This window comes from Psittacula echo (genome assembly GCF_963264785.1).
Source record: "Psittacula echo genome assembly, chromosome: 7".
NCBI lineage: Eukaryota > Metazoa > Chordata > Aves > Psittaciformes > Psittacidae > Psittacula > Psittacula echo.
In genome coordinates this window covers 55,317,026-55,586,233 of record NC_137740.1, presented here as the reverse complement: position 1 = coordinate 55,586,233, position 269,208 = coordinate 55,317,026, and the positions used below count along the sequence as shown (strand labels likewise).

Below are 269,208 nucleotides of genomic sequence, written 5' to 3'. Positions count from 1 at the left end.
AGCCTTTCAGTGGAACAGTTAGGTTTTCAGTGAAGAACTTAGCGTTTCAATTCAGATCTATGTTTTCATTGGAGAACTTACCGTTTGAGTGGAGATCTTTGTGGTTCAATGACAGCTTAGCATTTCAATTTTTATCTATGTTGTTCAATTGACAGCTTTTAAGATTAGATCTAGAATTTTTAGGGGAGAGCTCAGGGTTTCAGTGGAGAGGTTAGCGTTTCTGTGGAGAGCTCAGCTCTTCAATACAGAGCTTGTCGTTTCAATGCAGAATTAACATTTCAATATAGAACTTAGCTTTTCAATTTAGATGTCTGTTTTTCAGTGGAGAGCTTAGCATTTCAGTGGTAAAGTCAGTGTTCCAGTACAGAAGTTAACGTTTCAATGGAGAGCTGGGCGTTTCAATGCAGAGTTAACGTTTCAATATAGATCTGAGCTTTTCAACTTAGACCTCTGTTTTTCGGGGGAGAGCTGAGCGTGTCGGAGGAGAGCTGAGCGTGTCGGGGGAGAGCTCATCTCTTTTTTGGGTACCTTAGCGTTTTAGCGGGGAGCTTAGCGTTTCAGCGTAGAATTAAGGTTTCAATATAGAACTTAGCATTTCAATATGTACGTCTGTTTTTCAATGTAGTTCTTAGCGTTTCAGTGGAGAGCTCAGCTTTTCAATGGAGAGCTTAGTGTTTCACTGGAGAGCTTAGCATTTCAGTGGAGGGCTTATTGTTTCAGTGGAGAGCTCTGAATTTCAATATAGAACTTAGCTTTTCAGTTTAGATATCTGTTTTTCGGTGGAGAGCTGGGCGTTGCGGTGGAGAGCTGGGCGTTGCGGTGGAGAGCTGGGCGTTGCGGTGGAGAGCTGGGCGTTGCGGTGGAGAGCTGGGCGTTGCGGTGGAGAGCTGGGCGTTGCGGTGGAGAGCTGGGCGTTGCGGTGGAGAGCTGGGCGTTGCGGTGGAGAGCTGGGCGTTGCGGTGGAGAGCTGGGCGTTGCGGTGGAGAGCTGGGCGTTGCAATTTAGATCTATGTCTTTCAGTGGAGGAGTTAGCTTTTCAGTGGAGGAGTTAGCGTTTCAATTCGGATCTGTGTTTTTCATTGGAGAACTTAGCCTTTCAGTGGAACAATTAGGATTTCAGTGACAAACTTAGCGTTTCAATTCAGATCTATGTTTTCATTGGAGAACTTACCGTTTGAGTGGAGATCTTTGCTGTTCAATGACAGCTTAGCATTTCAATTTTTATCTATGTTGTTCAATTGACAGCTTTTAAGATTAGATCTAGTATTTTTAGGGGAGAGCTCAGTGTTTCAGTGGAGAGGTTAGCGTTTCCGTGGAGAGCTCAGCTTTTCAATACAGAGCTTGTCGTTTCAATGCAGAATTAACATTTCAATATAGAACTTAGCTTTTCAATTTAGATGTCTGTTTTTCAGTGGAGAGCTTAGCATTTCAGTGGTAAAGTTAGTGTTCCAGTACAGAAGTTAACGTTTCAATGGAGAGCTGGGCGTTTCAATGCAGAGTTAATGTTTCAATATAGATCTGAGCTTTTCAATTTAGACCTCTGTTTTTCGGGGGAGAGCTGAGCGTGTCGGGGGAGAGCTTATCTCTTTTTTGGGTACCTTAGCGTTTCAGCGGCGAGCTTAGCGTTTCAGCGGCGAGCTTAGCGTTTCAGCGGCGAGCTTAGCGTTTCAGCGGCGAGCTTAGCGTTTCAGCGGCGAGCTTAGCGTTTCAGCGGCGAGCTTAGCGTTTCAGCGCAGAATTAAGGTTTCATTATAGAACTTAGCATTTCAATATGTACCTCTGTTTTTCAATGTAGTTCTTAGCGTTTCAGCGGGGAGCTTAGCGTTTTAGCGGAGAGCTTAGCGTTTCAGCGCAGAATTAAGGTTTCAATATAGAACTTAGCATTTCAATATGTACCTCTGTTTTTCAATGTAGTTCTTAGCGTTTCAGTGGAGAGCTCAGCTTTTCAATGGAGAGCTTAGTGTTTCACTGGCGAGCTTAGCATTTCAGTGGAGGGCTTATTGTTTCAGTAGAGAGCTCTGAATTTCAATATAGAACTTAGGTTTTCAATTTAGATATCTGTTTTTCGTTGGAGAGCTGGGCGTTGCGGTGGAGAGCTGGGCGTTGCAATTTAGATCTTTATTTTTCAGTGGAGGAGTTAGCGTTTCAGTGGAGGAGTTAGCGTTTCAATTCAGATCTTTGTTTTTCGTTGGAGAACTTAGCCTTTCAGTGGAACAGTTAGGTTTTCAGTGAAGAACTTAGCGTTTCAATTCAGATCTATGTTTTCATTGGAGAACTTACCGTTTGAGTGGAGATCTTTGCGGTTCAATGACAACTTAGCATTTCAATTTTTATCTATGTTGTTCAATTGACAGCTTTTAAGATTAGATCTAGAATTTTTAGGGGAGAGCTCAGGGTTTCAGTGGAGAGGTTAGCGTTTCTGTGGAGAGCTCAGCTTTTCAATACAGAGCTTGTCGTTTCAATGCAGAATTAACATTTCAATATAGAACTTAGCTTTTCAATTTAGATGTCTGTTTTTCAGTGGAGAGCTTAGCATTTCAGTGGTAAAGTTAGTGTTCCAGTGCAGAAGTTAACGTTTCAATGGAGAGCTGGGCGTTTCAATGCAGAGTTAACGTTTCAATATAGATCTGAGCTTTTCAATTTAGACCTCTGTTTTTCGGGGGAGAGCTGAGCGTGTCGGGGGAGAGCTCATCTCTTTTTTGTGTAACCTTAGCGTTTTAGCGGGGAGCTTAGCGTTTCAGCGTAGAATTAAGGTTTCAATATAGAACTTAGCATTTCAATATGTACCTCTGTTTTTCAGTGTAGTTCTTAGCGTTTCAGTGGAGAGCTCAGCTTTTCACTGGAGAGCTTAGCATTTCAGTAGAGGGCTTATTGTTTATAGTGGAGAGCTCTGAATTTCAATATAGAACTTAGCTTTTCAATTTAGATATCTGTTTTTCGGTGGAGAGCTGGGCGTTGCGGTGGAGAGCTGGGCGTTGCGGTGGAGAGCTGGGCGTTGCGGTGGAGAGCTGGGCGTTGCGGTGGAGAGCTGGGCGTTGCGGTGGAGAGCTGGGCGTTGCGGTGGAGAGCTGGGCGTTGCGGTGGAGAGCTGGGCGTTGCGGTGGAGAGCTGGGCGTTGCGGTGGAGAGCTGGGCGTTGCGGTGGAGAGCTGGGCGTTGCGGTGGAGAGCTGGGCGTTGCGGTGGAGAGCTGGGCGTTGCGGTGGAGAGCTGGGCGTTGCAATTTAGATCTTTATTTTTCAGTGGAGGAGTTAGCGTTTCAGTGGAGGAGTTAGCGTTTCAATTCGGATCTGTGTTTTTCGTTGGAGAACTTAGCCTTTCAGTGGTACAGTTAGGTTTTCAGTGAAGAACTTAGCGTTTCAATTCAGATCTATGTTTTCATTGGAGAACTTACCGTTTGAGTGGAGATCTTTGTGGTTCAATGACAGCTTAGCATTTCAATTTTTATCTATGTTGTTCAATTGACAGCTTTTAAGATTAGATCTAGAATTTTTAGGGGAGAGCTCAGTGTTTCAGTGGAGAGGTTAGCGTTTCTGTGGAGAGCTCAGTTTTTCAATACAGAGCTTTTCGTTTCAATGCAGAATTAACATTTCAATATAGAACTTAGCTTTTCAATTTAGATGTCTGTTTTTCAGTGGAGAGCTTAGCATTTCAGTGGTAAAGTTAGTGTTCCAGTACAGAAGTTAACGTTTCAATGGAGAGCTGGGCGTTTCAATGCAGAGTTAACGTTTCAATATAGATCTGAGCTTTTCAATTTAGACCTCTGTTTTTCGGGGGAGAGCTGAGCGTGTCGGGGGAGAGCTCATCTCTTTTTTGGGTACCTTAGCGTTTTAGCGGGGAGCTTAGCGTTTCAGCGTAGAATTAAGGTTTCAATATAGAACTTAGCATTTCAATATGTACCTCTGTTTTTCAATGTAGTTCTTAGCGTTTCAGTGGAGAGCTCAGCTTTTCAATAGAGAGTTAAGTGTTTCACTGGAGAGCTTAGCATTTCAGTGGAGGGCTTATTGTTTCAGTGGAGAGCTCTGAATTTCAATATAGAACTTAGCTTTTCAATTTAGATATCTGTTTTTCGGAGGAGAGCTGGGCGTTGCGGTGGAGAGCTGGGCGTTGCGGTGGAGAGCTGGGCGTTGCGGTGGAGAGCTGGGCGTTTCAATTTAGATCTTTGTTTTTCAGTGGAGGAGTTAGCGTATCAGTGGAGGAGTTAGCGTTTCAATTCAGATCTGTGTTTTTCGTTGGAGAACTTAGCCTTTCAGTGGAACAGTTAGGATTTCAGTGAAGAACTTAGCGTTTCAATTCAGATCTATGTTTTCATTGGAGAACTTACCGTTTGAGTGGAGATCTTTGCAGTTCAATGACAGCTTAGCATTTCAATTTTTATCTATGTTGTTCAATTGACAGCTTTTAAGATTAGATCTAGAATTTTTAGGGGAGAGCTCAGGGTTTCAGTGGAGAGGTTAGCGTTTCTGTGGAGAGCTCAGCTTTTCAATACAGAGCTTGTCGTTTCAATGCAGAAATAACATTTCAATATAGAACTTAGCTTTTCAATTTAGATGTCTGTTTTTCAGTGGAGAGCTTAGCATTTCAGTGGTAAAGTTAGTGTTCCAGTACAGAAGTTAACGTTTCAATGGAGAGCTGGGCGTTTCAATGCAGAGTTAACGTTTCAATATAGATCTGAGCTTTTCAATTTAGACCTCTGTTTTTCGGGGGAGAGCTGAGCGCGTCGGGGGAGAGCTGAGCGCGTCGGGGGAGAGCTGAGCGCGTCGGGGAGAGCTGAGCGCGTCGGGGGAGAGTTTATCTCTTTTTTGGGTACCTTAGCGTTTCAGCGGCGAGCTTAGCGTTTCAGCGGCGAGCTTAGCGTTTCAGCGGCGAGCTTAGCGTTTCAGCGGCGAGCTTAGCGTTTCAGCGGCGAGCTTAGCGTTTCAGCGGCGAGCTTAGCGTTTCAGCGGCGAGCTTAGCGTTTCAGCGGCGAGCTTAGCGTTTCAGCGGCGAGCTTAGCGTTTCAGCGGCGAGCTTAGCGTTTCAGCGGCGAGCTTAGCGTTTCAGCGGCGAGCTTAGCGTTTCAGCGGCGAGCTTAGCGTTTCAGCGGCGAGCTTAGCGTTTCAGCGGCGAGCTTAGCGTTTCAGCGGCGAGCTTAGCGTTTCAGCGGCGAGCTTAGCGTTTCAGCGCAGAATTAAGGCTTCATTATAGAACTTAGCATTTCAATATGTACCTCTGTTTTTCAATGTAGTTCTTAGCGTTTCAGTGGAGAGCTCAGCTTTTCAATGGAGAGCTTAGTGTTTCACTGGAGAGCTTAGCATTTCAGTGGAGGGCTTATTGTTTCAGTGGAGAGCTCTGAATTTCAATATAGAACTTAGCTTTTCAATTTAGATATCTGTTTTTCGGAGGAGAGCTGGGCGTTGCGGTGGAGAGCTGGGCGTTGCGGTGGAGAGCTGGGCGTTGCGGTGGAGAGCTGGGCGTTGCAATTTAGATCTTTATTTTTCAGTGGAGGAGTTAGCGTTTCAGTGGAGGAGTTAGCGTTTCAATTCAGATCCGTGTTTTTCGTTGGAGAACTTAGCCTTTCAGTGGAACAGTTAGGTTTTCAGTGAAGAACTTAGCGTTTCAATTCAGATCTATGTTTTCATTGGAGAACTTACCGTTTGAGTGGAGATCTTTGTGGTTCAATGACAGCTTAGCATTTCAATTTTTATCTATGTTGTTCAATTGACAGCTTTTAAGATTAGATCTAGAATTTTTAGGGGAGAGCTCAGGGTTTCAGTGGAGAGGTTAGCGTTTCTGTGGAGAGCTCAGCTTTTCAATACAGAGCTTGTCGTTTCAATGCAGAATTAACATTTCAATATAGAACTTAGCTTTTCAATTTAGATGTCTGTTTTTCAGTGGAGAGCTTAGCATTTCAGTGGTAAAGTCAGTGTTCCAGTACAGAAGTTAACGTTTCAATGGAGAGCTGGGCGTTTCAATGCAGAGTTAACGTTTCAATATAGATCTGAGCTTTTCAACTTAGACCTCTGTTTTTCGGGGGAGAGCTGAGCGTGTCGGAGGAGAGCTGAGCGTGTCGGGGGAGAGCTCATCTCTTTTTTGGGTACCTTAGCGTTTTAGCGGGGAGCTTAGCGTTTCAGCGTAGAATTAAGGTTTCAATATAGAACTTAGCATTTCAATATGTACGTCTGTTTTTCAATGTAGTTCTTAGCGTTTCAGTGGAGAGCTCAGCTTTTCAATGGAGAGCTCAGCTTTTCAATGGAGAGCTTAGTGTTTCACTGGAGAGCTTAGCATTTCAGTGGAGGGCTTATTGTTTCAGTGGAGAGCTCTGAATTTCAATATAGAACTTAGCTTTTCAATTTAGATATCTGTTTTTCGGAGGAGAGCTGGGCGTTGCGGTGGAGAGCTGGGCGTTGCGGTGGAGAGCTGGGCGTTGCGGTGGAGAGCTGGGCGTTGCGGTGGAGAGCTGGGCGTTGCGGTGGAGAGCTGGGCGTTGCGGTGGAGAGCTGGGCGTTGCGGTGGAGAGCTGGGCGTTGCGGTGGAGAGCTGGGCGTTGCAATTTAGATCTATGTCTTTCAGTGGAGGAGTTAGCTTTTCAGTGGAGGAGTTAGCGTTTCAATTCGGATCTGTGTTTTTCATTGGAGAACTTAGCCTTTCAGTGGAACAGTTAGGTTTTCAGTGGCGAAGTTAGCGTTTCAATTCAGATCTATGTTTTCATTGGAGAACTTACCGTTTGAGTGGAGATCTTTGTGGTTCAATGACAGCTTAGCATTTCAATTTTTATCTATGTTGTTCAATTGACAGCTTTTAAGATTAGATCTAGAATTTTTAGGGGAGAGCTCAGGGTTTCAGTGGAGAGGTTAGCGTTTCTGTGGAGAGCTCAGCTTTTCAATACAGAGCTTGTCGTTTCAATGCAGAATTAACATTTCAATATAGAACTTAGCTTTTCAATTTAGATGTCTGTTTTTCAGTGGAGAGCTTAGCATTTCAGTGGTAAAGTTAGTGTTCCAGTACAGAAGTTAACGTTTCAATGGAGAGCTGGGCGTTTCAATGCAGAGTTAATGTTTCAATATAGATCTGAGCTTTTCAATTTAGACCTCTGTTTTTCGGGGGAGAGCTGAGCGTGTCGGGGGAGAGCTTATCTCTTTTTTGGGTACCTTAGCGTTTCAGCGGCGAGCTTAGCGTTTCAGCGGCGAGCTTAGCGTTTCAGCGGCGAGCTTAGCGTTTCAGCGGCGAGCTTAGCGTTTCAGCGGCGAGCTTAGCGTTTCAGCGGCGAGCTTAGCGTTTCAGCGGCGAGCTTAGCGTTTCAGCGGCGAGCTTAGCGTTTCAGCGGCGAGCTTAGCGTTTCAGCGGCGAGCTTAGCGTTTCAGCGGCGAGCTTAGCGTTTCAGCGGCGAGCTTAGCGTTTCAGCGGCGAGCTTAGCGTTTCAGCGGCGAGCTTAGCGTTTCAGCGGCGAGCTTAGCGTTTCAGCGGCGAGCTTAGCGTTTCAGCGGCGAGCTTAGCGTTTCAGCGGCGAGCTTAGCGTTTCAGCGGCGAGCTTAGCGTTTCAGCGGCGAGCTTAGCGTTTCAGCGGCGAGCTTAGCGTTTCAGCGGCGAGCTTAGCGTTTCAGCGGCGAGCTTAGCGTTTCAGCGGCGAGCTTAGCGTTTCAGCGGCGAGCTTAGCGTTTCAATGCAGAATTAAGGTTTCATTATAGAACTTAGCATTTCAATGCAGAATTAAGGCTTCATTATAGAACTTAGCATTTCAATATGTACCTCTGTTTTTCAATGTAGTTCTTAGCGTTTCAGCGGGGAGCTTAGCGTTTCAGCGGGGAGCTTAGCGTTTCAGCAGGGAGCTTAGCGTTTTAGCGGGGAGCTTAGCGTTTCAGCGCAGAATTAAGGTTTCAATATAAAACTTAGCATTTCAATATGTACCTCTGTTTTTCAATGTAGTTCTTAGCGTTTCAGTGGAGAGCTCAGCTTTTCAATGGAGAGCTTAGTGTTTCACTGGAGAGCTTAGCATTTCAGTGGAGGGCTTATTGTTTCAGTGGAGAGCTCTGAATTTCAATATGGAACTTAGCTTTTCAATTTAGATATCTGTTTTTCGGTGGAGAGCTGGGCGTTGCGGTGGAGAGCTGGGCGTTGCGGTGGAGAGCTGGGCGTTGCGGTGGAGAGCTGGGCGTTGCGGTGGAGAGCTGGGCGTTGCGGTGGAGAGCTGGGCGTTGCGGTGGAGAGCTGGGCGTTTCAATTTAGATCTTTATTTTTCAGTGGAGGAGTTAGCGTTTCAGTGGAGGAGTTAGCGTTTCAATTCGGATCTGTGTTTTTCGTTGGAGAACTTAGCCTTTCAGTGGAACAGTTACGTTTTCAGTGAAGAACTTAGCGTTTCAATTCAGATCTATGTTTTCATTGGAGAACTTACCGTTTGAGTGGAGATCTTTGCGGTTCAATGACAGCTTAGCATTTCAATTTTTATCTATGTTGTTCAATTGACAGCTTTTAAGATTAGATCTAGAATTTTTAGGGGAGAGCTCAGTGTTTCAGTGGAGAGGTTAGCGTTTCTGTGGAGAGCTCAGTTTTTCAATACAGAGCTTTTCGTTTCAATGCAGAATTAACATTTCAATATAGAACTTAGCTTTTCAATTTAGATGTCTGTTTTTCAGTGGAGAGCTTAGCATTTCAGTGGTAAAGTTAGTGTTCCAGTACAGAAGTTAACGTTTCAATGGAGAGCTGGGCGTTTCAATGCAGAGTTAACGTTTCAATATAGATCTGAGCTTTTCAATTTAGACCTCTGTTTTTCGGGGGAGAGCTGAGCGTGTCGGGGGAGAGCTCATCTCTTTTTTGGGTACCTTAGCGTTTTAGCGGGGAGCTTAGCTTTTCAGCGTAGAATTAAGGTTTCAATATAGAACTTAGCATTTCAATATGTACCTCTGTTTTTCAATGTAGTTCTTAGCGTTTCAGTGGAGAGCTCAGCTTTTCAATAGAGAGTTAAGTGTTTCACTGGAGAGCTTAGCATTTCAGTGGAGGGCTTATTGTTTCAGTGGAGAGCTCTGAATTTCAATATAGAACTTAGCTTTTCAATTTAGATATCTGTTTTTCGGAGGAGAGCTGGGCGTTGCGGTGGAGAGCTGGGCGTTGCGGTGGAGAGCTGGGCGTTGCGGTGGAGAGCTGGGCATTGCGGTGGAGAGCTGGGCGTTTCAATTTAGATCTTTGTTTTTCAGTGGAGGAGTTAGCGTATCAGTGGAGGAGTTAGCGTTTCAATTCAGATCTGTGTTTTTCGTTGGAGAACTTAGCCTTTCAGTGGAACAGTTAGGATTTCAGTGAAGAACTTAGCGTTTCAATTCAGATCTATGTTTTCATTGGAGAACTTACCGTTTGAGTGGAGATCTTTGCAGTTCAATGACAGCTTAGCATTTCAATTTTTATCTATGTTGTTCAATTGACAGCTTTTAAGATTAGATCTAGAATTTTTAGGGGAGAGCTCAGGGTTTCAGTGGAGAGGTTAGCGTTTCTGTGGAGAGCTCAGCTTTTCAATACAGAGCTTGTCGTTTCAATGCAGAAATAACATTTCAATATAGAACTTAGCTTTTCAATTTAGATGTCTGTTTTTCAGTGGAGAGCTTAGCATTTCAGTGGTAAAGTTAGTGTTCCAGTACAGAAGTTAACGTTTCAATGGAGAGCTGGGCGTTTCAATGCAGAGTTAACGTTTCAATATAGATCTGAGCTTTTCAACTTAGACCTCTGTTTTTCGGGGGAGAGCTGAGCGCGTCGGGGGAGAGCTGAGCGCGTCGGGGGAGAGCTGAGCGCGTCGGGGGAGAGCTGAGCGCGTCGGGGGAGAGCTGAGCGCGTCGGGGGAGAGTTTATCTCTTTTTTGGGTACCTTAGTGTTTCAGCGGCGAGCTTAGCGTTTCAGCGGCGAGCTTAGCGTTTCAGCGGCGAGCTTAGCGTTTCAGCGGCGAGCTTAGCGTTTCAGCGGCGAGCTTAGCGTTTCAGCGGCGAGCTTAGCGTTTCAGCGGCGAGCTTAGCGTTTCAGCGGCGAGCTTAGCGTTTCAGCGGCGAGCTTAGCGTTTCAGCGGCGAGCTTAGCGTTTCAGCGGCGAGCTTAGCGTTTCAGCGGCGAGCTTAGCGTTTCAGCGGCGAGCTTAGCGTTTCAGCGGCGAGCTTAGCGTTTCAGCGGCGAGCTTAGCGTTTCAGCGGCGAGCTTAGCGTTTCAGCGGCGAGCTTAGCGTTTCAGCGGCGAGCTTAGCGTTTCAGCGGCGAGCTTAGCGTTTCAGCGGCGAGCTTAGCGTTTCAGCGGCGAGCTTAGCGTTTCAGCGGCGAGCTTAGCGTTTCAGCGGCGAGCTTAGCGTTTCAGCGGCGAGCTTAGCGTTTCAGCGGCGAGCTTAGCGTTTCAGCGGCGAGCTTAGCGTTTCAGCGGCGAGCTTAGCGTTTCAGCGGCGAGCTTAGCGTTTCAGCGGCGAGCTTAGCGTTTCAGCGGCGAGCTTAGCGTTTCAGCGGCGAGCTTAGCGTTTCAGCGGCGAGCTTAGCGTTTCAGCGGCGAGCTTAGCGTTTCAGCGGCGAGCTTAGCGTTTCAGCGGCGAGCTTAGCGTTTCAGCGGCGAGCTTAGCGTTTCAGCGGCGAGCTTAGCGTTTCAGCGGCGAGCTTAGCGTTTCAGCGGCGAGCTTAGCGTTTCAGCGGCGAGCTTAGCGTTTCAGCGGCGAGCTTAGCGTTTCAGCGGCGAGCTTAGCGTTTCAGCGGCGAGCTTAGCGTTTCAGCGGCGAGCTTAGCGTTTCAGCGGCGAGCTTAGCGTTTCAGCGGCGAGCTTAGCGTTTCAGCGGCGAGCTTAGCGTTTCAGCGGCGAGCTTAGCGTTTCAGCGGCGAGCTTAGCGTTTCAGCGGCGAGCTTAGCGTTTCAGCGGCGAGCTTAGCGTTTCAGCGGCGAGCTTAGCGTTTCAGCGGCGAGCTTAGCGTTTCAGCGGCGAGCTTAGCGTTTCAGCGGCGAGCTTAGCGTTTCAGCGGCGAGCTTAGCGTTTCAGCGGCGAGCTTAGCGTTTCAGCGGCGAGCTTAGCGTTTCAGCGGCGAGCTTAGCGTTTCAGCGGCGAGCTTAGCGTTTCAGCGGCGAGCTTAGCGTTTCAGCGGCGAGCTTAGCGTTTCAGCGGCGAGCTTAGCGTTTCAGCGGCGAGCTTAGCGTTTCAGCGGCGAGCTTAGCGTTTCAGCGGCGAGCTTAGCGTTTCAGCGGCGAGCTTAGCGTTTCAGCGGCGAGCTTAGCGTTTCAGCGGCGAGCTTAGCGTTTCAGCGGCGAGCTTAGCGTTTCAGCGGCGAGCTTAGCGTTTCAGCGGCGAGCTTAGCGTTTCAGCGGCGAGCTTAGCGTTTCAGCGGCGAGCTTAGCGTTTCAGCGGCGAGCTTAGCGTTTCAGCGGCGAGCTTAGCGTTTCAGCGGCGAGCTTAGCGTTTCAGCGGCGAGCTTAGCGTTTCAGCGGCGAGCTTAGCGTTTCAGCGGCGAGCTTAGCGTTTCAGCGGCGAGCTTAGCGTTTCAGCGGCGAGCTTAGCGTTTCAGCGGCGAGCTTAGCGTTTCAGCGGCGAGCTTAGCGTTTCAGCGGCGAGCTTAGCGTTTCAGCGGCGAGCTTAGCGTTTCAATGCAGAATTAAGGCTTCATTATAGAACTTAGCATTTCAATATGTACCTCTGTTTTTAAATGTAGTTCTTAGCGTTTCAGTGGAGAGCTCAGCTTTTCAATGGAGAGCTTAGTGTTTCACTGGAGAGCTTAGCATTTCAGTGGAGGGCTTATTGTTTCAGTGGAGAGCTCTGAATTTCAATATAGAACTTAGCTTTTCAATTTAGATATCTGTTTTTCGGTGGAGAGCTGGGCGTTGCGGTGGAGAGCTGGGCGTTGCGGTGGAGAGCTGGGCGTTGCGGTGGAGAGCTGGGCGTTGCGGTGGAGAGCTGGGCGTTGCGGTGGAGAGCTGGGCGTTGCGGTGGAGAGCTGGGCGTTGCAATTTAGATCTTTATTTTTCAGTGGAGGAGTTAGCGTTTCAGTGGAGGAGTTAGCGTTTCAATTCAGATCCGTGTTTTTCGTTGGAGAACTTAGCCTTTCAGTGGTACAGTTAGGTTTTCAGTGAAGAACTTAGCGTTTCAATTCAGATCTATGTTTTCATTGGAGAACTTACCGTTTGAGTGGAGATCTTTGTGGTTCAATGACAGCTTAGCATTTCAATTTTTATCTATGTTGTTCAATTGACAGCTTTTAAGATTAGATCTAGAATTTTTAGGGGAGAGCTCAGGGTTTCAGTGGAGAGGTTAGCGTTTCTGTGGAGAGCTCAGCTTTTCAATACAGAGCTTGTCGTTTCAATGCAGAATTAACATTTCAATATAGAACATAGCTTTTCAATTTAGATGTCTGTTTTTCAGTGGAGAGCTTAGCATTTCAGTGGTAAAGTCAGTGTTCCAGTACAGAAGTTAACGTTTCAATGGAGAGCTGGGCGTTTCAATGCAGAGTTAACGTTTCAATATAGATCTGAGCTTTTCAACTTAGACCTCTGTTTTTCGGGGGAGAGCTGAGCGTGTCGGAGGAGAGCTGAGCGTGTCGGGGGAGAGCTCATCTCTTTTTTGGGTACCTTAGCGTTTTAGCGGGGAGCTTAGCGTTTCAGCGTAGAATTAAGGTTTCAATATAGAACTTAGCATTTCAATATGTACGTCTGTTTTTCAATGTAGTTCTTAGCGTTTCAGTGGAGAGCTCAGCTTTTCAATGGAGAGCTCAGCTTTTCAATGGAGAGCTTAGTGTTTCACTGGAGAGCTTAGCATTTCAGTGGAGGGCTTATTGTTTCAGTGGAGAGCTCTGAATTTCAATATAGAACTTAGCTTTTCAATTTAGATATCTGTTTTTCGGAGGAGAGCTGGGCGTTGCGGTGGAGAGCTGGGCGTTGCGGTGGAGAGCTGGGCGTTGCGGTGGAGAGCTGGGCGTTGCGGTGGAGAGCTGGGCGTTGCGGTGGAGAGCTGGGCGTTGCGGTGGAGAGCTGGGCGTTGCGGTGGAGAGCTGGGCGTTGCGGTGGAGAGCTGGGCGTTGCGGTGGAGAGCTGGGCGTTGCAATTTAGATCTATGTCTTTCAGTGGAGGAGTTAGCTTTTCAGTGGAGGAGTTAGCGTTTCAATTCGGATCTGTGTTTTTCATTGGAGAACTTAGCCTTTCAGTGGAACAATTAGGATTTCAGTGACAAACTTAGCGTTTCAATTCAGATCTATGTTTTCATTGGAGAACTTACCGTTTGAGTGGAGATCTTTGCTGTTCAATGACAGCTTAGCATTTCAATTTTTATCTATGTTGTTCAATTGACAGCTTTTAAGATTAGATCTAGTATTTTTAGGGGAGAGCTCAGTGTTTCAGTGGAGAGGTTAGGGTTTCCGTGGAGAGCTCAGCTTTTCAATACAGAGCTTGTCGTTTCAATGCAGAATTAACATTTCAATATAGAACTTAGCTTTTCAATTTAGATGTCTGTTTTTCAGTGGAGAGCTTAGCATTTCAGTGGTAAAGTTAGTGTTCCAGTACAGAAGTTAACGTTTCAATGGAGAGCTGGGCGTTTCAATGCAGAGTTAATGTTTCAATATAGATCTGAGCTTTTCAATTTAGACCTCTGTTTTTCGGGGGAGAGCTGAGCGTGTCGGGGGAGAGCTTATCTCTTTTTTGGGTACCTTAGCGTTTCAGCGGCGAGCTTAGCGTTTCAGCGGCGAGCTTAGCGTTTCAGCGGCGAGCTTAGCGTTTCAGCGGCGAGCTTAGCGTTTCAGCGGCGAGCTTAGCGTTTCAGCGGCGAGCTTGGCGTTTCAGCGGCGAGCTTGGCGTTTCAGCGGCGAGCTTGGCGTTTCAGCGGCGAGCTTGGCGTTTCAGCGGCGAGCTTGGCGTTTCAGCGGCGAGCTTGGCGTTTCAGCGGCGAGCATGGCGTTTCAGCGGCGAGCTTGGCGTTTCAGCGGCGAGCTTGGCGTTTCAGCGGCGAGCTTGGCGTTTCAGCGGCGAGCTTGGCGTTTCAGCGGCGAGCTTGGCGTTTCAGCGGCGAGCTTGGCGTTTCAGCGCAGAATTAAGGTTTCATTATAGAACTTAGCATTTCAATGCAGAATTAAGGCTTCATTATAGAACTTAGCATTTCAATATGTACCTCTGTTTTTCAATGTAGTTCTTAGCGTTTCAGCGGGGAGCTTAGCGTTTCAGCAGGGAGCTTAGCGTTTTAGCGGGGAGCTTAGCGTTTCAGCGCAGAATTAAGGTTTCAATATAGAACTTAGCATTTCAATATGTACCTCTGTTTTTCAATGTAGTTCTTAGCGTTTCAGTGGAGAGCTCAGCTTTTCAATGGAGAGCTTAGTGTTTCACTGGAGAGCTTAGCATTTCAGTGGAGGGCATATTGTTTCAGTGGAGAGCTCTGAATTTCAATATGGAACTTAGCTTTTCAATTTAGATATCTGTTTTTCGGTGGAGAGCTGGGCGTTGCGGTGGAGAGCTGGGCGTTGCGGTGGAGAGCTGGGCGTTGCGGTGGAGAGCTGGGCGTTGCGGTGGAGAGCTGGGCGTTGCGGTGGAGAGCTGGGCGTTGCGGTGGAGAGCTGGGCGTTGCAATTTAGATCTTTATTTTTCAGTGGAGGAGTTAGCGTTTCAGTGGAGGAGTTAGCGTTTCAATTCGGATCTGTGTTTTTCGTTGGAGAACTTAGCCTTTCAGTGGTACAGTTAGGTTTTCAGTGAAGAACTTAGCGTTTCAATTCAGATCTATGTTTTCATTGGAGAACTTACCGTTTGAGTGGAGATCTTTGCGGTTCAATGACAGCTTAGCATTTCAATTTTTATCTATGTTGTTCAATTGACAGCTTTTAAGATTAGATCTAGAATTTTTAGGGGAGAGCTCAGTGTTTCAGTGGAGAGGTTAGCGTTTCTGTGGAGAGCTCAGTTTTTCAATACAGAGCTTTTCGTTTCAATGCAGAATTAACATTTCAATATAGAACTTAGCTTTTCAATTTAGATGTCTGTTTTTCAGTGGAGAGCTTAGCATTTCAGTGGTAAAGTTAGTGTTCCAGTACAGAAGTTAACGTTTCAATGGAGAGCTGGGCGTTTCAATGCAGAGTTAACGTTTCAATATAGATCTGAGCTTTTCAATTTAGACCTCTGTTTTTCGGGGGAGAGCTGAGCGTGTCGGGGGAGAGCTCATCTCTTTTTTGGGTACCTTAGCGTTTTAGCGGGGAGCTTAGCGTTTCAGCGTAGAATTAAGGTTTCAATATAGAACTTAGCATTTCAATATGTACCTCTGTTTTTCAATGTAGTTCTTAGCGTTTCAGTGGAGAGCTCAGCTTTTCAATAGAGAGTTTAGTGTTTCACTGGAGAGCTTAGCATTTCAGTGGAGGGCTTATTGTTTCAGTGGAGAGCTCTGAATTTCAATATAGAACTTAGCTTTTCAATTTAGATATCTGTTTTTCGGTGGAGAGCTTGGCGTTGCGGTGGAGAGCTTGGCGTTGCGGTGGAGAGCTTGGCGTTGCGGTGGAGAGCTTGGCGTTGCGGTGGAGAGCTTGGCGTTGCGGTGGAGAGCTTGGCGTTGCGGTGGAGAGCTTGGCGTTGCGGTGGAGAGCTTGGCGTTGCGGTGGAGAGCTTGGCGTTGCGGTGGAGAGCTTGGCGTTGCGGTGGAGAGCTTGGCGTTGCGGTGGAGAGCTTGGCGTTGCGGTGGAGAGCTTGGCGTTGCGGTGGAGAGCTTGGCGTTGCGGTGGAGAGCTTGGCGTTGCGGTGGAGAGCTTGGCGTTGCGGTGGAGAGCTTGGCGTTGCGGTGGAGAGCTTGGCGTTGCGGTGGAGAGCTTGGCGTTGCGGTGGAGAGCTTGGCGTTGCGGTGGAGAGCTTGGCGTTGCGGTGGAGAGCTTGGCGTTGCGGTGGAGAGCTTGGCGTTGCGGTGGAGAGCTTGGCGTTGCGGTGGAGAGCTTGGCGTTGCGGTGGAGAGCTTGGCGTTGCGGTGGAGAGCTTGGCGTTGCGGTGGAGAGCTTGGCGTTGCGGTGGAGAGCTTGGCGTTGCGGTGGAGAGCTTGGCGTTGCGGTGGAGAGCTTGGCGTTGCGGTGGAGAGCTTGGCGTTGCGGTGGAGAGCTTGGCGTTGCGGTGGAGAGCTTGGCGTTGCGGTGGAGAGCTTGGCGTTGCGGTGGAGAGCTTGGCGTTGCGGTGGAGAGCTTGGCGTTGCGGTGGAGAGCTTGGCGTTGCGGTGGAGAGCTTGGCGTTGCGGTGGAGAGCTTGGCGTTGCGGTGGAGAGCTTGGCGTTGCGGTGGAGAGCTTGGCGTTGCGGTGGAGAGCTTGGCGTTGCGGTGGAGAGCTTGGCGTTGCGGTGGAGAGCTTGGCGTTGCGGTGGAGAGCTTGGCGTTGCGGTGGAGAGCTTGGCGTTGCGGTGGAGAGCTTGGCGTTGCGGTGGAGAGCTTGGCGTTGCGGTGGAGAGCTTGGCGTTGCGGTGGAGAGCTTGGCGTTGCGGTGGAGAGCTTGGCGTTGCGGTGGAGAGCTTGGCGTTGCGGTGGAGAGCTTGGCGTTGCGGTGGAGAGCTTGGCGTTGCGGTGGAGAGCTTGGCGTTGCGGTGGAGAGCTTGGCGTTGCGGTGGAGAGCTTGGCGTTGCGGTGGAGAGCTTGGCGTTGCGGTGGAGAGCTTGGCGTTGCAATTTAGATCTATGTCTTTCAGTGGAGGAGTTAGCGTTTCAGTGGAGGAGTTAGCGTTTCAATTCAGATCTGTGTTTTTCGTTGGAGAACTTAGCCTTTCAGTGGAACAGTTAGGATTTCAGTGACCAACATAGCGTTTCAATTCAGATCTATGTTTTCATTGGAGAACTTACCGTTTGAGTGGAGATCTTTGTGGTTCAATGACAGCTTAGCATTTCAATTTTTATCTATGTTGTTCAATTGACAGCTTTTAAGATTAGATCTAGAATATTTAGGGGAGAGCTTAGCGTTTCAGCGGCGAGCTTAGCGTTTCAGCGGCGAGCTTAGCGTTTCAGCGGGGAGCTTAGCGTTTCAGCGGGGAGCTTAGCGTTTCTGCGGCGAGCTTAGCGTTTCAGCGGCGAGCTTAGCGTTTCAGCGGCGAGCTTAGCGTTTCAGCGGCGAGCTTAGCGTTTCAGCGGCGAGCTTAGCGTTTCAGCGGCGAGCTTAGCGTTTCAGCGCAGAATTAAGGTTTCATTATAGAACTTAGCATTTCAATATGTACCTCTGTTTTTCAATGTAGTTCTTAGCGTTTCAGCGGGGAGCTTAGCGTTTTAGCGGAGAGCTTAGCGTTTCAGCGCAGAATTAAGGTTTCAATATAGAACTTAGCATTTCAATTTAGATGTCTGTTTTTCAGTGGAGAGCTTAGCATTTCAGTGGTAAAGTTAGTGTTCCAGTACAGAAGTTAACGTTTCAATGGAGAGCTGGGCGTTTCAATGCAGAGTTAACGTTTCAATATAGATCTGAGCTTTTCAATTTAGACCTCTGTTTTTCGGGGGAGAGCTGAGCGTGTCGGGGGAGAGCTCATCTCTTTTTTGGGTACCTTAGCGTTTTAGCGGGGAGCTTAGCGTTTCAGCGTAGAATTAAGGTTTCAATATAGAACTTAGCATTTCAATATGTACCTCTGTTTTTCAATGTAGTTCTTAGCGTTTCAGTGGAGAGCTCAGCTTTTCAATAGAGAGTTTAGTGTTTCACTGGAGAGCTTAGCATTTCAGTGGAGGGCTTATTGTTTCAGTGGAGAGCTCTGAATTTCAATATAGAACTTAGCTTTTCAATTTAGATATCTGTTTTTCGGTGGAGAGCTTGGCGTTGCGGTGGAGAGCTTGGCGTTGCGGTGGAGAGCTTGGCGTTGCGGTGGAGAGCTTGGCGTTGCGGTGGAGAGCTTGGCGTTGTGGTGGAGAGCTTGGCGTTGCGGTGGAGAGCTTGGCGTTGCGGTGGAGAGCTTGGCGTTGCGGTGGAGAGCTTGGCGTTGCGGTGGAGAGCTTGGCGTTGCGGTGGAGAGCTTGGCGTTGCGGTGGAGAGCTTGGCGTTGCGGTGGAGAGCTTGGCGTTGCGGTGGAGAGCTTGGCGTTGCGGTGGAGAGCTTGGCGTTGCGGTGGAGAGCTTGGCGTTGCGGTGGAGAGCTTGGCGTTGCGGTGGAGAGCTTGGCGTTGCGGTGGAGAGCTTGGCGTTGCGGTGGAGAGCTTGGCGTTGCGGTGGAGAGCTTGGCGTTGCGGTGGAGAGCTTGGCGTTGCGGTGGAGAGCTTGGCGTTGCGGTGGAGAGCTTGGCGTTGCGGTGGAGAGCTTGGCGTTGCGGTGGAGAGCTTGGCGTTGCGGTGGAGAGCTTGGCGTTGCGGTGGAGAGCTTGGCGTTGCGGTGGAGAGCTTGGCGTTGCGGTGGAGAGCTTGGCGTTGCGGTGGAGAGCTTGGCGTTGCGGTGGAGAGCTTGGCGTTGCGGTGGAGAGCTTGGCGTTGCGGTGGAGAGCTTGGCGTTGCGGTGGAGAGCTTGGCGTTGCGGTGGAGAGCTTGGCGTTGCGGTGGAGAGCTTGGCGTTGCGGTGGAGAGCTTGGCGTTGCGGTGGAGAGCTTGGCGTTGCGGTGGAGAGCTTGGCGTTGCGGTGGAGAGCTTGGCGTTGCGGTGGAGAGCTTGGCGTTGCGGTGGAGAGCTTGGCGTTGCGGTGGAGAGCTTGGCGTTGCGGTGGAGAGCTTGGCGTTGCGGTGGAGAGCTTGGCGTTGCGGTGGAGAGCTTGGCGTTGCGGTGGAGAGCTTGGCGTTGCGGTGGAGAGCTTGGCGTTGCGGTGGAGAGCTTGGCGTTGCGGTGGAGAGCTTGGCGTTGCGGTGGAGAGCTTGGCGTTGCGGTGGAGAGCTTGGCGTTGCGGTGGAGAGCTTGGCGTTGCGGTGGAGAGCTTGGCGTTGCGGTGGAGAGCTTGGCGTTGCGGTGGAGAGCTTGGCGTTGCGGTGGAGAGCTTGGCGTTGCGGTGGAGAGCTTGGCGTTGCGGTGGAGAGCTTGGCGTTGCGGTGGAGAGCTTGGCGTTGCGGTGGAGAGCTTGGCGTTGCAATTTAGATCTATGTCTTTCAGTGGAGGAGTTAGCGTTTCAGTGGAGGAGTTAGCGTTTCAATTCAGATCTGTGTTTTTCGTTGGAGAACTTAGCCTTTCAGTGGAACAGTTAGGATTTCAGTGACCAACATAGCGTTTCAATTCAGATCTATGTTTTCATTGGAGAACTTACCGTTTGAGTGGAGATCTTTGTGGTTCAATGACAGCTTAGCATTTCAATTTTTATCTATGTTGTTCAATTGACAGCTTTTAAGATTAGATCTAGAATATTTAGGGGAGAGCTTAGCGTTTCAGCGGCGAGCTTAGCGTTTCAGCGGCGAGCTTAGCGTTTCAGCGGGGAGCTTAGCGTTTCTGCGGCGAGCTTAGCGTTTCAGCGGCGAGCTTAGCGTTTCAGCGGCGAGCTTAGCGTTTCAGCGGCGAGCTTAGCGTTTCAGCGGCGAGCTTAGCGTTTCAGCGGCGAGCTTAGCGTTTCAGCGCAGAATTAAGGTTTCATTATAGAACTTAGCATTTCAATATGTACCTCTGTTTTTCAATGTAGTTCTTAGCGTTTCAGCGGGGAGCTTAGCGTTTTAGCGGAGAGCTTAGCGTTTCAGCGCAGAATTAAGGTTTCAATATAGAACTTAGCATTTCAATATGTACCTCTGTTTTTCAATGTAGTTCTTAGCGTTTCAGTGGAGAGCTCAGCTTTTCAATGGAGAGCTTAGTGTTTCACTGGCGAGCTTAGCATTTCAGTGGAGGGCTTATTGTTTCAGTGGAGAGCTCTGAATTTCAATATAGAACTTAGGTTTTCAATTTAGATATCTGTTTTTCGGTGGAGAGCTGGGCGTTGCGGTGGAGAGCTGGGCGTTGCGGTGGAGAGCTGGGCGTTGCAATTTAGATCTTTATTTTTCAGTGGAGGAGTTAGCGTTTCAGTGGAGGAGTTAGCGTTTCAATTCAGATCTTTGTTTTTCGTTGGAGAACTTAGCCTTTCAGTGGAACAGTTAGGTTTTCAGTGAAGAACTTAGCGTTTCAATTCAGATCTATGTTTTCATTGGAGAACTTACCGTTTGAGTGGAGATCTTTGCGGTTCAATGACAACTTAGCATTTCAATTTTTATCTATGTTGTTCAATTGACAGCTTTTAAGATTAGATCTAGAATTTTTAGGGGAGAGCTCAGGGTTTCAGTGGAGAGGTTAGCGTTTCTGTGGAGAGCTCAGCTTTTCAATACAGAGCTTGTCGTTTCAATGCAGAATTAACATTTCAATATAGAACTTAGCTTTTCAATTTAGATGTCTGTTTTTCAGTGGAGAGCTTAGCATTTCAGTGGTAAAGTTAGTGTTCCAGTGCAGAAGTTAACGTTTCAATGGAGAGCTGGGCGTTTCAATGCAGAGTTAACGTTTCAATATAGATCTGAGCTTTTCAATTTAGACCTCTGTTTTTCGGGGGAGAGCTGAGCGTGTCGGGGGAGAGCTCATCTCTTTTTTGGGTACCTTAGCGTTTTAGCGGGGAGCTTAGCGTTTCAGCGTAGAATTAAGGTTTCAATATAGAACTTAGCATTTCAATATGTACCTCTGTTTTTCAGTGTAGTTCTTAGCGTTTCAGTGGAGAGCTCAGCTTTTCACTGGAGAGCTTAGCATTTCAGTGGAGGGCTTATTGTTTCAGTGGAGAGCTCTGAATTTCAATATAGAACTTAGCTTTTCAATTTAGATATCTGTTTTTCGGTGGAGAGCTGGGCGTTGCGGTGGAGAGCTGGGCGTTGCGGTGGAGAGCTTGGCGTTGCGGTGGAGAGCTGGGCGTTGCGGTGGAGAGCTGGGCGTTGCGGTGGAGAGCTGGGCGTTGCGGTGGAGAGCTTGGCGTTGCAATTTAGATCTTTATTTTTCAGTGGAGGAGTTAGCGTTTCAGTGGAGGAGTTAGCGTTTCAATTCGGATCTGTGTTTTTCGTTGGAGAACTTAGCCTTTCAGTGGTACAGTTAGGTTTTCAGTGAAGAACTTAGCGTTTCAATTCAGATCTATGTTTTCATTGGAGAACTTACCGTTTGAGTGGAGATCTTTGCGGTTCAATGACAGCTTAGCATTTCAATTTTTATCTATGTTGTTCAATTGACAGCTTTTAAGATTAGATCTAGAATTTTTAGGGGAGAGCTCAGTGTTTCAGTGGAGAGGTTAGCGTTTCTGTGGAGAGCTCAGTTTTTCAATACAGAGCTTTTCGTTTCAATGCAGAATTAACATTTCAATATAGAACTTAGCTTTTCAATTTAGATGTCTGTTTTTCAGTGGAGAGCTTAGCATTTCAGTGGTAAAGTTAGTGTTCCAGTACAGAAGTTAACGTTTCAATGGAGAGCTGGGCGTTTCAATGCAGAGTTAACGTTTCAATATAGATCTGGGCTTTTCAATTTAGACCTCTGTTTTTCGGGGGAGAGCTGAGCGTGTCGGGGGAGAGCTCATCTCTTTTTTGGGTACCTTAGCGTTTTAGCGGGGAGCTTAGCGTTTCAGCGTAGAATTAAGGTTTCAATATAGAACTTAGCGCTTCAATATGTACCTCTGTTTTTCAATGTAGTTCTTAGCGTTTCAGTGGAGAGCTCAGCTTTTCAATAGAGAGTTAAGTGTTTCACTGGAGAGCTTAGCATTTCAGTGGAGGGCTTATTGTTTCAGTGGAGAGCTCTGAATTTCAATATAGAACTTAGCTTTTCAATTTAGATATCTGTTTTTCGGAGGAGAGCTGGGCGTTGCGGTGGAGAGCTGGGCGTTGCGGTGGAGAGCTGGGCGTTGCGGTGGAGAGCTGGGCGTTTCAATTTAGATCTTTGTTTTTCAGTGGAGGAGTTAGCGTATCAGTGGAGGAGTTAGCGTTTCAATTCAGATCTGTGTTTTTCGTTGGAGAACTTAGCCTTTCAGTGGAACAGTTAGGATTTCAGTGAAGAACTTAGCGTTTCAATTCAGATCTATGTTTTCATTGGAGAACTTACCGTTTGAGTGGAGATCTTTGCAGTTCAATGACAGCTTAGCATTTCAATTTTTATCTATGTTGTTCAATTGACAGCTTTTAAGATTAGATCTAGAATTTTTAGGGGAGAGCTCAGGGTTTCAGTGGAGAGGTTAGCGTTTCTGTGGAGAGCTCAGCTTTTCAATACAGAGCTTGTCGTTTCAATGCAGAAATAACATTTCAATATAGAACTTAGCTTTTCAATTTAGATGTCTGTTTTTCAGTGGAGAGCTTAGCATTTCAGTGGTAAAGTTAGTGTTCCAGTACAGAAGTTAACGTTTCAATGGAGAGCTGGGCGTTTCAATGCAGAGTTAACGTTTCAATATAGATCTGAGCTTTTCAACTTAGACCTCTGTTTTTCGGGGGAGAGCTGAGCGCGTCGGGGGAGAGCTGAGCGCGTCGGGGGAGAGCTGAGCGCGTCGGGGGAGAGCTGAGCGCGTCGGGGGAGAGCTTATCTCTTTTTTGGGTACCTTAGCGTTTCAGCGGCGAGCTTAGCGTTTCAGCGGCGAGCTTAGCGTTTCAGCGGCGAGCTTAGCGTTTCAGCGGCGAGCTTAGCGTTTCAGCGGCGAGCTTAGCGTTTCAGCGGCGAGCTTAGCGTTTCAGCGGCGAGCTTAGCGTTTCAGCGGCGAGCTTAGCGTTTCAGCGGCGAGCTTAGCGTTTCAGCGGCGAGCTTAGCGTTTCAGCGGCGAGCTTAGCGTTTCAGCGGCGAGCTTAGCGTTTCAGCGGCGAGCTTAGCGTTTCAGCGGCGAGCTTAGCGTTTCAGCGGCGAGCTTAGCGTTTCAGCGGCGAGCTTAGCGTTTCAGCGGCGAGCTTAGCGTTTCAGCGGCGAGCTTAGCGTTTCAGCGGCGAGCTTAGCGTTTCAGCGGCGAGCTTAGCGTTTCAGCGGCGAGCTTAGCGTTTCAGCGGCGAGCTTAGCGTTTCAGCGGCGAGCTTAGCGTTTCAGCGGCGAGCTTAGCGTTTCAGCGGCGAGCTTAGCGTTTCAGCGGCGAGCTTAGCGTTTCAGCGGCGAGCTTAGCGTTTCAGCGGCGAGCTTAGCGTTTCAGCGGCGAGCTTAGCGTTTCAGCGGCGAGCTTAGCGTTTCAGCGGCGAGCTTAGCGTTTCAGCGGCGAGCTTAGCGTTTCAGCGGCGAGCTTAGCGTTTCAGCGGCGAGCTTAGCGTTTCAGCGGCGAGCTTAGCGTTTCAGCGGCGAGCTTAGCGTTTCAGCGGCGAGCTTAGCGTTTCAGCGGCGAGCTTAGCGTTTCAGCGGCGAGCTTAGCGTTTCAGCGGCGAGCTTAGCGTTTCAGCGGCGAGCTTAGCGTTTCAGCGGCGAGCTTAGCGTTTCAATGCAGAATTAAGGCTTCATTATAGAACTTAGCATTTCAATATGTACCTCTGTTTTTCAATGTAGTTCTTAGCGTTTCAGTGGAGAGCTCAGCTTTTCAATGGAGAGCTTAGTGTTTCACTGGAGAGCTTAGCATTTCAGTGGAGGGCTTATTGTTTCAGTGGAGAGCTCTGAATTTCAATATAGAACTTAGCTTTTCAATTTAGATATCTGTTTTTCGGAGGAGAGCTGGGCGTTGCGGTGGAGAGCTGGGCGTTGCGGTGGAGAGCTGGGCGTTGCGGTGGAGAGCTGGGCGTTGCGGTGGAGAGCTGGGCGTTGCAATTTAGATCTTTATTTTTCAGTGGAGGAGTTAGCGTTTCAGTGGAGGAGTTAGCGTTTCAATTCAGATCCGTGTTTTTCGTTGGAGAACTTAGCCTTTCAGTGGAACAGTTAGGTTTTCAGTGAAGAACTTAGCGTTTCAATTCAGATCTATGTTTTCATTGGAGAACTTACCGTTTGAGTGGAGATCTTTGTGGTTCAATGACAGCTTAGCATTTCAATTTTTATCTATGTTGTTCAATTGACAGCTTTTAAGATTAGATCTAGAATTTTTAGGGGAGAGCTCAGGGTTTCAGTGGAGAGGTTAGCGTTTCTGTGGAGAGCTCAGCTTTTCAATACAGAGCTTGTCGTTTCAATGCAGAATTAACATTTCAATATAGAACTTAGCTTTTCAATTTAGATGTCTGTTTTTCAGTGGAGAGCTTAGCATTTCAGTGGTAAAGTCAGTGTTCCAGTACAGAAGTTAACGTTTCAATGGAGAGCTGGGCGTTTCAATGCAGAGTTAACGTTTCAATATAGATCTGAGCTTTTCAACTTAGACCTCTGTTTTTCGGGGGAGAGCTGAGCGTGTCGGAGGAGAGCTGAGCGTGTCGGGGGAGAGCTCATCTCTTTTTTGGGTACCTTAGCGTTTTAGCGGGGAGCTTAGCGTTTCAGCGTAGAATTAAGGTTTCAATATAGAACTTAGCATTTCAATATGTACGTCTGTTTTTCAATGTAGTTCTTAGCGTTTCAGTGGAGAGCTCAGCTTTTCAATGGAGAGCTCAGTTTTTCAATGGAGAGCTTAGTGTTTCACTGGAGAGCTTAGCATTTCAGTGGAGGGCTTATTGTTTCAGTGGAGAGCTCTGAATTTCAATATAGAACTTAGCTTTTCAATTTAGATATCTGTTTTGCGGTGGAGAGCTGGGCGTTGCGGTGGAGAGCTGGGCGTTGCGGTGGAGAGCTGGGCGTTGCGGTGGAGAGCTGGGCGTTGCGGTGGAGAGCTGGGCGTTGCGGTGGAGAGCTGGGCGTTGCGGTGGAGAGCTGGGCGTTGCGGTGGAGAGCTGGGCGTTGCGGTGGAGAGCTGGGCGTTGCGGTGGAGAGCTGGGCGTTGCGGTGGAGAGCTGGGCGTTGCGGTGGAGAGCTGGGCGTTGCAATTTAGATCTATGTCTTTCAGTGGAGGAGTTAGCTTTTCAGTGGAGGAGTTAGCGTTTCAATTCGGATCTGTGTTTTTCATTGGAGAACTTAGCCTTTCAGTGGAACAATTAGGATTTCAGTGACAAACTTAGCGTTTCAATTCAGATCTATGTTTTCATTGGAGAACTTACCGTTTGAGTGGAGATCTTTGCTGTTCAATGACAGCTTAGCATTTCAATTTTTATCTATGTTGTTCAATTGACAGCTTTTAAGATTAGATCTAGTATTTTTAGGGGAGAGCTCAGTGTTTCAGTGGAGAGGTTAGCGTTTCCGTGGAGAGCTCAGCTTTTCAATACAGAGCTTGTCGTTTCAATGCAGAATTAACATTTCAATATAGAACTTAGCTTTTCAATTTAGATGTCTGTTTTTCAGTGGAGAGCTTAGCATTTCAGTGGTAAAGTTAGTGTTCCAGTACAGAAGTTAACGTTTCAATGGAGAGCTGGGCGTTTCAATGCAGAGTTAATGTTTCAATATAGATCTGAGCTTTTCAATTTAGACCTCTGTTTTTCGGGGGAGAGCTGAGCGTGTCGGGGGAGAGTTTATCTCTTTTTTGGGTACCTTAGCGTTTCAGCGGCGAGCTTAGCGTTTCAGCGGCGAGCTTAGCGTTTCAGCGGCGAGCTTAGCGTTTCAGCGGCGAGCTTAGCGTTTCAGCGGCGAGCTTAGCGTTTCAGCGGCGAGCTTAGCGTTTCAGCGGCGAGCTTAGCGTTTCAGCGGCGAGCTTAGCGTTTCAGCGGCGAGCTTAGCGTTTCAGCGGCGAGCTTAGCGTTTCAGCGGCGAGCTTAGCGTTTCAGCGGCGAGCTTAGCGTTTCAGCGGCGAGCTTAGCGTTTCAGCGGCGAGCTTAGCGTTTCAGCGGCGAGCTTAGCGTTTCAGCGGCGAGCTTAGCGTTTCAGCGGCGAGCTTAGCGTTTCAGCGGCGAGCTTAGCGTTTCAGCGGCGAGCTTAGCGTTTCAGCGGCGAGCTTAGCGTTTCAGCGGCGAGGTTAGCGTTTCAGCGGCGAGGTTAGCGTTTCAGCGGCGAGCTTAGCGTTTCAGCGGCGAGCTTAGCGTTTCAGCGGCGAGGTTAGCGTTTCAGCGGCGAGGTTAGCGTTTCAGCGGCGAGCTTAGCGTTTCAGCGGCGAGCTTAGCGTTTCAGCGGCGAGGTTAGCGTTTCAGCGGCGAGCTTAGCGTTTCAATGCAGAATTAAGGTTTCATTATAGAACTTAGCATTTCAATGCAGAATTAAGGCTTCATTATAGTACTTAGCATTTTAATATGTACCTCTGTTTTTCAATGTAGTTCTTAGCGTTTCAGCGGGGAGCTTAGCGTTTCAGCAGGGAGCTTAGCGTTTTAGCGGGGAGCTTAGCGTTTCAGCGCAGAATTAAGGTTTCAATATAGAACTTAGCATTTCAATATGTACCTCTGTTTTTCAGTGTAGTTCTTAGCGTTTCAGTGGAGAGCTCAGCTTTTCAATGGAGAGCTTAGTGTTTCACTGGAGAGCTTAGCATTTCAGTGGAGGGCTTATTGTTTCAGTGGAGAGCTCTGAATTTCAATATGGAACTTAGCTTTTCAATTTAGATATCTGTTTTTCGGTGGAGAGCTGGGCGTTGCGGTGGAGAGCTGGGCGTTGCGGTGGAGAGCTGGGCGTTGCGGTGGAGAGCTGGGCGTTGCGGTGGAGAGCTGGGCGTTGCAATTTAGATCTTTATTTTTCAGTGGAGGAGTTAGCGTTTCAGTGGAGGAGTTAGCGTTTCAATTCGGATCTGTGTTTTTCGTTGGAGAACTTAGCCTTTCAGTGGTACAGTTAGGTTTTCAGTGAAGAACTTAGCGTTTCAATTCAGATCTATGTTTTCATTGGAGAACTTACCGTTTGAGTGGAGATCTTTGCGGTTCAATGACAGCTTAGCATTTCAATTTTTATCTATGTTGTTCAATTGACAGCTTTTAAGATTAGATCTAGAATTTTTAGGGGAGAGCTCAGTGTTTCAGTGGAGAGGTTAGCGTTTCTGTGGAGAGCTCAGTTTTTCAATACAGAGCTTTTCGTTTCAATGCAGAATTAACATTTCAATATAGAACTTAGCTTTTCAATTTAGATGTCTGTTTTTCAGTGGAGAGCTTAGCATTTCAGTGGTAAAGTTAGTGTTCCAGTACAGAAGTTAACGTTTCAATGGAGAGCTGGGCGTTTCAATGCAGAGTTAACGTTTCAATATAGATCTGAGCTTTTCAACTTAGACATCTGTTTTTCGGGGGAGAGCTGAGCGTGTCGGGGGAGAGCTCATCTCTTTTTTGGGTACCTTAGCGTTTTAGCGGGGAGCTTAGCTTTTCAGCGTAGAATTAAGGTTTCAATATAGAACTTAGCATTTCAATATGTACCTCTGTTTTTCAATGTAGTTCTTAGCGTTTCAGTGGAGAGCTCAGCTTTTCAATAGAGAGTTTAGTGTTTCACTGGAGAGCTTAGCATTTCAGTGAAGGGCTTATTGTTTCAGTGGAGAGCTCTGAATTTCAATATAGAACTTAGCTTTTCAATTTAGATATCTGTTTTTCGGTGGAGAGCTGGGCGTTGCGGTGGAGAGCTGGGCGTTTCAATTTAGATCTTTGTTTTTCAGTGGAGGAGTTAGCGTATCAGTGGAGGAGTTAGCGTTTCAATTCAGATCTGTGTTTTTCGTTGGATAACTTAGCCTTTCAGTGGAACAGTTAGGTTTTCAGTGAAGAACTTAGCGTTTCAATTCAGATCTATGTTTTCATTGGAGAACTTACCGTTTGAGTGGAGATCTTTGCGGTTCAGTGACAGCTTAGCATTTCAATTTTTATCTATGTTGTTCAATTGACAGCTTTTAAGATTAGATCTAGAATTTTTAGGGGAGAGCTCAGGGTTTCAGTGGAGAGGTTAGCGTTTCTGTGGAGAGCTCAGCTTTTCAATACAGAGCTTGTCGTTTCAATGCAGAATTAACATTTCAATATAGAACTTAGCTTTTCAATTTAGATGTCTGTTTTTCAGTGGAGAGCTTAGCATTTCAGTGGTAAAGTTAGTGTTCCAGTGCAGAAGTTAACGTTTCAATGGAGAGCTGGGCGTTTCAATGCAGAGTTAACGTTTCAATATAGATCTGAGCTTTTCAATTTAGACCTCTGTTTTTCGGGGAAGAGCTGAGCGTGTCGGGGGAGAGCTCATCTCTTTTTTGGGTACCTTAGCTTTTTAGCGGGGAGCTTAGCGTTTCAGCGTAGAATTAAGGTTTCAATATAGAACTTAGCATTTCAATATGTACCTCTGTTTTTCAGTGTAGTTCTTAGCGTTTCAGTGGAGAGCTCAGCTTTTCACTGGAGAGCTTAGCATTTCAGTGGAGGGCTTATTGTTTCAGTGGAGAGCTCTGAATTTCAATATAGAACTTAGCTTTTCAATTTAGATATCTGGTTTTCGGAGGAGAGCTGGGCGTTGCGGTGGAGAGCTGGGCGTTGCGGTGGAGAGCTGGGCGTTGCGGTGGAGAGCTGGGCGTTGCGGTGGAGAGCTGGGCGTTGCGGTGGAGAGCTGGGCGTTGCGGTGGAGAGCTGGGCGTTGCGGTGGAGAGCTGGGCGTTGCGGTGGAGAGCTGGGCGTTGCGGTGGAGAGCTGGGCGTTGCGGTGGAGAGCTGGGCGTTGCGGTGGAGAGCTGGGCGTTGCGGTGGAGAGCTGGGCGTTGCGGTGGAGAGCTGGGCGTTTCAATTTAGATCTTTGTTTTTCAGTGGAGGAGTTAGCGTTTCAGTGGAGGATTTAGCGTTTCAATTCAGATCTGTGTTTTTCGTTGGAGAACTTAGCCTTTCAGTGGAACAGTTAGGATTTCAGTGAAGAACTTAGCGTTTCAATTCAGATCTATGTTTTCATTGGAGAACTTACCGTTTGAGTGGAGATCTTTGCAGTTCAATGACAGCTTAGCATTTCAATTTTTATCTATGTTGTTCAATTGACAGCTTTTAAGATTAGATCTAGAATTTTTAGGGGAGAGCTCAGGGTTTCAGTGGAGAGGTTAGCGTTTCTGTGGAGAGCTCAGCTTTTCAATACAGAGCTTGTCGTTTCAATGCAGAAATAACATTTCAATATAGAACTTAGCTTTTCAATTTAGATGTCTGTTTTTCAGTGGAGAGCTTAGCATTTCAGTGGTAAAGTTAGTGTTCCAGTACAGAAGTTAACGTTTCAATGGAGAGCTGGGCGTTTCAATGCAGAGTTAACGTTTCAATATAGATCTGAGCTTTTCAACTTAGACCTCTGTTTTTCGGGGGAGAGCTGAGCGCGTCGGGGGAGAGCTGAGCGCGTCGGGGGAGAGCTGAGCGTGTCGGGGGAGAGTTTATCTCTTTTTTGGGTACCTTAGCGTTTCAGCGGCGAGCTTAGCGTTTCAGCGGCGAGCTTAGCGTTTCAGCGGCGAGCTTAGCGTTTCAGCGGCGAGCTTAGCGTTTCAGCGGCGAGCTTAGCGTTTCAGCGGCGAGCTTAGCGTTTCAGCGGCGAGCTTAGCGTTTCAGCGGCGAGCTTAGCGTTTCAGCGGCGAGCTTAGCGTTTCAGCGGCGAGCTTAGCGTTTCAGCGGCGAGCTTAGCGTTTCAGCGGCGAGCTTAGCGTTTCAGCGGCGAGCTTAGCGTTTCAGCGGCGAGCTTAGCGTTTCAGCGGCGAGCTTAGCGTTTCAGCGGCGAGCTTAGCGTTTCAGCGGCGAGCTTAGCGTTTCAGCGGCGAGCTTAGCGTTTCAGCGGCGAGCTTAGCGTTTCAGCGGCGAGCTTAGCGTTTCAGCGGCGAGCTTAGCGTTTCAGCGGCGAGCTTAGCGTTTCAGCGGCGAGCTTAGCGTTTCAGCGGCGAGCTTAGCGTTTCAGCGGCGAGCTTAGCGTTTCAGCGGCGAGCTTAGCGTTTCAGCGGCGAGCTTAGCGTTTCAGCGGCGAGCTTAGCGTTTCAGCGGCGAGCTTAGCGTTTCAGCGGCGAGCTTAGCGTTTCAGCGGCGAGCTTAGCGTTTCAATGCAGAATTAAGGCTTCATTATAGAACTTAGCATTTCAATATGTACCTCTGTTTTTCAATGTAGTTCTTAGCGTTTTAGCGGGGAGCTTAGCGTTTCAGCGCAGAATTAAGGTTTCAATATAGAACTTAGCATTTCAATATGTACCTCTGTTTTTCAATGTAGTTCTTAGCGTTTCAGTGGAGAGCTGAGCTTTTCAATGGAGAGCTTAGTGTTTCACTGGCGAGCTTAGCATTTCAGTGGAGGGCTTATTGTTTCAGTGGAGAGCTCTGAATTTCAATATAGAACTTAGCTTTTCAATTTAGATATCTGTTTTTCGGTGGAGAGCTGGGCGTTGCGGTGGAGAGCTGGGCGTTGCGGTGGAGAGCTGGGCGTTGCGGTGGAGAGCTGGGCGTTGCGGTGGAGAGCTGGGCGTTGCGGTGGAGAGCTGGGCGTTGCGGTGGAGAGCTGGGCGTTGCGGTGGAGAGCTGGGCGTTGCAATTTAGATCTTTATTTTTCAGTGGAGGAGTTAGCGTTTCAGTGGAGGAGTTAGCGTTTCAATTCAGATCTGTGTTTTTCGTTGGAGAACTTACCCTTTCAGTGGAACAGTTATGTTTTCAGTTAAGAACTTAGCGTTTCAATTCGGATCTATGTTTTCATTGGAGAACTTACCGTTTGAGTGGAGATCTTTGTGGTTCAATGACAGCTTAGCATTTCAATTTTTATCTATGTTGTTCAATTGACAGCTTTTAAGATTAGATCTAGAATTTTTAGGGGAGAGCTCAGGGTTTCAGTGGAGAGGTTAGCGTTTCTGTGGAGAGCTCAGCTTTTCAATACAGAGCTTGTCGTTTCAATGCAGAAATAACATTTCAATATAGAACTTAGCTTTTCAATTTAGATGTCTGTTTTTCAGTGGAGAGCTTAGCATTTCAGTGGTAAAGTTAGTGTTCCAGTACAGAAGTTAACGTTTCAATGGAGAGCTGGGCGTTTCAATGCAGAGTTAACGTTTCAATATAGATCTGAGCTTTTCAACTTAGACCTCTGTTTTTCGGTGGAGAGCTGGGCGTTGCGGTGGAGAGCTGGGCGTTGCAATTTAGATCTTTATTTTTCAGTGGAGGAGTTAGCGTTTCAGTGGAGGAGTTAGCGTTTCAATTCAGATCTGTGTTTTTCGTTGGAGAACTTAGCCTTTCAGTGGAACAGTTAGGTTTTCAGTGAAGAACTTAGCGTTTCAATTCAGATCTATGTTTTCATTGGAGAACTTACCGTTTGAGTGGAGATCTTTGTGGTTCAATGACAGCTTAGCATTTCAATTTTTATCTATGTTGTTCAATTGACAGCTTTTAAGATTAGATCTAGAATTTTTAGGGGAGAGCTCAGGGTTTCAGTGGAGAGGTTAGCGTTTCTGTGGAGAGCTCAGCTTTTCAATACAGAGCTTGTCGTTTCAATGCAGAATTAACATTTCAATATAGAACTTAGCTTTTCAATTTAGATGTCTGTTTTTCAGTGGAGAGCTTAGCATTTCAGTGGTAAAGTTAGTGTTCCAGTACAGAAGTTAACGTTTCAATGGAGAGCTGGGCGTTTCAATGCAGAGTTAACGTTTCAATATAGATCTGAGCTTTTCAACTTAGACCTCTGTTTTTCGGGGGAGAGCTGAGCGCGTCGGGGGAGAGCTGAGCGCGTCGGGGGAGAGCTGAGCGCGTCGGGGGAGAGTTTATCTCTTTTTTGGGTACCTTAGCGTTTCAGCGGCGAGCTTAGCGTTTCAGCGGCGAGCTTAGCGTTTCAGCGGCGAGCTTAGCGTTTCAGCGGCGAGCTTAGCGTTTCAGCGGCGAGCTTAGCGTTTCAGCGGCGAGCTTAGCGTTTCAGCGGCGAGCTTAGCGTTTCAGCGGCGAGCTTAGCGTTTCAGCGGCGAGCTTAGCGTTTCAGCGGCGAGCTTAGCGTTTCAGCGGCGAGCTTAGCGTTTCAGCGGCGAGCTTAGCGTTTCAGCGGCGAGCTTAGCGTTTCAGCGGCGAGCTTAGCGTTTCAGCGGCGAGCTTAGCGTTTCAGCGGCGAGCTTAGCGTTTCAGCGGCGAGCTTAGCGTTTCAGCGGCGAGCTTAGCGTTTCAGCGGCGAGCTTAGCGTTTCAGCGGCGAGCTTAGCGTTTCAGCGGCGAGCTTAGCGTTTCAGCGGCGAGCTTAGCGTTTCAGCGGCGAGCTTAGCGTTTCAGCGGCGAGCTTAGCGTTTCAGCGGCGAGCTTAGCGTTTCAGCGGCGAGCTTAGCGTTTCAGCGGCGAGCTTAGCGTTTCAGCGGCGAGCTTAGCGTTTCAGCGGCGAGCTTAGCGTTTCAATGCAGAATTAAGGCTTCATTATAGAACTTAGCATTTCAATATGTACCTCTGTTTCTCAATGTAGTTCTTAGCGTTTTAGCGGGGAGCTTAGCGTTTCAGCGCAGAATTAAGGTTTCAATATAGAACTTAGCATTTCAATATGTACCTCTGTTTTTCAGTGTAGTTCTTAGCGTTTCAGTGGAGAGCTGAGCTTTTCAATGGAGAGCTTAGTGTTTCACTGGCGAGCTTAGCATTTCAGTGGAGGGCTTATTGTTTCAGTGGAGAGCTCTGAATTTCAATATAGAACTTAGCTTTTCAATTTAGATATCTGTTTTTCGGAGGAGAGCTGGGCGTTGCGGTGGAGAGCTGGGCGTTGCGGTGGAGAGCTTGGCGTTGCGGTGGAGAGCTGGGCGTTGCGGTGGAGAGCTGGGCGTTGCGGTGGAGAGCTGGGCGTTGCGGTGGAGAGCTGGGCGTTGCGGTGGAGAGCTGGGCGTTGCGGTGGAGAGCTGGGCGTTGCGGTGGAGAGCTGGGCGTTGCGGTGGAGAGCTGGGCGTTGCGGTGGAGAGCTGGGCGTTGCGGTGGAGAGCTGGGCGTTGCGGTGGAGAGCTGGGCGTTGCGGTGGAGAGCTGGGCGTTGCGGTGGAGAGCTGGGCGTTGCAATTTAGATCTTTATTTTTCAGTGGAGGAGTTAGCGTTTCAGTGGAGGAGTTAGCGTTTCAATTCAGATCTGTGTTTTTCGTTGGAGAACTTAGCCTTTCAGTGGAACAGTTAGGTTTTCAGTGGCGAAGTTAGCGTTTCAATTCAGATCTATGTTTTCATTGGAGAACTTACCATTTGAGTGGAGATCTTTGTGGTTCAATGACAGCTTAGCATTTCAATTTTTATCTATGTTGTTCAATTGACAGCTTTTAAGATTAGATCTAGAATTTTTAGGGGAGAGCTCAGGGTTTCAGTGGAGAGGTTAGCGTTTCTGTGGAGAGCTCAGCTTTTCAATACAGAGCTTGTCGTTTCAATGCAGAATTAACATTTCAATATAGAACTTAGCTTTTCAATTTAGATGTCTGTTTTTCAGTGGAGAGCTTAGCATTTCAGTGGTAAAGTTAGTGTTCCAGTACAGAAGTTAACGTTTCAATGGAGAGCTGGGCGTTTCAATGCAGAGTTAACGTTTCAATATAGATCTGAGCTTTTCAACTTAGACCTCTGTTTTTCGGTGGAGAGCTGAGCGTGTCGGGGGAGAGCTGAGCGTGTCGGGGGAGAGCTCATCTCTTTTTTGGGTACCTTAGCGTTTTAGCGGGGAGCTTAGCGTTTCAGCGTAGAATTAAGGTTTCAATATAGAACTTAGCATTTCAATATGTACCTCTGTTTTTCAATGTAGTTCTTAGCGTTTCAGTGGAGAGCTCAGCTTTTCAATAGAGAGTTTAGTGTTTCACTGGAGAGCTTAGCATTTCAGTGGAGGGCTTATTGTTTCAGTGGAGAGCTCTGAATTTCAATATAGAACTTAGCTTTTCAATTTAGATATCTGTTTTTCGGTGGAGAGCTGGGCGTTGCGGTGGAGAGCTGGGCGTTGCGGTGGAGAGCTGGGCGTTGCGGTGGAGAGCTGGGCGTTGCGGTGGAGAGCTGGGCGTTGCAATTTAGATCTATGTCTTTCAGTGGAGGAGTTAGCTTTTCAGTGGAGGAGTTAGCGTTTCAATTCGGATCTGTGTTTTTCATTGGAGAACTTAGCCTTTCAGTGGAACAATTAGGATTTCAGTGGCGAAGTTAGCGTTTCAATTCAGATCTATGTTTTCATTGGAGAACTTACCGTTTGAGTGGAGATCTTTGCGGTTCAATGACAGCTTAGCATTTCAATTTTTATCTATGTTGTTCAATTGACAGCTTTTAAGATTAGATCTAGAATTTTTAGGGGAGAGCTCAGGGTTTCAGTGGAGAGGTTAGCGTTTCCGTGGAGAGCTCAGCTTTTCAATACAGAGCTTGTCGTTTCAATGCAGAATTAACATTTCAATATAGAACTTAGCTTTTCAATTTAGATGTCTGTTTTTCAGTGGAGAGCTTAGCATTTCAGTGGTAAAGTTAGTGTTCCAGTACAGAAGTTAACGTTTCAATGGAGAGCTGGGCGTTTCAATGCAGAGTTAACGTTTCAATATAGATCTGAGCTTTTCAACTTAGACCTCTGTTTTTCGGGGGAGAGCTGAGCGTGTCGGGGGAGAGCTGAGCGTGTCGGAGGAGAGCTCATCTTTTTTTTGGGTACCTTAGCGTTTCAGCGGCGAGCTTAGCGTTTCAGCGGCGAGCTTAGCGTTTCAGCGGCGAGCTTAGCGTTTCAGCGGCGAGCTTAGCGTTTCAGCGGCGAGCTTAGCGTTTCAGCGGCGAGCTTAGCGTTTCAGCGGGGAGCTTAGCGTTTCAGCGGCGAGCTTAGCGTTTCAGCGGCGAGCTTAGCGTTTCAGCGGCGAGCTTAGCGTTTCAGCGGCGAGCTTAGCGTTTCAGCGGCGAGCTTAGCGTTTCAGCGGCGAGCTTAGCGTTTCAGCGGCGAGCTTAGCGTTTCAGCGGCGAGCTTAGCGTTTCAGCGGCGAGCTTAGCGTTTCAGCGGCGAGCTTAGCGTTTCAGCGGCGAGCTTAGCGTTTCAGCGGCGAGCTTAGCGTTTCAGCGGCGAGCTTAGCGTTTCAGCGGCGAGCTTAGCGTTTCAGCGGCGAGCTTAGCGTTTCAGCGGCGAGCTTAGCGTTTCAGCGGCGAGCTTAGCGTTTCAGCGGCGAGCTTAGCGTTTCAGCGGCGAGCTTAGCGTTTCAGCGGCGAGCTTAGCGTTTCAGCGGCGAGCTTAGCGTTTCAGCGGCGAGCTTAGCGTTTCAATGCAGAATTAAGGCTTCATTATAGAACTTAGCATTTCAATATGTACCTCTGTTTCTCAATGTAGTTCTTAGCGTTTTAGCGGGGAGCTTAGCGTTTCAGCGCAGAATTAAGGTTTCAATATAGAACTTAGCATTTCAATATGTACCTCTGTTTTTCAGTGTAGTTCTTAGCGTTTCAGTGGAGAGCTGAGCTTTTCAATGGAGAGCTTAGTGTTTCACTGGCGAGCTTAGCATTTCAGTGGAGGGCTTATTGTTTCAGTGGAGAGCTCTGAATTTCAATATAGAACTTAGCTTTTCAATTTAGATATCTGTTTTTCGGAGGAGAGCTGGGCGTTGCGGTGGAGAGCTGGGCGTTGCGGTGGAGAGCTTGGCGTTGCGGTGGAGAGCTGGGCGTTGCGGTGGAGAGCTGGGCGTTGCGGTGGAGAGCTGGGCGTTGCGGTGGAGAGCTGGGCGTTGCGGTGGAGAGCTGGGCGTTGCGGTGGAGAGCTGGGCGTTGCGGTGGAGAGCTGGGCGTTGCGGTGGAGAGCTGGGCGTTGCGGTGGAGAGCTGGGCGTTGCGGTGGAGAGCTGGGCGTTGCGGTGGAGAGCTGGGCGTTGCGGTGGAGAGCTGGGCGTTGCAATTTAGATCTTTATTTTTCAGTGGAGGAGTTAGCGTTTCAGTGGAGGAGTTAGCGTTTCAATTCAGATCTGTGTTTTTCGTTGGAGAACTTAGCCTTTCAGTGGAACAGTTAGGTTTTCAGTGGCGAAGTTAGCGTTTCAATTCAGATCTATGTTTTCATTGGAGAACTTACCGTTTGAGTGGAGATCTTTGTGGTTCAATGACAGCTTAGCATTTCAATTTTTATCTATGTTGTTCAATTGACAGCTTTTAAGATTAGATCTAGAATTTTTAGGGGAGAGCTCAGGGTTTCAGTGGAGAGGTTAGCGTTTCTGTGGAGAGCTCAGCTTTTCAATACAGAGCTTGTCGTTTCAATGCAGAATTAACATTTCAATATAGAACTTAGCTTTTCAATTTAGATGTCTGTTTTTCAGTGGAGAGCTTAGCATTTCAGTGGTAAAGTTAGTGTTCCAGTACAGAAGTTAACGTTTCAATGGAGAGCTGGGCGTTTCAATGCAGAGTTAACGTTTCAATATAGATCTGAGCTTTTCAACTTAGACCTCTGTTTTTCGGTGGAGAGCTGAGCGTGTCGGGGGAGAGCTGAGCGTGTCGGGGGAGAGCTCATCTCTTTTTTGGGTACCTTAGCGTTTTAGCGGGGAGCTTAGCGTTTCAGCGTAGAATTAAGGTTTCAATATAGAACTTAGCATTTCAATATGTACCTCTGTTTTTCAATGTAGTTCTTAGCGTTTCAGTGGAGAGCTCAGCTTTTCAATAGAGAGTTTAGTGTTTCACTGGAGAGCTTAGCATTTCAGTGGAGGGCTTATTGTTTCAGTGGAGAGCTCTGAATTTCAATATAGAACTTAGCTTTTCAATTTAGATATCTGTTTTTCGGTGGAGAGCTGGGCGTTGCGGTGGAGAGCTGGGCGTTGCGGTGGAGAGCTGGGCGTTGCGGTGGAGAGCTGGGCGTTGCGGTGGAGAGCTGGGCGTTGCAATTTAGATCTATGTCTTTCAGTGGAGGAGTTAGCTTTTCAGTGGAGGAGTTAGCGTTTCAATTCGGATCTGTGTTTTTCATTGGAGAACTTAGCCTTTCAGTGGAACAATTAGGATTTCAGTGGCGAAGTTAGCGTTTCAATTCAGATCTATGTTTTCATTGGAGAACTTACCGTTTGAGTGGAGATCTTTGCGGTTCAATGACAGCTTAGCATTTCAATTTTTATCTATGTTGTTCAATTGACAGCTTTTAAGATTAGATCTAGAATTTTTAGGGGAGAGCTCAGGGTTTCAGTGGAGAGGTTAGCGTTTCCGTGGAGAGCTCAGCTTTTCAATACAGAGCTTGTCGTTTCAATGCAGAATTAACATTTCAATATAGAACTTAGCTTTTCAATTTAGATGTCTGTTTTTCAGTGGAGAGCTTAGCATTTCAGTGGTAAAGTTAGTGTTCCAGTACAGAAGTTAACGTTTCAATGGAGAGCTGGGCGTTTCAATGCAGAGTTAACGTTTCAATATAGATCTGAGCTTTTCAACTTAGACCTCTGTTTTTCGGGGGAGAGCTGAGCGTGTCGGGGGAGAGCTGAGCGTGTCGGAGGAGAGCTCATCTTTTTTTTGGGTACCTTAGCGTTTCAGCGGCGAGCTTAGCGTTTCAGCGGCGAGCTTAGCGTTTCAGCGGCGAGCTTAGCGTTTCAGCGGCGAGCTTAGCGTTTCAGCGGGGAGCTTAGCGTTTCAGCGGGGAGCTTAGCGTTTCAGCGGCGAGCTTAGCGTTTCAGCGGCGAGCTTAGCGTTTCAGCGGCGAGCTTAGCGTTTCAGCGGCGAGCTTAGCGTTTCAGCGGCGAGCTTAGCGTTTCAGCGGCGAGCTTAGCGTTTCAGCGGCGAGCTTAGCGTTTCAGCGGCGAGCTTAGCGTTTCAGCGGCGAGCTTAGCGTTTCAGCGGCGAGCTTAGCGTTTCAGCGGCGAGCTTAGCGTTTCAGCGGCGAGCTTAGCGTTTCAGCGGCGAGCTTAGCGTTTCAGCGGCGAGCTTAGCGTTTCAGCGGCGAGCTTAGCGTTTCAGCGGCGAGCTTAGCGTTTCAGCGGCGAGCTTAGCGTTTCAGCGGCGAGCTTAGCGTTTCAGCGGCGAGCTTAGCGTTTCAGCGGCGAGCTTAGCGTTTCAGCGGCGAGCTTAGCGTTTCAGCGGCGAGCTTAGCGTTTCAGCGGCGAGCTTAGCGTTTCAGCGGCGAGCTTAGCGTTTCAATGCAGAATTAAGGTTTCATTATAGAACTTAGCATTTCAATATGTACCTCTATTTTTCAATGTAGTTCTTAGCGTTTCAGCGGGGAGCTTAGCGTTTCAGCGGGGAGCTTAGCGTTTCAGCGGGGAGCTTAGCGTTTCAGCGGGGAGCTTAGCGTTTCAGCGGGGAGCTTAGCGTTCCAGCGGGGAGCTTAGCGTTCCAGCGGCGAGCTTAGCGTTCCAGCGGCGAGCTTAGCGTTCCAGCGGCGAGCTTAGCGTTCCAGCGGCGAGCTTAGCGTTCCAGCGGCGAGCTTAGCGTTCCAGCGGCGAGCTTAGCGTTCCAGCGGCGAGCTTAGCGTTTCAGCGGCGAGCTTAGCGTTTCAGCGGCGAGCTTAGCGTTTCAGCGGCGAGCTTAGCGTTTCAGCGTAGAATTAAGGTTTCAATATAGAACTTAGCATTTCAATATGTACCTCTGTTTTTCAATGTAGTTCTTAGCGTTTCAGTGGAGAGCTCAGCTTTTCAATAGAGAGTTTAGTGTTTCACTGGAGAGCTTAGCATTTCAGTGGAGGGCTTATTGTTTCAGTGGAGAGCTCTGAATTTCAATATAGAACTTAGCTTTTCAATTTAGATATCTGTTTTTCGGTGGAGAGCTTGGCGTTGCGGTGGAGAGCTTGGCGTTGCGGTGGAGAGCTTGGCGTTGCGGTGGAGAGCTTGGCGTTGCGGTGGAGAGCTTGGCGTTGCGGTGGAGAGCTTGGCGTTGCGGTGGAGAGCTTGGCGTTGCGGTGGAGAGCTTGGCGTTGCGGTGGAGAGCTTGGCGTTGCGGTGGAGAGCTTGGCGTTGCGGTGGAGAGCTTGGCGTTGCGGTGGAGAGCTTGGCGTTGCGGTGGAGAGCTTGGCGTTGCGGTGGAGAGCTTGGCGTTGCGGTGGAGAGCTTGGCGTTGCGGTGGAGAGCTTGGCGTTGCGGTGGAGAGCTTGGCGTTGCGGTGGAGAGCTTGGCGTTGCGGTGGAGAGCTTGGCGTTGCGGTGGAGAGCTTGGCGTTGCGGTGGAGAGCTTGGCGTTGCGGTGGAGAGCTTGGCGTTGCGGTGGAGAGCTTGGCGTTGCAATTTAGATCTTTATTTTTCAGTGGAGGAGTTAGCGTTTCAGTGGAGGAGTTAGCGTTTCAATTCAGATCTGTGTTTTTCGTTGGAGAACTTACCGTTTGAGTGGAGATCTTTGCGGTTCAATGACAGCTTAGCATTTCAATTTTTATCTATGTTGTTCAATTGACAGCTTTTAAGATTAGATCTAGAATTTTTAGGGGAGAGCTCAGGGTTTCAGTGGAGAGGTTAGCGTTTCCGTGGAGAGCTCAGCTTTTCAATACAGAGCTTGTCGTTTCAATGCAGAATTAACATTTCAATATAGAACTTAGCTTTTCAATTTAGATGTCTGTTTTTCAGTGGAGAGCTTAGCATTTCAGTGGTAAAGTTAGTGTTCCAGTGCAGAAGTTAACGTTTCAATGGAGAGCTCAGCGTTTCAATGCAGAGTTAACGTTTCAATATAGATCTGAGCTTTTCAATTTAGACCTCTGTTTTTCGGGGGAGAGCTGAGCTTGTCGGGGGAGAGCTTATCTCTTTTTTGGGTACCTTAGCGTTTCAGCGGCGAGCTTAGCGTTTCAGCGGCGAGCTTAGCGTTTCAGCGGCGAGCTTAGCGTTTCAGCGCAGAATTAAGGTTTCAATATAGAACTTAGCATTTCAATATGTACCTCTGTTTTTCAATGTAGTTCTTAGCGTTTCAGTGGAGAGCTCAGCTTTTCAATGGAGAGCTTAGTGTTTCACTGGCGAGCTTAGCATTTCAGTGGAGGGCTTATTGTTTCAGTGGAGAGCTCTGAATTTCAATATAGAACTTAGCTTTTCAATATAGATATCTGTTTTTCGGTGGAGAGCTTGGCGTTGAGGTGGAGAGCTTGTCGTTTCAACTTAGATCTTTGTTTTTCTTTAGTGGACTTAGCGTTTCAGTGGGGAATTTAGCGTTTCAATGCAGAATTAACTTTGCAATATAGAATTTTGCTTTCCAATTTAGATCTTTGTTTTTCAGTGGAGAGCTCAGCGTGTCGGTGGAGAGCTCAGCTTGTCGGTGGAGAGCTCAGCGTTTCAATGCAGATGTATGTTTTTCATTGGAGAACTTAGCGTTTGAGTGGACAACTTAGCGTTTGAGTGGACCTTCTGCACTAACGTTACATAATGTAACGTTGGAGGCAGAAGAAGTGGGACCTTCTACAGTAACGTAACCTTAGAGGCAGAAGGAATGCGACCTTTTACTGTGATGTAACGTAACCTAACTTTGGAGGCTGAAGGAATGGGTCCTTCTACAGTAAGGTAGCGTAACGTAACGTTTGATTCGAAAGGAACGGGTCCTTCTACGCTAACGTAATATAACATAACGTGGGAGGCAGAAGGAACAGTAACGTAGCATAATGTAACTTTGGAGTCAGAAGGAACAGGACCTCCTACAGTAACGTAACGTAACATTGGAGGCAGAAGGAACAGGAACTTCTACAGTAATGTAATGTAATGTTGGAGGCGGAAGGAACGGGACCTTCTACAGTAATGTAAAGTAACGTAACGAAACATAACATTGGAGGCAGAAGGAGTGGGACCTTCTACTGTAACGTAACGTTGGAGGCAGAAGGAACGGGACCTTCTCCAGTAACGTAACGTAACGTTCGATGCAGAAGGAGTGGGACCTTCTCCAGTAACGTAACGTAACGTTGGATGCAGAAGGAGCGGGACCTTCTCCAGTAACGTAACGTAACGTTGGATGCAGAAGGAGCGGGTCCTTCTACAGTAACATAATGTAACTTTGGAGGCAGAAGGAACGGGACCTTCTACAGTAACATAACGTAACTTTGGAGGCAGAAGGAGCGGGACCTTCTACAGTAACATAACGTAACTTTGGAGGCAGAAGGAATGGGACCTTCTACAGTAACATAACGTAACGTTGGTGCCAGAATGAACAGGGCCTTCTACAGTAACGCAACATAACGTAATGTTAGAGGCAGACGGAACGGGACCTTCTACAGTAACATAACGTAACTTTGGAGGCAGAAGGAATGGGACCTTCTACAGTAACATAACGTAACGTTGGTGCCAGAATGAACAGGGCCTTCTACAGTAACGCAACATAACGTAATGTTAGAGGCAGACGGAACGGGACCTTCTACAGTAACATAACGTAACTTTGGAGGCAGAAGGAATGGGACCTTCTACAGTAACGTAACAAAATGTAACGTAATGTTGGAGGCAGAAGGAACGGGACCTTCTACAGTAACATAACGTAACATAACGTTGGAGGCAGAAGGAACCTGACCTTCTACAGTGATATAATGCAATGTAACTTTGGAGGCAGAAGGAACGGGACCTTCTACAGTAACGTAACGTAATGTAACATTGGAGGCAGAAGGAACGGGACCTTCTACAGTGACATAACGTAATGTAACATTGGAGGCAGAAGGAACAGGAGCTGCTACAGTAACGTAACGTTGGAGGCAGAAGGAACGGGACCTTCTACAGTAACTTAACGTTGGAGGCAGAAGGAATGAGTCCTTCTACAGTAATGTAATGTAACGTAACATAACGTTGAAGGCAGTAGGAACGGGACTTTTTGCACTAACATAACATAGCCTAATGCTGAATGCAGAAGGAACGCGACCTTCTACAGTAACGTATCATAATGTAATGTTGGAGGCAGAAGGAGCGGGACCTTCTACAGTAACGTAACGTAATATTGGAGGCAAAATGAACGGGACTTTCTACTGTAACATAATGTAACATCGGAGGCAGAAGGAACGAGACCTTCTACCGTAACGTAACATTGGAGGCAGAAGAAACGGGACCTTCTACAGGAACGTAATGTAACGTTGGTGGCAGAATGAACGGGACCTTCTACAGTAACGTAACATAACATTGGAGGCAGAAGGAGTGAGTCCTTCTACAGTAACGTAATGTAATGTTGGAGGCAGAAGGAACGGGACCTTCAACAGTAACATAACGTAACTTTGGAGGCAGAAGGAATGGGACCTTCTACAGTAACGTAACATAACGTTGGAGGCAGAAGGAACGGGACCTTCTATAGTAATGTAACATAACGGAGGCAGAAAGAATGGGACCTTCTACAGTAATGGAACGTAACGTAACGTTGGAGGCACTCGGAATGGGGCCTTCTACAGTAACGTAACGTAACACTGGAGGCAGAAGGCATGGGACCTTTTACAGTAATGTAACGTAACAACGTTGTCTCTGCAGAGTCACTTCAGACCCATCAGTGGCAATATTATCCAGCATTTAATATGCACACATTTTTGTGCTCTTTTCCTCTTACAATAATAAACACAAATAGTAACAATATTTTCTGTAACAGACAGTTTAATCACAATAACGTGCTCAGAATCCAGGAAGAGAATGTGTTAGTCACCAGAAGTCCTTTGGGACTTTTATTACTGGAAATGGGATCCTTGCCAAAATCTCCAAACTATCTGTAGAGAAAAGACAAGGTAAATTGACTCTTAGGGTAGGTTTGTGTTAGACTTACAATTTTCAGGAACTCTCAACCTAGCAGAGGATCAACTTAATTTGTGAATCTATTGAAAAATGAAGACAGGAAGGGGGGTGGGTAAAATAGGTGATGCTTTAAGCTATACGAGCCTCTGCAGAAAACAAATTTCTCTTGGCAATCAAGATAACAACCATAAACAGGTTGTCAGAGGGAAAAATTACATTTTGCTGTAACACAGATCATGTACAGATGCCTGATTTCTCTTTCAAGTTCAAGCACAAAAGGGTTGTTTATATATATTCAGCATCTGACCTAGCTCTTGAAGAGATGAGGAATGGTGGCTAAAGGGCTATCAAAATGTTTCTTGGCAAGGAGTACACGATAACAATCAGTGTAAGTATAAATAGCTCAGAATGTTGATAACAAAAGTGAAGTTGTTCCTTCAGATAAGTTGTAATGCTTGCCCTCTTAGATGCAATCAGAAAGTTTTTGTTATAGTACATTATATGTCAGCTGTGAAGCTGCTTTGGATACCCACTACTTTCCTTTACTTGGGATGTGCTAGAAGTACGTGCATCTCTAGAAATCCAGAGACTGCAGGTTTGCATGAATAAGGAATGTCCTGCAATGTGGGCTCAGTTTCTTTAACGCATCAGATCCTTGTGCAGATAACTGTCCACTGTAAATGGTCTGGAAATCATGCTGATGTAAACAAAAGCTTTAGAATGTGATGTGTCAGTTTACATAGCTTCTTCTATTATCTAGAGACCATAAGCAGAAAGTATCTCCACTTATTCTCCTTTTTTTAATTAGTATAGATATGACCAAAGGGACTCTTTCAGCATACTTTCTGCATTCTCAGTTTCAGTGATTGAGTGCTCAACTGTGGCAGCTAGGTTTGTACTTCCATTACCTACCATTCCCAGGTGGTTTGTATCCTGTACTGCATTTGCCTTGAGTTGTTTAACTTTCCAGATCATGCAAAATCTTGATGTGTTCAACATAGTACAATTTATACTAAGAGGAAAGTAATTGTGTGAAATGTATAAGGAGATCCTCCTACCATTATTTTCAATGAGGACTTGTACTTTCAGTGGTGCTACACTGACAACATTTCCCTAGCTTTGACTTTCCTTTTGAGTCTTCTTTTAGTTGTGTTATTTGCTAAACTAATGTAATGTGCTGCCTTAAATGGACTTTACCATTTAATTTTAATCAGTGGAAAAGAGACAGTTGTCCTTGATCTGTTCTGCTACTGCTCATCCTGCTTGCTTTGCAGGATTGTGGGTTTCTTGGAGAGTCCCATGTAGACAAACCCCATAATAAATAGTGAAGGAAATGGTAATTGTGTGAATTGGACCTATCTTCTGCAGAAGGGTCTTAACTGATGGGTTCTTTTACTCTAAAATCAGTATTGGAATATTGTTCTAATGTTGGTATAATGCCACGATTTGATACAAGCATTATGGACCATATGGTTGTGTGACTGCTGATATTACTCAGCTGCATATAATATATATAAAATAGCTATTATATCTTTATATATTATATATACTTATATATATAATATAAACATATAAGTAGAAATTTAACATGTCTTGATTTTTTTTATTTATTTATTTTTAACTGGGAAACCTGAATTCTACCTTCTACCTTTTATCCATAGATAAAGCTTTTAAAGTAGCATTGTTCAGTGATCTAGTCTTACTGGTTACTTCATGCTTCATTCCTGTTACAGAGCTAACAAAGAAGATGACAGACTAAACTTTGAAAAGTCTAACATGGTCTGGAAACTCACTGTATTATCCAAGTGGGATGAACAGACATGCATCAGCTAAGGAATACGTAGTCTTGTAAACATTCTTTTTCTCAACTGAGTTGAGAATGTTCATTTGACTGTTTTGCGGGTGTTTTTTGTGTGTGTGTTTAATATTATATCATTAAGGACCCGAAGTCTTATTTGGTTGATGCCAACACTTTCAAAGCAAGCTTGTGATTTCCTACTGCCTTGATCAAATTATGTGGTTTCATGTGTTTCTGTTCGCTACACTGCAGTAACCATGATATGCACTTTATAAACAAACCCCACAGGAAATTTCAGACTGTCTAACTAGAGATGTCTTGAAAAATACACCTTTTCAGAACATTTGTAGAATGCTCTCTGAAGGTTGTCATTCAAGCTGAACACTGGAAAACGCAGCTTTCCTTCGCAGGCAGTTGAAACATACAAGGCAAGAGAGCTTATTCATGTCCCTTTGGAAGATGTTACTTTTAAGAGCTGAACAATGTAATGTTCATCGTGCTTCTGAAGAAAGGTCAAAACAGGAAGGCTGCTGAGCTTCACAGTTAATCTTCAGGCACTTCTGAAGATTTGCAGTTTTAATGCAACTGTTTGGTAAAATATACAACAAATAAGCAATTTTGAAGCTTAAGGCAGACACAACTGGGCTCCTTTCTCCATGCTTCTTCCCAGCATATTTTCTGTTAAAAATACTTACACGTTGTTTTTAGTTTAGGAGAATGTTCTCTGCTGAACACTTAATAATTAAATGCAAGCTTTCTCTATATCTTCAGATTGCTTTTACTGTTACTTAATACCAAGTCTATTAGTGATTTTTATAATGGACACAGAAGATTGAACAACTCCTCAAAAACTGGAAAAGTTTGTCACAGCTTGTCATGACTCGGAAGTAATCTTTTTTACTGTATATGTATTCTGCCCTATTCATCAGTAGATATTAAAAATTTTCCTGTCTACCACCATTAATTTCCTAATTTTTTAAAGAATCTCACAATTTCAGAGTGATCTTGTCTGAAAAAGAAATCTCAAGCCATGAGGAATGGTACACAGAGGTTAGAAATCTTTAGAAATCTAAGCTGCTTGATCTTTTTTTCTGACAGGACAGGATTTCATCATTTATGATCTGGTCAGTGCAACAGCAAATGAGTCAGCTACAGCTTTCCAATGGATGAAAAGTGAAGGAACCCACTTTATTGGTAAGACAAAGAATTAAACCCACCAGCAATAGCAGCTGAGGGAACTTAAAAGCAAGAGTGAGTTAAATGAGCATGTGATGTAGTCCTGCTGATGAGACATAAAACCAAGTGTCTCATTGCTTATGGTCATTAACAGTCCAATGGCTCTTTTTGTTGGATAGGGCATAGTAGCCTCAGTGTCCTGGCCTAATTCCAAATATACATTTATTCTCTTTCAAATCTTCCTGAAGCATCAATTGTATATGTTACTCTCTTTATTTCCTTTCATAAATGAACAAGTACTGGGGCTACTGCTTCCCAATCCAGAAGCAGAACTTGGGGATTTGTCATAAACCTGTTATATAAATATTAAGAGAATTATTCTTATAGTTACTATAATGTAAGTTAAATACTTTTTCAGTGAAAAATGAGGCCAATTCAGCCCTTCCTAAAACACATTTTCCTCGCATCTATGTGAGGAAATGTAATTGCTTCAGTGCTCATCTCGTATATTCTCAAGACACTGGAGAAGCTTGATTTGTTCTGAATCACACCCTTTTGTTTGTTCCTCCTTCCCTTTCCTGGCAGACTTATGAATGTCTTACAGCCACCCTTTAATTCAGCATAAAATGCCCCATTTGTCTGTGGTGACATCCCTCCCTCCTTTGTTCCTGTACAGATACTCATTATTGATGAAAACCCCTGTACCTCTCTCTTAAACCTCAACATTGGTGAGTATAATTTTAGGGTCTACCTCATGCCTTAAGATGCAAACCAAGTTTTTACCTTGACATCTATCTTTTCCTTGGGATGCAAGGCAAATGTCTATCTTGGTGCCCATCTCTTCCCTGAGATGAAAGGCAAGTTTCCTCTGTAGCGGGCCAGTTGCTTTTCTGTCAGCCATCACAAATGCTGTGAGAGGTGAGAGAAGGAGAAATCCTTCAAGGAATACATGAAATTGGAAAGAATAAAAAAAAAAAAAAGGGAAGTTAAGAATGGAAGCAAACAGCTCTATAATAATAGTGTCAGTGACTCCCTATGGGAAGGCCTATATTGCAGAGGGCAACCTAGAGTTGCTGTCAGGTTGCTCTGTACAGTCCTGACCCACCATGTAACTCAGCTCTGATGCTTAGGCACACTGGGTCTGCACATGACATTTGCTTTGGTTAAGGCTGTCTGCTGTTGAATTTGGTCAGAGACAGAAGGAGAACATGGTGCACTCTCTTATGTTTAATAATGATGGAGTGGCCTCTTCAGTTTGCTGATAAGAGAGGCAAGATGGTGCAACCTGCAAACAACTGTAATAAACAGAGAACCTGGTTCAGTATCTTTAAATATACATAATATTTTTCAGTATCTTTAAATACGCATAATAGCAAAAAGACTTGTGGATTGCCTTCAGAATCCTACATGCTGTAGTTTTCTGCCAAAGTGGTGAAGTTTCTACTTGTACTCAGATCTAAATCAGTCTTGCTGAACTGAATGACCCCTAAGTAGACATGTTATTGCCTTATGAACTATTTAGAAAGTAATGTATGACTAGTCTATTTATAGACTTGTTGCAACAACTAGTTTTTAAATGTAGTTTTAAAATAATATTCTATGTTCTATAAGCATTACTCAGCTCCTTGGAAAAAAAAAAATCTGATTTTTAATTCCTTCAAGCAAACTTGAGCTTGCTTTAGCTTTTTATGAGTCCAGCTTTTAGCACCATTGCAGTTTCAAATGTCATCATCCTTGACAGTAAACATTAGTTGACTCTGGAAAACTGTTCCATCATTCTTCCTAAACTGGGCTTCTGCCCTGATAACAAGACTTATTTTTTTGATTAAGTTCCCCAGAAAACTTAATACAGCCATCATTTCTATCACAAACTGAAAAAGAGATTTAGTCTGGCTTGTAGACATACAGAAAACTCACAGATTGTATTAAAATGAGAGAAATCTGAAAAAATATCCCACTCTTAAAGTGAGCCTCTCCCTTTTCACAAGCTAACAATGTGATAAGGCTTCTTAAGAACTTCTGCTCATCACTTTCTTTAGAAGTAAACATTGTCCTTGGGAAGGTACGGAACTTCCAAAAGAGAATCCTGCTCCCTGCAACCTGATCCTTTCAGAAATATACCCTACTAAATGCTTTGGAAAAGAGGTCTGTACATTTTTCACCTGTACAATATGGAATGTGCTCTTTGATATATAGTCTTTGTGAGACTTGACAGCATAGCTGAATGGAAAAGATGATTCCTTTTAAATGTGCATCTTCATTAAAAATATTTTTATATAAAGATATATGTGGTATATAAATATCTTAATGTATATTTTTCTGTTAGGAATGCCATCGTCTCCGTTAGGCTGTGGCTGTCAGCACATGTGTTCAACAGTATCCGTATAAGGCACTATCAGAATGGGATGGCCAGTGGAAGATAACTCGGACTCAGCTCAGTGATGTAAAAGCAGTGCTTAATGCTATTTGAGATGTCCCAGTCATCCAGGGATTATCCATAAGGTGACAGGTACAATAGCAGGACCTACAGGAAACTCAAGCACTGCTAGGCTGTCAGTTGGAGCCAGGTGGAATCCCCCAGGGCATCTCACATGGCACTAACAGCTATGTTTAGGCAATTGTTGAGTCTTCTATTTCGCTCGTATCAGAGGCAAAATTTTTACTGACTTTCCTGGGACCCTGATTTTACTTTATAATGAGACTTAAATAGTACCAAATTAAATCTCATAATTTTTGTCCAGCAGCTCCTGAAAACTCATCATCCTGGGATTATTCCTAGGCACTGCTGACAAGAGTTGAATTGGAGAGGTATATGAGAAATCCCCTGCACCTTTCAGTATTTTCACTATTTGTTTTTGTTTTTTAATATAATAACCTAACTTCAATTTTTTTATCAAAAAATAAGTAAAAAAAAAAAAAAAATCTGAGTAATGAAAATGTTGCAAGACTTCCATGATTCTTGTTTCTAATGGCTGGGAAAATGTATTACTGGACTTTGTGAATTGCTATACTTAGTAAACAACAAACACAATTAAAGCCAGAATATACTGCATCACAACATGTCAAGATAAATCAATTTAGTACAAGTTTCATTTAGTTTAAATAATTCATAGTGTACTTTTATTAAAATCTGAAAGGAAAAGTAATGAATTCTTGGTTGCATGGTATCTTACTGTAGAACTCTTACACTATTAAAATTATAAATGTAATCACTTGAAACTATTGCCTTTTTGGAAAAAAGAAAAAAGCAGCTGTTTTGAGGTGACGTTTTGTAAAGAATGATCTTATGAGAAGAGCTGGAATTAGAAGGATGTGATTAAATGTGGTATTGGTAATTATCTGTTGACCATAGTTTGCTCTTTATAAACCTTAATGCAGTTCACAAGGGCGGTTATTATTGTCGCTACTGTGTACAAACCAGGCAGTGTAGAGGGGTGAAAGAACTTGCACTCATCCATCCAAGGAACTAGTGACACAAAGATTTGTCATCTGTCCAAAGGTAACACTATAAAACCACCGATTCTCTGTTTGCGTTTGGAGTCTGCCACACCCCTGGACAGTTATGGAAGCAGTGAGGGCTTATAACTTGTAGTGGGAACAAATACTGTATTGTTAAAAGCTATACAAAAGCTATGCTGAAGAAACCAGTCATCTATTGTTCATCAGCCAGCCTGTACTGGTGAAAGGATAAAAGAAGAAATGGGAAATGATCTAGAGAAGTCTTATAATGATTAGCAATTGATAGTGTGGGTGTTAGTGATTAGTTAAATCAGATTGTACTGGAATGCATTACAGCTATAAAAGCCCTGTGTAAAACCACATTTGGGGTGCCCCAATTTGCCTGGGACACCTCATGAACATGAATAAGTATTTGCATCCCAGCCTCTCTCCTTGGTTGGCATGGGCCATTTGCAAATTTTTGTAATGGTATGCAGTCTGGATTTTTTAGAAGAAATAAACCTCTAGAAACTGCAAATGCTACATTTTAACTTTATGAAGCAGAAATATTTGTCTTTTTAAACTTCTTGAGAGGCTGTGGGAGTTTCTGCTTGTGTTGAATTACCATTACTGACAGCATTCTTGCATTAATAGTATAGGCAATAATGAAGTATATAGCAATCATCATTAATATTTTTCATTAATCTCAGAAGATAAGCAAAGTCTTGGCAATCTCTCATAACTTAATATGAATTAATAACTCTTTTCCTGTCTCTGCAGCAAGCACAAGGAACAGTGGCTGAAAATTAGTAGTGCAGCTCTTTAGACCATTTATTCAATGTCTATCTGTTTCCAAGTGGGGTGAGCTTTTTCTAATATAATATCAAGAATATGCAACAATATTTTATGCAGATTGCTTTATTTTATAGAAAATACTTTTTCGAGGTAGTGACATAGATGAAGAATTTATAGCCTTGTACAACTTGCTGTCACTACACAGTGGTGCTTGTTTTTATTAATTAATTTCCAGATGGCAGTGACTGATTTCCCTCAGATATCAACTGTAATTCAATGCAGCAAAACCTCGTGCATCAGTGCTCCAAAATTACAGAATGGTTGCTGTCAGCCCTAGCTGCCTACGATCTACAGAATTGTGCGTTACCTCTGGTGCACTTGATGTCATTTCAGTTTTCCTCCACTCCTGAAGCCTGAGATCTGTTTCTTCTTTAGCATTTTATTGGTGCACTGGTAAACAAAGATCCATAAGAAATATTCAATAATATATAAGTATATATTTGTGTACTTTAAAGTTGTTAAAGAGTAGCTGTACTAGCAAGCTCTTTGTGGGAGGGGAAACATGTACTCCGGGAAATAACTGTTCTTTTAATTTCTAAGTTGAAATGTGATGAAAACTTCACTAACTCCTCCTACTTCAGGTTTTACAAAACATGGTTTTATTTTTACTTCTCATGTGAATTACTGCGTGTTCTGGAATTGGAGTGAAAGTTAAGGAAACACACTGCAGTCCACTGAAACACTTTTTGACTTTTTATTGAAGACTAGGTTACAAGATTTTATAGGTAGATCTCACTTTGCTGGGGAATTCTCCTGTGAGAATGAAGTAATTATTATCTGCCATCACTTTTTTCACTGGGATTGTGACTTTCGTACCAAGTTGCTTGGTATCTGGTAAGGTAGTGTTGGGGAAGATGGGCATGTTTGAGTTCTTGGTAGAAATGAGGCAGGAGAAAATGTGTGTACTGTCTCATTCAGTGTTGATGTAGAGATTTTTCGAATGGTTCTTGAAAGGTCTTAATCCCACTAGAAGGGGGTCTGTCTGTGAAAATACTCCAGAGGAAGCAAAGCTGTTCTGCTTTCAATATGAAAGGCAGTATATTTTCAGTAACAGAACTTTGCAGTATATAATTCATGGGTTATTAGAACTTCTGCTTCGTAAGAAGCTCTTGTTAAGTTTTTATTGCCTTGTCTTCAGCAGATTTTGTAGAACCAAGTATTTTGTTCAGAAAGATTGCCTTTCATTCATTTTGGAGATTGTGTGTGTCTTCAGCTGTCTCTGTGTTTGCTTTAGCAAATCTTCTGGGGCTAATGAGTAATTAGAAATTCATTAAGCCTGGAGAAATGCCAGGTCATATTAGATGCTATTATTCAGCTCTAGCAATTCTGCTGAGTTGGATGGGAACTGACTGCTTGTTTCTCCTGCTGTATAGGCTGGTAAATGCGTCAAGTCCTAGCTATATATCCTTGTGGCAGAGAGACTTTAAACCTGTGGTGGGTCACAGGGAAGGCCTGTGAAGTGTGTGAATCACACTGAAAGCAGAGTCTCTAACTTGCCTGCCAGCTGCAGGGTAGACGTGTTTTGGAATCCTGTCTGCCTGCTCGAGACTCTGTTAGAAAGGTCTTAAGTATGGCACAAAGGATCCTCCTAATATTTCACAGTAATCTTTTTAAGATACTTGAATAATTTTGGAAACATTCAACTGGAATGCCATCTTATCACTGAAGGCATTCAAAATAGAAAGTTATTCGCACTGAACATGCAGTCTTTTCTTTGTGAACTCCTATGAGAGGTCTTGGACAAGATCCTGTAACATCTACTGGTTTTTAAGAAACTGTACACTTCAGTCTGTGTAGCTGCTTCAGTTGTTAGTTTTTCAACTAGTGCCCAGAGGGAACATTTGAAATACTTTGTCTTTACCTGTGAATAATTTGATAAATGACTAGTGTGTGGGGGGAAAACACTGAAAAATGATGCATTTCATGCAGAATTGCTAAACCCCTTCTGAACCATGATGCTACTTTAATATATCAATATAAAAAAAATGCTGAGAAACCCTACTTTCCCATTTATTCTTTTAAAACTGGTATTCTTGATCTGATGGCTTCAGTCCACTCTGAGACTTCTGTGTTTGGTTTTATTTTTATAATGGCCTTGGGATTTCTGCCTCAATATGGGACAGATTAGTTAAGTTTTCGAAGAATTAAAAGGAAGGGAGGGAATAATAGCAGATTTTCTGTCACTCCTCGTATGAATGTGACTTAATTTCAACATCACAGAATCACACAATCCCAAGGGTTGGAAGGGACCTCAAAAGATCATCTAGTCCAACCCCCTGCAAGAGCAGGGTAACCTAGAGTACTTCGCACAGGAACTTGTCCAGCCAGCCCTTGAGTATCTCCAACGTAGGAGACTCCACAGCTCCCGTGGGCAACCTGTTCCAGTGCTCTGTCACTCTCACAGTAAAGAAGTTTTTCCTGATGTTCACATGGAACCTCCTATGCTCCAGTTTACACCCGTTGCAGTGTTGACAAGCGTACGCACATCCAGAAGTTGTTCACTGGCCAACTTGGTATTTTATTTTTCAGAAACAAATTGTAGTTGTTCTACCAAATAATATAAAAGAGGTTATAAACAATTTTTACTGAATCTTTGTACACGTAGGACATCAAGGTAATTCAAATAATCAATTTTTCCATTGTACCTGCCAAATTTCTTGTACCAGTTCTATAATCCTAACAGCAGGGTTTTTACCTTAAGCATGCTCTTCCTCCTTTTGTGACAGACAGCAAAGCAAGAATGTGATTTTGGACAACCATGTACAGTCTTAATTCTGTAGAAAGCTTGATAAATTGTGTCATTGTTGTATGTGTAGACTGGAGATTCTGTAGCAGCTCTGTATATTTCATACAGTAGCAGATGCTTTCTTATGTCCTTAATGCCAAAATGTGGAGTCTTCAAATCCACAGTGCCTTTTGACATAATGTGGTATTGCATTCTTTTTATGAAATCGGTTATAATTTTCTTTGATTTTCAGTGTGATAAATATTTCATGTGAAATTAGGTATCACATTTGGGTAATCTGAATAACTGGGCATACTTTGGACAGTTGCAGTTCTGGCATATTCATGGAAATGGGGGGAAGGACTTGCACCATGAACTGTTCCTTACAGGGATACTTTCACTTTGTATTATAATCTGTTTGGGTTTCTACTGACAAACTCACTGAGGTTAAAAGGATTCTCTTTCACCTGAGTTACCACTGTTATCTTTGTTTGCCTCTTCACACAGATAGTGCCTTCTCAATTGTTACAAATGTGAGAGACTGCCTGTGTGAGATGACAGGGACATTTCTCCAGGTGGGCTCCTGAGCTAATCTTCCAGTGAGTATGCCTTAGATCTTAACCTCTAGGGTATCACTAAGCTGTGTTGTTCAGTCTGGTCTGTGTAAACCCAGAGAACTAACACTGAAGTCCTGGAAGTTAAAATGGGACTGAAACTAGCCTGTTCTGATATAAATGGGTGACATGCTGAGGCTGAAAATTTGATTTCCAAGTCTGGATTCTTGACACACAAAGCCTCGTTGGCAACTTTAGTATTAACATAGTTTCTGCTACAAATTATGCATGGTGGATGGACATCAGATAATCTTTACTGATGTAGGTCAGAAGCTTAGTCACTGACATGCTGTCACCCTGATAAATATGCTTAGAAGCATCTAAGCAAAACGCATGATGGAATCTGTCACTTCTCAAATACTTTGTTCGTATTGGTTAAGTAGCAGTAGGTGTCATAATTCTGTTAAGCTGATGAAGTTCAACTACCATACTGAATACTCCACAAGCCTGACAGTCCTTTAAATTAGAGTTTCTAGACCACATATTTCTGAATTGGGTCACTTGCACACTGTTAATTTGTTTCCAAAATCTGAATAAAATGTATCACTCAGTTTTCAAAATGGTCAGTGGAAACAGCACATGTATAAAATTATCTCTTAATTTTAGGATGAGTCACATATCAAAGTTGTGTCTCCTCCCTGGTGTCTTGTCCCACAGTGTTGCAGAAGCTGTCTTTTCGGCTGGGTGCAGTATTTGGAACATAAGCCAATGGATCAGGTCGGATCAAGTATCTATAGAAAGAAATTACAATTTTTATTAAAAAGAATTGACGTGAGCAAGAATAAAATAAGTGCATACAGTTGTAAAGGTGAAAAGATCTAAGGAAGATATAAAAGCTTACTTTGAAGGTGCTTAGTTGGGTAACTTGGACACTTGGGTAACTCCACCTGCTTCAGATGCTAATAATAAAGCTTTTCACATTTTGTTTGCCTAGACATCATCTGTATGTACTAGGCACAGCTAAACCTTAATTTTGACTGACAGATCCTTTGCCAGTAATTCTGTATTTCTTTATGCATTTCTTTTACTCCTTCAAGAAGGCACAAGCAGTCCACAGAGCTATTTCTCAAATAATTTTGTGAGAAAACAATGGATAATTCTTGTCACTCTGCCCAGCAAATAAAGAGCCTGATGTTGATGATCTTGGTAAAAGCTGACAGTCTATAGACAGACTCTTCAGAATAAGAATTTCTAGTGGATCTTAATACTTGAGGAAAATGACTCATGAGTTTGAATCTAAGTTTGAGATGTTTAAAAGAACTGCTTTTCTTAGGTAGAGGACTTAAGAGCTTCCCATTAATTTATAAGTGTAAATTTTACACTGTTTTGTCAGCTATCTCAAGTGATAATCTGATCTGAGATGGCTTTAGGTGCTAGCACTGTAGTAGCTTTTTGGATTAATTCCAGCATTTTATTAATCCTTCCGTATCTTGTAACTTTCCCCCCACAAAATGAAATGCAGGAAAACTAAGTATAAAATAATCCTTTCTCTCGTATCTTCATGCCACATTTCTGTCCATCTCCTCATGAGCCAAATGAAAATGCTTGAAATGCTGTCCAAATCGAGGTTGCATGCATGCAGTATGGTGCTTCTCAAGATTTCCTGTGTGACTTTGCAGTGGCTCTGAAGAAAGTTTCTAGTTCTACAGGCTGTGAATTTCTACCATTCTGTATAGTATGTTTTGCCCCAGATTTAATAAAAAGAACCCCAAAAATTCTTCAATAAAATGTGAAATAGAAAATCCTGATTAACTGAACTAACATTTTCTGTAAGTGTATGAGCAATCACTGCCATGTGTCCCCCAGAACTGCTGTACGCTTTCAGCTCACCTAGTAACAGACTGTTCCTGGCTCCTCAAAGCATGGGCTTCTGAGTCTGTGGCACATTGCCTTTATGGTGGATACTCAGGACAATCGCCTGATCTCCAGGATTTGGAAACACCACTTGCTGCTGTTACTTTATTGATGTACTTCCTTCTGTCAGGGCTAATATAGCATAGCAGTGTTTTCTGTCTATCTTACAGAATTTGTTTCTACACATAGCCTGAACTTATTTGTGCAAGAAAACTGGATGTAAATAGGGGATTGGAATAACAAAACTCTATTCAATCTGATGTTCATGTTTACTCCAGAACAATCTATATTTTTTTGCTGATCCAGCCAATTAAACTGATGAGCAGTGAAAGAGTCTGCCCTATTCTGTTCATTAAATACAAATGAAGCATGTTTAAACACGTGCTTATCTTGCTTGATTTTTCTGGTTTTGGTCTGTTGTGGTTTTTTTTGGAATAGGTTTTCTTAAATTTGGAGGGAAAATTCAGGTTTCCCTTAAGTAAAAAAAGACTAAAAATTAACAAGATTTGTATAGTGATAAACATTGACAAAGTTGTAAGAAGCCTAAATGTATGATAAACAACTGCTAGTGTGTTGAGGGTTTAAAATTGGCCTGATGTCAGAGCTCTCAAATCTCAGTGGTCATCTTCCTCCGTTAGGCATGACTAGGGCAGTACTGCATAAGCAATTCCTATGTGTGATCTTTGTGTGTTACTGCAGATAGCTGAAATCTGGAGCTCCTGATTACAACTCTTGGAACTGAAACTGCAACTCTGAATTTGATGTTTTTATAGGGCATCAACCACACCAACAGCAGAGCAAATATGCGAATCTCCAGGAAAAAAAAACCCAAACAAAACATGTCAAAGGAACAAAGAGCTTGTTAGTGCGTTTTTGGATTTTTGTTGTGTTTGATTTTGGTTTGCTTTTGTTTTGTGGTGAGTTTTTTTTTTTTTTTGCTTTTAAAACAGGAGAGTGCTAGTGCTAGCAACGGAATGCGTTGTACTAATTCTGGAATGAAAGAGAACAAGCAGTACTACTGCAAGATCCATTTGCAAGTACTTAGCTCTGATGAGTCAAAATGTCGCTGTCAAATTTGATTGTTTTTCTAAAAACAGAGTAAGATGAGGATGAGAGAATATGTAGGTAAGAGCATTACTAATGTATGTATTAAATATATATTTATTTTAGATATACACACGTGTATAGCGACATGTCTATTTAAATAGACAAGTATTAATTTTTATTTTTTTCCAGATGCATAGGAAAGTTTGGGCTTCTTTTCCAGCAGAAAGATAATGAAATGAATTCAGACAGGAAGTGCAAATGACAAATTCTGCAGGTCTTGTGACTTTTGTTGTGCTTTAACTTACACTATATCATTCAGCTCTAATCTCGTATCTGGAGAAGGATTGATCAGGATGTAAGAGAGGGTATTCTCATGATCGTTCATTTCATCTAGAGGCAAAAAAAAAACCCCACAATTATATTTAAAAGCAAAATATATATATTTCAGAGTTTTCTGTCTGAAAATAGAACTGGTTTAAAACACTTCAAGTTTCTCTCAGGGGAAAATACAAAGCAAAGCAAAACTAAACCACCCAACTCCCCACCCTCCCCAAAACAGAGCCAAACCAATAAAACCATTATCATAAACTTCTCTAATTTTGTTTATGGCATCCTCAGTTTTTAAAAATCAGTTCATCTTGCATAACACCATTTTTTTTTTATTTTATTATTGATTTAAAGTATTATAGTAACCATACCATATCCTGCTGGGGAAAGGCCCAGATGCTTCATTCTGTTTTTCACTAGTTCAGCAAGCTCCTGTCTTTCTGATCTCCTGTAAAGGTTCATTCGCTGCTGGTTTATCTTCTCAGCTGTTTTACCAGAGTGTCTTGGTACTCTTCTGCTCAGTCGCCGGGCCCACTGCATACTTTTTCGTCGTAACAAGGGGTGATCAGACTGATCACTAGATGTTGAGTTACGATGGTTATTACGATAACTAATTTGTTCTTTGGTGTCTTTAGTGTCTTCCCATTCTTCCACGCTGATAGAGATTTGAGACTTGAAAATGAAAGGAGAGATTAAGGGCTTTAAAAAATAGAAGCAGATCAAGATGTTCACTTCTTTTTTCAACAGTGCAGTTGAATGTGTGTTTTGGTGTCAGTGGAGCTGAGGAGATTCAGCTGTTTGTACTTAGTGTTCCTGAATGGGGCACCCTTGCCTAGATTTTGACTTATGTACAAAGCCCACTAAAGATATAAACACTTGTCAAGTGCAAAAGCAGATACTTGTTGTTTAGTGCTTGATTCCATTTTGATTCTAGACCAACTTTAGCCTTCTCATATTGCCTTTCCTGAATCAAGGAATATGTTCTGAATTAATTCTGTGTTTTCTTTCAAGTCTGCATACTTTTAGAAATTCAAGTTCTGTAACTTTTTTTTGGATTTATGTTGTGGTTTCATTAAGTAACAGTTTGACTTTGGCTGTGCTGTTTTGAGTATTCTTTTAAGACCATAGATGGAACATACCTATTAGCTGTTTCTCAAATTCCCAGGCATTTTCTACCTTCCAGCACATAATATTCAGAAGGCCTTTGTGTCAGAAAGAAGGAATGTACTCAGTAGTGTTCAGTGTGATTCAGGATACCTCTTGCAAAGGAGCTAATTAATTCCTACCTTAAAGCATAATGTTGTTTTTTCACTTATAGAGTAACAAAAAGCAGCAGGTTTCAAAGCCAAAATCTGGCCCTCTGTTGCTGTCTTCATGCCACCCGATTAGTGCCAGTAGTATACACATACAACAGTACTGAAATATCTCAAGTAGATGGGCTATATATGCAGTTCTAACATACAAAATGATTATAGGGAATATCTAAATAAACATGTCAAAAGCTACCTTCAAAATTCTTTTAATGCTTATTTTAGATTTAACTAATTCTTCTAGCTTCTAGTTTCAAAACTATTTTCTTAGAATTCTGAGTTATTGACCTGATCTTTGAAACATGTCTTTTATTGACATTGTAATAGTGAAGCCCTCACTGGTATCAGGACGGTCATGTTATCAGGTTACTGGAGACTGATTTCAATACACTGAGTGCTTAAAATAAATAAATGAAATATAAACCAGAGATGATTTAAAGTGGAACTGGCTCAGTTTGCATAAATCCCCAAGAACAAGAAGAGTTCACAATAAGCTGGAAGTAATGAGTATAAAGCAAATCTAACTGAAGTGCTAGAGGTTCTAAAGGCCTTTTCCCATTTATACAAAATCTGAAAGCAATGTTGTCTTGACCTCATTAGTGTTGAGTACAATCTTTCTTTAAGAGGCTCGTCACCCTGTCCCACACAAAATCTGTAAAGTTCCTGGAGTCCATAAGATAATATTTGATATGAGTGAGTCTGACAATGTAAGAAAGATACAGTCTGTGCAAAAGGGAAAAAATAGTCTTCTATCTGTGTAAAAGAAACCCAATCAAACTACAAACCAATCAAAACCAACAATTAAAAAGAACAATAAAGATGCTTATGTTGTAGCAACATCTTTAATATCCTAGACTAGAATCTTGCAATAAACCTTATGCAAAGGCCTGCTAATTTACTGACCTCTTCAGCTTAGTCTGCAATAGAAAGGCTTGTTTGGTGTTGGGTTTTGTGAGGTTTTTTGGTTGGTTAGTTATTTGTTTGTGTTGGGGTGTTTTGTGGTCTGGGTTCTCTCCTTTGTTTGTTTGGTGAGGCTTTTATGGATTTTCTTTTGATGGTTTGCGGTTTGGTTTTCTTAATAGATTTGAAGTTGTGTTACTGACTCAGCTGATACTATATTGGGAGGGCTTAGGAGAGAACGCTGAACCCCTGTGTACAGGAATGCTATTTGATTTTGTTGTTTGTAATTTTAAATTGAAGTTTTGGGTTTGCATGTATTTTACAGTAAGGATTGAGGCAGGCAAAGTACATTCCATGTGATAAGGTGTAATTATAGTCTATTTGGCATGAATAAATCTGACACAAACTGACTATAAATGATGGTCTTGTTTGCTTTTCTTCCTGAAAGCATTGTAGCTTTCCTTGTCCAGCTCTTCATAAAACAGCCACCTGGGCTTGCTGCCAGTATTTTTGGAGAGGCAGAGACCAATCAAACCAATTATTACACGAGGGTAAGTTACATTTTTCTGAGCCAGAGATTAATCAGGAGATGCCAAGTAAAAGAATGAGTCTTTTGATTTTGTGAGTCTGTAAATTCTTAGCTTGAACTTTTGAAACACTGAGGCAGATGAGTCAAAACTATAAATTAAGGTGATAAATATTTACTTAGGTGATAATTCAGTTTTTATGGTGCCTCTTGAGAAAAATGTGCAGAATGGCTCTTCACTGTATGCAGGAGAAAAATAAACTCTTTAAGACAAGGCAAAACCACAGAAACCCAAACACTCTTTCAAAGGCAGCACAAAAGTGTGGCTGCCAGTGGCAGCTGTTCAATACACAGAAGATAAAAACCCAGTGCAGAGCATTTCTGCTTCCCTCTCTGGTTTAACCAGCCTCAAACTTTCTTTAAAAATGCTTCTGTAACTATCATTAATTTGTTTTGAGGTTTGGTTGGTTTAATTTCCTTTCATTTAATTCTTTTTTGCATAGCTTGTAAACCTGTGTATGAGAAGCATAATCAATGATCCAGTGTCATTACTATTACACGGTAGTAATTGATCATCTTCTGTTTTATGAAGTATATGTATATTTTTCGTGATTCCTTAGAACAGAAACATGGTGAACTCTCTGAAAAATACCCAGGTATATGGTGGTAACAGCACTACAATGCCAAACATCAGTTAGTTTCTTGGATCTTTGTTCCCTTGCCTTGCTGCTTCCTGGGAGCTATGCACGTAAAACATGAAGCATTTTTAATGTGCAGATTCATCTAATCTGTTCTGAAGCAATGTCTTATTTTTTTTTAGCTGCAAGTTGTATGTTGAAGTAACTTCACTGTTCCATATACGAATAGCCCTTGATTGCAACTAGAGTTCCAGGAATGCTCTTCTGCTTGTATGGGGGATTATCTTTTGGGTTTGTGATGAACATGGTGTTGATACCAGGGGTGTTTCAGTTATCGCTGAGCAGTGCTTACACAGTGTCAAGGCCTTTTCTGCTTTTCACAGTGCCCTGCCAATTGAATAGGCCAGGGGTATACAAGCAGCTAGGAAGTAGACATGGCTAAGGCAGCTGACCCGAACTGTCCCAAGGGATATTCCATACCATATGGCACTGTGTTCAGCAGTAAAAACTGAGGGGAGATGAAGGAATGGAGGGACTTGCGGAGTTATGGTATTAGTTTCCCCCAGTATGTGTGATGGAGCCCTGCCTTCCTAAAGATGGCAGAACACTTGCCTGATGATGGGAATGAGTGAGTTCCTTACTTTGCTTTGCTTGCACATGCAGCTTTAGCTCTACAGGTTCAATTGTCTTTTATTTCAACCACTGAATTGTCTCACTTTTAAAGCCTTATTCTCTCCCTTATCCTACTGTGGGGGGAATGAGTAAGCAGCTGTGTGGTGCTTACTGCCTACTGGGCTGAAACCACAACACCCAGAAACAGGCAGACAATAAGAAAATACTTACTTGTGAAGCCATTTCTCGTGACTGACAAAGAAAGGGGGGAAAAGAAAAGAGAAGACAATTTAAATAAAGTGAACCTAAAGAAACAAACATGGACTGTTTAACAGGAACCACAGTAAACTAGCTATGCAGGTAGTAATTTGTCAGAGTGAGGTGAGGGCTTCTCATGTGCACAGTATAAAAAGGGAGTGTCAAAGAGGAAACGTATATGTAGAAATATTAATATCGGCAAATCCTGTTCTTATGACCTGAGTTAACCCTTTAACTGATAACTTCCAGGTGTCAGCAATACAAACTAAGTTTTATATGTCTCTTTAAACTCAAATTGATACGTGTACTGGAGGTTCTCTGAGTTAGAAACCTTCAAATTATGGTTGTAAGTTCATAATTGCTGAGAAATATAGCAATTTGCATTTCTCTAACCTCCATTGTAAAGATCTAATCCAACAATGTTTTAAAGTTGTTTTTGGCTTAATATATCAAAAAGCTAAGTGCTCACCCATGCTAATTATTTTGTTTTTGTTTTTTTTTTTTTTTTTAGAAATTAGTCAAAAAATCCTTTAACTTCAAAAGAAACACTTTGTAGAAGGGTTACAGCTTTCATCATCTCTTCATTTGGAGGTATCTACCCATAAAGACCACAGCAGCAGGGCTAAATGTTGCTCTTCTGTATTCTGGGAAAAATCAAAGGTTAAGGAAGATTTCTCCTGCCCCTCTCTAAAAGGGGAAGGGTTTCAAAAGTGTTCACCCGCTGAACAAGAAACGGCTGAAGTATTTAAGTGTGACAATACCACCACGGGTCTGCATTCAAAGCTTTCTATAGAGAGTAACAAATGCTTTTACTTAACTTAATAGAGACATTATTATTCATCTACACTAGCCCAGTGTGACAATTTAAAACCTTTAAGCAGTTTAATAACTAGATTTCCCTGTCCCACTTCCCCTTCTTCCTCTACCTGATTTAACTCGAATTCTTCATGAGATTACCTGTGAAAGCTGATAGGAAATAATAGTAGAACTATCTATTGGACAGTGGCTTCTAGGCTGGTTTCAGTGCCTGAATGTTTTAAGAAATTGCTACTTTGTAAAAGATAATAACTATCTTAAACTAAATCTGGGCCTTGTCTGACCAAGTAACCAAGCACCTGAGCAGCTGTATGTGTACAGGCTCCAGAGGTTCTAGTGTTATGGTACAATTGTGAGTTTAGTGTTAAGTGACTAATGATCACAAACCTTGTTTTCAGAAAAAGATTTGAAATACCATTAATTTATTAGTTAATCTTGCTTTGGAAGGTCTGAGTGTGTGTGCTTACCTTCCAGCCCTCTGCCAAAAAACAGAAGTGTCTTTTGATGAGTATTACAGTTACCCCCTCCCCTGCACAGCTGCTGTCTGTCAGTAAGCCTGTATGTTTGAATCATGTGAACAAGCAGAAAGGAGAAAAACGGGCCACCTAAATGAGCTCTTCACAGTATATTGTATGCTCATAGTTCAACTTTTCTTGATTCTCTTTTTTGGACCTCAAGTTAAATAGCCAGCTGTGAATGTGAGAATAAAGCTTCACCATGAATTTTACCTTAGTTACCCTTATTTCATGAGTTATTAAAATCTGGCACGTCCTCTTTTTTGTTGAAAGCTATGACAGACCTTTTTTTCCACACTAACAGTGTGTTGCCTGTGTTCTTCTCCAAAGAATGATTTTGATGAATGATGTTAATGCTGCTATACTGATAAAAGAATAAAATCAGCTGACATTGTTGCAGTGGCACAGCCCACTGGCTAAGCTGTAAGAGCCACTTGTAAAGGTATTGGTGGTCCACACAGAGAGAGGAGCTACTGAATTTGGTTGAATCTTGCACAGCTTTTTGTAGCTCTCATTTAAAAATTAACTTTAACTGAATTTTAACTGTTCGTACTTCTTTCAAGATAAATCTTGCCTTTAGGCATTACATGGCTTAATGTTTTTCTGAAATATGTAAGAGAAAATGCAAATTGCCTGTGTTGGAAACCAGTAAACTATATCTGAGCATTGCAGAAGAAAGAGGAAAGTTGTTGTTCACAATTGCATTTTAGAGCTGTGTTTGAGAATGGTTTAATGAAATGGCAGTACTAATCGTCATGTAAAAAAATGGCTTATACATGACAGAAATAAACACTGCACAAAGTATGCTAAATAGTAAAAAGTGGTTTTGTCATTATATATAGGGAGAAATGTATACATTTAGATGGCAGATGCTTAAATACATATATACAAAAAATTACCACTGTTTGGCAGCTAAATTTAGAGAAATCCCACAATACATTTAATAACATTAATTTTCTTGTTGCTCATTTCTAACTAGGAATTCACATGAACACTGAAATGCCAGCTGTTTTGAGAGAAGTGTTGATATTCTTGTTAAACCTGATACAGGACCTGGTCATATAGCTTGCTGTGGATGCTGCTCTTAGGCATTGCACGCAGGTTCAAACTACAACTATCCTAGCCTGTCCTATCTGCACCTGAGCTACTCCTTGTTTCCAGTCAGTCAGTTCTCTGTAGGCGAGCACAGGAATGAAAGTCAGTATATAGACTGTAGATTGTCTCTGGATATTCATGAAGTCTGGGGATAAATGCGAGCCCTGAATTCATGTAGCCATATACATGCCGGCAGCAGGAGACCTTCAGTGGGTTATCAGAATTCTGTGCATTTGCAGATATGATATTCACAATATTCTTTAAATAAATGGTTCCCATTCTTATGAGGACTAAAGAATGTTGTATACTCTGTAATCAAATCTAAAGAAAAGTATAGTAAACTGACATACCTCGGATGTTGTAAGCTTTTGGGATTCTGTCCTATAGACTCCAATCGGAATGTCTCCTGTAGAAGAACAAAGCTTCTGATACAGTCTGGCATATGTCCTAATCCATAGATCCTCTTCTGTGATCTTCATCTGAACAAATAAAGATAGGAAGGAGGATTTTTGAGAGTTTGTCACTTACTCTGTATACTGCTCTTGGAAAAAAAAATCACAACTAAATACTAGCTGATAATGATTGTATTGCACCTTTGCTCCACAACAAATCTGGAGCTTCTGTTGAGTTTGTAGACACTGTTTCTTTTGTTTTCTCCCTGTTTGGGAGACACTGCAGTGCAAATGGTTCAGTCTCATGAAATTACTTCTGTTCTTGTTTTAAAATTACTTAGAAACTTATATGGCAAACTTCATTCAGTGTTCACGTCTGACTAAACTCTGAAAGAATGAGCTAAATATTGGCAGCAGTAAGAAACTGGTGATGGACAGACTGAAGACCACTTAAGTATTTTGAATGCAGCCAGATAACTGTTCACTAGAGTGCAGGCTGAATAGGAGAAATGAGAGTTGGGGGGAAATTAATACACTAAGCATAAATGACATATGAAAGTCTAAAATCAATCTTTAGTATTTAATTACTATTACAATAGCTTTATTTCAGGATATATGAGCCCCTTTTCAGAGATTCAGTTGTCTTGCATTCACTGTAACAAAGCTTAAAGACTGACCCACATATCTATAATTAGCTTTTATTTAAACAACTTTCTAAAACCATCATTGATAACTTCTTTTTAGAGAACAGCATCCTGCAATTCTTTGTAGTTCCCCAGAAAGCAGTGGATACATAACTTCTGTTGATCTGTTTGACATCTGAGGTGTGATGGGTGTAGGCGAAACCAGAAAGATGGGGTTTATTTTTAGTAAAAATGGAATTCTTAAAGTTTGTGTCTATATATGGATAGAAAAGTAGATACAGACTCTGCATTGACATACATAACTGCTTAAGCCACAACGACTTTCGAACTTTGACACTAAAGCCATTTAGCATATATTATTTTTATGTAAATTCCAGTTCTGCCCTTAATTTTCTGTGATGGAAATGGGTGTCATGAAATAGCATTGTGTGTAAGTGCTAGCCAGGCTGTACAAGACAGGTAATGCTTCCTTGGTTTTATATACTTAATTTTTAAAGTTGTTAGCTGAACTGTCATTGCTCTGTTATAAAAAAATGCAGTTTTCCTGTGCTTTCCTGTCTATCCTATTTTCCTTTGAGCCTTATAGAATATATTGTATTTTCTTGTGTGTGGGGGTTGTTTTTTTGCTATGGAAGTAACTAAATATGGCTATTTTCATGTCTTCTCCCCTGGTGAAGAAGGAAACAGATGGCCTTTCTTGGACTTTCACAAGAGCAAGTGCTGTACACAAAGCCCCAGGTATTTTGCAGGCAGTACAGAATCTTCTCTGGTACTCTTTAATAATATTTACTTTCTTTTAACAACTTACCGAACAAAGAAACCCAGATCCTGGCGTGGTATCGAGTCCCAGAAGTAGTCTTGTGATGGAAATCATATAACCTTTCACAAATGACTGCAGGAGTTTCAACAGGAGAGATGAAAAAGAAAGAAAAAAGCTTTAATTAACAGATGAACAGCTAACCATTAGCACCATGTATGAATTTGACAGAAATTGTACATGTGTTTACAATCAAACTCTATCTTTTAAGTAGACAAAGTGATGTTAAGTTTGTACAAAGTATGGCAGAAATAGTTATCCCTTATTTTGTGCTGAATATACTTACATAAAATAAGTGTTCTTATTTGGTCCTGCATATGCATGCAATGTATACACAGGATTCAAAGAGACTAATGTATAATAAGGCACCATGAAAGCAAAGGTAGATGTAAGATCAATGGAAGTAAGGTGTTTGCCTTATTAGGTGTCAAATTATAATAATGAATCCTTCTCTGCAAAAGAAATGCTGTTGTGTGTTAGATGAGTCTGCAGTACCCAGTAGTTGGTAATACTGAGGTGAGACTGCTGCTATTTTAATTCAAACGCGTCGATTGCTTTTGCCTTTTTTTTTTTTTTTTTTCCCAAGGGTTGATCTGCCTTATCTCAGTTTAGGCTTGTTGCTCTGCTAACAGAAGTGTTCTGCTGATTGGTTAAAAGGTAGAAATTAAGTTAAATGCTTATGTTTAGCATCTGAATACAGAAGCATCCACAGGCTACCTCTAGGTATAGGCAAAGTAGATAGCCACTTAGGTGAGCAGGCTGTGTGGGCCATGCTACTGTTGCTGCTTATTTTGCGTACCCTGATACTTGAAGGCTAGAGCTAGCTGCTGCTGCTCAGGCATCCTGATGTGCAGAAAGGCAGTCATTATTCAGAAGTGAGGGCAATATTCTCCTCTCTTTCCACCCTGAAACCAGTTGCTACCTTCATTTGTCATGATCCTATATTTTCTTCAGATTGTTTCGTCAACTCTCTGAGGCTGCTGCTCTTTCCTTATCCATGCTGTCATCACCTCTTTTCACACCAGGAGCCCTGCCCTGGATTCTCGGGCAACAAGGTTCTTCCCACCACTGCCTCTTTGTAACCACTGCATGTATTTCTGGTTAATGCCAGAATGTATTGCTTTAAGATACAATGACTCTTCTAGACTCATCGATGATACATCTGGACTCACCTGGTTCTCACAAGTCAGACGCCAGGACACAGGGCAGATGCAGATGACAGATTAAACTACTCATAAAAGTGATGCTGTTGATTTCTGTGGTTAGAGACACTACTGTGTGAGAATGGGCACTGCCTTTTTACTGCAGATTACAGGAGTTATCAGTCTGTATAATCTATGTAATCCTTGTCAAAATCATCCTACTTGTTTGACTGCGGAGAGGTTCACAAACATAAGTATTATATTGTTTAGCAACAGAACTTGCACAAGGACAGGGTTTTGTGTTTGGGGGTTCATAACTGGGTTAATACTGTCATTGGAACATGCTTGATGGTATTTTGCCTTTGATTATTGCCGGCATTGACACTCACATTAGTGGCTTACGTGTAGGAAAACAAGGTAATACAACAATTAAACGTAATAAAATGGGTGGTAACACTGCATGTCTGTGTTAAGGCAAGTCCCATTACTGTGCATAGTACCTGATAAAGCAGTGTATCCAACATACTGATGCTGAAAACTCTGCCAGCAGCGAAGGGCAGTCGAAACATAAATGCCAGATTAGATCCCTTCTCACGTTCTTTCTGTTAAGAAATTAAAAACAAATAGAAAACATTTCTAGTGCTGGTTTTGGAAGGGAAATAATAAAAACATCAAACTGATATTATCTTGAAAGAGGTCAAAGGTGTAAAAACTCTTTACTCTGAATATAGTTTCTTTCTGAAACATGTAGCATCTTTGTTCAGTACTTACAGTTTTTCAGGTTAAAAGATTTTGTTTAATGCATATGTTGTTTCAATCATCACATTTGGGCATATTCTACCAAATCATTTTAAAAGTGATGGAGGAATTTCAAGGGTGCTTAGAGCAAAGCTCCAGTTATTCCTGCTCCGTTCCTTGGTGCTGACAGTGTAATCTCATTAAGGTCAGAAAGTCTACTAGCAACGTGAAACATGAACAGAATCTGATGCAAGAGGGAAGAAATGATATTTCAGTGAATGTGAGGATGTGAGATGAGATCGGATGTGGGCTGGGGTAGAAACTTACTGCTCTGATTCTTCTGGGGAAAAGGATATACATAACATAACTATAGTTATGCCTTATGACAACTCACTTGCAAAGAAATCCCACCACAATGTGGTTCCTATTCCTTCAGTTATCAGAGAGCAGAACTACAGGTTGGAAGTTATTTTGTTAAGTTTAAGAGGAGGGGGCATACCAAGCTTGCAGTTCAGTGATGTCAAGAAGGATAAGATGTGTTCTCAAAATGCAGAAATGTTATATGTCTTAAATTCAGACACTTATGTCCAACACATATCTGCAGTAGTACATGCTACGGACTGACTGGCTGGCAAGTAGCTCAGCAGAGAAGACCCCAGGCATCCTACTGAGCATAAAGTTTAACATGTGCCAGCAATGTGCTTTTCTGGCAAAGGTGGCAAATGGTGTCCTGGACTGAGTTAGGAGGAGTGCTGTCAGTATGTTGAGGAAGGTGATCCTTCAGCACTACTCAGCAAGAGTAAAGCCACACCTGGAGTACTGTGTCCAGTTTAGGCTCCCCAAAATGAGGAGAGGAGGAGATGCTGGAGACAGTCCAGAAAAGCACCACTAAGATGATTAAGGGACTGTATGATCTCTCCTGTAAAGAAAGACTGAGGGAGAGCTGGGACTGTTTAACCCAGAGAACAGTAGGCTTAGGGAGGATGTCATCAGTGTGTAAAAATAGCTGGGCAGGGGGTGCAGAGAAGACAGAGTTAGGCTCTTTTCAGTGGTGCCTAGGGGACAGAAGAGGTAGTGGGCATCAGATGAAACATAGTTTCTTCTGAATGTCAGGAGCCTCATTTTTACTCAGTCAGAGTGACTGAGCAGGGGCATAGGTTGCCCAAGAAGGCTGAGAATTCTCTCTCTTTGAAGATAGTTAAAAGCCCTCTGGACATCATCCTGGGCAACTGCCTCTAGATGGTCCTGCTTGAGAAGGGGCCTTAGGTAAGATGTCATCCAGTAGCCCCTTCCAACCCTAACCATGCTCTGATTCTGTGATATACAAATGAGCAGTCTGCTCTAGCTAATGGTTTTAATAAGCTAATGGCTTATTTTGTTGAATAGCAGTATTCTAACCCATTACCATTGGATAGTCTGGTTGTACCTGTTGACTTCTGCGGCTGGACATAAGTGGAGTTGAAAAAGATGTCACACAAAAATTTACTCTCCAGATAAAAATACACAGCAAATAACTCTTAAAAATATGCTATTATTCTGTCCTTTAAAAAAATATGAAGAAATTGATGGAGGTGACATTAAAGGGGCTTCAAAAACTTTAAGGAAATAAAATATAATTATTATGTCAGTGTTTTTTTTTATTACAATCACTGTCTGTTCTTACAAAATACTACTGCCTTGTACTAGAGATTTTTCTCAATGAGAAATACATACATACACACACACTCATGCTCTTGCACATATACACGTACATGTGTGCTTTGATGCCTGAGCAGCAAAGGGGTGTTTCTAGCAAATTGTGTGCTTCTTAGAGTTGAAGAAAGCAGTCTAATTGTACAAAGAACACTTCCACCTAGATAAGCATGTTGTTGTGCTTACTGGTATATGCCACAGAAACAAGAAGTTTTATATTTCTTTTGTAGCTCAGTCTCATATATTCAAGTGTTTTTAGTGCAGTCAGACAAAGTGGAAGATATTTTTTTTCAGATCTTATTGAGAATGAAAACTTGTGTATTATGGAAAAAATGCTAAGATTTGTTTCACAACAAAGTCTTCAAAATTAAAATTACATTTATATAGTAACATATGCTACATTAAATCCGTTTAGATTCATGCCATAAAATATTTTATAGGGAATTGGCTGTGAAATTACTATCTTCCTATTATATGACTCAGGTATATGTTTATCCTTCCATCTGTTTAAAGAAGTTTGCAGCAGATTCTGCTTTTGTGCCAAGAAATGTGTGGGATAAAGCAAGAGATATTTGAGGAATTATCTGATTCTTATCCAAAATTCTGATAATAACTGTAAGGACGTTCCTATTTGTTTTATTTTAAAATGGAAGCTTAGAAATTTATTCTCTCCCTTTATTTTCATTTTCTTATATTGTTGCCTTCTATCTCTTATTACAAGTTTGATTATTCTTGCCTAAAGGAGATTTGCAAGAAATAGTTTTTACTTGGGAACTTTGCATTGAGCTCTGTTTTATTACTTGCTTCCCAGAGAATAATGCAGATATAGAAGCCAGAAATGTGCCAGAATGTCCCAGCAGCTTTATTTTATAAGTGTGGTGCCCAGCAGCTCCTTCCCTGACACTTTTTGGAATTAATGAAGAAGGGGATATAACTACTTAAAGAAAATTATAGATAATTTCAAGGAGCATAAATAAAAGATCAAGGCATCCTGTTAAAATGGTAACATTCAAACTGGGGGCAGGGGAGGCAAATCTCCTTACCTTTTCTAATTTGGATAGTGCAAGAGAATAGCAGTCTTTGGCTCTGAACTGCATGAATCTCATATTGGCTGGGTGAGTTAGTTCTGTGATAATGCTTAGGCTTGAGAACAACCTGTATTTTAAAAGAATGTAATGGTTAGACCTCTGATTATAACAATTCACAAATGTAAGGCTCTACATAATGCTGTAGCTTGTACTCACGCCCATGTTTTTAATCAGGTCCCTGAAACCTGTGGTGTTTTTTGGCACAATGGAGTGCTGGCAAAATAGCAGAGGAAACTACAGAACATCCTCTGTAGAATTCACAAAGAAGCAAACATAGATTCAAAGGTTGATCTTAAAACATATTTTAATGCCAGAAAGGAACCACTTAATTTCATTACCAGAGGTTTTATTTACTAATTTCTAAAATGACACAAATCTGTAGGAAATAACAAAACCATGCAAAACTCTATAGCCTGCACCTACTATCTGGCTGCACGTGAACTACTTACTGCTAGAACTGCCTTATGTAGTCGTTACATTTGATTTTTTTATTTTGTAGTTTTGCTTGTATGCTCTGTGTCTATACACTGAGCAACACAGACGAAAATCGACACTTCTTGGGGGTTGCTGAGAAAAAAGTATGCTTAGGTATACTTACGTTCTCATTTTGATATACTTAAATATACTGAATATTTATAAATTAACACTAATTCAGGCTTCCAGTAACAAAAAGACAGTGAATAAAATTTAGCTCTGATCTGGCTGAATTACACAGATTTTCACAAAGCAAACCAAAGACCCCTTCCTCAGCCCTCAGAGCTCTAACAGCTATGCCATACTAAGCAACTTGGGATAAAACTTGGATTATTATTTGAGAATTTCCTCTACAGATTAGTGTCGGAAAATGAGGTGTTCATTTGTAATCTGTTTTGCAGATCCTGAAAGTATTTATTTACATGTGACAATAGATAATTGTAGTACTAAAGACATCATTAATGTGGCTTCAATCAGTTAGAAAAACAACGTGGTTTTCTTGAAAGCTGAATTTAGTAAGTTAGTGTCAAATGGAATCCAGTGTACCTTTTTTGCAAGTCTTTAGTCTTTTCCCCTCATTTTTGTAAGGAGGAGCTTCACTGAAATGGCAATTCAAGCAGAGCCTAAACGTGGGGAAACGTATGTCAAAACTATCTGCCAGTACGTGTTAATATCATACAACACAGTTTCCTAAATCTCTCAATGCCAAAATGTAGACTGGTAATTATCACATGATCCCAAACATGTCCTGAACATGTGGTGGCAAAAATGCTAGCCTTTCTTTTGTTAGCAGTTATCGTGTCACTAAATAACCAAATATTAAGCGTGAACATGCAAGGACAAATGGAATTGGTGAACTGGGACAGCATTTGGATCACTTAACAATAACCACTTGAGTATGCTGCAGTTTGAAAGGCACTGTACATGCTCAGGAATTGCCTTTTTAACTCTTACATTCAGACTTTGATACAAACTTTAAGTGGTGCAGTATTGTTATACAAAGTCTACTTCTGTCCTACTAAAGATTAAGCACTTGGGGAATTGTGTTTATATGCATAGATTAAATATGTAACCACACCCTTGAGATGCAACTGTGGTACATCTTCACTTGTGTGATGTGTTTTGTAAAAACCTGTGAAGTGCTCATAAAAATTGGGGAAAAAAAATATCCTGGTAATATCACACTTAAAGGTATGGACTTGTATGCATTAAGTAGCTTAACAAATCTGTTAAAGTTCTGAGGAAGGAGAGTATGAATTTCCTGTTAAGTCCGTATCATGCAGCATAGAATTACTTAAGCTTTTGCTGGCTGGAAATTTTCTTGTATTGCTCTATTAAAGGACAGGCATTCATATTTGAAAACTAGCAATATAACATTCAGAACTAAGAGCAACAGGAAATTAAAAGCTGATCTAATAACAAAATATACCAAAGTAACAGGAAAAAAATGCAGATTACCAGGTTTTTGTTAAAGATGGGTTTAGTTTGTTGCCAGATATAAGAACTGATTTATATTAGGAAATCAGTTTCAAACCTGGTCTTAGTTACATACATATTTTACTTATCAATGCCTTTTAGCAGAATCAGGGGAAAATGACTTCCCAGGCAATGAAGTCCAGATTGCCTCTTGCCCTGAGTATAAGGCATGCTGCCCACAAGCTTTCAGCACTGGAGGAGGCTAAGATCCCTCTTTTTATTCCTCTTTTCTATCCATTCTAGTGAAAAGGACTGGACAGGGTGGAGAAAGCCCTCATCAGCCTCATGAAGACATGGATTGCTGTTGATCTGGTATTTGGGAATAAGACTAGCAAGAGAAACATTTAGTTCTTTCCTGAACCAAAAAAAAAAAAAAAAAACCAACAAGAAAACAATACCATCATAAAACCTCATTTGGTTTATCATATGGTGCTGACTGCGAGGTACCAGCCAGACTATTGACTTAACACATGTCCTGCTGTCAACAGGCTTCTTGAAGTGTTTGAAACATAGTCTTCAAGATGTTAACTATTAAAAACAGGGCCTCCCGAACACTAACATTTAAACCTATTAATTAATAGAAAGCAAGAGTAAATATATAAACACTTCTAGTATAGACCTACTGCCTGAGGGCACCCACTGTTTTTCTGAAGTGGATTTACAGCTGTCAATAGGGACTCAATGAGTGGCTTCATATCTCATATAAAAAAAATCAAAAAGCATCTCTAGGACACAGTCCAAAACTAGTGATTTCTCCTTGTACTTTTAAACTATGCTAAAATGTTCTTTCCCATCTAAAGGATTAAAAATTTCCTCTTAGTCAGTGTGACCATTTGAGTCACACTTCTTTACTCCTTTGTATGATTAAAGTCAGATAGGCTAGTGTTGTGTCACAATTTTAATTGGTATGGGACAGTTTCTAGCCTTAAAAGAACTACTAACCCTGTTGTTATAAACAATACATTGTCTTCTAAGGTGGGTGACACAAACTCTCCTGGTAAAGCAAGATTATTAATTTATGTAAATAAGGGAATAATGTCAGAACAGGTATATGAGGACTGAACTGAACCTAGGCCAAACAGTACCTCAGCCCACTTGCATCAGCTTTTCATGTCTGTTTACTACCCCTAATGAGGTCAGCTGATCCAAGTCAAATTAGGGAGGGTTAGAATAGCTTCTCTTTTCTGAACAATTTAACTTAGTGACATTAAGTGGAACCTGCTTCACTGATGTACTAACTTTGAGAACAGCATATATTAGCAGTGGTTTAAAATCCTTTAACGTTACAGTCCAGCCTCCTCTTCATTAATCTCTGGCATTATTATGTATTATTAAGTTATGAAAAAAACCTTTAAATGCATTTTTAAAGTTGAGCTGCGAAACTGTTTACCTTGGTGCAATGAATGTAGTGCATTTTGTAGAGCAGGTAAATGCTATTACCTTAGGCCTCTTCCCAAAGCTTACTTATTCCTACAACTTTACACCATATAAAAATGCAGTGAAATTATTATACGTGTTCTAAGGAGAAAAGTTAGGGAGAAAAGTAGTGCTGTGTCTTAAACTAAGACATTTATTCTGATTTCTTCTGATATCTGTAAGAAGTACCATGCAGTACTAAAAATATAATGAACCAGATATACAGTTTGGACATGAGCTAACTCTGCCATCTAGTTGTAAGCGTTGTGCAAGACAACTTAATTATTAGTAAATTCTAGTTGGATATCTATAGTATGTAGTGTACTTGTGTTACTATCTTTTAGTATTTTACAAAGTAGAACACAATAATGGGAAAAACCAACTGGCACTTTCTAAGGTGTTTTTTTTTTATTCAACTCACTTTTTTGTTATTTTTTATATTTGGGGGTAAAATGTATTTCTGAAAAATTTAAGTGATAGATATCAAAACCTCAGTGATATATCACAGCACAATATGGTTAAGAGTAGACTTGAGTGATGCACACATTAAATTCAGTTATAGCTTCTAAATTAAATTTAGGTGTGACTATGAAATACACCCGTGCTAGTATCGGGTAGAAATTCAACACCTGAAAGTTAGAAAAAGAGAGAACTTGTGCAACATAGTTTTTGCTGCTTCTGAGCACATGCAGAAGTGCTAACAGCAGTTAACTGCATTCTCACACATGACTGCGTTAAAAAAGTCTTCATTGAAATACTTGTCTTTTAATGAGCTAATTTTCTGAAATACAGATTCAAGAGGCTTTGACTATGCACTTCTCTCCAGCCTTATACGGAAGGCTTGACACAGAAAAGGGAAATAATGTTGAATCCTCTAGGGATTTTTGTCCAGGTCTTACTAGAGTGAACAACAGGAAGTGCTAGGCCTAAGCCCAAAATCAAGGAGGCATTTCATACTTGACTGTGTGATGTGTTTTGTGTGTGGGTTTTTTTTGTCTGTTTGGGTTTTTTTAAGCAAATAACTTTTTTTCACAGTTTAAAGGGACACATATCTTTTAGTACTTGGGAAATCAAGATATTTAACGCAAAGTGAGGCTTTAATCAGAGGAGGTTCTCAGATGAACAGGAAATCTCAGTGTGTTTAGTAGTTCTTCACAGCACTGCCTTCACAGCCTCTTCACAAGACTGGCAACTTTTTCACTCTAATCAGTTATTCCTTCATGACCCTTAGTACATAGTTGTCTTACATAATGTTGCATACATGTGCCTAAAAACCTAAGTTTTGTTCAAAACTAAACGTTTAAAATGTGACCAGTTACTATTAACTTCACAGTGGTGAATTGCTTACCTTTTATCATTAGAAGGATCTGCTTTTCATACTGGCTTTAGCATTACTGTGAAAGACTGTTGCACTGAGGAAAAATTTCTTTTCTCAACTATCTTGGGTTCTAAGTCTTCAAGAGGAGCTTTCTTTTGCTTCCTGCAAACCTGACAGTTGACTTTTTAAATGATCATTGAGTTTTGGGATGCATAGAATTTCAGGAGAATACCTTAGGATTCTGAGTATATTGCTAAGCAGGTTAGGAAAAAGTTTGCCCATGTAAGACACTAATTCATATATGGCAAAAATCACATAGAAGAAAAGAGGAAAAAAAGTAATTTCTAATAGGAGTACAAAAGGCACTAGATATTTCACAATTAATGAGGATGTATAGATAAATTGCAGAAATATCTTACCTAAAGAGTGTTTGAACATTTGCAAAAATATCTTACCTGAAGAGTGTTTGAACATTTACAATAGTCTTGGCATCTGCCATGTAGTCTTCCTCAGCACTCATTGTACTTTCTTTGTCCACCACCACCATATTAGCTGCAAATGTGACCCCACATCTTAGTAAGTCATCTAGGCTTTTGTGGAGAGAAAGAGGGAGAAAGAAACAAGCAACTTAAAAGCACTTAAAAGACTAGGGATGGCTGTAATTTGCAGATCACAGGCGTGAGTTGCTGGTTCCCTTCATCTCCATGTGCATATCATAATTTCCAATATAATTTATGTTGAGAATATCATCTCAATTCATAGAATAGGATATGAATGATTATTCTCTTTTAAGTCATACATAATGCACTTCAGTAGGTTGTTATAGTCCCTCTCCTTTTGCCAAAATGATACATTTATTTCAACTTCTTAAAATAAGCCTTTAATGATTACTTGGGAAAACAGTATGTTCCAGCATGCTGCAACAGCTTGCTTTGTTGTAGTTACTTTTTGCAATAAACAGACCCAAATAAATGCTATGGGTTGCTCTTTCCCATAATTACTTCATTTTCCATTAACACTTTATATTCTAGTAATACTTCGTTTTCAAAATGCTAATAGATGTTCTCTCAGGACATCTCACATATTCCTCTTTAGGGTTAAGGTAAGAGTTGGAGTGTTCTCATGATGCTTTTAGAGCAGATGTACATCAGTAAAGCTTTGCATGCTGTTGGATGGTGTTTCCCATAAAGCCTGATAATAGAAACCACTCACAAACAACTGAGTTACAGTTCTCATCGTGCCTTGTAGCTTTGTTTCCAAAATGAAGCATGTGTCAGTTGTTTTAACAATAATATTTTCCATAGAAACAAAGCAATGATAGAAAAAATTAGAAAGGACTTTTCTGTGATGAAGATGACTTTTAGGAGCCTAGCCATTTTTAAGCAAGTGAAAATGAGAAAGGGTGAATGTCATGGTTTCCAAGGGGGAATTGGAAAACTAAGTTTTTGCATTGTTCTGTTTACATCCAAGGTGAAAAGCTGTTTTGCCATTACAGTTCCTTCACATTTGGCAATCTGTAGTATCAGTTGATCCCTGAAAATAACAGCATATTCTGAAATACCCAGATTATTTGCATTTCAATGTTTCACAAGCTCAAAAGCTTTTCTTATTTTAGCAGGTACATTTAGCTAATTTGTGGAAAATTTAGAAAGTGCTGCTTTAGAAGTATTGTTGTTCTAGTTTTAAAGTACCTTTAAGTATAGGTTTCTTAATAGCAAAGAGACTCCTATACAACTGAAATTTCCTCAGTATGAGTTGGAGAAACATTGACTCTTCACAATCCAGAAAAACTGGATTCTGTTAATTTAGGGTAGGAAATAAGGTGAGGTTTTTTTCACCTGGAGATTGATTATTATGGGCTTGTAGCCCTGACTTAATATTAGGCATGTAGTGAAGCAAACCATTTTCTTCTTTAAATGGACTTGGCAATACAGGAGTTTACTCAAATGCTCATGAGTCTTTGCTCTTCTCTTGTTTCTTCCTGATTTTTACATAAAATCAATGTTGCTAAAACTAGAATGCAAGTATATATTAGCAAAGGTGAAGACAGAAACGTAAGGGTAGGTGATATTTTAAGTAGCAGAAGGTGATTATCAGACACAGTGAAGACTGTCTACATTTTGTAGCTATCTTTACAAAACCCTAGGCAGTAAACCTAGACAAATTGTATCTAAGTATAGAATGACACTAGAATCTGGCAATTTGCAGAAACTTATTAATGCACCTAAATAAGTCTTAATCTTATGTTTTAAAAAACATTGTTCTGGTTTCAGCTGAAACAGTTGTTTGTTTTTTTTTTTTCTTCTAGTAGCTGGTGTTCTGGCTTTAGTCTGAGAACAATGCTGACAACACACTGATGCTTTAGTCGTTGCTCAGTAGTGCTTATCCTGATCAAGGACTTTTCAGTCTCTCATGCTCTGCCAGTGAGGAGGGGCACAAGAAGCTGGGAGGAAAAAGAGATAGGATACCTGATCCAAACTAGGCAAAGGGGTATTCCATACCACAGCATGTCATGCCCAGTATATAAACTGGGGAGAGTTGCCTGGAAGGGCCACATCGTTGCTCAGGCCAGGCTGGGTATTGGGTGGTGAGCGACTGTATTGTGCATCACTTGTGTTTATTGTTTTTTTCTATCTCCTTTTAGTTTCATATTCTCTCCTCTTGTTATTTCCTTTATTATTAGCAGTAGTAGCATATTGTATTTTAGTTTTAAACTGTTCTTTATCTCAACCTGCAGGTTTTACATTCTTTTGACTCTCCTCCCCATCCCATCTGTGAGAAAAGGAGAGAGGTGAGCAAATGGCCGTTTGGTACTTAGCTACCAGCTGGGTTTAAACCATGACAATATTAACCTGCATTCCCCATCACACTTTTTGCTAATGATTTGCAAGTCAGAAATTTGAAATCCCAAATTATAGCACACAGACACAAACCATGCATGCAAAAAGATCGTCTTCAGATACAACAGACGTTTAAACATGCAATGACAATACACACGGCAAACCACTGAGTACTACAACATTAAGTTTTCTAACAGTTATTTCACCTACTTGTCGATAGAGCCCACCATGTAGTAAACCATTGGAAACCAACAGATTGCATCCAGAAAATGCATATCTGGCCTAAGCAGCAGATGGGATTACAAAATGAAAGACAGTATCACAACAGCAGTATCTTTTCTAAAATTTTTCAATAAACTGGTAGCTTTTTAAAAAATGATAATTAAAAAAAAAAAACCCAAACCCCAAACTTTGGCATTATAATATCACTTTAAATAGGAAATAGAATGCTTATATTAATAAATTCACCTTTTAAATCAGAAATTTTATGTCACAGCACAATTCTAAAAATAAGAATGAGTGACTGTTTTCAAAGACACACTACTATAAGTTATACTCCAATGTATGACTTAGGAGTATTTAAAATAAGCTGTGAGAATTTTCAATGAAAATGTGAAGCAGAAACCCAGTCATCATTTATGTTTTGTGCTAACCACTCCATTCAAGCCAATGAGACAATCTTAGATGAAATCTTATTTTTAAAATGGACTGTGAAAACCAAGATACTATATTTTATTGCATTGGTTTTTGAATCATAAATTTTACTGTTTTTCTTCTTGCATACAAAAAAAATCAAAAATTTTAAAACATGTCATGTGTAGATATCAGAGTAAACATACTGTAATAAATCGCCCTGACATGTAGAGAAACCAGGGATATAACAACAAGGCAAAGATATGTTAATTGAAGGTGGCTGAATTCCTAAGGCCAATCAAGTGAATTACAAAATTCTAACTGTCTTGAATGGGAGCCTGAATTCTACTTCATGCATGTATGAAACGCATGCTGGCTTTTCAGACAGCTTCTGTAGTCCCATTAATCAATTTCAGAGGAATTGCTGCAAATGCTGTGTAGAGAGATAAAATGCTAAGGATATTAGCTTAATCAGCAACCATAGCTTTTCCTTTATGCTAATAAAAAGTGGGTTTAGCCATAAAATGTCACAACAGCACTGAAGGATGTAAACTCGGGCACTATGCTGGAAAACAGAATAAGCACCAGAGGGCACTGTATACTCACATCTTTAATCTTAAGAAAGTTGTGAATCGGAATCCTTTAGCCTACTTTATGCTTTTAACAATTTGTGTAATTCACTTTATGCCATAACATGTACATAAAAAAGCTTCTGTTTTGCAAAGGGGTGTATAAAGCTTCATTAAAGAACTGTTTCAGGCCAAAGTGGGACACTTCACAGCAGACTTTTGTATCATAAATCACTTAAACAAGAACATACGTATGCAAAGGGAAGTGTCAGCTTGGAACCAGAACCTGTAAGTCATTTATCTGCTGTCCTTTCTTTGAGTCATAGCTTGATCTGATTTCCTGTATATTGCTAACCTCTATTTTTGTGTCTTTCAAATTGTGATTTTGAAGTACATGAACAGTACCAAAGTAGTGCAAAAAAAGTCTCCTTTATTGCCAGGTCAGAGATGGATCAGTCTTGCCTTGCCAGGGAAGAATTTGTCTGAAATTTTAAACAGCTAATAGGAGAAAGGCTAAAAATTCCAGTGATCTCCAGACAGATACAGTAGTAATGACAATATTGCAGGTTTCTTCCATGACTATATAATCATAGACTGAGTGGGTGTCCTACTGGATTAAAGAACTGTTTATCTTGCAGTCTAAAATCATTAAAAAGATATCTAAGTGGTCCAGACCACTAACTGCTTTCTGTTAAGCAGGTTAGAGTTGTCTGAAGTGCTGTCACGTATTTGAGAAACTGTTACACACCTTGCCTTTTACAGTGTTTGGTTTACAGTGTTTAGCAGTAATATTCACATTATTTGGAGTATTTTTTAGAAACACTTAGCTGAAACATGGGCCATAGAATAAGGACATAAAAATTCACTAAGGCCATGTGCAGTCAGCAAAAAGTCGATTTTGTATATGACAGTAAACATAGGGTATTATTTTTGCTACAAATATTTCTCAAAGATAAATACACCTTAATGTTTTTTATTTTAAGTTGGTTATGTTAAAAGTGATTGTTTATTGAAGTAATGGTAAGATGAGTTTAATTTGTACCACAAAAAAATAGAATTAAAATCTACTTACGGGTTATCCAGGAGTAATACAATGGGATTTAGTTCCTTCTTTGGTCGGTAATAAGCTCTGAGTGGAACAATAAAATTATATAAACCATTTCCAGCGGTTTCTGCTGCAACTATAATCAATTTATTTTTGAATCCATAGGCTTTGGCATCCTCATAGTAGTTATGCTGGCATCCCTAAAATCAAAATAAGAAACAAGTTAAGTGGATATTAATCACAGAATCATAGAATGGTTTGGGTTTGAAAGGACCTTAAGAGCATCTAGTTCCAACCCCCCTGCCATGGATAGGGACTCCTCACACTAGACCATGTTGTCCAAAGCTCTGTCCAAACTGGCCTTGAACACTGCCAGGGATGGATCGTTCACTACTTATTTGGGCAACCTGTTCCAATGCCTCACCACCTTCACAGTAAAGAACTTCTTCCTTATATATCTAATGTGAACTTCCCTGTTTAAGTTTAGATCCATTGCCTCTTGTCCTATCACTACAGTCCATGATGAGGAATCCCTCTCCTACATCCTTGTAGGCCTCCTTCAGATACTACAAGGCAGCTATGAGGTCTCTTCTCCTTCTCTTCTCCAGGCTGAAGAGAATAAAGAGATTTAGCTGCGACATTAAAGGGTTTAACCATTAGAAATAGAAACTTTTATCAGATGACCTGATATGGACCTGATTAGACATAAACAAATGATTAACGATGAAAAGGATGATAAGACATTATGGCTTAGTAAATGATGAACAAACCTCATTTTTAAGCAGAAAGCAGAATTTAACTCTGTTCAGATGAAAGATAAAAATGAGATGCAGTTTTATCCAATGAGAGAAACTCCTTTTACCTTATCTAGTCTGAGACAACAGAAGGGTATTTTTTCATGCAGAAGATGACAAAATGTGGGAGAGCTTCCAATATACGGAGAGTAAGGAGGATAGCCTTTGGCATACCTACGAGAAGAGAACAAACATTTTTCAGTATAGCAAATCACCAAAACACAATTTACACCTATTTTATGGGATGTTTATATGTATGCCTTAATTTTGCAGTTATCTGTAGACTCTACAGTCTGTAGAGTCAAGTACATGAACTATCTTGAATAAGGATCAAAGGAATGTGTTTTGTAGCTTCAACCAATTCAATAATGTTGAGTGAAAGCTATCATGATTTTTGTGGACTAAAGGAATTTTGCTTGGGTTGTTCATTTGGTTTTTTTTCATAGATATTTTTGGAAATGTGTTGACTTATAGCGTGCAGTCCTAGTGTTTTGAGAGCATGTAATGCATTCAGCTCTGGGATCCCCATCATAAGAAAGACATGGATGTGTTGGAGTGAGTAAAGAGGAGGACCACAAAGACAGAGGGCTGGAGCACCTCTCCATAAAGACGTGCTGCAAGAGCTGGGCTTGTTCAGTCTGGAGAAGAGAAGGCTCCAGGGAGACCTTAGAGCAGCTTCCAGTGCCTAAAGGGGGCCTTCAAGAAATCTGAAGAGAGATATTTTACAAAGGCATGTAGGGATAAGACAAGGGGTAGTTCCTTTAAATTGAAGGAGACTAGAGTAGAGATATATATATATACTATATTGATACATAAACTTATATAGATATGAGATATATATGCAAAATATGATGTATATGATATCTTGCTTCTTTACAGTAAGGGTAGACACTGGAGCAGGTTGCCTAGAGAAGTTGTGGCTGCCCCCATCCCTGAGGAGTGTTCCAGGCCAGGCTGGATGGGCCTTTGAGCAACCTGGTCTAGCGGAAGGTGTCCCTGTCCATGGCAGGAAGGTTGGAATGAGATGATCTTGAAGGTCCCTTCTGACCCAAACAATTCAATGATTTGAAGCACCAGAAACTTCGAAGGAAGTTAAAACAGCAGAGCAAGAAAATGGAAATAATTCTGGTACTTTTTCTTTCTCTATTTTTCTTTCAAACACTTTTCAAGATTGAGTGAGGTCATTAACTTCTTGTTTAATAACATACCTTAAACATGGTTGGAATGAATTTTAAATGGCAAATCCTCTTGCTAAGATGAAATTTGTAATTGGCCTTAGTGTTTAATAAGATGTGTGTTGCAGTTTTAACATCCCTGTCAGTAATCCCAATAAACATAATTGCTTATCTGCATGGCAGTTACAGGATTGACTCTTCCATTTTTATCTGAGTAATGCATCGTTACATTCAGTAACACATTAACAACCACTTTAAATTAGATGCAATAATTTGCCTCATACTGGGTTTTTTTGTCATTCCTATATTTTGAACTCAGACACTTAACCTGAGGATTCAACAAGCTTGTTGAATGATCACTTCAATCTCAGGACAAAAGTACTTATCTGTTTACAAGCTAGTAGAATCCTGCCTTTATAACTACAGAATGTAAGAAAAATGGTCATAAAAATTATTTAAAATTGCAATACACAACTAGATCTTTATAACTGAATATAGAATATCTCCAAATGGAGGAGGTAATCTGTTTCGGGGGTTTTTTGAATTTCAAAATAGGCATAACAACATTCTACTAACAGACAATAGCATTTCATAAAAGGGAATAATTCCATAATTGGCCCTTATGGGTCTTGTTTGCTACAACTGTGTGGATTGATCTGCACGTCAAAAAATCATCGATGCCATTTAAATAGTATTGGCTTTTCAAATTACATTGTTTAATTTATATTCAATATACATACTCTAGGCCTGCAGAGATTTCTTCATCTGATGGGGTAGTTTCATCTTCTGACTGGTCACTTAGCAAGTCACATGTCTGAAGTGAGGATGAGTCTGCAACCTCCAAAACAGGTGCTATACTGGGCCGTCTGCCTTCTCTACCTCCCTCAGAAGGAAGAGCTAGTGTTGGTCCACTGGATGTTCTGCATCCTGTGTCTTGTAAATCAATAGCCACTGTCCCTGTAGTAGCATAGAAAGCATTTTCTTGGTGTGGTTTTTCTATCATTGGTATATATTTTCTTGTTAACTACCTTTTCAAAATCATACTGTGTATAACTAATCCATATTTATATGCATCAGCAACCTGTATGAATTTATTGAGAAAAGCATTTTTTTAATTAAAGCAGCATATGAAAACTTATTACAAGCAACCAGTTGTGAATGACTAACAAATTACCCATGTAATTATTATTACTTTTTCTTGCAAGTCTTAAGCAGTTTAATTCCAGTTTAATTGATTTTCATTAATTTAATTTAAGCACAAGGGCAAGAGTTTAATATTTTTTCTTTCTGAGCACTATTTTAATTACTTAAAATTTTAGGAACACACTGTTAAAAGCTTTAAAATGCACTATTAATTGAATATGTTGTGGGTTTGTTTTTTGTTTTTACTTACCCATGCTGGCTATTATACTGTGTACAGGTAATCTAGAAGTTCCATGATAAGACAATTGTGATTCATGTTTTTTTCTATGTTTTTCTTGCTTCTTAAAAGCAGAATTCTCTTCTTTGGTGATATTTATGTAGAAGCATATATCTGTAGAACTCATGATATATCGAGGACCTGGATTCAGCAAAATGTTTTTGTTATCTTCCTTTCTAACACCAATCAGACAGACTCCAAACCTTAATTAGAAAAGGAAAGGCATGGTTCATTTTGCATAGGTCATATATACCAGAATTTCCACTGTCAAAAATAAACCCCCAGTATACTTTTGCAGAATATCGACATTTGCAGATTTTTGGATGACAAATGTTTTAAAAATATTGTCTCCCAAACAGACCACTTCTGCTCAAGCAGTATTTATGAACTCATGAATCCCTATGCATTTGAATCCAGAATTTTTATTGATCCAAACAATATTCTTCTAATGCTGTGCCAGCTGATTTTTTTTTCCTATCAGATGAATAGTCCCTTCTGAGAAAATATTAGTAGAAGAATTGATGTATAATATTAAAAAGTATTCATCACTTTAAATGCTTCCATTATTCATATGTAATGGAAATAATGTTTGAAATTCCTTTTAGCAATTCACTCCTAGAAAAGTATTTGGTTAGTGATAGAAAATAAGGTGCTAAAGCAGAAAAAAATCTTTCACTTGAGTATGAGAGTAAACTCGGTGTTCAGGATTTGCTCGATGTTCATTTTGTTAAATATATACAAATATACACAACTTGTGTTCAGTTTGTATGTTCACCTCACAGAGCAGCACTGAATAAGTGATGCATGATCTGGAACCTAAAGAAGGTATGTTAGCACCTAATAGAAAAAATATGGTTTACTTTGAACAATTATCAGAATGTAGCACATACCACCTTTAAAATGAGCATTTCACATAAGATGAACATGCCAGAAGGAAGCTAGGTTTCCAGCTGACTCGTAAACACATTAAGTACACTGACAGCTACACTCCCTTTTCTAGATTGTTTTGGACATTGGAAGGGACTGGTGTTCTCATATAACCTTTCTAAGGCGTGAATTTTCTTTTTCCTGGTTGCCAGGCTTATCCTTTATACTCTTTTCTCTCAGACTGAGCTGGCCTATACCAAACCAGCATGAGCTTTTACCTGATCAGCTCTAACTTCCAGAAAAATATCAACAAAATATATTAGTGGCCAGATACTTCAAGCTAGAAACAGAGTAATGTGTAATACTGCATCTTTGAATATGGAGCTATAATGCAGGCAAAACAAATAGTTATTTGTTTAGACTTTTAATTGTTGATAGGAAAATAAACATACTTTTTATGAGCATGGAAAGAAGCATATGTGAAGCTTTTCCCCTCATACTCAGCAAAAAAAGTACTTTCTTCCAGGTTAATATGATGTACTTCATTACCAGAGCATCTGCCATACATTTTCTGCCATTGTTCTGATGATTGCTGACTCTCCCTGAAATATGTACAGACAAAGAGAATAATTTAAAACTTAATGTAAAGTTATTATAAGTCAGAACAGTAATTTATAGCAATAGAAATGACAAATACTTCTTAAAAAGATCCTATAGGCTAATCTGAAAAGTATTTAAGATCAAAGCTTAGTAATGATGCCTGTACAGAGATTATTTTAAGGAATTAGACATTTTCTAATAGGCATATAAGATTATGCACTTTAATAATCACTAAAAATATGGCTACATTCCTTAAAAGTCATACTATCGCTTCAGATGTTTCATGGCAGATTGTGTAGTTCTTTTCAGAAGTAGGCAAAGAATTGTTAAAAATAGCTTAGTAGGAAAGACCCATTTGACTTTAGTCACTTTATCTGCAAGAAATATTTTTTTCTATATTTGCTTATTGATAATATTCAGCATTTACCCAATGGACATTTTTAGTTACTGTGCCTTGTATACTATGGCAAGTATATACCTTCTTTTCTGAAGTGCAAGAAAATAAATTATAACTTTAACCATATTAAGCATATCATCCTTTATTGTATGATATTAAGCATATCATACTTTACTGTATGGACCATTAGTGTAAATGTTCCAAACCTCAGCTAACACCAACAGTTGCAGAGTTGAGGCTTCTGTGAATTCTTTACTTTCATGTGCAAACAAGGTTTTGGCTGCATAAGTTTTAATGGATATAATGGATGCATATATATATGTGTATATATGCAGGTAGTACATAAAAAGCATACATGTGCTGTGTTTTGCCACTTGGAGCTAAGGTCTCAAGATATTGGAACATGCTTCTTTGTGCTCATTTGTACTTTTTTAATATCTTAGCACAGTTCCTGTTTTTCTTCAGTTTACCATTCTTCTCCACCCTCAATGTAGAAACATCTTGTTTCAAGATTGAACTAAGAAAACCATTCTTATAGCAACAGTATTAACAAACAGTGCTCTAGGTGCAGAATAACAGAACCAGAATGTAATTACAGGAGAAAAATTTTCCATATTTCACTTTTCCCTCTTCCCCACCCTTCACCTGTTTAAAGTCTGCCTGGTTCCAGTTAGTTGTCTAAAAGCTTCCCATGGAGCTGTTCTGTAAAGACCACATTAAGTTTCAAGTCAGAAAGGCTATTTTCTTCCAATATTTTGTATCACAATACAAACCCTAAGAAAGTTCTATTACTTGATTAGATAATTAGATAACATTTAAAGATCAATAATAAGATTATAGTTAAGATTCAAGGTAGAATTTTTGTGTCTTACAGACAAAAAGCTGAGAAGACAATGGGATTATGTACATCTAGTTTCTTTAATCTGAAAAATAGCATTAAAGACCAAAGTTAGCTCATATAAACAGCAGAAAACTTCCTCAATTTTAATAGCAAGTTGATCTGGCTGAAGTTCCTTAGAAAAAGAACATTTTTCTCCAGCTTCTTAAAACAGTAATATTAGAAGATGAGTGCTTTTTAATGTATGTACATGTGTGTCCTGGGTTCAGCAGTGGCAGTCAGTTTTTTTTTTGTTTTTTTTTTTTTTTCCCTTCTTAGTAGCTGTTGCAGCACTGTGTTTTTGACTTTTGGCTTGGGAACAAAAAACTGATAACACCGATGTTTAGACTGACCAAGGATTTTGTGAGTCTCATGCTCTGCCAGGGAGGAGGAGGGGCCGGGAGGAAGCGGGGACAGGACACCTGACCCAGACTGGCCAAGGAGGTGTTCCATACCACAGCACGTCATGCCAGGGGATGTAACTGGGAGCTACCCGGAAGGGCACGTCCCCTGGTCGGTGGGGCTGTCTTTTCCGGCGGGCGGTATCGTATTCTCTTCCCTTGTTATTTCTCTTGTCGTTGTTATTGTTGGTGGCGGCAGTGGTGATTTGTGTTATACATTAGTTATTAAACTGTTCTTATCTCAACCCGTGGGAGCTGCATTCTTTTGATTCTCCTCCCCGTCCCTCCAGAAGCGGAGGGAAGAAAGGTGGGGGGGGCAGTAGACTGCGTGGTTCTGATTTACAGCTTGGGCTTAAACCACGACAGTTCTATTTTGGTGCCCAACGTGGGGCACGAAGGGTTGAGATAACGACAGATCTGACCGGAGTGTGTCTAATCGTATTTGTGATAAGCATTCAGTGTTTTGGATTGATAGTCACTTGTCACAATGCTGATTTATTGGCTCTCAAGGTTGTTGTTTTTGATCTCACAGTCTCAATATGCCGTAGGTTACTTAGAGCCGGTATTTGCTGTGTTAGTGTTTTTCAAGTGTGGGGCTTGGGCTAAGGTTATTGTCTCATTATATTTTATGGTAATGACTTGTAATACAATAGAAAAATTGATCATGAAACTGATCTGGCTTATGTTCCCAGTGTGGTCACCACCTTTATACTTTGGGAGGTATATAATACAAATGCTTAGCAACTATACATCTTTTTTCTCCTTCCTGGGTGGTCAACCTATGAAGGAGACATTCTTTTACCCTCCCAGTGCCCCTTCCAGACCGTTTACAGCATCGTTTGAGAGTTTTGAAGTTTTTGAGTGGCCTTTTAATATTGTTGAGACCTGTTTGCTGATTGTGATGGGGGTCACCATGTTGGCACGCATACAGAGTGTGTTTTGTCCACAACCATTACGTCTGATCTCAAGAGTTAAGCAGAGTCGGGTTTGGGTCTTGTCTGGGGTTAGACGACAAAATAGGGGGACCGAGAGATTTTCCCCGAGGCTGGACAGCCATGAGTGGCAGGGTGTGTGGGATAGTATGGGCAAGTATCTAGGTCAGTGGGCCCCTCCAGTGTTTTGGAACTTCACCACCGAACAAGTGCAAAATCCAGAAGAATTAGTAAAACACTTAAATGAGGTGTGCTGTCATCCTGGTCATACCAGAGAGGGACAAATCATGTCAACGTGCTGGGGCTTGGCCTATGCTTACCGGGCCTTGTTCAACACTATCCAGCACCTTCAAAAGGAAAGAAATGTCCCTGGATCTGAGGGCGAAGCAACAGACAGCGCAGCTACTCCAGCTCCGAGCACAGCAGCTACACCACCCCTAGCGACAAGTACAGCCACTACTCAAACTTCAACTGCAACAGACAGCGAAGCTACCCCAGCTCCAACCACAGCAGCTACACCACTCCCAGCGACAAGTACAGCCACTACTCAAACTTCAACTGCAACAGATAGCGAAGCTACCCCAGCCCCAACCACAGCAGCTACACCACCCCCCGCGACAAGTACTGTTGCTACTCAAAGCACAGTGATAATGACTGCAGCTAAACCAGAGGACCAATTCGTACCAATATCGATTGCCCCCATATGCAAGAGAAAAAGCAAAAAAGAGGCAAGAAGGGTGAAGCAAGATGAAGAAACAATGTATTCACCACCCAGGCCACCACCTGATCAGGAGTCATCATCCCATGATGAAGAAGAAGAAGAAGAGGTGACTTCTCGACCTCGGACCTCAACCGAGCTACGGAATATGCGAAAAGATTTTACCCGTCAACCAGGGGAGCACATCATCACCTGGTTGCTACGATGCTGGGACAATGGGGCCGATGGTCACAAACTAGGAGGTACGGAAGCCAAGCAGCTGGGATCACTTGCTAGAGAAGGGGGAATTGACAAAGCAATTGCAAGAGAGAAAAAGTCCCTCAGTCTTTGGAGGCGGCTCTTGGCAGCTGTGAAAGAAAGGTTTCCATACAAGGATGATGTTACGAGTCGTTCGGCCAAGTGGACTACTTTAGACAAAGGCATCCAGTCTCTGAGGGAATCAGCCATCGTAGAGATGATCTATCACACCAAACCGAATAACGGAGATATACCCATAGACCCAGATGAAGTCGAATGTACACGACCCATGTGGCGAAAACTTACACGGAATGCACCGTCATCATATGCCCATTCATTGGCAACGGTAACCTGGGGTGACATAGTAACACCAACAGTGGATGAAATGATTCACAAACTCCGAGAGTTCGAAGACAATCTCACCCCTTCCATCATCTCAGCTGTGGAAAAACTGTCCCAGGATGTCAAACAATTGAGGGACGATCTATCTGATTTATCCAGCTCCTCACGTGTACCAACATACGTCTCAGCTGTTAACAAAAGACGTCCTATTGTTCAAGACAGAAGATATAGAAGGCAAACACCACGGGCCACCCTATGGTTTTACCTGCGGGATCATGGAGAAGGCATGACGAAGTGGGATGGAAAACCTACTTCAGCTTTGGAGGAACGGGTGCATGAATTGAAAATAGGAACAAGGGTCAAGACTAATCATCCCATGAGAGCTGCGGCTTCAGTCTCTGGTGAGCAGGTTCCCAGATGGAGCGGAAGAGCTGATTTTACTCCAGCTCCTGTGATAACGAAGAATAATCCCTTTCAACACGACTTAGGTGTCCAACATTGTGATGACTGTTAGAGGGACCCTGCCTCCAGCCAGGTGGAGGTAGGGGACAATCGGATTTACTGGACTGTGTGGGTCAGATGGCCTGGCACATCAGTCCCGCAGAAGTATAAAGCTCTCGTAGATACCGGTGCACAGTGTACCCTGATGCCGTCAAGCTGTCAAGGGGTGGAACCCATCTATATCTCTGGAGTGACAGGAGGATCCCAAGAGTTGACTGTACTGGAGGCTGAGATCAGCCTGACTGGAAGGAAATGGCAAAAGCACCCCATTGTGACTGGTCCAGAGGCTCCATGCATCCTCGGCATAGATTACCTCAGGAGAGGGTACTTCAAAGACCCAAAAGGGTACCGATGGGCTTTTGGTATTGCTGCTTTGGAGACTGAGGAAAATGAACAGCTGTCCACCTTGCCTGGTCTCTCAGAGGATCCCTCTGTTGTGGGGTTGCTGAAGGTCGAAGAACAACAAGTGCCAATCGCAACCACAACAGTGCACCGGCGGCAGTATCGCACCAACCGAGACTCCCTGATCCCATCCATAAACTGATCCGTAGTCTGGAGAGTCAGGGAGTGATCAGCAGGACCCGCTCACCCTTTAATAGCCCCATATGGCCAGTGCGAAAGTCTAATGGAGAGTGGAGACTAACAGTAGACTATCGTGGCCTGAATGAAGTCACACCACCATTGAGTGCTGCCGTACCGGACATGCTAGACCTTCAGTATGAACTGGAGTCAAAGGCAGCCAAGTGGTATGCCACGATTGATATTGCCAATGCATTCTTCTCAATTCCTTTGGCAGCAGAGTGCAGGCCACAGTTTGCTTTTACTTGGAGGGGCGTCCAGTACACTTGGAACCGACTGCCCCAGGGGTGGAAACACAGCCCTACCATTTGCCATGGACTGATCCAGAATGCACTGGAACAGGGGCAAGCTCCAGAACACCTGCAGTACATTGATGACATTATTGTGTGGGGTGATACAGCGGAAGAAGTCTTTGAGAAAGGGAGGGAAATAATCCAAATCCTGCTGAAAGCTGGTTTTGCCATAAAACGGAGTAAGGTCAAGGGACCTGCACAGGAGATTCAATTTTTGGGAATAAAATGGCAAGATGGACGTCGCCAGATCCCTACAGATGTGATCAACAAAATAACAGCAATGTCTCCACCAACTAATAAGAAAGAAACACAAGCTTTCTTGGGTGCTATGGGGTTCTGGAGAATGCACATCCCGAATTACAGTTCGATTGTAAGCCCTCTCTATCATGTAACCTGGAAGAAGAACGATTTTAAATGGGGCCCTGAGCAACAACAAGCCTTTGAGCAAATTAAACGTGAGATAGTTCATGCAGTAGCCCTTGGACCAGTCCGGAATGGGCCAGATGTAAAAAATGTACTGTACACCGCAGCTGGGGAGAATGGTCCTACCTGGAGCCTCTGGCAGAAAGCTCCAGGGGAGACTCAAGGTCGACCCCTCGGCTTTTGGAGTCGGGGATACAAAGGATCTGAGGCCAGCTATACCCCAACTGAGAAAGAGATACTGGCAGCCTATGAAGGGGTTCGAGCTGCTTCGGAGGTGATTGGCACTGAAGCACAGCTCCTCCTGGCACCCAGGTTGCCCGTTCTGGGCTGGATGTTCAAAGGCAGGGTCTCCTCTACACATCATGCAACCGATGCGACATGGAGTAAATGGGCTGCACTAATTACACAACGAGCTCGAATAGGAAATCCCAGTCGTCCAGGCATTCTAGAAGTCATCATGGACTGGCCAGAGGGCAAAGATTTTGGAATGTCACCAGAGGAGGAGGTGATGCGTGCTGAAGAGGCCCCACCATATAATAAACTATCAGAAAGTGAAAAGCAGTATGCCTTGTTTACTGATGGGTCCTGCCGTATTGTGGGAAAGCATCGGAGATGGAAGGCAGCCGTATGGAATCCTCAACGACAAGTTGCAGAAACTGCTGAAGGAGAGGGTGAATCGAGTCAGTTTGCCGAGGTGAAAGCCATCCAGCTGGCCCTGGACATTGCTGAACGAGAAAAGTGGCCAGTACTTTATCTCTATACTGACTCATGGATGGTGGCAAATGCCCTGTGGGGGTGGTTGCAGCAATGGAAGCAGAGCAACTGGCAACGCAGAGGTAAACCCATCTGGGCTGCTGCACTGTGGCAAGATATCGCTGCCCGGGTGCAGAACCTGGTGGTGAAGGTACGCCATGTAGACGCCCATGTACCCAAGAGTCGGGCCACTGAGGAACACCAGAACAACCAACAAGTGGACAAAGCTGCTAAGATTGAAGTGGCTCAGATGGACTTAGATTGGCAACATAAAGGTGAATTATTTTTGGCCCGGTGGGCCCATGACACTTCAGGTCATCAGGGCAGAGATGCAACATACAGATGGGCCCGTGATCGAGGGGTGGACTTAACAATGGACACTATTGCCCGGGTTATTCACGAGTGTGAAACATGTGCTGCAATTAAACAAGCCAAACGGTTAAAGCCTCTTTGGTATGGAGGACGATGGCTGAAGTATAAATATGGGGAGGCCTGGCAAATTGATTATATCACACTCCCACCAACCCGCCAAGGCAAGCGCCATGTGCTTACCATGGTGGAAGCAACCACCGGATGGCTGGAAACATACGCTGTGCCCCATGCCACTGCCCGGAACACTATCCTGGGCCTTGAGAACCAGATTTTGTGGCGACATGGCACCCCAGAAAGAATTGAATCAGACAATGGGACTCATTTCCGGAATAACCTTATAGACACTTGGGCCAAAGAGCATGGCATTGAGTGGGTATATCACATCCCCTACCATGCACCAGCCTCTGGGAAAATCGAACGGTACAATGGGCTGTTAAAAACTACACTGAGAGCAATGGGCGGGGGAACTTTCAAGCATTGGGATACACACTTACCAAAGGCCACCTGGTTGGTCAACACCAGAGGATCTGCCAACAGGGCTGGCCCAGCACAGTCAGAACTTTTACATATTGTAGAGGGGGACAAAGTTCCTGTGGTGCACATGAAGAATTTGCTGGGGAAGACAGTCTGGGTTATTCCTGCTTCAGGTAAAGGCAAACCCACTCGTGGGATTGCTTTTGCTCAGGGACCTGGATATACTTGGTGGGTAATGCGGGAAGATGGGGAAGTCCGATGCGTACCTCAAGGGGATTTGATTTTAGGGGAAAACAGACAATGAACTCAATTGTACGCTGTTGCCTGCTATAGTCCATCAACTAGAAGTCTGCAGGGCACCAGCGACTGGCCCTGACTTCCCTCCGACCATCATCCCAACAGAGAATGAACTTTGATAGAACCGGACGAGTTCTACAGTAAAGGAATGATCAGCATCAGCAGGCAACGATCCAACACTGCATACAGCTTCTTCTGCCCTGAAAGACTGTTCCAAGAGATGGAGCCCAACATCATGAACCGAATGGACTCAGTAGCTTTATAGGAATTGGTCCGTGCACTAAGATAACAGTGCACTGAGATGAGAGTGAGGGTATATGGAAAATGTGGGATCTGAGCATGACGTGAATGGTATGGAACAAGGGGTGGATACTGTCCTGGGTTCAGCAGTGGCAGTCAGGTTTTTTTTTGTTTTTTTTTTTTCCCTTCTTAGTAGCTGTTGCAGCACTGTGTTTTTGACTTTTGGCTTGGGAACAAAAAACTGATAACACCGATGTTTAGACTGACCAAGGATTTTGTGAGTCTCATGCTCTGCCAGGGAGGAGGAGGGGCCGGGAGGAAGCGGGGACAGGACACCTGACCCAGACTGGCCAAGGAGGTGTTCCATACCACAGCACGTCATGCCAGGGGATGTAACTGGGAGCTACCCGGAAGGGCACGTCCCCTGGTCGGTGGGGCTGTCTTTTCCGGCGGGCGGTATCGTATTCTCTTCCCTTGTTATTTCTCTTGTCGTTGTTATTGTTGGTGGCGGCAGTGGTGATTTGTGTTATACCTTAGTTATTAAACTGTTCTTATCTCAACCCGTGGGAGCTGCATTCTTTTGATTCTCCTCCCCGTCCCTCCAGAAGCGGAGGGAAGAAAGGTGGGGGGGGCAGTAGACTGCGTGGTTCTGATTTACAGCTTGGGCTTAAACCACGACAATGTGTTTCTTTTTGCTTACTGTTTGTTGTATTGTCATTCTAATTAGAATAACAGGGAATAATATTTTTCCCTGTGTTTTGTGGCTATGTATTGCCTTCAACTTCCAGTGATTTCCCAGCATACTTATCTTCATGATTATCAGAAATGAGCTGTCACTGTTAACAATGTCAACACTATTTCTTAATAAATACAGGAAATAGATTCCCTGTAGAGTAGGTGGCACTTCATTTGTAAAAGTACAACAAACAGTTGGGACAATGATTTACCAATGAACTGTCAGTAAAGGTTTTAATTCTATTAAAATGTATGTCATAAAGTCTATTCTTTTATATAAGGAAGTCAAATACTGACAGGGATTTAAAACTCAATACCTACACAAAATTTAATATAGGTGCTGGTAATAACCAGAATAAAGGATAATTAAATAGGTAAATATGTAAAGGAAAGCAGTTCACTGTTAATGTTGGAAGTCTACTTAACAAATCTCACCATTATTTAGACATATTTTAGTATTTTGTTTGGATATAAATGCATGTATAATTACAATTTTTATTTGTAGTTTAGCTAATCCATTTTCACTTATCTTTTTACTTATACTTAGCCAAACTCAAATGTTCATCTGACATATTTGTATGCACAAAGGTAATTTAACCTAGTTCAACAATTAGCAGTTATTTACCTACTGTTCAACATTAGAATTTATCTAGAAAATAATAAAAAAAAATACTCTGATTTATAAATTAGTCAAATCCAAAGCAGTTTGATGGCTGCAGTACAGTGACAACCTGTAGATGCTCAAAACAGATGCCCATTTTGAAACTAAATTTACCCCCAAAACCAATGAAGTGCCAAACCATTTTTTTTACCAATACAGTCCAACACTCTAGAGTCAGTGCAAATCTCAGGAGATGCTTATGAAGAACATCAGTTTAAAAGGATTTTTTTTCTCTAAAAATTAGTTTATACTCAATCAGGAGGTTTGAAAGTAAATTTCCTGATTTGAAAATAATTTTTTTAAGTATAATACTTCTGAATATCAGATTTATACCTCTATCTAGGTATGAATTTATTTTAGTTATCAAGTGTTTAAATCAATTATGGTATTGCACATAAAAATATGAATAAAAGTAAAATAAATGTAAGAAAATTGGGACATTGAAGTAGTAATTCCGGAAAGAAATTATTTTCACATATTTAAATATTTTATATGATTTTTCAATTGTGTGATTTTTTTTTTTTTTGTCCTTTGCATTTAGAATATTACTTTCAAGAACCAAATACTTATTAAAAATCAATGGTTGAATGTCTAGGTGTTAAAGACCATCTAAACTTAAGTTTTCACAGACATAAAACTTCTAGATTCAAGATGGACTACCTAACAGTTCTTAAGCAAAAAGTAAGCTCAAGTACATTAGTTAATGTTTTCAGTAGCACAGTAAGGTGTTTTTAATAGGATCAGAGCAGTCTAGGAAAAAACCCAGCTTTGTCCTCATTTCCTAATTTTGAATGCTTAACTTGGTGACATTTATCATACAATGAACAGATCTGTGCATTTGTACAAAAGTTAGTGAAAAACTAAAATCATAGTTCAGTTAGGATTTTGAAAACACCTTCCAGCATTTCCAAGGTATTTAAAAAGATATACAAAATAAAAGGGGAAAAAAATCCTACCAGTTTCGATATTATGTACGTTTTTAAGTATGTACGTTTTTAGCTGTTAAGAATACTAACCTTCTTTAATGTATATATAATATGAAAGAACTAAAAAAGGCTCTATCCCCAGGCCAAAATTCAAAAACACAGCGCTGCACCAGCTACTAAAATGGAGAAAAAGTGACAGCTGCTGCTGAACCCAGGACACTGTCAGACAATGAAAGCTAGAGAGGTGAAGGATGTATTTCATCACGATTCTTTTACAATTTTCTGTTTTGTGTTTTTTGGTTGGTTGGTATCTTAATAGTAGTATATACTTACTGTCCTCTAGACGTATGAACCAGAAGTGTGATTAATGTAGAGGTAGCTGGGCATATACAGTTTAGGGCTAGCATAGCATATTTGAATTCCTCTTCACACACAACATGATCTGTAAAAAAAAAAAGAAAAAACATAAATTGTTTTACAAAAATATTTTGCATTGAATATAACTATCACTTCCTTTCCTTGTCTAGGAAAATGGTGAAAATGGGGACAATCAAAATATGCCTCCATATCTTCATCTTCCACTTGAACATGGAAAGCAGCTGTGCATGATTTGCCCCATCTATGCTGTCACTGAGATTGCATGAGCAGAGTTAATTTTGCAACCAGGTTATGCTTTCTGTACTGCAGCTACACATGGAGAGGATGCAATGGCCTTGTGAATCCCACTATTTTGCTGCACTAGATGTGAAAGCCATGCAGCATAGTCCAGATTTTATCTCTTTCAACTTCTGCAGTCTTGCATATCTGGTATAGAGACATCAGGCATTGTACAGAGATATAATTTTGTGTCCAGGAAACAGCATACCTAGTATACTGCAGTGCAGAACTGCTGATCAGTCAGGCTGTACTGACTTGCAAACTGGTATTCGTCAGTGGCTCTGGGATTTTGCATTGCACTTCAGTATGTGATGAAGATTCAACTAATATCCTGCCAGGAACTGTTGACAGCTGCTCTCTCCTTGCAATGTAGGCAAGTAGGGTGGTGGTTTTTCCTTTTACAACTTCGCATTTTTTTCACCCAAGCCCTTTTCTGGCTTTTGTGATCACAACATTGAGCTTTGCTCATGAGAGTCCTTACAAGAAAGTATGTCTGCAACATTAGTACTTGCTGTGATGGAATAGTACTACAGAGATGCTATTTTTTTCTGTCTTTTAATGGAACTTAGTAGGGGGAAGTAAGCAGAGAAAGCAATAGAGGCATTTTATGTAGTTCTTTATATTGGCTTGTATTTAAAGCTGCCAAATTTTCTGCACATGCTTTCAGTATTGTATGAATTATTATTCAACTTGCTAGTGTTTAAAATTCAGGTCACAGTTAAATACTCTCCAGTGCTGGTGACAGCATGAAAAGGAAATAGAAATCACTCTTTAATGTCACTTATGTATAGCTGCGACAGTATAAAAATGGGTACAAGGGAAAAGCACAAACTTAAACTTCTTGTCAGTGTAGAAACTTAGCCATGAGGGTTTTCTAAGGTCATGAAGGCAGTTATTGCATGCCAAGTAATTTTTTTTTCTTCTCGGTTTAGTATTTCATTCTGTCTATGTTACTTTCAGTGAGAGAGAACTTGCTTCTGATGCGAAATACAATTAGTACAGCTGATGATCAAAACATTAGGCATATGAAAACTGCTGAGTAAAAGTAAGCAAATCATCTCCCCACCTAAATCTGAGTGGCTACATGCCTCTACTCCTAATTGCACTAACGTATCATTGAAGGCCTTAGAATCATATTGCCTTTCTAAGCTACTTTCCATGCAGATTTTATAGTATAGCTACACGCATGCCATTTAATGGAAATAAAAGTGAGGATATACCTTGTATGCCTTCTCTATCCCTTTTTTGAAATTTCTAGAGGCTTTTCAGTAACAGAATCATCAAAAGGAGAAATTAATTCATTTTCTGAATATCAAGGCTTATTTAAATGTCACAGGGGAGGAATTAATTTAGTTATATGAAGACTGTCAAATATAGAACAAAATAAGGTTTTCCCTCCCCTATATTTCAGTTATAGCAATTAAATATTTCCTGAAGAAAATATTTCTGACAGAAATATGTTTGTTTAGTTGACCATGTGCCATTAATAAATCTATCTGAATTTTATACTAGAGGTTTTGAGAGAGTAAGTGTCGTGGTTTAAGCCCAGGCTGTAAATTAGAACCACGCAGTCTCCCCCCCCCCCCCTTTCTTCCCCCCTCTCCTGGAGGGATGGGGAAGAGAATCAAAAGAATGCAACTCCCATGGGTTGAGATAAGAACAGTTTAATAACTAAGGTATAACACAAATCACTACCACCAATAATAATAATGATAAAGGAAATAACAAGGAAGAGAACACAACCGCTCACCAACCGGTACCTTGACCCCACCCCAGCAGAGTTCCAGCCCTTCCAGGAACTCTCAGTTCTACATCCTGGGCATGACGTGCTGTGGTATGGAATACCTCTTTGGCTAGTTTGGGTCAGGTGTCCTGTCTCTGCTTCCTCCCAGCTTCCCCTCCTGCCTGGCAGAGCATGAGACTCACAAAGTCCTTGGTCAGGGTAAACATTCTGACCAGCAACTGAAAACATCGGCTTTATCAGTGTTATCCCCAGGCCGAAAGTCAAAACCACAGTGCTGCACCAGCTACTAAGAAGGAGAAAAACTGACTGCTACTGCTAAACCAGGACAGTAAGACATAATCTACTCATTGGATGGAATATCTGCATTCTATTACTATTAATCTGATGGCAAAGATTTATGGAAGTAAATATTGATTTCCTGAAGGAATAAGAATTCTCCATATTTTCTACTTTGTGTAAGATTTTGCCAGGCTCCCCTTTTTTTAGAATGTTGTTAACGTTATATAGCTAATGTTTTTGAAAATAGAAGCAAGGAAAAATATACAGGAAAATTATTTTATCATCTGCTATTTCAGATCTTGAACCAAATTGTACATGCTGACCTAAATATATGTAAAGGAAATTAATAAACCATGGATGGCAGAATGCAAATTAAATGTGTATCTGACTTAAATTCTGCATATATTCTATACTGTACTGTATAGTTGATTTTTTGGATGGATTTGATGTAAAATACCATGTTAACAGAGCATATAGCACACAGCAAACAGATTGCTGTCCTACAATTGTCATCTTTATCTCTTACATGTAAGAGATTCACATTGTGTTTTTACATCAGGAGCAGTGGGGCTGGGACTTGTAGGACTATTTCCCCTCTATTGTAGTCCTTGAGCTTGTGAGAGCTATTTATGGCCTCCAAGATTTGTTATGCATCTGTAAAATGTATATGACAATAGTGCTCTACCTCCTTCGGAAGTGTTTTGAAGCTTTTGAATTCTCAGAGGTATTTTGCGAACATTTTGTTAAAGATTCTTCAGTGATCTAATTACTGTGATTAGAAATATTGTAGCCATTTCAAACATGGAGATGTACTATGGATTTCTCCTCTTTACAGGAGTTATCAGACACAGATCAGGTCAAAAATAACTTGCTTATTTCTCCATTTGACTGATTATAGTTAAATATTATAGTTAGATTAAGATAATGTTACTGTATTTGATATTTATGGTCAGGACTTCTATTATTGGAGCCATGGTGAGAATTATAGAATCATAGAATCATAGAATAGTTAGGGCTGGAAAGGACCTTAAGATCATCTAGATCTAACCCCCCTGCCATGGGCAGGGACACCCCACACTAAACCATGCCACCCAAGGCCTCATACAACCTGGCTTTGAACACCGCGAGGGATGGAGCATTCACAACCGCCCTGGGCAACCCATTCCAGTGCCTCACCACCCTTTCAGTAAAGAATTTCTTCCTTATATCCAATCTAAACTTCCCCTGTTTAAGTTTGAACCCATTACCCCTTGTCCTGTCACTACAGTCCCTGATGAATAGTCCATCCCCAGCATCCCTGTAGGCCCCCTTCAGATACTGGAAGGCTCCTATAAGGTCTCCACGCAGCCTTCTCTTCTCCAGGCTGAACAGCCCCAACTTGCTCAGCCTATCTTCATATGGGAGGTGCTCCAGTCCCCTGATCATCCTTGTGGACCTCCTCTGGACTTGTTCCAACAGTTCCATGTCCTTTTTATGTTGAGGACACCAGAACTGCACACAATACTCCAAGTGAGGTCTCACAAGAGCAGAGTAGAGGGGCAGGATCACCTCCTTCGACCTGCTGGTCACGCTCCTTTTGATGCAGCCCAGGATATGGTTGGCTTTCTGGGCTGCGAGCGCACACTGAAGCCAGCTCGTGTTCATTTTCTCATCGACCAACACCCCCAAGTCCTTCTCCGCAGGGCTGCTCTGAATCTCTTCTCTGCCCAACCTGTAGCTGTGCCTGGAATTGCTCCGATCCAGGTGTAGGACCTTGCACTTGGCATGGTTAAACTTCATAAGGTTGGCATCAGCCCACCTCACAAGCATGTCGAGGTCCCTCTGGATGGCATCCCTTCCCTCCAGCGTATCAACTGAACCACACAGCTTGGTGTCATCGGAAACTTGCTGAGGGCGCACTCAATCCCACTGTCCATGTCACCGACAAAGATGTTGAACAAGACCGGTCCCAACACCGCTCCCTGAGGGGCACCACTCGTTACCGATCTCCAGCTGGACGTCGAGCCATTGACCACAACTCTTTGCATGCAGCCATCCAGCCAGTTCTTTATCCACCGAGTGGTCCACCCATCAAATTGATGTCTCTCCAATTTATAGACAAGGATGTCGTGTGGGACAGTGTCAAACGCTTTGCACAAATCCAGGTAGATGACGTCAACTGCTCTGCCCCTGTCCATCAGTTCCATAGCCCCATCATAGAAGGTCACCAAATTGGTCAGGCAGGATTTCCCCTTAGTGAAGCCATGCTGGCACCTCCTTGTTTTTCATGTGCCTTAGCATTTCTTCCAGGAGAATCTGCTCCAAGATTCTGCCAGGCACAGAGGTGAGACTGACTGGTCTGTAATTCCCCGGGTCATCCATTTTCCCCTTCTTGAAAATGGGGGTTATATTTCCCTTTTTCCAGTCTTTAGGAGCTTCACCTGACTGCCATGATTTTTCAAATATGATGGCCAGTGGCTTAGCAACTTCATTCACCAGCTCCTTCAGGACCCGCGGATGGATGTCGTCAGGTCCCATGGACTTGTGTACGTTTAGGTTTTTAAGATGGTCTTGAACCAGATCCTCTCCTACAGTGGGCCTAGGGTCTTCATTCTCACAGTCCCTGTGTTTGCCTTCCAAGACTTGGGTGGTGCGGTCAGAGCCTTTGCCAGTGAAGACCGAGGCAAAGAAGTCATTAAGAACCTCAGCCTTCTCCAAGTCCAGGGTAGCCAGTTCTCCCGATATCTTCTGAAGGGGGCCTACGTTGTCCCTAGTCTGTCTTTTATTCGCTATGTACCTATAGAATTATATGGAACTCTAACTGATGCTTTCTAAAGTGAGTAGGGAGGAAGCTGGGTAACGGCTGTCCCACTCCTCAGGTCTGGGACATTTGTCAGGACCTGTGACAGCAGGTACTAGAATCGGCAAATTATTCCGTGTGACAGTGAAGCAGCAGAGGAAACTTGCAGTTTATCTTGAACTGAGTGTCAAATATGTCAAATCAGTTTACCAAACACAAGTATTTTGACTGCATTTATACTAAAGAAATACTCCATTTAGAATTTCCAGAAGCTGCAGTTTCTGTTGAAAATATATTTTGACAGAAAATTTGTTGCTAAGTCTGTCTCAAATACATGTAGCAATGCACTGTAGTGAGTTATGACTTCTGTAATGTTCTTGAAGATAAAACGTACTCAGAATACTGATCATCATACTGAAGCATCACACATGTAGTAATAATGTTCTAGACCTGGCAGAATTATTCTGAGAAACCTTGCTTTTGTTGATTTCATAAGTTAACATGAGGACAACCAGACCACATGTAGAAAAATGACCATCCATTATCTCTAGACTATTTTTATCTGTAATTAGATAGGTTAATCAGCTGCATTCAATATCCATTTCAGTGATTCCAGAGTATGTTCCTTTTGAATAAACTACTGAAGGTTTAATGTCAGACTTCACCAATCTGCTAATTCATCGGTGCATTTTGAATAGAGAATGTCAAAAATATGCCCAGTTCCTGGAATTGTGATTATACATAATTTCTGAATATTCAAGGTAAAGGTGATTAATTTATTTTCTAGCATATGTATAAATGCAACTCAAAACCCAGGCAATTTAGTCTCTGAATATTGTACGTATTTTGCTCCACTGTGGACAACCTTCACTTTATTTCATGTGTGTGCTGAAATGCAAGGCCAGATGCATGCAGTAAGGGTGACGGAACACTGGAACAGGCTGCCCAGGGGGGTTGTGGAGTCTCCTTCTCTGGAGACATTCAAAACCCACCTGGACACATTCCTGTGTAACCTTATCTAGGTGTTCCTGCTCCGGCAGGGGGATTGGACTAGATGATCTTTTGAGGTCCCTTCCAATCTCTAACATACTGTGATACTGGATACTATGAAGGGTACGTGGCCTTTTGTAGCCTCGTGTGTTTGAAGGAAAAGCAGGAAGATTTAGAAAACCATATGTAACTGCCAGTGAGGTAAAGTGCAGTATTACTGAAAGAAAAACTGAGCATGTCAAGGAATTGGTATATTAGAAATTACAAAGAAAAAAATCAAAGTGTTTCAGCTGAAGACATAAGATGGATGTTTCCTTGCCCATCTGGTAACTGTCATGTTCAAGTAACTGTATACTTAGAGTGTTCACACCTTGAACTTGAAAGGAGTTTGCTGGGACAAACACTTATTATGCCCTGTGCTTTTCAGATTCCATTGAAGAACCACATTCAAGCACAGAGAAACTTTTCCGCTGTATTAATATAAGCAGAAGTTACCATTTTAAACAAAGTAGATAGGAAGGTGTGGGTCTGTCATCAAATGAAGACAGGAAACCTGCTTTTCTGACAGGCCATGTTATCCTGTGTAGCGTCTCCATTCTTTTGCTGTAATGGGAATAATGGGAATAACTTAAACCAGTTACTTGATTTATATACTGTTTCTGAAGCCTAAGGCAGAAAATGTCCAGGATGCTCTTCCCCAGGAAAATGCAGTCAGGATTTAAATTTCAGGACTGTATTATGCAATCTAGGATAACTGGTCAACCTGACAGAAACTGATGAGAAGCTGGGCTTCCAGAGTTTGATAAATTTTGAATGCAGGTAAAAGTTGGACTTCTGTTAGGAGGACATTCTGGACTCTTAGGTTGTATTTTTTCTAAATTCAGAAACTTTTATTTTTGACAGTCATGGCCTATAAACCTGTGTGTAAAGGGGAAAAAAAAAAGTCTTACTACTGAATATCTCTGGTTCATAAAAGTGCACAATATCATTTTGTGAAACCTGCAGAAGTAAAGATTCATTAGTTAAAGGAGTATCAAATTTAAAAGAAGCTTTTGCATTAAGGCAGTAATAAAGCAGTCCTGAATCATAATAGGAAAAGCACTTAGAAAAATATTCCATACGGTTATAACAAATTTTATTCATAAGCACTCTGGACAGGGCTGTAGTCTGCAGCCCCCGCTGGGTATGTATTTCAGAATGAAGAATTGGGTGGGATTAATAACCAAAGTAGAGTCCTTTCAGGAAAATGCATGCACACTAACGTTGTTCTCATGGCTACCAGTGGCCTTACCATTTGCACTAGTAAGTAAGCATCCGGTGGTGGTTTATACCATGGTTGTAAACTTGCTGAATTTAAAACTGCATTAAAATGTTCCTGTGCTATACATGAGTAGCATGAAATTAATCTTGTTGTTTACTTCTTTTTTCTTTTTTTTTTTTTTTTTTTTTTAAAAATAAAGGTCCAAATTCTCACTCTAAGACTTAGAACAGATATGGAAAATCACCTCTGTTTTTCAAGTCTACTTGCATCATAAGCTCCTACAGAGACAAACCATCAAGAATAATGCAACTCTCCCTTAAAAATACAATTAGGAACAACAAATTAACACGGTTACCGATAAAGAAAAGTGGCCATGGCTAGGGAGAAGAGATTACATTTGAGCTGTGTGGTTTTAAGAGGGAGATGAAAAAGCACCATCATTCTTGTCACAGCAGGAGCCTTATTCCCTGCTGTGCCATCTCACAGTTTGAGATTACACTTTTATAACTTCAGAACTGCTGTGATGTTTTTTTCCTTCTTTCCAACCTCGTGGTAAATTCAGTAGCTTTTAGAATTATAGCTTTAACTGTTGCTCTGGAATTGCTCTGCACTGGAATTTACTTTTTCATCACATTCTGGGATGATGGAGGAGACTAATATTTTTCCATAGTGGGGTTGGTTTTTTTGTAATTTTGCATGAATCAGCAATATTTTCTTTCTTAGAATATCTGTCAAGAAAATAGATTTTTCAAAATTACAGTTGAAAAGGAAAGCTTTGCTTCTACTTCATAGAGAGATTTTGCCAAAGATAGGCAAAATGAGTTCATCATAAAAGTATTTGTGTGGTTTTGCACATAAGCATAATACGTCTGTATGTAAATACATACGTGTGTGTGTATTTATAGATATATAGAGAAAAAGAGACCTATCTACATAGCACAGAGAAACAGTTTGTCAATTAAAGCTGGTAATCTTTTCTTTTAAGAGTGGATTTTTTTGGCTTTATTAATATCATTTTGCATTTTATATAATAGTTTCTAAGACACACGTTTTACTGTATATAGAATTAAATTATATATCTCTTTCCAAAATATTTGAAAGTAATTAAATAATGTTTTTAAGCCCACTTAGAAAAAAACAGTCCAAGGGGAAGATTTTCTTTTCCAATTTTTTGTTGGGGAAAATTGGGCCTCTTCTGAGCAGATCTTCTCATATACCCCATAGTAACAGTATGTTTTAGTAGACAGAAGTGATTTAAAGACATGGATATGGCTGGAAAACTACCTGAATTTACAATTAAGAAGTAACAATTGTATATCAAATAATTCTACTTTGCATACTACGTAACATAAGAGAGTAATAATCCTTAAAAGTGCTTATAAATAGGACTTTAATGTAAAACATGACATTTTACTATTGATAGGGTATATACAGCCTATGAGTTATTTTACAATATGCACTCTTAAGCTGCTTACAACCAGTAAATTTCCCTAGGGAATCTCACTTTGCTTGTGCGTTTATGAAACAAACTGACAGATATTAATAAGTGTTTCAAATGGCTGAAATCTTACCTGCAAACTTGATGTGGAATTTATTCTCAGGTTTCAGTATTTGGACATACAAAGGACAATTTGGAGCAAAGTCTTTAACTGCCCATGCTCTTAAAATGGTTTGATGATCCTGGAATGAAGAGTATGAGGTGATGACAATGAAATAGAAATAACCATATCTCTTATCAGACTGACTCCATTGAAGAAAACTCATTTTAAGACTATGTAACACCAGCTGGTGTGCATGTTATATAAGTATGCTGGTGTTATGTATATGACATATTTAACTACATAAATATATATGCACATACACAGACAACCCAGTTATTCTTCTGACACAGACGTGGCTGAGGTACTCTCACTGTTCACCAACAAAGTGTCTCAGACCTCTGCTTTGAGGCTTCAAGCAGGAGGAGAATCACCAGCAGTGGATGATTTAAATGGGAATTGCTCCAGAGAACTCAAGCCGTGTGAGCCCGCAGGAGGAGATGGTTAGATGATTGGAGTGCTAGGGCAGTGGTAAATGGCATGTCCTCTATCCAGGGACCTGGGGCAAGTGGAGTGTCACTGGAGCCTGTTCTGTTAAACATCTTTATCCATGATTTGGAAGAGGTGAAAGAGTGTACACTCAGCAGGTTTGCTTCAGGGAAAAGTCAAAACACTTGAGGACAGGTTCAGATGGACCAAAATAAGATGGGAGGAATGGGCTGACAAGAACCACATGAAATTCAGCAAGGGCACAAGCAGAGTCCTGTCTGGGACTGAGTAACCACCTGCACTGGTACAGGCTGGAGGTTGACTGGCTAGGCTGCAGCTCTGCTGGAAAAGACCTGGGAGTCCTGACAGAGAGCAAGCTGAGCATGGGCTGATAGCTTCCTGGGCTGTTTTAACAGCAGCACAGTGAGTAGATAACAGGGCAGTGATAATCCTCCTCTAATCAGTGCAAATTAGACCAAATCTAGACACTGCATCCAGTTTGCAGGCCCTCAATACAGCAAAGATATATATAAATTGCACTGAGTTCAGCAGAGGGCCATCAAGATGGTCAGGTGCAGAAGCAGAGGCCCTACGAGGAAAGGCTGAGGGAGCTTGTTCAGCCTCAAGAAGAGATGGCCTCATGGGGAGCTAACTGCAACCCTCACTAGATATCATAACTGACCAAAATGGAGCCAGTCTCTGCACAGTGATGCATGGTTGGAAGACAAGAGACAATGAATGTAAGTTGAAAAGAAAGATTCAGACAGGATATTCAGAGAAACTTTTTCCCCATGAAGACAGTCACGCAGTGGAACAGGCTGTGCAGAAAGTATTATGCTGTCTCCATCCTTCAGCACTTTCCCATCAACCTGATAAAGCCCTGAGCAATGAGGTCACTGTTCATGACTGACTCCTTTAAGACTAGAGACCACCCTTGAAATCTCCATTATTCTGTGATCCATGTATAGTATAATATATTTTATTTGTTGGAATGCAGAATAGAGTGTTTGTTTCTAGAAATCTCCTAATAAGGTATTTTGTCCTTCTATCTTTCCACAAGTGTTAGGGATCACATAATTTGGAAGGGTGGCATTTGGATGTAGAATTATGTGAAAACTTAGATGATAGTATGAGTCATGTCTAATTAAGAATGATGTATTTGATATGTCCTTCTGAAGGGATTCAGAATGTAAATAACATTAAATGTTATCAGGAATTCAGAGTTTAAAATTTTGGATCATTCTGAAAAATATCAGCTCAATCAAAAACAGAGCTACTTTTTTTTTTCAGTTAAGACATTTGCATAACTGATGTCAGAATTTAGACATCTACTGACCAAAGATTCCAAGAGATTTTCCAGACTGTTATTTTTTTGTACTTGTTACCACATGTCAAGAGTGAGTTAACTGCAGGATGAATACTGCTATTCCATAAAAGCAAAGTATGTAATAAGATATTAATATAGTGAATGTCATGAAATATGGCTAATCTCAGTGTATCAGCCATCAGGTTTTATTTTTTTCAGAACTAAAAAGGAATATTTGAGACTGCATGTAGGAAGCAATACTTGGGTTGAAATGCCTTGCCTAATCATGAAATTGGTGGTATTAAAAGATAAAGTATAAGGAATGATTCATTATGTTTGAAGCATCAGCAATAAGAAAAGCTTTCAGACTCGTGAACACAAGGGAAAATTTCTGCCTGGAATATGGAGTAATTGACATCTTCAAACCATAATATTTTAATGTCAATTGAGGGAATGAAATGCCAGCACTTTAGAAGTAGCAAATGACTCTCTAACGGGATAGATGGTGGTTATACAGATATACTACAGCAGGAGTAAAGGGTTTGGGAGTGGATTTGGGAAAGATTTGAAAAACCTCTTGTTGTTCAAGATGTTACTTCAACTTTTATGCAGAAGGTGTCAGAGAAACATATTGAGAATTGCTTGCCGTGACAGTGTGGCTTCATTGCACAGCATTTGACCTTACCAGTTTCCTCCCTTTCTTTCCATTGCAATCATTCAAAGACCACACTGGCTTGCAATAGTGAGAAAAAGCTGTTTACTGTATGCCACATGCATAGAAATCTAGCTTTTATTCAATGAAATTCAAGTGAACTATGTTTTCATCGTTACTACATATATGAACTAAGATTAAATTGACTGTGATAAATTAAAACTGCACCAGTAAATGCACTTTGGTTGTACATTTCCAACTAAGTTTACTCTTCCTCTTTTCTTCTCAATGTTAGATATTTTCTCTCTCTTTTTTTTTTTTTTTAATCATTTTGTCTGAAAAGCCTAGTTTTGTCAGAAGGTGCAAGAATTGTTAACAATAAGAATGAAAAATGTGTATTAAAATGATTCAAACAGCACCATTTTATAAAAAAAATGCAAACCTAGACCCACAGGAGTGCGTATATAAATCTCAACACAAATATTTTTAATTGTATAAAAAAAAATTCCCTAAAATTAAAATGTCTTGATGATTATTTGGCACATTTGCAGTTTTAAGACTGAAATATGTATTGCTTTCCATTTGCTAACTCTTTTTGAAGAAGCAGCCTACAAATATGTAACATATATACAATGAATACTTAAGTGCCATATATAGCTTTGTAAGACAAACTCAATGCGTATGTACTTTTAAGATAATAACCTTGGATTATTATTTCATTTTCTCTCTTTTCATCTCTTTGGTATATACATGTATTTGTGTACAGAAAATGTTTATTTGGGCTTTCATGTTTTTTTTCACTTACTCTCTCAAATTCTGCACTGGAGAACCACTCCAGGGGAGAGAAATGAAAATACAGATAGGCAATTTAAGTGATTTCTTAGATTCATTCTTTTCATATAATACAGGTTACTCTCTGCTTTATGTATGTAGCATTTTCTATACTATATTACAGTGACTTTAAAAAATGTTCAGACCTCTCCCAAGTAAAAAGGAGGTATATATGTACATACTATAAACAGAGATAACTGAAACAAAACTGCTTCTATTCACATTATGAAATATGTTTCTTTGGGAGATGAGGGAAAAGAATACATTCTCTTCCATGTGCTTTCCATGCAATGAATTTGCACTGTGATCATAAATTACCACTGATACTGATGCTGATTAATATGGAGGTGATATTTATGTTCGTGTATCAAAACATGTAAGTTTTAAAGTGGGTGTAACAGGAACTTAGATTATCAGAACTCAAGGCAAGACCTTTATTTAATATGTATTTTTAAATAGTTCTGTTAATTTTTTCTTGCCATGCACAACTTGATAAATTAGTTACATCTTCTTATCCAATGCATACATCTTGTCATGCTATTAAAGCAGTGTATCTTAGATTACCGGTACAGCAGTATCACAAGGTTTGATTAATGGAAGTGGAAACAAAGAGGTGAAAGCTTGAACTCAGCCGTCTCTGAATTTTCAGAAAGCATCAGAACAAAGCTGTCAGCAATAGGAATGGTCTTTCATAAATTTATATAGCTTATTAATGAGTTATCTATAGGATAATTCAAAAGGCATTTCTCTTCCCACCCCTTCTGCACCATTTTCAGGCACCTTAGTTTTGTGGAGCAATTTGACGTAGGCTTTTGAAGTCTTGAATTCACTGGCTAATTTTGTGGTGTGGCACAGACTGCTGTTCTGTACCTATCAATCAGAACAATAACAAAACCCAAACCAAAAAAAGTCATCCAGACTTCAGTGCAATTTGAACTCTCTTTAAGAGCTGCATTCTCCAGAATTGAAACAGATGTCTGTCCTGCTTGCTGTAGCAGATAAGCAGCTTATATCTTGGGCTGAGATGTCAAAATAGTGTTTGATAGAATAAAATTTGGCAGAGATTTGTCTTGCCAGAGAAGAGAAAGTTTCTGGTGGGAGACTTTGGAAAGCTGACAAATTCTTGGTCTGACTGCTGAAGTTCCTACTGCTCCAAGTGAAAAAAAGAGGAAACTGACAATTTTTATGAAGTAACTGCATGTCACCTGTTATTGTACTTTTCTTGAGATCCATGGATCCGAAGCAATGCAGACTTTGGCACTAAAACTTACTAACAGAATAGCAAGCAATGAACAGCCAGTGGCTGTTAATTCAGCCATGGCAAAAGAGTAGATCCTCTGTTGAGGACTGTAGCTGGGGAGATTGAAAACCCTCATGGACTTTGAAAAATCATATGAGTAACAACAGCTGTTTTGATCAGGAATCTCCTCAATGCATCTGCTAAGTCTTATTTTGACAGCTGTCAGACGCAGGAGACAGTCCAAGGCACTCCTAACGGTTTTTCAGCTTGTCAAGCACAGCAGGGTGAAAAATCAGGTGCGGTCACAAAGATTCCTAGTGGGATGACAACTGAACTTCCTCCAGCACAGTCACAAACTGTAACCTTATGTACTACACTACTGAAGTTTTCTTGTAGTGGCTCAAGCTGGAACAGTGTAGGAAATTGAATCCATTTCACTTGAAAGCTCTAGGGGGTAGTGAAATCAAAATTTAAAGAAAGAAAAGAGTTGTCCTTTTTCTACTTGCAGTGTAGAGGGCATCCTGTTTAAAAACTTCATATAATGTTGATCCTTAGAGTATCATTGCTACAGTTGAGATATTGTGCCATCATGACTAGCCAGCTGGTCACCCAACAGGGCATTCTGTCCCAGAAGAACCTAACAAGATTGTGTCTTCAGTAAGATTTGCCTGTTTGTATGCTCCAGATATCCTGATAGATGAGACTGGATAATGGTCTGTACTGGAAGCTGAAACGTGGCAGGTATTTCTTGGGGCACACTGTCCCTGAGGGCAGAAAGACTGCCTGGAGAGAGTTGTAACTGGCCATGGCTGAAAACTCTCAGAAGTTACTGGTATTTACCCAGGTATTTGCACGAACTGTTGCTTGCTCTTCTACTTAAATACCCTTAACACTTGCAAACAGTATGTTTGCCTTGCTTGACTACTTCCGGATTACTTGCTGTGGGTTCAGTGGCCTTTACTAGTGTCTTTTCAGGAGTCTGTTGCTGATTAATCAAATTCAAAGCTGTTACTTCAGTAAGTTTGAATATTATTGTAGGAGTAAAGATTTCTTACGGAGTTCAATGGCTTTATGTGAGTTATAGGTCCTGCATTGGGTCTTTAGCTTTGCAAAAAATGTATTTTTTACAGCATGCTGATAGTCTACAAAAAATTAAGTTAACATAAGAAGAATGTGGACCTGCCTGAGTAAGTCCAGAGGATCTCATTTGATCCTGTTAGGCAATCTGTAAGCATCTTTATTTAACTTTGTGAATATTCAGACTTATTCTGAACTTCCTTTGGAGTTCAAGACTAAACAGACAAGTGTGCAATAATTTAGCATGCGTCTCATGGTGAAAAAGTTGAAATTGTATTCATACATCCTTCCTCAGTGGACTTTTTTCCTGGATATTTGTGATTAATAGACAATTTTATTAATGTGAAGAGTTCTAGTTCATATTAAAATTATTACTGTATCACAGATATGCTGAGTAGAGGCTTGTATTAGCAGTCTTCCTTTGTGGACAGTGACTTACTTGACTAGCTAACTAGTAACATGGGCCAAAACCATAGTAACTTATATAAAGACTCTTGCGATTTTTCCTATTTAAAATTGGACAACATGAAAAATGATCAAATATTCTCAGTAAGAGGACAAGGTGGAATGGCTTTAAACTGAAAGAAGGTGGATTTAGATTAGATATGAGGAAGAAGTTCTTTACTATGAAGGTGGTGATGCACTGGAACAGGGTGCCCAGAGAAGTTGTGGCTGCCCCATCCCTGGCAGTGTTCAGGGCCAGGTTGGATGGGCTTGGAGCAACCTGGTGTAGTGGAAGGTGTCCCTACCCTTGACAGTGGGGTTGGAACTAGATTATCTTTAAGATTGCGTTCAATCCAAATTACTCTGTGATTCTATGATGTTGGTTATTTGGCATTAGTCCGAAATTAATTTATTATTCAGTCTTTACTTTTCACAGTTGTGGAATGAAATGCCAGTCCATTTATAGATATCTATTTTCTGGTTTAATAAATATAATTCTTTGAATTGGTTTAGTCCAGGTAATTTGTATAAAACATTTTTGACATAGTACTACCCTTTTCAGTGATGGTTGACCAAGTGTCAATATATCAATAAGGTACCATGATACTGCTAGTTTGATGTTCTGCCGTTGTTCTACAAAAGGAAAAGAAATACTGTATTCTGCATGAGAATTGTTTTTTTTTTAAAGTTCTGTATTCTTACAGTACTTTTTATATTTTAAGTTCTGTGAGAATATATAAATTCTCTCTAAAAACCCCCCAAAACCCCAGTAAAATATGCTGTAAAATCCTAATTTCTTTGGTAGGTATGTAGTGGAATTTATTTGCTAAAACAGCAAAATTAGATATGTTGTGTGAAATAAGCCTCTAGACCACGTTTCATAAATTAGTGAAATCCTGGCCTTATGGAATCCAACAGAAACTTTTTCATTATCTTAGCTGAGAACAAGACATTCATCCCACATGCAGAACCTCTGTATGAATCAGTTAAGTTTAATCTTCCATTCGCAGAATTAAGTCTCAGTCCCTGAGAGGGAATAGGGGCAGTAACAGTATAAAGAGCACACACATTAATCCTTAATTATTTGTTCAAAACTTACAGCTGCTGTCCGGTCCACCTCACAGCGACTACTCAGAATGAAACACGCTTCTGCATCATCCATTCTAGAAGAGGGGAAATAAGCCTGTTACTCACCAACAAAATACTTACGTGTATCTTTTGTTTTACAGTTTATAGTCTTGTATGCTTATATAAATAGAATATAAGTTTAGTCTATCCTTTCTTATGCATTGTCACTAAATGTGAGTAGCAGACACCCTGTACACTAACTCATGGTATACCAGTAATTCTTAACTAGATTCTAGGAGATGTGCTTTCCCTGGTGGCAGTAGAAGCTGGGCCAAAATAATAAAATCAGAGTGGCCTTAAACACACTTAATTTGCAAAATAATATTTATCTGTCATAAGTATGAAAGGTGAATAAATAGCACCAGTCTGCATAGTGTGTAACGGTTTGATGTGTTCAAGCTACTGATAAAAATGAATGACAGGAGGCAGATAATACAGCCTTGTCTTGTCTAGTGATAGCAGAAAGATGGGTAGATATACTAGAATAATGCATTTGGGGTAAATAACAAGCATCTCTGTGTATGTATTAAATGAATTAACTATTTTCAGTTCATGGTCTCTTTGAGAACTTTTAATGCCTAATTGTTCCCTAGTGGATACAACTGGTCATGCAATGAAAAGAGTAGTGGTAGAAGTGTGGAGAAAAACTGTCTGAAGGTTTCATCAAAGTTTGTTTTTCTTCTTTTGCCTCAGATCTTGATATCCTTCAGTGAATCCTACTTCCCTTGGTTGAATCTTACTTGGTTGACCTCCTTCGGAAGACAGGACTTTCTGGGCAAAGAGAAACAATGATTGGAATGAGTTTCCTGGGCAGGGAAAAAGTGAGACAGAAGCTGGGGAAAATGAAAAGGCCAGCTACACCAACTCCATTCTTGGGTCTGGAATGGGACCTAAGGTTCCTATATCTTTGGTTTCTTTGCTGCTAGAAAATGGAGTTGGTGGCTGTTAGTAACAGTTTAGGCCAACTGGACCCTAGGCTTAGACTGAAGGTCCATTTTTTTTAAGTATCGTACAAACACAAAACAAAAAGTCTTTACGATATAAGATCTATGTGGCATGACGAAGTACAACAAAAGTATATGGAAACACGGGAAACAGGAAGATATGATATGACAATACCTGAATATAAAAATTAGGAAAAGTAGAAAGTGGTCTCACTAGATATCAGAGTGGAGAATCAACTGAAGAGAGAATGCGATGGAGAATACTGGAATTACTTTACAGACATTTCTGAGAAATTCATCCTAGATTGAAGGGACAGCATGGTTGAAATCACAGTGGGACTTGTATGTTAATCTGTTGTATGTGTGAGAGTGGCATTATAGACTTACCAGGTTACCTCTCAGAACTGGGAGTTGCAGGCTAAGAATAAAGAGTTACTCCTTGATGTAATAAAGAAGGGTAAGCCAGGGAAGGACTGCAGTGAGGGAAAGTGATGAACTACATAAATAATATTTCCAGAGCCTTCCGAAAAACAGGGTTTGGGGAGCTGAGATTATAAATGTCAAGACTATAAATATAATTTTAAGTGGGGCAAAAATGAGAGCTTGTGTGGGAAAACACTTACAAGATGCAGGCTCTGTCTACATAGGATGCTCTGCGATACTATTCCAAGCTTATGATCCACAGTAGGATACTGGTTTTATTTTGGTAGCAAAAATTAAGATCTGTCTGCAGCTAAACCAAAGTTGATGATGAATAGATATCCATAATGAGATGTCAGATAGCTTGGCCAACCTCTTAGGGTTTGACTGTAGAAAGAGCGATTATATTTGTGTGTTTTTTTGGAGATTATTCAGAGAAAATATAAAGAAAAGAGATAAAGTCAGATCATTGTAGATTCCACATAGGCACATAGAGGTAAGAAAACAGTGGAAGCCTGAAAACATTAAAGTACTTGAAAAGGAAAAATAATTGTAATAAAGGCAAATAAATATATCCAAAAGAGCAATGTCAAATGCATCTGATGGGAAGAAGAAGTGGGGCTCTTATGAGTGCTGATTAGGAAGAAATCATGGGAGCTGTAGGAGTAGTTTCAGCTGAGCACGGGAGCCAAATAGAGGAGACAAGGACTTTAACAAACTTGTAGGAAAGAAAATTCAGTGACATTAGATGGGATTTTGATGAGAGCTGAAGAGGTAACTGAAGTGACTATATATAGATGACTTTGTAAGAAAATGAAATTTCGCGTGAATATATTCACCTTCTCCCCCCACAGTTTTTTTTTTTTTGTAACTTTTTGAATCATTTCAGCAGAGATGACAATGATAATAACCCGAGATTAACATCTATGTATGCCATGAATTTAGATAATAGAAACACTACTAACATCTGCATTAAAAAATTAAGGACAACCCAGAGTATCCTTATGAGAGGAGTGTTATTTATGTCCTAACAACTGAAAAAGCTTTTACAATTACACCATTTTTATGTGCCGGAAAACTGAATCTGAGAGAAAAACCCCAAGAGTTCCGCAGCTTGAGGATGGCAGAAATTAAAGTGACCTTATATATTGCAAAGAAATTTATGAAAGGAAAAAGTATAAGGCAAAGAGTGGACAAGAAAGGGATTAAGAAGATTTATGGACAGTTCACTAAAAAAAGTAGAAAGAGAGAGAAAAAAACATTTAAAGTCATAACAGATCATGGGAGAAAGCTGCTGGAGAAAGAAATCAAGCATGGTAGTGTTAACTTGCTTTCTAGTGCTAGCCTGCATGGAAAATGAGAGCTGTTTTTATCAGTTCCAATGTTGTTTCAAATGCTGAAGTAGCGATAATGTTTCCAGTCATGCTGATGAACAGTTTCAGGGTGATACCTCATGACAGAATTCATTCTGTTTTTTTGTTGAAGTTCATGTGCACATGAACACAGTTCAGAGAACACCAAGAATTTGCAAAGTGACACCCTCAAAGGTAGGAAGTAAGAATGAATGTCACTTTTGTAAACTCAAATTGTGTACTAGGGCATATAATGAAAAATACAATCTTAACTATTTACTACTTATTGGAGGCAGACAACTTTTGGCATTTTACTTTTTGTTGTGACCTTTATCATGTTATTTTGACACCATATTTCTCTTATACGTATGACATTTTGATAATGAGACACTTCTTAGGTTTGGGGATTCTTTTTAGTAACCATTATTTTATTTATTAGAAGAAGTTTGCCATGTGCCTTGTTATCTTCTCAGTTATTATGTTCTCATTAAAAATAAATACAGGAAACACCTTAGGTACTGGGTTGTATTTCATATTAAATTTTCTGTTAAATTCCCACTATGCTTCTTCCCTCAGGAGAGGCTGAAAATTATTCTATGACAGGTACATTCAATTACATGTTCTGCAGCAAAAAGCACAGCTCCACGGTTGACTACTTTCAGGTTAGTATAAGTTAAATTCTTTATGGAACAGCCTAATTGTTCTGCTTCTAATGTGTAGAACAAATGCCAGCTACATCCCCATAGATTCCTTCTTGAAATCTGCAAGAAAGCAAAAAGAGGAACCTCTCTCTAAACGAAAATTCCTAATTCTGAAAAAAAAGCTTTTATTATAAAAAAAGCTAAATTTTTATTATAAAAAAAAGCTAAATTTACTTCAAATTTTAATTATTTTTTTTTTGGTGGCAGAAATCTGAGAAGATAACACTGCTCACTAGACTTCTCACAGATTAGATTCTTGAAATAACTCCCCTGGGGTAAAGAAGACTGAATGACACAAATAGTCAACCTTAATTTAGGTATCTATATTAGCTGCTTCTTATAAAGAGCAATGCATGTAAGTCAAATCAGTTATCTGCTAAAAATCACCTTTCTCTTTGGAGAGTTTAAAGAGACAACCCACCTACATGAATTCCACTGTGAATTCCTTCACACCTTCAAGTGATTGAGCAATGTGGGGGGAAGCAACTGTGTTTGACTGATGTGTTTTGATTAATGTCATTCACTGTTAACTGCCAGGGAGGATTTTTTAGAAGTGGTGGAAGTATGTGGTAAGAGGAAGGCCCTGAAAGAAGAGTATATGAAGGTATAGTAGAGTAGTTGCTTACACTAACAGGCTGAACGTGGGAAGGAAACAAAACTCTGCAATGGGTTCAAAGTGTGATAATTATTTTTGTTTGCTTTTCTCCCCCCTTCAGCTGGTCAAGACAACTACCATCACATTTACTGTTTTTGCTGAAGGAAGAGAAATAAATTCTATCATTACTGGCAGCTTTGGAATTTTCTGAGCTGCTTTCTCAGAAGAAATCACAGGCACTCCGTTTCAATAGCTTTAAAAACTGAGACCATAAAAAAAAAGTGAGGAAGAATTTTGTCAAATTAAAGAGCTTAAAAATATTTGTTCCTTGAAAAATTTCAGATATTAAGAAAAACAAATTATATCAGAGCCTTGCTTTCTACATACACATGCTTTTCTTCTAGCACAGCTTTTGTTTTGTTGTCAAAATTATTTATCAAACAGTATGAGTGAAACAAAAGTAAAAAACAATATTGGTCAATATTTGCCTACTTAGCTCTCAACAGGTCTTGATCTTTTAGTGCTGAGCCTTGCAGATAGATAACTCTTTGGGACCACATTGGGATTTGTAATACCCTTCGGACCTGAGCATCCATCTCAGTAGGACACAAAATAACGACATAATAGTCCTGTCAAAAACATAAGGGGGAATAGTCATGTTATTTTATTATGTTACTATTTATTGTTGCTAGAGAATGAGTCGACAGAGACCCAGGATGTCAAAAGGGTTTCTGATAATTCTCAAATTTAATTGACAATAGTTATTTGAATACATGTGTTTAAAATATTTGATTCTTTAATAAAAACGGCTGGACAGTTGTCAGCTGCTCACAGAAGACTCCAGAGTGGTTAACATTTAGATGTTAGATGTTTAATGTTTAGAAACATTTTTGTTTCCATTTGAGCATCATTTGGTTTTCTTTTTAGAGACAGTTTATATTTCTGTCATTCTAGCTGGAAAAAGTAGGAAGTTTTCAATGATTAAAATGGAATTGTCTTCCCCCAAATTTTTTCCTCTACATTAAGGGGCAGATCCAAACTCTATTTCCTGTACAACAAACAGTCCTTGTCAGGAAAAGCACAGTTGCTCTGAAGTATACGTGTGTACATATTAAAAGGAGACATAAAATGGAACGTGAGGGGAGAGACCGAGAGCTTAGGACAGGCTTGTCATAGAAGCCTTCCTTAGCACACACAGACTTGCAGAAAGCTTAGTGCTTAGGGGATCCTTGTGTTATCTGTGTCCTTCACCTTTGCATTTCAGCTGTGGAGAAAATGTCTGTAACTTTTTTTACACTACATAAGTAGTATTAGGACTTTTCTTTGTCTCCAGTGTATCACAGAGCCTAACTCATTCTTCAGAATAGTTAACTAAGTTTTGGATTTCAATTTGTGTTTGCATCTATAAAGAACTGGATTTCTTTGTGCGTTTGCTTATGCCTCTTACTAGGTAATTATTTTAGGGAATATTTTGGATTTGGGATTTGTCAAATTGCTGCTGAGCAATTTGAGAATTGTATTTTTGTGATTTTGTTGTACTATTTAATGACGCATGGTACCACAGGTAACTTAATAAAAAACATAGAGAAGATTTAGTGAAAGAAATGGTCTGTAGCAAACGTAATGGTAATGCAACCAAACTGCTATCTCATGTAAATAAGCTTTTATATGATTACAAAAAGTCATATGACAGGTTTGCATTAGCTAGGGAATATGTGTACACTAAGAAAATCTCTTGTGTGTAATCTTTCAAGGCCTTTGTCCTTTAAAATACATCTATTTATTTCTTAATTTCCACAATTCCAAAAGTATCTGATCTTCCTACCTCTGACAAGAACCAAAACAAAATGCAAAGACTAAAAGATGCTTTGACTTGTGAGGAGTATTGGATCCAGTCCCAAAACAACAGGAAAAAATAATTAGAGTAGTTTTCATTTATTTTCTATTTTGGGGTAGAATGTAAAGAATTTGCATGGAAATATCTGTTTCTACAAGGACTGGCATAATTCAACAAGACCGTAATTCTATTTATTTAGTCTATTTACCTCAATTTAAAATTAATGTCTCCATACTTTGTATCAGGTTCTTTTTGCAATTATAGATTCCCAATTCAATCAGCTATTCCCAAATTCAGTTTTACAAATTAAAAACTATTTCAAAAGGCTGTCCTGAAAATCAGTGGTTTGAGTTAATCATCTTTTTTTTTTTTTTTTCACTGTAAGTACCTGCAATCTGGGATGAGCATAGAATTCATTTAAGAAATCCATAAGTAAGTCGATCTTCAGAGAGCTAACACAGAGCACAACATGTTTTTCCGTCTGAGCTCTGTGTCGACTGTAGTTACCACCGGACTTTTGTCTCTCCATCCACAAATATGCCAGCTGTTCAAACTGCAAGAGATGCCAATTGTCAGTGCAATACAGAGAAGCAGATGTGCAGTACAACTGTACCATGACTTAACAATGTTGCATTGATCATCTCATGCCTCTACGAAAAGCTGCTCTTAGCCTACAATGTCTTTTTCTTTGTAAAAAGGTCTCTAGTAAGTGGGTGAGATGAATAATAGGGTGATTAAAAAACATGGCAGAACAGCCACTCTACCACACACAAAAGTGGGGTAAATCCATTAAAATACCATGAGATTACAGTAGATCTCAAGATTTTAGAAAAGAATGAAGGCTGTACCTTATTCTTGTATGTAGGTTATACCCCTGAACTCTCTTTTTCCAGCACCATGTGACATAAATGCTTCCCTCAAAAGAAAAGTTAAATTTTTACCCACTTAAATGTGTACTCTGGATACAGATACTCACATAGAAGCATCCTTTTACTTAGTTTAGCCACTAACTCTTCTTAGATACTTTAAAATGTTCTTAAGATGACCTTCTGTATATTCTCTTATTTGTCTTATAAATCTAGATATAACTTAAATACACAGCAGTTGTTAATACAGAAAACTGCCATTGCCAGCTGAACAACAGATACAGGCTAATAGTAGACATTGTTCTACTAGCCTGAATCCTTTAAAGGGAATACTCTGTCAGTGTCATTGTAATAATCTGTAATAAAACATACAAACACAATTTCAAATTGTATTGTAAGTAATATGCATTTAATGCTAAGCTCTATTTAACTATGCATGTGTGATAGATGATTTTTCTCATCCACATTCAACTGATGGGGAGACTGAATCGTGAATAATGATTTAATATCATAGGACAAAACCTCAGGAGAGAATGCCTCCCACATATTCTGCGCATGGCAAACTATACAAAGCCCCGTTATCCTAACAAAGCTATAAAATAAAGTAGCTAATAATAGGTAAACTTATGTGAAAGGGCAATAGATTCCAGGTTTTTTTACTGGTAATGCAGAGCTTTTATGCCTGAAGTGTATATCAGAACTACCTGAAAGATGAAATTTATATTTCCTAGGAAATTCCGAATTTCCTAAGGGGTATTTTAGTTTTCAATAGGATATGTATTTTACTAAATTCCCATTGAGTGGGAATGTAATTGTGTTAGTGCATATGTCTGCATATGCATACATTAAATATTTAGTTATATTTAGAATGTTCAAATAATGTCAAGAAAATTAAAGCACAAAGGTTGAGCTTCCAATCTCCCAGGTCTTCTGTGTTGTCTGCTCATAGTGAGCTTTAGTTCACTGTCAAAGAAGCAGAGTCTGGAAACCATGGCTGTGTAGGAAAAATTTGGGGCTTCATGGTGGGCAGGTCCACTATAAGCTTTGATAAGCATGCACAATGTCTCCTCCGTCCTCTTTTTTGTGGCAGAAGGTCTGGGTGATGACCAAGTGTGGAACATTTAACAACTTGGCAGGGCTTCCCATGTAATTTCAGGGTTTCTGTCCCCAAGCCTCACCTAATGAGCTTGGAAATGTCTGGTATGAATTTAATGAAACTGGTTGACTCCTTGAAATACTTGGATTTTCATAAATCTGCCTTTTCCTGTTGAACTGTTGGAAGTCCTAAACTTAAGTAGGCATGAAAAATTCCTAACTGTTCTGTTGGCTCTGTGTGTGTTGTACCGACATACACAGCTGTGAACCCAATTTGCTTGAGTTGCAGATTTAATGAGATGTTTTTCATGTTAGCACTGAGCTGTAAGAGTAAGAGAGGAAGTGGAGAGAACCACGATTAGAAACAGGGAGAGCCTGCAGAGGAAATGCTATGCTCATAATGAAAGTCCTGGCTACTGTTGCTTTGGGGTTTTGGGTTTTTTTTAATTGCCTCATTAATAGCAAACCCGTATTTTAGGATGAAGGAAGGGCTCTGTGGTAGATGACAGAAATGCTTCACCAGCACTTGAAAACTGTTATTAGTGCTCTGTTTTATAGCAGAAAGGTATACTATAGGAGAACAGACAAAGGAAAAAGGAAAGAAAAAAAAGACACAGAATAGGAGGTGTAGAAGATAGTTATTTTTTCTGACATTATATGTTCAATAATAATAATAGTAACAATAAATTATTTCAGTTATTATTCTTTTGTTTTAAATACAATTCTAAAGAGAAAAAAAAATAAATCCACATTTACCTGTATGGGCAACACCACAAGAGCAACACAGATCATAATGACAACAAGCAGCTTTGAAGGCCATATCTTGGGTGTAACATCCCCAAAGCCCACAGTGGAAAATGTCACTATGCAGAAATAAAGGGAGTCAAAGAGAGTCAACCTGTTTCCTGCTCGTTCCAGATGCTGAATTCCACAAATACTATGTAGAAAAGAATGAATAAAGACATGAAAAATAAAAACTGTACTTAGGGTCAGTTCAACTTTGATGATCATATACGAAGAGTACTAGTTATTTTCAGAACTCATGAATTGCTCAGCAAGGACATTTTTTCCAAAGAAGAGTAAAAATTAGTAACAAACCAGAAGTGTTATTAATGTAATTCTCAAATGTCATTTGTAATGAAAGAAAGCAATTTTTTAATTATTTCAATATCATAGCTACAAATTTGCTGCTAGGTTTTGCTTAGTGGCTGTTGTGAGGGAGAGGTGGTATACAGAACACCATGAATTGATGTAATTCCTTTCTAAACCAGAACAAAACAGATGGGATATAGTTGCCACCATTCAGAATTTTTTATAAACATCTTCTAACTTTTTTAGGGAGAGCTTGCTGGTATGGCCAAGAAAACATACACACTGCTTTCTTTAAGTCTGTTCTTCTCTGTGTTAGTTTCTATCTCTTTCTGTGGCAAGAGTTACTAGCATGAACTAGTTACGAGAGTATGTGTTGCATACTAGAAGGATAATGTTGGTATAAATAGGTACTGACTGTCTAAAATAAAGTGAATGTCAGCATGACAGGCTATTGAATTGTTAGAAGAGTAAGTATCCAGGGTCAGCCTTCAAGTAGAAAGTGGAAGATGCCAACGGGTACAAAGATTCTGCTTGCTAAAAGTACAGAATAAAAATGTAAGGCTTGGTTGTCTTTGATCACAGAATTAATTTAAGTTCATTTCTTCCAGTCACACATTCCTGTGAACAAGTAAGTGGTAGCCCAGGTTAATTGCTAATTATTTCTCTTGTAATCTGCATGATGTGCTTTTGGGTTTGGGAAGTAGCAGAATCTGTCTACAGGTCTAACTGCTATTTCGTATGTTGCAGATTTTAAAAATACTTCATAAATAAGATAATAATATTTCAATGAAGAGCTTCCCAAACTTAAAATATGACCATCCTTAATGCAGTAGAATTACTTGGATCAGGTTAGGCTTTTAAATTATATTCACTTATATGAAGAAAATAGATTTGTGAACCACCCTAAATAGCATAGCAGAATGATTTCCCCACAGAGAATTAAGAGAAATAATTGATAGATAATATCTTGCTCTTTAGTAATTATTCTAGAACATGCCAAAAAATTATTTCTCCATGTATGGTATCCAGATGGTAATAGTCACTCATTAATACCCTCCATGGTGAGATCTTTGCATCACCAGGGAGACCCTGTGTTTATAACAGCTTGAGCAGTTGTTCTTCTGTTCTCTCTTCTGTTCTCCAAAAATAATTTAGCTGTAGGCAGTGGCATTTCCAGAACATATGGATCAAATTCCCAGTTTCCTTTTCACAGTTCTAGCATTTGTAGTTTTCACACATCTCAAAATGTTCTAAAAAGGGTGGAGTTTTTCCCTGTTGTTTGCATAAGTTAGATACTTCAGTCAGAAGTGATAATTTTATATTCCTATCCAATTTGTCCTACATTTTTCACTGGAGTTGTAATCTAGATCATCCATAGTTTCACTATGTTTCCAGTTTGGGGGAGTGAGGAGTTATTTGGTTTGGGGTGTTTTGTGGGGTTTTTTGTTTATTTGTTTGGTTTTGGGGTTTTGATTTTGGAGTTTTTTTGGGGGTGGAAAGGGTTGTGGTGGGGTTTTTTTGTTCTGTTTTGTTTTGGGTTTTTGTTTAGCTTTTGTTTGTTTTGTTCTGTTGTGTTTCTCTTTTTTTTTTTGTTCTGGTGAGGGTTTTTTGGGGGTTTTTTGGTGGTGTTTTTTTTTTGTTTTTTTTTTTTTTTTTTACAAAAATTACATTTTTGGCCCTGAAAATATTAACAGCAGGACTGTAAGGAATTATACTAATTAAGCTTTCTTTTGGTCTCAGACAAGGAAGTTTTCCAGCTAACTAATTTTCCAGTGTTTATTTGAAATAATGGAGTATACTGCAGAGGCATCCAAGTATGGAAAAAGAAGCTATCTCAATACTGTTATGCATGTAAGTTCTATGTAATTTTAAAAGCAGAATGGTGATGGATTTTTAATTCTTCATTGTTATTATTCTTGATGACCTTAGTTCATTTTCTTCTCTTCAGCTGTCTTTTATCGGGTACATCTCTAAAATACATAACCTTGACTTCAGAAATTAAGGTCACAAGGGGCAGGAAAGTAGCAATTGCACTGAACTACTGATATAGCTCTTACATAACAGGACTATTACACCACTCTAAGTGTGTTAAATATCTGCAGAAGGGTTGTATTGAAGCATAACGCATGATCATATCATTGGTAAGAATGCATTTTTTCTGATGCTGATACCTGTGAAATTACTTAGTATTTGTACATGCAAAAGGGTCGATTTTACCCTTTGTATTTGACAGGATGGATTAAAATGTAAAATAAATTTAGTAGCATAGAGTTTTTTTAAATTTTCAAGGAGTGAGAATTATTTCTTCACTTTTTGATCTTTTTGTAAAACCTTAAAAAAAAAAAAAAAGAAAAATAGTTTGCTGGTAGGAAAACTCAAGCCTTGATGAAGGAGATAATTCCTTTATTCTTCCTCCTGAGTTTTCTGTAGCCAGCCCACCCAATCATACTTTAGTTTAACTGAGATAAGTTAATATATTCTGAACCATTTCAGCCTTTTCTAAGTGAACAGTAAAATTCCCACTGAATTTAGTGAGATCAGGATTTCATCAACTGTACTCCCTTATAGTCCTATATATTCCTATTCCTTGAAGCTGTCAAAATAATTTTGTGCCTGATCCAAAATGTTGTGGATTCAAGCTGTTTCTCATTGAACTCAGTGGGCATGAGCCAAAGCTTCTTAACAGTCTTTAAATCAGTAAGATATGGGAGCTATTTCCTCACTGCTGAAGCAGAAATTCAGCTCTTGAACAACTTGTTGAACAAATTAATTTCTTTCCTCAAAAATTACTTGCAGCTCATTTGCAGTTCTACCAAATTGCACTTGAAGCCCTAAACCTGAAAACAAAAGAATGATTACCAGGTCTTAATTTTATTGGGTGTTTTGCTGCTCTATCTCATTTCTAATACAACCAGAGATCACAAAACTGCAAAAAATCCTGACTTGCAAAGGACAACTTTATAGGAGTCTAATTACCAAATGAAATATTACCTCTTTAGCTCCTTCTGCAAGACTATTACACTTCAATCTCATTTCAAATACCTCTAAATAAGCATTACTCAGCATCTATACCATGTTCCTAGCTATTTGGGCTACATGATTACATTGCATGGAGAATGCAATGGAAAAGTTATCAGCCATCCATGAAGCCAATACCACATGTGTTAGTTACTCCATTCCCCACAATTTACTGACGTCTTTTAATACAACATAATTCTTTATACGAATAATGGTATCAGATTCTTTTCTCTTGCAAATTGTGTTAAGCATTCTTTTTAAAAAATGCATAAACACTGCATGTACCAAACCAGACAGCATTATGTTCTTGTCTGTTTTCTCGTATTTCCTGACATAATGAAATATGCAGTAACTTGGACTTCCTCTTTTGGCTGTTTTAATATTATATGGTGGTATTTTTATCTCCTTCTTCTTGTTTGCTTCCTCCTTTTCTTTCATCCCATGAAGAAACAATAATTTACTTGGTCATTCCTGGACAAACATAATAATTTCAAGCAGGAAAGTACTGTTCAGCAAAGGCAATGTTCACAACAACTTGTTTTTATGGAGAAAATAAACCACTGTAACAATAAATACACAGAAAAAGCCTAACTAAAACACAGAGCCAAGTTCGGCACCTTCTATACTAATTCTGTTTCCTGTAAATTCAGTAAGGTTGGTTTTTCACAGTGGATGTGAGTGAGCAGTTACAACAAAACAAAATTGGTTCAATAGAAGTGAGATTTAGTATCCCTAAAAAAATAGACAGAAATCCAAACCATGGGTCTCCTAAACCACAAGTATTATCAGAAAATATATTAGAAACTTATAGAGAACAGAAGTCTGATTTTTTAAATCCTCTACTACCACTGCACTTGAAAAACAGAAAGTAAAGGCAGTAGCATGTAATATCTAGAGATTAGTCATGTTTACTTTAGGTATCATTTGAACTTTTGTGAGTGCAATCTTTGTTTTACTGGAAGTTTTCAGTTGAATTCCAGGAATCTTTATTTGCTTGAATATTTTATGTGCCAAAACTAACTACTGTTCATAACCTACCTCCACATGTGGTACAGAAAAAAGTACTGTAGAGTATAATAACCCCTGAGATTAAGTCAGATTTTTGCCATGCTGTGTAACATGTCATAGAAATGGACATAAGAACCATTTGGAAAGCAGTTTGCAAGTACTGTACATTAACTATGCTTTTTAATAATCAATTTATTATAATCTATTTTATACCAGTTAGTATTTTCTTTTGTGTTTGCCAACTACGTCTGATTTTTAGATTTTCTTGAGAAAACTACTGTTTAGAGGTACAACCTCTGGAGGTCTACAATAATGCACCAGAGGCTGAAGCCAAAAGTAGAGCTGCTTAGTGTCTTCAGGATTAGGTAGCATAACAGCATTGTTTTCTTTGGACTTTGAGCTTCAACTTGTGTAATTACTTTTTAGTGTATTAAGTAGTTAGCTACAGGAACTAGCTAATGAATATGTTAAAATCAATGGGGATTAATTTTATCAGGATCAGTGAGATTCTGTGGTATAAGCTCAGCACTTATATATTACAGAAGTTAGCATCTATATAGTAAGCCTATATATTAAGTGTTCCCGGTAGTTTCTCACCCCAAAACTCTTTAGTTTCCACATATCCTATCACTGAATGGTGATGTTAGAACAAATTACAGACTAAATTATGATTTGATGGTTTTGTACCGCCAACTGCTTTTTGTGTTTTTAAACTTTTCTGATGCCGCTGTCACAGGTTTGGTTTTTATTTCTGTCTGTAAGAAAAATTGGAATGAACCATCACTCAGCAAAATTGTGGATAGTCCCTCAACTGTAGTAAATACCTATGGGTAAAACTCAAATACAGTGAAACACTGAAGAAGACAATCATGTTAACTTTCCAGGAAGTACATGGGCAGGCATGTGAGACCTATTATACCACTATAGTGGCTTTAACTCTCTGCTTAAGGAAATGAAGATTTGGGAGAGTTCACTCAAGAGGTTTAAATTCCTCAATCTTTACACCAAAACAAAATGTGGCTATAGAACAGTTCCTACTCTTCATATTGGGAGGCATATAATATTTCTTAGAAGTCTGATAAATGCATGGTCTTTTTTCCTGAAATTGGCAAAAGGTGCTCACTACTTGCCAAAGAAATTAATATTAAGATGGTGCCAGTCTTAAGTCCTTGAAATTAAAGTGATGTTAGAATGAAATTAAAGTGATGTTAGAGAATGCTCAGCTTTGTACAGAGGCAAACAGTTTTTCATACTGGAAGTTGTCTCTGTGGGATGTTCTGTCTTCCTTTGGGCACTAATGTAGAGTCAGGTGCAGATTTGTCCTATATTTTAAAATTAGACATTATTGGGAAAGCAATTCTCAGTGCTTAAATAATGTACACAGAATCATTAAACGCTGATTTAACACTTCACAAAACTCTGTGCTGATAAAACTGAAGTGACCCAAAAATGTTTTTTCATTCACTTTATGAGATACATATGGAAATATTGTATGTTGATTTCTAAATTATAATGTATGTCCTCTGAATTGTCATTATCTTCTTCCCATGACACACTACTGAGCTGTGTAGTCTGGTTCTACTAAACATGAAGATGGTGATAACCACCTTACCCAATGCCTAAAATGTTTTTTAACAGAACTTGTTTTTTAACAGAATGTTAAAATGTTTTTTAACAGAACTTCTAATTCTTGTGTAAATAATAAAGAATAGGCAAAGAAAAAGAACAAGGGATGAGAAGAAACTGCAGCATGTAAAGGAGTGAAGGAACAATTAGAAAATACTCTGACCAATAAGAAAATGTCTGTCCTGTCCAAACACCCGGAAACTGAGGTTTGAAGCCACTAAAAAACAAATGCTTCAGTTTTGAAGTCACTAAAAAACAAATGCTTCAGTTTTCCCTAGCTCTGCGATGCTTTCTCAGGCCTTTTATGAAACCTAGGGATTTTTTTTTTCTGAACATTCACCAACAGAAAAGCATTTTTTCATAAATAGCATTAAAATAAAAAAAAAAATAATTTACTAGTTTAGGTAAGCATACAATTTCCAAAATGTTAAAATGACAAAATATATCATGTATAATATATCAAATTGAAGAATTAAAATGAGAAGTTCCAATTTGCACCTTTCATTCCTTATAGAAGGCTTTAATGCTGTGGGAATAACTGAGTTCCAGGATATAGGAATTACCTGCATACAAGACAGTGAAAAGAATGAGGAGGACAAAATTTAGTAGCTCAGATAGTCTTCTTTCACTACAGAGCAATCCCACAATGTCAGAAATTAATTCTGAATTTCTCTTCAGCTGGAAATGTCACCTTTTCCTGTATTCCAATCATATCTTTATCCAAACTGATGGTGCTTGTTGACGCCATTATTGCTTACCCATAATGCTTAAATAAGTATTTTCCTTCCTTCAAAGATCAGTACATGTATCTAATGGTTGCAAAAGCTCACCTTATAAAAATAAACTTCCACTAGTAAGCCATGTGACTTCCAGAAACTGCAGAACATCTTGTTAAGCAGAACAGGATATTGTGAAATGACCAACTCTATATAGATATTTGTGGAAACTGAGTGAAAGCCTTTCTACTCCTGCTGCTGTGTTTTGTGAAATGAGAAGTGGAGCTGCAAGAAGACAACTCTGGTCATTGAGACTGCCCAAATAGAGTCCCACTGTGGGCAGCATTCAGCTCAATGTATTTACATAAAAAAGTCTTTGCACACATCAATCTGTATGTTCAAAAAAACACCTGTGTTTTTGTCTCCTTTCAGTCTGCCCCCAGAACTTTGATGGTATACAAAGTAAATCTTGGCCTTCCAGCTTCAGTGCATCAACACTGTTGCAGCTGAGAGCCTTCTGGAGTCTGAGGTACTGGACTGCTCACACAGGAAGTCAGTAACTATTCTGGAAATACCACCAGATGCTCTTCACATACTGGGCATTACAGAATTAGGTAATATTACATATTTATAATTTCTCAGGAAGAATAACTAAGCTATTAATAGTTTTATGTGTTGTGCTGGAAAATTCAAATGTGTGCTTCTAATTTAATACACCCGATATGTTTTGGAACATCGTGCTTTGTGTTTCTTGCAGTAATTTGAAACACTCTTAAGGGTGTAACAGTTGTTATGCAAAGCAGCCATACTCCCTTGATCAAGCTGAATTAATGACTGAAAGATTCATTATCTGAATATTTGTTAAATGTGTATAAGAAGCAACTCATCCAGCATGTAGAATCAGGATAGGAACTGGAGACACAGGTATTGATTATGACCAAGTATACATATATTTCATTTCCTAGTGACAGAATGCAGTCCACAGTTACCCTGTTACCATAAATATAAGGACTTCTATTAACTTTAACTAAAAATGAAGAAAACCTAAAAACTGCAAACTGCCTCTAGGACTGTCTGAGCCTAAGTTTGTTTTGAGGTAACTTGAAAACAAACTGACCAAAACCAGGACACTCATGGAAAATTTTATTCAATTTCCAAAGCCTGGTATTATACCACTACCGCTGTCTGAGTTGTTCAATTATCCACTTGACAGATTTTAAACATGCTAAACTTGGATTTTAATAATCAACTTTGTAAAAGAAAAAAAGCCCCCAAAACCAACCAACCAACCAAGCAAATAAAAAATCTCAAGTTGCATGGATAAATTTTCTAAAAGGACCCAAAAATGGCCAACATCCATACTGGATTAGGCAAAAAGCTCCTCTAATTTAGTGTCCTGCTGTACTTAGAGAAGTAATAGATTTTTAATGAAAGAATAAACAAAACCAGAATGGAAAGATTCTCCCCTGAAATACTTTGCCTGCATTAAAAGACCTTGTAATAATAAACCAGTAAGCACACGTTAGTTGCGGTCCAAGAGCACACATTTTCTCTGAAGGAGCATGAATCAGCAATATGTCTATCCTAGCCTAGGTACACTTCAGTCTCATTACAAACATTTATTTGTTGTAAACAAGCTTGCAGTTCCTGTCCTTGCAGTACTCTAATGTTTACATGTATTCTGTACCAAAGCTGCCTACAGTAAGAGTGTTTCAAAACCACACTGAAATGTGTAGTATCTTTCAATACCTGGAAAATCCTAAATGTCACTATTCCCTTATGGCATCTTATTAGGTTTGAGTAGCTTCTTCGTGCATCTTTGGTGGTAAAACACCTTAGCTTCAGTCTATTCAGATACTTTGTCTGCAACATATCTAGTTTGCCACATTTTTGATAGACCATGGAATTAAATAAATGTTTAGGAAAGAATTGATTCAGTACATTTTTACAGACACTCAAGACAGAATCAGTCTTAGATGATTCATAACCTTACAACCATTACAGTGTTACAGTGTAGCATAAGCTACTGATAAAATGATTTTGTTTGTTTTTAATCTAACTCAAGTTATATCACATTTTAAAGATAAATGGATTTAATTTTATTGTTAATATTAATTTTGATTCATATTATTCTCAAAACCTGACAACTTTCCTTTTCCTAGTTCCTTCCTTTTAGGACAGGTTTTTTGTGGAATAGGGTTTTGGAATTTTCCTCCTAGTTTTCCTTCAGTTCTGGTGGTGAAAATTCACTCCTTATCAGATTTTGCTTTTTCATCTGATTCTCAAGGGTATTCATCATGAATTTTCCTTACACTTCCATCCTTTTTTACATCTCTTTGACAGCCTCTCATTTGTTTGCATCTTGAGCGCAACTCTTTTTTGCTGTTCTTTCATTGCTGCTATTAAAACAACTGCTTCAGAACATGCCAAATTACCTTCCTCCAGTTGCAAAATTTTCTTGTTAATAGCACTTTAAACAAAAACTAATTTCTCAGAAATTTACAGGTAAGTAATATGCAGGAAGAATGGTCTTTCCTACAGTGCTTATCCTGCTGTGAAACTCAGACCAATAGTAAATGCAGGTTACAGTCATCTAAAACTTGATTCATAGCATTTACTGCTTGTTCCCCATAGGCATGAAAGGTCCTGCCATTTGGAAAGCACACAGGTAAAATTTTTCTTTCCAGCTTAAATTTCCATAAAGTATATGTTCTGTTGCAGTTATACCTAAGCCCTGTCAGAAGTGAGTTTTACTTGTAGACACTGAAGAAACTGATTTCTGCTTCCCTTATTTATATCTTACTCGCAATCTTTTAATATGCTGTCACAGCCAGTCCTCACTGTGTGCATTAAGCCTATGTTTTTCCCAGAAATTTTAATTCACAATTGTTTTCATCATCAATTATCTAAGAGGATTCCACAGTATAATGATAATGATGACAGTCTTCATCATTAGAAGGCATGGAAAACAAAGACCGATATCAGAAAGCTGACCTTTTCTGATCCAGAATGTAGGCTCTGAGGTCCCCTTGAAGCCACCTTGAAGGTGGCTCTGAGGCCACCTCACAATTTCTACCCTTTTCATTCCAGGTCCTGCAAGTCTGGCTTGTAGGTTTATTCCATGTACCAGTATGTGATGTATAACCAAAGCAAGAAAAACTAGTCTCAGCATATAATTTACTAGGAACAGCTTTTTATGTGTTTACTGAGCTGATGGATTCTTTTATTAGGCACCCAAAAGGGAGAAAAAGCATTCTTGAGAAAAACAATAGAATATGCATTTTAAAGACTAAAGGGTGAATAAATAGAAGACACAGACATGTAGGCTAGAAACTGATTAGAATTATCTGTTTCCTATGGCAGCTGCTTGTTGTGCTTTAGATAATCTTTCTGAGAACAAAGAAGAGAGGTTTGCAGATATGAAGAGGAGACAGATGGAACATGATGGACTTACATGAACGTTTTGAGAAGCCCAAATGAAGACCACTGTGCAATGCTACGATTATGTAGGAACACAGAGATAGAAATCTGTTTTACTCCTTCTATTGCACAATGTTTACACTTACAACAAGGAGTTTATTCTGCAGATGAATATTTATAGATCAGTGAATGCATAAGCTTTCTGACAACTTAAATGAGTATGTAATCTGTTCCCTTTTGGATTTTATTACTGCATTGTTATTTACTTCTTAAGTAGATGTTCGTCTTTTTCTGAACTAAAGATGATATTTTATATAACTGTTCAAGATGCTGAATATAAGCATATTCTCTGGGATTTTTAATAATATTGAAAGTATCAGTGAAAATAACACTGCATATTATTGAAATGATAAAGTTGTGCTGTTTCAAAATATTGTAACCCCCTTTTGTTTATAAAATGAAGCAGACAGGTTTGTTCTCCAAGTCACAAGCTAGATGGACATATCTGGTTTCTGAATCTCTGGATGTTGGATAAAACACCTTTATGGGTGAGAAGTTTAGGTAATGGGAAACTTCCTATTGTTTTCGCTTCCGGAAAACTTAAATTTAGAAAAAGTGTTTAAGGTAAGGTAAAAAGTGTTTAAGGCTGTAGTCAGATCACTTTGGGACAGTGGTGTACACTTCTTGCGTTTCAAGCTGCACTGTGAAATCTTTGGTTCATCAATGGTCTTTTCTCTGTTATTATTATGAGTGTTACCCTTCAATATTGCTGTTGCTATATGCACAAATACAGCATCATTTAAACTTTTCATATGCTGCATAGGTGTTGTCAGTGTTGGTACCTCTGCCAATCACCTATACAGAAAAGAATAAATGCCACTAGTTACTGTCAAAGCTGTAACATCCTTGTGAACATCAGAAACTATTTTATTTCTTAGATTCCTCTCAGTCTTGGGGTACTGTCATCATGTTCCTTATTTTTATGGAGTACTCTTGAGATTGTGAGGGATAGTGACAAGGAATGGACTGATTATTAAATGGGAGGATGACGGCAGTCTCAGCAACAGTGGTGAAAAATTCTGACCAGTAATTACACAGATACCTCTGCAGGTTGCCAGTGGGGTTTGCTGGATTTGGGCAGCAGAAGTAAATCCTGTAAGTGTGCATTTCTATTAGTATGTCAATTTAGCTGCTACGTTCCGTATTCTCTCAAGAAAGAGAAAGATTGTCCAAACAGCCAGTGAGCAAAATGGAAGCATACACTCTGTTGCTGCTTTACAAGGGTAGTGTCTGTCAAGCTGGTTAAATGAGTGGCTGTATGGGCAGTCTCAAGACAACTACACTGATGTCCAGCCTCTGTTTGTTTAGAACGCTATCTGTAGACTCATGATGAGTACAAATTTGCTGAAAAGAGTAGTACAAGATCCAAAGGACTGTATGGAAGCTGCAGTAGAGCTAAGCAAAGCAGAAAAATGCATGCAGTTACAGGAGACCATTCTGTATTGGACAGCTTTAAATAGCCTCATCCCTTTTCAACCTCATTATACTCCTTTTATAATATATTAGTAAACATACTGCTTTGCTGTAGAATGTAATTACAACAGTATTCTGTGCCCAAAGGAACTGAAAATTTGGTTTCAAGCCTGTTGTTAAGTTTTCAGTCTGCAAATCCCACCCATGGTTTCTACTTAAATGCTTACTAAATGAATACTAATTTCTTTTTTCTTATTGCTGTGACTCAGGCCCTCCACTGTAATATACAGTATATATAATTTCTCATTTATATTGCCAAAATTCAGAACTTACATAAGCATAAAAACCCCCAGGTTTTGTGTTTTTTTTCAAAGAATAGCAGCATTTATTCAACTTTAAGCTTAATTTGAGTTATTTTATAAGTATACGGCTAGATATTTCACTGAGGTTGAGAGATAACAAAAAACCAATATAAATTACTATTTTTAACCTATTTTAGAAGAAGGCTTTAATTGCCAATGGAAATACAGAACCCATTAATGGAAGTGCTGCTTATTTGGATTATACTCTAAAGGGTCTTTATGTACAGATTTCTACTTTGCAGGGGAGAGGGAGAATGGAAAGCAGTACCTGCTAACAGTGCTAGAAATACAAATTTATTAAGGCTCAGACACCGAGATTAATCTTTAACACTCTTTGACATCAAGTTGACATTTAATGGTTGTGACTATTAAATAGTTGTACCTGTATGTTTTGGTAAAGACTTTTGTGGGAGTCCACAAGCAATTATCAGAGATTGAGTTTACAGGTAACATTTTCATAATGAATCATACATTTAATTTTCTACTTTCTTTATTTAAGCTCAGTAAGTGATTTTGGCATGTGACAGCTCCGGCATGGGGCCTCTATTGCTAATGAAAAGAATATCACAAACAGGTGAGTTAGAGGAATCCATGGACGTTAAACTTTTACATGTATTTGTTTAGCACTCATATGTGATACTGCGTTTCGATGACTGAGCCTCTAGTCTTCACCTGTTTGAAAAACATCTGTCTAAACACTACAGTGAGTTCTAGTGGAATAGCAAGTGTACAGAAGAGAAAAATGAGAATTTTTTCTTTTAAAATCCATTGTAAATGCACTAAAATCCATCTTCTTTTCAGATCATCTCATATCACATGCCTAACTCTGCCAAAGCCTCTGAGATGTCTTCAATATTCTGTAAAGTTATGTCCAATACAAACAAAGTGTGAGTGAGTAATTCCTGGTGGCTGATGCCAATTTCTGCTGGTATGGTCAAAATTGTATCAACATCTTTTTGTAACTCTTCACTTTTTGTTTTCAGGTATGAACTTTGCTAAACTTCACACCCTTAAAATACAGTTGGAATATGAAACCAACAATGAAAGTGAACAAATGACTGAAGAGTCATGTTGATCACAAATCAGTATGAGTTGCTGCTCATTAGGGAACCAGAATAACTGATGGCTTCTAATAATATAGTTAAATGTGTCAGCAATTACCATAAACATGAAATTTTAGTAAAATAAACAGTTTGTCAGCCTAATGAATCAGTCAATGAAAGACTTTTAGAAGTCTGCATGTTAACGACAACTTCATTTTGGAGCCAGGAATTGTGAGTGATGATGGTTTGCTGCCAGGCATTGAATTTTAAACGGTGAAGAAATATCCTCAACATAATCAGTCATCCGTTGTTACACATGGCATTCTATCTGCTTCTGTGTTACTGTCCAAAATGATATAGCATTTTCAAAGGTAACATGTGAGTACCAGGGTTTTCTTTTTACTGCAAAGGTAAAACAAAGCATGTGAAACATAATGCCTTCCTGTAATGAAAGAGATGGAAAACAGAGGGGTTTAACACTTCATATATAAAATTGCCCCTTTAAAGGAACTTTAACTGCTTTTATTGAAGTCCTCTCAAAACCAAATCAAAACCTAAGATTTCTTTTACCAGTATGATGATACAGTATTTCACAACCTGAAGACTGGTTGTGTTCCAGATCTGTTGTGAAGGTAACATGCATAATTTGCATAAGTAACATTTACATTTTCACACAAGATACCTACTTAAAGCCTGTGATTCAGCAGCAGATGTATGTGTGCAATGGAAAACTTACTAGAGAGCCCACATCCTAATAATTTGCATGTCTTTGCATGCCTGTTGAGTTTACCTCCATAGCTCCCTATGTCTCAATTCCCAAAAGCTATTTCTTTTATTTCTGTAGATGTTTTTCATGTGCTGATGCTTTTGAAGACATACATATCTCAAATACCTGTTGCACATATTAAAACATGGTAAGTTTTAGGGTTTGTTTTTTTTTAACGTAACAGAATACGGTATTCTATTTCTCTTTGACATTCTTTACGTCCTTGCTCTTTAGATAATCATTTCTAGATTTTCACAAACCCCCCCTTTATTATATCATGGAGTTCACAAGACAATTACAGAATTATATGTTATGGCCCCAATTCTGTTCCTATGTACAGAAACATGATAGAGAAAATTAAAGCAGGCTTTGCTAATTTGATCTTAATTTACTAAGAATTTACATATTTTTTGTAGGCAATTCTATCTTATGCTGTGTTCCTGCAAAACAAGGATGGGATTAACTTTGAGGAATTTAGATTAACATTGAGGAATTTTGTGAGTTGTTTTACACGTGTAGCAATAGCTTGAGTTTATTTATGTTCTACAAAATTCAAACTATGATTGCTAAAGAAAGGATGCTATGGAGATGCAGTCTTTTAGAATTGTGTTTCTAACAATCCAAATGTTATAGGACTCAAAATGATTTACTTTTTTTCCTCCTTTCATACTGGTAATTTATCTTTGCTGCCAGAACACCCTTTGCTTGTTATGGTATTTGATAATATTTTTACTGTATTACAAGATGTTATGATTATAAAAGCTGAAAAATTGTTCTCCCAATGGCATTTTTATAGTGCATAATATTTTGCAAAATATTGTGTATCCTGAATATTCTCAATGCATCTTTAATGAAAAGTTGTCAAGATTACTGTGGATATTAGCAGCATTTGGTATCTGAGAGATACTTACTGTGGAAAACATTGTGAAAGAACCTGAGAGACATTCTATTTCCTTCTTGAGAAGGAGTTTGGTTTTGAATCTATTTATGCACTTAAGTTAAATATGCATATTCTGATTACTGAATTTTCAGTACCTTCTACTGCAGAAAAAAATGACCTAGAATGTAGTTACATACCATACAAATATTAAAATATTGTGTGGTACAATAGAGAACAAAAAATATGGGTAAGTTTATTTGTCTTTCTAATTTATTAAAATTTAACTTTGCCAATCTTTATCTAAATTCAGTTTGGAACTACTGATTTTCAGGTTAATAAATGATCTGCAACCGGTGATCGAAAATCAGGACAGGTCCGATTGTAACTTGGAAAGACCACTAGTACCTGAAGCCCTGACTCATCTTCCAAGGTGCAGTAAGACAACAGAAATCTCTCAATCGTGTTTACTTCCTTAATTTATTTTTTCTATGCATATTGAAAAACTAGGAGGATTTGCTTATAAATAATCTGTTGCTGACACTCCATTTTAATGAGGCTCTGAGAGGGGCAGCTTTCTGAGCTAACATTTAGTCTTTGATTATTTTTAATTTTTAGAAGATGACAAGATGACTACAAATGTGTATCTCACACTTACAAGATAATTTAGATTGAACTCTCTAACCTTTATGATTTTGTTCCATGGACCACAGTAAACAGGCTATTCAAATTATTATTAATTTCTTTTGTGCCAGTGTCTAGTTTTAAATGTTCTATTACATCAGCTGCACAAAGATTTCCCTGCATGTAGTATGGGAAAGATGCTGACCTAATTATTTTAGAAATAACTATGTAGAAACATCTAAAAAGATTAACAAAGGAAATATCATGTCATTACCAAATTAATAACTAAAATAGCATGAAAATCACTGTATAATTATCTAGGTTTCCATAGAAACCATGTTTGATGGGTCGCCAAAAAGGCTTCTGATTGGGCTTTAATACTTCTGCTCTCCCTATAATAGACATGATTTCTGTTCTGCCTTTCACAACTAACCAGTTTTTCAGTAGCATGAGTCCTTATCCTATGTTCTTTAAGCAGCACTTACCCAAAGTTTTTAAGAACTCTTGAACTTAAAAAATGTAAAAATATCTTTAAAAACACAACAAATACCATGCTATCAAACAAAAGAAAAATACAGAAAGAAGAATAGATTAGTATATGGTAATATTTCTGTGTTATCACAACACAATAGTTGTGTAAAGATAAGCAAAGGCATTACATACAAGAAAGAAGTTGGGGTCTTTATTACTTGTCATTGTAACTTTTCATTACATTTTCTCATTAAGCTTATCTCAAAGGCTTTGGCCCTTAAGTGCTGATAATATGGATGTAAGCAAATGATCCCCAGTGCTAGCAAAGGTGAAAAAGGTGTGGCACATCCCATAAATCCATATTGTACTAGAAAAAGTAAGAGTTTTATCTGAATTTGTTTCAGTAAAATAATCTGGATTGACAAATATTTCTGGCAAGACTTTTCGCATGCTTCTTTTACAGCAGATTTTAGCAAAGCCACCGTCAAAAATTTCTATACCTGAGGAAAGATAAACTCCATGCAACATAATTTTCTCCTGCCAAAGTTGATGAAAACGTTGTCTTTGTGTTTATGCACACAGTTTTTCCCAGAAAGCAATCATTCAGAAAAACTCTAATTGAATTTATACATTATTTGTTTGCAAATAATAAATGGATATTTAAAATATTCTGTAATTGACCTTCCAGAGGCTGCACAACCTTTTCATTGTTCCATCACTTAAGGAAGCATTAAAGCAGTGTCAGAAGTAGACCTCAATTCTAATTGTATATACTCAGAGGAAAACTACCCATACACACTGCCGTGATTCCAGCAATTGAGAAGCAGGACAAGGGTAGGGTGGAAGCTGGTAGAATGGATGTGCAAGGTACTTACATGTGCTCTCTGGCCTACTTCTAGATATATCTGCTAATGTTCGGAGAGCACTGCATAGGAATATTTCAAAATGGAAAATAGAGATTCTGTGTTTGAAACAAGCAAGTTCCTTACAGATCTGCTTTATTTCAGAGAAAGAAAAGCACAACTGCTATTATTTTAAGACTTTGTGGGATTCTTGTCATAATTGAATAATTTATTTTGTATTATTTACAGTTACTTAGAACTTTCAATTAATGTTCTATAATATTATGGGATTTAAATTCTGCAGCTCCTGTTTAGTCTGTAAGATCCTGAGACTTCAAGTGCTTTACCACTTTAGAATCTTGGATTTGATCAAGCTGAATGACACAATCAAAGTTTAATTTTGTGCTATTTTTGAATGCACAAAATATCTCCAAATAAACTAAGATTGGGCTTGAGCACTGAGTACAACATCATAGAGAGAACAGAAGACCCAAAAAACTACATTTTATTCTACATTACATAATCCACCAACACACTTCAAGTTCATCTTAATTAATGCTAGACATCTTTCTTGGAGCACTGCCATTGTAAGCTCCTGATATTATCAACACAGAAGGGCAAAGCAGCACAGACCTCCATGTAGTGATTTAGTTCCCTTTGAATCTGAATTGTACTCTGGGATGTCTGTCTCTGCTTATTGATAATGAAAGGAAACAGAGCATTGAGATGCCTTATTTACACTTAACATTACATGGGATTAACCCATTTTTGTTCTGTTGGTATTTTTCTATAGCATAGTGTTCCAAAACTGAAGGTCTTGATGTGTCTTGTTTGGACTAGATCATTGTCTGGATTTGTTTTCATCCTTACACACAACTTATTCATACTGTTTCCCCCAGACAAGAATTTTGACTGAGTAATTGTCATTGAGCATACAGTACTGGCATACTTTGTTTCTTCTGTAAATTACCATGTGGAAACATCCTAATTTTCTGATGTTGAAAGCCGCGAAGGGTAAAAAGAATGTTCAGATTGACCTCAGTGAGCTTACAATGAAGACATAAGCAAAATTCGTGCAGGCTTCTTAGTCTTCAGTATGGAAAAGAATACATGTCCATCTTGGTTTGTAGCCACCTTTTTCACAAGCTAGTCATTCTACAATGGTGATGTATGACTAATACTGATTTCAAAAGCAAAATAACTCTTAGTAGATGATTCACTGTGTCACAGAAAAATGCCTGAAATAGTCATTCACTGTTACTCGTCGTCTTGTACAGTTTACAGAAATAATTAGTATTCCATTTGACAAACAAGTGAAAACATCCATTAGCTAAATGACACAACATATACTTTGAGTCTACAAATTTCACTAGAACTCTATCAATAGTAACTGCTGAACAGTCATAGGAGTACACATATTATTGTGTATTGTATAATTGCTCTGGTTAGGAGGCCACTGAGGTATTTAAAGAAGGAAAAATTATTAGATAGCTTAACCGGTCTTTGAAATCAAAAGAGAAAAAAATGCTTGTGTGTAACCTGTAAGCTACAGATACATAGAGTTGGTCCTATGAATTTGTTGATCTGCAATGAGTACTACCCCTACATCCATAAACAATTATAATCAAAAATGAAAGAGTGGAATAGAGGAAAAAAAAAATTGGTTTGTGGTTGCTGTTTGTTCTGTAATAATGTTAAAAAATTGTCAACTTATACAAAAATACAAAAGGAACCTTTTTCCCATTCTATTCTGAGTGCAAAGGACAACTTGAATAATGACATCTAAAAATTGTGAGATTAGCCAACTAGCTGTAAAAGTTTAATTTTTTTTTTTCTTTTAACTTTTCATCTGAAAGCTGAGTTATAAGTTGGAATGCATCTACATATGTAACCACCATTTACAAAATTCTGTTGTGGAGATGTAATGATAGGTTTGCTGATGATGCATAAGGCAGAATTAACTTGCTGTGGGTTTTCTGCTAGCTATGGTAGAAGTTATTTTGAAAATGTTTCTTTGTAGACAGGAGCAAAGTTGATGAGGAAGAGCTCCTTTTATGTATTTATCATTTTTAAAAAATATTTTCTATTAATACGTCATTTTGTTGTAGCTATTGTGCATAGATCCCTCAAACTGATCTTTAAAGTAAATTTCCGTTGAAAGATGACAGTCAAATAGTAACAAGTGCAATGCTGTTTTTTACACACTAGGGGAACAAGTAAGAATGTACTGAGCACAGGCATACCAAATTTTCTCCCTCCATTGTAAATAATCAGGACACCAGGAGATCCTCTCAGGTTCTTCCCCAGGATCCTGGCTGTGCTGAGGCAATTCTAAGTGACTTCGACTGAACAGTTCCTCCACTTTTGAGAGAGCATAACTTCATTTCTGACTAATCACAAAGATGGCTGAGGCACGTTCCTGCTCAATGAACTTGCATCCATACAAAAATCAGATACAAATATCTTACGATATAAATACCCTTTCACTCTGTAAACACACAAGCTTTTAGAAAAGATCCTATAATATACATTCTGCAGCAAAATTGTACTTTCAGAATTATCAGTGTAGGTATGTCAGCTCCTGTACCCTTGTACATATCTGGCTGTTTTGTACTGTACAGAACTACAGGTTTCTGTTATTGCACAAGGAAGAACACACCTCTTTCACACCTCAGCAAAAATCTTCTTCTAAGTATGTTAAAAATATACCCAAAATTCTGAATAGGATTAAAGAACAAGGGGTACTGGCTTTAAACTGAAAGAGACTATGTATTTGGATTATATATTAGGAAGAAGTTCTTTACTGTGATTGAGATGAGACACTGAAACAGGCTGCCCAGAGAAGCTGTGGATCCCTGGAAGTGTTCAATACCACGCTGGACACGGCTTGGCGCAACCTGGCCTAGTGGAAGGTGTCCCTGCCCATAGCAGGGGGGTTGGAACTAGATGATCTTTAAGGTCCCTTCCAACCCAAATCATTCTATGAACTAATCCCTGGAAAGTAGTTATGTTTCAGCATTTATTTGGTTTTCTCACAGAAATGACCATGAAAAGACTTACAAAAGTTTTCACTCTCACTTGAAGCAGTACGAAAGCACTTTTGCTGCACTTTCTCAGTGCATCAGTCTAACTCAACTGGTGAAAAATGGAGGTAGAAGTTGTTCTGGGCTTCACACTTGAACTTCTTATAAAATGGTGTGATCCTCATACGAAGCTATGTGCCACCTCTTTCTATGCGTCTGATAAAAAAGCATGGTTTTGAACAGAACCCTGTGTTGTAAAGTTATATTGACTTTAGAAGTGCTGAGAAGCCAGTGTTCCTGTTGAAGCAGATGGTAAAAGCAAGCCTGTCAACCAATAACTAAGAAGGGCTGTAGTGGTATAATTTAATCCATACAGTTCCTGAAAGTCATGGGTCAGCAGGGAGGCATGGTGAGGACGGTGGTGCCAAAAATCACACCATGAGCATGTCCCCATGGTACTGAACAAACTAAGGGGAAAGTGATGTGAAACTGTAGGCACTTTATTCAAGCTACTAATCTAGACTTATTAATTTTGCATTACTGAATCTATGGTATTTCATGGGCCAAGACAGTATCTCTAAATGTAACCAGAACATGATTATGAAAACAGAACAGTACTAACTCAAAATTTTTTTGTCTTATGCTCCATTACACGTATGGATAAGTCTAGTGCTGGCTCCCATATATGTCTGGGGGGAGTAGACATGGTTACTGCTCACTGTTGCAGAAAGTGTGAAAGAATAAAAGCCACCCTTAAGTGGACAGATCCAGAAATGGGCCTTGCTTCTCTCAGCATGAAGAAACACATGTAAGCTCTAAATAATGTCTCTTAAAATGTAACGCTGTCTTAAATTCACCATAGATGTAACATAATCAAAGACATTAAGCTAATCGATTTTTACTATTTATAGAGAATTTTTTAGATATTTTAAAAATATATTCTGTAATACAAAATCATACCTAGATGTGTAAAAACATGTAAAAAATGCCATTATGTGTGTTCATATAAGCAATAGCAGTAGTTGCCTACACAGAACTCAAGTCTCAGGCAAGCCACAGATGTTTGAACAACTATTCTTAGTCATTCCAAAAGTACTTCATTTCCTTAGTTATTACATTACTGGGTGTCTTCATCCTATTTAGCTTATTTTGCGGTCTAACAGGGTCAGTACTAGGTCAGTATATAATGATCTATAATGAGCTGCTATCCACAGCTGTTGAGACCAGACAAAATTACTGTAGGTGAGCTTGCCATTTTCTGCATGTTTTACTGTCAGTTATCAAAATGCCTGGTGGTGAACATGATGTTCTGTTTAGCTGCAGTTTCCATACTTTATTCAACCAGGGATCATCACAGTGAGTTCTTTGGGAAGACTCTTGTTAACTAGCTTACTGCAATAAGAACTGGATACATGTTTTGTTCAGCAGTTCAGTAAAATACTGAGGTAGATTAGTAAAAAAGGTGAAGGCATATTTACTCAAGAGTGCTTTGTATTATAAAAAAAATTAAAAGTAAAAATTATAACCAGTTACACATGTTCAAGAGCTAGAGTGATAGATATTTATGCATTCTGATTTAAGTATTTTAGTCCTCTTTCATGTAAAATTTCCTTTTTACAGGGACATAATATTCAATAGGAAATTTAATCTCACAAAAAAATAGTTACTGTTTAGAACTGGGAGGATTTGTCATTATGCAGCTGTGTTGCCATAAGACAAAGGGTAAAATTGGACCATTTGTTTAGCCACTGGCTAGAACAAGCTCCTCTTCTTGAATAAATGACAGAGAAGGACAAGAATGGAAATGGCCATGTGTTATTTTATGCTGTTATTACTGGAAGGGTTAGGCATCTCATAATAGCAGCTATCAGGAAAACAAGCTAGAGGAATAAAGTCAGAGAAAATCAAATCACTGTCTCCAAAATGACAGACCAAACTTCGTAAGTATGCTGACCCAAATTCATCCTGTCTGGCAAAATAAATACAGGTCACAACCTTTCCACACAGAATCATCTTCTCTATCCACTGCCCCCTTGTGCACTGTCTTGTAACACATTCTTCATTAACCAAGTATGTTTCTATGTAATGCCCTCAACAGATTTTTCTCCATACTCCCCGAACTCTTATAAATTTAAGTTTTCAAGGTCTTGCAGCAAGTACTTTCTTCAGAGTGACATAGTTTGGTTTTTGAACCTACCATCCACTACTTTCTAAAATATAGATTATTAGCAGCCGTTACCTGTACTCTTTAGGGGAACCTGACTTGGTCATCAGTGGTAAGGCTGAGATCTGGCATATTTTTCTCTGTCAGACCAATCAAAGGAAGGTCACCTTAGTAAGGGTACTTCTGGTGGTACTCTTCAAATTTCTGTGACTTTTCTACTCAAATTGTGCTCTTGGTAGGCATGTGAATTTTCCCCAGTTCTTTTCTCCTGTGTTTTTGCATCACATCTATTTCCTTCCTTAGAGTGAGAATGATTCCCTTTCCCATTCATGCACATTCTGTTTCCAAACCCAGTGTATCAGGACCCCAATAGTACCAGGTGATAGTTAACACTCTCAATACAAGTATATTACTGTCTTTATTTCAGTGCATGGTTTCCACAATGCCTGTTTTATCACCATGTAGTAAAGAAGAAAAGCCAATATATATAATAAAATCACAGGGGTTTTAGCCACTTACCAAGTGAAGATAAGACATAGTAAGGTAGATATTAAAATAAGGACTTGGTTAAACATTGCAGACTGTGTACGCTGGATGGCTCTGTGAAGATCATTCTATATTAATGGGAAACAGATGTTAATTTGGGTTTTTAACTAATAAGGCATGAGCTGATTCTATAGAAGAATTATCTAGTGCCCTGATAAAATGCAGTCATTCAAATGCACTTGGAATTTGCTGATCATACAGAAGGGTGCAAAAGAGCCAGCTGTGATTCTGTGATCATTTAACTAGTTCTTTGTTCATCCTGGCACAATTCTGATACTATTCTAAGGTGCCTTAAGGTCTGTCTGCTCATGTCTAGCTTACAAATTACAAGCTGCAAGGACCAATTAAGGCATTGAGTTCCCTTCAATTGCGTATGAATGGAAGATAGCAAAAAAGCCAGCCATTCCAACTTTCCCTTATTGACACAGTAACAATTTTTGCTAATTGAGATTTCAATTGATGTCTTAATTTTTTCTAATTTTGATGCAGAAAGCAGTTTAGCAATGCTTGCCCATTTGTACAATCTAAATACAGATCTGGTTGGCTTTCTATTAAAGTTGGACAATGGATTCTGCTGCCAATGTCCCACCAAAGACAATATACTACAAAAGAAAATGGAAACTCTAAACCAGTTATTTCTTTTGTCATACTTACAATCATATTCTCTAAAGCATGCTTTGCCAGCCAACAATTTAAAAATACAGGAATAAACAGGTTTCTTAGGGCTGGCCAGAAAATCTGAAAGAAAAATTAACAAATTCATTAAAAGCTTTTCTATTCATGAATAGTACTTTTCTATTTAAGCAGCAATGAAACACTTGGGGAAATACTTACTACTAATGTGTTTTTACTGTGAGATATGGTTTTAAATACTATCTTTTCTTCCTTTGTGATTAACTGCATTTAAGATAAACTGATAAAATAAGGACAGTTTTCAGAGATTCTTAGGTTTTTACATCTATCTGGTTTATCTTATTGATTGTGCTATAGCTTGAGTTGGAGCATTTTGATTTTGTTTGTCCCCTACTGGGGAGGATGAGGCAAGTATTATTACTTCATTCAAGAAGCAAGCTGTCTTGTTGTTGACAACTTTCTGTTCCCACAGGCAAAAATTTGTCATCCACATAAGATTCAAATATCCTGCAATAAAAATTAAGGGTATTTGTGCAGCTACAACAGTGCAGTAAAAAAATGCATTCATTCAAATATGGTTACCGTGATGATGAAAGGGACAGCATTAATTATTTCCAGGAGAAAAGGTATTCTCAGAATTTGTTCCCAGATATTTCCCTTGAAAGAAAAGAAAAAAAAATAACCACTATGTCACAGTAGGCTTATATACAGTTCTGATGAGAAATATATGCAATATTCCAATGCTGCATATGGAGTCTTTCCCACTAGCTTTTTTTTTTTAACTAGAATTTCAGGAAGATCATTCATCTTAGATTTAAACACATATGTGAAATGTGAATATAGAATATAGAACCACTCTGGCCTATTTTTTCTTACTGCTTATCATAATGTACCTCACAGGCAAAAATACATACTTTTATATCTATATTTTCACTGGAGCAGTTCTCTGTTTCCATATGACCTTATATTTCCTTGCTATGACCTAGTTAGTAAGACAGCTCGAATGATGAATTCTAATTGCATTAACTAGTCAACTCATTTTCTCAGCTAATGAAGAGCACCATTAAATTAAGGGGTTTTTTTTCGGTGAATAACATGTTCATCTTTTCTTCTATTGCATTTTTAGGTACCTTGGAATTATACACATTTTGTTTCCACTTTTTCATTCTTGAAAGGTTAGTTTACTTTGATTTTTACATGCACACTGACACACAGATAAGGAGGTGAGGTTCCTGTCCTAAAGAATTTATCTTCGTAATAATTCTCAGTTTTCAGTGACTCTTCATAGAAGTAACAGACTACCCTGCTGGGTAGTCTTTCATCTACAACTATTTCTACTTCTTTTTCTTAGAAGCCTTTAAAATCCTCCATTACAATGCTTTAGCTTTTGATCATGCCAAAGTTTTCCTTACCTTAAGGCTTATTGTCTTACAGTGTCTAAAAGCTAGAGACAAAGCCCTAGTACAGTGTAAGAGTTGCAGAGACATATATCAAAAGGATACGGCCTCAGAATGTTTTCCCATCAAATCTATTGTTTTGATTACCTCTGCGCACGGGTGACTACCCTGTAGTCCATACTCACATTTGTTATGAATGATGACTCACTGTCTGTACAACCTTCTGATAGAACTTTGTGGCAAAATATAAAGCAAAAGAGGAATGCAAATACCTTGTATTTTTCAAAGGAAAATAAAAAGCTTGTTTTCTCTTAATCTTGTTTCATTAGCCTCTGCATGGTAGTCACAGAGGTCTGGATATTTCTCTTTATTAATTCTAATCTGCTATTAAGATATTAACTTATTAAGAAATAAGTATTAAAAAGAGGAATGCAGTTAAGTTCAGGAAAGACAGCATTATACTACAGTGAGTCCTTCGTTCCTCTGCATTTGTCTTCTTTTATCTTTACTTTGTATTTTCTCTTTCCCAACTGTTTTGGAGAGAGAAGTAAGGAAGATGATCTAGTGTTTAATATTTCAGTTAGGACTACCATAACAAAGTTCTGTATTTTTGCCACAAACATGTCAGTACATTTCAGGGCTTTTTGGAACTTGATCTTGCTTACATGCAATTAAGATGTCTTTCCACTTATTTCAATGAAAGTGGTACTGATCTAATAATCTGCTTACTGCAAGTTACAAGATGGGGATAATACTACTTTTTTTCCACACCTGAGCAGTGACTGTGAATGATTAAATGTTGGGATGAAAATCCATACATTTTTAAAATTAGGTATTTAAAATTCAGCGACTTACAGCTTTTCTAACTCTGTATATCAAAACTCCGTCATACGTAATGCAATAACAACGTAGTGCATAGAAGGGAATAATACAAGAATTCACAGTACAGCATTATATTTTCAGTTGGAATGGCATATTAATCTTTCCTGATAAAATAGCCATCTGATATAACCACTGAACGTTAAACACAAGCTCCATAGTATATAGAAGTCTTTTTCTGTTTTTACTTTTTTCACATCTGGAAGATGTAACTATAATTACAAGGAAGCAAGGATTACTGTCTTCCATGTAATTGTAATTGGGGGGAGTTAGACTGATTTGAATAATGTTAAATATTTTATGTGATAAGCAGTCCTGTAAACAGAAGTGAAATTATGAAACTGGAAGCTGAGGTTTTATTTGTAGGAATAGTAAAATCAAAAGAAAATGTGATTTTCCCAACTGCCCCATTGTGTGTTTTCACTAATTTCTTCATCTTTACTATTAAGAGCTTTATTTTCTGCAATATAGAAATGTCACAGAATTTACTTGTGCAGGCTAAATGCCTGCGCGAATGTGCACCAAGTACTTAGTGATCTGTCCAGCTGTAAAATTCTGGCTTCCACATTAAAAGGCACTGTGTCTTCTGCAGAACTGCCTTTTGCAATGAGAATGTATGGTACTGATAAAAGCAGCTAAGACTACCTGTGCGCCAGAGATATAGTAGGATTGCCAGATGTCTGTCACGAATTTTGGCAATGGAAATTTCTAATGCAGACACCTTCCAGAATTTTGGCCAAGGGCAAACCTGCACGTTATGGGTTAAGTTGTGAGAATGCAGATTGTAAACCCTTTATTCTTGGATCCAAGTAATCAGCAGTGTAATACAGTGCTACAGTTTTTGCATTCTTCCCCATATAAAAGCAATAAAAAAAATGTAAATTCACTGTATCCTAGTAGCATGACACACTATTATGTTCTTACTATTCTGCATGTTGAATCATTCCTCATGTATCCTCAACCAGGTATCAGAAAGGTAAATTCCTTGGAGCATTCTCTCAAATGACTGCTTTATTTATTTTAAAGGTTGTTTTTGAAATCTTAGCAGTGTGCATACAGATGCAAACACAACCATCTTTTTCTTGTTTTCTTTCTGGCTTGTTCTGACTTGTGCCTACACTGTAAAAGCTTTAGAAATGTTGGCATGAAACAAGTAATCTGTCACAGATTTACATGAACCAACACTTTCAGTCATCCTGGCTTTACAGAAAGGCCTTACAGTGGGTGAAATATCAGCTGCTTTGTCTTCCAGAGACTTTGTGTAAAACTGGGGTAAATGGCTCTATCATGACGTTTGCAGATTCTAACTAAGAAGACAGGACCAGAGGGAAGGAGGTGTTTGCATCAGGCGGACTGACAAAGGGCATTTCAGTACTATTATTCTTCCTTACATTACTCTTACTCCCTTATGGGGAGTGGAAATATAGCAATCATAATATTGCCTCAATGACAGGTATATGAAGCAAATCAGTGTAGTAGAGCTTTACACCTATTGCACACTAATAAGTAACTTCTTCTAGGGGCTGACTTGTCCATGTTTGTCTCATCTTCTGTACTCAATGAAACTGATGCAGACCACAAGCAGAATGGACAGGGATAAAATGCTGCTCAATAAACTCAGGAAGAGCATAAATTGTGACTGCTCATTATTGTTTTGGTATAAGATGTGTTAATTTTTGATTGCTTCTGCCTATAATTGATTTGCATTTGTAAGCCCCAACACCTAAATAGTGTATGCTAAAAGGATTAAGAGGAATAATTTTTAGACAGAAGTCTTAAGCCTTTTAGCAACATTGGGTGCTAGGGAAAACATTTATGCCATAATCACTTGATAAGCACACTAAAGTACAACTCTCTCACTTCAGTAGTGGCTCTGATAGCTACTGAATGTATGCTCCAAGATATTTTTAGCTTTAGAAACCAAGTCTTTTCATATTTACTTTGATAAGTGATTTTAGTATTGTTCTCCTGAAGACACTAAAAATGCAGAGTACTTAAAACTCAATAGGATAGCACAGAACAAAATGTAATGAAGAAAACGGAATTAAAATATTAGGAAAATATAACTTTTTAAGGAGAATGCAAATACAAAAATACATTGTATTCACATCAGATGATTTCAAGGCATTTTACAAGGATATTCCAATAGCATCAGAGAGATGAATAATACAAGTATGTAGGTTCCCATTTTTCATTATTCTTTTTTTTTAAGAAAGTGCTACCTCGGCCTAAGTTTTTGGTGTGTGATTTTAGAGGCCTAAAACTTGAGTTATAGATACAGTTTGACATCAATGAGAATTGTGTCCATTGCGTTAGGGACAGGCATATAAAACTGTGCACTTTAAACCAGTATCCAAAAATGAAGGTCACTTTGAGAATGTGTTTTCAAATTACAATGTGCTAGAGGACAATGGAGAAAAATGAAAATCTCATTTCTGACTTTCACTTTCTAGATATTAGCATTTGTTCACAAATCTGGGAAATAGGCACAGGGCTGCCTGTGCAAATATGCTGTCCTCTACATGTGTCTTTTTCTCAACTTCCTGCTTGTACCTCTGTGTGGGCACAAATGCAGGCATATGGATTTTATATTGTTGATACATTTAACTCAGTTACATTTTGTGATGAATTATGCCTAAAAGTAACTGAAAGTACGTACCTTATAGCTTAGATAACTCAGCAGCAGAGTTTCAAAGAGACTTATTAAAGCCACAGAAACCTTAAGTGATAAAATATGTGTATTAATACTGGCTTCCATAGAATAGATGACATTAAGCATGACAATGAAAAGTAAAAAGTAATAAACCCCAGCTTTTCCATGCATCCTCTGAAACCATCTCAACTGGCCACATTTAGCATGAAGCTTAAATATTGTTATTTTTCTGACTAAAGCACAGCCTCTAGCTTCAGTCTCATGGCTCTTTTACAACACTCCAGAGAGCCTACAGGATGGTCTTTTCATGGTTTAAGAGAGCTCCATACACAGTCTGCCAGATTGTTTCTCAGGTTTCAGTTGTTTGTTCCTAAACGGTACTGAGATCTTTTCATGAGACAGAGAGAAGGAAGTTGTAAATAATGGAAGCTAGTCAGCTCCTTACTTTTCCATAAAGATGTTATGAATGTGTGGAAAAAACCGAACACTTTTGTTACTGTGTGTAATTTGAAAAGTTGAAAACAGCACAAATGATAAAGACTAATCATTATTGATTTTAATATTTAAATGCAACTGAGGTCACCTTCTGAGCCTTAGATTATAACCTTACCACTTACATTATAAGTAGTTAGTGTATGTAGTGTGTACTTCAAAAATTCTGAAATAATCAAATACCAAAATAGTAAATAAATTACTTAAAACTTTATGCAAATAAATAATCACAAAACTTAAGTAAGTCTTTTGCACAGCAAATACTTATATTTTAATATATATCATGGGAATATCCTGTCATGAAGATGCACAAATTCAGCTGGAGCCTGACGTCAAACAAGCTCAGGATTTCTGATTTTCAACTAATGGTCATTACTACTGGAAACTTAGCAGAATACATAATTTGCACTTACAGTATCATCTAGAATTAAAAAAAGATACTCTGAATTGGAGAATTATTAAAACTTGCAATCAAAATCACAGAATCATTAGGGTTAGAATGGACCTCTGGAGATCATCTCCAAGACTGGACATATTGTAGATTGTCCAATCCCCCTGCCAAGGCAGGGCCACCTAAGAGCAGGTTACACAGGAACAGGTTTTGAATGTCTCCAGAGAGGGAGACTCCACAACCCCCCCGGGCCATGGAAACAGACTACCTATTTGGAATATCTGTTTCTCCAAATAGGTATTACTGGTTTACATAAAATCAGGCTGTATCTCAAATAAAAACAAATCTTTCTTTGCAACTATTGTATATATTCTACTGTGAATGCATGTGTATATTATACATGCATGCACATGCACATAGAATCATAGAATCATAGAATAGTTATGGCTGGAAAGGACCTTTATCAAATAAAGTTATTAGAATAAGACTGTAACCATAAGCAAATAAATCTCTCAGTATTTTTAAATTAAATTGAATATATTAATCTGAATGTCTAGGTCAAAATTTATTCAAACTGAGCATACTCTAAGCAAGGAATTCAAAGATGTTTTCATCAAGAGATTCGTCCCTTAATAAAGCTGTATATTACACAGAGGTACAAACCGCTGTAATGGAATTTCACTATACATGGTGACAAAATGTAATGGTATAACCATTCTGGAAGCTTAAGAAATTCTTAGTAAAAAAACGCATTTCACAGGGAGAATTCTCACAGTGCTGTGCACAAGTAGAAAAAAAAAAAAAAAGTGTTCTTAAAATGAGCAGGCTTCAGGACACTGAAGACTGAACAAGAAACTTCAAAAGATATCCAACCCACAATGCGCTGATGTAGTGTATCTTTTGGAACATACTCCTCTAAACGTATAGGCTTCTATATTCCGAAGTAACTTTAGATTTCTAGTTTATTTAACAAGAAAGCTCATGAAGCATGTCATAAGCAATTATGAAATTTAAACTCATCACTGAAGCAAACACTGACTACTTGACTCAACAGAGCTTGATAATTCTAAGACAGAAGGCTATCTAATTCCACAGTATTTTGTTATAAGTATTAATACTTCATATTCTGAAGCCATATAAATTTAAATCACTTAGCTCAACTTATCTTTATGCTTTTGTTGTACCTGGTCATCAAGTAGATTTCTGTGTTAATACCAACTTTTGCAAGTATCCTTTAACATAACTAAAATGCAATAAATCAATATTGTCTACAGTTATTAAACGGAAAGAGTTAAATTGGCCATTTAAATATTACCTGTAATCCCCATAAAGGCAAGCTTCGATTCACCCAAATAATAGGAGACCTGTTCATTACAATGAGAAAATAAATATGAAATTAATCAAAATCTGATTAATGTTTGGAACAAAATCAAGGAAGAAATTTGTACATTTGAATGGAAATTAGAGCAGCCTTATTTAAAAAAATTTTAAAAATCTCAGTAATAAAGATATTTAATTAGTGGCTTTCTACTGAGCATTGACATTGCCTGTATTTCTAGTCCAGAGCCAGTCACTGAATTCCCATGGGAGTAATCCAAAACCAGTGACACCAAAATCTTTTAGTGGTATCACTGGTTGCTACTGCATGCTCTGTGATTCCAGAAATTATAAATCAGTTTGTGCTTTTGATTCTAGAGCTGCAGGCGAATAAATCTTTGTGGTAGGAAAAATAAACTTGACAATTCTTTTGTGTGAACTTTCTGCTATCTTTGCAACAATAAAAATGTTACCTAACTCATAGGGGCTGTCATATCTTCGAAAAATCTCATGTTGTCTTGGCATTTACTAAATTCAATGATAATAGGTACTTAATACAGTACTACTGGAATCTGGCACAGTAGTTTACTGGTAATCATTTATCACTAGTCTTAACTGCTTTTTAAATAAGGGCATCCATTTTTTTCAGCAAGGTACAAACACTGAGGGAATTCAGATCCTACAAGAGCATCCAATCACTGAAACAATGAAAATATTAAAGGCAGTTTTGAATATTCAGAAACACATAATTAATTGCTTGAGGGAACATCACTATTACATGTTAAAATTCCACCATTCCAGATGGAAATGGATTTGTCTTCCTGTTTTCCTCCCCTTCCCAGCATTATGTGGATTTTCGGTCTGCTTTTTAAATTGGGAACTCACCAATCAATCGCTCCAGGTGTGTAGTTTTGACTGGAACATCTCCGGTTTAATTCCTTACTGATAGTTGTCATCCCATCCATGCAAAGTCCATTTTCATTAGCAAATGTATTTGGGAACACAATTATAAAAACGTATGGGAGGAAAAGGTTATTAATTACATTATTAAGTGTTCTATATAATGCATGCAATAGTTTGAAACCCTAGGTAATGGATATAGACTTGTTTTAAACTAAAATAACTTTTAGAAAGGAGTCCTGTATGTGGTCTGTATTTGTAGATAAAGGACTATGAAGCATTTCAGGCTACATTCTTTCAAGATTTATTTTCAAAGGTGTTCCAATTTAAAAATAAAATAACTGAAATTATACTTTCAAAAGCTGAACTAAGTACACAATAAATACGAAGATCCAGAGATACTAAAATCCTATGACATGGATAGGCTGGGATAGAAAGAGCACATATGCCTGCCACACTCTCAACAGGAAAGACTGCACCAATCTACAGTTTATATCCTCTTGTGAGGATGTGAGGAGGGCTGAAGATTGATGTAGCAGTAATTCAAGTAAGAAACTGGTGACGTCTATGTAAAAAAAAAAAAAATAGCTATGTATACGTGATGTTATCTTGCCTGGAATTGCTGGCACAAATCCTCCCTTCAGAGGGTCATATAAGGATGTGGGAATATATATTGTGTAAATGATGAAAAATATCCATGTTTGTCCTGGGATAGCAAGGTCAGCAGAAAAGAAAGGGATTTGCAGACCACAGATCAGTAAATGCTGTATTTTTTACTGGCTATGAGTGGGACAGGTGCTAAATAGTATCCATTAATATGAATGCTTTATGTCTTAAGCTCTGCCCTGTACATCTGCTGTGCCTGAAGGAGTAAATAAAAGATATTAACTTCTGCAAGCATTTCAGAAAAACAGGAAATAAATCTGCAGGGGGAGTCTGTGATGGAAAGCATTCCTCTCACGACTGTCACTTTAAAAAACGACCAGGTGATAATGTTTTCAGTGGCCATGCCCTCAGTACCCTGAATAGTTTCTTTCGTAAGGGTGTGACACAGCACCTAGAAAAGATTTTTTTCCATAACACTGCATTTGTAAGAATGCTTTATGGCAGTAGTTCAGGTATCAAGCTCTCAGGATCTCTCCGAGTGAAACCACTGACATTAGTGGGATAACATTTGGGCACAGGGATGGGTTTTCTGGCATAGACAGCTTCTAAACCTAGGGTCTCAGCATGCAGAAGTGACTGATCTGAAACTTCTCAGCCAGAAAAATGTTGTACAGGGGTAGAACATAATATTCCACACATCATAAAATATCAATACATAGGGAAAATACAAATATGGTCTGTGGTTGGTGAATTGTCAAACATTTTTCCTTAGATTGAAGGAACATGTCAGAAAAGGTCTCAGGAATTAAGCAGTCTGTAAGATGCTGAAAAATCTTTGCATACGAATACAAAAGCGCTGAAGCATACCTGTGGCAGAAGTGCTGATGCTCTAATCTGTTTGTGTACCCAAACATAACCTTGCAATATAAAATGCTTATTTGGGCTCACTAGATTCCTCGTAACAAAACAATATCAGCAACTTCTTCATGCCAGAAAATACAAATAACTAAAATTTCAAGTCTGTGAGTTGCTGTGTGACTATGCCTAAGTCACTAAGGATGGATTTTCTCTTCTCCATCACTGCTAAAGGTTTTATGAAATCTTTACTGCTCATTTCCTCCCTACACATTTCCTCTCCTTGAAGAATCATTCTAAGACACATGTGAGTCAAAAAATAGGGTTTTTGAAGGTTTTTTTTTTTTTTTTTTTTTTTTTTTTTTTTTTTTTTTTTTTTTTTTTTTTCCCCTGGCCCTTTTTCAGGTGTTCTAATTTCTCACCATATGTTTTAACAAAAGAAAAATAAATTCTCAAATGCATCTTCTATACCTCCCATTCACACATCCTTCTCTTATGCTCTGCTGAGTAAAGCTGATATTACTCACTTTGCTTTTGATTTGATTCTTGTAAAATACAGTATTTCTCCTGTGTACCAGTTACAGTATTACCTTTATCAGGTTTAACTGATTTCCAGATATTAAAATTAGAAGTCATACTTGGTCCTTTGCCTAACGTTGTGTGAAGAGTGTTAGATCTATCATCCCAAGCTTAGTGATTTAATCTGTGCTTTGTTTCTTTCAATACTTAAGGCAAACAGAATCAAATCAAGTGAAAGCACAGTAAAATGTGGTGCTTATTAGTATCTAAAATTGAGAAGATTCAGTATATGCAGGGTAAAAATACAATTGAAGTATGGGACTGGATAAATTATAGATATAATTTCTTAGATATAATTTCTTAGATATAATTTCTTCTACAATTGGCTTTGATTGTATAAGACATGAACTAAAAAAAAAAAGCAGAGTACCCAATGACCTATATAGAACACCTGACCCACACAGAATCTTGACACTTTCAAGTGTGCAAAATCACACATTGTGACCAGAGGTCACCACGAGCATAGAATGTACTTTTGCTCTCCCTCTCTTCTGCGTGTATAGAGAAAGCAGAGGGCTAGAAAATTATCATCAACATCATCTGCATGAAAGCTCAGCTTCATGTATCTGTCTGTCTGTTTCCAGGGCTTGGGGTTTTCATAAAATCATTTAAGTAAAATCTTAAAACTATTGTTGCATGAATAGGCAACCAGATATTTTCAATTTTATTTTCAGAAATATGATACATTGGAATGCTATGAAATAGTACTACCAAAATGTATGTTTGCAGAACTATATCTGATGCACAGCATCTGGGGAAAGAGACAGGATAATTTTAGCAGTAAAGTGAAAAAAGAATATTGTTATTTTAGTTCCTATTTAGTTCTTATTTCCATTCACAATGTAAGACTAGCTTTATAATTCTTTCAAAATGTTTGAAAGACCAAATCCGTGTAGAGAGAATATCAAATGTTTATTCATTATATTAATTTCTAATAAGTTAAACAATGCCTTGAGAGCAGAAATAAAAATTTAAAAATCCACACACATTACCATGCAAGTCCTTGTGTAGGATCATCCAGAAGCACACGAATTATGTATAAGAAACAGCTTAGTAGCTTGAGAGAAAAATTGAATAATCGTATTCTCAGACCTATTTTTAAAAGAAAATACAGAAATAAATTCAGGTTCTCTACAGTTTCAGCCACTTTTAAAGTAAATCTAAAAAGAACTAGAATAGCCATGCTGCAACAAATCAAATGTTGACCTAACCAGTAATGTGTTCCTGATATGGGTGATCGGCGTACCATACAGAAGAACATAAAGAAGAAGCCTGTCAGATACGCATATAACACGTCTTTCCAGGTTCCAGAAATCTCTGAGTTAAGACTTGGTCAGATTTAATGTAAAGAGCTACTCAGTCATTTGAAAGCTATTCTATGCCATTCATCTTTCTTGATGCCATTCTTTGCATCTTTTGTAGTTTTACAAGTCCATTTTCGTAAAACGGGAACCAGAATTACATACAGTATTTGAGATGCAAAATACAGCAATGCAAAGATACACTTTCAACCATAGGCAGAGGATCTACCATGGCAAGTATTTAAATATTAATACCTGAAAGTCTTCATGCAGTAGATTCTCATACAGAATATGTTTATATTATCCCGACTTATAAAATATGAAACTGTAGTTATTTAATGTTGAAGTTGCATAATTACGTGTACAGGAATCAGGGTACACATGAATGCACAACTGAACTGAATCAACAACTTCTTCTGTAGACTATGGGAATATTGAAATGTTCTAGCTGAAAGGATATATCATAAATGCTATCACAAAATACTACAACACTTCCCAAAAACATAGGTCTACGGCATAAATACAGGTTTCCTTCAAAGGGACCGCAAGAACACTTGCTTCTATCACATAGGCAATTTATTTCAGTGCTAATTGGAGCCATAATCTACAGTGGTACTCTTGGCCTTTTGTATTTCAATCAGATTTTGCAGTCATTAGAGGATTAGAGTTTAAATTTTTGGTTTTGTTATTAATTCAATAGTCTTATATTTTTGCCAGTGTAAATATTTGTATCTAACTCTTGGTTTTAAGTTTTCATTCACTAATTAAGTTAAAACTGTCAGATGACTAAGGTCAAGTGGTGGGAGGTCACTTTAAGCAATAATTTTTTTTCAGTCTGGTGAACTGAGAGTCCAGTTCTGCATGGCTCAACACTTCTGCCCAAAGCAGAATACCACTGACTGACTGAGTCTTAGACAGATGTGGCTTCATTAGCACCTAGTCATAGTAAAGACAGTATCTTTAATTGTGGCATTGCAAGTACGCTATCAGGTTTGCTGAGCTCAATATGATTATTTCTTTTTTTAAAGAACTACAGCTTCATTATGCATACCCAAAGCTGTGTGCATTCATTCTCTTTTGAGGAACAAACCATAATTATCTTGTGGCAATATCACATACTTTTTGACTTTACTCAGTCCTAAGTTCAAAATGAATGCCTTTCAGGTAAAACTGATAAATCACCTTTGTATCTACTAATTTCCCTCCCATTAAAACATAATATACAGCAAAGACTGAAAAATAGAAAATAGATGCCTAAATATTCTACCATACACTTGCTGAAAGATATCTTAAGGTTTATTTCACAACACTGCTTGCTACCTTTAACTGTGAAGTTGCAGTTATCACACAAGAACTGGATAGGCTTTTACAGAATCTTGAAATCTGTGAACTAGGGGTCAAAAGCCTGTGGCCCTGATCATGAGAAGTCCCACAGCTGTTACTGGCAATTAGGTTTGTGAACATTAACCTAGTAACTCCTGCTCTCCTATCAAGAGTAATTAGCCACAGACTATTTATTACCCAACATGATTGGGTTGGAATAGTAAATGGATTCAGGGGTTGTAGAGGGATGGGTGAGTGTGTTGTTATGCTATTTGACTAGGAAGAACCCCAGTATTTTTCTTGGACAATGCTATGGGGTTTGGGTTGGGGGTTTTTTTCAGCTTTTTTGAACAGTTGCTGAAGAAAACATGTATTGTTTTTTGTATTGAAGTTTGCGGGAGTATGAATGGTTGTCATAACAACAAGAAGAGCAGATAATGTTTAAAAACAAAATGAATGCACACCTCCCAGCACCCAAAAAGCACCTAACACCAAGCTAACAAGAAAAGCCCCCCATGATTTCTCTTCTTTGCTGGTTTTATGTTGTCTAACTTTTTCTTGGGTAAGTACAAAAGTCTGCATTTGTTTCTTCTAGTTTTCAGCTGTGTAAATGTAAAGCTTTGTGTGAAACACTTCTGCATTGATAATGGCCTGGTTTCAAATCGTCATTTGCAATTATCTGTTGGCTTAAATGATAAAATAGTGCTTTTCTGATTAAAACCTATATCAGTACTAAGGGACCCATGCTCCTGCTTGTTGCCTTAAAATCTTCACTCTGAAATCTTCAATCTGAAATAGAACTACTTATGTATTCAAATAAGTTCCACAGATTTATTTCTAGCTATGCCTAAAAGTGCATCTCTACAGAAATGGCTGTTTCCCACAGAATATGAGGCAGGGTTTTCCCGACAAATGTGCTTTCATCCAAGGGTTGTATTTAACATAGATGCATAGTGCATATCATGGATTGGGTTATAAGTACGGTGATATGCTAGGTTTTGTACCATATGTGATTGGGTTGGTTATTATGATGCAAATATGTAAGAAAGGCTTCAAGTCCATTCTATTTCAGAAGGTCACCTCTCCTAGTTCTGTATGCTTCAGCCTTTAGAAAAATGATGTGCTGTCAAGGGGAGCATACTTGGTCACCCCTATAATAATTAATGTAGAACCACCAACTAAGTGCTCCCTCTGGTTCAAATTTTCTGTAGCCTCATAGTTGGGATGTCACGTGTGAGTTAGAAGAAATGCATTTATTCCACTGCCATGGAGATCAAGGATTCCAAATACGGGAAGGAGGGTATAGTCACTAGACACAAGGTATTTAAAATAGGTTTTCATTGGTTACAAAGAAAGTGTTTCATGTTTATGCTTGCTGGCTGACTATTTTTGTCCTCTATTTTTACGTGCTGTTAGTGGATCAACACGGTCTGCTTGACTTTGTTTCTTCTTTTCCATTCACAGCCAGATTGTTCAAGTAGCAGGGTCATTTGCACAGAGTATGTCTAGGTTTTGATGCTGGTGCCTGAAACTTGTATTCAGCTACAGTAGCCATAGACTGTTACCCAGTTAAGAATTGTTCAATAAGATTGTGGTGTAACCATGGTGTTGCATCTTTTGTCTTCTTTAGAAGAAGAAGAAATTGCTAACAGTTCAAAATCTGTTTGTTCTGTGAAATAAATATAACCATGTCAAGCATTAATGTTTCTTTCTCAGCTTGAACAAGTGTTTGACTTTTTTCAGGCATTTTTAAGTATAGAGTAATACATTCTACTTCACCAGAACTGACTGTGACTTTCACTTTTATTATAAATTCTTGATGACTCCCTTAGAAGCATTTTAGGAGATTAATCCTCAGTTTTGGAGAGCTGATCTAAATCAAAGCAAAAGTGACAGAGGTAGCAGCTGAAGTTTTTACAATTACCTTCTGTTATTTCTTTCTCATAAATCTTTAACATATTTTTGATTTTTACCAAAGTCATCTAAGTAGCAGCTGGCTTTAGGAGCTGAATCAAAATCTAGTGTTAATGACTTATTTTGTGGTGATGGTTATCATTTATTCCCTCTTCACTGAATTGAAGCTTCATTTATTTTTTCCCTTTAAGACTTATTCTGGGCTGTGATAAAGCCATGTGTAATCTTGGCAAGTACAGACAAGTCATACCAATATTTCTTTTTTTTTTTTTTTCCTCTCTCTTTATATATATGAATATTTTTAAGTGTGTGTGGTGGGGTTTTGGGGTGGGGAAGTGGCTGGCTGATACCTTTGTAAAATGCTTTTCATGCACTGATTGAACTTAATTAGATATGGGCTTGCAGAAGATTGAATGAAAGCTAGGTTGATATTAGATATAGATGAAGGCTTGTTTTATCAGTTTATACAAATACTTCCAAAACCAGAATAATGAATGAACCAGTTTATATTTCATACTACTGGTCTGGTTGACAAAACCATGTGATATTGCACTCTGATGTGTTAAATTCACTTGTGAAGTCTCGAGGATTAGCAGAAACTGCTTGGTGAACATGTGTAGTTTTAGTTATGCTATCAGAAAGTTTGCTAATATATTGCCAATTATTTCCTCAGTGATAGCAATCATATCATTAGTATGCGAAGGAAGGTTTTCAGTGCTCTCACTGAAAGCTGACTGAGATCTAAAGGGTAATATCTTTATTTATCAACTTCTCAAGGCCACTAAGCAACAGAATCCTCCAGTTTCAATGGAGGATTGAATGAGTACACCTGAATGAGTGCCAGGTTACTATCTTGGCAGAAGGTTTTTAGAGATTGTATTTTGGAGAATTCTGGTTGTGAGTATTTGGACAAGAACCAAGATCTGTTTGACTGAACTTGCTAATTCTGAATGCTTTCGTTTGGGGATTTTTAATTTTAATTTTTTTTTTTTCATTCAGTACAGTAATAATTGCTGTATTTCTTCTTTCTTTCTCCTGAAAATTGCCTTGTTTAATGTCTAATTGTTGGTTAAGCTTCCTGTATCATGAGAACCAGTAGTAGTGCTTGTGGGGTTGTAGTGGGAAATGCCATGCCCATGCCGTACACTGCTGTAAGTACAGTAAGCACACTCATTTCCAACTTGTTTTCTGCAGACTGGCTCCATAATTCAACCGTAGACAAAACATACCTCTCCTCTTAGAGGTTTTTTTCTGCCGGGAAAAGAAGATGCCCATAGTGACAGTGCCTCTACTAGCTGTCTACAGGAAGAACTCAATAATGTGTTTATAAATCAAAACCACAGCATTCTTCTATAAAATTTATCTCAGCTCTGTATGACATCACTGTGTAATAAAATTAATCAAAATCTGAATTTTTCCAGCAATCATCAAGCAAGCTAAACAGGAAAACTCTTGTGCTACTTGTCTGTAGCATGAACCCATCCCTAATAGGATGAATTAATAGCTGCTTCCTATTCTCTTTCTTATTTCAAATAAGCTTCCATATCATTCCAGTCCTTTGGACCCATATATCTCACTTACCCAATCAAAATTTTAAATAGAGATGTCCCAGGACAGTAACTTATTACCATTCTCTTAATATAGTTAGCCAGAAGCGTATACACTTGGAAAAGGAATGGCCATGAATTCATACTGATTAACTCCCGGGTAATTTTTGTGCTGATGATCATAAATTTATCTATTTTTATACATACATGATCAGCAGTTCTGCCATCAAAATATGTGTCTGTATATACATATTTTTTTTAATCTTGCTAAGATCTAAGTAGGGAGAAAAATCTTTCACTTAAGCAAGAAGGTACTATTCAGAGCCTTCCCTTCTTACAGTGAAAAGAGATTAGTGAGTCAAGTCGTCACTTCATAGATGTTCTTAGTAGACAGAGTTTCTAAAAGCTCTGTTTTGTGGACTAGATCAGAAAAAAAAAAGGTTATGATTTGCAGCTTTCCAGATTGCCTTTCTAGCCAGGAGTAATACTCCTTTCTAGTTTAGATGCTTCTTTATTTTGTGTCTTACTCCATTACACACTCTATCAATGATGTCAGAAGTCAAAGGCTATAAAGATATAAAATATTTAAAAGGCATATAAAGGCATATAAAGTCACAGGGAAAAAAGTTCAAGAGAATTAAAATCATCTGAGAAGCTGTAGTGCAATAAATTAAATTTAAAATGTAAATCTAGTTAAACTCATTTATCTCTAATGAACCACAGAATAGTTGAGGTTGGAAGCAATGTCTGGAGGTCATTTTGTCCAACCCCCCTGCTCAAGTAGGGTAACCCACAGCTGTTTGCCCAGGATGGTGACTAGACAGTTTTTTAATACTTGTTTGGAGGGAGACTCCACAACTTACATAAAAAATTGTATGAGCAAAAATTTATTCTATGTAAACAGAGGGTATGAAATTTTTCTTCATGCATGTCCTTTCTTTATTCAATGCATATTGAGGTTTTGTACATGTTCTCTTCATGTTGGCCAAAATGCAATAAGAGAGGTCTCAAGTGTGCTAATACAGAATAAGAAACTTATTTCAAATAAAAACATCTTAAGAAATAGTATCTCTTACAAACTTACAAATATCTTATGGTCTGTCCTTTTTTTTTTTTTTTCTTTTAGGTTATCTACTCTCCCAAGTTTTGTTTATCTGAGGTTTTTTTAGACTGGGATACCAAAAAAGTAGTTTGTTCTTTTCTCCCTTCTGTCCTTTCTCAGATACAGAGCCATGGACCCATCTTGACCATATTACAAAGGCCAAAATGTATTTCTTCTGTTCCGAAAGCTTTATGTATGAAACTATTGTAATTTGAGCTCTTTACAGGTGTAGGACAAATGGAGGCAAAGTCAATCCTGCTACATGGACATGAAGGAAAATTTAAGTCAGTTGCTGCTCTTCCCTAGCTATGAACTCCACTTGTCTAATCAAGATTTGATAATATACCATGCTTCCATCCGCTGGGACAAGCTTGCATCTTGAATACAAGATGTATTTAAAAGATTAATATTTTAGTCCCTCCATATTACTTTCCTATATCATGACCTATGGTATTGTGCTCAGGAGAAGGAGGTATGTCCTTCCTATTAGTTTCCTTTCCAAATTGTGGGGGGTGTTTTAGTAGAGATAAATTTTAAAATTTCTTTAGGAATACTTAACAAAACTGAACACTTCAAAAACCCTTGGTACTTCTGTAGCTTTTTTCCCTTCAGTATCTTGGAGACTATTTGATTTCCTAGACATAAGGTCATGACTTGTCAATGAGCATTGTAATGTCACATCCATGCAAATTAGTCAACTTGATCACAATACAGAAATAAAACCATGTTACTAAGTATTTGAGTCTACAAAATAAATACATTATTTTTAAATTTAATACTTTCTGAATTTTTTTCTGATATTATGTAAAACTGACTCCTCTATGGGATAAAATTTTAGCTCAGAAGAAAATCAGTGAGAACTTTGCTGTTGCCTTCAGTGGAACTGGATTCTACTCAAAGTATCACAATTATGCTTAACAGAAATTAATCCAACTGCTTACTTGATCTTTGGTTTTTGATGAAGAAGAGCTTTAGTCTCTCTTTAAAGGTATTTTCATTCATATAGAATTCAACTTGCACCCTGAAATATAAAAGGAAGTATTAGAATTGAATATTAAAGATAAGTAATTTTTAAATTTTTTTCTAATTATTTGTTCTTTATATAAAACTGGAGGAACACAGAGAGTATTCAGCCAAAAGCTCACTGAATTTGGATGACTGATGTTGGAAGACTAAAAAACAAACAAAAGAAACCCAGGCAAAAAAAAAAAAAGGCAAAAAAAGAAACTTATCCGCTTTACATGCAGAATCATTTTCATGTTACTTGAACACTCTATGCTTCAAAATCAGAAGCATCTGCATTTTGGTATTTTCCTTGGAAGACTGTTCTGTCTGCATCTTTGTAAGGAAAATTTCCTTGATGTTCAGGTTAAAGCTCTCATTTTAACTTCCTAAAAGAACTGAATTTTGATGATGGTTCTTTTTTCTGTCTTGTTCATATCTCTGTTAAGCGTTCACTTGCTTGTGTCCACCATTAATCAGACGCTCATGCACCAAATAAACCACCTCTCTGAATTTTGCTTTTGTCACAAGGAAATACTGAGACCTGAAAGCAAAATTATGTTGCAGTCATATGATATTATACAGAAAATAATCCCCTCATTATATTAAAACAACAGTAACATTTTTACTCTTCCCTTCCCCCGCATCTGCCAGAATGTATTTCATGTTTCTATCTCTCAATTCAGTCTGAGTATAGCTCATGCAATAGTTCTACAGACTAGAAGACAGAACTGTCGCAGAGGCTGGCAACAGGAAGAGATGTGCAATAGTTGTATAGAAAGACAGGCCATTTCAGAGCTCTGGAGCTGTACTGCTTGCTATAGAATAAGTACAGCATTAGTTCAGTTTCCCCTGAAGTCGTTGCCCTACCCAACTGGCTCTCCCTCACCAGTCCCAGCACTCCTCCAGCAATGAATCACTTTAACCCCAGCACAATTTCGGTGCCTTCCTGAGAAGTTAGTCCTCACTTAAAGAACTATTCTACTGTTGGTAAAGAATAAAGTGATACCACAAAAGTGAGTTACTCCCTTATGTCTCTCTTCCTCTGTACACCATCATGTGTTGCAAAATTGCGTATACCTTTTCTGTGTATGGGCATACTTGCCTTTATTGCCGTAATTCTTTTCGACAATCTGTCATCAAATGACTCTACTTCAGTTATTTATTCTTATCTGTACTATTGTAATTTGCAAGCAGGATCCTAACTTTAGTTTTCCCCTTCTTACATGTGAAGCCTTTGCTGAAACAATTTTTTCATAATCTAATGTTACCTATAGTCTCTCTCTTCCCCTCAAATACTTGTCTAATACCAAATATTTCTGTACACTTACAGAATTAGAGGATTATTTAATTATGGGCCCAGAATGGATGGCATCTCAGGTAATGTACTTACTACCAGATGCTTAGGCATATCACTTTGTAGAATAGGGTCAGCATGTCATAAAAGAAGGCTTTCTATGACTCAGCGAGGTCAGTTAATTTTAGCTAGTCCTTTAGCTTTGGTGTGGTTTATCATAGTATTCCTTGTAGAATGGAAAATTACACTGCTTTCTTTTCAGAGGGAGGAAAACGTAAACCTATTTTTAAGAATCTATATTGGAACTAAGCCCTAAAGCTTACAGAACTTTACATTTATTTCTGTGCAATGACACATTTGACACAGTGGTTAGAGCAACCCCTACCCTAGATCAACTTTTCTGCTCTATCTGGTTCACACCTCTGTGATAAGATCTTTAAGCAGTTGGAATTAAAGAGGAGGAACCCACCTGCCCTCTGCTTTAAACGGAGAGTAGCTCCAACTGCATATTTCAAAGAGCTTGGGCACAGAGGAATGTCCTAGAAACTGCCACCAAACTATAAGAAAAGCCCATCAGATGAAGAGTAACTTGTTTGTGGGCTTTTATTGAGCTTAAATGTAGACTAAGTGTTGTGCTGTTCAAGACTGCAGGAGTCACTGCCAAATAACAGAAGAAGCACAACTTAGTTAGTAGCCTTAAGGGAAGTTAAGGAAGCATAATCAGAGGTTAATAAGTAGGTGAGCAGGTTTGTGGGGCCCTGAGCTCTGCTTCAGTTCTTTTCTGCACATTTCCCAAGGTACTTACAATCAATGAAGTGATAGTTTTAGTGGGAAATCTATCCCATCATTTGGCAGCTGCTACATGCTAAGTGTATATACATAATCGTCAAGGACATATTTTAGTAGGTAAACAAAGTGGTACAAGCTATTGAAGTAAGGGATGTTTTTAAAAGGTGCACTGTATTGGTGATCTTTTTTACACATTTTAAACTAGTCTCAGATTTTTCAGTCAGAAAATTACAATAGTCACTTATCATAAAAGAACAACATGTTAACAGTAAGCCATCATTTAATGATAATAAGGAAAAAAGATGTGGGAGCTAATCACCCTCCTATCACTACCATTCTGAATTGCTCTGATAGCCTTTTAACAGCTGTCTACTTCTCTTTTCTTAGCAACCTGTGCTCACAGCAGACTAGGATTCCACAGTGCAGCAGTTTCCATGGCAAAATGGATTATGAATGCTGCTAATACCACTTTTGTGGCTCAACTCCTCCTTCCCCTGACTTTTTTAAACTTCAGCAAAAACTGTGTGGGGCTTCTACATTTGCAGGAAATACATTATTGTGTATGTACAACCACTGTAAGCTTTCGTAATAAACGATACAGAGAATATTTCACTTTGCTTCTTAAAGGTTACTATTTACCCAGTAAAGCTAGGAATGAATGGGTGAAGGAGCCACTGGCAGAAATGAGGACAGAAACCTCCAGATACTATTCCTTTCCAGTATTCTGCTTTTTATTTTTACAGAGAAAACTCATTTCCTTACTGAAAATGCACAAATATATGGCTAATATACCTGTGGCAAAACCAACTGAAGTTATGATTCTCTTGAAAGCACAGCATGCTGTTTGGTCCTTTTATCCTTCTTTTAAAATTAAATACCACTAATAGTAGTCTTCCCTAGTTTAAAGCCAAAGAACAGTGATGTCAATGGAGTCTTGCAAACTGCAAGAAGCACCTTGAAGTACACAAAGTACAAGTATACATTGCACTCTTCTAATTCAGTCAAGATGTAACTTGAGTAATACATTTTAATGTAATACAAAGTATAGCAGGAAAATACTAATTCATGCCAAGGACACTAATGCAAAGCACTTCTCGTGACTTTAAATAACTGGGACCAATCTGTCTGCACTCCAGTTACTTAACTAATTTTGTCTGCATTTTTTCCATTGTTATTTACAATGTCATCCTAACTCCGTAGCCATGTTTTCCTATAGTAACAATATTACCTTGCACCCTCAGATCTACACATTGTCTTTTGTGTTAGAAAATAGCATATTTGGCTAAATTAATCCATTCAAAAATGAAAGCCTAAGTGGATTTCTCACTACATGCATGCTTAGAGCTGTAAATATTTATGTTGACTACTTCTTGACATCAGAATCAAGAAAAGTTGTTAATACTGTGAGAGTGACAGAGCACTGGAACAGGTTGCCCAGGGGGGTTGTGGAGTCTCCTACGTTGGAGATATTCAAGGCCCGGCTGGACAAGTTCCTGTGTGATGTACTCTAGGTTACCCCGCTCTTGCAGGGGGGTTGGACTAGATGATCTTTTGAGGTCCCTTCCAACCCTCGGGATTCTGTGATTGTACAAATAGAGCCAATCTGCAGAAAAGTAAACTTAAGTCCATCTTTATGGGAAGGGACATTTCATGTTTTTCCTACAAAAAATATAGAATATAGAAAATATAATATTTAATGTAATATAGAAAAATGTTTTTTATTGTGATTTGCCAATCCAATATATGTGAAATCCTGTTAGATTACAAACCTGAAAGTTTATTATGTAGTGTGTAGATCAGTGCTTAGAAATTAAGTATCTGAAGTGCTGATGTGAGCTGCTATTGTTGGAGCTTATTTTACATTAAAAAACAAGAAAATGGGCATTTTTTTTCTCATAGCTTTTAATAAAAGATGAATGTATTTTAATGATGGCTGTCTTGCGTAGCAGCTCTCGAAGTTTTGCATGTTCTGAAGCACTCAGAACTCTGATTTGTCTAGAGCTTCACAGAAAAATGGTCATTTGATTTTCCAGGCCTGCTTGTTCTGTCAGAATCAATGACAGATCAAGACCACTTGTTGAATGATAACTCATCATATCGTGCTGAAGGAAATGGATGTAAGACATTACTTTTCCATTAGTGGTTCTTAACTTGGGGAGGCTTCTGTTTGTTTCTGAGAGGAAATTAGTCATCAGTTGTATAGGCCATGATGAACACTGACTAGAAGTTCCGAGTTTCTTACTTTGTCTCCATGCTGAATGACTGCACCCCAAAACAAATGGTAGTAATTGTGGAAAGGAGAGTGCTTCACCCTTCCCTGTACGAAGGAAGGGTGCTTCCAATCAGTGTTGCCTCCCATTGATTGGAAGGTCAGAAAAGATGCTATTTCATTTGCAGCTTCCTAATTTGGTACTCTATTCTTGCAGTGAGAGCAGGATATGAGAGAGTTGTGGAGATCAGCGTCCCAGCATTTTTCTGGGTACTTTAGACCATAGTCTTTAAAACATACATTGCTACTGAAGCTGTTTGCCATGCACTATGCTGATAAAATCTAACATTTGCAATATGACACTGCATTTTTTTAAAGATGAATTCTAGTAAGTGTAGAATAATTACAGCTGACAGGTATAAGGTCTTTTTCTGATAGGGGATTTTATCTGTTTGTTACAAATAAACCAATTAATATTTCCAAGATCTCTGCAGAACTGTGCTTGTGCAAAACTGTCTTCTAGATTCTTTATAATATCTAATGTTGTGAATGTACATAACAGAACACAGGTTCTGCACCTTCTAACAATTGCCTTGCAGTATGCCACCTATTACCTCTTTATTTTTCCAAACTAAATTCTTGCAGTACCTCTCTAGAACAACTTATGCAGTGTAATTGTCTGGTCCAAATTTCAACTGCCATGTGACAGCCCTGTTTGGTCATTTTAATACTTACAGTGTATGCTCTGACATCTGTTCCTGGGTGTTTCTTTTGTCCTGTTCTTTCCATGTGTATATTTAGTTAAAGGTTACCTTCTAAACCAGTGAATCTGAGTTGATATATCTAATGACGTTTTTTCAGACATACTTCTTTTTACTTGATTATGTAACTGGATGTTACCATAACTAATGGGTTTGTAGAGATCAGGGGTTATCAGTGTCATCATAAAAATTCTCTGTATTGATGAAGATAGAAATAGCATGAACTGAGTTGAGTTTAATCACAAGTTACAGCATAAAGGATCAGCAATGTATAAATAACTTTATAGCTTAGAACTATATGTGCGCTCAGACCTTTTTACTGTATCTTTCTACTAAGTGCTGCTTGTTTCAATTGAAAGAAATCCAAGATAGCATCAGAAAATAGGCCAAGCTGAAATTTTCAGGCTGCACAAAGTAAAAATTTGCACCTGCAACCACAAGAAAGTATTTTCTAGGTAAAAGCAAGCTTTCTTAATTGTTCAAGAGAAAATGCTAAAAATTGCAGCCCTTAATTAAAATTTTCTTCATTACAATTTAAATAGAATATGTGTATCTAGAATATTTCTTAAAATCTGATAGTGAGCCAGCTTCATGTTCCTTTTTACAAACAGCTGGCCCCAGTTATATAAAACTGTCTTCATGAAATCTATGCAGGTCCATGGCAGCAATTTAATATTACCGCAACAGAAATACAAAATTACATTAGTTTTTGAACTCTTCTGTGCAAAATATCATCATTTTTTCCATTCCTTTGAGGGAAAGATTTTTAAGGGAAGACTGATAGCAAGCAGCTGAGACTCAGTAGTGGGTAGCATGCGTGCTTTTTAATCAAATAATAGTACTTAAAAAAAAGAAAATCCTCCACTTACAATCAGTCTTGCAAATTCAAAAGAGAAATGATCACTTCAGTCCCAGATCCATGAAAACCAGTGACAGCTTCATCATTCCAGTAATGGTGTGGTAATAAATGAATTTGCAATATGTATTCTTTGTCATTAGAAACTTTTTTTTTTTTTTACTTGCTGTTTATGTTGCTTTACTTTGGGGAACAGAAACTGCAGAGCATCTCCCTCCATTTTAGTGGCCTTGCAAACACCAAACACTTGACTTTTTGCTGCAAATACACCTTCCTATTGCAAATTTATTGCCTGAAGTTAGAAAGTCAATAAATCATATGTGAATGATTCATTAAGAAATCATGGACTTTTAAGCTAAACTTTGCAAGAAAAATCACACAAGGAAGATACTTCACAAGTTTGGTAAAACTTCTCCTTCTCCCCTCCTCCCCCTGCAAGGGTACAAGTGGAGGAAGCATAAATATTTTAAAATGAATTTACTGCATGTGAAAATAGCTTTTTTCAAACTCTGGGCAAAAATACTTCATGAATAGGATATACACAGCACAGAGCTACTGCACTGAAAGTCCATTATGTGAGGCCTTTTAACTGTGTAAGTCTGAGAACTCTGAGTAATGGGGTATGCTTCATGAGGTTTGATTCCAGACGCTGTTCAGTTGTATGTAGTTGTGCTAATTAATCATACCTGAGTAGCAGGAATGTTCATTGGGGTTTATTAATAATGTTGGTGACTGCTTGTCAAAAGGAGACTTGAAACAAACTTGTTGAATACCAAGCATACTGTGATAACACCTTCTGTTACTGTCAGCTTGGATTTAACTCTTTATTTAGACTGTAAGGAGCAAAAGACAGAGTAACCCATTAAAATCTACCATGTATTTCTACTGTTTTTCCCACTCAAATCTTGTTCTCTCTTCACTAGGACAATTTCTCTATTGCTTTCCTAAAATTCTTCTGTACCAGTTTTCTCTTTGTCATTCAAAAACATTTAATTTTTGTTTCAGGTTTTACTTTAATAAGTTTGGATTAAGTTCGCATGCTCCCCATTTAACAATTTTCTCTTACAAAGCAAGCAGCAAAACACTATGAGGGATATTGTCGTGGAGATTATCCAGATAAAGATAAAAACAGGTGTCCAGATAAATAAAAGCCTTAAACTGTTCTAGTAGATTTCGGTCATCTCTAGAATAGTAAATAAATAAAAATCTTAAAGACAAATTGCTCGTTTCAGATATGGCAGTTTACGGGTACACCCTTTCTTACATATGAAAAATGACTGCAACTGCTTAACCCACGACACAGAGAAATTTAAATCACTATTCACTTAAACTCTACTTCTCATCTGTAAGGCAAATGTATCTCAGTAGTCAGTTACTGCTTCTCTGCAAGTTATCTTTTTCTTTCTTGTCATTTTTCAAGATCGCATCTTTTCAAAAGCAGCAAGTAGAACTAAGCTGAGAGCTGTTAGTACATGGCATCCTCACAGATCAGATTGCTTATCTCAGTTTTATTTTTACTTAAAAAAATAAGAAATTAAGATTTAGTTTTCTGAAAAATGCAGCAGAAGGGAGAAGAAGAAAAAAAGAGCAGATGGATAGGAAAAAAAAAAAGGAACAAAACCCCTTTGTGGGTGAATCCCAATCTGTCATTTTTTCAAGTATCACATCACCATGAATAAAATATAATTTTATAATTTTAAATATGACTCATTAATAAGTTACCTGAAACACAGACCCAACTTCCTAACAGGTCTGATCCAATGACCACTTATATCAATGGAAAGAATCTATTTACTCAGAGTTGAGTAAAGTAATCAAATAGTAAAACTATTCAAATGAGGTATTTCCCTATTACTTTAAGTATGTAATTACTATTTTTCCCCAAAAATGAAAGCAATTTTCTTGCTATTTCAATTATACAATGTATTTTACACAAAACTGGCAGGTCAGTGTAAGATCCAGAAAAGCATGTATATTGATTCTTCTCTAATGTATTTCCACAGCTTTTTGTTATCATCTTGCTTTATTATTACCTCTGTTTGCTGGCTTTTCTGCTTTTGCTGGTTTTTTGGTTTGGTTTGATTTTTTTATTGAATTACTCTGGTTATATTGGTCAATTATAACCAACAATATATTTAGTGTTTCATGGAAGAATGCATAGCATAATTATATCAAGTCAGAAAACCAAATATGAAACTGCGTGCGTTTGTTTTCGGTAATTTTCCAAATTGAAATTTTGGGATTCAGTAAGTTAACCTAAATTTTTACCGAAGACATAGTAAATTATAGGGAGGTATTAGCTGCACCTACCCTAAAGGAAATAAAAGCTTATGAAAACTCTTAAACAACAGCATTCAGTGTAAGCACATGAATTTACAGGATCTGTGTATGGAGTCTTACTCATTAACATTTCCTGCGGACAGGGAATGTTCTAAGATAGAAATGTCAACATGTCATGTCAAAATCACAGGTTCCTGTTTTCCCTCTGAAAATTGTTTTGTTGAAGAAGGTAATTATATATATCCTTTATTGTTCTATAAGTAGCAAATTAGTTGAATTTTTCCAAGGAAAATATGTTCATCAACCTAAAGAATAGTTTTGGTTTTGTTTTAGTTTTGTTATCGCTTGGGTTTTCTGACCCAATTTAAACAGAATGTCTGAAATTTCCTAAGTTTTTGTAGCCTTAAATTTATATCCTGTACAACTATAAAAGAATTACGCTGCCTTTTGTATCACAGTGACCTGATGGGATTTGATCTATATTCTATGTCCTCCCTTTCGGGAGCTGTATTCTTCTCATATGACTCTGCCCTAACTTAGTTGTCATGATTGCTTTCTGAATAACTATATGGAGATGACAATGATTCTTAACTATTTAACAAGTTCCCATAGAGTTCAGCAGTACAAATGGCAAAAATAAGGCCATCCTCCATAAAAATACTAAGAAAAGTTTTATAAGAAGCATCAGATGAATTAGAACAGCCTGCAGTTTCAGAAGACATTGCATTTGTCCTTCAAACATAGAAGACTTTCTTCCCAAGTGTTAGGCTAAAAATGTGTACTCCTTACACTTAAGATCCTCCTTTTTTAAATTGGCCACCAAAGAGATATCTCTAAGTAATCTGAACTCTGACCCAATTCAAACTGACCTAGGGTTTTTTTTGGTTTTATTTTTTTTTGACCTCCTAAAGCTGCTTCCTTAAAGACAAAATGTCCATATTATGGGTATTTGGAAGATAAATGAAGCCCAAAATTTAGCATATTTCTCTAAAGTAATTATAAACCTGAAGTGTATATAACTATTAACCTTGAGAAAATAACCTCTGAACATATTGCAGTTGCTGGATCTAAAAATCCAGCTTCAAAATTAAGCCAGTGAAATGCCTTCTGCAGTTTCTGTGTTGTGATACCAACATGATGGCTCAGAACTTGAATCACAGAATTCCCTCCAAATTATTCTATCTGCTGTAGAAGAAGCGTTGCAGTTAAAATTCATCTCCAGTCAATGAAAGTTTGGCACTCAAGTCTACAGTTCACATTTGCCTATTCTGTAAATGCAGTCCAGATACGCACTGTTTTTTCAGAAATTAGTTGACTTTACTGCCAAGTTATGGGAAAGGAAGAGCTAAATTCTTGAGACACTATAACCTTCAAATATTTAGACCTTTACTTCCCTAGAATGAAGCTGTTGCTAACTTTAGTCTCCAGTGAGGTTGCCTGTAGTCTATATATATGTCCTTCTATACCTGTGATACATACCTCTTTTGATTCCTTGACTGTTTGACCTATTGCCTATTTCCTTCAGCAAAATTGTGGAATGTTTCTTCAGCTTAAAAGATGTGAAGGAAAAGCGCTCAATTTCACTTTGTTACCACCCCTGCCACTTACTCCATATCTTCCATCCCTAGTCCTCACAACTTCCTCTTGCCACCCCCAGCTGTCACCACAGTTTGGTTTGTCACCTCCTGATCCCTTCAGAGAAGGATATGATGAGTGTGGAATAAGTGCCAAAGCTACTCTCCAGGGCCCTGTGCAGCAGACTCACTCATAACAGCTTATACAGCATGAAGCAGGCTGCTTTAGTTTTATGCTATATGGAAGGTAAATCCATGTGTGCTTCTAGTTAGCAACCTAAACATAAATATCTGGATAGGACTGGCAAGTTAGGATATATTCAGAGAAATGACCCAAAACCTTTATACAACAGGTGGCATATAGTGCAGTAAGAGTTTATATAGAAGTCTGACAGTCTAAGTAAGGCCAAATGATAAAACTGGTTACTTCTCCAGCTGTGTGTTTAAAAAAAAAAAACAAACAAACAAACAAAAAAAACCAACCAGCCAAAAACAACAACAAAAAAAAACCACAACAAACCCAAACACCAAAAAGAAGGAAAAAACCCCAAACCCACAAAAAAACCAAACAACACAAACAAAACCCCCTCAACAAACAAAACATAAAGCTGGAGGAAGCAGTAGCAAAATCTTACAAAGAAGCATACAATATGACAAATTAAAGCAGCTGCCCAGGATTTTAATGTGGGCAGTACCTACTTTACACAGTTGGGCTCAGACTGATGAAACAGAAGAGCACTTAATTTCCTTACTTTTGCAACCTGCAGTGGAGGGAGTAGCAGCCCTGAAAGCAGAAGCCCAAGCCTTGGGATTTGATTTGAGCTTGCTCTAACTTGCACTACAGAAGGAGCTCCTGCTAGACACCTGCCAGCACAGATGTTTAGGACATGAGGCTAAGCTTACACTGCGCTTCCAGGTCTATCAGTTTCAGTTTAAGCTAGCTGAATTCTTCAATGTTGTGGTGTATGAGCGATACACTTGCAGTCACATGTATACACAATGAGGAAAATATGTGTTCACTGTGGAGTCTTTTACTAGTGTAGATTGCGGATCTCTGCAGAAGCAGATAAATCAGTTATTACCAGATAAACTAGTGGTACAGGTTTGTAAGTGAATTACATGTAAATACAAAATCGTTTCTGTCAACCATGTAAAATAGTCTTGTGCTGACTCTTGGCAGACAGCAGTAGATACATTGTCAAGCCAGGATGTTTTATGACCAGTGTAAGAAGCTGCCATCTCCACAAGGGGGGTCTCTGCTCACGTCACCCTGACGAAGGGCTGATTTCCAGATGCTCTGACTGGGAATTTGCTCTAATTGAAGACTATTCTTTCATTTGGAGAGTTTTCAGTTGAATCAGTTTGTTGATCAGATTCATCTTAATCATTGTGATAAACTGTCCTGGTTTAAGCCCAGCCAGCAACTCAGAACCATGCAGCTGTGCACTCACTCTCCCACATCTTCCTCCCCCCGCTTCCAGAGGTATGGGGAGGAGAATGGAAAGAACGTAACTCCCACGGGTTGAGATAAGAACAGTCCAGTAACTAAGGTATAACAAAAACCACTACTACTACCACCAATAATAATAATGATAAGGCGAATAACAAGTGAAGAGAATACAACTGCTCACCACGGCGGCTGATACCCAGCCCGACTGAGCAGTGATCTAGCCCTTCTGCGTAACTGCTCCCAGTTTATATAGTGGGCATGACATGCTGTGGTATGGAATACCTCTTTGGTTAGTTTGGGTCAGGTGTCCTGTCCCTGCTTCCTCCCGGATTCCTCTTTGGCACCTCTCCTCTTTGGCAGAGCATGAGACTCACAAAGTCCTTGGTCACAGTAAACATTTCTGAGCAACAACTAAAAACGTCAGTTATCAGTGTTGTTCTCAGCCTGAAAGTCAAAACCACAGCACTGCACCAGCTGCTAAGAAGGAGAAAAATGATTGCTACTGCTGAACGCAGGACAGTATCATAGCTAATGCAAAGCATAGCAAGAGCAAACACTCTGGGATAGTGAAAAAGGCTGTGATCATGAGCTATCTCTTTGTATTGCTGGAAAAAGCAGCATAAATAATATGATGCCACAAACTTAATGGACCAATTATTCAGTTGCCCAGATAATGAAAATAGTGGGAGGAAAGGGTGGGTGGGGAGAAGACAACCAAAAACTCAAGTCTAGAACTGTACAGTGTAATGCTTATGGAATTGCGTTCATAAATGCGATTATTGATATCTGGGTTTATATTGTGATTGAGTTTTGGGTGGTTTTTTTTAATTGTATTATCTGTAATTATGTTTAAAACTAAACTTCAATTTAGCATAATAAATCATTCTGTATTCATTACCAGACTTTTGCTGACTATACCTACTTCCATCACTCATCCTTAACTTGTGAGCCTTTTAGGATAGGTCTTCCACTGATTCTGTAAAATATCTATGTTATTCATGATACAGTAATGATAGCTGTCATAGTTCTATCACACACTCATTCAGATTTTTTTTTTCTTTGCAACTGCAGAATTCATATACTCCTAAATAGCATTTAAAAAAATAAATTTGTTGGTTCATTTTTGTCTCCTTCAAATCTGGACAAATGTGATTATCTTATTTTCAAAATTCTCTAAATGGAGACAATATTTTTATAGATGAAATCCCTAACGAGTTTTCTTAAGTGCTGAAATATTTCCAAGTGGATTATGAAAAAATCATACATCTGTCACTGTTTGGATGTTATAACTCCTACAGGGGTATTTGAAGCTGCTTATATGATCATGCTAATAATCATCTACTCAGAGCCCATTTCGCAAACATGAGTTACTTCTGTCTAAGATAGTACAGATGTTTCTCTGCAACCTTTCCTTAATCACGCTGCCTGTATTAGGCTGTCTAATAATATTTACATAATGTTAACTAACACATAAGTTCCAGAACACATTTTAGCACTTCAGAACACAGTAACAGGAGCACTTTGGTATCATTAGGAAAATGTTGATGATTTGTTTCAAGAATAATTATAGTGATGGTAAGAACAAAACAGAATATGGGAATAGACATGGGAATGGGCTGAGTGTTGATGGAGGGGAAAGTTGGAAAAGAGGTATAACAGAATGAGGATGTATTAAAATAAGCAACAGTGTGTTACTTGCTCTGCTCTTGCATTACCATTTCACTGCCTGCTAAATAACCGACAAAACAGACCAGTTCAATAACAGACTAAATAGTCTGCCTTGGTGCAGACACTCTTCAATTTTAAAAGAAACCTAATGGAGTAAAGGAAAATATGACTGGCAAAAAATTAATATTGTAAGAGCTTTCACCCTTTTAACAATGAGAATTAGAAAAAAATCTTAACTTGCAGCTGTATAAATTTACAGTCAACTGAAACACTGTTAGCTTACTAAAATAAAGGATGGTAGATTTCCTATTTCAATTTGTACTGTTCACAAAAATCAAAACTGATCCTTTACAGGCATAATTAGAGCTGTGTTTGAAAGAAGTACAAGGAAGAAGATGCATAAACACAGTATACCTAAAAAGAGGCTTTAATGTGATTTAGCACTTCTTTGTTGTGCTAAACTGATTCTAGAGAAGTAGTAGTTACCCACAGTCAAGAGCTGAATCTCCTGTCTTACTCAACTGCACGAACACACATAGACACATGAAGTTTATCAAGCCCCTGCTCTGTCTAGAGGAAGGCTGTGTTCCATTTACTGCTGTAACCTTGTCTATTTTCCCTTTCGGCATTCTTCCATTATCATATTTGCTATCTTCAAATGTTCTCTCTGAAAGTGCTTCTCAAATACCAGTCTTTTGCATGTCTTCAGGATGAGGGGTAGTTCAATTTCCTGAATTCTTCATTGTGTGATTCATATTTGATCTATATATCTTGGGCCTGCGCTCCATCTACCTGAAGCACGTTGCTTGACCTATGCCATATTCTTTTTGAAATGGGAATCACAAGCTCCTCTGTTTCTCTAGTGCTTTTCTATAATGGTCTTACCTAGACTCAAGGTCTCTGGATTGTATCAAAATGCAAATAATAAAAATATGAGGCAAGTATTTATGAAGTTCAGAATCAGATTTTCACAATTGTTTATATCACAATCACAATGTTTTCCTTCCAATGTTCTTTTATTCCTCCCATTTTTCTCTTTACAAACTCCTGTGAATACTTTGCTTTAACAAAAAATTAAGATGTAAGAGTCTCAAGGATCCAATTTTATAGCCATTTAAGTTGGACAGCACCTTAATATTTCAAATGGACAAGAGATCATGCTCAGTGTGATTTCAATTTCTGTGGAGTTGCATAAGCCATGTTCTTAGCACAAATATGTTCACACAATTCCTAACTGGGTGTGAACAGTATGCATATGTATAGTATTCTCAGGTATATGGTTAATGTTATTCAATGGATATCATAATTCTTCTTAGTTTTATATATTCTGGCTGTCATACTCCTAACATTGCTAAAATGTCAGCAGTTTCCAGGCACACAGACTGGGCTTCAATGCCAGATACTGAATTGACGTATTTCATAATCACAGTATTAGTGATAACAGTAAAGAATTAAAAATAGCACAGCTAAACAAAATCATGGAAAAAGGCAATTAAATAGTCTTATGATGTACATTAGGAATGATAAAAATAAAAGTATTGGTTAAAACGTCAATGAGACACGAAAAAGAGTAAATGGCACCCATGCAAGACCTACAAGTTGGATTTAGGCTGGGAACAAACTAAGAATGAAGCGAATGACAAATATAAATAGAGTACGAGCTGTAGCACTCTGCTTCATTATGAGATAACTGGAAAAGATAGATAAGGGGGAAGTCTGAAGTGAACATCATGTACTTAAACTTTTATAAAGCATTTGAAAAGGCTCTCTGGAGATTGATACTGAAGGTAAAAAATCAAATACTTGTAGTAAGGAAAAGAAGTAAACAACCCAAAAAGTAAATAAACAAGGTTGATATAACACAAAGTGAGTGCCTGCCCTTACAGGGGACATTTTCATTTGGAAACAGTAAAAATGCTATTTCAGCTAAAGAAATATTTTTTTTTTTTATGCTTTTAATATAATAAATTAGCTTGAAAGTTGAAAAGAGTAAGAACTGACTGAACAGGAAGGTAACTTAACTTGAAAAATAAAATGGTACAAAATCCCGTTTCATAATGAACATACAATGTTCCTTTAGACCGAACAGAGAGAATCCTAACAGAATAAGCCAGGTAACTTCTTACAGACATAGTCAAGAGGCTGGTTGTACCTATTAAATCAGAAGCAGAGTAAGCAAGACAAAATTTATCTTTATTGGCCTTGAATCCATACAGTAAGAATACTAAAAAAAGTAACAGAAATCATAGAATCATAGAATAGTTAGGGTTGGAAAGGACCTTAAGATCATCTAGTTCCAACCCCTCTGCCATGGGCAGGGACACCCCACACTAAACCATGTCAACCAAGGCCTCATCCAACCTGGCCTTGAACACCGCCAAGGATGGAGTATTCATGTTTTGCCCTGCACTGATTGTTCATGGTGGTTTAAATGTGCTGTTTAATAAATGTAGCTACTGGCTAATTAGCAGTGCACCTTTGCTGTATTACAGGTTGAATGAATATTTTGAAACTTGTACACAAATATTCAGTTGCAAAACAAAGGAACAATAAGCCTATATACTTCAACTCTTATTCAGTGGTGTGAATATATTGCTCATTTATGTAAAACTGTGTTCATCGGCATTTATAACCAGACTTTGACCTCGGTAAACAGAGCTGGTACACAGCTTTGTGATCAAACAGCACTGCCATATACTTGAGATACAGGATAAGCTACTTTGGCAAGCGGAAAGGAAAACATCTGGAACGGGCTGTCAGAACACTGTGTATTCCTAGGTACATGTATTATATGTTCAGATAATGCAGCTGCAGAATAAAATTGCTGATGATTACCTTTTATTTTTTATCTATATTGCTTTGGTAAAATAATACACAGCTGAAGTGCAAAAAGTTAAAGTTCTAAAGTTAAAAAGTTTCAGTTCGTTATTTGACACTGTAATATTCAGCCTGAGGTAGTTTCCAAATTAAAATAAATGAAGTTAAAAGAAATGTTGGACATTCTTTGCTTCATAATATAACTAAAATTCTCAGGCTTCTGATATGCCATATTAGCCAGTTTACATTCTCTTAGACAAGGGGAACTGAAGCTAGCTTTGAGTTTTCTATGTATTCAAAAATCTGCGCAGTTATATCTGGAGCCTTAATAAGTTACATCAGGTCAAGGTGCAATGACTAAAGCTGTCACTAATGACTAAGCAAAATACTGTGTTGCCTGATATGCTATCTCTTCAATGGAAAATAACCTCTCTACTCAGACTAAGACACAAATATTCCCATTGAAATAAACAGGTCTACTTGTAGTAGTAGGTGATAACGCAAAAAGATTAAAATCTCTGCAAGTTACTTAAAAAGCAGCTGTAGGTTATGTGTGTGTCGCATTTCTCCATAACGCTCAGAACATGTTGTGGCTGACTTTCTTCATGCAGATTTAGTGTTATTACAGTATTTTGATGAATAGTTAATGATACACAGGGAATGAAACTCTGACTAAAACAGTATCGTACAAGATTGATGCAGTATTTTACAGTCTTGCTGCACAGATCAGTATTTGTACATATCCACTTTAGGTAGCATGGCAAATCTGATGGATAAATCGCTGGTGTTTTGCTTCCACAATATATAGTCTCAACTCTAAATCTGTTGGAGGTGAAGGTGATTAGGAGAAGAGTGGCACATCACAAATAAGGAATAGTATTGGTGTGTTTTTCATTTGTATATAATTTCTAGGGAACAATGCCTTTTACAGGTTATCTACATTAGGTTTTGTAATAGGGAATAAATGCTGAAATCTCTTTTTTGCTGTATGATGTAAAGTGAAAATTGATACATAACTTTTTGGAGTGTGAATCTTTACTTGATCTGTGAAGCAGAAAGGTACTTGAAAAAGATTTTTCAGCTTTGAAGAGATTAGACTTCCAATTAAAATAAAGCCTTCTGCAACTTCTCATCTAGTCCCCATTCAATACAACAATTTAGCATTTCTTCAGTTTCTTTTGAGGGAAGGACTAAAATAGCTTTCAGAAACTTCAGAGTTTCTGAAAGTCATTATGGAAATTTACTAACTGAATTGTGTGGTCAATACATACATAGTCCTCATCTAAGATAAATATTTAGCTAATTCTGAGCATTCTTTACCTTCATATAAATTCCATTTATGAGGAAAACACACACACACACAGCAATACACAGTGAAGTCTAGTTTTATAGCACTTTCCTGACTCTACTAATAGCCACCAGAATACCCAAAGGAGAAAGACCATTAGTTAATAATAGTACTCTTAAAGACAACGATCCTAAGTTTACTATTTTTAGAATTTTTAGTAACTAAAAATATTATACCATTATCTTTTGGACTGTATTCCGAAAATACGTACTGTTGATTGTCGCAAAATACACTGAAGCATGGAATAACATTTACATCAGATGGTTTAAACTAGATTTTTCTCGTGCAAACATTTATTTTCTCTGCAAGCTATATTTTTCCTTCTACCAATAGAAGCAATATTAAATTAGGTAGGATCCAAGAAATACAGAGCTGAATCTGAGATTATCACAATTTCCTGGAATTTGTGGGAACTGTATATGCTTCCAGTCTCCCATGATCATGTGTTTAACAGGCAGGCAAAGGCAAATATTTAACAGATAATTACAAAGAGGAGGAGTATCCAGGCAAAGACTCAGAAAAAGGTGTAAAACAAAAGTCCAATACCAATGGTAGGTGTCTCCCCTCAGGTTTCTCACAGAGGAAGGAAAGGTTGTAATGAGACTCCATTTACCAAATCAAAAAGAGGAATGTTGATGGCATTTCCTGCTGATGACACTTTCTAAAAGAATTGTGCACTGATACATATCTGTCTTCATTCTTTAGTATTTGAAAGTGCTTTGGCTTCAATGTTGTCATACTGGTGGAGGATAAAATACATAAGGTTTCTGAAGTAATGCTTTCATCTTCATATATGTATACACTGTAATATATCTAACTGTAGTCGTGAATTGCTTTCTTTCAAACGCAGCTTGCTACGCAGTACAACCATAGTATATGATTATTGGTTTACATTTTAAAAAATTACAACATTTTAATACAAACTGTAAATATTTCATTAAGGAGTGGCAATGATTTAAAAACTCAGAACTTATGATAGAACAAATATTTTAAAAGTCATTATTATCTCTAAAATTTCACATATCTGATACTGTTCTCTCCACAGCTAAAGGTACATATAATTACAGACTTCATATAAATCTCAGTCTCCTTACTCAGAGTGAGCTATTACACTTCCTGATTAATCATATGGCATGGCTTTAATAGTATTTTCATTAAATTAAGAAAAATAACCATTTTTACAATATTTTGAAAGTTTAATTCTGTCATCTTTATTCAGCGTGTTCAGAAAATCATTTAGCAGATGCCTTCACAAAATTGGCCTGTTCAATCTAAACTGTATTTTGTTCCCTTAAATATGACTTCCTAAATGAATGCAGAAATTTCAGAGTTTGCTGGCTTTGATAAGAGTCAAATTATTTAAGATGTCCTTAGCTAACTTAACTGGTGAGATGGGTTAGGACAGGTGTTGTTTTGTTATAGAATCATAGAATAGTTAGGGTTGGAAAGGACCTTAAGATCATCTAGTTCCAACCCCCCTGCCATGGGTAGGGACACCTCACACTACACCATGTCACCCAAGGCCTCATCCAACCTGGCCTTGAACACTGCCAGGGATGGAGCATTCACAACTGCCCTGGGCAACCCATTCCGGTGCCTCATCATCCTTACAGTAAAGAACTTCTTCCTCATATCCAGTCTAAACTTCTCCTGTTTAAGTTTTAACCCGTTACCCCTTGTCCTGTCACTCCAGTCCCTGATGAATAGTCCCTCCCCAGCAACCTTATAGGCCCCCTGTCAGATACTAGAAGGCTGCTATGAGGTCTCCACGCAGCCTTCTCTTCTCCAGGCTAAAGAGCCCCAACTTTCTCAGCCTGTCTTCATACGGGAGGTGCTCCAGTCCCCTGATCATCCTCGTGGCCCTCCTCTGGACTTGTTCCAACAGTTCCATGTCCTTTTTATGTCATCTTAGAGTCTTGTATAGATCTTAACACTGATCAGACTTCGATAGAATATATGGATAGAATGAGGAGAGGTCTGTGTTTATGAGCTGGACTGGACTGGCTGTATTGCTATCAGGAGGTCTGATAATCAACCATCAAATGTCTAAGGTAATACAAGAAGGCACAGTAGTACTTACTTCTCTCCATATCACCATTTCTATCACTGACCATTTCTATTCACTGTAAAGTGATGCTGCCATCTCAGAAAAGAAGGGAATTTCTAAATGCTCAGTTCACCTTAGCCTGAAGTCAAGTAGCAGCAGGTTGCTAGACAACTCTACATTCCCAGTCACCTCTGCCTTAGAAGATGACTTTCACCTCATAATTTTGATAATGGTGATCTCCTAACAGCTATTTTTTTGTCTTAAATTAAGAGCAAAACCTAAGGCTCTTCAGAACAGTCTCTTACTAGCCCGCGGTGTATGTCAGAAGACTGCCTATTCCATGAAAGTTCCCTCTTCGCCTTAGAGATACTGCCTTTATACTGTTAAACATTTCCAGTAGCCAGCCTTGTTCTTCCCACCACATGAAATGCTCTGCCAACATCACATTAAAATCCCAACATTCTGTTGACCAGTTGAGCTAATCAGAAACAGTAACTGCCACAATTAATTGTATTAAATAGATTCATAATGTCAGCGCAAATTTAACTTTGTAGGTTTCTTCCTGGACTCAGACTAATCTGTGAACTGCCAAATAAGAGGAAAAATGGGAAGCAAAAACTAATCAAGACTTTTAAATTAATTCAGTGCATTTTGGATATTGTTCATAACATTTTAGCTAAATTGTAATTTTCCTGCAATCTGTGGTCGGTCTCAGTATAAAAATAAATCATCACGTGGGTCACTTTAAATACAGTTTTTAATTTAATTCCGCAGTGTCAGAGAGATACATGATGTCTGGAACTACTCTTGTGAGAGAGCCTTCACTTTTATAATACTCAGGTGAGTGAAAAATCTACTTAGATTTTTACAGTCTTTATAAAACCTGGTTGACAAATCCACATCTGCATATTATGGAATGTTTTGTTCCACGTTTTGTGTTTGTATTATCTTTTTTGAATGACTACTGAGAGATCAAAGAAATAATTAAAAACTGGACAATATCTGTAAAAATGCCTTTTAAAAAGTGATTTGTTTAACCAGTTAAACCCATTTTAACATGTGATCAAACACTAGATTATTGTACACAGTGAAAAAAGTACCTTGCTCACTTTCCAAAAGGGTACACTCAGCTATATGCAGAGCTTAGCTTTTATACCATCTGTGTTATAGCTTACTGTGCTTGATGGCGAGAATTACAGGGCAATAGTGGTAAGTGAACAGTGCCCTTAGATTCTTTTCAATTTGGTGTGAAGATAGGAAACTAAAATACCTTCCAGAGTCAAGGAATACTGTGTATTAACAAGTGCTGTCACATAAGGAATAAATATAACCATATTTTTCCATTTGCAAGTCAGCTTCTTGGTTTTTCCCATCTGTATTTGTTTCAGATTTGGTTTGGTAACACTGCTTTTATCTATGTTGCAGTTTTCTCTAATCACAAGGGGAAGAGAAAACAAAGTGAGAAAAAAGCATAAAATCTCTAGAACATTTTTGGCTATTTAGAACAATAAAAGAGTAAGACTATTTTATAGTGTTTACTCCTTATTAAATATTTTAACAATCACTATACTTTGAAGGAGCTCTAACTTAAAACTACTTGAAGTACGCTAAATGCTATTAACTTTAACATCAAAAACAGCTAAAGGGCAAATTCTTTTCTTTGCAAAAAAGACAAAGTGGTTTGACTCAGGGTACAGAGTCTAGGAGGCAAGGCCAGTCTTTCCCGGCAGAGCTAATCCACAGTGAGTACTGTTGCTCAGATCATGTAATTGCCCCTGGTAGGCATATGATCATCGTGCTAGCTGTTAGATACATAGTTATTAATGGCTAAAACTAGCGGGAGACTTGTAAGACACAGAGAGGTAGGCACCTTCTCTTTTTGCTAACTGGGTAGATAACTTGCACTGATCTTAACCTAATGCCTTCTTTCCCCTTCTACCATAGTTTGATACTCTCAAGTCAAGCACAACAATGTCAGACTTAGCCACCTGCTTTCTACCACACAGCTACAGCTCTTCCTAACAGATATCTCTGTAAGTGAAGGCAGGATTTGTCCCTCAAGGGATCCTTCTGAGTAAATAATAATATCACTGTTTTTATCTGTGAGTCTAAACACTGGGTTTTGTCTCTTAATGACTGTTTCTGTTTTACTGCTACTTCCCACCAGGAAGCTGACTGCTAACATAATTAGCAGATGACTGCACTGGGGAGGCTGAAATCTTTAACAGCTGTTTTAAGGCATTTTGTACCAGATCTATGCTGCAGAACCTTTGGACTGGCATTCTCTCCAATGACACAGAGGTTAAGGGATAATGGTGTGTAGGCCTCCAGGAAGGACCTTGCCCATTTTCTTGAAAAAATATAAGAATCCACTTTCAATGCATTTAGTGGCTTAGTACAAGTACTTGGGCATACTGTAAAAATCAGAATTCAATACAAAAGATCACCTTTAACTGAAGTCTAAAAACTGAATGTGCAGCACTGAAATGGTTGGCAAATTCATTTTACAATTAAGGTATTTTGAAGCTTCAGATTTTTCTGGTGCTCCAAATGATCTATTTCTTTGTTACCAAATAAATGAGACAATATGAATCAATCTTACCGTTTCTGACAGTAATGCATAGTGCACTACACAAGTTTACTGTTATAAAAAAAATAATCATAATCATTGGCTGTGACAGAACAATAACCATAAAATTAAGACAGAAACCATTTGGGAAAGCACTGCTTCAGTTCCCCAGGGAGTATTATAGTGTCTGCCAGATGTAAAGTAGTATGAATCAAGTTCTAGATGGAAAAATAAGAGCCTTAGAGTAATAAGTGTATAATTAAGTACTGATTGAAGTACCAAGCACATTTACAAACTCTGCATCATGTTGTCCCAGAGGAGGAAAGCTGCTTGATCTGTGGGAGTTTTTAAGCTAAGACACTTAAACCTTTTCTGCACTAGAAAACTTTTGCTGGGGCCATACCACCACCATCTTCCTCAGAGAGATACAATTGTCACAGCACTCAAGTGTTCCTCTTCTCTTTTCCTGTCCTTCTCTCAATTCCAGTGTGTCCCAGTTTAAGTGGAACATAAGAAACATTCCACTGTTGTTGCAAGAATGATGCTAAAACTAAAATTAGCATGAGGCTGACAGAACCGCCTTCTAGAGTATTACTTCCGCACAAACAAATTGATTCCCTCTTTTATCTATATCAGGGACTCAATCCTAAGATAAATTTAGAAGGAAGGTGTGTATGGACATATATGAGACCATACCCCTAAACTCACCAGCCACTAAAGTGGCTCTTGGTATGGTCAGTGCAGTGGTTTTACAAATGTTAATGTTTTTCTTTAATCCTTTTTTAATCTAGTTGCATTTGCGCAATGAGAAAGGGCTTGGCCTGTACTTGCAACAATTTTTGTCGGGGTTTAGAGCAACTCAAACTTTCCAACTACTACTGTGCAAAGTATGTGCAAAATATTCACTGCAAATATGAAAACGCTGTCTTTGTGAATTAGTCTGTTAAAATCTTGAGCAGTTTCAATCAAAATCGAGCTGTGAAAACAGAATTTAGGCTTCTAAATAATTTTGTTTTGAAAAATCATGTACCAGGATAAATCAAGATGAATTTGTCAGTATTTGCTTAAGTCCTTTTATTTTGTAGCCTCTGTTCAATGGAAGAACTCAGGACATATTTTCTGAAAGCCAGACAAATTGACTGAAGTATTTCTTGAAGGAAAGAGAAGTATTATTTTGAAGAAGCCATAATCAAATTTTGAGAAAATCATAATAGAATTTTTGTTCAAGTTGAATCTAGACTCAGATATTTTAAATCAGTTGATTCAGAAATGTGTAGGCTTTTTATCTCCTTTTAGTTTAACAATCTCAGGTGATTTCCAAAGGGAAAGGCAAAGGGAGGACTTTCCTCATTAATTCACACTATGATAAATGACTGTTAAAGTGCCTTCTGAGATTTACAGTAGGGAGCTATTCCTTGAAAGTCACTAGTCGACATGACAATTGTCCAAGTGATGTGTGGAGGTGTTCTGTATTATCTGAATCTTTCTCCTTTTCAGATAGGTGGTAGTGTTCACTTATGTAGTAAGCACATCAAAAAGGAAAGCCAATTTTAATTTAATCTTTTAAGTATCCAATGTAAGAACAGTTCTCGCACAAAGGTCAAATTTAGGTCTATAGTTTTACTATGGAATTATACACTATAACAATTTTCATCTCAATACAGGAGCAGGATTTGAAATCTATTTCCAGTACCAGTTAATGGGTCTTTTTACATATATACTGAAAAGAAAAACCAATACAGAACTAGAAAAATGTAAATTTTTGTTGACAAAAATTATTTATAATTTAATGCAACAGCATATAGAAAAGCTATGAAATACACAGTTTTCAGGGTGGGGGCTGAAAAATATATTTGGTTTCTGTTTCTTTTTTGTTCTTTCCGTTCTGTTTGCTGTATGTGTTTTGAAGTGTCACAGTAATAGTAATACTTCCTAGAACATATTAGCTCTGTATACAATGCTTCAACAGGCAATAGAATGAAATAATAGTATAAAACAGGTATTTTGATTGTCGAATGACTTCTTCATGTGACAGTGTATTAATTCATCAATTCAATGCTGGAATGTGTACTTGATGGTCTCTTGATTAATTTTGCTAGAAATATTCAGCATTGATAAAATTTACCTTGGTGTGTAGGGTCCAAAGAAAGCCGAACATACTGCTTAATCTTACCTAAAACCAAAGGGACTGAAAGTGTAAAGGTACAGGAAACAAAAAACACTATATACATTTTTATGAAGTCAATAGAATGAATCTCACTTTGCATATCTTAAAAACATCCATATGTTTCTTTCTCTTTTTCTTTCTCTAAAATGTGGGAAGAAAGGGGTTTGGTTTTTTTTTTTTTTTTTTTTTTTTTTTTTGTTGAAGTTTTCTTTCTTTAAGGACTCCAGGACAAAACACACTTATTGCCTATGTATAAGGGCTATACTCCTTACTTCAGAATGGAAGGCACCATGTATAAGCTAGCCTATACTTTACAAATGGATCTCTCTGCAGCACAGTCCACCATATATGCATAATTTGAATGTTTGACTGTGCAGAAAACATAGGAGACTAGAAAGAGAGGAACAAATAGGAGAAGCAGCATATAGTGTTAAAGTGTAGAGGTTACCTTCCTGATAAAATGATCCTCTCTGGGTACGTGCTTAAGTTAACTTGCCCAGGAACGTTCCCAGGCAGTGACATTAAATGGCACAAAATAGTCTATGTAAGTTTCAGAAGATGGTTTCAGCTTCCCTAATTGGGTGACTACCTTCGATTTGTTGGCTCGGAGTGTTTCCTTGGATGCTCAAACTGCCAAATCATTCCTGGCACTTGTGCTGGTTTTGGCTGGGATAGAGTTAATTTTCTCCATAGAAGCTGGTAAAGGGATATGCTTTGGATTCGTACTGGAAACTCTGTTGATAATACAGAGACATTTTCGTTACCTCAGAGCAGTGCTTACACAGAGTCAAGGCCTTTTCTACTTCTCACATCACACCAACAGCAAGTAGGCTGGGCGTGCACAACAAGCTGGGAGGGGACACAGCTGGGACAGCAGACCAAATGGATATTCCATTCCACATGGCATCACGCTCAGGATATGAAGCTGGGAAATGAGGAGGAGGAGGAGGGGTACATACGGAGTTACGGTGTTTGTCTTTCAGAGTAACCATGAGACCTGAGTAACCAAAGAGCCCTGCTTTCCTGGAGATGGCTGAACATTTGCCTGGCTATAGGAAGTGGTGAATGAATGTCTTGTTTTGCTTTGCTTGCATGCATGGCTTTTGCATTACCTGTTAAACTGTCTGTCTTTATCTCAACCCACAAATTTTCTCATTTTTCGATTCTCTTCCTCATCCCACCAAGGGGCTGTGTGATCCTTAGTTGACAATTGAGGTTAAACCACAAAAGTCCTTTTTGTTGAAGTGTTCAAGATAATAGCAGATTTGACTGGAATGTGCTAGATCAAATTTATAGGTTCTATTGCTGTTCAGCTATTAACGGACTGCTTCCATACTTACCATACTGCTTGCTTTGCTTACTGTGTATCAGAGGCTAGTGCTCATTAGTGGCTGCTTTTTGCTTCTGCTGCTGGTTGTACTGCTTATTATCTTACTCTGCTGTGCCTGGGAACATTTTGATAACAGCAATGGCCATGCGACTAGGCTGGCATATGGCCAGGGCATCGCTGCTGTTTCTGTGCAGCTCTCCAGTGTGAACTCCAGTCAAAGGGACTGTGACCTGTGGAGGAGTCCACAAAAGAGCAGAACACCCCAAAGTATCTGTGCTCTGGATAAGTTCACACCAGAGGAGGTACATCTCAAAGTGTCTGTGGTCATGGTCATCTCTATGCCACCTGTACCTCCTCCACAATGAAGACGGTACACCTTGAATCATCTGTGGCTGCAGATAAGTCCACGCTGCAGCAGGTACATCCTGAAGCATTAGTGGCTGCACATGAGGTCATGTACATGAGCACCATGTGGCCATGGTTAAGACCAGGACAGAGCAAGTACAGCTCTGGAGGAACTGCAAGCATGAGTAAGGCCATGCTGAAGCAGGTGTATCTCTGAAGGCAGTGTGACCCATGCATAAGGCCACACTGGAACATGTGCACGTCAAAGCAACTGTGGCTGTGGCAGCAGGTAAAGCCCTGGAGAGACTGTGGCTCACAGATAAAATTCTACTTGGAGCAGATAGACCCCCAAGGAACTGCAGTATGTGGGTAAGTCCAACCCAGAACAAGGGCAAGGGGAGGTGTTTATTAGAATGTTAAACCCAGTAGAAAGGGCCCATGGTAGAGACTGTAACGGCAATACCTTTACATTGTACTAACCCAAGATTTGAACTGCATGTTAAGGGAATTACTATAGCAGGAACCACATGAACTAATGGAGAACAAGCCTTACAAGCAGCAGTGCAAGTACAGCAGTGACCTGATCTGAGCTGGCTTTGGTGCCCAGTAACGCCACGCAACACATAACCTCTCCTGTTCTGAGTGACCACCATAACATACGGAGCCCAAAGTCATGGACTAAATGAAGTCAACATATGTGGACATATATGCACATTTTAAAGACATTTTATAGGCTAGAGGGGCAAAAGAAGCTGGGAGGGGACACAGATGGGACAACTAACCACAACTGACCAAAGGCATATTCCGTATCATATATGGACACATATATACACACTTTATATGCACACTCAGCATATAAAGCTGGGGGGAGAAGGAGGAAGGAGATGTTTGGAGTTATGCTGTTTGTCTTCCAGAGTAACCATTATGTGTGATGGCCCCCTGCTTTCCTGGAGATGGCTGAACACCTGCCTGCTGATGGGAAGTAGTGAATGAATTACTACTTTTCCTTTGCTTGCATGCATGGCTTTTGCTTTACCTACTAAACTGTCTTTATCGCAACCCACGAGTTTTCTCACTTTTCCCTTATGATTCTCTCCCCCATCCCACTGAAGGGGGAGTAAGTGAGCAGCTGCGTTTGCTAGGGTTAAACCACAACAGCACTGCACTGTTCAATATAGTTTTGGCTAGCCAGCTATGGCCAAAGCATGCAAACGAAAATTTGAAGAGCTCACTAGTATAACAGATCATGCTTCAGTGGTGGGAAACTTTCCTGGCTTGTCTGAATTTCCTAAAACAAATACAGCTCTTGTATCTTTATAAGCTTCTAAAGAATGGACTAGATGTCTTTACATAAATGGTTTAAGGACTGTGAGGTGAAGTGTGCTCTGCAACATACTCAGTCACTGAATTTCTATGACTGACCTTACTAAAAAAGCAGTGCTACCAACAGCATGTAAATGCTTTTCTATTTTTAACTGATTTTTTTCTTTACACCTCCAGTGTCTTGTGGTTTAGTTATTTTGATGTACATGGTAACTATATATGTACACAGGAAAGTATTTTTTGTGAATAACCCCTTCATTGTATCTTTCCAAAGCTTACATGGGAAATACCCTCTTTTCACCCCTCCTCCAAGGCAAATTTACCAGGTTTAAACATATCAGGTCTTCACAAGGTAGGATATTTTCTACTTTTATTTGTGTTGCTCTTCAACACTGCTGATAAGACTAAGGATTGATGATCAGGAGATTTATGAAATGTTTTATTACATAATTTACTTTTACAATAACGATTACCGTTGTATATTACTATTACAATAAATGATACAATACAATGAACCTCACTGTATTAACAGGTGAATAACTTGTTGTGTTAACCAAGTTCTCCCTTTATTTCTGCTCCCTTCCCCAGTACTGAAAGACAAATTGCATTATGATGGTCAAGAAACATCTCAGACTATACAGCAAATCAAAACAGATTATTTCAGTTTCAGATACTTTCAATAATGAAAGTAAAATGTGAGAGTTGCAAAAGGATATTAGTGATATTTCCAAATTTAGTGAAAAAGAAGATGACTCAATCTTCTCTTAACCCTTAGCCCAGTGACTGGGATATTTACACAGCCAGAAGAAACCTGTTACATTACCCTACCTGCCAAAGAATTCACCCACTTGACATGCATACACTGTAGCTTGTGGGCTGATCTTTTACATGTTGTCCTAAGGAAGCTTTTCAAATATATATTCAGTATAAAATGTGTGTACTGGAAGCATCAAGCTTCACCCCTCCATAGTTTTCAAGGGAGCCATGTCCTTTGAAAATCTAGCCCTTCAAAATACAAAACTGGTTTTTACATCCATTTTTTTCAGGAAAAAAGCACTCAGCAAATTCAAGACTGATAATTATTAAAAATAGTGTATTTACCAAACAAATGCATTTGCCAAAGATTCACCATGTTCTTCTGCCCACAGCAACTTCTTTTATGAAAAATAATATGCAATCTGATTTGGTGGTTTGTGGAATATGACAGCCCAAAACCCACCTCTTACTGAAGACAACTGCAAGGGTGGTTAGGAATCTAAGCTATGCAAGTAGAATTATTTTTCTGGGAGAGAAATGCAAAAGCAGTGAGATGGATGTTACCGCACTGGAGAAGTATAGGTAAAAAATGGACTGTGAGCTAGACACACAAAAAACCCCAAAAGAAGCCCAAGTGATGCTCCACCACAGAAGTACTCAAGAAAAAAAAAAAAGAACATCACAAATCGTTTCCAAATGATTTATATCTAAAACAAAATTTCTGTAATCCTAGTCCTGTTACATTCAGGTAAGCATTTTAGCATGTCTACATTTCATAAATGGACAGGATCATTTAAAAGAAATAGCTGATCAAATTCTTCTCCTAAGGAAACATAACCAGTCAGGTTTCAAAATTGGGTACAATGCTTATGTCAGAAATAAGGAAAAGAAAAAAAAAAAAAGAAGAGATGTCAGTATCATTTCAATCATATCCATCATATTTGTTATTAAATACTATCACATTACTTACTGGCAAACTATGCTATCAAAACTGTGATTTAGTGACAAAGAATCCTGGGTAGTTTGTGGCAGAAGAGAGGAATAATTCCATCTCCTCTTCACTTTGAAGAATCGACAATAATCTGAAACACAGAGACGGAACATATGCCTCCCAGCCAGCAAAAAGTGAGCATCTTTCCATAAAGGGCAGAATGGAAGGAGAAAAGAGAGACTTCAAGGGTGAACAGACTGGGAAGATCAAAAAGGGAACAGGACTAAGATAGAAGACAAAGCATTCAGCTGATAACACCTGAAATTCACAGATCACAGAGATGGAAAACCCCTGATACAGATCAGACTGCCAGAGCTGAAAGCAAATAGAACTACATAGTTTCTGGAAACAATCATAGAATGGTTAGGGTTGGAAAGGACTTTAAGATCATCTAGCTCCAATCCCCCTGCCTTGGGCAGGGGCGCCTCACACTAGATCATGTCGCTAAAGGCTCTGTCTCCTGTTTCCAGTTCACCACATTTCAGCCAAGGGTCAATAACCTCCTAAAATGAACTGTCTTGATCACTTGCCATTTTGTAGCCATTCTATAAGGCTACTTAACTGTATTTTAGTGTTCAGATATTCCATTCATACTTAATGTCCATTCAACTAAAAGGGTTAAAAACAACACCTTTGGCAATATTTATATTGCACACTAATTGGAATACAGTACAATAGATGCGCTTCATCAAAACCAAACTTGAACCACTTATGTAAGGAGACAAAGAAAAGACAAAAAAGTAAACAACTAAAAATAGGACATACTTGTGTCGTACTAATCATTAATAACTAATAAGAAACTGACCTCAGGGTCCCCACAGGTCTGCAGTTTTTCTCATTAAATATTTCCTGAATGTATGTCTAATACTCTAAATATTCCATTTCACAGTATTTCTATGCAGAATATGTATCCTTTTTTTATAATTGATAGTAGCAAAATACCAGCAACAGGGAATTGGATTAGTATTTCAGTATTAAAAGTGATATCCTCTAGTATGTGACAACAAGAATCTGGACAGAACCTTATTGTAAGGTGGACAAAAAAAGACAAACACTCAAGATTTTTAAAAATGGACTTCATTCAGTTACTGGAAAGCTTGTATCAAACAAGACTGCTACGGCAACTTGCAGAGCTGGAGGAGAGAGTGCTGCTGTCACAACCTAATGTAAAGCACAATCCTCATGGCATTGTGGGGATAGTACCACACAGCCTTCTTGCTACAGTGCAGCTGTGCAGCCCCAGCATGGGACAATACCTGAAGACCTTGAAAGCAATTTCCACTAGCCATTTCCAGTCCTAGGTTCATACTTTATATTTCAGATGTGACAGAGATCTTCTTGTAATGCTTGTATGGATATTAAATAATTAAAAGTAACTATTCATTTTCTACCAGTCCTTTGATACAATTTTCAACAATAACTGCTCTATAATACTGTTATGCTAGAATTCTGCTATAGGGTGGGGTTTTTTTAAAGGATTATTTATTTTCACTTTGTTAAGTGCACACAGACATGAAATAGACATTCGCATAGCTAAATGGATGCTATATGGCTTATGCACTTGCTTCTAGACTATTTCCTATTTGAGACCAGATAACACTTTTTCCATAGAAAGTAACTCCATAAAGTTCAAGTCACACAACTGGTATCAGGGAAGCACTTGACAGGTGTTTAAACTAGAGCTGGAAAAAGCATTAAGTCACAGAGTGGTCCAAAGAGGTATATAGACAATATTTTGTTTATTTTAACCATTAAAACTCTGGTTAGATGAAGTTGATAAAATAAGAAAGGTTGCACATTCTTTAACCTATTGCAGGAGAAATGAGATTCTAAGATCTTAAGTCTCTATTATGTAGTTACAGTGCTGTCATTTCCAACCAAAAGCATTCATTTTTTGTAACTATCTTTTCATTCACCATTTCATAACTCTCTGAATAAACATTTAATTACTTCAATGTATAGCATATTCCCCTAAACAAAGGTAATAATTAGTTACATATCTGCATGATCTTGTGATTGCACCATCACTGAGAATCCATCTTCCTTTAGGAAAGTAGCTAAAATTTAAACTATGTAGACCAGCTTTAAAAACAAAGTTTCTGACTGCTGAGCTTGAAGACTCGTTCTGACAGTGTAAATACATTGAATTAAAATCAATCCAATACACCCTCATACAGTACCAGACAATTTTGCTTATCTGTCATTTGACCATAATAAATCACTACTACACAGTGGATCTCACACATAATTTTGCTAGACTGGACCATGCAATAATCTACAGACACACCAAACAGAATGGTCAGAGTGGTGTGATGCTGTCCGTGTTCATCAATACTATTCATTTAGCTTTTTTGAGTTAAACATGCATTCCTGGTTCATTTGTTTATTTTGATATAAGGTTTTGTTTGGGTTTTCTTTCCTCTTTTAGAAACATTATTTGACTTGAGACAAATACCTTTTCCTATCTGTTTGTAATTAAAGATGCTGACAGTCCTTGGAATAATTCATAAAGGAATAAACTAATGGTAGTTACATCCCAGGGTCCTCACATGAAAAGAAACTGCATGTAAAGGATAATGCACACTCGGTCATGAAAACATCCAGTGCCCTCGGTAGCTGGCTTTCCGACGAGCGGCAAAAGCGTGCTTTGCGTGGGGTTTCCCCTCAGTGCATGTTAGCATCGGGAGACGATACCGCACCTGTCCTCCTCTTCCTCCTACCGTTGTAGTAGGGTATAGAGAAAGGTGCTTTTGCAGAAGCAGCGGTGCCCCGAAGGCAGTGCGATGCCCAGCGCCTCGGTGGGCGGCGGAGGGGCGGGGCAGCGCAGCTCCCCGCTGGCGCTCGCATCCCTTTCCCGGGAAAGTTTTCCACCGAGGCCGGCCTCCGCCGAGCGGTGCGTGCCGTCCCAGCGCGCTGACCCGCCGGCAACAGGGCCGCGCTCCGCAGGGCCACCCCTCTCAGACGGGCACCCCCCGGGCTTATCCCCGCGGCCGGACGGCGCACGCACTCACCTGTCGTCGTTCTGCCAGCCCTGATCGCCCAGCAGCAAGTCCCGAAAGCGGTACCGGGGTGGGAGCGGGGGCACCTCGCTGTCCAGGTCCACCATCCTGCCCGGAGGAGGGGCGCTCAGCCCCACCGCCTCCCGCCGGAGCGGGGCGGGATGAGGGGGAAGCCGGAGCGGGGGGGCGGCCGGCGGCTGAGGGGAGCGGTGGGGCGAGCTCGCGCTTAACGGTCCCCTCCGCGTTCAAAGTTACGCCTCGCGCAGCAGCGCGGGGGGTGGGGGTGGTGGTGAGCCCCGCGCGACCCGCCTCGAGGGAAAGCAGGTGCCGGCGGGCGGCGGCCTCGGCGGCTCGCGCGCGCGCCCGCCCACCGCCCCGAGCGCGCGCGCACCGCCCGCCGCGGTTGACAACAAAAGAGCTGTCCGCAGCCATGCAAATGTTGTTTGGCGCCGCCGCGGGCGGGGGAGCCGATGGGGTGGGCGGTCACTTGCATAGTCCAGTGACGGCGAGGGAACCTCTGCCTGCCGGCCAATGGAAGTCCCTCGCTAGCGCACTAGGGCAGGGGGGTCCCCCGCTGTTCGGGGCGGGTGTGAGGCCGGGAGCCGCCGAGGAGACATCCCGGGAACACCCCGGGTACCCCGCGGCTTCTGCCGCTCTTCGGCCGCGTTGCTGCCCAGCCTCGCCGGTTGAGTGAGAGCCCCCTCGAGGCGGCTTTGCCGGGTGTCGGCGAACCGCGGGTTCACCCGCTCTCCGCGGCACGGCAGGCGCTCTGCGGGCTCCAGCCTTTCTTCTGGGGGCGCTCATGGGGTTCCCCCACAAGCTACCTCCCACAGCCAGCAGCCTCCTCTTGTCTCACCCGGAACGTCCTCAGAAGTACTCTTATGTAGGCTCCAGCGTTTGACAAGTGAGGCGGCTATAAGTGGCCTCTGTGCAGCCCACATTGTACTGATTGTAGCTCATCAGTCAGGCATATCTGGTTAGTGACATATGCCTGATCCTGTTTTGTGCCAGCTCTTCAGAAGTCACAAGTGCAAACATGGTAAGCCATTGGTCAATTTCCACTTTCCATTACCTGGGGGTTTGTTGCACATGTCGGGAGTGGTGACACATGTCCTGTAAACATACAGGGGACTTGTTGCAGTGCTTGAAATGTGTAGGCAATGCTGCAAAGTAGGAGGCACTCAAGGAAGTACTTGAGTTTCTTATGTGACTGATGAAGGATGTATTACTGATTGATGATTTGCTGGAATCCACCGTCACCAACTTGAAATAGTGAATAATGTGTTTTGGATTTGCTCTTAAAGATCCACTGTAATATACACTAACTGTCATATTGGTATGTAATGCCCCAGTTCTGGTAAACCTAAATATTACTACATTTTGGCAGCCTTTCATTTGCCTCCCCAGATGAGGTCTTCACCTAAACCATTCAGTTGTAGCATTCCTTTCCTAAAATGAAGTCAGGCATGGTCTTAACACTGGTGCAGTTAGTTTAGAATCAAATTTAGATTCTGGTGGACCAGGGGCTAAGTGATAAATAAGCAGTTATTTCCTACATGTGGTTTAAATACCACATACTTAATTAGGCGCTTGCCTTCATACTGTATATTGAAGGGTGAACTTTCTATTTTACATTTAGTTGGATTTCTGTGTGGAAAGTAAGCTGGTTATAAGCTGATATGGCACATACAGTAGCAGCTTGAGTGTATATCACATAATAATGTGCCCTGCTGAGAATCCAGCTCTGAGCTTCACGCTATGATGGAAAGACTTCTCAAAGTAGCCAAAAGGTAGTCCAATTCAGGACACAGATTATCTCTGCTGTTGTTACAGGCACTGCATCTTTCCTTGCTTCTTTAGCACAGAGTTCCTAAGCTTAGGTTCTCTGCTGTTTTTTAAGCGAGTTGCAGTATTGTATCCCAGGTCCTGTGAAGTGCTGGGATCACTGGGGTATGATGCTTACCCTCTTTCACAGCTTGGTGCATTCAGCATTTACAATGTGTTTCTCAGAAAGGCTTGTTAGATAAGCAAAACAGATGCACATATGTGGCAAGAGTTCAAAGGTAGCTCACTCTTTGCTTTGGCTGATACGGGAAATAAACAAAATAGTGCACTACCCTACTGTCACAACCTTGCCAGTTTTGCCATGCTGTGTTCTGAGGGCAGAGCTCTCTAAAAGCCTTAATTAAAAAGAAAGAAAAAATAAAAATCCAGGATCTTTCTTCTTGAGAATATTTATGTTCAGCCATATTATGTTTTTTTCCTCTCAGCTGCTTCTCCTGCTGAACAGGCCATTTCTTCTAAGAAAACACTGTTTCCTCTCTTTACCTGGGTATCTTTTCATCTTGCCAAAACTTGAGGGGGGATGGAGCCTGTATATTGTAATGGTTTGTTATAAAAGTAAAGTGGTTAGGCTAACCGTAGTCCTTTCCTGAAGCCTATGAATCCTAGGTCAGTTGGGAAATTAATGATGTCTCTATTGTACCTTCTAACAACAGCCTCATTAACTTTTCCGTATTCACTGATCAGTTTAACATTTGTTTTCATACTTGAGCTTTTTCTACCATGGAAATGCATTTCAGAATGGCAATTGCTGACATGCAAACTAGCAACCTGGTGAATAGTTGAGCAGAGCTAATGAAAAGCAAACTTATAACTGAGACTGTAGTAATTCAATTTGTACAAAGGCTTAATTTTACACTCCTAAGTAATACAAAATCTTTGCAGTATAAAGTTAGCTGTGTTTTTACATGTCTGACAGTATGAGGCCTGGTCTAGTATATAAAATTGGACAGAAATGGGATTTTAGTTAGCTAAATCAGGTATCTTTATTAGCAACTCAAAACAGCTGGGAGATGTATGTCTTCAAAGCTGAGGAGACACTGAAATCCATCTGGAGACAGGTTATATATCAACTCTTGGGTCACTTTGCTTACAGTAGGCATTCCTTCTGCCATTGCCTGTTAATGAAAAGGTGTGAGCCAGGCTTGGTTTTTTTAAGGAACAAATGTAGGTCTGTACTCTTGGGATGACTCTGGCCCTGGGAAGTGTCATAAGCATCTGTAGCCCTGATTTGACTTGGGGACTGAAAATAGACTTTAATAAATCTCTTTAAAAACCACAAAACAAACTGACTAGATATAGGTGGGTGACTCTTTTCAAGTACTTCACTCTGAAGTTCGGAAGGGGGGGGGACGCAACTAGGAACTGTGTTACTGAGTTTGTTGCTAATTACTGGATATAAATCTTGGATTGTATTGAGTTACAGAAAGAAAAAGAAAATATTTAGGTTTCCTTTTTAGGTTACTTATTTTTGGTGGTGTATAGGTAAAACAGGCTGGCACAATGCAGATGGATTCTGGACTTTCTGAATAGTTGCAGTGTGTATGGTGGTGTACATAGATTATTAATACTATTCTTAATTCAAGACCTTGGATGTTAGGAAAAGTTTCTTCGCCAAAAGGGCTGTCAGGCATTGGAACTGACTGCCCAGGGCAGTGGTGGAGTCACAGTTCTTGAAGTGTTCAAAAACTATGTAGACAAGGCCCTTAGTGACATGATTTAATGATGGACTTGGCAGTCCTGGGGGACCTGATGATCTTAAAGATCTTTTCCAACCTAGCTGATCCTGTGGTTCTATCTGAATTATGCATTCTAATGTAATAAATTAAGTTAGATTATTGTGTTTGGTTTTTTTATACTTCCCCCAAAAGGTTGCCTTTAATAATAAAAAGCTTAATTATTGACACTCACTAAGGCATTCTTTAGTGTTAGCATTTGCCAGCTGAGTAGAATATTTAGGGACTCAGTATTCACAGTTAATAAAATGATTTGAGCTTTAGAACAGTAAACTGTACTTAAACAATATTTGATTCACATTAGCTTCAGTTTCACTTCCAAAAGAATCTGCAAAGGTGGGGTCTGCATAAAAATGTTATCTGTTAAAATGTGCCTAGATGAAATGGAAATGAGGAGTCTGTGATGATAGATATTGTTTATCTCAGAAAATAGATTCTCAACATTGAAAAAGGTGTAGTCCTCAGTTAGAAAAAAACGGTGTTTATTTTTTAAGAAATCTATTAGGTTTTGTTTGTTTGTTTGTTTGTTTGTTGTTTTGGTTTTTTTTTTCCCTGACTTTCAGCCCATCAACTCCAAAAGCAATCTCAAATCCAAACTCCAGGACATAAATGTCTTATAGGACTAAAGTTAGGTGTGCTGGACTGGGAGCCGCAGCATTCTGCAATCTGAATGTATCTGAGAGACTAAATGAAACCAATAGCAAAAACTGGTGAGAAGTTATAGAATCATAGAATACCATGTTGGAAGGGATGTCAAGGATCAACACAAAATGTATTTTGAGGACTCTTCCTCTTTGCCTACCATGATACAGAACTGTTAATTTAGTGATGTGGAGTATATGATAAACTACACTAGTGTGAAATGGTTATCTAGAGGCTACTTTAATGGATTTAGGCATTTAAACTCATTGACTGCAATTTTGACTTTTGAAAATGTATGTCTAAAAAGCATATATATCACCACTGTATACTAATAATACTTAGTAATGGATATAGCTCAGACCAGGATGCCTAAGTGGGTTCCTATTGACTTGCAAAAGAGCAAAATTACCTTTAAATCATATAGCCTTACATTTAACGTTTACACAATATTTGTGCTTCTTGAGGTTGATAGAGAGCAAAGGGATGTTGCTGAACTGAACAGTACAACATATATATAGCGCCCACAGTATTTTGAGATTGTAATTTAAAATCCTTGCATCTACAACATCTAGTTCTTGCATATTTATTTCGTATAATCTAATGTGCATTTCTTAGACCCATCATTTTGTGTGTCAGTTACTGCTTGAATAAGGGCAGCCTTTTTTACCTTCCTCATTTTTGTGACCATAACATCATATCTGCTAGATCAAAGATTGACTACTTATTTCAGTTCCAAGGACTGCCTGGACTTTGTCTTATTCTTCTGTGTCATTTCCTATTCACATGATTATTTCTGTCTTGCATCTTTCCCTAATACTCTATGTTCCCACACATTATGATTTGAAAGCATCATCATTTTTTTACTTCTCCCACGCTGTAAAGGAATTGCCACTGTAATGCCACCCTCTCACATCCTTTTCTCAAAAAGAACTTGCTAGTGAGTTAGGTCAACATGAGTGTATCATGTTTGTCCCTTTCTTTGTTAGTTTACATTTGTTATATCTTACTAGATTCTTGGCTGTTAGGGATGAGGCCCATTTTTGGTTCATTCTGAATCTTACAGTACAGTCTGGGGGGTGGCATCTACGTACTACTGTAGTATAAATAATAATTACATTGTCCAGTAAGTTCCTGTAGTGTTTCTGCAGAAAGAAATCCTTATGTCACCTCTTTCTGAGGTTGTCTGCTGGACTAGTAACAGGAATAATTGATGATAATCTGAATTGTCCTGTAAGAAAGCACAGCTGCTGGAGGAATACTACTAATATATAATGAAACTCTTAAAAACTTGTTAATCGTAGTATTCTCCTAGCAGCAGCACAAGCTCCAGAAAGCTATGCATATCTTTGTTTTCAAAAGAAGCGTTTATTTCTAAACTAATATTCCTCTTCTTACACACCTTTAAGTCTTTAATGCTCCTATTTAATTTTTATTGCGTTATCTTGCATTTTCATTTTGTGTGTCTCTTCATTTCACTGCCTGATACACCTTCCAGAGTACAGCGCTGCAATGTTTGGAATTATTTAAACTTCAGGGGAAAAAATACCCTTGGAGTCCTCTTATCTTTCCACTTGCTGCCTATTTTCTAAATGGCTGTGCAGTAGCAGACTGTTCCACTGACATGAAAGGTTTGATAGTGATTCAGAAACAGTAACAGACTGAAATAGCCCAAAGTGAGAACAGAGTTTTAAGGTCACTTGTAAGCTACAAAGCTAAGGCAGGAGAAACGTGAGTAATTTCCAATTTCATAATTTCTCTGAAAAGATTAAAAACAAAGATAATAATAAAGATAAAAAATAAATAAAGAAATAACTGGAGGTGGGTTTGGTTATTTTGGGGGCTTTTTTTTTTTTTTTTTTTTGTATTGTGTCTAATGAAACTGAAATCTTGGTAGGTAGAGGGCATGTTTTCCATAGCCTCGTGAGCATGACTCTGTACTGCAAGCATGATCCTTATAAGGCTCTTTCAGACACAGGGCATACGATATGACCTGATCTTTATTCTTATATTCTAAACCGTCGTAGCACAGATACAAAAGGGAACAGCATTCACTTCAGGGCTACCCAAGTTCGTGGTGCACCACAGTCCTCAGACCAGTGGTGACGTGGAAAGAAACCATAGGAACAAGTGGAATAGCAGCACTGCAGCAGGGGAGAACAAGCTGGTAGGAAATGGTGATAACCTCTGAATTGCCTTTCAATATATCTCCACTTGGCTGTGAGTAGGAGGACTTCATTTAAAACTAGATATACTGACAGCTGCTTTTATATAGGAGAGCATCTTTTTTTTTTTTTTTTTTTTGCAAAGAACACCTTTTCAAGTAATTTTAACTTTACTTTTGAGTACAGAGCTCGAAGGTGGGAGAATGAGATTTTATTTAAACAAGAGAGTTATAAGAAGTGCGGTACAAAATGCTGTTAGAATTGGACATGATATGTCTCCTGTCATTGCTGCAAAGCCCTGAACATGCCTGAATGCATGCTGTTATCTAATTTGTGTTGCAAGAAGCTGATGGAATATTCAAATAATTCCTAATATTGCTTTCTGTTTGCAGTGGTGCTCCCATGGCCCATCGGTGGTAAAATGGCCTGGACAACAACAGCTGTTACGGTAGGAATGTGATTTAATCATCCAAAACTGTCTGAGAGTGCGTATGCTACAGCTAATAGTATTGAAAGGGATGACAACCATCAGCCAGGTTAAACAGTAACCACAGAGTTACAGAGTTTTGAAGCCAGGAAGGTGCCAGGTTGGAAAGAAATGCAACGGACAAATGAAACTTTGTAATAGCAGGGAGAACAGTGAGAACAGAACAAGCAGTCAAAACCAGAGGAGTTGGGTTGGACATTGCTGTATGTTCACATACTGGCATCATAACCTCTGTCTGGGCCAGGTAGAGCATTCTCCCTGTGTGACTCTGCCAGCAGCCTGCACCCAACTCGGGCAGTGACAGTGCAGGGTGTAATAGGCAGGGACCCACAGGTGGTGGGTTGTGAGCTTGTGCTGCTTTCTCCCTAGGGGATGCTTTGGTAGGTTGTAATGTGTAGCACAGGTATACATTGAACACCCGTATCTCCTACAGAAGGTATGTGTATAAGTGTGAGTGGGTGGGTGCACAGTTTTTGTGTGCATGGTTAGAACTCCGGGGCACTAGTGAAGAAAGGTCATTTAGAAATGTGTCTGGTGATGATTCTATGATGCTGTGATTCATTAAGTTCCTGACTTTATTTCTATTTAGTTAGAGTAGGTTTAATCAATGACTTTAAGATCGCAAATACAAGATTGGAAAAGACTGAGTCCAGTCCCTTGCTTTGTGATTGAAGATGGTTTCTTTGCAGATGCCTACATTACACCTGTGCGAAGATTACTTCAAAACTGCACTAGGTTAGGCGAGTCTTGTAATTTTCAGCTTGAATTTATTCATAGGAAGTTTATATCTACCTGCTGTTGTGTGCTGATGTTATAGTTTTAGCACTGCCTGTATTCATAGAGAGCAGTCAGGAAATTTAGGGTACATTTTCAATTCATTTCCAGTTTTGGTTCAGCTGTAGCAGAAGGTATCTTTGACTGTGTTTCAGGCCCTTAATGATTTGTCAAGTGGTTTAATAACCCAAAAGCAGTTTTGGTAAAGCCTGAACCACTTTGATATCGAAAGGTACAGCACTTGAAATTGGAGAAATTTTGAAACCCATGCCTGTAGCATGGATTTTTACAGCTAATTGGCTTGAGTCACTGTCTCTGGGTTGGAATCTGAGAGCCTCCCAGCACTCTGCCTCAGTGTTTTTCCTGCTTTCCAAGCTTCCCACAGTGGTTAAGGAGTTGTAAAGCAGCAGTGTCACTGCTACATTTGAAAAGCAGGTAGTACCGCTGCTGTGACAAAGTTAGACCATCCCCAGTTCCTCACCACTGCAAGAAAACTATTTTTTGCGTCCAGCAATGCACTGGTACAGAAGCAGGTAAAAGCATGCATGTATGGTAGTTCAGTAAGACTGGTGCAGGGAAGACAAGTGGGATTGTTGATGCAGTTAGAGCACTTCTGTCTGCAGCAGCACACAGTTCTCTACCACAGAACAAAAGGAATTTAAGATTTGGGCAGTGAAGTTCTGTGTGGAGCTTTGTTAGAACTCAACTTAGGCAGGTGCAAATAAATATCTTTTTACTGACCAGGTATGCACCAGTAAGTGCGATTTCATGCAGACCAATCATCACAGGTCATGGAGTTCATTCTCCACATAGGAGTTTCTCAGCAAGAAAAAGGGGAAGGGAAATGAAGAGATTTTATGCTGTCTGGAAGAGTTCTTGTAGATGAAACAGCTGAATGCCAGTTTTCACTAAGGCCATTTAAAATGATTCCAGCTGCATTTTGAGAACAAAGTTGTAACTGCTTTGGAATTCAGGTTTGATTTGAGTTCTGTTCTCTAAACACAGTTTTTTATCCTGTATCAGTAGACTAAGCTGGTGATTTTAAGGGTACGTTATGTGGTCTTTTGGGAGTGTATACAAGATCAATCTGTGCTCCATGCTAGTCAGACATCATCAGTATGGGGTACCTGGAGTGCAGCTGGTTTATGTCCATATCCCAAGAGCACTCTTAAATTGTTTTTCCCTGATTCTCAGTATCAAATAATTCTCTTCATATGATCCAGTTTTCCACTGAAGTGCACTTCTTATAAAGCCAAGACATTTAATGAAAATATTAATAAGACTGTTGCTTACCTGAATCCTTGAGGAGTTCCTCTGTTAACACAGATTGCCATACTGTTCTTCTTTTACCACAACCTTTATTACTTTTCTTTGGATATTTCATTACCCATCTTGCAATTCATTCACATCTTCTCCATCTCATAATTTCTCATGTGATACTTGAAACAAGTGCTTCAACATCACCTAAGTTTATTTTATCAAGTATTTGATCAAGTACATTTCCATTGCTCTTACACAAGAAGCAGGGGTTAGTAAGTCACTGTGTATTTTTGTTGCCTGCTTTTTATTTCAAGTGCTTTCAACACGGATCTTGAATGCTATGCATATGACAAAGTTAATTTTTGCGCACATTTAATGTGAATTTCTGGTTTTCAACTAAGGAATCACGAAATATTTGTGCAGCTTCTTTGGAATACCAAGAGAAATGAGCTCATCTGAGAATGGAATGGATTAATCTGGAAAAAAGAATGAGGAAAGATGTCAAACCAAGCAGCACACAGGGAAGGACTGTGTCACCCAAAACTGCTTCTAGGCATTTGTTTATTTATTCATTTGCAAAGTTCAGAGAGGGAGGGGGAAAAAAAAGGAAACATTTGTGTGTCGCAAGAGGATTAGGGGAAGTGACTGCTAAAACCGGAGTATAAATGCTCTGGAAGGTCAGTCCCTGCAACAGTTAGTGAGGAAAATGATTGGAAATAACACAAAGTAATCAAAAAAAGCAGGCTACGATACTAAATCTGTTTGACTTTCTGAATCTGTAGGATGTCATTCCTGGGCTATACAGCTCTGGTATTATGTTGGATATATTGTACTGCAGAAAGAGGTAAGTTTTAATGTGGGAGAATAAAACTCAACACTTTCTTAAAGTGTATGTGAAGATAGTAACTAAATATGTAAACAAAATGTTTGCATTGCAGCTATTTAATGAACTGCTGACAACAATAATTGAGATATTTTCTGGCAGTTTTTAGCACCTTTAGTACTTAGTATCCTGCGATAGTTATTTCACCTATTTTTTTTGGATAACTACTGGTGTTACTAATCTGTTGCACAACTTTTTAATGGTTTTTAATGTAATCCTTATAAACTGGAGCAAGACAACTCATTTGTTCCTAATTATGCTCCTTAATTTTAACATCTAAACCCTGTAAAGAGCTGGTAGATCAAAATACAGAATATTCAATAAATAAGCATTTCTTTCTGCCTGGAGGAATCTGTAAAATCATCTGTGAAAGAGGAATAATTGCAAAATTGACTGAAAAGCTCACAAAATACCTGTTGACTGACAAACTGGTTTGAATCCATTAAATGAGATAAATGCATGCAGGTATGCTTTCATTCATGTTTAAAGAGATAGCTAGTATTCTGGGATCCTTTTCAGAAGCCTCTGGTATTTTCCGCTTCTCTGTTCAATTTATTTTTCTTGATACTGTGCTTATACTGTTTAATGTATGTTTAGTAATTATGATTTTTTCTTTGCTTTCTATCTGGGTTTCTGTACATATCCTGTTGGGGGAAAGAAGTTTTGTGGTTTAGAGCTAGTGTGTCTTTGCTTGGTTCAGGTTGGTTTTAATTTTAGGTGACGTTCATGAAGACCTTATTAATCAAAGCAATCTGATTGATTTTGCTTTGAAAAACTGAAAAATCAGGACATCACTGAAATGTCTTTTTTTTTTTTTTTTTTTTTTTAATGTATACTTATAATAAATACTGTTCCAAAGCAGCTAATGAAGTCTAATTTCTTTGGAAAAAAGTCCAGAAGAGTCCTGAAATTTGAAATGAAAGTTTGCCTGAATTTGCACTTCTTTTCACAGTGCTTGCTTTAGATCAGAGAGATTGCAAAGGAATGTGAATGTAGCAATATTTGATTTATCCGAGACAAGTATTACCAGGTTTCTTAGTTCAAGCGTTATGTTGAATGTCTATGTGAATTGTTCAAGAGCTGGGTTTTTGTATAAGAGTTGAAAAATACTTCTATCTGAATTCATAGTTTGTGCTTGACGTTAGGGAAGTTGCTACCAGCATAATGACAGCAAGAAAGCACCTTGAGCTATAGCTATTTCTAACTGGGTTCAAGTCACATATTAATAGTAAATGACTAATTCCAGCTCTCCTGGTCTCTCACTAAAGGATTTGAAGGTATGTGTTTGGTGCATGCTTTCTAATATAAAAATACAACCCTCCCAGTTGTGGTGAGTACACATGGCAAAGTGCATGATGTAATTAACACAGTTTAGAAGTACATCCTGTCAGCAGATTTTTCCTTTTCAAGCTACTTAAAAACTGCATTAAAAAATAGAGTGCTTAGTTGTAGTCAGAAATGTATGTACACACTGTAACACCTGATGGCAACATGATTTGACACCAGGGCAGGAGTGGTAAGGAACAGTCAGAGAGTTGAAACAAAACCCAGAAGGAAGCATGTTTTAGTAATGATGAAGAGACTAAGGTGATTACTTTTTACACCTTTTCCTTTTTTTCTATGTGAAAAAGGAGTTAGAAGGCACCATTCTGCACAACAGATAACGAAAATATGATAAAACTCAGAAGTGAAGAATAGAACAGAGAAGCTCTCCTTGTACTAAATAGCTTCATTTTTAAATCACGTAAGAGCATGCTTTTTCGCAAACTGAAAGAGCAAATTGTAACGAGTTCTGGTGAAAAATATGTAGAATTAGAAAGCTTCCTTTCTCACTACTACAGAAAACTAGAGGAGTAGTCCGGTTCAGTTCACTCATTCCTGCATTTTGCAGAAACGTTGTTAGAAGGTGAGCGAGTCTTAACCTTGCTAAGGAGACCCCCTACTGCCTTTTTCGCTAGTACAGCAGTACCCTCTAGCGGACAGGAGCAATAATTTTTACTTAGATGTAATTCTTGGGAGGGAGCGTATTTATGAAAGTAGCTGGAAAGAACATGAATGTGTGAGCATACCCTTCCGTTAACACCTCAGCAGTATCATCAAAGCTTGTCTACTTCTTCTGGCTACTTAAGACAGCCAAAATAAAGTTATTGGATCTCACAATTAGATTCTTTCATTTATTCTTGATGAATTCTCATCTTTCATGTTCAAATGTAAAACAAACTTCACCACATCTGATTTGCTAGACTGTCCAGACTCTATTATTCTAGGTAAAGCTTCAGTCTTCAAAATAAATGCAGTTCAGTCACTCAAGCACAGAGAGTTAGTCACTGAAATTAGGTCAACTATTATAAACAAAACAATAATGTTTCTTACCAAAGATCATTTAGCCTTTCATTAACAGCTTCGCAACATTTGTTTGTTTCCCCTTTTGTGTGTTTTTTCTCATTCTCAAGCTGTTGAGGAATGTCTTAATAAAATTAATTCCGGCTTATTTCTTTAACTCACATGGACTTGGCTGTACGCTTCATGGACACTGAAGAAGTCCCAGGAAAGAGCATTTGGGGAAGGGCTGTATAGTATTGGACTAATCAGAAATATCAGACAACAACGTCCCCCTCCCAAACTGGGTCAAAATGTTTTGAAGCTAACGAAGGTCAAAGTGAATACCCAGAATTAATCGCATCGTGCATTAAATGACTCATGGACAGGAGGAAATAAGTTTTGGAATATCAGGTGGTCTCAGCTTAGAGAGAAAGCTGAGGGGAGATTTGGCAGAGCTGGATCAAATGACACATGGACTTAATGTCAGTAAAGATGATGGTGGCTCCAGAAGAAAATAGAAGCTTGAAAGGAATCTACAGAGTGCATGGAATTGTTTCCTGTGGCAACAAAAGGACAGGCAGAGGGACTCCTGGAGATGGAAGCGTAAAGGATGTCTGTGGTTAGAACCAGGGTAGTAATCTCATCTCGGTCTTTGTAACTAAAATCTGTTTTATGAATTATGACTTTCCCATGTGGTTTCTTGGTACTTGTTTGACTATTTTTATGTCCTTCTAAATGTGTATTCATATTCCTACAATATATGGATTCTTGGCAGTTTCTTATTTTGTGAGATTAAGTAGAAAACATGCTCATTTGATCACAAATGTCCCCAGGATTTCTTGCTACATTTTCTATTGTAAAAGTATTTTGGTGTTTGTAGCATGTGCTTCAGTCACCAATGTTTTTTGTTTACAATTTTTAGCTTGTAATGAACCTCCACCTAGGAGGATTAAAGAAGTGCCTACTGAAAGATGGGATAAGCCTCCCTATCCACACAGTACTAAAGTAACATACAGATGTCGGCCTGGATATATAAAACTTGGACGAATTGTATTTGAGTGTGATGATGGAGAATGGAAGCAACTCCCCCCAGCGACAGAATGCAGAAGTCAGTATTTATGCAAAATACATGCAACCATTTGACTTTACATTTCACATTCCTTGCCAGTGATGTCAATTGCTATTGTATCTTTGGCTGTAACTAACTTATTTCAGCATCCTTTAAAATATCGCCTGAAAAAGTACGTATGCATAAGGAAACATTTTGGGAAATTCCTTTTCTCCAGATCAAAGGATTATCATTTTCTTTCTTTACAGATTTATGTTGCTATTAGGTTGGGTTATTAAGTTATTAGCAGCTTGCTTCCAAAATTTCTGAAAAGGTCTAACGCAAATGAAATTTACAGTCTAAGCAGAATAAAGCACTCATCTAGTTTCTGAATGCAAGTCAAGAGCCAGCATTGCCTTCTTTCCAATTTATTCAAGTAGTTCTATGAAAGATATAATTTCTTGAACTTAAAATTATTTTTCCCTTCCTTTTCTTTTAATCTGTGAAGAAAAAATCCATCATTAGTAAGATAGCTGCTATTTATTATCTCTAATATACTGTGTTAGAAGTTTAAAAGTATCTCACAGCCTCATACAGAATTCACTAGTGAAGAAAAGTTTATTATTGTTAGTCAGCAGATACTTCTTTCGTGCAATAAGTTAGTTTTACACGCAAAGAAGTTTTAGACACATGAGGGTTGTTTTTTTTCCTTGCATATCAGACATATAAAATGTGTGCTAGTAGAATATAGTGTTTGGGTTGATAATACAAATTTAAGTCCCAGGTGTCATTCAAATAGAGGCAGATACAAATCATGAGTAAAAATAAATTCATGAAGTTGTTACTTAGTTTCTTTTAGATCTTCTCAGTTTTATATGTAATTGTATAGCCAGTCATTGAACAAGGATCTTCCAAATTATACTAAATTTGGGGTTGCTTTTTAGTAATACTTTTTAGTAAATACCACCACCCAGTGAATAGATACTGACACTGGCAAGGTGCAGGTGGAAGGAGAGGGATGTTGTGCCACAGATTAAGTGATCATGTTCCCTTTTCAGGATAAACCACACTAGACAGCAAAATTGATCATGAGGTTTTCCATTTTCTCTGTATCACACTGGAACAGGGTTAGAATCTATTTGAACACCTGTTCTTTGATATTTGAAAGGCTCGTACTCACTACTAGTTACTAGGAAAGTGCCATCTTTCACACTTTCACATTCCTCTATATGGCGTAAGCAATTTTTTTCTTCTGCTCTTCCATTTGCTTGTTGTTGTCATCGTTGTTGGTTTTGGTTTGGTTTGGTTTTTTTACCAGATAAGCCCTGTGGACATCCTGGAGACATTGAGTTTGGTTCCTTTGAACTTACCAGTGGAAGTCAATTTGTATTTGGTGCCAGAGTGGAGTACAGATGTAATGATGGGTAATACTTATTTAACTTAATATATTGGGAGTTAACATAAGATGTTAATTATAGTGTCAGTTACAGAATTGTCTGTAATGCAGCTGCAACTTAATATTAATGCTTAATTATTGTTTAAATTTCTGCAATTACAGTAGTGCTAAATAAAACTCATTCTCATGTCTGGTGCTATTGAAGTAACTGACTTCATGCACCTGAAGCTGTCACCCAAAGTGTCTAAAGTATGTAAGGCTGTAGCTAACTTGAAATTATGGCTGTCTGAGTAGAAAACAAAAATAATGATCTCTCCATAAGGCTGCCTCATGTCTGCACCAGCCAGCCAGTTCAGATGGGAATGCAGCTTTGTGTGCTGGAAGCAGTGCTTTCAGTAGACAGTCATGATGCAGTTATGTTAGCAAAGACATTAGTCTTGTATTTAGAACCACAACTTATCAGTCCTGCTTAAATTATTTTATTTTATTTTTATTTTTAAGAAGAATGCATTGTAAAACATGTTTGAAGGAAGACATTTCTGTAGACTCACTAATGTCTTCACTGATGTCCTGGGTTCAGCAGCAGCAGTCACTTTTTCTCCTTCTTAGTAGCTGGTGCAGCGCTTTGGTTTTGGCTTTTGGTCTGGGAATAATACTGATAAAGCCGATGTTTTCAGTTGCTGGTCAGAATGTTTGCTCTGGCCAAGGACTTTGTGAGTCTCATGCTCTGCCAGGGAGGGGAGGAAACCAGGAGGAAGCAGAGACAGGACACCTGACCCAAACTAGCCAAAGAGGTATTCCATACCACAGCACGTCATGCCTGGGATGTAGAATGGAAAGAGCACGTCCTCTTCTCTGTCAGGCTCATTTCCGGCGGGTGGTATCGTATTCTCTTCCCTTGTTATTTCTCTTATCATTATTATTATTGGTGGTAGCAGTAGTGATTTGTGTTATACCTTAGTTACTGGGCTGTTTTTATTTCAACCCATGGGAGTTACATTCTTTCGATTCTCCTCCCCATCCCTTGGGAGGGGAGTAGAAACCGTGTGGCTGACTTGCCGACTGGCTTAAACCACGACAACTGACTGCTTGGAAGAAATTCTCTTTTCCTCCTTTATTCATCTTCTCCTATGAAAATTGCAGGAAGGCAAATATATAGTATTGTGCTTAGTTAAGGATGCCCGGGACTGGATTTTTTCTTCTTGAAATGTAAACCAGCTATGACAGTTTAACCTTGCTTTTGTAGTCTTTACATTTCTGGAATCTAGTCAGAATTCAACCAAAAAAAAAAAAAAATTCCGAAATCAATAGTCTCCTTAATCCCATAATTTCAGCCCGTTCTTCACTGACATTTCTGACTAGCAGTGCTTCCTCTAACTACAGTTCAGACAAGGCAGAAGCCACAGCATTGTGGCCACGTTGCCCTCAAACCTAAGGTAGTACTAGCTTATCAAAGCATGAGATATATATGGTTTGGATTAAGTCCTATTTTGATGCTATCGCATGGCTTTTAATCATACTAGAGCACAAACAGCAGGAATTTTACTCTGTTTGCCATTGATCATGTAAATTATCCCTAGGTTATTTGTTCTATAGCCAAAGCTTGCTATCTCTGTAATGAAGAAGCCACCTTACTGATTACTTCCTACTTCCAGATTATTATTTTTTTATTATTACTTTTTGCCATAAGCAATTAAAATAAAGAAAATAGGGAAGATGCCAGCTGAAAAACTTGGTTTTGGTTAGTCTGTGCTAGGGCATATGAAACCTACATCGTTTGCTTCAAAAACAGCAGCGCTGCTGTTCCTGTCACATAATGAGACTGTATTTTAGCATTGTTTACTTTTTATTTGGTAAGATACCGGATGCTCAGCCAGAGAAATTACCGTGAGTGTCAGGCAGATGGATGGAGCAATGACATCCCTCACTGTGAAGGTAAATGAAGTTTGACATTTAATTCTTTAGCAAGCTGTCTTTTTATCTATCTGATACTGTCTAGAACTAGTCTGTGATCTCTCTACTAGTATTAATTCACATATGTTTAAATTCAAGTTTTACAGCAATGAAACTTACAATTACTGCTCAGCCATTTTAGTCCAATAACCACTTGAGCTTTTATTAAAAAGCATTCACAAAATAGACCCTTGTCACCCCAGACTGCCTTAAAGCTCTGCCTCAAAGCTCTGCCTCACCTAAAGCCCCTGATAGAGTAGATGCCTGCAGAACATGGTTACAGAAGACAATTGTGATGAGGCATTTTGGATGTATGTGAAAGGATGTGTGTTTTTAGCTAGCTTTCTCCTCCACCTCTGCAAATATCCTAGCCATTAGGACATTATTGTGAATTCTCCCTATTAACACGCTGTGGAAGAACTTCAGTAAGTAAGAACTGGCAGTCTGTGGTTTGGCATTTCCTTGGTCTCAGATACTCCACATTTAGTTTACTGGATTTTGAATCTCCTCAGTTTTAGGCGTGCAGGTCTCTGTCTGCACAGCACAGAGCAATGATTTCCAACATTTTTTGTCACGTGTCACCAAAATACTGCATTTTCAAAGTCCTCATAAGATTTTTCTTTCATGATTGAGGAGTTTGTATAATGTCCTAATTTTGAGGAAAGTGGAAGATAAAATGTGAGCTCACAGAAAAGGCTCATAGACTTATAAGATGGCAAATGCTGTCACAAAGTGGAAGCTATGGTAGACAAAAACCAGCCACTTGCTCAGTGATAATCCATGTGAGCATTTAAGAGTGAGATTTGATAGACATTTCCCCCTTAATAAAAGATATCTAATGGCATGCTAATTCTTCCTTTTTCTGCAGTTACAAAATTAGGAGATAATAAGAGGTCTAAGTTCATGGCTGATATTGTGTTTATATACTTTGGTAATATAATGTTCTGATAATATATAATTGTTTAGGTAATATGATTGTTCTGTTAATTTAATCTATTTTGGCAAAGTTTAATGGCCCTAAATGCCAGTCAAGACTTATCTAAACATCCGTAGAATTCATAGGCTCATAAGATAATTTAGATTGCATAAAACCTTAGGAGGTCACCTAGTTCATTGGATGCTCTGTCTTTAACCTTCAAGGGCAGAGAAGAGGATTGATGAGATCCAGTCTGCAAGCTTCCTCCTATGTCAGTCTGTCTTTTTCCATAGGGTTTTGTACTATATCTGTTGCAAATAGTGTCTGAATACATAACAAGAGTGTATATTTCTAAAATGTGTAAGGAATTTACAGTGAGTTTTCTGTATTTTAACTTTTTTTGTCTGGCAATTTATTTTATAGAATAGGCCTCAAAATGGCTAGGCTTTTTTGCTTTTGTTTCTCTTTGTTTTATTTTCCAGTGGCAAAGTGTTTACCTGTACAAGCACCAGAAAATGGAAGAATAATTGCAACTGGTGCATTTGAGTTCGGCCAAGAATATTCCTTTGGCCAGGTTGTAAAATTTGAATGTAATGCAAAATACAGGCTTGCTGGATCTAAAGAAATCATTTGCTCTTCTAATGGAAAATGGAATAGTGATGTGCCTCAGTGCCAAGGTAAATAAGATGCCATTTATTGTCTGTAATTAAGAAGCTTTGTTCTCACAGATTTGTAAGGGTTGGTTACTATATGGGAAGCTACAAAGCTTTCATTTTATTGTACAGCAATTAAGCCTGGCTTGGCTGTAAACAATCTCCATTGCATATGTGCAGGAGAAGTAGGATAAGAAAGAGAAATTAGAGAATATTGGATGCTAATATATTCATAGTGGACCATCTGTTTGTTCCACATTTTCACTACAAACTGTATGTTTTGCCAGGCTGCAGGTTCTTTGAAAATAGCTTTGGTATGTCTACATAAGAGTGAATCACTTCAGTGTTGATTTAACCAAAGTAATGGCAAACAATTTGAATCTGTGTGAACCAAGTTTAAAGAGTCAGTATGGTTTTCATTCACCCATCTTCTTAGGGTATATAAAATACAAAGAAATCATGATGGATTTTGTTTTCCTTCAGACTAATCCCTTTTGGGAAGTTAGAAGGTTAACTCATGTTTAGTTTTCATGGAACCACAGAATCACAGAATACGGCAGGTTGGAAGGACCCCTGAAGGTCCCTCAAAGCAATTAGCTAGGGCAAGTTGCTCAAGACCATGTCCGGTCAGTTTTTGAACATGTCCAGGGACGGAGACTCCACAGCATCTCCAGGTAACCCATTCCAGTGTTTGAGCACTGTTAAGTAAAACTGTTTTTTTCTTACATTTAAGTAGCATTTCCTATACTGTGAAATTTCTGCCCACTGCTTCTTGTCTTGTCACTGGGTGCCAATTACTTCATCATCTTTACTTCTGCCTGCCCCACAGGGAAGGAATTAACACATGTAAATAAGATCTTCCCTCCTCCTCAAGCTCTCTTCTCTAGACTCTAGGTTGTGTGAGATTGGATTGTCAATATTTAAGAATGAATCCTAGGAAACTTATGGCAACAAAGACTTAAATATTCAGTCCATCAAGTTTCTTAGACTATCTATATGTTATCTAATTGGTAAGTGTGTGTTTAGAAGAGCAGAGTACAGATGTCAGATACATGTATGGTTTGTTCACACTTTCAGTGCTTCATTTTGCTGCTTTGAAACTCCTATTTATTAGAATTTGAATAGCATAAAATGGGAATAAACACAATTGCTAGTAACTTTTGCAGAATATAGTTTAATTCTTTCTTCGTGTTAATGCCATGATTTAACTGATCATCAACTGGCTATGAGAGAGCTGTAGATTTGATGGAAATTACAAGGAAATGAAATTATCCAAAAAAGTAAAATTCCTAAATCTCAGCAGCCTAGTTACTTAGTTCAGAATGTCCCCTGCCTTATACTGATTCTGAGATCCATTAAAATCCAAAGCAAAGCCTTGAAATCTGGTTCACTAGCCAATTTTACTATTGATGCTGTGCTACGCCAAACTTTCTACCCAGCACCCACAGTCAGGTCACTGAAGGGTTTTCAAATAAGATTCAAACAGTTTCCAAGTGTGAATGTTTTTTTTGAAGTCAAATGAAAAAAAAGAAAAAAAACCTAAACCAAACAAACCTGAATTTTATTCCTGTAGGGATTCATTCTTAGCAAATAAAAGTAAACAAAAATATATGGATATTGTCTTTCTCAACTTCAGAAATTATCTGTGATGTGCCAAAAATTCCACACGGATATGTACGGTCTCCAAAGGCATCTTACAAGGAAACTGAACAGCTGCAGTTTGCCTGTGACAAAGGATACAGATACGGTGAAAGAGCAGATGCACGATGTACAGCATCAGGATGGAATCCAGCCCCCTATTGCACTGGTATGCCTTACCTAAAGTTATTTATTCGGCACATTTTTTGTGTTTGGAAGTAATTTCAGAGATTAGTAATGACAAAAGTTAGTTTATTCATAAAGAAAGAAATCTGTCCACATCTGACCAACATCCCATGAAGATCTGGAAGGATTAAGTGTTAAGTGCTAAAGAGACCAAACAACTGCATAAGAGTTTTCCATGGAAAGCAGTAGCAAAACCAGTTAATTCAGTCTTTTTTTTACTTGTGTGTAGTTAAATAGGTCCACAAAACAACAGTTGCTCCAGTATACTGCATAAATGAGACTGATGCTAAAATACTTCATGCAGCATTAGTAGCTGTTGTTATTTTATTCTTTTTTGATATGACTCAGAATTAGTGGGAAGAATACAGGAAAAAGAATCCTTATTTGGAAAAATAGGAAGGAAAAAGCTGAATCTCTTTGCCTTCTACAAAACATGATGAAAACATTTTATCCAAGGAGTGGAAAAATCAGACACTAAAAAGAATAATTAAGAAAGCAGGAAAAAATAGGTGTTAATACCAGAGAAATTCAAACTAGAGAGGGAATCTGAAATCTTCAGTGGCAGGGGAAAATTAACATTTGAAACCAACTTCTTGGGTGGTGTGGGTTTTGAAGTCTTATTGTCTTCATATACAGTCTCAATGTTTTTAAAGTGTGTGTAACATGAACAAAACTGGTACAAATCAGTGTACCAGACTGTGCTGCATGCTGGAAGACTAGTTAAAGAGTTGTTGTTTGATACTATATAAGTTGCAGCAGTATGAATAAAATCAGGTACCCTGGTTTCAGCTGTAACAGTAATTTTTCTCCTTCCTGTTAGCTGATGCAGTGCTGTGTTTTGGCTTTAGTCTGAGAACAATGCTGATAATACACTGATGTTTTAGTTGTTGCTAAGTAGCGTTTACACTGATCAAGGACTTTTCAGTCTCTCATGCTCAGCTGGTGAGGAGGGGCACAAGAAGCCTGGAAGAAGCAGACAGGACACCTAACTCAAAGTAGCCAAAGGGATATTCTGTACCACAGCATATCATGCCCAGAACGACAGATCCCTGCTCGGGTTTGTCTGGGTATCGGTCAGCACGTGATGAGCAATTTTATTATGCATCACTGCTATTTATTGAGGTTTTTTTCCTTTCCCCTTTCAGTTTTATATCCTCTCCCTCTGTTATTTCCCCTATCATTATTCTTTAGTAGTATTAGTTTTGTATTATACTTTATGTATTGTACCGTTCTTATCTCAGCCCATGGGGTTTACATTCTTTCAATTCTCCTCCCCATCCCGCCTGGAGGGGCAAGTTGGCCAGGCGGGTATGAGTGAGCAGCTGCATGGTGCTGAGTTACCAGCTGGGCTTAAACCACACTGTGGAAAAATAATAGTCTTAGCTTGATGACATACTTCTGAATCAGCATTCAGCATCTTACTCTGTATGAACAAATGGACGTTTGTTTGACCTACTGAACTGGCCTCCACGTTTTGTCTGAGTGTCCTCATGAGTCTTACTGTAGTGTGAGCAGGCTGAGCACCTGGCTGCTAGTTATTATATCCATTCTTTACATTTCCAGACTGCTAGTTCTGATCAACTAGTTGTAACCAAAGAACGATTCAGAAATTATCCCTATTTCACTGATGGAGCTTCAGTGAGAAATTGTTAGTGTATGGTGCAACCTCTCAGAAATGACAGGAAATTACAAAAGTATCTTTCAAATGAAAATCTTGGCTTAAGTTTATAAACTGCCTTTCCAGAGTTGTTCGGAAATAGTAAGATAGTGTTGTAGAAGGAATACTCTGAAGTTGACATGGCCATTTCCATAGGAGTTCAAGCAAATGTGAAGCTGCCCAATTTCAGAACATAAGTACTCCATTGATGACCATAAGTGCATAAGCTAAAAATTACATTGGAATTGTAGTGCTAGATTGTACATAAAACTGAAAACTTTCTACACAGCCATTATGTCAAGAACTGTGTACAATTCATTAACCCTAAGAACCATGGACACGAACTGATGTATAAATGGAGACAAAAGTAACACGGTATGCATGAATCCTGCCACTGTCCATCACTGAAGATAGCAATTTGATTAATGTCATCAGAACTGCAATTGCGCAACCATGTTATCCATGGGGTTGAAACTTCCCATCAGAAATTGTCTGAGAATCTCTACAAATTAATATATTTACAAAGCTGAAACTCCCTCTTGCTTTCTAACTCCCAAATGCCTTCTAAGCACTTATTTAAGATGACAAATCCAGAATTTCTGAGGCTAGCCCTGTTGGGCATCATCCCTCTGGCTTATGGATTTTTCTTTAGTTTCATTCAACTACAGAATTTAAAGACTATATTAAAATCTCTCTCCTGATCCCACAAAGAGAAATACGCATGTTATGTCCCAGTTGAAACAATCTGAGGTAATTTGGTGGAAATCAGTTGTGGCTTGAATTCTCTTCAAGAAATTGCCAAACGCTTGAAACTGGAAAAAAAAGTGTTGGCAACAGGGCAACGTTGTAGGTGGTTGCGTGCCACCCACCTTCCTGGGACCTAGTCCAGAAAGACTCCTTTAGAAATATAAAGTAGTCATAGTACCCACTCAGTTCTTGACCTTTCTGCATCAAGATTAGCAATTATATTAATTAATATGCATTGCCTACAATTTAGCCACATACTGCTCTTGAGAAGTGCCAAATAAAACATTTTCCCAGGCACTAATACACTGATCAAAGATACTTGGGGAGTATTCAAACAGTGATTCCGGATCCTACCGGACTTACTGCTGAACCTAGATGATTCAGCAGTACACGTGTACAGCTGAGTCACCTTCACTCCACAGCAAGACCACCCTGTAGTTACTTTATAGTCATTCCTTCCCAGCCCTGAGTGTGTTTTTAGTGTTATTTTTGAAGCTCTGGTTTAAAAATAATATGCTTTCTTGGCTTCTCCAAGCATAAAGATACCATGGGCTTTTTACAATAGCATTCCCATACTTTCTCAGTTGTCAAAATTCTTCCAGTGTCAGTGCAAGACCCTAATCTTAATCACACACCCTTTGAAGGATCAGTTCCTAATTTAGAAGTACAGTTATTTCTCCATTTGCAACCTGTCAATGAACCTGCTCTCCTTTGGGACAGCGTTCATTAACCAGCCCTGGAGAGCTGTGGGTGAGCCCAGCATAGGTAATTTTGAGCTCCAGCTGTGGAATGACCTCCTGGAAAAGATGAGTCAAATTCAGTTTGATCGCTTCTAGTTCTTGCTCAAACTATTCTCTTTGCGGTTAAGTTTTAATCTTCTAATTAGCACGACATCGGTAACAGCTGTCACTCTCCTCTTACAGCACTGTATGTTTCTAAGACTGGGAGAGAAATGTAACCTTTTTTTTTGCCCTAAGAAACATCTTTTTAACAATTTCATGCAGTTATGGTCAATATACTATGTAAAGAAGGACTTATACAGTAAGTATAAACATGTTCTTCAAATTAGCAACCATTTTTTCTCTTTTTATTTAGAAATTACATGCTCTCCCCCAAGAATTCCAAATGGGGACTTTAGCCCTCAAGGAGAAAACTACAACGAAGGTGATATAATCACAATACAGTGTAATCCTGGATATCATTTTAAAACATTGACCGGCAGAAGCACAGCTGAATGCACCAAAAATGGCTGGGTGCCTGATCCAGGTTGTGTCCGTAAGTAGCTGTCATGAATGAAGACTCAATGTGTAGCATTGTTGGAAATACTTCAGTAAAAAGGAGGTCAAGGGAAAAACTGAAGAAGCATGAGAAACGAGCTGCTCATTCATTGTGCTTCTTTGTGATGTCAAGCTTCATTTGGTGGTGGAAAAATCAGCTGCAGAAACAAGGGTATAATCTACATTTACATTATGTTATAAGCATGGGTATTATCCATTACTGTATTTGTAAAGCATGTGTCAAAATGTGCTAAGCTCCCTGTCAGGAAGGTTTATGGCCCACCTGAGAAGTAGTATGCCAGTCAAGGTAAGAGAACACGGTGAGTGTTAAAGCATCCAAACCAAAACAGAACATAGATAATGTTTGAAAGGTATCTTTCATCACAGTTATCACAGTTTTAGACTTTTACTTGCTGTCGTATGTTGGTATATTATGAACAATCACAGTTTTATTCTACCTATTATAGCCTGTCAAATAACAAAGCATGATATTCTTGATTGTTGATGAGTTCTTTCTTGGCTTAAACTTCCCTTAACTACAATGATAGTTTTGCCCAGTAGCCACAGTATTAATGACTAAATAACTAAACTAGGAAGTAATTCGATCATTAATGAGCTATCACTCATTGATCTTTGGTCCCTAAATATAAGAGGAAAACTTAGAACCTGAAAGAAACCCTGCTGAAATCTGTCTTGTGAATGAACCTTTGAATAAGATTATTTAAATTACTCCCAAAAAAGTGCAGTTAAGATCTGTATTAAACTTTTCTCTATATGTGTGTGGGTTCTAAAACTCAGGTGTCATTCTGAGACCACTCATTATTGAATGATCTGTCCAGTGGGTGATCTCCCCTGCCCCAGCATGACGTGATTTGGTTTCGGGAGGAAACTACTTGCCATACCCAAGTAGGGCACCCTTGTAAACTTGAATAAAACCTTTTGGGAATCTCTCCCTTCTATCCTTGACTTGTCCCTGATAAAGGTCAGTTCTTTTGAGGAAATGAGACAACAAAAGAAAAACACTACAGTTTTAAAATAAAAATGAGAAGAGAGAAGAGCTAGGAAGAGCTTTTGGTGCAGGATCCTGAAAGGTACAAATTAAAGTGGTGACAGGAGTCATCTCAATTTTAAGAATCCACTGTTCAGTGTATATATGTGAGCTAGCTGTCTGGGCTGCCATCATGGTCAGTATAGTAAATTTAGTTGAGACGCTCTACAAAGACAGTGCCATCTCATATAGAATAAGTACTTAAATTTAGTCTCATGAATTAGCTGGATTTCTGTTGGTTCCATTGGAGTTGGAGGGAAGCAACACAGGCATAAGCAGTGACAAAGACACCAGAAGCAGAGTGTGATTATTCCTGTGCTCCTCAGGATCTGCCAAGTTGTGCAGTCTTGTCTCTGTCAGTTTCAGAAAACACTCAGTTCATGATGATGAATCTGAATTGTGCCTTGAGCATTTTGTCATGCATGTGTTGATATTGTTGCTGTTAAATTCTATTTCCAGAGAAACCGTGTGACTACCCTGCTATAGAAAATGGCAGGTTAAGTGGCTCACTGGAGTACTACAAAAGCTATTACTTTCCAATGAGTTTTGGGCAGCATGCTGATTACTACTGCAATACCGGTTATTCAACTCCGAGTGGAAAATACTCAGTTCGGATGGTCTGTTCTGAAAGAGGCTGGTCTCCAGAGCCAAAATGCCTCAGTAAGTGCATTTCCATTATATGCTCAATTCTGTCATAGTTATCAAAGGTCTGTGCATCAGAACTTGTGCCGATGGAGAAGAAGATGGAACAAAGAACAGTTTGTTAAAGTAGAACTGCTTTAGTTGACCCCTGGAACTACACACAGACTGTAATAGTATTAGTATTATAGCTATAGTATTGCTTCAGCCATCTTCCTTGTGCTGAAAATCACTCAGGGCAGACATCAGCATTTTCAACCAGAGCCGACTATCCAGAAGTCATGTACATGACTCTAGATGCACTGAAGTTAGCTGACCTTGCTTATGAGCAACTAGGTAAGCAATATTGCTTAATAGACTACTTTGTATCACCTTATGTAGTGACTTGCAGTCCTGTTGAGAGTGGTTTTGGTAGGAGGCTTGCCAGGCTGGTCAAGGTTTCTTTAAACTAGATGTGTTGGGGGAGGGGGGCATTGTTTCATTCCATCACACCCAGTCAGTTGCCAGCACCTACAATAAATGCTCTGAGCGATGCAGAGATATTCCACCCACTCCAGCCAATGAGCCGGCTTCATTTGGAGCTCGGCTCAGATGCCTCTATACAAACGCCCGTAGCATGGGGAACAAACAAGAGGAATTAGAGATGTGTGCACGACTACGGGGGTATGATATAATAGGCATCACAGAAACATGGTGGGATGGCTCTTACGACTGGAGTGTTGGAATGGAAGGTTACAGGCTCTATAGAAAAGACAGGCCTGGCAGGCGGGGAGGTGGAGTTGTCGTTTATGTTAGGGGTAGGCTGGAGAGTATGGAACTCTGTCTGGGGACGGGTGAGCAGTCGACAGAGAGTTTGTGGGTCAGGGTTAAAGGGAGAACAGCTATGGGGGACGTTACTGTGGGGATCTGTTACAGACCACCTGATCAAGAGGAATCTGTGGATGAAGTGCTCTATAGGCAGATAGGAACAGCCTCATGCTCACAGGCACTTGTTCTCATGGGGGACTTCAACCACCCTAACATGTGTTGGAGTGAAGGTATGGCCTGGCACAAGCAATCCAGGAGGTTCCTCGCTTGTGTGGAAGACAACTTCCTTCTGCAGGTAATAGAGGCGCCGACAAGGAGAGGTACCATGCTCGACCTCGTGCTCACCAACAGGGAAGGGCTGGTTGGAAATGTGACGCTCCAGGGCAGCCTTGGTTGAAGCGACCACAAGATGGTCAAATTCGAGATGCTCGGGACAGTGAGAAGAGCGTGCAGCAAGCTCACTGCCCTGGACTTCAAGAGAGCAGACTTTGGCCTCTTCAGGAACCTGCTTAGTAAGGTTCCATGGGACACAGCCCTAGAGGACGGGGGGGCCAAGACTGTTGGTTGTTATTCAAGGATCACCTACTACAAGCTCAGGAGTGTTGCATCCCAACTAGAAGGAAGTGCAGCAGGAGGGCCAGGAGACCTCCTTGGGTGGATAAGGAGCTGCTGAGGAAAATTCAAAGGAAAAAAGAGGCTTATAGAAGTTGGAAGCAGGGACAGGTGGCCTGGGAAGAATACAGGGATGTTGTCTGGGAAGCTAGGGACCAGGTTAGGAAAGATAAGGCCCAGTTAGAACTGAACTTGGCTAGGGATGTTAAGGATAGCAGGAAGGGATTCCATAGGTACGTAGTGAATAAAAGACAGACTAGGGACAACGTAGGCCCCCTCCGGAAGATATCGGGAGAACTGGCTACCCTGGATTTGGAGAAAGCTGAGGTTCTTAATGACTTCTTTGCCTCGGTCTTCACTGGCAAAGGCTCTGACCGCACCATCCAAGTCTTGGAAGGGGAAGGCAGGGACTGTAAGAATGAAGACCCTAGGCCCACTGTAGGAGAGGATCTGGTTCGAGACCATCTTAAAAACCTAAGCGTACACAAGTCCATGGGACCTGATGATATCCATCCGCGGGTCCTGAAGGAGCTGGTGAATGAAGTTGCTAAGCCACTGGCCATCATATTTGAAAAATCATGGCAGTCAGGTGAAGTTCCCAAAGACTGGAAAAAGGGAAATATAACCCCCATTTTTAAGAAGGGAAAAATGGATGACCCGGGGAATTACAGACCAGTCAGTCTCACCTCTGTGCCTGGCAGAATCTTGGAGCAGATTCTCCTGGAAGAAATGCTAAGGCACATGAAAAACAAGGAGGTGGTTGGTGACAGCCAGCATGGCTTCACTAAGGGGAAATCCTGCCTGATCAATTTGGTGGCCTTCTATGATGGGACTACAAAACTGATGGACAGTTGACGTCATCTACCTGGATTTGTGCAAAGTGTTCGACACTGTCCCACACGACATCCTTGTCTCTAAATTGGAGAGACATCAATTTGATGGGTGGACCACTCGGTGGGTAAAGAACTGGCTGGATGGCCGCACGCAAAGAGTTGTGGTCAATGGCTCAATGTCCGGCTGGAGACCGGTAACGAGTGGTGTCCCTCAGGGATCGGTGTTGGGACCGGTCTTGTTCAACATCTTTGTCGGTGACATGGACAGTGGGATTGAGTGCGCCCTCAGCAAGTTTGCCGATGACACCAAGCTGTGTGGTTCGGTTGATACGCCGGAGGGAAGGGATGCCATCCAGAGGGACCTCGACACGCTTGTGAGGTGGGCTGATTCCAACCTTATGAAGTTTAACCATGCCAAGTGCAAGGTCCTACACCTGGGTAGGAGCAATCCCAGGCACAGCTACAGGTTGGGCAGAGAAGAGATTCAGAGCAGCCCTGCAGAGAAGGACTTGGGGGCGTTGGTCGATGAGAAAATGAACATGAGCCGGCTTCAGTGTGCGCTCGCAGCCCAGAAAGCCAACTGTATCCTGGGCTGCATCAAGAGAAGCGTGACCAGCAGGTCGAAGGAGGTGATCCTGCCCCTCTACTCTGCTCTCGTGAGACCTCACTTGGAGTATTGTGTGCAGTTCTGGTGTCCTCAACATCAAAAGGACATGGAACTGTTGGAACAAGTCCAGAGGAGGGCCACGAGGATGATCAGGGGACTGGAGCACCTCCCATATGAAGACAGGCTGAGAAAGTTGGGGCTGTTCAGCCTGGAGAAGAGAAGGCTGCGTGGAGACCTCATAGCAGCCTTCCAGTATCTGGAGGGGGCCTACAAGGATGCCGGGGAGGGACTATTCATCAGGGACTGTAGTGACAGGACAAGGGGTAACGGGTTCAAACTTAAACAAGGGAACTTTAGATTGGATCTAAGGAAGATATTCTTTACTGTGAGGGTGGTGAGGCACTGGAATGGGTTGCCCAGGGAGGTTGTGAATGCTCCATCCCTGGCAGTGTTCAAGGCCAGGTTGGATGAGGCCTTGGGTGACATGGTGTAGTGTGAGGTGTCCCTACCCATGGCAGGGGGGTTGGAACTAGATGATCTTAAGGTCCTTTCCAACCCTAACTATTCTATGATTCTATGTTGATGTGATTCATCAATCTTAAGGCAGTGCAGCAAAACATGCTTTCATTCCAGTTTGAATGCGAATGTCTTCTGGGGTTGAAGGCTACAGAAGGGTGCCTGTTTTTTGCTGTGTTCCTTAGAATTAATTTACCTGGCTTCTTGCTGTCAAACGTACTGTGGTTAAAGGTACTTACCTTCCTTCTTTAGAAACATGTCAAGTCAGACACCTGGAAAATGGTTATTTCTCAAGTAGCCAAAACATTCACAAGGAAGGTGAAAGAGTTAAATATATCTGCAATGATGACTATCAGACTGAATATGAAGATGGGGAAGTCACATGCACGAAGGGTGACTGGTCACCTCATCCAAGATGTATCCGTAAAAGTGAGTGTCCTTGTATTTGTTTTTCCATTTGTAGCTAAAGCCCGTACACCTGTCGTCACATCACCTACATTAATCCATCACCACTCTAAATCTAGGGCTCTACAACTGGAACACAATGCTGTGATTCTCTCAGCTGTCTCACCAGCTCTCAGTTCCTGCATGCAGCTGAGGTCGGTCACTATACAAACGTGCACAATGTAACCCTGTAAAACGTCCACGTGTGCCTCATTCAGGTTTCTGTGAGCTCTGGGATGACAGCCACAGTCTCTTTGTCTTCAGTAGTGAAATCTTGTTCTAACATGGTAATATAATACAGAGTCATCATTCCCCTTGCACAACTTATGTGCAATGTGTCTCAGCCTCCCACCATGCCACCTGATCCTTTTGCTTTGAACCTGTTGCTTCCTTTCTAGTTGGCACCATACTGGAAGGGTGGGGAAATAGGAAGGCTACCTCTCCAAACTCCAGCTTTTGTTCCTAACTTGCACCAAGCCTGAAATTGCTAGAATGTCTCACAGTGACTTTAAATACTTTCAATAATGGTTTCATAGAAAGAAAATTCAACTTGACTTCTCTTGAGCTATAAAAATATTTTTTTAGGAAAAAATTCCACCCTAAAAGAAGCACCGACTACAGAATGTTTCATGCTGCCTCCCACTGAGATCTTGACATAGCAACGAGCCAGCAAAATTAAATCTTATGTTTCCTAGGCAATTGTGGGTATCACTGATATAAACCCCCCTCAACTGATACAGAGTTTAAACTTTTACAGCTCTTGCACTAAAGTATCGTTAACTCTGCTCCTCGCAGTGAAATATCCTCAAGTGTGTCTCAAAGTGGTTTTTTTTTCCCTATCTTGAATTACTTGACTCTCTAGTGTCAAATATTGCTACTTTTTGTGGTGTTGATTTCTGAAAATGAAGAAACTCCTTCACAGAATGGTTTATTAGTAAGGAATTTGGCATACTATGGAAGTTTTCTTTTGGAATACAAGACCGGGCCCTGTCCAACCCGACCCTGAACACTGCCAGGGTTGGGGCATTCACAACTTCCTTAGGCAACCTGTTCCAGTGCCTCACCACCCTCACAGCAAATCCTATCTGTCTGTCTCTTTCAGAAAAATGCCAGACCGCCTATTTTAACAATGGCTATTTCTCCTCGCAAAAGAGAGAATATAACATACAGGAGAAAGTCAACTACCGCTGTCGCACTGGCTTTGTAACTCCAGAGTTACAAGAAACAGGAGCCACAGAGTGTCGAGAGAATGGCTGGACGCCAGCTCCAAAGTGCAGCAGTGAGTAGTGTAAAGTCTTCAGAGCTCCCTGTCACCATCACAGGCACAGACGTGATGTAGACAGCTTTTTGTCATCTAGAGACAATTTTCACTGGGCTGAGGGAGACTCAAACCAGCGACTGATCCTCCAGAGACTGACTTCTCTGGGGCTTCAGGAAGTAAAGTGAGAATATATAAAGGGGGTGACAAAGGTGTGAAAATACCTACTGTCTCATAGGTGAGCTGTCTTTTTGCACCTCTGTAGCATAAAGTAGGTGGCAATCACTGACCTCACCAGTGATTCTTGCCTGATACAAGGTACATATGCCCAAATTTACCCTCAGTTCTTCCACCTTGCACAGATAGAAGATTTATGAAGAAATGCCCGTGAACCAAGGGATTCTTCCATAAACTTTCTTCAAGTGTGACCAAACTAGAGAAGAATGGGGTTCATTATTTGGAAATATGTTATCACTTGCATAAAAAGTACTGTGTATATGTCTGCCCCAGTGTCAAAAAATCCATTTACGAAAAACACCCAAGTGCTTTTACCTGAAAAGACTTCCATGCTGGTGTTGCCTTTATCCTCTTCGGGTCTTCTTCCTCTCCTGAACAGGGGTAGGAAAGACAAGACTTAATCTCCCTGTGTTATCATACCAAGGCTTGTAATATTGACCCACTTTAGCTGGTATTTTATCTTGTCCTTTTATTCCAGGTTGCCTTTACCTAGGATTTTATGCCTTTTTTCCTGCCTCGCTCACAAATGATAGTGGGGAACAGGAGTACAAACTCTTTGCTATGACACCAATCAACCATAAGGAAAATATGTAGTACAGGAACTGAATCTAAGGAAGAACTATTTATGCAAGATATTACTTCTACACATGTACTTCTGAAAATTAATGCAATTGATCTATCAATGCGCTATATACAATACTCTACATTCATATTTTGACAATGCAGAACTTCTGATGTGTCAAATATACTGAGTAGTTCAGTAGACTAGCACACACTAAAGAACCTACAGAAATGGTGCTTCCAAAGGACGGTGTGTCTGGATCACAAAATGCACTAACTTTTGTTTTATTCTACAGAGTCATGTAAAGCACCTCATGTGGACATTTTGAATTACCACGCAGATAAAACTGTGTTCATGCCTGAAGATACAATTGAGTATGCATGTTGGGAGGGATATCAACCTGCAAATAATATGCCAACTGGTACCACAAGGTGTGGCATAAATGGTGAATGGAATCCAGAACCCCAGTGTCTTGGTGAATATTGTTGTGCTTGCGTAATTCTCTATATATTTTGTGAAGCTTTTTTCTTAAAGATTATTTTTTGTTTGTTCTGTTCTAATCAGTAGCATTTTGTCTATTTTTTATAAGGTGCACATTATATGTTAAAATATTTTGTCTCTGTAGCAATCGAATGTGAAATGCTGACATTGCCCAATGGAGACTTTTCTCCCAAGAAGGGTAAATACCGCAATGGAGATGTTGTGAAATTTACCTGTACAAACAATTACGTGAGAGTGGGACCTGCCTCTACTCAGTGCTATTACTTTGGATGGTTTCCACCACCACCTGTGTGTAAAGGTAATTTTTCTGTTAACTTTGGTAGGAAATAGATGAAAATGTTTGGGTCCTAAAGTCTTCCATGGACACCTTCTATAAACCAGTCTTGCTCCCAAGAACAATTATCCCATCTTTGTCTCTAAAAGGGCAGGAACTTTGGATCAGTTCATGTGTTTTGCTGTTTTATGTGAAAGATTCTGAACAGTTGAACTTTCAATGCTGAATTTTCAGTTAGCTTTAGTTACACCAGCTGAAGTCTGGCAAGAACTGGAAGTGAGCTGGTAAATGAATTGTGCAAAATTCTGCTCAGGTTATTGACTATAATGCATGAAAAATTACTTATTTTTTAAAAAAGCAGAAATAATGTGCAACGTGGCAGCCAGGAGTGCTTAGTCTGAGTAATGTCTTCTCTTACTGTATCCCAAATGTGCTACAGTATGCCACTGCCTAAATGTTGATACTCATCAGATATTGTACCTTCTGTACCTTTTTCTGATCACATGACACTGAAGGAAAAAAAGCTGTTTTGGAGATGACACAGAGCTAGTTATTATTAAAAAAACTGGGTTGGTTTCATCAACCACATCTTTTGTCATAGCAGGCAATTGACAGTACATGGAAATAAGAGAGTAGAGTGAGCCAGGGTGATGCTTATCTGTTTGTGATCTCCAGCGCAGCACAAATCCAGATATTCAAAGACATAAGCCAATCACCTGTTTAACCTCTTCTACTGATTTTTCTTAACTTTAAACTACAAGTTCAATCTATTTTATGTTGCACTTAACATAAAACTGTGCTAAAAGTACTGAGTTAGTATATGTTAGAGCATAGATTTGATCTCTTGATTTCAGTGAACGCCAAAGGCTGTGGACCTCCACCTGAGATTACCAATGGAAGTATTGCTGATGCCTCTGTGAAACGGTCTCGTCATGGGGACAGAAAGACATATCAATGCAACAGTGACTCGAAATTGGTTGGATCAAAGGAAATAGAATGTGTTGATGGACAGTGGTCATCTCCTCCCTCTTGCATTGGTAATCTATGTAACTCATACTTGTGAGAAGTCTGTAATTCACTGTAGGCTAATACTTCACAGATATTTTCACAATTAAAATTACATATTTGCAAGTATAATACATTGTGTTCAAAATTGCGTTATGGCTGAAAAGTAAACGCACACTATGTGGTAAAGCCAAAACCTTATTAGTAATATAGTTAAAATCTTAGCAGTCCAATAAAATAACTGTTGTGATTATAGGAAGAAAATAAATACATAATATAGAAAGAATAATTATAAATATATAAATACTACAGAATATATACATAATGCAAGCAGTTTATAGTATACAATTGCAGTTGTTATATACGCACTTTCTCTTATTTACCCCTTCTTTTTGAAGAAAGTACCCTCTTTCTGTGATGTCATTAGGTAGCATACATCAAACCTGAGGGTACAAATGTCAGTGACAGGAGCTAAAAAACTGCTTGTGCAAAACTACTATTTGTTTGTTCAGACAGCATCTCAGAGTTAAAGTAGAATGGAATATTCAAGCTGAAAATCTGTAAATACAGAAAGTAATTCAGGGTGTTCTTATGGCGCAGGATGATCTAACAGCACAACCAGTAAAAGGTGCGGGGTTTATAGACTGGTATACTCTGTCCCTATACATATACGTTCTGACATATCTTCCATGAGCAACACTGATGGATTAAAACTGTTCAGCATGGAGCAGAGGCTTGAAAGAAGAGTGGTCCAAACTTGAGTGCAGGGTTGTTCAGATTCAATTTTTGAGTTTATCGTGGGTCTTCCCTCTCACACATCCAGAGCAGGGATATTTCCTTATTCCCCTTTTGTGCCTTTTTCCTGTTCAAAAAAACCCAGTACTCACTTGGTGCCCTTATGTGTGCTGTCACTGCCATTGCACCACTGACAGCCCAAAGCAGGAACCTTCCTGTTGTCACACGGAGGTGACAGCGCTGCAGCCCTGTAAGTGATGAAACTGTGGTTTTCAGCTCTTGTAATAGTACTAACTGCAGGTGCACATTACAAATGTGTAGTTGTATAGTCAAATATAATTTTGACTGATCAGATCCAGGTGAGTTGGATTGATCCCACTCAGGGATCTGCGTGAGCTGGATTAACTGAAGGTGTTCTTACACTTTAGGGTTTATATAACACTGGAAAACAGATTGGGGAAATTACTGTTAGCTGAAGGTACTTGTGGAGCATGCTGTAGAGTTACCACAGTGATGGAAAACGAAGGGAAAAAATAGGAGAGGGATTTAGCAAACTGACTAAAGGATATACAGCTGCTGTTACAATTAATGGGAGCAGGTTTGCCTCACGAAATGCAAATATAGTTATTTTTATTCAAGTTCTTTCAGCTATTCATATATGACTCCAGTATTATTGTGGAATACTTCTGCTGTTTTCAACAGAAGACAAAATGCCATGTGGATCTCCTTCCTCTATTCCGAATGTTGTTCTTCATCAGGAAGACAAGCCGCAGTTTTCCCATGGTGATGAAGTAATGTGTGGATGTAAAGAAGGTGCTGGCAATTCTGAGGAAATGAAAATAAAATGTCTTAATGGGGAATGGAAGCCTTTACCACTTTGTGTTGGTATGCTACATCCATAGATAATATTTCTGTAATATTTCCGATCTGAATGAAACATGAATCTATTTAAAAGTTGAAGGATTTCAGCTATCAATACACAGCCAAAGCTACTTTAGTTTCATACATCTCAACTAAGTCCTTCATCCTGGAAAGACTCCACACTTACAACTCTGTAAGCACTCTGAGTAGGTTTGGTGAAGGGAATGGACACTTGCACAGCGGATAAAATCAAGTATAGGTGTACAGGTGTACATCCTTGGTGTATGGTGGCTTTTACCCATTTTCCAGTGTTCCTCCCTAGTGAGGGACCTTTCAGAAGCCTTGGGACACACCTGCAATAAAGTAGCATGCCTGCTGCGTTAATTACTTGTAGTTTCATGTCTCTTTGTACTACTTTGATTTTTGAAACCCTACTGGGAATTAAAAATTACATTAGTAACCAAAGTGTGCGAGGCTTATTTCATCCTCACCATTTTTATGTGGATTAGTCCTTTCTGTTTCTGATCAGTAGTTTTCTCTTTTTTCACATCTTTCCATTTGGTTTTGCAGCACATAAGTTGGATGAAAATAATGCCTTTTACAAAGATATAACCAAAGCCTTTTCCAAAGAAAAAGAAAAAAAACTACATTAGAGTCAGTAATTGAAGAAAAAAAGCAATACTGGACAAGAATAACTCTTCTCTGTGAAAAATCACTCCAGCCAATTGCTTGTCTTTCTTTAACAGAGCACAATTTATGATATATTCAATTCTTTGTTCCTCCTTTCTTCTGAAGTCATTTTATATTCATCAGTGACTTGAGAACACTGTGCCTTTATTTACAATTATGCTGAGGTTTGAATCGGGCACAAAACATGGTCTGATGAGCTTTCACAGTCAGCTTGTGTTTTGACTCTCAGAATCACTGGTAGAAGGCATAAGACACGGTTATGACTTAGCTACACTTCCACAGGAGATTGACACCTGATACATATACAGTGTAGAGTAGTGCTTCCTTTATGCTCCTTCTTCTACAAGCTGCTTCTTGCTCATCTTACTATTGTTTTATAGTCTTAGGGAAGAAAAGGATTATTAGATTTAGTATTGTTTACTGCACTCAACAAAAGGGAAATTCCAGCATAAAAATAAATGCTTTGTGAGGTGGAGCAGCCTCATCTTAGGTATCTGGAGCAAGCAATCATTCTGTTACTGTAATCTAGGAATCTTAGGGGTTACTTCACACTACAGTAAAAACCATAACTCTTTCACATGGACATGCATTAGGACCTCTTCATCACAGAATGCATGTGTATGTTTTGGTGTTTTTGCTCTTTTTGTTGATTTTTTTCAGATCCATCCCCTCAGTGTGTTCTTCCAATGGGTGTTGAGCTTCGCAAGTCAAAAAAGGAGCCTGAGTTCCCTGGAGTTATGCGTTATGCATGTACAACAGGTGACAGAAGGATTAAAAATGCAGCTTGTGTGTCTGGAAGATGGTTACCGGAGATTGAATGTACAGGTATGGGTTTAGATTTACACACAATTTCTTCTTTTTATGGAGGAATGATAAATGCTTATTATTAAACTTTCTTAAACCACATTTAAGAAGGTTTAAACCACGACAGCGTTGCTGTGTCACTAGTCTGAAATAGGAATGCTTACATGTATGCTTGTATGTGATATGCTAAGGGATAGTAATGAATAATCACGGCAATCGTTTAAACAGTTAACTTGGTTTAGAGATGCATGGCTTTAGTGAGCCCAACTTAATAATGTGTACTCTGACAATGGAACAGTTGTCACTGCCACTTCTGATGTGAGGAAAGACACAATGGCAAATTTAAGCTCAGCTCTTCAAAAGGTCTTTGCTGTGGTGCAAATGAGAGTAGCACATAGCTGAAGCTCAGGCCAAAGTTCCTCTATTTCCTGGAAACACTCAATGCTTTTCTAGTCCTTATTATGCTTTTTTTGTTTTGTTTTGTTTTTCCAATTTCCTTCTATTTTTCCCTGCATAGCAGAATATTGCCTGTAGAAGGCATGACTGTGAAACAATCATCACCTCACTGCCTGCTTTGATTATGCCAGATTCATGGGAAATGATGCATGGAAGTGGGAGAAGTAGACAGAGGGGCAGTCACTCAAGGAAGCATTCAATTTCAAAAACAAGTGTCCCTACCTTTTCCCTTTTCTGGAGCCACTAGAAGCAACAAACCAAGTGCTGGAGGTCTCCTCCATATCTCCTTCCGAGATCTACCTCCTTCCCTCCCTTTTTCTTTCCTTTGGTAGGAGCAGCCCTTTGTTCCTTGAGTGGCAAAATTGAAAGTTTATCTTTGTTTCCATTTGTGATTCTTATTTAGCTCTGCTACCAGATAAGTCTGAAGGAAAAAAAAATCCCACAAAGTGAAACAAAACAAAACAAGAACCTCAAGACCTGGTCCAGTTTTCGTAAAGTAGTTCACCGTAGAGAGGAACAGGAAACAGTGTGCAGCTGTTTGTAAAGTAAAGGAAGGACTACAAAAAGCTCCAGCTTCAACTGGTGTAGGCAATGGTCTTCTATAAGTCAGAAAGCACATAAGCATCCAAAGGCAGCTCTGGCATTTCCGAAGCAGAACAAAATTATCATGATTGATATCAATTAAAGCTTGAGATAGCTACTGAAGAATTATCTACTGCCAGTGTTTTCCTGGTTGTTTGTCTTGTAATCTGCATTGAACTGTTCCACTTTATCTTATGTTTTGTTATAACACGAGTATGTGTCCTTAGCTGAGGATAGCGCATGCCCACCTCCACCTCAACTGCCTCGTGCTCAACAGATAACAGTTGGAAGAAACTACAAGAATGGGAGTAAAGTAGCTTTTTCGTGTCTGAAGGGTTTCCAGCTCATTGGAGTGAATGAAATAACATGTATAGAAGGGAAATGGCAATCACCACCTCACTGTGTGGGTCAGTAGTGGGTTCTTTTTTCCTATTTATTTTGTTATGAATTTCTGTGTTATGCATTTACTGTCATCATTAACAGGGGAATGGTAGTGTTTATGTTAATATTATCATGAACAGGTAACTGCAGAAAAGCAATAGAATGAAGCTGCTAAAGAAAGTGCATTTAACCAGCTGCTGGAAAGTTAATCTTTTCATGTACACAGACTTATCTATCTGAGGTGGGAAATACAACTTTCAGGCAGATCCTCAAAAGCTGTGTATTTATTTGTTTGTTTAGTATATTGCAGAATGGATTGGCACAGTTTTGACTGGCAGCCTTTAATAGCGTCATGTTGACAATATCCGTATTATTTATTATTTAGTTATAGTAGTAGCAATCTTTGATTTGGAGTTGGGATTTCTCTTTCAGTTTTTTCAGCTTCATGGAGATTTAATCCATTGTATATATCAGGAAATACATTCTAATACTTCATCATTTCTCTTTTCTTTTTGATTTTGATTTTCATGTCATCCCAAAACTCCACAGGACATCGGTATAACTGTATTAATGGTGGAAAAATTTAATGGCTGTCATTCTAGAAACTCACCTTCAGTGTCCTCAGACAAAATAATGTCTCTTCAATTTCTCTGCCTATGAAATGTTCCCTGTTCTTCATGCTAAGCTGTAACTGTATCTCTTTGCTTTGAACTGGAAATGGCTTTAATTTGGTTGAAAGGAAAAGAGAGAAACCCCACGTAGGAGGGAAAGGAGAGAGAAGTTTGCTCTGTATATGTTATCTATTTCTTCATCTTCCTTTCAAGCCAATTAATTTAAGTTTGGGTTATTTCCTTTTCTTTCCACTTTTAAGACAGCACATGCCATTGGGATATTGTCTTACATTTATTCATCTGTGTGTTCTACATATATGTTTTAGAAAGACCATGTTTGCCACCACAACCCATAGAATGTGCTGATGATCCCAGGCTGGAAAATCAAAACTTAAAAATTAAAAAAGAAGGGAAAACAATTTATCTGGCTGGTGCCAGACTTAAGTATGTTTCTCGTCCTGGATACAAGTTAGATGGACCATCGGAGATAACATGTTCTATGGGAAACTGGACTTCAGCTCCTACGTGCTTGGGTAATATCAACAAATACTTTTTTTTTTTTTTTTGAAGTGCATTTAGCCATGAAATAGTAATAATTTGAAACAGGAGGTTCAATAGTAAGTGCCAGTAACTCCTTATTTTGCTATAGAATCTTATCAGCCTCATGGATGTCTTCAGAGCAGTCCTGATTGGATATAAAACTGACTTTTTGAGTTCAGTTTAGCTGTTAAATTTTCTCTTGTACTCATGCAAGCTATGTTCAGTTCATATCTCTGCCAGGTGGGCCCTGGGCACATCCTCACAATGCAAGGGTCTGTTTACTACACTAAAGCCTAGGAGTTGCTTTGGTGCTTCAGTGGTGGAAACCTCTTCAGTGTAGTAGGGGACAGAAGACTTCTTTGTTAAAATTTTGCCTGTCATGGTTAGGAACAGGATCTAAATAGTTCAGTGACTGAAGTCCATGCCCGTTTAGGGGAATGATTTATTTAATCTTCTACCTGCTACCTATTACATGAAATCCACTGTTGGCTGATGACTATGATGATGTTAGAAAAACCTCACTAAAGCATCTGTTTGGTGCAAACAGTACCCTCAATCTATGTCTATCACATTAGCACAAGCATCAGCTTTGTGTATCTTTACAGAAATGCCATGTGGAAGTGTTCCAAAAGTTGCCAATGCTCAAACAGAAGGCAGAAACAAGGAAGTTTATGATCCTGGTGAAACAATTCGCTACCAGTGTGATGTGGGGTTCCTCATTGTTGGCCCCCCCGAAATTATTTGCAGAGAAGGAAATTGGACAGCACTGCCCATTTGTGAAGGTATAGGTTCTGCTTCTAACTAGTCCGTGATCCTTCTTGGTGTTTCATGTTGTGAATTAAAATAGTTGCAACCTGGGCATGCAGGTGAGTCTGGCCAATAGAGCCGAAATGTGACTTGCTTTGAATGGGCTGCTACAACTCATCTTTTTCTGGCTCTCGAGAAACAACAAGCAGGGTATATCAGCAAAGAAACATTTCCTCTGTGGGCAAAAGCTAGTAGCTGAAGTTCGGCTCTCTGCTGAAATTAGGCAGACAGAGGATCATGGAGGGATGGATGCTGGCTGCACAGGAGGTGACAACTGGAGGGGTAATGTATCTTATGTTCACATCACTAAGCATGTCGGTTGCTGAAAGTTACCTTCAAACAGTAAAGAAACCACTTCATTCTACAGCACTTTGACACATGATGCTATAAGGCGCCAGTCAGCACATTCGGTGGATCTCTGCCACTCCTTTTCTCTTTTAGTTGCTCTAGGCAAAAATAGTGTTGTGTGGCAAAGCAGTGCAGAATAAAGACAATAACATCTTACTTTGCTACCTGTAGAAAATGATCTATAGTACATAAAATGTTTTTGTTCTTCGGGAACAATAAGGCTCTGGAATGCAACGCCTGTGATTTTCATATTGCTGCTGCTCTACTGCTCTTTTCAGATGTTACGTGTGGAGCTGCACCTGAAATTCCCCATGCGTACATCACGAGCGCTCAACAGGAGAGGTATCTGCCCGGTGCCAGAGTGCACTTTGAATGCAAAAGCAATTTTCAGATGATGGGTGGAAATTATGTCACGTGTACAAATGGAGAATGGTCACAAGCACCAACTTGCAGAGGTAGGAATCTGTGCTTTGGTATCGCCTGCTAGCACAGAGGGGACTGTTTGTTTCCCTAAACACTACAGACTCTACCTTTTGTACTTCTCTTTACTTTGTGTACCACAGCTTAGTACTTGCTATTCCTTCCTTGCACAGTGCTTTAGCTTGATGCTTCTAGAAACGCTGGGGATCTTTTCATCAACACCAAAAACGCCTTGAAGAATTAGGGCCTAAAATGTGCTGCTCTGTCATTCTCCTGTACGATGCTGCTGTTCCCCCAGAGGCTGCCATTTCAGCCTCCCTCTGTAGAAAGACGCATGAGGGCTCCTCTGTCCTGTGCAAACCTGCCAGGGAGCACCTGAATGGAAGGAGCAGTAAGGGAGGGAAACGGTTGTTCTTCTGCAGGGCTCCGCTCTGATTGATGCAGATCCCAGCAGAGACTCGTATCTAACCCATGGTAGATCTGCTGGGGCCATGAAGTGGGAAGAGTGCTTCCATGACAAGGGATCGTCAGGAGCTGCGCTCCTGTCCCCTGCCCAAGTCTGTGGCTGTGCAGGGTGAACAAGAGCTCCTTGGCTTCCACACACCTCCATGGAGCTGACTGCACTTACCCGTCCCTGAGCGGCGCTGATGAGCTCATCTAGTGCTGCCACTGCTCCAGAGCTCTGAGTTCCACAGAGCACCAGCCTGCTGCTAGCCCGTGATTTCCAGGCATTCCAGGGCTCCCTGGGGAGGGCCATGGGCACGCAGGAAGGCCGGTGTGGCTTCTCGTGCAGCCAGGTGTAGCTACAGAAACACTGGCTGTTTCTGGAAGCTCTCATTGACCCTGCCTTCTCCTGCGGGTCCCAGAGCGAGTGTTCTCTGTCGCTGCTCATTGCTGCCTCCACAGTGAGCTCCTGGAGCTGTGTCCCACCTGAAGCAGAGAATCCGGGCAGAAACTGGAGCAAGGGTGCAGGGGGCAACAGCTCAACCCCTGCAGCCGTGACTGCAGCCGTGTCTCTTTTCAGATGCGACGTGTAAACCTCCTCCTGAAATTGCTGGCGGGAAAGTTCAAGGTGTTAAGAAGTCGAGGTACTTGCCTGGGGAGAGCGCTCGCTACCGGTGCTGGCGAGGTTTTGAGATGACTGGGCCTTCCACCATAGCGTGTCAGAACGGGACCTGGACAGAGCTGCCAACGTGCACAGGTGAGTTCTCTCTCTTTCCATGCAGTCGCCTGCGGGTGAGACTGTCCTGGAGCTGACGCCGGGGCATTTACTTCTCCAGTTTCAGTCTCGTTGCTGTGCACAGACACAACGTATCTGGTGCTCCCGGGAAAAAGCCCTTTTGCTGGGCTCTGTTCAGATGAGTTTTCCAGCCAAGAGACTCAAGTGGCTTCAATCGATAGGGACACATCTGCAGAATTACCGTGGGGCTGGGAGCGGTTGCTGGCCAGGCCTGATTTTGAGAGGCAGCCCTTGACTTCCTCGGCTTTCTCTTTGATTGACTGGGAATTTCCTTTCCAGGGAAAGGTGGGAAATGTGGCTCGCCTCCGGTTATTGAAAATGGAGACCTTCTGTCCTTCCCCATGCAAGAATACCCGGAGGGTGCAACTTTGGAATACAAATGCCCAGACTTCTATGTCCTGGAAGGATCTCCGTCTATCACCTGCACTGATGGGCAGTGGACAAGCCCCCCAGTTTGCCTAGGTAGGCTGAAGCGTGTGCTGTGTGGCCAGAGGCTGCGGGACGGCTCCTGTTGTCGTTTTCTCAGAGCCTGAGGGCAGAACCTGCGCAGCAGCGCTTGTGCTGGGGCTGCGATGAAGCAGGGCAGAACAGCAACGAGTCCTCTGCCCACAAGGAGTTTCTCCCTGACAGTAGCACTTGTAGTACCCTCTGCTGCCGGCCAGACCAGCGGGTTCAAGAGGAGGGGAGTTTGGCTGAACCCTCCTGTGTGAGGGGATCTCCACCTCTGAGCAGGGCTCCTGAGTGCACCCGAGCTGGGGAAGCTGTTGCGCTCAACAGGCGGTGAGCAGGGAGAGTGGGTCTGAGTGCAGGGCACTGCTGGGGAAATGCAGGGTCATGTCCATGGCACGGCCACAGGGAAACAAACGTAGGGAAGCTGTGGGCAGAAGGGAAGGACTGATCGAGGAAAAGGCAAGAGGAGGCTCGTTGCAGACCTTCCCACCCCTGCTTCGATCTTGCCCTGTGTGGCTGGACTGCCAGAGGGAAAGGGCTTCACCATAGCTCTGTGTGGGTTCTCAGCCATGGTCTCTGCTCCTTTAGGTTGGATGTGAATGTCTTGCTGTGTAACATAGAGTCACAGCAAAGAACTGGAAGCCTTTTTTGATGCAAAGAACTTCTGTAGGCTCTGGGGGAAAAATGCTACTTGTGGTCATTCTGCACAGAATGATGACACTCTCCTTTTGCCTTTTCAAGCGGCCTGTACAGCATCTGAAGAAGACATGGGCAGAAACAATATTGAGCTGAAATGGACCAGCGGAAGAAAGCTGTATTCCAGATCGGGTGACTTTATTGAATTTCGGTGTAAAAGAGGCTATATGGAGGACCCAGCCTCTTCCCCATTCAGAGTAGAGTGTTTGGAGGGGACGTTAGAATATCCCCGGTGCAAGCCAGCACGTAAGTCATCTCCGCTTTGGGCAGAGCCTAGGTGCAATGCTGTTTGCATTTTCGGTGCTGAAACCAAGGGCAAAGCCTTTAGGTTTCCTGGGAGAATGCCTAGTGGGGAGCCAGGGTGGGGGAGCATCCTGCAAGCTGCAGGCGGTGAAGATTAATGCTGTTGATGGCTGTACCTGAGCTGACAGAGGCCCCCTGGGGCTCGTGCCAGAGCACCAGCATTTCCAGAGCATTGGTTATCCATTATGAGGTCTGCAGGCAAATAATGAAAGTACTTTTTTCAGGGGACTGTAGGCTGGATGAGAGGTTGATGGAAATGAACCACATTCAACTGCAGTCACCTCGCCGGTCGAGCCCCTCTACCTTTGTCACTGGGGAGTATATTTTGTTTGAATGCAAATGGTGGTACCAGCAAATTTCACGTCCTGAGAAATTTAGAGCAGAGTGCAAGGATGGAGTGATCACGTATCCTACGTGTGAATGTAAGTGCTCGGTGCCCAGGACACGGCGGGGCTGCATGAGGCAGCTTTGCTGAAATTACCTGTCCACTGCTCTGAGGAACCCCAGCGGGGTGTGTCAGGCTTGGTCTTCATGCTTTTTCCTCTTGTCTCTCTTCCAGATGCAGGGGTTTTTGGATGAATGGAAATGGCACAAAGGATCCCAGCTCTGGCAATGAAGGATCTCCACCGACCTTGTGATTTGAGCTCAGTTTTTCCTGGCAATTCCCATTCTCTTGTGTGTTCTTTGCAGCTTAGGCAATGTTCCATCTTGGAATTTGTTATGGGTTTTATGATCGGATGATTGTGTTTGCATTTTGTTCACATTTTATCTTTTTTTTTTTTTTTTGTGAATGTGTTTCCATTTTGTCCATCCAAATGGTTGTATTTGCATTGTATCCAGTCTGCATTCATCTCATTGTTAGTTTTATTAACCATTGTGTCCTGAAATAGCCTGGCTTTGGTGGCATACGCAGAGAAGAATTAAGCTTGCAGGTACGTTGATCATTAGAAAGTAGAGTGTATTTGGCCTAGCTCCTAGCTTCAACTCCAGCTCCTAGCTTCAACTCCATGCACTTGCCTGAAAACTATCCTAGGGTCATGGCAGAGGTGAGTGTCCTGACCACTTGGTCAGGAAGAGGAAGTATGTGGAGTCTCCTTTATATCACTCAGGGAAGTCTCTAGATCACAGACCCAGTTCTTATGGGTCACTTGAGCCTACCTGACATTTGCTGGAAGGGCAAGATATTGGTATGCAAGCAATGGGGATGTCTGGATAGGGGTGGGGTTGGCTTCTTGGTCCAGGTCTTGGACGGACCAGTCTGCACAGTGCACAGCTCCATCTGCTGTTCACTAACATGGAAGAACTATCTGAAGTTGTAGAAATAAATGGCAATCTTGGATGTGATGACCTTGCACTCATAGATTTTGTGATTTGTGGGAGACAGAGCAAAGCAGGTAGCTGGGTAAATCATGCACTTTAGGAGAGAAGATTTTGGCTTGTTTGGGAAACAGGTAGGTAGGATTGCTTGGAAGAGTGGTAGAGGAGTCCGGAAAAGCTTTGAAGGACAAAGCTTTTTTTTGTCCTTTTTTTTGGTCTTTGAAGGACAGAATCTTCCAAGCACAAAAATATTCAATTCTGGCACTCAGGAGGAAAACCACATTTATCAGGACAGTGGCTTGACTAATCAGGGACTTCTCGTAGATCTTCGAAGTAGAAATCAGTGCCCAGAGATTGAGGCAAAAAACAGATTACAAGGTCAACTGTCTACAGCATTGACTTAGCCTGTATGAACAGTGCTAAGAAAGCTGAATCTTCCCAAGAGTGACAACCACAAGGGCCATCAAGGGTCAGAAGAAGATATTCTATTACTACACTAGCATTAAAACAATAAAAATGTGACCAGTCACTAAATGGATTAGGTTATTTGCTGACAGCAGCCCCACATGGAGCTCAAGTACTCAATGCATCCCTTGCCTCAGTGTTTATCAACAAGATGCTGTCTTCATTTCTGTAATCCACCCCATCCTGTCCTCTGCTCACAGATGAACGTCCATCATTGTGTGCGCATCCAGGGGGTTTGTGTGGCTAAAGGACCTCAGAGGCTTGGGCACACTCACTGAGAGCTGTTTTGCTGTGGCGGTGTCCTTGGCAATGCTGTGCTGAGGACATACTGCTCACAGGGATAGCACCCTTAGGCCCCACATAAAGCAAAAGCATTTGGGTTCTTTAAAATCTCTTCTAGGTTAGTGTTGTTTCTCTCTGTATCTAGTGAGGATGCATGTGAGAGCAGCAGAAGTGAAATTAAAAAAAGGCTATTTAAGTTACCTCTTCTTCTGTGGTAATAGGATTAAGAATTAGATTGCCAAATCATAATTCAGGTAGTTCCTGTCTCTCAGTATTTTACCTTAGTGCACAATAGAATTGCTTCCTTCTTAGGAAAACAGGCAAAATATAATCACCTTTGATTATACGTTTTAATAAATTAAGGTTGCATAAGTTTTACTAATGGAATGAAATATTAATGGTTTAATTAAAAAGTATGAATTTAATAACATTGATGGTCAGTAATTTTTTTTTCTTTAATCTTTATTATTTGTCTTAGGAAGCTCTTTCTCTTTTGTATGCTTGCTTAGTGAAAATCAGGGTACAGAGGTTCACTTCATATAAAATCTTATATGTTTTTCCTCGGTGGTTTGTTAAGGTTTGGGGGCTGCAATAGAAAGGCAGTTTATGTTATAAATATAAGTATCTCTTTTGTATCTTTCTAGTATCTTTCTAGTTCTGTTACAATGGTATGTTTTTTTGTATGCATCTCATTTTATGAAACAAACACCCTCAACAACCTAACTAGTAGGTCTCTCCATTGGCCAGCATTTTATCTGGCAATATTATTTTCCCTAATTTCACAGAAATAGATATCCATATTGCACTGTTGAAGTTGGTGTATACTCTTTCAAGGAGAAGAGAATGATCTTTATGTCCATTATCAAAAGGAGGTGAAGTCACCATTTCCCAGATGGTGGAAGCATATCTATTTTCAAGACAATCAGCATCACTCAAATAATCTCAAATTTATCCCAAATTGTGACTGTACTTTTTTTTATAATCATGATAAATGAGGAGAAGGTTTTGCATTTTTATAGGTAATGTTTTCATCTGATAATTTGATGGAGAATTTGATCTATTCTTGATTGATATTTTGCTGGCTGTTTGACAGGTTGACTGATGTCAGCAAAGAGCTCTTTACTTTGTGATCACCTTGGCTTAGTTGTTTTATGCAGGTGTACGGATGGATGCCATATAGCACTGCAGATGCTATTGCTGTTGACGCTTGGTTGCAGATGTGGTACATTAAGATTGATGAAATTACATTTCATTCACACTGAAATAAGGAATGTTCCTTCATTTTTTTTTCTGTTCAGAACTAGAATTCCAAATATTTTCTTTTTTATTTTCTCCTTTAATTTTGAGGTAGAAACACTTTCATACACGTCTAAGACCAGAAAGGAGAAGACTGAAGTTCTTACTTTAAGCTTCAGAAGGAAGCAGGTGAAATTTCTCAGCATGATCGTGGGACGAACACCTCGAGCCCCTGAACTGCAATCTACCCAGGACTCCCTTTGAAAGCAGTGGGACTGTTAGACTCACATACCATATCCACACTTAATATCATTCAGCTGTGACATATTGCTGTGAGCGTAGGAAGAGCAGAGCAACGGAAGTCTATTTCCAGGATGGTGGAAGGTGTGCCTTCCACATTTCCACACAAGGTGTGCCGACAGCTCCAAATCACAATTTCAGATGTGTTACAAGAAGAACTGAAAAGGCACAGTGTGTTTTAGTGCACTAAATGTTACTAGATGCATAACATTTACCGAAAATGAAGCTTATTTTTGGCAATAAACAAAACCAGATTCTTCATAGGCTGTTTTTAAAACTAGAAGACAAATTACCTTTGCCTTCTGGTGGTTGTGACTAGTTTGCTTGCCTACAAATTATTCTTCATCCTGAAGAAGGCTGGTTAGCCTAAAGAAGGGGAGCTCAGAGGTGATCTCATCGATGTCCCTAAACACCTGAAGGGAGGGTGCAGAGACGACAGACCCAGATTCTTTTCAGGAAGCCAGGACAAGAGCCAATGGACACAGACTGAAATACAGATTCCTTCTGAAATTCAGGAAATGCTTCTTTTGTCTAGGGAGGTTGTGAAGTCTCTTTCCTTGGAGACATTCAGGAGCACTCTGGACATGGTCCTGGACAGCCTGCTCCAGGTGACCTTGCCTGAGAAGGAGGGCTGATGACCTCCAGAGGTCCATTCTGTGATTTGTGAATGCTTGTGCTCAGGGGCAGAAAGGTGCAGCCTATCATTTGCCTACCTGAGTATAAAGCATGGTGCTGTGGCTTTCTCAGACAAGCAGACTTACGATTGTGTATAGCATTTTGACTGTTAATTTGTTAATGAACTAAACCCTATTCTGTCTCAGTCTTCTGAACAGCCTGAGCAAACTGTTTGCAGCATCCATCCTAAGTAAAAGTCAACCACCAAACTATTTGGCTGATCAGTGTTTCCCAATGCCATTTTTTATTGCATTATAAAATACAAGACAGTCTCTAGAGTGAAAGAAAATCAACGGCTGTACATTTAGGTGGTGTTGTCCACTTCTTCCCTATTTCACAGGTAATAACCAGCCATCTGGTAACAACAAAAAGGGGTTTCACTGATAACTGGATTAATAACTCTTCCTGTATTTTCCTCTACGGGTACATGAGGTTCCTAGGAACCTTTCACATGCTATTTCTGAAAATGACCAGACAGCAGATGTGAATGAGAATAGCCTTTGTGACTGAACCATTTGTAACACTTTGGCTGCTCATAATGGTTAATTGAGCGCAAAAATGTCAATCAAAGGTCTGCGTAATCTATGGGTTCATTTGCTGCTGAAATTCAGACTGAGATAACCAGCAGTAGAAGCAAATCTCTGCTGGACTCTCACTTGCTGTCTGCACTACCATAACAAAGCACTATTTCTCTTTTCGATAAGATTAATATAAAGCAACTCCTTTAGTTTACTAATAATAGAAGATGTCTCTTGGGCACAAGTAAGCTCTATAGATTTTGTAGATTGGAAACCAAAGCATGGATGGGAGATATTTTGTCATGGTCACACTGTGTGCATCCAGGGTCATCGCAGCCAGAACCCTGCCCTCCCTGTCTGTTTTAGAAAAGAAATACTGCTTTTGGAAATCAAACTGTTCTTGAGATCCTGCATCCTGAAACTGGTATTTCTCAGTAACCTGAGTAAAGCCATAAAATTACCTGAATTTTCCTTAATTCTGCTTTGCGTATTAAAGTATCAAGTTCCTTATTCATTTCTCACATGTACGCTCGCACCCACAAAATAAATACTGAACTGTGACACTGAATAAAGGACTGAACTTTTAATTCACTGGTGGTAGGGAAACTACTCATCTGAACACTATTCTTGCAGTGAGAAAAACACATCCTTGTTTCCCAGAAAGTTTATGGTCACAGCCAAAGAAAGTAATTCCACTGTATCTTTTTGCTAGAGGAAGGGAAAGAGGGGGAAAAAAAGATGGTGGTGATGTATCTGTCTTTTACGTTTCTTTGTTTGTTTCTAACTTCATAACTTCACAGGGATTTTACACTGGCTGATGTGCTGTCATTGGTATTCTCAAGAAAACAGAGTTGCAGCTGGATTCCCAAAATGCCTCACAACAAAAAGGAGCTGCAATGAGGTGCCAGTGGGGCAGTGCGTTGCTCTCCTTCCACAGCAGTAAGACTCTCTTTAAAAGTGCAAGAACTCCCAGCAACGCCCCTTCAGTGCAGAAGCACAGGAGGTGCTCAAACGAGTCTTCTCGTTTGTACAACTTGGATTACATGATGATTTTTTTTACTTGGACTTTTTAGTACAGGTGAGTTAGCTGATCACTATTCTGTTTCTCACCGTATTATCTGTATTCATAATAATGGTTAATATTGTTCATGTTCGTACTGTCAAGGTTTCTTCTCATTCTGTTACTAACACCGCATACAGTTTTGTTGTATTTCCACCAGGTCGCCAGCTCTGTTCTTTGTCTATAGCTGGGATAGGATCTTCATCAGTAACAGCAATGGATTTAAATCCCTATTTCAAATACTCTTCCTCACAATTTTGATTTTTTTTTGGATCTACTTCCTGTCAGGTGTGATTAGAGAGACAATATCTTTTACCTCATAATGTGGCTCATGAAGAGTATACATTAGAAGCATCAGATTTGTCACTTTCTTGTTTGCTCGTGTGTTATGTTTTGTGTTGTTAAAACTAAATATAATCCAGAAATACACTTAAATGGGCACATATAAACTACAACGCATTGTAATACACTGAAGGTGAATGAATGAGTGAGGGTGCCGGTGTGAACAGCTCTGCACTGTAGAGCACCTGATCCCCCCCATGAGCACCCTATGTGACATGGAACCCTCTCACATGCGGATCAAGTGAAATCACCAATGTCAAATCTTTTTTTTTTTGGCTTTGGCAAAAAATAATTATAAATAGAAGCTCTAATATTTTCTTCCTGCAACTCACTGGATCAAATTCCAAACTCCAAGCGGTGCCTATTCCCCACTTTGGAGCCCATTGTTCTAAAGCACATTTCAGTGTTAATTTATCTGCTCTTACGCAGAAGGACTCCCTCCCCTCCAGGTCCCTACAAGAAAAGACCTGTCTGTGCTCACAAAGTCAGGTTAACTTTGCTATCTTCACATCACAATCTGAGACAATATGTCCAGATATTTGGTTATGGGACTGTCAAAGCAGAGATTTAGCTGTTTTGAAATATCCATTAGCATCCAGCAAAGGAAATAACAAAGGCATTTCTTTTTTCCTCGCAGAGAAATCAACCTGTATTAATACTCCACATGAATATTGAAGAGTCAAATTCCTGTCTCCGCGTGCCACCAAAGCCAGGCTATTTCAGGACACAATGGTTAATAAAACTAACAATGAGATGAATGCAGACTGGATACAATGCAAATACAACCATTTGGATGGACAAAATGGAAACACATTCACAAAAAAAAAAAAAAAAGATAAAATGTGAACAAAATGCAAACACAATCATCCGATCATAAAACCCATAACAAATTCCAAGATGGAACATTGCCTAAGCTGCAAAGAACACACAAGAGAATGGGAATTGCCAGGAAAAACTGAGCTCAAATCACAAGGTCGGTGGAGATCCTTCATTGCCAGAGCTGGGATCCTTTGTGCCATTTCCATTCATCCAAAAACCCCTGCATCTGGAAGAGAGACAAGAGGAAAAAGCATGAAGACCAAGCCTGACACACCCCGCTGGGGTTCCTCAGAGCAGTGGACAGGTAATTTCAGCAAAGCTGCCTCATGCAGCCCCGCCGTGTCCTGGGCACCGAGCACTTACATTCACACGTAGGATACGTGATCACTCCATCCTTGCACTCTGCTCTAAATTTCTCAGGACGTGAAATTTGCTGGTACCACCATTTGCATTCAAACAAAATATACTCCCCAGTGACAAAGGTAGAGGGGCTCGACCGGCGAGGTGACTGCAGTTGAATGTGGTTCATTTCCATCAACCTCTCATCCAGCCTACAGTCCCCTGAAAAAAGTACTTTCATTATTTGCCTGCAGACCTCATAATGGATAACCAATGCTCTGGAAATGCTGGTGCTCTGGCACGAGCCCCAGGGGGCCTCTGTCAGCTCAGGTACAGCCATCAACAGCATTAATCTTCACCGCCTGCAGCTTGCAGGATGCTCCCCCACCCTGGCTCCCCACTAGGCATTCTCCCAGGAAACCTAAAGGCTTTGCCCTTGGTTTCAGCACCGAAAATGCAAACAGCATTGCACCTAGGCTCTGCCCAAAGCGGAGATGACTTACGTGCTGGCTTGCACCGGGGATATTCTAACGTCCCCTCCAAACACTCTACTCTGAATGGGGAAGAGGCTGGGTCCTCCATATAGCCTCTTTTACACCGAAATTCAATAAAGTCACCCGATCTGGAATACAGCTTTCTTCCGCTGGTCCATTTCAGCTCAATATTGTTTCTGCCCATGTCTTCTTCAGATGCTGTACAGGCCGCTTGAAAAGGCAAAAGGAGAGTGTCATCATTCTGTGCAGAATGACCACAAGTAGCATTTTTCCCCCAGAGCCTACAGAAGTTCTTTGCATCAAAAAAGGCTTCCAGTTCTTTGCTGTGACTCTATGTTACACAGCAAGACATTCACATCCAACCTAAAGGAGCAGAGACCATGGCTGAGAACCCACACAGAGCTATGGTGAAGCCCTTTCCCTCTGGCAGTCCAGCCACACAGGGCAAGATCGAAGCAGGGGTGGGAAGGTCTGCAACGAGCCTCCTCTTGCCTTTTCCTCGATCAGTCCTTCCCTTCTGCCCACAGCTTCCCTACGTTTGTTTCCCTGTGGCCGTGCCATGGACATGACCCTGCATTTCCCCAGCAGTGCCCTGCACTCAGACCCACTCTCCCTGCTCACCGCCTGTTGAGCGCAACAGCTTCCCCAGCTCGGGTGCACTCAGGAGCCCTGCTCAGAGGTGGAGATCCCCTCACACAGGAGGGTTCAGCCAAACTCCCCTCCTCTTGAACCCGCTGGTCTGGCCGGCAGCAGAGGGTACTACAAGTGCTACTGTCAGGGAGAAACTCCTTGTGGGCAGAGGACTCGTTGCTGTTCTGCCCTGCTTCATCGCAGCCCCAGCACAAGCGCTGCTGCGCAGGTTCTGCCCTCAGGCTCTGAGAAAACGACAACAGGAGCCGTCCCGCAGCCTCTGGCCACACAGCACACGCTTCAGCCTACCTAGGCAAACTGGGGGGCTTGTCCACTGCCCATCAGTGCAGGTGATAGACGGAGATCCTTCCAGGACATAGAAGTCTGGGCATTTGTATTCCAAAGTTGCACCCTCCGGGTATTCTTGCATGGGGAAGGACAGAAGGTCTCCATTTTCAATAACCGGAGGCGAGCCACATTTCCCACCTTTCCCTGGAAAGGAAATTCCCAGTCAATCAAAGAGAAAGCCGAGGAAGTCAAGGGCTGCCTCTCAAAATCAGGCCTGGCCAGCAACCGCTCCCAGCCCCACGGTAATTCTGCAGATGTGTCCCTATCGATTGAAGCCACTTGAGTCTCTTGGCTGGAAAACTCATCTGAACAGAGCCCAGCAAAAGGGCTTTTTCCCGGGAGCACCAGATACGTTGTGTCTGTGCACAGCAACGAGACTGAAACTGGAGAAGTAAATGCCCCGGCGTCAGCTCCAGGACAGTCTCACCCGCAGGCGACTGCATGGAAAGAGAGAGAACTCACCTGTGCACGTTGGCAGCTCTGTCCAGGTCCCGTTCTGACACGCTATGGTGGAAGGCCCAGTCATCTCAAAACCTCGCCAGCACCGGTAGCGAGCGCTCTCCCCAGGCAAGTACCTCGACTTCTTAACACCTTGAACTTTCCCGCCAGCAATTTCAGGAGGAGGTTTACACGTCGCATCTGAAAAGAGACACGGCTGCAGTCACGGCTGCAGGGGTTGAGCTGTTGCCCCCTGCACCCTTGCTCCAGTTTCTGCCCGGATTCTCTGCTTCAGGTGGGACACAGCTCCAGGAGCTCACTGTGGAGGCAGCAATGAGCAGCGACAGAGAACACTCGCTCTGGGACCCGCAGGAGAAGGCAGGGTCAATGAGAGCTTCCAGAAACAGCCAGTGTTTCTGTAGCTACACCTGGCTGCACGAGAAGCCACACCGGCCTTCCTGCGTGCCCATGGCCCTCCCCAGGGAGCCCTGGAATGCCTGGAAATCACGGGCTAGCAGCAGGCTGGTGCTCTGTGGAACTCAGAGCTCTGGAGCAGTGGCAGCACTAGATGAGCTCATCAGCGCCGCTCAGGGACGGGTAAGTGCAGTCAGCTCCATGGAGGTGTGTGGAAGCCAAGGAGCTCTTGTTCACCCTGCACAGCCACAGACTTGGGCAGGGGACAGGAGCGCAGCTCCTGACGATCCCTTGTCATGGAAGCACTCTTCCCACTTCATGGCCCCAGCAGATCTACCATGGGTTAGATACGAGTCTCTGCTGGGATCTGCATCAATCAGAGCGGAGCCCTGCAGAAGAACAACCGTTTCCCTCCCTTACTGCTCCTTCCATTCAGGTGCTCCCTGGCAGGTTTGCACAGGACAGAGGAGCCCTCATGCGTCTTTCTACAGAGGGAGGCTGAAATGGCAGCCTCTGGGGGAACAGCAGCATCGTACAGGAGAATGACAGAGCAGCACATTTTAGGCCCTAATTCTTCAAGGCGTTTTTGGTGTTGATGAAAAGATCCCCAGCGTTTCTAGAAGCATCAAGCTAAAGCACTGTGCAAGGAAGGAATAGCAAGTACTAAGCTGTGGCACACAAAGTAAAGAGAAGTACAAAAGGTAGAGTCTGTAGTGTTTAGGGAAACAAACAGTCCCCTCTGTGCTAGCAGGCGATACCAAAGCAGATTCCTACCTCTGCAAGTTGGTGCTTGTGACCATTCTCCATTTGTACACGTGACATAATTTCCACCCATCATCTGAAAATTGCTTTTGCATTCAAAGTGCACTCTGGCACCGGGCAGATACCTGTCTTGTTGAGCGCTCGTGATGTACGCATGGGGAATTTCAGGTGCAGCTCCACACGTAACATCTGAAAAGAGAGGTATTTCCACATGGCATTTTATGAAAAAATATGGAAAGCTGATGCTTGTGCTGATGTGACAGACAATAGAATGAGTGTGCTTTTCACACCATATAGATGCTTTATTAAGCTAAAATGCTTGCTAGTTTGAAGAACATGTTTATACTTACTGCATTAATTTTTATTTGCATATATTGACCATAACTGCATGAAATTGTTAAGAAGATGTTTCTTAGGGCAAAGAAAAGATTACATTTCTCTGTCAGTCTTAGAAAGGTACAGTTCCTTAAGAGAAGAGTGATTCCTGAAGTGAGTTCCTTAAGAGAAGATTGTGTCCTGAGACACAATCCATTCAGATTTATCATCATTATCCGAGTGCTTTCCAGAAAATTACAGAAAAAGGCAATGCCAGATAAGAGAAAACACATGGCATCAGAATTATGCAGCTTGAAAATAGACATGTTTGGCACTTCGTGCACATCAGTCACCTCATTTGTCCTTTGTTGATCTATCTCCATTTCTGAAAACACATCATTCTACCTCTAAATGAATAAGATACCACCTGCAATGGTAATGTTTTAGCAACTGAATTACAGATCTCTTAGCATTTCTTACTATAGATGTCTTGACTTATGCCATCATATCATTTATACTCTTGTTACCCGAAGAAGGCACAAAAATAAAATGAGGAAAAAAAAAAAAATCAAGAAATTATACAATTGTAGAAACCAAAAGATTTATTCCTGATGAGCAAATTTGGAAACATACTTTATAACCATAATTTGAAACCTGCTTTTGCTTTTGGTTTAAGTAAGAAGGAAGGGAGAGATTCTCTCACATCACACACCTTTGATTTTGGTGACTTCCCCTCTGCACTGTGTTTACACACAACCTTATCATCAGTGAGTGCTTTTGTGTTGGGAAGATCAATTTCCCATAAAATAAACAGCCTCTGATAGTACAGGCAGATGCAGTTCATGTACATGAACAAGTGCAAAATCACAGAGAAGATTTATTTGACCGATCAATTTCATTCAAGTATGGCACATATTTACCAGAAATGCATGAAGGAAGCTCAATACGCCCATCAAAACACTGCTTGATAGGAGAGGCTGTGAGTTTAAATCCTGTCATGCATGCAAATATCTCCCACTGACCACTTTGAATCAAAAATGCTCGTCTTTGTCCATTGGAGAGAAGTAGGTTTTGGGCTTCCAGCTGCTGTCTTGTAATGGTACACGGTGCTGAAGGAAACAAGAAAAACTAAAAATGATGAAGTACGAAAGTTTGGTGGCTTTTATTATGTGAAGCACCTCCTCAGCAAAGATAGTTCAAAACCAGCTTGGTTATCACTCAGCAGTGATTTTTAAAAGTAAAATGTGGATGACTTAAAACACTTGATTCTCCATCACAGTTAATTCAGAATGCTTAGTTTTAGGAAGTTTATCAATGATATCCACTACTTCCAAGTGTATTTATAGACTTTGGGAACAGCAGTGACTATCTCAAGAGGTACTGACTTCAGGAGACCACAGTCCTTGAAAAAATTAATGAAATCAGTGAGATTATGTCCAATTTTATCCCAGTTAGAAGGCTCCTAACAAGGAGCTGCAAGGAGGAAATTGAAGACAGCAAAGCAGCTTACCACAACAGCAATCTTCCCACATATGAGGGACAGTTAAGGAACTACATGAAAAGATGTCTTAACCAATGTAATCATTGTGGAAGGAGGCAGACACCATTGTCAGTACATGCACCTTGTTGCACAAGTTCTTGGAAGTACAGGCAAAATGTTTATCTGCTTGTAACCTTTCAGACAGCTCCAAAATTCTTGCAATAAAAAACATGTCTGAATGTAAATGGTTTTAGGACACTAAGGCCAAGATCCACAAGTTAAGTAGCATTGAACCCAGGAATTGATTACGGTCCATTCCAGACTTGGCAATCTAGCAATGATTGTAAACCTAACAAAGTAGGAGTTTCAGAATCATTAGAATTGTCTACCTGTACAAAGTCAACCAGCAATAAAAGTTACACTTACCCAAACATTTTGGTGGCCCAGGTACCCAGATTTTTTTAAAGCATGTTACCCATTCTGATCCTGATAAAGTGTATCCGGGGTTGCACACATATTGCACACGGTCACTTTCCTTATATGCTGATTTATTCCCACTAACAATTTCTCCAAAGTCAACAATTGGTGGGTCTTCACAAGCTGCTCCTGCAGAAGCTGTGCACAGATTCATGTTATTTGACTGCATGCTCCCATTTTCTTCTTGTCCTTATTTATCCCTAATAGCACTTTCTTCACAATCAGTGATGGGTGGGTGCTTGCAATACTATTCTAGCAGAAACCATGTGCAAGTTCTTGTTAATTGATAGATACAGGACAATACTGACAGCTGCAAATAATGGCAGTACACAGGAGTTAAATAATATTCCAATTACTGACATCCCTCCATCTGGAAATATACTATACTAATAAACAGCACCGACTGTAATAAACAGCACTGTTTGCTCTAAGAAATTATCATTATCTTCACTATTTTTACAGTTTTGCATTGAAAAAAGTTACCAAACTGAAAACATTTTAACTGAAAATATGAATAAGCACCTGAAATTCTCAAAGTACAGTTTCTGTTTTTTCCAGCATTATCCTGGAAAAGAGTTTTAGACATGCAGTCACAATTCTCAGTTTTCCTCAATTCTACAAATAAATCTGTTTGTCCCAGATTTCTAAAATTAGTTTCAAATGAAAGAAGTTGGATCATTTTTTCTTAAGGTATGAATTATATACAAAAAAACCACTTTTAAAGGCAGAGGGGAGAGAATAATCTGAATATGATGAATAGATTTAAATGGATCAATCATAGAGTTTAAAACGGCTTATTTTAATAAAGGTATATATACAGTGAAGACCTCCTTCAGGCAGTATGGTTTTTTTTTTATCATAGAACTTATTGAAATAATAAAGTACCTGTATTTTTAAAGAGTTGTGTTATGATTTAAAATCAGATCAGTATTTTGCATTTTTAAGAGTATATATTCAAAATAATAATAGCTAAATTTAAATACAAAGAAATTTATATGGACTAATGCATTTTAAGTGAGTTATGGCTTGTAATAAGTTAGGTTCTTGATGAGAGTCATTAAGTTCAGACAAAAGGCAAAAAACCAAGCTCATACGAGGAAATACAAGGCAAATATTCTCAAATGCATAGTTTGTAGTTCTAAATTATAACTCTCATGTCGAACTTCTGAAAGGAATTCTGTAAAGAATAAATGGTGCAGGTTTTGCAGCTTATTTTTTCTTGATTGTCACCAGCTACCTAGATTAAAATGTAGATTTCCATTTAATAACTTACCTTTGTAAGTAGTAGAGCCCATCCACAGCAGGAACACTATGGGGTGGTGCAACAGTGTCATTTTCAAGCTTTAGGAGTTAAAGATGTCCTCTGCAACAGTTGTTGCTGTTTGTGCCCAGAATCGCATGTTACCGTATTCACTCCCATGATTCCTGAGGCTGTCCTTGCAATCTCTTCCAATAATTTTCTTGCAGCACAGCAGTCAATCTGTACAGATATTATGCAATTGTTGCAAAAAGGCTTAGACGCTTTTTGTCACAAAGCTTTTCAGACTAAACTTGACACAGAAGCATTATGAAGCCCATAACCAAAATCTCCTGTATGCTTGTAACACACAATACAGTGCACTTAGCTCTTCAAACTTAAGATTTTGCTATGGGCAAAACCGCCTTATCTGTGGAGCCCATAATTTATTATCAATCTGCTTAAAATAAAGCAAGACATGAGGGGAATGCGACAGTGATCCGTTAGTGTACAAGGGTCTTTGTTGAGAAGAGCTCAATTCAAAGTAGCAGGGGTCCCTTCCTCCTAAGTATTGACATTTTCTTGTGTTTAAATGTATTTTCTTAATACAGTCCACTGGTTTGGATCCCAGTTATTCAGTGTCTCTGTTCACTGAAATTGGGTTTACCTGCATAAGACCAAGTTGCACTTGTGCTGGGGCTGCTGCTTGACCACCATGGTTTGTTTTTATAGTTGTTGATCTCTGTCCACCCCCATATAATCCCACATTCTCCTTTCCCACACCACGTTTTAGTCTGGAGTCACAGATAGCTTAATAAGCACTTGTTACCAGTAAGAATTAGAGCTAAACTAAAACACATTTAGGCAGCCAATGAGGTGATTGCTGAACAACTGCTATCACAGCTAAATAAGCTAAAACCAGCTCAAGACGAACCCAGACAAGCCCAGAGATCCTGCACTGCAAAGTCAATGCAGAGCCTGTGTTCTGTTATTAGAAAAGGCAAAACCCATGTTTAATGGGCTGCACCAGCAGGACGACTTTGAGCAAACTGAGCTCCTCATGTCACAATACTAAAAATATATTAAAGATTATTTTCTATGGAGTTTCTTTACACAGTCTTCCTTTCAAGGAGATTTTATTTTTTTTCTTCCAATGCGCTTGCTGCTATGAACTATTGTGAAATACAGGATTAACTAGCATAGCAACTGAATTTGAGTTGCTTTTTCTCCCTCAAAAACACATATGGCATTGTTTTATTTACCAAATGGTAACATCTATCTGAGGATCAACAGATACTGCTATTACTAGATACACAAAATTCATTTCATCATTGATATGCCACTTTATACAACTGGTAGAACTTCAAAGCACCTTCCAAAAGGCTTTTTTCTAAAGACCCACAAAACTCTCAGCGACAAATGCCTAATATTAACACTTATATTAACCATTTTCTTCAGGAACTAAGCACATTCTTAGAGAAAACCAGGACATATAAACATGCGACTAACATTTCTAGAAACATGAAGTATTTATTTTTTTTTAGATTCTTACATGCTAGTCCAACATGCCCTAAGGACTGTTATTTATGGAGTCCTGGCAGGTTTGCAATACAAAACACCAAACCCCACAAACAGTATATAAGAAAGCTTTCTGGATTTCACTCGGTGCAGTCTTTCTGGCTCATTTCCTCCTCATCTAATCCTCCTGCGCTTCAGAAAGACTGGTCTCTCACTCAGGAACTTTTCCTTTTATTATAGCACTAAGAAAAACAAAAATCATGAACTAAAAAAAATTAATTTCCACCTTATATGCCACCATTTGTGCCCCTTTTTATAGATCATTAACTTTTATAGATCTGTACAAGTCATTAACTTTTGGCCTCATTTGTAACTCAGTCACTGGAAAACACTGAGTTACATTTTCTAAATAGCAATTGCTGATCTGGCAGCTGTTTCCAGTCAGTTAGCTCCAAACGGGTTGCATAATTTTTATTACACAACATGTAGATTTCTTTTTATAAGAAGAGACAAAAGAAAGTGTTCTTCCTATTCAAGATCATATTTCCTTGTACTCAGAGGAGAAAATACAGGCACTGTTTAAAAGATCAGATCTTCACACCAAGGTAGAAGAGGACTATAGTCACTGTGTAAAATCACTTTAGCTTTGCCTTAATACAGGGTGATGCTTAGCAAGACCAGCCTTCTGCAATACTGCTATGGGCTGAAGCCTACCTGAAAGCGTTGCTCAGATGAGCAAGAACCTGACTGCCTTTGTGCAGTCCTGACTAGATGACCATTCTTCTTGGACGAGAATAGCAGGGCCTTTGATTTGTCGGTGTCATTGAACAGAAAGCTTACAGTAGAAATTAATATCCTCTTACTCTAGCAAACCTGCTGCTGAGTAAGAAAATATAAATTACATGCCAATGAATGGTGCAATACTGCTCTTGTATCCACCCTACCCAAAATTTCCCGAGTCGGCTATCTTTCCCTTCTGATATCAGTTATTGTATTGCAGGCCTGTGATACCTTTCTGACTTTAAACCACAGTGATTTCACATCAGAACTCCAGAAACTAAATTACCACTTTTTAAAACGTTGGAAATTGCTCTGAATTCAACTTCTCGCACACGTTCTGCAGACTGACTTTCGCCCCATTTTCTCCAGTTCTGCTCTTTAAAAAGGGGCCTTTTACATTTACCAAATATTCTTATGCTTAAACCAGAGCTCTTTAAAGGCAACAGGTCTGGGCAACAGACCCACAGCTTCACTGCATGAAACACTTTAAAGAAAATATAAAAGTTGTTGAAACCTCACTAGGGAAAAGATTCACCTTTGTTAAAATGTGCCAGTCTGCAACGTGACTGGTGCCAAAGGCAGGGTTTGGGGTTTTTCAATCATGGGCTGCTATATGAGACACCTGGTTTGCTGGCGGCAGGTGGGATACACCAGTCCCAGAGGGGGAAAAGGTTTTTTGGGGCAGGAGTTAGCAGGGCTCATTGACAGGGCTTTAAACTAGATATGAAGAGGGAAGGGGAGATAACTGGGCCTGTTAGGGACAAGCCCAAGAGAAACATGCTAGGGCTTGAAGGACGGCAGACTAGGGAGGACTCTCAATCTATTGTTTCATTTGAGGGAAAGGATAGTTGTTTAGACCCTATCCCGCAGGGGAAAAAGGGTACTAGGGCAAGAGTTAGCAGAGCTCACTCACAGAGCTTTAGGTTAGATTCAAAGTGCGAGGGGGTTGTAGCTGGGTTTGAACTAGTGGGGCATTGTTCTAGTATTAATGGAGACCAGAAGGCCTCCCGCCTCCCAAGGGTGCCATTAGCGTGCTCTGCTCGCTCCCTGAAATGCCTGTACACCAATGCAAGCAGCAGGGGGAATAAACAGGAGGAGTTAGAAGTCTGTGTGCGGTCTAAAGGTTATGATCTGGTGGCAATTACAGAGACGTGGTGGGAAAGCTCACATGACTGGAATGTGGTCATGGATGGCTATGTCCTTTTTAGGAAAGATAGGTCAGCAAAGCGAGGTGGTGGAGTTGCTCTTTATGTGAGAGCGACTAGAATGTATTGAGTTCTGTCCAGGGGCAGATGAGGGGCAAGTGGAAAGTCTGTGGGTACAAATTAAGGGACAGGCTGGTACAGGTGATACAGTTGTGGGGGTCTATTATAGACCTCCTGATCAGGACGAAGGAGTTGACGAGGCTTTCTACAGGCAACTGAAAGCAGCCTCGCAACTACACGCCTTGGTCCTCATGGGGGATTTTAACTACCCCGATATTTGCTGGAAGACTCGCACAGCCAATCATTCACAGTCTAGGAGGTTCCTCCAGTGCATTGATGATAACTTCTTAATGCAAATGGTGGACAAACCAACTAGGAGAGGAGTGCTGCTGGATCTAGTACTCACCAACAAGGAGGGTCTGGTTGAAGTGGTGATGGTCAGTGGCAACCTTGCCTGCAGTGACCATGAGATGGTGGAGTTCAGGATCCTGTGTGGGAGGAGTAGAATACCTAGCAAGGCCACAATTCTGGATTTCCGAAGGGCCAACTTTGGCCTCTTCAATCAATTGCTAAGGGAAGTGTCATGGGAAAGGGTACTAGGTGGTAAAGGGGCTCAAGATAGTCGGTCAGCATTCAAGGACCACTTCTTCCAAGCTCAGGATCAGAGCGTCCCAATAGGTAGGAAATCAAGTAAGGGAACCAGACCAGCATGGTTAAACAAGGAACTGCTGGGCAAACTCATGTGGAAAAAAGAGAATCTATGGATTATGGAAGGAGGGGCTGGCCACTTGGGAGGAATATAGGACAGTTGTTAGAGGATGTAGGGAGGCAATTAGGACAGCTAAGGCCTCCTTGGAACTTAATCTTGCAAGTCGGGTTAAGGACAATAGAAAGGGCTTCTTCAAATACATAGCAGATAAAACTAACACAAGAGGCAATATAGGTCCACTGCTGAACGAAGTGGGTGCCCTGGAGACAGAGGATATAAAGAAGGCAGAGGTGCTGAATGCCTTCTTTGCCTCTGTCTTTACTCCTGCAGACTCTCCCCGGAGGCCTCAGATTCCTATAGCCCCAGAAGGAGTCAGGATAAAGGAGGAGTTTGCTTTGGTAGATGAGGATTGGGTTAGGGATCAGTTAAGCAATCTGGACATCTATAAATTGATGGGTCCGGATGGCATACACCCACGGGTGCTGAGGGAACTAGCGGAGGTCATTGCTAGGCCACTCTCCATCATCTTTGGTAAGTTGTGGGAAACAGGAGAGGTGCCTGAGGATTGCAGGATGGCAAATGTCACACCAGTCTATAAGAAGGGCAAGAAGGAGGACCCGGGTAATTATAGACCAGTCGGCCTTACATCCATCCCTGGAAAGGTGATGGAACAACTTATTCTTGACACCATCTCTAGACATATCAAGGATGAGGGGGTCATTAAGAGTAGCCAACATGGTTTTACCAAGGGGAAGTCATGTTTGACCAAACTTATAGCCTTCCATGAGGAAGTAACTAGGTGGATGGATGATGGTAGAGCAGTAGATGTGGTTTTTCTTGATTTCAGTAAGGCATTTGATACTGTCTCCCACAGCATCCTCATAGATAAGCTAAGGAAGTGTGGGCTTGATGATCAGGTAGTGAGGTGGATCAAGAACTGGTTGAAAGGAAGAAGGCAGAGAGTTGTGGTCAGTGGGGCAGAATCTAGCTGGAGGTCTGTGACTAGTGGAGTCCCTCAGGGATTGGTGCTGGGACCAGTGCTATTTAGTATTTTCATCAACAACCTGGATGAGGGAACTGAGTGTACCCTCAGCAAGTTTGCTGATGACACTAAGCTGGGAGGAGTGGCTGACACACCAGAAGGCTGTGCTGCCATCCAGCGAGACCTGGACAGGCTGGAGAGTTGGGCAGGGAGAAACTTGATGAAATTCAACAAGGGCAAGTGTAGAGTCTTGCATTTGGGCAGGAACAACCCCATGTACCAGTACAGGTTGGGGGTTGACCTGCTGGAAAGTAGTGAAGGGGAAAGGGACCTGGGGGTCCTGGTGGATAGGAGGATGACCATGAGCCAGCAATGTGCCCTTGTGGCCAAGAAGGCCAATGGCATCCTAGGGTGCATTAGAAAGGGTGTGGTCAGTAGGTCGAGAGGTCCTCCTCCCCCTCTACTCTGCCTTGGTGAGGCCACATCTGGAATACTGTGTCCAGTTCTGGGCCCCTCAGTTCAAGAAGGACAGGGAATTGCTTGAAAGAGTGCAGCGCAGAGCCACAAAGATGATTAAGGGAGTAGAACATCTCCCTTATGAGGAGAGGCGGAGGGAGCTGGGTCTGTTTAGCTTGGAGAAGAGGAGACTGAGGGGTGACCTCATCAATGTTTACAAATACGTAAAGGGTGAGTGTCAGGATGATGGAGCTAGGTTTTTCTCAGTGATGTCCAGTGATAGGACAAGGGGTAATGGGTGTAAACTGAAGCATAAGAGGTTCCATGTGAACATCAGGAAGAAATTCTTTACTGTGAGAGTGACAGAGCACTGGAACAGGTTGCCCAGGGGGGTTATGGAGTCTCCTACGTTGGAGATATTCAAGGCCTGGCTGGAGAAGTTCCTGTGTGATGTACTCTAGGTTACCCTGCTCTTGCAGGGGGGTTGGACTAGATGATCTTTTGAAGTCCCTTCCAACCCTTGGGATTCTGTGATTCTGTGATCAGCATACACAGCACTCAAAACTTTGATGGTTACAGGAATTGCCCTGGTCTGTGGGTTTATATCCAGACAAAAGTCAGTTTTCTCTATTATGTACCACGGCAGCAAGAATCCATAAATAAATCTGAATGTCTTTTCCATCTGATCAAAACATGTGTAAGTGCAAGATGGTTATGCAAGAGGAAAGGCCTGTCTCTTATGATTGAATAGTTTTAAACTGGAAGAGGATGAATTTGGATTAAAGAAGAAGATTTTTTTAAAGAAGTTCTTTGCTATGAGGGTGGTGAGGCCCTGGCACAGGCTGCCCAGAGAAGCTGTGGCTGCCTCATCCCTGGCAGTGTTCAAGGCCAGGTTGGACAGGGCTTGGAGTAACCTGGTCTGGTGGAAAGTGTCTCTGCCCACAACAAGGGGGTTGGACAAGATGATCTTTGAAAGTCTCTTCCAACCCAAACCATTCTATGATAAAAATAAAAGGCTGTTCTTGAAAAAATTTGCACAAGCCAAACTTGGTGCAGAAATGTTATCGTATTATCTACCTGCTCCAAGTCAGAATTAGCTTTTTCAGTTGCTTCTTAAGAGAAGACTGTGAGGATACTTATTTCCCGTTTCGGCTTCCTAATGACAGAGTACAGAGTAGACCGAGGCATACTTTTTTCGGAGGTGCACAGTGATGGGATGAGAGACAACAGACACAGATCTGCAGAAAAAGCAGTTCCAGTTAGATATTAGAGGAATAGATCCACATGAGGGTAGGCAGACACTGGAACAGGTTGCCCAAAAAGGAAAGAAAACATCTCCTCAGAAATATTAAAAACTCAGCCAGACAGGGTCCTGAGCAACATGATTCTTTTTCTACAATCCTATGCCTAACTATGCAGAAAGCACAGCAAAAAATTCAGGACTGATAAAGGGTAAAATTGAGGTCTTTGGTATGTTGATGGTTATTTTAAAAGTTACTCCAGCACCATGGTTTGGTAAGTCTAAGCAAATAATGCCGAAGAAAAAATTCTTTCCCTTCTTCCAAATACACTTAGGAGGTCAGAAACACTCCTGGGCTTACGTATCACTCTCATTTACACTATATATTCCACATGCACTAAGCACAGTGTTTTGACAGATGTGCTTTCAGCATGTCATCCGCACTAGGAAAACAGCAGGCCTGAGCTGCGTGTCTGCAGCAGATTCTCTGCTATGACAGCAGTGTACGTAGCTGCTCTGTGTCTTCCCACACTGCCTAGCCACATGCATTCACGTTCATGAATATACTCTGGGAAAATCAGAGTACTGGAAAGGAGTCATTAACAAGGTTTCCTTACCTTACAAAAAGCAACTTTATCACTTCCTGTGTCTTCATCAACTTCTGTAAGAATTTTGTGTTGTTTGTTTTGTTACGTTCATGTTGTAAATCTTTATTTTCAAGATTTGACACAGATTTTTCTTAGCTTTTTCAGATTTTGAAACCCAAGCTGTAGCTCTCATTTTCTTTCACATAGTTCTGCTGTGCTACTTAACAGAAATAACATAGTCCAAGATTTCAAATTGCAAGCAACAAGTTTGTTTTCAGATAATTAATGAAAAAAGAAAAATTGTAAAGGGGAAAATGAAAGAAATACACATTTTCTTTACCAGCACATGCTGCAAAAAACCCAAGAACAGGAGAATTAAAAACACTGGCACAGGCTGGTGTTAGGAAGCAACTGCAAAGATGTTGATGCCATCAGGCCTGTAATGGGCACCAACATACCAATATGTGGATGCTCCAGCTATTTCTCCGAGGTGTTTTTCCCCGCTAGCTAAAGAATAAGCCCTCCTTCCATGCCCTGAATTAGTCTTCCAGACCACAGGAACAGGTTTGATCTCTGTGGTATAGTCAAGACTACAGATTTAGGGTTTTGGCCTAATCAACACTAAGGTGAGCAAGCACAGAGCTGCTTGACTGGTAACCCCAGAGAGTCTGAATTATATCATGTGCACCCCATATTACTCTTTTTATTATCTAATGATCCTCTTTTCATCATGTTTGTACTTCCCTTTCTCCACCCCAGTATCCTTCCAAACAACCAACCTTCCCCAAATTACTTTTTTCCCCATTCATTCCAGTTTGGTTATATCTGTATCCAAATTTGTTTTTTCTGATTCTGATACCTAGGTAATGTTGACCTTGTGTGGAGTTGCTGATATAGTCACAGATGTACTGGTTGCCTTGCAAGATTTTGCTTACAATCAAGACAAGATCTAGTCCATCATGTAAACATCTTTCAAGTTAAGGGGAAATAGTTTTTCATCTACCTGTCATAGACACAGGAATTATTAGGATGTAAAAACTCAGAGACTGAAATAAATTTCTACATATTTTAGCCACAGTACAAATAGTTTCTGGATACATAGCAAGCCTATGTGCCAGCTATTAAGGTAACAATGCTCAACATAACAAAATTTACTGGTTAAAAACTGATCAGTTTGTTTAAATGAACGCTTACAGTATTTCTTCACTGAGAAAGACTCACCAATTCACATTACAATTGTTGTTCAAAACATGACCTAGAAGTGAAAGCTGTGAACATCTAGTTTGGATTTACATGCCATACATCAGAAGTCTGTTAAGTTGCTAAATCTTATTTGTCTTAGTTTTTAAATAACACTTTACAAAACAATGACTTTTTAATCTTTGGAAAGCATTTTGGAATGCTATTGTAAGTACTGTATAAAAAGCTGTTTTTATCAAACTTCTCTTCTCCCACCAAATGGTTGGCTGGGTTTTGATTAAATAAGCAGAATTTGTCTATTTCTTGAATGCTTGAATTTCTTTTTGGTTTATTCACCTAGCACTCACAAAAGCTTTGGAAAACCATACAGAATAGTACACATACATACAATAATATCAGTGAAAGATGGATTTTACATAAAATCCAGAAGAAACCCTCACAGTGACATTTTTATTAAAACATAATAAAGTGGATGCAAGGCAAATGTCCATATTCCTGAACTTTCTTCATATCTTCATAGGCTAAGTTCCAAGAGTACCGATGTTTAAGTGTCAGAGGAAATCATACAAAATAGGTGGACTAGATATTTTAATAATTTAAATGCTCTCAATTAGCAAAATGATGCTTGTTGACCTTTTTTAAGAATGATAATTAACTACTCAGTGGAAGTTGCACATTTTTAGGTTTTGAATGGTTTCATAGATCCCTTAAATGAAATTTTATACTTGCTTTTGTATACTTGTACTTCAAGCCTTGTCCATTAGAGGGTTCTTACCTGTGAAAGGAGACATGGGTGCTGTTAAAATGCACAAAATAATAGGCCTCACTGTAAAATTAGAGTTTAACATCCATTTGAAGGGCACAAAGTCTCAAGTTAGCTCTATTCTGTAGTCACAAAAGCATCCATGCTGTCAAAATTGTCAATGTCCTCACAAAGGGCACTACTTGCCCAGCATCTCCTCGTTGTGGTGGCTTTGCTCTGGCCTTCCAGATTGTGACGCATTCTCAGGTTTATCGCTGTAAACTTTATGAAACTCCTACATCCTAAATTTTCCATGCGTATGCCAATATTACATTCTTCTGCTGCACTCCCAGTCCTCACACCACAAAGCCCTTTCACTTTGCTTTCCCTTCAGCTCAGATCCAACAATGCCACTGATCAGTCATTTTTCAAAGCTGACTGTAGTGATCTTAAAAATGTAAGACCACTTTAATTCAGGTGTTCCTACCAGATAAAGAACATGCACATACCTTTCCTGTAGGCTTTCTTGAAGTCCATACTTATTTTTCTCTTTCAACACACCTTGGATACATCAGCTGTCCTCTCTTACACTGCACTTGAAATAACGTTGTACCAGATTTTGCTCCAAAATGGTTCTGTTTACAGTAAAAACCAACATAATCCCCATGGTAAAAGTAAACTTGATTCTCATAGAACCCTTGCAGCAGCACATTATTTTTCTCCATTTCACTTTTTGACAAAATACATGGCTCTAAAGAAAAGAGATGTAATCAGTGTTAATGTAGCATGGTTTTGACTAGTCAATGCTAAAATTATAAATTATTTCCCATTCTCCTAATGTACTATGCATGAAAATTTGAATACTGCAGGCATATCATATTTGAGGGGAAAAAAACCCCAAAGGCCAGACAAGCTTACACTCACTCCTATTAAAACTTTCATCTTGAAAAAAGAAAAAATGAAGTTGAGATCTTAAAGTTCTACTTGACAATATCCAATTTATAAATTCTAAGTATCTGAATTTAGAGAGAGTTGGGGTTGTTCAGCCTGGAGAAGAGAAGGCTTTGGGAAGACACTGAAACCTTTCAATACTTGAAGGGGGCTGATAAGAAAAATGGGGCCAGACTTTTTTAGTAGGGCCTGTTGTGATAGGACAAGGGGAAGTGGTTTTCAACCAGAAGGTTGATGCAGACAGTTGTAAGGAATACATTTTTATAATGAGGGTGGTGAAACACTGGAACAGGTTGCCCAGTGAGGTGGTAGATGACCCATCCCTGGAAACATCCAAAGTCAGGCTGGACAGGGCTCTGGGCAACCTGATTTACCTGAAGACATCCCTTCTTATTGCAGATGGTATAGGTTAGATGACATTTAAAACTAACTTCCTAAGTATTCTATGATTTTATGAATTACAGAGAAGAATAAATTCTTATCTATGTTATCAAACCTACCTATACACACTGGTGGTGAAGTCCATTGTCCTTCAGAACAGTAGATTTTCTCAGATCCTTGCAAAAAATGATACTCAGAGCAATTATACTGAACAGAAGAACCATTGTCATACTGAGTCAGGGGTGGGAGAGTAAGAGCTCCATTCGCAATAGAAGGTGGAGAGTCACATTTTTCTGTAGGAGCTGAAATGGCATTAGAAACATTGGAGAAGCAGTCAGCTTTAGAAATTAACAAATAAGCAGCTTTAAATGCCTGTCCACACTAGATGCCTATCAATTCTTAGTGTATTTTCTTGCTATTTCATTATGTCCCAGAACAGAAAGCAATCTCCACTTAATTCTAACTACAGGAAATCCCTTGTGTGCTTTTAATATTTTGCAGCTGTCTTTCTACAGAGCTTTGACTTCTCTGCGCTTGGAGATGAGCTCCTGCCTCCTTTCTATAGCCTTCCCCATCAGAGAAGCTGTATAGTTTTTCCATGCTTGAATATATTTAACAATATAGGTATTTTTTGCATGGGTATCTGCATATCTGTATTGTTGAATTCTAAACAGCTATTACTTACAACAGATTCTAGGCCCACACAGCCAAAGTAAATTATTTCTAAATAAGTTTGACATTGATTAATTAAAAAGGTAATAAAAAAGTATTGGTTTACCTTGCATAATGCATTTTGGATATTTCAGCCTGCCATGGTTACACTGTGTCCTCCCAGGAGACAGAAGGGTAGTCTGGAGAAAACTGTGTCCCTGTTTACATTCAAACTCTACGAGATCGCCATGAAGGAAAATTAATTCTTCTTGTCTCCATTTCAGCTCTATGTTGTTGCTGTTCATATCAGTTACATTAAGAGTACATGGTTCTAGGAAATGTAAAGAAATGAGCTGAAGTAACAGAAACAACTTTAAAAAAAAAAAAAAAATAGCCTAAATTGGGAACAGAAAACGGACACTTCTGACAACATCTGGTTTCTATAAGTTTTGGTAAACATACCTTAGCCTAGGTTTACTATTGAAGAAAGGAACTTCTTCACTGTAACTTGAAAGGACATTTTATAATGGCAACAGTCATCCATCAAAACTGACCCATCAGTTTTGGCTGACAGGTTTGGTAAACCCTTCGAGGATAGTTGTTAATACACAGTAAATTTAAACTGTTAACATAAGGAAGTGTTTTGACAATTCCCTTTGGGTTTTTGTTGTGGTTTTTTTTTTTTTTTTTTTTATATTTGTTTTGTCTCCATTAAAAGAATTTTGAGATCTTCCAAAAACCTTTTGGAAATGTTGTGTTGTTTTGGGGCTTTTTCAGGTTATTCAAAGTCAATATTGTTTTGGATGTTTTCTGACAAGTTTCACAAAACTTAGTATGAGGAGCACATCAGGTATCATAGCTTTTCTTTAGACAGTTAACCTCATTAACCTACCAAAGCAAGTTGGTGGCTCTGTCCAGTTTCCTTGTCGGCAGTAAACAGTAGTAGGTCCATCCAAAAAATGATAACGCTGACAACCGTATTCTATTGAGGAACCATTTTTGTAACTTGTCAATAATGGACCAAGAACAACACCATTTTTAATCACAGGTGGAGAGGTACAGTCTTGCTGTGTTTCTAATACAAGGTAGGGAATTAGGTAATTAGATCTTTGAAACAATGTTAACACTGATGAAAGTCTCAGACTAATAATAGACTGAGCAAAAAATTATCATACAAATAAAATATAAATCAACATAATTTCTTTTTCAAATTTTGTTTCCAGAAACTCTACACTTGCCTTACTGAATTGCAGACAGGTGTTTTATTTGCCTGTACAGTCCTCATCTTTGCCAACTCTCGACTCTTGCTGGTTTAATCAATATAGATAAGTTCTTTTTCTGTGATGAGACAGTCTTTATTCATTGTTTGAAATATTTAGCCCATGTAGGGTTCAAAAGTAAAAGAAACCACATGGAACAATTGGTCAAAGGATCAGCAAAATACTCATGAATTTGCAAATTCAGACAACATTAACACAAAGGGTACAAAATGAAGCTAAATGCTCATGTATGAAATAAAATAATAAATACAGAAACAAGCATATAGGTGTAGTTTCTAATCACTAGGAAAAGGCAACATGACCTTTCATTCAGACTGCTACATTGACATCTGTAGCACATGGAAATATTTTCAAGAGTAAAGAACTGTACTATAGCAAAAAAAGTAGTAAGAGTAGTCATAAAATGCCTATAATATCATTGGAGAGTATTTAAATAGAAAAGCAATGTTCACCTACTCATATCTTCATTGTGATATGTTTTGCTTGCCCTTATTGCTGCATCTGCCTCAAGTGATGGTGGTGCCTCAGATTCCGATTTATCCATAATTCCTGTAACTGTTCCTGTAACCATAGCAGAAACAGAACCAGAGCAGAAACTAAGAAATAACTCATATTCAAATATCAAAACAGACACACTGATGCATTGCAAGATCTAATAAAATCAATATTCGATGGAAGAACATGCATGTCACTTGAATTCACTATCTCATCCTCTCTCTTTGATTTGAGAACCAATTGTCTACCAATTAGATTGCAATTTACCTCTCAACCATTTTAACAGAGGAGGGCATAAAGAGTTTTGCAGATATGGAAACTGAGGCTCTCCAGATAAATAAGGAATTGTCTGAAGACTTGTTTCTGTTCAGTTGTCAGTCTTCATAAAAGTACTAACCAATACAAATAGGGGGTGATGTCCATTTTCCTTTTTCACACTGGATTTCCTCAGATCCTCTTATTTCAAAGGTACTTTGACACTGTATACGAACTTTGTCTCCATTATGATATGTTCTTCTATCTGTGATGACATGGGCATGAGGAGGAAGTGGTGGTGGAGGACATTTATTTTTTACATCTGAAAATAAAAAATGCATACTATTTTCTCACTAATCAAAACCATATACATAATTAATTGTACTGTACAGAATGCAAACCTATAACTCAAAAGACATCTGTGGTTGATCCAGAGTAATTCCTTACTCCCATTTTCCTCACAAAATAGGAGACCAGAAGAAAAAGTAATTGTTATATTCAATAAATATGAGGTATTATGCTACTGCACTGCTAGAAACAACTTTATAATTTCTCCACAGAGGCTTAAAATGGTTTTTGAAGGACTTCAGGTAATAGAGATTTCCCATAAATTCCATTGATACATTCTTTAAAACAGCTTATGTATTAGACCTAGATCTGGCATGGGCAGGGACACGTTCCACTAGGCCAGGTTGCTCAAAGCCCTATCCAACCTGGCCTTAAGTTTGCAACTGCAATATCCTCAAGACTAGATTGAGGCTTTGTTTTCATTCTGAGCACCCCACCTTCTCTGTGTCCACACAAGAAGAATTCCTGCTGTGTCATCAGAATAAATACAGAGCTGGGCTCCTAACACATGCCATTTAATTGAGATATTCTAGTGCATTTAAAACACTACAGTATCTTCTAGGAAAGGAAGACGATTTTCATCTTTGCGCTCTTCTGCAAGATTAGCTATAAAGGAATTACAAAAAAACTGATTTTACTGAATATTCTGCTTTACACATCTATATTTTTAAAGGCTAAATATAATTTTTAATATTACACCATCCTACCCACCCAACAATTATTAAATTTGCTTTAAAAACATACTTCATGGGGAAAAAATCCTGTAAAAATATATTGGAAAAGAATACCATACATTTAACTTAAACCAACAAAAAAGATTGCCCCATCCTCTGTCATCAAAATGTGGCACACTTTGTATATAAAGCAGAGAATTTGTTACCATGAGATCTCCTAAATCTCAGAAGTAATCCACAGAGGGGACAATATCCACATCAAGGTATGCTGAACAATATGAACTCTCAAGCTAGCCTAGATGTTGATTTGTACCATTTTCTGCTGTTTATCATACCTCACCTGGCTCACTAGACCTTTCATTCTTTTGCAAGTTTCTTTTCTGAGAATCATTATCCCCCAGTTACTGGGGAAGTGAAAGCAATTGCTAAAGTTGTGTTTCTGATTACCTTTCTAGTTAAATTCTGTTGAAAACATATACAGTTTGGTGAGGCTGTAAAACTCTGAAAGGGACCACAATTCTCCGAGATCAGGAGGAACTTGTCAAAGATTTTATTTTTAATGCATCTCAAGATTCATGTGCCCACTTCACAAGGCAGGATTCAACATGTTTGATTAAACCTTTATGTCATCTGAATGTGCTTTAACTTGAGATTCAGGGGTTGAACAACTTCCCTACAATAGTTGATTTCTGCTTCTCCAGGATCCAGCATACAAAGAAGCAACAGCAAGAGACAGAATCCACTCTACTGTTAGAGCCCACTGCAAATTAATTCCAAGTACCATTGTGTCCTTCCCTGCTACCTTGGCTCCATGCCCTTCAGCTAACACTTAATTTCTATTTGGATTGTGAATAGGTACAAAAAGTGTATTTTTATTTTGTATTCATGTAGTATTTCGTGAAAGAAGGTGTTCATTAAGAATTTGACATCATAAAACTATGAAAATAGGTACCTTCACACACAGGAGGGTCTGGATGCCATCCGAAATAATAACATTGAATTAGGTCAAATTCACTGGCAGAATAATTTTCTTTGCAATAAAAATGAACTACATCTCCCTCTTCATAGATTTTCTTCACAGGATAGAAACCTCCATGTGCTATTGCACTCAAAGAGGAACAAGTTATTCCTAGGAAGAAAACATAAAGCAGCGAAAAACAGCTGAGGGAGCCTTCCCTTTCCCACCCTGCCCCCCAACGGCTTATAAAACTAGCCTTTTTGCAGATTTTTGTTCATTTGTAGGATAAATCAAATTTCAAACTGACTTATATTCCAGCTCACTACATACTACTGCAGTTTGGAGTAAGGGACCACCCATGTGATAGACACACTGCTTCTTCTGTAGTGTTTCCTCCTGCAGTACGATATCCCTCGTCACATTTGTATAGCAGTGTTTCATTCAGCTGAAGCTCTTGCTGGGCTGTGAAGTAATTGCCATGATGTAAACTCGGTACTTGACATGACTCTTAAAAGAAATAAAATGTGCATAATATTAGTCACCCTTTTCATTTCAAGGTATTATTCTAAAATTTTTCTTAGATACACCTTAAAAGTGGTTATATCCAAGGCAAAACTCTTCGCAAAAATATTTATAAATAATGAAGAATTAAAAATGCAGTAGTTTGCATGACTTTTCCAGTCATCATTTGGGAAGGAAGTTTGGATGATTTTATCTGAAACAATGTGATTTCATCTATACTGATTTCTTCTACATGTAATTTTATCTATACAAATTCACAAAACTAGCAGCATGTGAAATCTGACTTCTTCCCATGAGGTACTGCTGAGAACCTACTTTGGGAGTACTCAGATCATAACCTGACACAGGTAGTTTGGCCCTACAGGTACAGCAAGAACAGTAGAATTACATACAGGTAAGAGATAACAAAGGAGAACAGTGTGGAGTCCTACCAAATTTTTTAGTACAGCTTGGCTGGGAGCTCCATCCTCCTGGCTGACATTGTACTGTATCTTCAGTTCCACTGCTTGGAGAGTGGTAGCCTGGATTACATTTGTACTGAAGTTTCTCATGCACTTTGAAGTACATTTCTGTACCATAAAAAGCACCATTCTCCAGAAGAGGCTTATTACATTTTCCTAAATTAAAGGAGACAGCTTGAGTAGAAAGAATTAATGGAATATTTTTGTTCTCTAATACGCAAAAGAAGGGACTTTCAGCTATCGTGATATAATCTTGTCTTGACCTATTGAAGAAACTCTACCACATTCATCGAACAATACATCAAATTGATGGCAATAACATGGAACATTACAACCAAGGAACCTAGAGCTAGGGAGGCTTTAGAGGATATACATCTGAGGGGAAACTGTCTATTAGTTTTCTCAAAATAAGGACACTGGGCAAGTTTCTTGGTGTTTTGAGAAAAACATATTAGGTTAAAGTCCTTAAAATATGTATTATTGTAAACATATTCCATGTATAAATATGTAGTTTATATACATAAGTGATTGATTTCACCTTGTCTTAACACATACATTTTATCCTCCTTATATGCAGCTTCTGCTCCTGTATGTTCTGGGAAACACAGCTGCTAGAAAAAAGTTTCCTGGTAGAAGCAATGATGAGATTAATAAAGCTAACTCACTGTAGCAGCGTGGCACTGGAGACCAGCCTTTTGCAGTACAAGTTATTCTTTCATCTTGAGTCCCAGTTTCAGTTGTATAACCAACCATACAGGAATAGGAAATCTTTTTTCCCTTATGCATAGGGAAATAGTGACTTTTGAAATTATAGTAGTACTGGGCAATCCTTCCATTTTCTATATGTGGCAACTCACAAGGTTTATCTGAAAAAAAAAAAATAAAAAAAAAATATATCTCTCTCACTAAAAATCCCAGCCCAAATATGAGGTTTTTTGCATTAGTTTATTTAATATCAGTTAAATTGATTCAGGCTTTCAAACAAGGTGAATGAAATCCTGAATACTTGCAAGCATGAAGGGTCTTTTAAGACTCACTGAAATTAAGATATATTACAGCCACATCAGTTCTTTACATTCACAGGAACATCAGCTGTAGAATGAAACTTCCTAATATGAACTGGGCAATGCTGATGCAGAACACATTTATTTGACTCTATATTTAAACCAGAAGACATGAGCACACTTTGCTGCATAAACATACTGATACCTGCTCTGAAATTCACTGACAACAGCATCAAGGTTAGCTATGTGATAGCTCCTTAATTCGGCAAATGTTATCAGAACAGTATGACAATCTGCCAGGAGAAAATAAAGGACTTAAAGTTGCTGAAGAAAGAGAACTTAAGATCATAATCAATGGAAAAGAAAGAAGAAATTGAGGTTTAGAAAAGAACAAGCAGAGTGACAAATAAAGGAAGACAACAAAACAATAGAACACCTTTAAAAGGAATCATGCTGAATGTGGCATGAAGCTACTTAAAAACCAAAACAAACAAAAGGAAAACCCAAACACCACAACCACCAAAAAGCAATACTAATGTTTGGATTTCTCACAAAATTACCTTTTGGGTCTCAAAAACTCCTTAGCATTACAAGGCAATCTAACCTGAAGAATCACAGAATACAGAATCACAGAATCCCAAGGGTTGGAAGGGACCTCAAAAGAAGAATCAAGCTTTAAAAACAATTACCACCTATGGATCTCATTGGAATTGGGCAATTCTCCCACAAGTTGGCACTGCTGCATTCACCCTACACATTAAAACCAAAATAACAAACTATTGCTTCTTCACTCAGTAATGCCACTAGAATTTACTGCTAATACTACAATTTTCTGCAAATTTTGTATTTTTACTAAATACAAATTGCCAAGATAATTATTTTTAACAACTAGTTTCCTCACACTGCCACTGTATTACATATAAATTGGAAAAAAAAAAACCAACCCCAAACTAAAACCCAACCAATCAAACCTCTCCAAAACAACACCAAAACCAAACCTGAGAGTAATTACGGTTTTTAAGTAACTAAAAGACAGAAATGGTTGCTACCTACATACCTTTTGTTTGGCTTTCCAAAGGGTATCATCAGAGTAATTTCAACTGCTTTGTGTAAAGGACAAAACTCTAGTGAAGACAGGTGGTTTGCAACAAATATTCTTGAGTTAAACATACAGTAGCATAAAATGAAAAACTGAAAAAAGGACACCTTTCCAACTAATAGAGGTGTACCCTTATATACAGCCCACATCTCTGTGAACTTGCAGTTCAAGTGGCATGTAAACTATAGAAACCCAGCAGTTTTAAGCACCCCTGAAAATAGGGATAGGAAATGCAGAGCCACCCCAAAGCAGCTTCTGCAAGGTTCCATGTAATTACCACAAAGCAAAAGAGTGGAAAAGTCAAAACACTTCAATTCCTGACACATCAGTGTAGAAAATATTTGAATAGTACAAAATTCAATTTGTATAAACGCTGCAAAACACTCAAATACATTTCAAAAGAAACTTTTTCTGAATAAAAGTCTGAACCTTTCAATATTACAGCTTTGAAACTCAGATATGAATCCGTAGCCCTGAGCTGCAGTGACAGCTGAATCATGATCAGCCAACTCACAACAAAACTATACTTAAAAAAAAAAAATAAAAATCAGTGTTTAGGTAAAGATATGAAAGACATTGTACTTAAGTTACCTAGATTGCATGTCCTAGTTTCAATGCACATTTATTAACAACAGAATTCAGTGTATTTACCTTCTGCAATGAGTTTGCCTGAATACATCATAACTAGGAAGAAAAACCAGCTTTTAAATCTCATCTTCATTACTGTCTCCATGAAGTTTTCACCACCTGTGCAAACTAAATTTTACTTTTGTAAATAATTAACTGGATTTTCAAAGGTGGACATTCCAAAATGCCTTAGTGTACACGGTATTTTGAATGTCACTAAAAACACTGCTTTCATTTATTTTAGCTCTCTAAATGCCGTAACATTAGCCTTGCAGAATTCTACTTCCATTTAGCATACTTTACATCTGTAAAGAGAACAGACTTTGTCATTTTGCAGTGAAACCAGGCAAGAAGCTTATGAACAATTTAAACTAAATGAACACTGTTCCCTGCAGAACCTCCTGAGTTCCAAGTTTAAAGGGCATTCTGTTATCACATTATTTGCCTTGACTGAAGTAAGAGGAAATAGAAAATCCCCGCTCCTCCAACCTACTCCCTTATAACCAGTACCCTGGTTGCAGCTGAGATAGAGTTAATTTTCTTCCTTGTAGCTATGTTTTGGCTTTAGTCTGAGAACAATGCTGATAACACAGATATTCTAGTTGTTGCTAAGTACTGCTTACCTTGATCAAGGACTTTCCAGTGTCTCGTGCTCTGCCTGTGAGGAGGGGTACAAGAAACTAGGAGGAAGCAGAGACAGGGCACCTGACTCAAACCAGCCAAAGGGGTATTCCGTACCCCAGCATGTCATGCTCAGTATAGAAACTGGGGGATGTTAGCTGTAAAGGGCTGATTGCTGCTCAGGAACAGGCTGGGGCATCAGTCAGTGGGTGGGTGAGCAATTGTGTTATGCATCACTGTTGGTTGCTGCTTTGGGTGGGGGTTTTGAGGACATTTTTGTGTTTGGTTTATTTTTTTCTTTTCGCCTTGCCTTTTCTCTTATAGTTTTATACCTCTCTGTGTTATTTTCCTTATTATTATATTTTAACTTTAATTATTAAGCTGTTCTTACCTTAACCTGAAGGTTGTACGTGCTTTCAATTCTCCTTTCCATCCTGCCCGTGGGCAAAGGGGGCAGGGGAAGGGAGGGAGAGCGAGCAGCTGTGTGGTACCGAGTTGCAGGCTGGGTTTAAACCATGACAACCGGTCGGTTACACTATGTATATTATTGATTCTGGAGGCTGTTATATTAAGAACATAGCTGCTCCTGTTGTCTGTCTGTTAGGCTTTGCTGTACACAGCTAGAACCTTTTGAGTCTTTTTCTAAACAAAAAAACTCAACTAGAACAAACAAAAACTCAACAAAAAAAAACCCAACAAAATATCCCCCCCCTTAAAAAACCCTGAAAACCAAACCACCACCAAAAGTCCCCCCCGCAAAAAAAAACCAAAAACAAAACCCAAACAAAAAATAGTACCTCAGTTGCAATGCAGTATCACCTGACTAATGGCTACCAGTTAATTTTGTATCATTCTCTACCCTTGGGAGGCATAGTCTTTAAATTTGGGGGTGGGAGAATTTCCATTTTCTTGGCCTTCGTCTAAGAAAATAAAATTCCAAGGCACAAGAGAACAGAATTTAAGGGAGATGTTGTGATGAACATCACCTATTCAGCTGTATGAGATGCATGCTTGCATGTACTTCCTTAAA

At 39.7% G+C, this 269,208-nt stretch overlaps 4 protein-coding genes across 6 annotated transcripts; 1 reads left to right on the top strand and 3 right to left on the bottom strand.

The window, feature by feature from the left end:
* Positions 1-52,898: 52,898 nt before the first annotated feature.
* KCNT2 (potassium sodium-activated channel subfamily T member 2) lies at positions 52,899-191,745 on the bottom strand (the record flags this gene model as incomplete). 3 transcript variants are annotated; one of them, XM_080623137.1, is made up of 28 exons in its annotated part: positions 52,899-53,410; positions 55,886-55,970; positions 56,279-56,579; positions 62,928-63,056; positions 64,422-64,505; positions 66,073-66,174; positions 69,046-69,157; positions 74,230-74,364; positions 76,825-76,896; positions 78,889-79,061; positions 79,724-79,829; positions 81,571-81,787; positions 82,224-82,453; positions 83,570-83,719; positions 94,209-94,317; positions 103,157-103,265; positions 110,262-110,325; positions 114,795-114,931; positions 116,528-116,692; positions 118,857-119,037; positions 141,145-141,239; positions 141,826-141,909; positions 142,387-142,461; positions 146,740-146,799; positions 148,932-148,980; positions 152,866-152,965; positions 160,002-160,081; positions 191,651-191,745. In XM_080623137.1, the coding sequence occupies 28 exons, from the start codon at positions 191,743-191,745 to the stop codon at positions 53,299-53,301; spliced, it is 3,411 nt and encodes a 1,136-aa protein (XP_080479263.1). In that variant the 3' UTR covers positions 52,899-53,298. The 3 variants fall into 3 exon arrangements, with proteins under 3 accessions (XP_080479263.1, XP_080479264.1, XP_080479265.1); XM_080623138.1 differs by lacking the exon at positions 76,825-76,896; XM_080623139.1 differs by lacking the exons at positions 76,825-76,896; positions 83,570-83,719 and adding an exon at positions 60,125-60,145.
* A 9,579-nt stretch (positions 191,746-201,324) lies between these two features.
* On the top strand, positions 201,325-235,777 carry CFH (complement factor H; the record flags this gene model as incomplete). The annotated part of the gene is made up of 24 exons (XM_080624321.1): positions 201,325-201,385; positions 204,669-204,854; positions 206,113-206,218; positions 208,049-208,125; positions 209,542-209,736; positions 211,349-211,519; positions 215,036-215,215; positions 216,725-216,925; positions 220,532-220,708; positions 221,826-222,002; positions 223,076-223,255; positions 223,406-223,579; positions 224,410-224,592; positions 225,998-226,180; positions 227,507-227,671; positions 228,916-229,095; positions 230,007-230,213; positions 230,826-231,002; positions 231,654-231,830; positions 232,820-232,996; positions 233,315-233,497; positions 234,227-234,427; positions 234,709-234,906; positions 235,044-235,777. 24 exons carry the CDS (start codon positions 201,325-201,327, stop codon positions 235,061-235,063), a joined length of 3,936 nt encoding a protein of 1,311 aa, XP_080480447.1. The 3' UTR covers positions 235,064-235,777.
* Positions 235,778-241,007: 5,230 nt separating this feature from the next.
* On the bottom strand, positions 241,008-248,529 carry LOC308224287 (complement factor H-like; the record flags this gene model as incomplete). Its single annotated transcript, XM_080624042.1, has 8 exons — positions 241,008-242,059; positions 242,341-242,541; positions 243,271-243,453; positions 243,772-243,948; positions 244,936-245,112; positions 246,159-246,347; positions 247,145-247,333; positions 248,469-248,529. 8 exons carry the CDS (start codon positions 248,527-248,529, stop codon positions 241,809-241,811), a joined length of 1,428 nt encoding a protein of 475 aa, XP_080480168.1. The 3' UTR covers positions 241,008-241,808.
* Positions 248,530-258,390: 9,861 nt separating this feature from the next.
* Positions 258,391-267,663, bottom strand: F13B (coagulation factor XIII B chain; the record flags this gene model as incomplete). The annotated part of the gene is made up of 11 exons (XM_080623706.1): positions 258,391-258,602; positions 259,303-259,485; positions 259,962-260,165; positions 260,727-260,909; positions 261,571-261,669; positions 262,013-262,186; positions 263,839-264,015; positions 264,175-264,351; positions 264,798-264,983; positions 265,493-265,693; positions 267,582-267,663. The coding sequence occupies 11 exons, from the start codon at positions 267,661-267,663 to the stop codon at positions 258,391-258,393; spliced, it is 1,878 nt and encodes a 625-aa protein (XP_080479832.1).
* Between the last annotated feature and the right edge of the window lie 1,545 nt (positions 267,664-269,208).